Below are 250,167 nucleotides of genomic sequence, written 5' to 3' on the forward strand. Positions count from 1 at the left end.
GGTTTAACCCCGTGGCCATTCTTAATGCGTCTTTCCTACCAATTCCACTCCCAGAGTTTGCTTTAAGACTAAACCCACTGACTTTATCTCCACACTGTCACAAAACTGGCCAAGTTCATGGTGGAAGAAAGCTTTGTAACGCATTGTCAGTGGCCATGTACCCCATCTTCTGGAAACATTAGTCACACTGTATTTTCTGTGATTGGAGCCCCTTATTTTCAGTGCACAGTGAATGGTGCCCCTGGGATTAAGTAATCTGGAGAACTCTAGGTCTTCAGCTGTGAAAGAGATAGCCTAGATTAGGTTATGAGGAACAAATGAGATAACTGATACAAATGTATAATATGAATTTAATATTTTTAAAGAGAAAAAAATAAACAGCTATTTGTACCAATTTTCCTTTAGTAATTCATGTTATGTGGACAAGAATATTGTTCTTCCCAGCATCTAGTAATCTTTAATCTTTACTTGAACAAGAAATTATAACTATTTTTCAATATATACTCTAATAATTGATATGCATATTTATGTCTTTTTCATGTGCTAAAAATGTGTTTTCTTAAATTTCACCAATGTGACTTGCATATTTCTCGACAGAATCTCTAACATTGAAATAGTCCATGAATATTTATTTAAACTTCATCATATTTTAATGGAGTTCAATTTCTTGCCATTCTTATATATCCTTTAGGTATTTCTAGGTCATGTTACAGGCTATTAGACAATCACTCCTATTAGGAGCACAGACAAGAACGTAGGACTAATAAAAATCACAGCTCTGGTCACCTGAAGTAGACATTACAAAGTCCATTCATGAAGATTCATGTAAACTTGCAAAGGTGAGGCTGAAATTCAGGGCCCGTTAACACTTTGCATACATACAGTTTTAGAAAATGTTATTAGCTATTTCTAAGTCTAGTATATTAGGCTTGTGGATTTCAAATGGAGCAAAGAGTTTCTTCCTCCAGGTGAGCATTCTGAGAGGTGTCAGCAAAGTAATCTACGTAGGAATCCAGAAAAACAAAACTACTAAAATATGCTGCAGAGTGAAGTTGCTACATTTAGTACATCTCAAATGACTCTGATGATACTACCTTGACATGCCACTGTCTAATTAGTCAGTGCAGTTCATGATAAGTCTATGTATTCGTATCATTCCCTGGTGAAGCACGGAAGAAAATAAGACATTTTAGATGGACTTCCATCTAGAGCCATTTTTGTTTCTAAAAGGCCATAACTTGACTCTAGAATAACTTGATCTGCAAAAGATAGCTGAGCTTTTCCATAAACGGCAATATAGTTCTCATGTCCTCTTTAGCATATATGCACCAATGCCAACCTTTTGAGAATATAAATTCCTCGATAGCAGGAACTGGTTTTGTTCTACTTGTTTTGGATATAGCATGGCTATCTGAACACACAATAAAAGTCTAAAATCCTAGGCTTTTAAAATGAAAAGAATCTCAGAGAGCATTCTATTCCAATCCATTTATTTTACAAAAGTATAAAATAGGCGCTAACATTTTTTAAAAGTTAACATGGCATTTCCCTCTAAAACTGTACAAAAATCTACACATCAATAAGTAAGTGTCCTTCCCAAACAGATCCCCAGTGCCCCAGTTTTCTTCTCCTAACAGTCACTTACCAGTTTTTGTAAAAAAAAACAAAAATTATGTAAGTACAAGTACATACTTAGTTTTATTAAATACAAACAATAGCATAAGCTAAAGATTGCTTTGCAACTTGCTTTTTTCACTTAAAATATTTAACATTTATTTTTATAAATAATGAAACTGTATGCAGTGAAAGTTACACAGTAGACACTAGAAGTAAGCTGTCTCTTAATATTACCTCAAGGTTATCACTGATGAGTCATTAATAACACAGTATACATTTAAAGTTTACTTCAGGCTACACAAGTGCTTTCTTTCCATTTGGGAATGAAATAACCTCCAGAAAGAAGTGAAGAATAGGTAAAGAGCAAATGCTTTCCTTGTAAGAATACCCCTAAGCACATGGTCCTTCAGCATTTTAAGATAAAGGGTAGGGGGCAGAGATGATCAGAGTGATAGTCTTAATATTCTTATTATTATAGTGTCAGAACTGACGAAGATACCTCAAGAGCCATAATATGGTATTTGCAAACTGCCTATCATAAATGATAACTAGATCCTAAGATCAACTTAGTGGATTACAACCAATAGTTTTTAAATGAAATAAAAGAGAAACTATCCAAATGCATTCCATTTAGTACGGTAAAAATTGTTTTTCACTGTGAATGTGCGAGCATGTGAGAGCGTGTGTGTGTGTGTGTGTGTGTGTGTGTGTGTGTGTGTGTACACATACTGGGTTGTGATATAAATATATTTCTTGCTGTGCATCACGGGCACAAAAGGTTGAAATTCCCTCATCTGATCTAGCCTCTGGCTTCTAATGAAGTGTAACTATAAATGTTTCCAGAGAAAGAGGCTTCTTTAAAGACAGCAAGTGCATTCCTTGCTGTCTTAAAACGAGCCTCTCCCAAAAAACCATCTTCACTTTGGCTCATTACTTGAAGTTCACTGTCAAGTTCTCTTTTTGTCAAAATGATTTCTGGGGCAGGCTTAATTCCAAACCTCCTCTCTTTGCAACATAACTTTACCTAGCTAAGCAATGGATTAAAACCCAGTAGAAATTCATCTTCATCATTAGCCATCATTATTAATTCAATTATAGGAGCACAGCAATAAGAGGAAACATTCAGCGATATCAGGACGCAGATCTCACATTATTCACCGCGTTCCTCTCCTCCTTAGAATCAGTGAGGCAGTCTGCTGACTCATCCATAAACCCGGAGGCATGTCCAGAGCACTGCCAGTCTCCATTTGGTTAAACCAAAAGAAGAGTAGGATTATGCTTAAAGTCTTAATGAGTACATCTTTGTTGGCCACAATCTTTCTTTCTGATAGAGTGCAGAAACAGCAATGGGAGAAAAAAGATACGTCCAGAAACATCTGTGTCTTACTAGCTTCTTATCAAATAAGGAGGAAATGGGAGTAGGGTGTGGGTGTGAGGGTCAAGACGTGTGTGTTCTGGGTTGAAGCTGTCGGTTGTAATCTGAATGAGTCTTTGAATCACTCTGGGCCTTCATGACTTCATGTCTTAAATGAGAGAACATGCCACAGCAATTTACCAGGAATAACAATCGTAGCTGCACTTAGACGGTACTTACTATGTCACAGCCTCTGTTTCAAGCGTTTTACGTAACTGGCTGATTTAATCCTCATAACATTAAGAGGTTAAAAAAAAATGTTTCCATAGTGTTCAGATAGATATAGATGGATGAGTAGTTGAGAGGTTAAGTAACTTATCCAAAGTTAAACACAGTTAGGAAGTGGTAGAGATGGGATTCAAACGCAGGCAGTGTCCCGATGCTGTTCTCTTAATATCATGCAATACTGCCTCAGCCAAGACCTTTTTAATCACTTACTCGATCCCAACTACTCTCCAAAGCCCATGTTATTAAAGATATTTTCTACTAAATAAACTACAGTTACTAAGTAGTATTTAATCGATATTCTATTTTGATTAATCAAGGATATATTGAATGGCCCATCAGTTTCTGATTAGCATAAAATAAATGACAACACACGTTAAGAGAATTCCTGCTCAAAGAGAAAATAGAATGTTTTAGTTAGCCTTAGTTAAATCATGTGTGATTTCAGTTAACTCAGGGATCCTGGGGCTTCCTTATGTCTGGGACATCAGATTTCCCCTGAATGCTTTCATAAGTTGATAAAGTAACTAACTATTTACTGGTAACTTACCATTCCAGAATGCCCACAACTCACATGCTCCAACAGATGTAGATTATATAATTCTTTTAACTCCTCTAATAGTCAAGGGCAGAGAAGTTACTACCACTTTGGAGGGTGTTTGGAAATTGGGTGGGGAAAATTTTGGTTGTCACAATGACGGATGGAGGAGATGCTGCCAGCCGGCTTTGATACTAGCATGTAATGGGCAGAGGCCAAGGATAATAAAAGCCCTGCTCTGCCATGGGACAGTTCCACCCAAGGAAGAATTTCCCAACGAAATGCCAAGAGTATCCCTTCTAAGAACCCCGTAGGGCTGCTTGCTTGAGAATGGCAGCTGTAACGGAGAGAGACATGGTACCTTTATTCCTATCATTACCCCCCACCTCTGCCTTCACTTCACTGGGAGAAGCTTTCCTCCTTCTGGTCTTTTTTGAAGCCCAGGCAATACCCTCTTACACTCTTCCCTTAATTTTTTCCAGCCTTTTTGTCTGTTTTGTGCTGTTCCTGCATACATAGCAAGACACCGTTTGGGAAAATGCACGTTGTGTGTGCACTGACGGTGTCTGTTCTTCACAGTTACAGCTTGGACGAAATTCCTGTGCCCAGGCCAAACTCCCCACCAGCCCACTAGATTGTCAGGGATTACCTTTGATTTTCCAGTTGTTCTGGGAGTACTCAGGGAGATATCCTCCTAGGGTAACCAGTGGGTGGCAGAGAAAAACCTATTGACACATGTCAAATGAGGTTCTTGATTCATATTTACTGGCACTTAAAAAAACAGGTGCCAAAAAACCCACAGTGAAATACTATTTCACATCCATTAGGATAGCTAAAATTAAAAAGACAGATTATAACAAGTGTTGGTGAGGATGTGGAGAAATTGGAGCCTTCATACACTGTGGATGGGAATGTAAAATAGTGCAGCCACTTCGGAAAATAGTCTGGCAATTACTCAAAAAGTTAAACATAGAGTTACCAAACAATCCAGCAATTCTACTCCTAGATATATACCCAAGAGAATTAAAAACATGTCCACACAAAATCCCATAGATAAATGTTCACAGCACAATTATTCATAATAGTCTCAAGTTGAAAATAACCCAACTGTCTATCAACTGATGAATAGATAAACAAAGTATGGTAGATCCATATAGGGGGATATTATCCAGCCACAAACAAGGAACGAATTATTGATACATGCTACAACATGGATGAACCTTGGAAACATCAGGCTAAGTGAAAGAAGCCAATCACTAAACGCCATCTGTCATATGATTCCATTTATATGGAATGTCAAGAATAGATAAGTCCACAGAAACAGAAAGTATGTTAGTGGTTGCCAGGAACTGGGAGAAGAGGGAAATGGGGAATAACAGCTAAGGTGTATGGGGTTTCATTTGGTGGTGACGAAAATATTCTGGAATTAGACTGGTGGTTGTACAACTTTGTGAATATACTAAAAACCACTGAAAGGGTGACTTTTAAGGTATGTGGATTATATCTCAAAAAAATATTTTTTAATTCAGTCTTGATTCTATAGGGAAGGAAAAAGTTTTCCTCAAGCCTCTTAGGGTCCCTGGCTGAGTCTGAAAATTAAACAGACAAAAACAGATTAACAGAAGAAAAGCACACAGATTTATTTAATATACAAAGTTTTAGATGATACTTCATGAGAAAATGAAGGCCCAAAGAAACAGACCTGAGTACTTTTATGCTGGGTTTGATGAAGAGTGGGTAGTCGTGGAGGAATAGGATAGGTTAAGGAGGGTGAGATGAGTGTAGTAAACTGGAGAAACTGAGCAAAGCCTGTATTTTCAGATTCTTCTTGGTGTTCCTTTATCTTCAGAGATAAGGATGCTCCTTTCCATTAAAAAAAAAAAAATCATAGTTTCCAGGAGCTGGTGGAAGGGTAAATGGAGAGTGACTGCTAATGAGTTTCCTTACGATGAAAATGTTCTGAAAGTAGATAGTGGTGATAGCTGTACAACTCTGTGAATATACTGAAAACGTCTGAATAACACTTTAAAGAGGTAAATTTTACGGCACATGAATTACATCACAATAAAGCTGTTATTAAAAAAATAAAAAATAAGGACCTAGTTCCTACTTTGTGGAAGACACTGTTCCAGGCATTGAGGGGATTCAATGAATAAAGTAGCTAAAGTACTTGACTCACAGAATGTGCAATGCTAGTAAATTACTAAACAAAGGAAAGTGAACTTCATGCTCCTGCAGACTGAACCCTGGAGTGAGCCCGGGGCATAGTCAGTGTTCGGTTCCCTCCTGGCGAGCACTCTCGCCCATCACTGCTCCTGGGAACCCAAATGGCCCCCTCAGCACTGCTCTCAGGGCCACCTGCATAGCAGCTCCTTGGCCAAGGCCCCAGCCCAGGAATTCACTTCAGCCTCAAGAGTTCTCTACTGACCAACCCCTCCAGCTGCCTGCCAACCTCCCTGGCTTTCTTCCCGCTTACTTTTACATTCATTTGTTTAACAAATTATTTCACAAATATTTACTGAGAGCTAGATTAGTTAGAATGCTTTGGGCTAAAAGTGACAGAAAAATGACTCAAAACTTTTTAAACAATGAGGAAAATGATTATTTCCTGTTACAGGATGTCCAAATTCTAGGCACAGGGCTCCAGCTCTGTTTCTCTGATATTCCTTTGGCTCTGCCCTCATCTGTGTGTTGTCCTTCTCCTCGGGCAGCTGAGAGGGCAACACGCAACAAGGGGGTAATATGCTTTCTTGATTACATCTAGCAAGAAAGAGAGAAATTATCCTCCTCATGGAACAAAAATGTGTCTTTTCAGTCCATCAGAGCCACTTAGACGAGTACCTAAGATTGGCAGTGGGATGCTGTGTGTGATGACTGGCTTCAGCTGTGCTCCTGGCCCAGTCACTACCAAGGAGATTGGAATTCCCATGATTGATTTAAGACTGAACCCTGGAGCTGGAAGGGGGGCGGGCATCCCCAGCATCCTATGGGCTGCATAGGAAAGAGGAAGGGGTTCAGTCTGGTTTGCTATTTATTATAAACTATTTAACTGTTCCTTAAGCTTAGTCCACGTACTCAGCGCTTTTCTGTATCCTAGGGGTACTATACCCTTTATTTGATGAGGGGCTATCTTTACAGCTAAAGTTGTCTCTAAGTCTCTGCCAAGGAACATGTGTTATCTCTCTAAGTGGTGGTGTTTCAAGATCTATTACACTTGAATGGGGGGATGTTTGAGAGCAAGTACCTGACACTCCCAATATCACAACCTATAAGCAGCCATCTTTTTTCTATGCTTGGGGTAAACCTTGCACATATCCCATGAGATCTTAAGGGCATAGGTGTGCCCTCCAGGAGAAAGTATTTTCACTTCTGTCCCCATTTATCCAATGGACTATAAAATGGATGCCAAATTTCCTGTTGGAAATCTCTATACTCAGCCAGAAAGCTGAGTCAAGCATTGGTCAAATTATCAGCCTATGTTTAGAAAGTTCTTTGGACTTTTTGGACACCCTTCAGAAATATTTTAGAAACCTGGTTAGAGATTATTCACATGCCACTTGAAATAAAAGACACGTTAGACAAGTCCTAAGGAAATTGATACTTTTGTGTTGTTTCTTAATTCCTACACAAAGGAGAATTTAAGAGGGTGTTTAAAGTATAGAGCTACTCCATCACCACATACATGCATGCCAAAATTTTCCCACCTACTAAAAATGTGATTTCATAAGCATTCATTCTAAACTTCATGTGAGCTTAATCAGAATCACAGTCTTGTCTGTACAATCTTGTAAGAGCAACAAGGCAAAGAAACTTGCCAATGGAGAAGGAAGGAGAACGAATGACTATTTGGAAGAGATCCACAATTAATTGATGAAATTTATAAGCAGCAAATGCAGAAATGCTGGTTTCTCAGGAAAGAAGTTTTCAAAACAATACTGAGGCCTAAATCCAACTGATATTATTAGTAACAATATTAATTATTCTATCATGATTTATTATTTATAAAATTATTTTACATGTATGATCTCACTTGGCCATCATAACAAAACCCCTCGAAGAAGAGGAGGTATATTCATTGCATGGAGGAAGAAACTGATTAGGCAAAGTTTAAGGTTATGCCATGAGCCCCAAAGATTGCAAATTCACGATATGACACTTGCTCCCAGTTTTGATTGTCCCTGACCTGCACCTGGCTCTTCTTTGCCAGCCATTCTCCTGTAGGGAGGGTTTGTACTTCCATGTGTCCAGTGCAAAGAATGAGCTCAAAATTGATTGTCCAATGGCTGGATTAGGAGAATGGAAGGAAGGAAGAAACAAGTGCATGATCTGGAACAAGTTAAGTGAAAACCAGAATTACTATTAAGGGAATTTTTAGGAATAAGGAGAGTTAATTAATGTAAACTGTCTTCACGTATATACAGAAAATTGAATGAAGGCAAAGTTGAGGAATTTTGCTCACAGATTTAACTTTTTCAAAATGTACACTGTGAACGTTGATTGTTGCTGTCATGTAAAAAGGTCTTTAATGTAAGGTCTCTATTATCTTTTTTATGAATAGTTCCCATCCATTGTGTTTACCCAGTGCCAGGCCCTCTGCATATACTACTTGGTTCAACCATCACAATTGCCCTGTAAGTGGGAATTATTAATTGTATTTCATAGATAAGGAAGCTACAGCTTGGAAGGATTAAGTATGTCTCAGTTCACACGAGAGAAAGTCTTCAAGCTGGCATTAGAAGGGAACATTATTATAACTCAATGCCTTTCTGCTGGGCCAGGCTCTCCTTTTGGAAGACAGATTCCTTGTTAAACTTCTCCTAAAGGGCAGATGCAAAAATTATAGTTCTTAGTAGCAGCTGCATTGACCACTATTCTTATAAATATCTGAAATTTATTAAACAAAACTCAAACCTCAATTGCAGCCAGTAAGTACAGAGTGAAAAATTAAGTAAAATAAGGTACATCTTAGCAATTTCATTTTTTCTCTGGTCATTTTAAGTGATCAAATATATGAGGGTTTAATCCACACTGTTATGATCAATGTTGAAGCTATTCAAGGCATCAGGATTTTAATTACATGTTTCCAGAATTGCAAAAAGTGCTATAAATACTTTATTATAAAAATGCATGCATCTTCCCTAGGAACCAAGGATGTACTTGTTTTTTCCTGATAAGTAAAATTTAGGGGACCACCTATGAAATTTTTAATACTAAATTTCTTGTATAGGTAAACCTTAACAAGCTATTGTTTATATTATCAATAGCACCCCTAAAGAGACACAATCAAAAAGAATGATTTGGATATAGGAGGGAATTAACATTGTTCAATGAGATTGTTTAAGACCAACAGTGTCCATCATCTGTAATATTGCCCAAGATTGAGCATAAAAGTATTCCAGGTGTTCTGCAGCTACAAAACAAACAAACAAAACCCCACAAACACACAGGCACAAAGCCATGCCCTCCAGAAGTTTAAATCATAATGACAGTGAAGAAGGAAAGCAGACCCAGCTATATGTTTAGTCACTCATTAAGCAGACTCCAGAGCAGGGGTGTCCAAACTTTTTTCAACATTTTTTACCAAGGGCCATATGCGGTAAAATACGCAAATAACCGGGCCACTCACTCGAGGTGAAGTACGTATTGCCTCACCTGGTTTATCTAAGTAAACTAAATATATTTTTGGAATTTGCTGCGGGCCAATTAAAAATGGATTGCGGGCCGCAGATGGCCCCGGGGGCCACAGTTTGGACACCCCTGCTCTAGAGAATGAGGTGGCATCAGGAAGACAAACAGGTTACTATGAAAACCTTGACATCCAGATTCCTTGAGCTATAAACGCTGCCCAATCCCTGCCACCTGGTTAGTGAGCTCTTCAGCAGATGGCTGATTACCTTTCTTATTTCACTCTTGCAGTTAACCTCAAAGAGGGAGAATTCTCAATTTCCAGACCAGATGTGCATAGTTGTTTTACTCCAGGAAAATACAGAGGAATAGCTGGTGACTTTCTCATTACTAGGCAATGTTATAGAGATGAGGACTGGAGTTCCTTTTTGCAGCCAAAACAACATGACTTTTATTCTGTTTAAAGAGGTTCCTAACTTTGTTGAGGAAAGGACGACTGAAGAATCCATCCTCTTATGGATAATTATGCCAAAACACTGTTCTCCCCAATTCACCTGTACCTTTTGTTACTAGAAAGAGCTGTGATTTGGGACCAACTCAGAGTGTGGTACTTTTTCCTTATAAACATGATCTGCCTCAGATAATTTGCATAGGCTTTTCTTCCAAGAAAGAAGATGAATAATAAATTTAATTAGCCAGTGATTTTCTTGAAATGTATTTGAAAGCAGATGACAGATCTCCATAATCAAACTACCACCCACAACTGAATTTTGAACTATTTTCTCAAAAGGAGAGTGTACTGTTTTGTAACTTTAGTGTCTTATAAATACCTGCGGTTATTTTTATCTTGTTTTCTGTGCTGGATGTGGCTTTTGCCTATGTACAAATTAGTGAGAAAGAGCTGCCATTGCCAGGGAAAATTTATAGTTCACTGCTGATGTGTCCTACTAATAGCATAGAATACATTTATTTGTGTACTGTCAATACTGAGAGGGGCTTCCACTGGCCCAATGCATATAGCATTTTCATTTTTTGCTTCAATTAACAGGCTTTAACATGTAATTCTTTAGAAATAATGGCTAATTCATTTGACTGCAAACTTTTAAAAATATTTCATAGACGGTTTAAGTCCAGCATCCCACCACTTAAAATATGATGCTATACCCAATATTTCAAATATAGGCTACCATAATAAAAATGTTAACTTCATCCATTCTACTTACTGTGCAGATTGTCTGATTTCCCCTCATAGTACTTCATTAAGATTATGCATTCGTGCGGCATTTACTGAGTAGCTACTAGGTGCCAGGTACCAGGGATACAAAAATGCTTCAGGCATAATTCCTTCCCCAAGGAGATCTGGTCTAGTCAGGGAAACAGACCCGTAAACAAGTAATTACAGAGTGCTCTGAGATCCCAGAGGGACAGGTAAGGTATTCTTCTAGGGAGGTGTGTGTGGGAAGCCTTCATGGGGACTAATGTTCAAGAAAGGTCCAAAAGGAAGAGCAAAATTTCAACAAGTGAAAGATGGAAAGGGAGGCATGTCTGGGATCGCTATGCTTTCTGAGGTTGGAACCCAAGGTAAAGCTGGGTGCTCCTTAATGCCACACTGTACGTATTTGTTAAAACAGAACTGTCATGGTCTACTAAACGTCACTTAAGTTGTTGACTATGCCTTCATTTTTTTACAGAGACTTTAATAAATACAGTGCTACACATTAAATAAGAACTATAACATTGTTAACAGACAAAAGGCAGTGAAGACTGATTCCAAAAATTAAGCATTCAATTCAACAAACAGTAGGCTGTTAGTATTTGTATTATTTTTTTATTATAAATAATAGTACTTATTTACATGCATGTATATGTGATATTTAAATATATAAACGTGTATGTAATATGTATATTTAATATATAATTTATATATTTATAATACATCATAAAGAAAAATATATAATATATAATGTATACAGCAACACAATAAATATGTAATAAATAATGCATAATAAATAAAAGCTGGGTCGGCTTTATTTGGTGCCTACTATATTCCAGACTATGTTCTAGTCATCAGGGAGACAGGGATAAACAAAGCAGATGAGACTCCTGCCCTCATGGGACTTACATCACAGATGAATGAGTAAAACAAATAAATGTAATGAAAACAAAAAAATATAGTGCTTAAGAGGATTGCGGAGGTATCAAAGCATTAATTACAATGAAAAGTGGGTGTGTTATGTTTCCTGGTTCTAGTTAGCCATCTAAAAACAACCTAATCATTATACACTTTAAGATATCGTGTGTATAATAGATTTTTCATTTCTATAGTTTTCACAGGAAATACATTTTTCTGTGTTTAGCATGTAAAATGTAAACTTGAATAGCAGTATTAATGGTTTTCTTAAAGAGAGAAACTAAACTGCCATGGTGGTCAAGTGCAGAGAAAGGTTCTACAAAGACACCACCTGGTTCATACCTCATAGCTAAGTGGCCTTGTGTGAGTTAATTAACCTCTCTGCACTTCAGGTCCCTCATCTGTAAATAATAATAACAACAACAACAAAAATAATACACACTTCATGGAGTTGCTCGAGTATTAAATGCTTTAATACATGTCAATCACTTAGAAAAGTACTAAGCGCATAACAAGCACTCGATAAATCCACCTATTATTATTATCAAAACACATACCTGTATTTAACAGGCCAGTGTTTGAAGTAAGTTCAAGTCTCAAAAAAAGTCATGAAAACTTATGTTGTGGAAAACTTTCACTTGATAATATATATTATGAGTGGCCATAACACTAAGAAATAAAAACAAAGATAAAAAGGAAAAGAAAAATAAATACCTCTCAGAAGTAGGAAAGGAGCCTCTTGTCTCTTAGAAACTAGCTGACCCAGAATTTGGGGGTTCTTCCTTCCTGTGGCTAAAACATGCCACTTATCCTGGGCAGATGAGTAAAATCATTTGTTTTTATGGTAACAGGCAAAGCAAACTATTTCCTACTTCCGTCCATACTGCAGCTTTTCAAATGGATTTAAACTAGCCCTCTGCAATTAACAATTGGTTCTCTAGTGGTTTCAAAGCTGTTTGACTCTCTTACCGCCTTTTATTTCTGTACATTATTCATACGTATGTTGAGAAGCCAACATAATAATGTGATTGCTCCATTAAACTTTCACTTGGTCAACTTTACTCTTTCAAATCAATGATTAGTGAGTTTTTTTTCCCTTCCTGGGAGAGTTGGAAAGGCTTCAGAAAGATGATAATTGAGTTGGATCTTGAGAGAGCTTGGATATAGGAGAATGTCTTGTAAAAAAGGGTATAATATGCAAATTCAGGAAGTGGTGATAAGTTTAGGTGTAATATCTACAAGGTTTAAGATCATCTTTCACTTAAAAATAAACAATATTAATAAAATGGGTCATCTTTTGCTGGCAGTTGCTAATGTAGATAGCTTTGCTTCTCTCTTGCCACTATCTCCCCCTCCCTCAACAGAGAAACATACAAATAGACCTTTATACATAGTATTCATAAGCATAGGAGATAGGTTTTTCATTTGAAAAAAGAAAGACAATGTTTGGTGAGAAGAGACAAAAAGTGGGAAGAAAAAAGCATGTCCTTTTAAAATTGGTTTTGTGCCCTCTGTAGAGAGAGGGAAATAGAGACAATAATCTGACGAATCTATTCAAGAGCGACCTGTGAGAGTCTGAATACAAAGATGGCCCATAGACTCTGGCAAGGAGGCATGGCAGAGGGCTACAGCCAGTCCTTCACACACACACACACACACACACACACACACACACACACACACACACACTATTAAGACCCCAGTACCAACTAGTGCCCAAAGATCAGAAGCGTTGGAAGCTTCCAGCCACTCCAAATAACCAAGATGTCTCGGTAAAAAGCAGGGTGCTTGCTGTGTAGATGTGGCCCCAGACCATCTCCTAGCCCTCTCTTCCACTCAGACTGCTCCTCCTGTCAACAAAGCCTGGGGAAAAATCAACTCAGAATTGCCTGCCACAGACAGAACACTGCCCTGCTCCAAGGACCGTGCTACTGGGAGCAGTGAGGCTTCTCCACGAGGTTTCGCAGGAGGGAAGACTGGGGAGGAAGAACAGGCCAGAAGCTAAGTAGTCAGCACAGCTGCCAAACTAGCTTGCGTGGTGTGAACACTTGTGAGGCACCGCGCTGGAAACTCCTAGAAATAAATGGATGTGCACTTCCACATGTTTTCAGGTATAATGAATGGGTAAAGAAGAGCTTGACTGAGAGTGGGAGGGGTGTTGGTTCTGCAATTTTTTTACCTTTATCTGACATATCTGTATGGTCTGCCATGTGCTAGGCACTATTCTAAACACTGCAGTACAGCAGCAAAGAATATATCCCTGCCCTCAGGAAGCTTACATTGCAGCAGATAATATAACAAATATATGAATTTTAAGATATGTTAGAAGATAAGTGCTAGTGTAAAAAAGATAATAATAAAGCAGGATGAAGGGCAAGAGAAATACAAGGGTGGGTGTTACCATTTTAAATGATAGTCAGGTGACATGTGAGTAAAGACTTGAAGGAGTTAAGGGAGTGAGACCAGTCAGTAACTGAGGGAAGAGCGCCGCAGGCAGAGGGACCAGCCAGGACAAAGGACCTGCCATGGAATGGGACCAGTGTGTTTGAAAAAAAGCAAGGAGACCAGTGTGGCTGGAGAAGAATAAGTAGGGGGATGGGTCCTACCACTTTTATGCTTACATTATTGGTAGAACCTTCAATATTTTAAGTCCCTTCAATATTTTATAAAGTTTGCTTTAACTGAATCTAGATAATATAACCTATATAATTCATTTACCCAGGCACACATAAGTTGCAATACTTTGCAATAAGCTGAAAATAAGCAAAGAGAAACAATATGGAAGCCACTGTCATCCCCTTCCATATTGTGGAACTATCCTTCTTCCTTCAGAATACACCACATATTATATATGTTCTGTGACCATCTGCCATCACATTGAGTGTGGGTGTCGGTGTCAGTTCATAAATTGATATTAACAACATTTCATTTCTTGTTTTTCACTAGACTAAAGTATAAATATTTATACAAGTTCAAATACATTCTTCTTCCAGCCTGCCCATCCTCCCTGCCTGCCCCAATGATCTTGTGCTAAGAAAGATCACTAAGAAAGACGCACGAGCAATGGCATCTCTGTCCTAGAGAAGCAGGAACTCATGGTTCCCAGATCAGGCTGGCGTGGGAAACTGCTTCCAGGCTGCTCCATTAAAGGGGGTATTTATCTATGAATTACTAAGGATGAGGGCCAGAAAAGGAATACAAAAGGCATTACTAGCCAAGAAAGAAACTAAAACACAAAATGGGACAATGTGCCCCAACGCCGCTGCCAGTCCAAAGGAGCTGGACAGAACATGGAAAACTCCAGAAAGAGGGAATAAAACAGAAACTGTGAAAACAGGAGCCAATTCATTGTTGTACAGTTCAAAAAATATCCACTCCCTGAAAGATTTAGAGTGTAAAGTTTATGCCAGAAACAAAAGATTTTGAAGAATTCTAAATCAACCAGAGTCAGTTTTCCCCCTCACCACTCACCCCCACTCCCAGATAAGGTGACCAGGGAGTGCCTGTTTGCCCAAAACTTTGCCAATTTTAGCAACGAAAGTCCCACATTCCAGGAACACTCTCAAGAACCCATAGCAGTTGTTCGCCCTACTCCCAGATTACATAAATGGCTCACAGACTTGGAATAAAGGGAGCATCAGAAGAAAAGCAAAACAATTGATGCTGATGTGGGTTTTTAGGAGCTAGTCTCCACAGAGGAAGAATAATGGAAACCTGAAATAGATTTGGGAAATCTAAGAGCAAAGGGAACTGATGCCCTCACTTCAAGGTACAACCTAAAGGAGTGACAACATGCCTGCAAATGCATCATGATACAGAACAGTAACAGACATGGGTTCGTGGTAATCTTGGCTAAGAGAATCTGAGACCACCTGAAACAGTTTCCTACTTCCTGTGTGACATGGGAGAAATGCTATATGTTTTCCCTACGCCCAAGAGGAACTTGGAGAGTCAAATCCAAGAACACTTGAAACTGAGCCTAAGAACACAACAGTGTCCGGACACAACCTGCACGGACCAGAGGAGCAGGGATGACGAAGACCTCTGCATGGATAACCAAGGACCAGTTGGATAGATGATGGATGGTCCAGGATCACCTCAGCCCTTTCCCCCCCATCTCCAAAACGTTGACACCCTCTAAGCCCCTAGAATTTAGATGAACTCTTGGGTGAAAGCAAGGTAGTTGGGGGAGGGTGTGTATGTGTGACTAGGACAACTCTAAATTGACAGACTTCTTTCCCCACCACCTAGGATAAAAGGACTTAAAATACTAATTCAATTATAGAAAAATAAACTTACATTTCCTACACACCTGAGTCTGTGGCCTGAAATTTTTAATTTTTCTCTTTCTCCAAAATATATACATACACACACACACACAAACACACACACACACAAATCTAGAAGGACACACACCAAATGGTAAACAACAGTAAACTTGGAGAGGGGAGTTGGTTGATTTTAAAGATAATATGACTTTTTACTCCTTATGATTCTTAATTGTCTACATTTTTAATAAGATGGATTTATCACTTGTATACTTAAAAAATAAACAAAAGAAACTATTATGGGTCTTTCCTGCAAGTAAGTTTAGCCTATTGTTATTTTATTACTGTTGTGCAGTAATAAAGGGATAGAGCAGCAAAAGATAAACAGCCAGAGAATGTGACTAAGCAAAGGACTCGATCTGAGAAAAGGAAAAAACCCCAATGAAGAGTGATGATTAGAATGTGACGTGAACTCTAGAGGTGGAAAAAAGCTGAATTGTTTTGCTGTGTTGTGTTGTGTTTTAGGAAAAGTAGGCTGGTAGACTAGAAAGAAAACATAAACAACTTTTATAGAAAAAAGAATGAGGTTTAAAAAGCAGAGAGTGCCATGACTCAAAATCAGCGTTCAATAGGCTGTCCTCAGAATCATCCTCAGCAGCCCTGGGGCGGCACCCACACTGCACCATCCCTCCTCCCTGAGCTGCTCCTCTCCTGGCTGGCTCGGGACCTGTCTTGCTCTTTCACTCTCTGGGCTCTCTCCTGCGGCAGCCTCCAATCAGCCCCCATGGGTTTAATTGGCACTTTCATGAAGATAATTCCCAAAGTGAAATCTCCAGAGCTGACCTGTCTCCTTGGTCACATTCCTCATATTTAATTCCTTTCTAGCATCTCATCCTGCTATATAAAAACAGAATCCATAATCTCCCTCATCCTCCTGGTTCCATTCCTGTTAATAATACTTTTATCACTCCCTAGCCATGTCCATTGCTTTTCTCTTCTTTATCTCTTTCCCTCTCTCATACAATCAGTTTCTCAGATCTGTTGATTCACCTTTCTCTCTCTCATCCCCCTATGAGCTCGGCTTGAAATGGTCCCTATATCCTCTCACCTAGACTACTGCAACACCAGTAGTCTTCCAGCTTCCTCTGGTTGGTTCCCTCTCCAGGGACAGAATTTATTTCTCCTGAAAGCAAATTCATTCATTCAACACCAATGTACCTGCCCAAGCCCCAGGCACTATTCCAGGCCAAGATGAATCAGGAGAAATTAAGACAATGTCCCTACTCTCCTAGAGTTTACTTTCTAGTAGGAAACAACAGACAATAAGTAAGTCACCAAATAAGTAAATAAAACTTCAGAAAAATCAGTGCTATGAAAGAACTATAGACTTGGATATTGACAACCTCATACAGAGTGGTCAGGAAAGACTTCTCTGAGGAAACTACCATGGGCTGGGATCTGACTGAGCTGAGACTCGCCTCTCAGGGCAAAGCATTGCAGGAAGAAGAGCTAGAAAGTGGGAGAGTGGTAGGCAGAGCTCAGATCACAGAGGGCCTTGTAGGAGTCTGGATATTATTCTTAATGTGAAGGAAATCCATTGGAGAGTTCTACTCGTATGCAGTGGGCAGATCTAATCCAATTTAGTTTCTTAAAAGGTTATTCTAGCAACTATGTGAAGAATGACTTTTAGGGGCTTGGGGTATAGGAATGATAGGAACAAAGAGAAACCTAAGAAGTACTGAAGATGTTTCCAATGAGAAATGATGGTGGCTTGTACCAGGGAGGCATCAGCAAAAATGTTGAGTGGTTTGGGATGTAGAGCCAAGAGGAGTTTGCTGATGGATTTACTGTGAGGTATGAAGGAATTCATGGATGTGTTCATGGTTTTAGCCTGAGCAACCATATAAGGTCTATTAGCTAGGATGATGAATATTGGAGGAGGAACATACTGTGTTTCCCCAAAAATAAGACCTAGCCAGACCACCAGCTCTAATGCGTCTTTTGGAGCAAAAATTAATATAAGACCCGGTCTTATTTTACTATAAGACTGGACCTTATCTAACATAATATAAAACCAGGTCTTATCTAACATAATATAAGACTGGGTCTTATATTAATTTTTGCTCCAAAAGATGCATTAGAACTGGTAGTCCGGCTAGGTCTTATTTTCGGGGAAACACAGTATTTGGAGGGCAAGGACAGGGACATGTAAAGCTTAGGCACCTGTGGTAAGACAATATTTTAAGTATATTTTCACGTATAATGTAGAACTTTTATTTTGAAAAATTTCAAACATATATACCAGAGAATAATATAATAGGTGCCGATGTACCCACCATCAACCTTAAACAATCATCAATATTTGGAAAATCATGTTTCATCTCTATCCTTACTCATATAGTTGCCTCTCCTACCCCTTCACCCCACACTACTGGTGTATTTAGAGTAATTTCCAGACGTCATAGTATTTTATCCATAAATGCTTTGGTATATATCTAGTAGATGGACATTCCTTTTATGCCCACAAAACCATTATAAAACCTAATAAAATTAATACTAATTTCTTCTTGGCATCAACTATCTAGTTGTTCAAATTTTTCCAATTACTGGAATAGAATAGAAAGCCCAGAATTAAACCTTTGCATATATGGTCAAATGATTTTCTACAAGGGTGCTAAGACCATTCACTAAAGAAAGGATAGTATTTTCAACAAATGGTGCTGGAAAAACTGCGTATCCACATACAAAAAAAAAAATGACATTGGACCCTTCACACCATGTTAACAAAAATTAACTGAAAATAGATCATAGACCTAAGTGTAAGACCTAAAACTACTAAAATCTTAGAAGAAAACATAAAGGAAAAACTCATGACATTAAATTTGGCAATGATTTCTTGGATATCTACTACAAAAGAAAAATAGATCAATTAAACTTCATCAAAATTAGAATATTTTGTACACCAAAGTATCAACAGAATAAGACACAACCCATGGCATGGGAAAATATTTGCAAATCATATATCTGATAAGGGGTTAATATCCAGACTATATCAGGAACTCCTACAACTCAATAAGAAGAACAGTTTTATTTAAAAAATGGGCAAAGGAGTTGAATAGACATTTCTCCAAAGAAGATACGTACTTGTAAATGGCCAATAAGCACAGAGATGCTCAACATCATTAATTATTAGGGAAATACAAATCAAAACCACAATGAGAAATCACCGAATGTCTATTATGATGGCTAGTATCAAAAATTCAGAAAACAAGAATGTCCCTGGTTTTACCTTGTGTATTTCCTACTTCAGACCTGGAATTAGCAATTTCTACAAGGAGCCTCAGGAAATGGTATTTAGAGACAACAATCTGGGAGGCAGGGATACTGACTGCTATTGGGACATCATTGCTTCAAGGGCTTTTTGGTGTCCAGAACTAGAAGTAAATTTTGTCATTTTTGTTGTTGTTTTGTTTTTAAAAGAAAAACGTATCATGAGTGCATATCATATTTCCCAGAACACATAGTTTTAACTTCTCTAATTTTATATATGTATCTCTTTTTTCTTTTTTTTTTTCATAAATTTATTTATTTATTAGTTTCAGGTGTACAAAACAAGGTAATACTTAGACGTTCATCATCCATATCCCTCACACTGTGAACCCCCCTCCCCCCATCCACCATCCCTCCGACCCCACACCGAACCATCACATTATATATATAAAATTATAGTTGGCATTCATTAATGTCCAGCCTCTGGTGTCCAATGCCATGATCAGGTATCCATAGCATCCCTGAGGTGGTCTCCCAAACAGGACGCATGCCCATCGGATACCCAACAAAATCTCCACAACATTATAGAATACCTTCCCCAAATTAATTTTCAAAAAAAAAAAAAAAAAAAAAAAAAAAAACCCCGAGGCCATCTTGTGGTCACCAGCTGCCTCCAAATCCCTTCACCTTTCCCCTTATCCCCAACCCCCTCCCACACACCCATCTAACCACTCTCGGTTTTTTCTCTGCGTCCCCAAAACTGTCTCTGATTAGTTCATTCACATAGTCTTTTCTTTAGATTCCATATATAAGTGAGATCATATGGTACTTGTCTTTCTCTTTCTGACTTATTTCACTTAACATAATGTTCTCTAGATCCATCCATGTTGCTGCAAATGATAAGATTTCTTTCTTCTTTATGGCTGCGTAATACTCCATTGTATAAATGTACCACAGCTTCTTAATCCAGTCATCTACCGATGGGCATTTCGGTTGTTTCCATATCTTGGCTATTGTGTAAAGTGCTGCAATAAACATAGGAGTGCATACAGATTTTTGAATTGGAGTTTTGGAATTCTCCGGGTAGATGCCTAGGAGTGGAATTACTGGATCATAGGGTAGTTCCATTTTCAGATTCCTGAGATACCTCCATACTGTTTTCCATAGTGGCTGCACTAATCTGCAGTCCCACCAACAGTGCACTAGCGTTCCCTTTTCTCCACATCCGCGCCAGCATTTGTTGTTTGTTGATTTATTGATAATAGCCATTTTGACTGGAGTGAGGTGGTATCTCATTGTGGTTTTTATTTGCATTTCTCTGATGGTTAGTGTGTATCTCTTTTTTCTTGCAAAACCTTGATTCCTAATGGCATTATTTATTTACTCTATCTTGTTATACACATATTATGTACAAAGTAACAATGGAAATATTAATACTAGCAACAGGATTAAGATTTCTTTGCAAATCTTTTTGTCCATAGGATATATGTATTTAACTAAGAACGTATTTTCAAATTACATGTGTTTTAAAGTCATGTGAAATAATCCTTTTCTATGTTACTAAGACACAGATCCACAGATTTCAAATACATTTGTTTATTTTGCTTCATTTTGTTTCCAATGTTGATGGATTGCCTTATTTGTTGTTGTTTTCTTCATGTTTATCTCATTTTGTTTTAGGATTGGGTAAAAACATTTTACATGGCTCCAAGATCAAACTATCAAAACAACCACATTTATATCCGATGGACATGCGTCCTATTTGGGAGACCACCTCAGGGAACTGTGGATACCTGATCATGGCATTGTACACCAGAAGCTAAACATTAATGAATGCCAACTATAATTTTATATATATATAATGTGATGGTTCAGTGTGAGGTCGGAGGGATAGTGGATGGGGGGCGGGGGGTTCACAGTATGAGGGATATAAATGATGAACGTCTAAGTATTACCTTGTTTTGTACACCTGAAACTAATAAATAAATAAATTAATTTTTAAAAAAATCAACCACATTTAGAGAAGTCTAGCATCCACTCTTATCCCCTCCATCCTGTTATCCACCCCTCCTCACTCCTCACCTGAAAACCATTTACAGTAGTTTGTTTATCCTTCCATTGTTTTATTAATATTATATTCATTTGCCACCACCTTCTTAGCTAAAAGGTAGCATGTTATAAACAGTGTTATGCCTTTGACTAGTTTCAACTAATTATAGCCATAGAAGGATATAGAGATCATCTTCTTTTTTTAACACTTCATGGTGTTTCATTGTATGGATTTACATACATAGTTTATTTCAACTAGTCGCTTCTTGTTAAACATTTGGGTTATTTTCTATTTTGCAATTACAAATAGGGCTACTGTGAATTGTTTTAGAAGTATGTCATTCCATACTTTAGGAAAGATGCCTTGAAGTGGGATTGCCAGATCAAATCACAAATGCTTACGTAATATTGCTATATATGGACTAGTTCCTTCCACCAGGCCTGTAATCCCATCAGCAAAGTACGGGAGCGCGTATTTCTCCACAGCAGTAACCCCGACAACAAAATCTAATTGTTGCAGTCTTGGATCTTTGCCAATTCAATAGGTGAGAGATGGTGTTTTCACATATCTTTCATTTTCATCTCTCTTATTATGAGCAAGGTTAAGTATCTTTTCACATCTTTAAGTACCATTTGCATTTCTTTCCTTAACTCTGTTCCTATTTCTTGTCCAGATTTATAAGATTTTGCTTTCTTCTCAATTTGTAGAACTTTTTAGATATTAGCCATATTAACCTTTTTCCTGTGAGAGAAGTTGCAAATATTTCCCCAGATGTCCCTCTTATTTTTACTTCATGTTTAGTGACTTTCCGTCATGCAGAATTTTAAAAAATTAGCCAAAGTTATTAAAATTTTTCCCTTAATTTAGGAAATTTTCACTCACATATTATGAAGGAATCACCCAGCTTTTCTTTTCGTATTTGTACAGTTTCATTTTTTTACATTCAGATCTTTTATTCATTTAGAATTTATACTTGTATATTCATACTATACAGATGAATTCATTCTTTCTTTTTCATTTGGCTACTTAGTTGTTCCAACATCGCTCTGTTAAGTCTATATTTCTCCACTGATTTCAAATGCTGTTTTTTATCATGGTCTGAATTTCCATGTGCAATTAGGTTTATTTCTGGATTTTCTATTTGATTCCAGTAGTTTGTCTGTTTATTCACTTGTCAATATAATTTTCTTCTAATTATAGACTTTGTAATATGTTTTAACATCTGGTCTAAGATCTAGCCCCACCTCATTGCTTTTCTTTTCTTTTTAAAGGTTTTCCAGACTGTTTATGTTTAATTGCTTTTCCAAATGAAATATATAACCAATTTGTTCAGCTTCAAGAAAAAACATGATAATATACAGTATTATTAGAATAGATCATTACAATATAGAGTTTCTTCCTATTTAAACTCATGGTACGACTTGCTACTTGCTCATGTCTACTTTTGCGTAATTCAGGTATATTTTATAGTTTCTTCATATATATTTGGGTCATTTCTTATTAGATTTATGACTAGGTACTTTTATTGTTATTTTTGTTGCAATTATAAAAGGGGTCTTTTTTATTTTCCAACAAGTTATCATTTTTAAATATGAAAGCTATTGTTTTCTATATTTTAATTTTATAACATGCTACTTTACTAAATACTCTTGTTTTGGTAGTGTTTTCTCAATTTTTTTTTTTTTTTTGGTTATTGCTGTTTGCCAGATATTTCATAATATAATCTGAAATGTCTTATTAGGGAGATCACTTCAGGGACGGTGTACATGCCTGGTCACTGCGCTTTACACCTGAGGCTGAAGCTGAATAATAATGAATGTCATCTATATATTCATCTATATAATGAATGACATATATATATACATATATATATATATTCAGAAGAAGTGGAGTACAGCATAAGGAATAGAGACAGTGGAAATGTAATGGCTCTGTACGATGTCAGAGGGGTAGTAGATTGGGGAAAGGGGGTTATCATTTTGTGGGGGGTATAAATGTCTATTACATTGTTTTATACACCTGAAACTAATGAAATAATAATAATAACAATAATGATAATGATATTGGGCATTCGTGCCATATTCCTGACTCAGGCAGGTGTTTTCTCATTAAATACGATGTTGGCTTTAGGGATGAGATACATATAATTTTCTGATGTATTTTTAATTCCTAGTAAATCTGTCACTCTTTTTCCATTGTGGCTGAGATGATACTTCAGGAATAGAGCAGAAATTACCAAAAATGATGGTTGCTTTTCAAATTTTAAAGTACATGCAAATCACCAGTGGATCCTGTTTAAGTGCATATTCTAATTCAACAGGTTTGGGATGGGGGCTGATAGTCTGTATTTTTAATAAGCCCCCAGGGAGAGTTGACATGCTACTGATTGAGGGGAACCAACCACACTTTGAGTAGCAAAGATCTAAAACAAAGAAATCCTCTTCTAGCTTTAATTTTCAAAATACACTTTAAAATAATTCAAAGAAAAGGAAATAATCATGAAAATTCTGGTTTTCGGTTTTAAGAGCCAGACACTTAAGGGAGAATTAGGGGTTCGTTTGCTTCTTTGTTTTATTTTGTTTGTTTTAGGAATTCTCCCAATGCTGGTATTTTAACTCTCTGCGAACCAAGCCTGGAGGACAAGAGCAGATGTTTTCTCATAAGCCACAGAGTAGGAAGATACAGGATATGACCAAAGGTGGCTTCCTGCCACATAGGAAGAGGAAGAAAGTCCTTTCAGCAGCTGTGGGGACGAGTCTGAAGAGAGTTGAGACATGTAGTTCCTGCAGCCCCAGTTAGAAAACATGCTCAAGCACGGGGTAGAAAAGCATAACACCTATAGTTAACAATATTATATTGTACGCTTAAAACTTTTCTAAGAGGATAGGTTTTATATTAAGTGTTCTTATCACAAAATAATAATAATAAATAAGAGGGCAGGAGGAAAATTTGTGGGTGATGGACAAGTTTATGGCATAAATTGTGGTGTGTTTTTTTTAAAATTGAGAGGTGCTATAAGAAAATATACACTCGATTTTGAAAGCTTAGTATGAGAAAGAATGTATACCATCTCTGATAATTTTTAAATATTGATTACATATTCAAACATTAATATTTGGATATACATATATATGGCTAAATAAAATATTAATTGTATCTTTTGAAAAGATACTGTGTGTGAAAGCATTTAGGACTATATTTAACATAGGACAGCCACTCAAAAATTTCCTGTTTCTTCCCTGGCATTGCAAATTTTGGTTAGTCAATTAAACTCTTTGACCTTTAGCCTCCTCATCTCAAAAACTGACATACTTTCCCAGTTGTACTAAGTATCAAATGAAAAATATTCCAAGGCACTCTGCAAATTGCAAAGCATTATTCAAATCTTAGTTATTGATATGGTAAGGACCATTTGGCGTTTTTGGCTTCTCAGAATATAAATCCCCATTCAATGTGGGGGAAATCCCAAACTAGTTGGGGAACAGGGTCCACACCCCACTATAAAGCTAAAAGGGAATATTCCCTGATTCCTGGCAGGTAGAGCAGACCCTAGCAGAGGCTCCTGCCTGGACTTTGAAACTTAAAGGAGTAACCAAAGGCACAGGGTCAGATTCATCGCAGCAACTGTGGTAGCTTAGAGCACAGTCTCTTAATGGCAGTTATGCAGGCAGTGCTGCCAGCAGCAGCCTGCCCAGTGGCAACTATGCCAGTGGCATTATCCTAAACAGAGGCAGCCTGTGGCAGGATCTTGGCTGTGCCTCATCTTGCTTGAAAACTGCTTGGAGTCTGGCTCCCCAACCTTCCCTTGGAATCTTTTTGCACTTAGGATATTCAGAGGCCATTTCTATTTTCATAATTTAAAAATCCTGATTAGTACACAGACCATCAATAAAAGATTTTTTTCCCTTTTTTTAAAAAATTTAATTTATTAGTTTCAGGTGTACAAGACGTTCATCATTTATATCCCTCACACTGTGAACCCCCCTCCCCCATCCACTATCCCTCCGACCTCACACCGAGCCATCACATTATATATATAAAATTATAGTTGGCATTCATTAATGTTTAGCTTCTGGTATACAATGCCATGATCAGGCATCCACAGTATCCCTGAGGTGGTCTCCCAAATAGGACTCATGACCATCGGATACCCAACAAAATATTTACAACATTATTGAATAAGTTCCCCAAATTAATTTTCAAAAAACCCTGAGGCCATCTTGTGGTTACCAGCTGCTTCCTAATCCCTTCACCTTTCCCCTTATCCCGACCCCACCCCTCCCACCCCCGCCCATCTAACAACTCTCGGTTTTTTCTTTGTGTCCCCAAAACTGTTTCTGATTAGTTCATTCACATATTCTTTTCTTTAGATTCCGCATATAAGTGAGATCATATGGTACTTGTGTTTCTCTTTCTGACTTATTTCACTTAACATAATGTTCTCTAGATCCATCCATGTTGTTGCAAATGATAATAAAAGATTTAATCCCTAAACCCAAGGAGCTGTTATAGAGTCTGGAGTTAATATTCAAATTGCCAATGATAGAATAATTTACACAAAGTAATTTAATATATGTTGTCTAAAACCCAGAATATTATAGTACCAGATGAAAAAAAAATCGGCCAATAACCAAAGTAAATCTTCAGTTGAAGGCTGATAGAGTTAGATGCCCACATTTCCTGTAAACCTTACACCAAATAATGTCAAAAACTTCGCTTAAGTGATTTTGTTCCATTCTCTTCACCACCAGAACCCTAGCGAAAAAAAACAACCCCAAAAAACAAACAAAAAAACCAACAAATTAGTCCATCTCAGACATCATAGGTAAGATACCTAAAATTAACTTCTACAAATTATTTTCTTAATGTCTTGAGAATAGTGTTTGTCAGCATTTTTTTCTTTTTTAATTATTAGCCTCTAAGGAGAAATTTTTAAATTATCCTTAACAAGAAAAATTAAATATTAAGGAATAAGATTTGTCAGGTAGGGTTGAGCCATGAGACCACCAGGGTTATACCTAAGGTTTTTTGCCCCACACACAAAAAAAATTTGCCTTCTAGGGGAAGGGTTGCTATATTGCCTCCTTTGAGAGTGCATGTGTTAGCCAATGCACAAAGCTTAGAACAACGACTTAATGTTATCAATACTTCCTATCCAATGTCTAAATAAATATTTATTCTGAGCCTTAGTCAATTGAGTTTGTTACAGGTAAAAAATATTGTCAGAATTACTCATGTCTTAATGCCTATAGTTCAGACTTTGCCTCTACTTTACACTCTGATAATATATTGATTTGTGTGGAAAAAAATAGGAGTGTCATTGTTAACTTGAGATTGAGTTCAAGTTTAAATTACCTGACTATATTCTAATAGAGAGAGAAAACATAATGCTAGATAGGATAAAAAAGACAGTGGCCCATGGAGTGCAGAGATAGGACCACCTTCTTTTCCTAGTCTACAAACTCTGCCCACCTACTTAATCATGCCTTTGGCTTTAAGAAAATGGCTAATCACCCTAAATCTCTATCTATACTCCCTGTGCTTACACTGTATTACACATCCCTTTCTTACCTCCAGATCCATTTATCCCATCTCCAATAAATGTCTGTACTAGGATTTCCTCCAAGCATATTCAACTCAGTGTATTCCCCAAAACTGAATTTGCCCCTTTGCTTTCATTTTATATCACTGAAATTAATGAATGACAATCAATTTTTTCAAGTCATAAATTAGAGTCATTTTAGAATTTTCTTTATTGCTTTCCTTATATAATCAAACTCCAGTTCTTACTGATTTTACCTCTTAAGCATCTCCACAACCCTTGGACTGGTCCAGATCACCTCTCTCAAGAGTACTACCAAGCCTCCTAAGAAATTTCTGCCTCTAGTCGTGCCTCCTTTGACTCCTTCATATTTCACACTGAATGTTCTCACTATAGTGAAAATGAAAACCACACCCCAATTCCAAACTTTTCAATGTACACCATCACCTATATCCTTTCCCCCGGTCTAATATTTAGGAGACTTTTGCCATAATAACATACATGTTCTCTTTCAAATTGCCTATCACCCTCAATCACACCTTCTCATGAAGCCTGAGTGATTTTCCTGGTGAATTTCAGGGATCATACTGACTTAGTTTTTCAGAGTCAGCCAAACTGGAGACATACTCCATTTGCCACTCATCTGTAGGGTAGTTGGGGTTTTTTTTGTTTTTTTTTTGTTTTTATTAAAGTATAGTTGGGATACAATATTATATTAATTTCAGGTGTATAACATAGTGATTTGACATTTATATACCTTCTAATGTGGTCACTATATAAGTCTAGTAACCCTTTTTCATCATATAGTTATTACAATATTGACTATATTCCCTGTGCTTACACTGTACTGTCATGTATAGGGTAATTTTTTAGGGCCAGGCTTTGTCCCTCTGAAGAAGAGGAGCTACAGTTTAGCCGGTAAATGTCATTCAGGAAGAAGTACTGAGAATCCTAGGATGACTGTCCATCTAAGCTATATTACCCAATGCAGTTTTTATCTATACTAAAGCTACTGTCCCTTCCCCTACTTTTTTCAAAATACACCAAGCTATCATACTTCCTTTGCACATGCTATTTTCTCTGCTGCTCTTTCAGTTGGAATACCCTTATCATACTTCAAGCCTCAGCTAAAATGCTACACCCAAACAGCCTGAAGGGCTCTTATTCTGCTCTTACTGAAAGTTATCTGTTTATCCATATAGGAATTATTATATTGTATTGTAATTAATTGTTTGCTTTTTTGACTGTAGCCTGTAAGTTCCTCTAGACCAGGAGATGTACCTCAGTTCACCCTTGAATTCCTAGAGCTTAGTACCAAATGACACAGTAGGCCATCAGTAAATAATTACTTAATAAGTAGGTAAATAACTAAGCTTACCATACACTTTCATCCCCAAAAAAGAATTTGAATAAAAAAACATAACATACTGGCAGTATAATTGTATGAGCACTTAAACTAAACTATGAAGAAGTGCCACAGTCCTTTTAACATATAAAGTATACCAACTTTAGTGAAAGGAGAATTATTACTCCTTCGATGTGTCTTAATAGGATACCAGCCTAAAAATAAAATCAGATCTATTAATAACCTCTATTCTATAAATTCCCAAAGTAAGAAATTACATCTCAAATACCTAAAAAAGGAATGTAGTCATACAGAAAATTGCACACAATTGATTTTCAAGCTTGCATTACTTGCAGCTTATGGGCTACAAAAATGCTGATCTCACCATGTTATAACACTTAGTCACAGAGAACTGTGTTTTGGACAGAGCATGTCACCACTATAATTCCATAGGATAGTATTATAGAATGAGAGCATAGGTATCTATTTACATCAAACAGTAACCCTCTCAGAACCATTCCTAAACAAGAACTGAGCTGTTTTAGAACAAAGGAATACTAAAGCATATTTATACATCATCTCCTTGTAAATTTATTGAAGATGGGCTTCACATACAACAGGAATGTAATTAAGTAAAGAGATTTGGGTAAGGAAAAATAAGTGTCAGAAAAACAAAATGAAACATTCAGTGCGGTTAGGACACTAAACATGCCATTAGGTTCTATACCCCTTTGGAGGTGGCATATAAATTTGGCCTCAAACTGAGCTTGGCAAATTCTTATCAACTTGCATGACGTACATAAGCATAAACACACTAGGGTCTTTATTAAGCTCTTAGCTTAATTATTAATGCATGTTAGTACATAGCTTATTCACAGCAATGGAATGGAATGTAAAAAAAAAAGTCAATATGTCATAAATAATCATATACAATCCTAACACTTTCTTCCCAAAAATGTTAAAGGATCTTTAGTGGATGACCATGTCTAAAGCAAACTGGCACTTCAAGCACCATTTTGGTACGAGAGGCCCAGATTTCCAATTCAACAAGGAAGTTAAAAGTTTGCAAAAAGTAAAATGTAACCCATAGTTTGCCCTTTGCTTCATGCTACTCTTCATCTCCTAAGGTCCCCTGGTCTAATCATGAATACAGAAAGACTCTGAGGTAAATAATCACTTTTGCAATCTAAAATAGTCATGGTAGTTAAGATATAGGTATGATAACTAACCTAATCTATGATACTAGTTTCTAAAAAAAAAGTGTTGAAAGGTTTCTCCAGATTCCCATGTTCTTCCTTTTATCTCCCATGTTCATGATTCCCATGTTCTTCCTTTTATCTCCCAGATTAGGTTATGAATAAATATGGGGAGAAATATTCTGTGTAGGAAAATGTATCTCTCTTTTTAAACTGCTTCCAGGAAGAGCTCTCCCATCCTCCAACAATTCCATATTAGAAGGTTCTTTTGAACATACCTCTAGTCTTGGCACTGAGGTCCCCAGAAGCAATTCAACCAACTAGAGAGTGTGTAGAATAAATAACAGTTGAAAGAATATAAAAAGGTGCCATATAGCCAATCAGGTGATGTATTCCCTTTACAGGGAATATGTAAGTGTGAAGACAAATCCCATTCATCTTGCCAAGATAATAAATCAGAACCAAAGGAAGAAATTCCTGACATATAAGTCAGGGAGCTTACCCATACTCCCCTGAGGTTAAATAGAAAAAGGCTTCCAATCTACTCTTACTTTTGCCCAAAGGTTTTTCTCTGATAGCTAGAGATAAAAGTTCAAAATACACAAGAATGTGGGACAATGAATATCCTGAAATCCAGGTCTTTTGGGGCATATGATATTAAAAACCAACAGAATTACCCAATGGATAAGGAACTTCACCTTTAGAACAGCAACAAGCTATGTCCTAGGAAAGTCTACTATGAAGCGACCCTCTCTAAAGTTAGGTCAGATGAAGGGAATGTACTGGGTCAAAAGGACACAGTCAGGTGTGCTGATCCTGGTAGCTCCCTCCCACGGCTGCGATTCACCCGTCCAGAGACCAGGGGCTGCCTTCCTCTGCTGGCCTTGCTCCTGGCTCCCAAGCCATTCTAATGAAAAAAAGTTACACTACTTTGCTCACACTCAGACCCTGAAATGTTCCAGATGCCCAAATCAAAAATGAGTGCATAAATTGTTGGGACAAATGGGTACTCATCTGGAAAAAAACTGAAGTTGGATTAAAACTTCACACTTAACATGAAGCCAACCCCAAGGTGGTCAAAAATTTTAACATACAAAAGTAAAACTAAAGGACGAGAAGAAAATACGTTTGTTTGTTTTTTGTAACCTCAGAGTAGGGATGGTCTTTAACTATGATACAAAACCCAGAAGCCGTTAAAATATGGTAAATTTAAGCATACCGAAATACAAAACAACTGCATAGCAAAACACATCTGTCTTAGTCTGTTTGGGCTGCTATATAACAAATGACATACACAGAGTAGCTTATAAACAACAGAAATTTCTCACAGTTCGGGAGGCTCTGAAGTCCAAGATTAAGGCACCAGGAGACTCAGGAGCTGGTGAGGACAGCAATCTTCTGGTTCATAGACAGCTGTCTTCTCGCTGTGACCTCACACATTGGAAGGGAGCTCTCAGGCTTCTTTTATAAGGACATTAATCCCATTTATGAGGGCTCCACCCTTAAGACTTTATCACCTCCTAGTACCACCACACTGGGGGTTGGGTTTCACATATGAATTTGGGGAGAGGGGATATGCAAGCATTCAGACCATAGCAATACCATACTCAGAATATAAATGCAAAGCAAAAAAATACTGGCAACTCATATCATAGACAACACATTGAAAAGCTCCTAAAACTGATTAAGGAAATTATTTTAAAACAAATTAGAAAAATGGGCAAAATATTTGTAAAAACAATTTACATAAAAGGAAATAAAATGGCTCTTAACTATTTGAAAATATGTGTAATCTCACTCCTAGCGAGAAAAATGCAAATTAAAGCTATGTTGATACTAATTTTCCCATCATAGCAACAAGTAACTCAAAGTTTGATAATACACTGTATTGTGGGTTTGAGGAGGAAAAAGGACATTCTCAAATATTGCTGGTGGGAATCTTAATTAATACAACCCCTATGGAGGTCCAGTTGGCAATATCTAGCAAAATATAAAATTCATGTACCCTTTGACCCAATAGTTGTTTCTTTAAATTTATCCTACAGTATACTTGCACACGTGCAAAATATCACATGTGCAGTGTTATTCACAGAGGTATTATTGTAAAAATATGATTAAATAAATTATAGCATATTCCTAAAATTGAACCTTACATGGTTGTAAAAAAATAAGGATGCTTTTTATTTTAAAATATATATGAGATACATTATTAAGAGAAAAAGCAACATATAGAACAGTCTGTATAGTATATTATACTTGGATTAAATAAAGGAAGATATATCAAGCAAATGTGAACATATAAAAAAAATTTCTGAAAACTACACAAGAATCTCATGATAGTAGTTAACTTTTGGAGGAACTGAGATGTATTCAGCAGATGGTGGTAGGGGTGAAAGAAACTCTTTTTATTAATCCTGCTTAGGAATTTTCCTAATTATGACTGACCCCATCCAAAAATTCAAAATGTTAGAATCACAACTAACCTTTATGAAGTGTAAGATTACTTTTTCTGCTGTTGTTCATAGGGGAAAGTAAATAAATTTCCTATTTTTAATCCAAGGAACTGCCTCATATTTAAGCCAGGGGTTTTTCTAAATGCACAGTAGTATCCTTTTCTATTTTGTGATTTCAAATGATGTGAATGTATTATCTATTCAAAAGATAAAATACATTTTTAAGTTTAATTTTTAAGAATTAGTGGAAAAGTTCTAGTTCAAGATGACTACAATAGACTGAATATTTGTGTCCCTACAAATTTATATGTTGAAATCCTACCTATTAACGTGATGGTATTAAGAGGTGGAACATCTGGGAGGAGATTAGGTCAGGAAGGCAGAGCCCCCATGAATGGGGTAAGAGAACCCCCATGAATAGGATTCTCTTATCAAGGAGACCCCAGAGAGCTCCCTTGCCCCTTCTACCATGTGAGAGCACAGAGAGAAGACCACCATTTATGAATCAGGAATCATCAGACATCACATCTGCCAGTGCTTTGATCTTGGTCTTTCCAGGCTCCAGAACTGTGAGAAACAAATTTCTGTTGTTAATAAGCCACGCAGTCTATGGTATTGTTATGGCAGCCCAAACAGACTAAGACAGTGACTGAATGAGCATAGTTCATCTCTATCTGTCATGAGCCCATTAAAACCCAGGAATAATATGAAACAGAATAAATCCATGGACTAAAATATGCTTTGAGCAGGTGTAAAATGGTGATGGTTTTCTAGAAGTTAGAAAACAGATGGGCTCAAATGATCAGATAAAAGGAAGTCATGACTCCAAATATCAATAGAATAAAGCTGCAGAGGAGGTAAGAGCCATTCTTCTGAGTAGAGAGATCCAAGTTCACAGTCTGCAGGTACAACGATCAAGTCATTTGTGTTGAAGGGTAGGTATTCTGAGGAGCAACTAAACTCCCTATCCCCTTCTCACAGGAACAGAGGGCAGCTGATTACAGTATTTCCTGTTCCTGGGTGTGGCTGCTGGACTGGAGAAAAAAAACTGCAGAAAAGAACCTGTAGGAACTTTGGGTCTGCAAAACAAAGTAGAAAGAGAACATACAAGTCTGTGTGTTGGATCTGCAGGTTCCTAGCCCACTGTGATTGGCTGAGCTCAGAGTCAGCTCCACCCCAAGAGTGAAGGCCTCCTTACCTTGGCCATTGCCTGCCCATCCCTTGCCCATGAACTGTAAAGGATGCCTGACCCACAGGAACCACCCACTTACCCCAAGTCAGCTATTGGGTAATCAGACTTATACAATCTAATCAGACCTATACAAACCCAGGCTGCCTACGTATACTAATCGGCATGGTCCTTTATCCTTAAATATAAACGGGCAACCAAACAGTTGAGGAAAACCTCATGCATGAAAGAAAAAGATTAACAAGCAGCAAACACCAATTGATCAGGAAGGATAAAAGATGATACAAGGAGCAGAAAAGAACTCTCATAACTTAAAAATCGTTTTCCCAAGGAGATTTAAGAGGATATTTCAAGAATAGAACAAAAAGAGGCTGCTACAAAAAAGATCAATAAGAACATAAGAAAGAGGCCTTAAAATATGACTGTTAAAATAAAAAAATAGAAAAACTAGGTAATAGAATGAACAAGGCTAAAGACCAAATTAGTGTTCTTGAAATAAAGTTGCAAAAATGGTAGGTATTACAAAAGAAGACAGCAGAGATAAGACAAGGAAGAAAAAATAATAATATTAATAGAAGAAAATGTAACTGGGAGAAAAACTAGAATCCTCAGAAGGAAGCGCGCACTGAGTGCTAATGACTATGAAAGAAAAACACTATACCTAGCCACATTGTGGTGAAATTTTAAAACTTCGCATACAAAGAAAAAATGCAAAAATATCGCAGAATGGTTAAAAGATGGAAATAAAAAAAGCAGGCTATTTACGAAGGAAATAAAATTAAGCATCTCAACAGTATCACTTAAATTCCCACGGAAATTTAAGAGAAAGTGATTTTGAATCTACAATTCTATACTCAGATTAACAATTAGTCAAGGGTGAGGGAAAATTATGACATTTTTAGGCTTACAGTAATGGCTAATATTTACTGAACCCTTACTAGGAACCAGGTACAGTTCCAAGCTCTTTTCAATTATTAACATTTATTTAATCCTCAGAGCAATCCCATTAATTTAGTACTAGTATGACCCTTGGTTTCACAAATGGAAAAACAGGCCCAGAGAGGTTGAGAAACTTGTGGAAGATCATGCCACTCAAAGGAGGCAGAGCTGGGCTTTGAACTCAGGAAGTCTGACTGCAGAGCACAACTGTTATTACATAGGAGTGCCACTGTGTTGTTAGGGCACTCAGAAAATGTATGTCCTACGTCGCCTTCTTGAAAAAAAAATTACTTGAGGATATACTACAGTAAAATGAAAATAAAAATTCAAGGAACTGTGGCACTGACCTGAGAGTCCAAAAGTTTCAGGATGACAGCTTTGCAGCGTGCTGAGGTTCTAGCGTACAAATGTGTGATTAAAATCCAGAGGTCCTTACTCATAAAATAATGGCATATATTTCTCCTGTCAAGAAAAAAAAAGCAATTGGAAACTCAATTAATTTTGAGGCTTTTTTTGTTGGGGGCGGGGAGTAAAAGAAAAGAGAAGGCTTGGAACATTCTTATTCTAATGGGACAGATTTAACACATGAATGTTTCCATCCAATCACATACTTGCTTCTCCAATGTATATTTACATAGTCAATATTGTAAATGAAAATTATTGGTTTTAAATTTTAAGAATTATAGAAAAAGAATCGAAAACAAGTGTATTTTCTATAGAATACAAAGAAAATAATAGAAGCCTTGCTCAATATACAAGTAATGGAATAGTTAAAAATAAGATAAAAGGAAGAAGGAACAGGAGAGGTGTATGCAAGGGAAGTAGAGCTGTGCTTATCTCCTTATTTTATAGAGCAGGAGTTATTAAATATAAATATAAAATATCACAAATTTATAAAAAATAAACAGAAAAAATAAGTTTTAAAAAAAAACCTAACTAAAACTTGGAGGTAGAGAGGGAAAGAGAAAGGGGGATGATTATAAGTGCACAAAATTCTTCCCCTTTCATAACATAAAGCCAATAGGTACAGCTCAAACTTTATAAAGCAAGAAACAGAGATATAATTAGAGTATCTACAATAGTGTCTACAAGCTTAAAACCAGAAATGGCCAAAAGGAGATACTACCTCTGAACATTGAGCCTGTTTGTTGCTGATGTTTGTTTTGACCATGTGCATGTCTTACTTTTAAAACAGAATTGGGTCCATGGATGGACGGACAGAAGTGAAGTAAATAAAGTCCTGCTCTACTTTCTGGAAGGAGAAACATTTTAGCAAAAACCTGATGAGTAAGAGTTATTTAAATGAGGAGAAAGAGGTAAAAGTATTTCATGCAAAGTGTCCAGCCCAGAAGAAAGTTCACTGGCTGAGAGATGGAATAGAAAGGTAAAATTGAAATGAGGTTGGAGAGATAGACACGAGTCACGGGGCTCGTGAGTCACGTTAAGGAGCTCAGGGGAGAGGCTACCACAGCGTTCTGAAAAGGAAAGCGTGTAGCCATAGGAATACGCCACTTGAATCTTCCTTCAGGAGAGGATTAGATGCAAGGATTGTAGTTGGCTACCAGCGTCCAGCTGCCACCCTAGTATTTCCGCTGAGGTCACGCGTCCCCGGGATATTTCCAGTCAATAACGGAACACAAGGTTTTAGAGCCAGGCCATTACTGCCCAACATGGGGTCCCTTTCACAGGAGATCTAGGCTGGAAGACTTCTCATCAGACTGACCAAGGTTTCTCACAGCTGACCTGCAGTCTGAGCCTCTTTCTACCCAATCCTCCTTCCTCCCCTCTCTTCTCTCCCATACACCATGGTCTGAGGTTCCCTCCATATACTCCTCTCTCTTTCCTTTATCTTTCACAGGTATTTCCCCCAATAAATTTCTTGCAATTCTAGTTCTGTCTTGGCATTTGCTTCCCAGAGAACTTGAACTGACCCAGGGAGTGACATAAAGTCTTATTTTACTAGGGAATGTAGAATAAGGCTGGTGAGATTAAATATAAAGGAGAAATTAGGAGGGTTTTTCAAGAAATCTGGGTGAAATTTCATTGAGGCCAGGACAAAGATAGTAGAATTGAAGAGAAGTGGATGTATTAAAATGATTGTTTTATATAATTTATATAATATATTGGGATTAGAATGAATGGGTTTTGATGATTTATTAGCCGTGAGAGGAAAGGAAGAAGTCAGATGATTCCAGGTTTCTGGCTAGGTGTTAGGACCACTCACTAACCTAAGAAACAATTGAGGTTCTACACCCCAACTCCAATCATGGGACAGTAATGCAGTTGATGTCATGCCTGGATCCCAAAAGCTCATTTTCCTTTCCCTGAGTTGAGGTGCTTCACAAGAATATAGTGGAATAAAGTAAGTTGAAGTAGGGGTTCCTCAGACTTTCCCTACAGGACTCCTGATGTCCTTCATAAGGAAAAAGAATGGGGAGCTCTACACAAGGATCACAATGGCATTAAGTAGCACAATCTATAACCATTATCCACATCTACTGCTAACCCAGCCTCCTCTCTCAACTCAATGAGACACAAGTTTTAACAAAACTGTACCCCCAAAGTCCCTATAACTTTTCACTTTCCAGGAAAGTGATGAATGGAAGATGGCCTTTAAAGCATGCTTAATCAATGAAAGTATACCTAATGGTATTTGGTCTATGAAATTACCATACTACCTTCCAAATAACCTCTTAGGATAACAGGTAATATCTCAACTTAACATCCTATGAGCTTCTGTATTTGAGACTCCTGGTTAAATCCATCTGGTTTTTTATAGCCTCTGCTCCAGCCATCTAAGACAATATGCTGGACAAAGATGAAAATTGGGAATATTTCTGATGTGGGGACCTGATAAGCTCCAATAGCCAATATCCACTCTAATGAATGATACACCCAGAAGGGTAAGCATGAGAACTTGAATCTCCTTCAGAATGTGTCTGAGCTAGTCAAATCCTTTTCAAGCAAAGGAGAATGAAATGTCCAAACCAGTTCAGAATAGATAATAACTCCAAGAGCTCATATATTGGAATCCACCAGGAAAATTTTAAAGAATATTAATGATGCAGTAAAATATCCTGGATATAAATCTAAATGAAAAAACTAGGATACAGCAGTAATGTTATGTTCAAAATACACACACATACACACATGCATCTGTGTGTGTACAATACATACTTCCTCTCAATAACATATAGTATTATATATACATATTATCTTGACAGTGGTTATCTCAGAATGATGGAACTACAGATAGATTTTACTTTCTTCTTTGTTTTTTGTGTTTTGTGCTTTTTTTTTCTTTTTAGCCAGGGACATTTCCATTTATTTATTTATTTTTAAAGATTTTATTGGGGGAAGGGGAACAGGACTTTTTAGGGGAATAGTGTGTATTCCCAGGACTTTACTGGGGAACAGTGTGTTTTTCTCAGGACCCATAAGCTCCAAGTCAAATCATTGTTCTTTCAATCTGAGTTGAAGGGGGCGCAGCCCACGATCCCTTGGGGGGAGTCGTACCAGTAACCTTGTGGTTGAGAGCACGTGCGCCACCCAACTGAGCCATTCAGTCCCCGGGGAGCTCACTGGCAGCTCATTGTCTTCATCTAGTTGCGGAGGGCACAGCTCGCTGGCCCATATGGGAATGAATCGGCAACAGCCCTGTTGCCCAGAGCTCAGGCTCTAACCAACTGAGCCACCTGTTCGTCTCCTCTCTTTTTGTATTTTTATGTTTTGCAAATTTTATTAATGAACAAATTTATATTCAGAAAGTTTAATTTTAACCTAAGAAACTAATAGAAAGTAAAATGAAAATAAAGCACATGAAAATTCTAAAAGTCAAGAATTTAAATGATAGCATTAAAAATAAATAAAATGTAAGCTATGCGTAGAAACTACAATTAAAAACTAAAACATTAAAGTGATAAAAAGCAAAATAATCAGAAATAAAATGTCATAAAAGTATAAAATAGGATTAAAAGTCCTTAGTCTACAAATGAGGACTTATGGTGAAGCAAGGCAAGTGAAAACAGGAAGACAAAAGACTAAATAGATAGAAAGTAAATGAATAAGAAATAGAAAAAAATCAAATAGCAAGCATTGTGGCAGCAAGAAATTATTACATAAAGCCAAAGAATGCTCAGCTAGTCAACAGAAGATGTCTTTAATAAGACAAGTAAAGATAAAAGAAAAAGAGTCATATATTAGGTTGGTGTAAAAGTAATTGCGGTTTAAAAGGTTAAAAATAATTACACATATGGCAATTATTTTTGCACCACCCTAATAGTAAAGAAATCCGACTGAAGACCCGCAAGTGGCCTCAGTCCTTAGTAATGTTGTCTGATTGAAGAAGGCTTCCTGGGAAAAATACCCTCCAGTCCTACTGTGCCCTTAATCAACTCAAACCTCAGGGAAGAGAGCCACAAGACACCTTCCTTCTCTCCTCTTGCCCACACCTGTCTTACCAACTTTGTGGAAGATAGCAATGGCCCTGACGAAAAGTAGTGTCCATCTCTCAGAAGCTTCATCACCTGTGACCTTCAGCCATTCAGGACCATTCAGGAACCTGCTGGCCATTTGCATACTAGAGCAAAGGAATGTGCTTTTCAACAAAACACTTGTAATTTTATTTTGTTCATTTATTTACCACTTATAGCCTGTCTACTGACTTGCCACTTTTTCAGATCAGTCTTCCCTGACTACCCAATCTGAAGAATGTTCCCTATGTCACTTTCTGTCTTGTAACATTCTGTTCTTGTCCCTCATAGACGTTTCATAGTTTGCCATAATTTATTTATGTACTTACTCTCTTCATGTCTATTTCTCTCAGATCATAAGCTTCACAAGAACAGAGCTCATACTTTTGTTTACTGTTAGAGCACACAGTACAGGCATATCTTGGAGATATTGCAGGTTGCATTCCAGACCACTGAAATAAAGTGAGTATAGCAACAAAATGAATTGTAATCTTTTTTCTGGTGGAGGGTCTTGCCTTCAACTTGTAAGAAACACAACATCTGTGAAGCACAATAAAGTGAAGTGCAGTAAAACAAGGTATGCCTATATTAGCACTTAGTAGGCCCTCAACAAGTATTTGTTGGATGGATGGACAGATGGATGGGAGGCAGGGAGGAAAGGAAGGAGGATCAATTTGAGGATAAATGGGTAGATGTGTGAATATACCTATGTTATCTGTATTGTTTATCTGTGTAGCCCAGCACCTCCCATCGTTCTTGGTATATAATGTGGCTTTATACATTTGTTGGCTATACCCTAGTCACTGGAAATAAAAAAAAAAAAATGAGGAGAGCACTGTTCCCACCTTTCAGAAATCAAATTTTAGGGAGCGAAACATATCAATTAATAATTGTAGCAATGTGAGATATATGGTATATTAGAAATACAAACCAGGCACTGTAGAAGCACAAAGGAGAATGTGCTTACCTGTCTATGGAGTTCAAAGAAGCCTCCTGAAGGAGACTGTATTGAGCTGAATCTTACAGTATGCCAAGAAAGTTTCTGAATAAAGAATAGAGGAAAAACATTCCAGAAAATGATATTTAGGATAAAGAGAGGATCATTTGAAGGATCCTGAGTCATTCAACATGGCTGCAAAACACAAGGTACAACGGAATGTCAACAGATGCGGCTGGAACAAGGACAAAAGCCAGACTGTACTAACAAGTTTTAGCTTTGTCTTGTAAGTGATGACAAGGCTTGGACTGACAAGCATGAGAACGACATGATCAGATTTACATTTTAGAAAGGTCACTCTGGCCAAAGCATAGCTAATAAGTTGGAAGGGCAAGAAGGTGTGGATACCAGGTAGAGGTCATGTGAGAAATGAGGAGGCCATGATGTGGCAATGGCAGTGAAAGAAGAGATAAATTCAGGGGATGTTACAAAGGTAGAACAGGCAGAAGGAGAAAGTTACCAATGGGATGTGGAGACTGATGGAGAGGGGGTCTCTTGCATGGTTCAGAGGTTTCTGGCTTGAGCATGGATGAACCACGGCATCATTAACCAAAAATTGGGAGAAGAGGAGAACATTTGGAGATACATTGCCTGCTATGTTTCCCAAACTAGAATGACACGGTAATTGAAAACCAAGTGTGTAACTCACGACAGCAGTCAGAGGTGTGGTTGAGATTTGGCAATGATCAGTTTATGGAAGATAGTTACAGCTATGGGTAGCGAATTGCCCAGGGAAACAGAAAAGGGAGGAAGAGAAGAGGACTGAGTGTACAGCCCCGTGGAATATGAACAACTCATTTCAATATCAAATGATGGCTTATTTGGTATAGATTTCTTCCATTGATTTAATTTTAATAACTTAGTCACTCTGGTGAGAGAATTCTACAATTTAATTTTAGTAATGTGTGTGCACTGTTGACACTGTTGCTATTAACAATAACTCAAGGCTAATATTTTAATTTTTCAATGTTTTAATTATTTGTTTGTATAACTAAAACCTAACATACTGCATGAATCATGGCCACTTTATATCTTTGGTTTAATTAAAAATAAACATGTCGACACAGGAGAAACTTGAAATGACTTCCTCCTAGCCTCTTCCTTCCTCTGCTTTTCTACTGTTGTTTTTATTAGTCAAATATTACAACTGTGCCCTGCTTTTGAGAGAGAAAAAGAGAGAGAGAGAGAGAGAGAGAGAGAGAGAGAGAGAGAGTCACCTGGCAAGCTGCCATTTCAAAGTTCTTAAAGAGCTGCTGGAACAAAAATCCACAAGAGAGCAAATTAATCGTTATTAACATATTCATAAACTGAGACATAAGGTCAAACTCCTTATTTTCATTCCAAAATGTCACCTACTTAGATCATTGATGATGCCTTTTGTTCCACAGCCAATAGATTAAGGCCTGGGGGATTTAAATAAATTCTCAGAGGCATTTGTGCTTTTAAAAAATTAAGAACATCCAGGGGCAGCCGGATGGCTCAGTTGGTTAGAGCGCAAGGTCTGAACAACAGGGTTGCTGGTTCGATTCCCACATGGGCCAGTGAGCTGTGCCTTCTGCAACTAGATTGAAAACAATGAGATGCAGCTGAGCTGCCAGAGGGGCTCAGTTGGTTAGAGCGGGTGGGTTGCGCCCCCTGCAACTAAAGATTGAATACAGCAACTGGACTTGGAACTGAGCTGTGCCCTCTACAACTAGATAGAAGGACAACTTGGAGCTGATGGGTCCTGGAGAAACACACTGTTCCCCACTATAAATTAAAAGAAAATAAATAAGAACATCCAGAAAAAAGATTTTTTTTTTTACTGGTTAAAGATACTTATTAAATTAAAATATTGCAAAAGCATCGGCAGCTCTGTGGACCACTTCAGGAGAACAATCTGTTGTCCTTTAACAACCTTGTAATCTCCCAAGAAAAACTTCCTCCCATTCATTGTTATTTGTAATAAAAATTGTGAAAACATCATGCAGAAGTAATTTCCTAGATCAATACAATGACATTAAAATACTCAAATTATCATTGTCTTGTACTGGGAGTTTTCAAAGAAGCATGGAGATGGGAAGAATTTATTTAGCATGATATTCATCAAGAGGCACAAAACACTTCAATGTTAGTTTGGAGAAATATTGTATGAGAAATTATCAAGCATTTAAAAAAACTTTTTGAACACTGAAAATCAGTGACATGTACACAAAAATCAGAAGGCAGGGATATTATCTATATACAACCTAGCACCTCCAAAGTTGGCCAATATTTAGGCAGAGGTAGCCATTTAAAAGATTGGAGTCAATCATAGCTACCTGATTGGAGAAAGGGATTATGGGAATCAGATAATGCTTCTTCTACTGATTTATTTCTTAAATCCTGGCTTCCCCCTGAGATAAGTCAGCCCTGGTTGTGGAAGTGTTTTTCTCCCCCCAACACTTGTCCCCCAATAAAGCCTAGTCCCTAAAAAGATCCTTTGTGCCTTCATAAGTATAAACTAGTCCTGCCCTGTCCTTTTATGATGTTATCTTCAATAAAACAGAATTTTTCCCCTTAGAAAAGTATCAAAGCACAATTTTTTTTTAAATAGCTTTGACTCCTAGACGCAACCCCCAGTCATACCAAGGCTATTTCTATCTCTGCACTTTGCATAGGTTTTTACTGTTGCCTCTACTTCTCCAGCATCCAGTAGCTACCCATTCCCAACACTTACTCTCATCCCTTAGGGCCAACTTAGGGTCATCCATTCTGTGCAGCCTTTCCTGATCTCCTTTCCCAATCCCACCTCAAACCAATTGCTTTCTCATAGGTAACTGTTTTCTTAGAATGGATCTGAAGATTAAATGAATTAATCTAGATAAAGTGCTTAGAACACTGCCTGGGATACAATATGTATTTTATGAGTGTTGGTTGTATCACCATCATCATGTGTGTTTCTGAAGTACCTTCTAAGACCTTCACTGTACCATGGCTTATGTGCTATCACGTAGGCTTTCTCCTTACTTCTTTACTTAAAATTCACCTTCTCAGGGAGGCCTTCCCCACCCACCTATCTAAAATTTCAAAACCATCCTCCTTTGAAACCTCTTTTCTGATTTTTTAAATCTTTATCACTTCCCACTACACAATCCACATTTTACTTCATTATTTTATTTATTATCTTGTTTATTAAATATTTCCCTCAATAGGATATAGGCTCCACGAGGACAGTAAATAGTTGTTCAATAAATGAATGAATGAGTTGACATATGATTTCACCCTACCTCCCAGAGAACCAAACATAGCATCTGACACTCAGTGGATTAGGTGAGTAACACAAAAGTTGGGATCCAGAGACCATTCCAGGAAACGGCATATCTGAGAATACCCGATTGAGAAACTCGCAGCCAGTTACATCATGAAGGCACTGAGTGTTAAGAAGAGAGGAAAAGTTCTTGACATGGACATGACAATGTTGCATCTTTTTCTTGGCAATGGTTACTAAGGAAGGCTCTGGGTCTCAGACACATCGATTATAAATGATCCATTATTAAATATAAAGATTACTGATGCATAGCATTTGGCAAAGAAAGATAAAGCTGACATGTATATGGTTTGTTTCAACACATAAATTTAAGTTTAGATGAAAACCCTCATATTACAATGTTATATCATGAATACAGTTTTTTTTAAAGCATAATCGAGGGACATTTTTTTTTTCTCTATAACAAATGATGTTTCTGTATGGAAGTTTTCTCCAAGATCATACTGTGAAAATGTCACAGGTAGGCAGTGCAGGGTAGATTTTAGACAGGGAATCATTTTTCAATGCCCAAACTTAACATTTTCTAATGGATTCTAATCAAAAGACTTCAGGAATTTGGGGAAAAATGTCAAAAAAAAAAAAAAAAAAAAGCAGCGGGGCAGGAATAGTATGGAGAAAAGTAGGGTATGTTAACTGAAATAAAATCAACCTGCTTGTAACTCGGAACTCGAAATCCCAGCTAATTTACAGGTTGTCTGCCTTGCCCTGTTCACATAGGGTATATTTCCAGTCAGGCATGTTTAAGTCCTAAATAATTCTATCCAGAATGACACAGAAGCTGACAAAAATAGCCCTACAGCTATGGTAGACCAAATATACTATCACACAGATCAGAAAGAAGTTTCATATCTCATCCCGGGCAGTGGCTGTGTGACCTCAAGTAAGAAACTTAAACCCTCTGAGCTTCCATTGCCTCATCTCAGAATGATTAACACATCAGTGCTGCCTTCCGCAGTCATTGTGAGGACCCTAATAAAACACTGCATACAAAAACATTTGTACACTCTGAAGCGCTATACAAATGTATAAGTTTTGTGTTTTAGAGGGCTCTGGCACCGAATCCTTGCCTCAACGAATGACCTCTTTGTTCTCAAGCTTGCTTTTGTCTTATCTTAAATTGTCTCAAGATTTAATTTCTTACCCAGGGAGGTTATTTCTTTAGACCTTGCCTCTGCCCAGCTCTGTCTTGGACTACTAGAACTTAAGTACTTTTCTGGCTTCTCTTTGACTCAGCATTTCATTTTAGGCCTATGTTGAACCTGCCACCATAAGAACTCTTTCAGGGCACACTCCCCTGCCTATTGTAATCCATCTCAGTAATTTACGGCATGTGAGGGTAGAAGACAAGGTAGCCCGGAATTGCACTTCTTTTTCAGAGAACTAAGCCAATTCCTCAACTTTAAGGCTTACTTGAAAGGACTTACAGTTTTTCCTTGCGAAATAATGTAGAAACTAGTATTCTTTCTGCTCATCTCTCACTTTAGCACTGCGCCAAATGTACTTACAAACTAAAATTAGAAGGCCTTCTTGTTTGCAAAGCACTTTAGTAGAAAGCCAGAACTGATGGCTAATGCTGGCAGTAACAAAGTCTATGCACTAGTTTCTTCATAAAATAATTCCCAACAGATACAGCACTTACTATGTGCCAGGGTCTTTCGTATATTGTCTCATTTACCCTTCACAACTATCATACCCATCTTATAGCTGAGGAAGCTGAGGCACAGAGAGATTATGTAGTTTACACAACGCCAAATAGCTAGTAAGTGACAGTTCTGGGATTCAAACTTCAGAGTCAGGCTCTAGCGTTTATTGTCTTCACTCTATTATACTGCTAATAAACAGAATATTAATGGAAATTATATTATTATCTATTGTTGCATGCCAAATTACCCCAAAATTTGGGAGCTTAAAACAGCGAGCATCCCAGTGTCTATGGGTCAGGCATCTGGGTAAAACCTTCAATCAAGGTGTCATTTGGGGGCTGCAGTCATTTCAAGGCTCAACTTGGGGAAGGATCCACTGCTAAGCTCCTTCACCCAGTTGTTGATACGATTTAGATTCTTGCAGGCTTTTGGAGAAAAGCTATCCTAATTCTGTGCCAACATGGCAGTTTGCAAAAGTGGGCAAGCTAGCAAGGCAATAGAGAGTCCAGCAAAATGGAAGTCACAGTCTATTTTAATTAATCCGAGAAGTGACATCCTGTCCCTTTTGCCATATCCTACTCATTAGTAGCAACTCAGTCCAGTCACACTCAAGGAGGTAGGGATCAATGCGAGTCATGTCAAAAGCTGCTTACCCCCATAATAATTAACAGCAGCTAGTGTTTATTGAGAGCTTACTATGTGCCAGGTAATAATCCAAATATTTTACATATGCTGATCCATTTAATCCACACAACAAACCCCAATCAACAGATTAGTTAATAATAGCGAGTGACGTGATTACACTTAGGAGTGGAAATAATGAAGAATGCCACTTGCCTGTATTCCAGCAGAGAAAGTGTGTGTTGGAATGCTTCAGAACTATTATCATAAACTGACTATACCACAACCACAATTCCCTTTCAGATCTTTTGTCTTAATCACAGAATGGGCCTTCTCTAGCTAATGGTGAACAGTATTTTCTCAAAGTAACTCCCTTCTAGTTCTACTAGTCCTGGGGGTGGGAAAAGAAGAATTATCCTAAATAAATATACAAAAATAAAACAATTTTTTAAAACCACTATTTCTCATTCACATTATAATTTATAAAAGTGAATATATCTTTATATTAATAGTTCAGTTTTTAAAAACTGAATTAATAAGAATCATCTTAAGTTTTTTTTAATAAAATCTACCAAGGATTCAAGATATCCAAATGAATTAGTTTTAATTTAACCCTAAATTTGTTTAGATCCTGTTTCTCATCAAAAAGTTGAGGTGGTTGGCTCCTACTTAACCAATCTTTACAAAGAGAGAAGAAGCATTTCCTCTAAAAGATTGAAGGCTACATGGAGTTGGGTGGAGGTGGGCAATGATACACGGATCAGATGCTGTCTCATGTTCCTGTTCTCCAAAGTAGAAGCCTGAGGAAGAGGTAGAATCACTCGGGACAGCAGAGGCTGGAAGTTCTCTTTCCCATTTTTAATAGGGACTAAAGCAGCTGCTTATTATGAGAGCTATGTGGAAGACATCCCAGATTCCTAGGCCACCGGGTGTGTCTATTTTCAAGCCTCTGAAATTTGCAATGACACATCCTTTAAACATCTAGAAGCCAGTTCCTGGTGAAGTTAAAAATAACAGCAAGTGAATATAGATTCAAAATCATAAATAAAATATGAACAAATGAAATTCAACAATTTATTATCAAAAAGAATAATAATTATTTACCAGGAAAGGTAAATCCAATAATGCAGGCAGGATTATCTATTAATATATTAATGATTCATCACATTAATAAGTCAAAGGAGTGATACCATGTCAATAGCAGATAAAAGGTATTTGCTAAAATTTGGCAGCTATTCATAAAGAAAAAAAAATCTCTCTACACTGGCATAGAGGAAGCCTATGAGGTCGGACAAACTCATCCTAGAAAAAGTGCTATGTACCTCATTGCTGAATATCACTATGGTCACCTTAGAAGTACTCCCCTTGGGAAGCTATGCACCGATGCCAGCGTCTAGTCCACCCTTCAAAGCAAAATTGGAACTCTTTCTCTGGAATGGCCATCAGAGCTGTCGTCATGTTACCCTTGATGTCCTGAATGTCATCAAAATGTCTTCCTTTCAGTATTTCCTTTATCTCCAGGTAAAGAAAGAAGTCATTGGAGGCCAGATCAGGTGAGTAGGGAAGGTGTTCCAACACAGTTATTTGTTTACTGGCTAAAAACTCCCTCACAGACAGTGCCGTGTGAGCTGGTGCATTGTCGTGATGCAAGAGCCATGAATTGTTGGCAAAAAGTTCAGGTCGTCTAACTTTTTCATGCTGCCTTTTCAGCACTTCCAAATAGTAAACTTGGTTAAGTGTTTGTCCAGTTGCTACAAGTTCAGAATGAATAATCCCTCTGATAGCAAAAAAGATTAGCAACATCGTTGCAACAAGTTCGCGAGCTTAATTGTCAGGCCTTGTATTTAAACATGACAAAGACAATCTAAACTAATATAACTTAACAACAAAACTCTAGAAGAATTTCCAGTAAAGTCAGAATGAAGACAAGAATGCCTTTATTACATCATTTTTAAAGAAGGAAAATGAAAATCTAAATGTTCAGCAACTGGGTACTAAATAATTTATAATACATTCCTAGTATGCAATACTATGCTTCCATTATAATCATTTTGTACATGCATATGTATACATGTGTATGCATGAGATACACACACCCAATGTATAGATAATACGTTTGTAAATAGAAAATACGTGTGAATATAATTGTGTACCAAAAATAGTTCTGAAAATAAATACAAACTGTTAATAGTGGTTCTTTTAAAAGGATGGGATTGGTAGAATTGAAGTATTGGAATGGAAAGATCCTATGTAAAGAGAATCAATCATGTGTAAAGAGTAATTCTGTATTGCTTGAGTATTTTTATAGCAAGGAAATACAATATATGCAGTATTTAAGCCAATTTTAAAAAACAAGTCAAAGAATATTGACAGTGAAGAAATAATATTTCTAATTGAAAAACATTATGTGTGAGATATATTAATATATAAAAAATAATCCAAATGATATACCCCAAATTATAACTTTATTATAGTTGTCTGCTAGAATTATGGATCATTTTTTTCTTTTACTTTTTGTGTTTTCCACGTTCTATTAATCACATATTAATTTTGTAAAGAATACTATGGTAATGTTTAATTTATAGATGACACTAAACAACTATTATGGAGTTTACAGGAAAACCTTTTTATTTTAATCTAGTTTCTAATAGGATCATGATGCTTCTTAACTATCACAGTCTTATGAAACTATTGGGAAAGCTAAATGCATTGCAAAACCAGCTCTCTTTACTGAGCTTGCTTAATTTGGTCATTTCTCTGAGGTTCAAAATCTTGGTAACATTTTTAAATTATTTTCTTTTTTATATATGGAGTCACTCATTAAGTTTTCTCTATAATGCTTCCTTCGTTTGACACGGCTCTTTCCCATTCTCATCCCATATCACCTCTTGGTCTAGACCTTTATTATCTCACATCTGGACCACTGAGACATCTCATTGAGTCTTCTCACCTGCCAGGTTTGTCCCCTCTATTTACACATATTCCGTCTTCACCTCACAACCTTCATTGCCTATATGATCTCTGTATATTACCCAACTGCTCTATTCCTTGTTTCTGTAACTTGCTACACTCTCACCTCCACGCTCCTTGCAATAGTATCTAAGTTGCACTCTCTCTTCCCAATTAATGCTATCCCCATCATGTTCTCTTCTTCATCCCTTTATATATTCAATTCTTCATTTAGTACATATCTCTTAACCATATTTCTTAACTGTGTACCAGACATCGAACTAGGCACAAAGAGTACTGACTAGTTTTCCAAATTAGTGATTGGATCACAAAGAGCTATGAGACTCAAGATCACACCATTACCTGCTTCAACAATATTTCATTGTTATGTCCTCCAGTAGCCACAGAAATATCTAGGAGCCCTCTTGCCTATCTGTTTCCCTCTAACTCTAGTCTCAAATCTTTCTTATATTCAACAATGAGTACATACCTCATATATACTAGGCTTTGTGTTACATGCTAGGAATGGAAAGGTGAATAAAACCTGTGTTTTGCTCATTGAGAACTTCAGTTAAATGGGGAAGGTAGACAGGAAAATACAATCATGAGTAAAATGTACGCTATCAGAAATGCACAGAACAAAAGAGAGTGTGTTTAATTCTATCTAGCAAGAGCAAGGAAGGCTTCACATACGAGGTCATGTTTGCACTGATAGCAGGTAAAAAACATGAGGAATTGTGAGAATAGTATTGCCAAGGCACAACACATAAATAGCACAGCTTGTCAGGAAATTGCAGGTACTTCAGTATGACGGGAGCACACGAGGCTGGAGAGCTGGGCTGGGGCCAGATCTTATTTTGCCTTGCTTTGCATTTGAGGGAGTAAACACTAAAGAATTTTAAGCAATGAAGTAACATGATTAGATGTGTGTTTTGAAAAGTACCTCTAGTGGCTGTATGGAAAATAGGGGAGGGTGAGCAACAGGGCCCAGGCTGGACAAAAAGTCACGAGAAGGTTGTTAGAAGGAAGTAATGAGAACCAGACAAGTAATGAAGCAGAGGAGTGGTGGTGGGGATGGAGAAGGAAATGATTTGGAGATACGCAAGAAGTGAGATTAATAGGACTTACTGTGACTTAGGAGTTTCTGGCTTGAATTATCTAGACCCCAAGCAGAAAATATAGGAGGAATAGATGTTTTGTAGGAGGAGAGTATGAAGAAAGTTTGAGTGGCCTGTTAGGCATTGAGGTAGAAGGTTTTGGTGGCTGTAAATATATGTATACTCATATATATATATTCATATATACTCATATATATATTCATATACTCATATATATATTCATATATATATATCAAGGAATATATATATCAAGGAATATATATATCAAGGGAATTATATATATCAAGTTCAGGATTTTGTTGGGGTTCGAATTAGAGACTTAGAAGTTAGAGTATAGGTAGCAGTCAAAATCATGAGAATGGGTAATATTAACCAGAAGAAATGTATATGATGAGAACGTGTATTAAGGACAGAGCTCTGGAGAACACAAACCATTAAGGGATCAGAGTAAAAGGAACCAGGAAAGGACCCTGGGAAGAAAGGGTCAGAGAAGTAGAAGGACAGCCAGGATAGGCTATGTATGAGTTTCCTATTGTCGCTATAACTAATTACCACAACTTGAGTAGCTTAAAACAACCCAAGCTCATCATCTTACTGTTCTGTGGGTTAGAAGATCAACATGTGACTCACTGGTCTAAAGTCAAGGTGTCAGCAGAGCAGCCTTCCCTTCGGCAGACTCTCAGGGAGATTCTGTTTCCTTGCCTCTTCCAGCCTCTCGAGGCCACCTGAATTCCTTGGCCTTTTCCTCCGTCTTCATAGCCAGCAACAGTGGGTCCAGTGGGTCCCTGTCGTGCCGGGGACCCTGCTCGCTGCGCCATTTGTCGTGCAGGGCGTCTGGTGGGGTCTCAGCTCCCGCTCCCCACATAAGAATGCAGGACATGGTGAGGCCAAAAAGGAACACCCACGGAGCCGTAGATAGAGGAATCAAACCAATATATTCTCACTGGCGGCTGGACTGGAGACACAGGAAGCAGGATCTACATAATCTGCCTAACAGCAGTCTGCGCTTGCCAGCCACCATCTTCTTGCTAGCCCCCATTTCTTTGCTAACGTAGCCACAGCCGTTATATTAGTGGCCAATGGCTTACGGGTTACAGCTGATGGCCAACTAGCCACAGCTGCTGGCATCTGATCACAGTTGATGGCCATTTACTACCCGAGCCAGCACCTTTCTATGTGAGGCCGAGAGCCTGGAAACTGTTTTTTAGGGCTTTGTCCCCACAGTCCCACATCACTCTGATCTTGCTCCTGTCCTCATATCACCTTCTCTGACTCTCTCCTCCTACCTTCCTCTTCTGCTTTTAAGGAAGCTTGTGATTATACTGGACTTACCTGAATAACCCAGGCTGTTCTCCCTATCAACTGGTTAGTCATTTTAATTTCATCTGCAACCTTAATTACCCTTTGCCATGTAACCTAATATATTCACAAGATCCAGGGATTGGAACACGGGGTGAGGAGGGAATTATTCTGACTACCCCAGCTCTCATCTCACGAACCAATCAACCAAACAAAAACATTAAAGGAATATAAAAGGATTCCGGTGATCTGGGACAAATTACGCAATCTCTCTATCTGCTTCTGTTTATCTACAAAATGGAGATAATAATGGTACCTGCCTCATAGGGTTATTATAGAATTACATGAGCTAATATTTATGAAGCACATAAAACTGTGTAAAAAAAAAAAGAATACATCTTACTATTTGCGACAACATGCATAGGCCTAGAGGGTATTATGCTAAGTGAAATAAGTCAGATAGAAAAGACAAATACCACAGGATTTCACGTATATGTGGAAACTATAAAAAAAAAATAAGTGAACAAACAAAACAGAAACAAACTCATAGATATAGAGAACAAACTTATGGTTGCCAGCTGGGAGGAAGGTTGGGGAATAGACGAAAAGGTGAAGGGATTAAGCAGCACAAACTGGCAGTTACAAAATAGTCACAGAGATGTATAGTACAGCATAGGGAATATAGTCAATATTGTAATAACTGTGTAGGGTGCCAGGTGGGTACTAGATTTATCAAGGGGATCACTTGGTAAGTTATATAAATGTCTAATAACTATGCTGTACACCTGAAAGTAATACTGTATGTCAACTGTAATTTAAAAATTTTTAAATAAGAGTTAAATAAAATATGGGGAAAAAAAATCTGTGTCTGGCTTATAATTTTATTTTAAAAAGCCACGAGTTAAATAAGGCAAGGGTTAAAACTGGCCATTGGACTTGCTAATTAGGCAATAGTGGTCTTTACCATTGCAATTTCAGGGATATGATGGTCGTAGTCTAATTGCAGTAAGATAAACGTGAGAAGTTGGAGGACAGGAGTAAATACACTTATTTTGAAGAATTGTTTAGTAATGGAAGGAGAAAGGGAGCTGAAGCAGTCTTACTTAGTTAGATGGATATGGGAAGTTATAGGATATCTGAACACATTTCTATGCTGTGGAGTAGGGGCTACTAGCCAGAAAGGCTGAATATATTAGGGAGGGAATAAGGGAATAGTTGATGTAGTACTACAATCCCAGAGGAGATGGAATAGATGTGATCAACAGCTCTTCTCCTGTTAACTTTGAACAGGAGAAGAAACAATTAATTCTCTGGGTCTAGAGGGAAAACGATGAGGGTAAATCCCAGGAATTAAGTATAGTTCCTTTCCACAGTTGCTGTCTATCAGTAGGAATTACTCACAGGCTTTCTTCCGCCTGAGGCTACGACACCAGAGTTAAGAGTTCTCATTCTTCATCCAATCTCAGGATGCCACACACTATCCACAGGGTTTACCTCCTTCCAAAGGAAGTTTCCATTGGGTCTTTGAGTATTCAAGTTTAGAATTAGCCAGCAAAAATATCCTCATTCCTTCCAGGGTGGTTAATTTCATAAACACTTGTCCCTTTCAAAAGATGTCTCTGACCAAAGTATGTATGGTACAATGTTCCTCCCCCCTTTTTTCTATTTTTCTGATAGAAAAATGAAGATGAAGGAGACCAATCCAATTAAGTATCACATCATGTTAACAGAACAAGTTTTCTTTATTTTTAACTTTTTATTGTGGAAATTTTCTAACATACACTAAAGAGAATAGTATAATAAACCCCTATGTACCCATCACTTCAATAGTTACAACCTATAACCAACTTTGTTTCATCTATACTCCTTCACCCCCACTTTTACTCCCAGTGTTTTAAAGCAAATAGGTTTCCATAAAAAAATAGGACTTTTAAACTTAGTGATTTGAGACTTCACACATCTATTTCTCTTTCATCACATTACCAAGACACAAGATACAATATGGCACCACTTTATACAAATTCAAAATAGCATAACAGAAATAGTAATAAAGCCTCATTTTAGATGATAATTTTAAATCATTTAAAAATTATAGAGAATTGGGTAATTATTTAAAATTGCATAATTTCATACCTGGTAGACAAGTACATATTTTTCATGTTTTTGTCACAACTGCTCAACAGAATTGTCTACCTATCCTTCATACACTATGAACACCCTAGTTATATGGCTTGAAATGGAATAATTTTTGTTGACTATTTTGCCACTTAACACTCACCATTATTTTAATGCAAAATTGTTCTAATAGCCTATACAATGTCATCAAGTGCAGACGCTGGTGCCTGAAAATCTGCTCCCATATCAATAACTTTGGAATAGAAATGGAATGTGAAAAATTGCTCATAGGAAGGGAAGGCCAAACTCCACAACAGCCAGTATTGTTCATTTGGAAGAGGGTACACTGCAAAATATTAGAAATGCTGCTGAGACACTCAAATGGAGCAGATGCATCTTTAACCTTTAAAAATCCTCAAGTATCTGGGCAAGAATAATGGGGGAAATGTACTGGTAACTCAGCTGCAAGATCAATATCACTGTAATAGATTTACAGGCTCTGACAAAGTATTCCGGTCCCCATCCCCAATCTCTACCACCACCATTTATTTTACATTTATTCCTATTGGAACTTTATACTAGATCTTCAAGAAATATCACTTGCATAAAATGCAAATGCCCTGCTCTCAAAATTAATGCAGACACCTGAACATACATCATTGTACACTACTTCATAGCATCTTCAAGGTAATCAAAAGAAGAAAAAAATAAAATTTTTAAATTTCATTATTAATTAAAATTGTAGCAACTTCATTTGCCAACCTTCCTAACAGCTAAGTGTAACCATGTAACTAAGTTCTGGCCAATGGGATGTAATTAAAAGTGGTATGTGGCAGTTTACAGGACCCCTTCTATAAATGGTAGTTGGTGTCTTTTAAACAAGTGGTGTTGAGGGAACTAGATATCCACATTCAAAAGAATGAAATTAGACTCTTAGCACCATATACAAAAATTAAATCAATATGGATCAAAGACCTAAATGTAAATTATAAAACTCTTAGAAGAAAACATGGGGGAAGCTTCATGGCATTGGATTTGGCAATGATTTATTGGATAGAATACCAAAAGCACAATGAACAAAAGAAAAAGATAAACTGGATTACATAAAAATTAAAAAATTTTATGCCTGAAAGGACATTATCAACAGAGTGAAATGGCAACCCACAGAATGGGAGAAAATATTTGCAAATAATGTATCTAATTAAAGATTAATAACCAGAATATATAAAGAACTCTTACAACTCAACAACAAAAGACTCCAATTAGAAAATGGACAAAGGAGTTAAATAGATGTTTTTCCAAAGAAGATATACAAATGACCAGTAATTATATGAAAAGATACTCAACATCACTAATCATTAGGGAAATGTAAATAAAAACCACAATGAGATAATACCTCATAAGCATTATGATGGCTATTATAAAAAAAAGAAAAAAAAGAAAGAAAATAACAAATGTTAGGATGTGGAGAAATTTGAACTCTTATGCATTTCTAGTGGGAATATAAAATGATACAGGCTTTATGGAAAATGGAACAGCCATTCCTCAAAAAGTTAAAAATAGAATTACCATATGATTCACCAATTCCTTTTGTGGGTATATACCCAAAAGAATTGAAAGCAAGGACCCAAACACATATTTAGACACCCATGTTTCATAGCAGGATTGGAAGCAACCCAAGTGTCCATCTCTGTATAAATGGATAAACAAAATGTAGTAGCTTATTCAGTCTTTAAAAGGAAGGAAATTCTGACACATGCTATGACATAGATGAACCCTGAAAACATTGTGACATAAGCCAGTCACAAAATGACAAGAAGATGATTCCACTCATCTGAAGTATGTAGAGTAGTCAAATTGATAGAGACAGAAAGTAGAATAGTGGTTGCCAGAGATTTGGGAGAGGGGAGAACGGAGACCTATTGTTTGGTGGGTAAACAGTTTCTGTTTGGAAAGATGGAAAAGTAATTCTGGAGATGGATGATAGTGATAATTGCATAACAATGTGAGTGTACTTAATGCCACTAAAGTAATCATACACTTAAATGGTTAAAATGGTTTTATCTTATGTGTATTTTACCGCACGCACAAAAAATGTACTTCGTACGTGCTTTGCCCTCTCCTTTGTTCATTCTCCTTTCCTGCTTGCTGTAACGCTGGGTCTGGGACAGAGTCCTTGGACTTCACAAGTTGTGCCTTGTACTACTCTAAGGGGTATCATTTACATAGAATATATAGACTTTTACATAAAGAAAAAATAGTCTGTCTTGTTTGACCACAGTTGTTTTGGATTTGTGTTACTTGCAAACAAACCTAATTCTAAATGATACAATAGGTTATATATCTATATCTATCTATATACATATATATGTAGACATATATGTATCTTATAAACCAAGTATTCATAAGCAATAACCTTCAGAGTCTAGACGCACATGGACTGTTATAATCAAGTGAACAAATTCCACATGTATGCTAAATTCTAAACATCAAACAATCTGGCAGGAGGAAAGAGTGATATATAAAAATCCCATTTTTCAATTTATTGAGATATTAAGATAATTACCTTATAGTGACAATCATTGTAAAACTACGAAATGGTTCATTAATAGAGGCCTGGAACACTATGCAGTTGCTAAAAAGAACAAGGCAGATGTATATATAAGCCAATGTCAGAACCATCTGTATTTATGGTCTCATCTGTGTGAAAAAAATAAAAAGTTGACATATGTGTTTGCATATGTGGGAAAGAGGCATAATAATAGTTAATATTTAATAAACATGCCTCTGTCCTAAGATCTTCTCCCAATTATCTCCATACATTTAAAAAATATGTTTGTGAGGTATGGAAATTTATTATCCTTGTTGTACACCTGAGGAAATTGAACACAGATTTCATAGCATACCTTGTCCAGGGTCACGCAAAAACCAACTGTTGGATCCAGAATATTAAACATAGCTACCTCTGAGGCGTGATGGTAATGGGGAATTGTAGTGAGGGTTACATTCTTCAATTCAGTTTGGCTTTTATATTATTACTATGAGCCTGTATTACATTTTAAATAAATATTTGGGCATGGGAGGAGAAATGCTAAAGAAATGTAAAGTAATGAAATCCTGGTCATACACTAGAGAATTAAACAGGGTTGAATTGAGCACACATAGTTAAGATTTCTACAAAGGAAATAAAAAGGGATCAATAGAAACTTTTAAAATGTAGTATAAGTCAAAACTCAGGATAACGGCTCTCAATGGATTTAGTTCAAGCAGATAGTACTGTATAATGCAACATTTGTGAAACAGTACTTGTACACTGTACACTGTCTAGCCCCCATAAAAAATAAATACAATATTCAATAACTTGCCTAGAACACATAAAAAAAAATAAAAAAGGGGCGGACAGGTGGCTCAGGTGTTTAGAGCGCTAGCTCTGAACAACAGGGTTGCTGGTTCGATTCCCACATGGACCAGTGAGCTGTGCCTTCCACAACTAGATTGAAGACAACGAGCTGCTGCTGAGCTTCCGGAGGGGCGGCCGGGTGGCTCAGGTGGTTGGAGCGCAAGCTCTCAACAACAAGGTTGCCGGTTCGATTCCTGCATGGGATGGTGGGCTGCGCACCCTGCAACTAAGATTGAAAACGGCAACTGGACTTGGAGCTGAGCTGTGCCCTCCACAACTAGATTAAAGGACAACAACTTGGAGCTGAAGGGCCCTGGAGAAACACACTGTTCCCCAATACTCCCCAATAAAATTTATTAAAAAAATAAAAATAAAATAAAAACGAAAAAGGAAAAATTAGATTAATAATATGGAATTAAAATATTAGATTAAATAATGATAAATATACATACACGTGTCTACCTAACTCTAGGAGATCCTAGCCCAGGCCTTTTGTCATACTCTGGCTGACTTCCTCTCTGTGTCTTAATCTTCTTTGCTTCTGAATGCTCCTTCCCTCCACTCCCTACCCCATCCCAGAACCAGAGAAAGCCCTAGCCCTTGCTTGCAGCAGGCCAAGGTGCCGAGGAATCAACACTCCCACACCAACCCTGACAGCCCTCATCCCATGACTCAGAATTTGGTATATAAATACTACAGTTTCCTCACCCCTCAGTTGGGATAGTTCTGAAGCATGTATTTTGAACAATTTCCCGGTTTCCCCATGTAATTAAGCTCCAGCCACTCACTGGAGTAGCTAACATAACAATGTACACTTTACTAGCCACCTTCCTTCTGGTATCACTTTCTCACTTTCTTGCCCTATTTTCTCCACTTCCCAAATAAACTCTCTCTCTCAATCCTTGTCTCGGGGTCTGCTTCTGGAGGAACCCAAACTATGATGGGAGAGGGGGAGATCTTCATTCATATCGCAGTCTATAGGAATAACCCTGGAATTGTTCATTACTCATCCTGGGAAACCATCCATGGCAGCTCTGTAAATATATTAACATCTTCATTTCCACAGCAACCAGAACAAGAAGATAAAAAAAATGTCATGCCCTCATCATGAATATGATAAATACAACCCAGAAGTCACTGTTTTGCAAAGAAATAAAAATGGAAGAGTGTTTTAAAAGAATAAGGAATTATAACAAATAAGGAAAAAGAATCCACTGGAAAGATAGTGTGATTGGTGTCATTCAATAGAGTAAATCTTCTACCATCAGTTTTAGCATTGCTATCAAATGCAGTATTTATTGAGCACCGATTTGTAACTGTGCACCTGGCACTATGATTTGAATGCTTAGCATGCTCAAATTTTTGAGTTCACCTATGAAATCGGGACAAAATAAACAAACAAAAAGCCCTTAAATAGTTAAATCCGAACTAAATCTTAACTTTGCTAAAGCCATTTTATTTATCAGGACAAAGGTGAGTGATGGATCTTTACAGCGGCCTACCCTATGTAGATCACTCTACAAAATGTAGAAATATTTGAGATTCATGTCTTATAGAATCATAATGAGTACTCTGATGTTTTAAGTTTAATGTTCCGAAAGAATTTATTCAAATATAGCAAACAAAATCAATCAAAAGCAAATAAAAAAAACACACCAGGGAGCAGCTCAATCTAGGAGACCTGCCGATTTATGTGTTTAATACATACTAAACTCTTACTCCACATCAAGCCCTGTGCTGGGGTACTGTGGAGAATAGAAAGAACACCACCATATATTCTGTCTTAAAATTATTTAGAATTAGTGCTATTTTTGTTAGGAATTATACCATTGGAGAGCCTCTTTCTCAGAAATTCTGCAAGCCGTATCAGCATGCCAGATCCTTACTTTTAAGAGAAATCAGTTGCTAATAGACACTCTTTATGTGCCTATAAAATTTAATGTGCAAATCAAATACTGTATTTATGTGTATTTTTAGGTCTCCATAGATTTTTCAAAAAGGAGCTGTATTTTATCAAGTACCTTTTTATGTTAATATACAACTCCCTTTCAAATCTCACAGGTCTAACATGATGACCTGTTTCCTACTTGACATCATCATGGATGATGATGATAATAGAAGAGCTGATTAAATATTAGTAGTTTCTGATATTGGGCCACTAAATGGCCATTTTCAGTGACTTTTCCCCAACTTCTTTTGCGTCTGTGGGAAAAGGAGAGAATTTACTCCACTGCAGCAGGTTTAGGGGGCTGTGTAGTATACATGCTCTCCTGCAAAATATCGAGTCTTGGCTTCTTTGAAAGAATCCTTCAAATGTCAAACCAATGGTAAGGAAAGAACCAGGGATGTAATTAAAAGATCATAATGAAGATGGAGAGTTTCTTATAATACTTTCCAGGTGTGAGTGTGTGTGTGTGTGTGTGTGTGTGTGTGTGTGTTAAACCATAGTATTTTTAAACCTTCTTTGATAGACATCAAGTTAATTTTTATTAAAATAGTGTGTAACAGAACTTGACACTTTTTTAGTATCTCCTTTTGGGGAGTTTATTTTGCTATGTTTTATACAAAATGCTACCTTTAAACAATTCAGGGAAGAAAAATGTATAATACAACCTCTAAAAAAAATTCTTTATTGAGCATTTACTTAGTTTCATATGTAAAGCTTTATGTATTAAAATTCTGTTTAAACTAAAACAATAACACTGTATTGTAGGTTTATGATATATGTAGATCTAAATAATATGTTTAATATTTCTGTAATAAAAACATGCTCAACAATAATATATAAGTCTGGAGGGGAAAAATGAAAGTATACTGTTTTGAGTTTCTCAATTTATTATTCCCAAAAGGAATCATAGGAAATAATCTTATTGATGTTATGCTGACTCTAGAAAATCCTAATTATAGCAAAACTCTGCTTGGCACTGACCCTTTAAAGTCATGAAGAAGGACATTTATGGTAATCTTGAAATACATTTGTAACTTATCCTATTAAAATGAAAAGTATTAAAATGATATTGAATAACACTTCAACCTCAAACACTGGCCCGCATTTCATTAACTGCACATGTTAGAATAAGAGGCAGTACTAAGGAATTAACCTTGCACATTCAACACACACAAAAAAGGCTTTAGGAAACTAAGGTATACATCTCCTTGTGCCCCAAAGCTCTTACTAAGCAGTTGAAAAGTATGACACTGCTTTTGTTAAAACAGAAGCAGAGGAAGAAAGCCCTCTGCCATTGTCACGCCTCAACTTTAAACAAAAGGATCGGAAGTGGTCGACAGTGTTGGCGCTGGGTCCAGGCCGCCAGAATGCAAATCCCAGTTTCTCTTTATGGGAGTGATATTAGGCAAACTACTTCACCATCCCTAAACCGTATTTTCTCATCTAAAAAATGGAGATAATTACAGTACCTCCTTCATAGGATTGTTGTGAGGATTAGATGAGAAGGTAAAGAACACAATACAATACTTAGCACATAGTGAGTGTGCAATAATTATTAGCTTTGGTTACTGTGTTTGTTGTACAGATGGCCAGATTTCATGGAGAGACAGAAAAGTCTCTGATGTAGAAGTTTGGTATAGAAATATTACCAAAAAAAATTTACAAGATCAATGGTGACAGAGCTTTCAGTCACAATTTTCACAGTTGATTATTTTATGTCTTGCTAATCCTTTCAATCAAAAATGTGAACAAGAGAGACAAGTAAGGGATAGCAAAGTTAATAGTAAAGTAAGTACTATGCACTCTTCATCCTGTCTTTACAACTATACTACGTAAAGGCAAAGAACTTCATATCTTTTTTTAAGCAACCCATCTGTCATTGAATTGTTGCATCTGCCCCATTCAACAAATATTTATTGAGAACTTACTACATGCAAAGCAAGTGTACATGCTGGAGAAAATCCAGGCAAAAATCTAGGGCAATTTGCCTTTACTGGAATAGTAACATATACTATAAAGATACTTGGAATTTACATGAGGTATACACAATAGAAATAGATTTGGTGTGCTTAAGATCTAATCTGTGGCCAATGTGATTCAAATTCTCAAAAATGCAAAATTAGTACACCATACAGATCAGTGCAATACATGTAGCAGTGCATTATTTGGTCAAAATTTTTAAAAATTAAGCTAGCAACAAAATAAAAACTTGCCCTGTACAGCCCGTTAAACTGGGAGAAAAGGCATCTCTCTACCTTTAAGATGCATGTTGTAGAAATAAGACATAAACCTAAAAAATATATCCAACTCTAAAAGTGTTACTAAAAGATACCAAAGGACTGCTGATAACAATTCGTTTATTGAGAGATGAAAAGAAGAGTTGTATGACCTGAATAATATTCTGATACTCTGTATTTTAATCCATAAACTTTGAGGTGAAGGAAGTGGGGGCAGACCCTCATGTGAGTCTAATGAAAACTAGGGATTCTCTGTACAGCAAAATATGCATAAAGAATGCACCAAAATGTTCACATACAATTAATTTCATTACATTGAACACTGATTTTCCTTACATAACAAATAACAAAAAAATCTTTGTCTTTCTTGTTTTTGCATACGAAAGTTAAAGCTTCGTTCTGAAAGAAAAATTAAATTGTTTGGAGAAAACAAAAAGTTAGCTTTAATCTGCTCAAAAGAATATTTCATTGAGAAGGCTGCGTTTGTCTTGTGAAGTTGACACTGAGGGGTGGTGGTCTTTGCCACAGCAACATACATCATCTATAACGTCTGTAACAACTTTTAAGATTTTCAAAGTAAGTAGTTTTCAAAAGAGTTTTATACTGTTTCTTGGGTAATGCGGATTACTGCCTACACAAAAATTGATAAAGCTTTATTATATCTCCCTTAATCTACCCGCCCCTAAACTTCAGTGGTGGAAGCGCTTCCTCCTTCACTGAAGCAGTTTACATGGTTATTTCTCTCAAATCTCCTCTCTAACAAACTTAAGCAACATTAAAAAATTTCCCTCAGTAATTGACCAAAGACATGAACTTTGCTCTCATTCTGTCCTTAGAATGGGCTTTGTTTTCCTTACAAAAACAGTAACAAAAGTAAAACGTCTCTTTGAAATTCAATCAAACTGGTCAAGACTGTTCTTGGGAAAAGTCAGCCAATTTCTGTGTAGTTGAGAAAGGGGTCACATTTCTTGACAAAATTGTTTCAAGGGGCTCACTGGTTTTCCTAGCGACAGACAAGACTTCTTGCAGGACTGCAGACTGAGGCTTTGATGACAAAGCATCAAAAATGTGACAGTGATGCATGGAGCTTTTTCCTTCACCAAACACCACATATATTCTAGAGCATCCTAACCTTTGTGCCTTACAGGTGTTCCAGCACATTGATCCCCTCTGTCCTTGGAGCCGCTGGATGGTGGCGGTCTCCTCTGGAAGCAACCCACTACGTTTGTCCCATTTACTATACAAAAATCACAATATCAGCACATGCCACGGACATAAGGGAAAAGGTTGAGACGCATAGTTGAAGTCTTGCTTGATAAAGAGCAAGACTTTATCAAGCTATATCAACACTATTTCAAAGATATTGATGGCTTTTAAAATTTCCAAAAGGGGTTCTTAAGACAAACTTTTTTTTTTTTGGATGACGTGGTACACAATGCACATAATTGCTGGAAACCAGGAGCCGTCTGCCCTCAGACATGTCAGTAGTTTCATTCAGTGGCATGCCAAAAAAACTGCAGTAGCTGAAAACTCCTCCAAGACCTGCTTTAAAAACAGCAGGAAAAACACCAGAAATTCTGGAGTGGATGACATCATTCAACAGAGATATTACTTTGATTTTCTTCTTCCTGTGCTGCAAATCACAAACTAGCTTGACCACGTCCAGGGCACATGAATTCTACAGTTTCTGCAATTGCGTGGCTTCATTTCAAATCTTGTTGATTCTTCTGGGAAAGTTCATTTTGCTCAGGGCACAATTCAAATTTGATGTCTTTCCTCACTCCTTTTAGTTTCTCTCTTAAAAAACCATGCATAGCTCTTCTTGTTTTCTGGGGGCTCAGATAAGAGCACTCTCAAACACAAACATGTTAACTCTTGATGCTTAGCTTAGTTAGGAAACGGTAGAACTTACCGTTTTGACTTGAGAGGAACGTTGAGGCATAAAAAGGTAATGACGACTTGTTGAAAGTTAATAGTTAATGGCAAATATTTATGGAGCACCTGTGTTCTTAGCTTTGTGTTTGGTATCATAGTGATGTTTTCTGCTTTCTTAATCAGGTCTTTATTTAGAAATTGGCCTGTCTTTCTTTTTCAAATTAAGAATATCTTTATGTAATGAAATGATACACTATTTTTGCTTACTGTTACTAGTGTTTCTTTTCAGCTTTATTGAGATATAATTGGTAAAAATTATATTTAAGATGTACAATTTGATGCTTTGATATACATATACATTGTGAAGTAATTAGCCAGTCAAGCTAATTAACATATTCATCAGGCATACTACCAGCACCTCATCAGTTACCATTTTCTATTGTTTTAAAAGTTTGTGGTGAGAACACTTAAGATCTAGCCACTTAGCAAATTTTAAGTATACAATATAGTTAACTACAGTCACACTGCTGTACATTATATCTCCAATACTTACACACCTTGCATAACTAAAATTTTGAACCCCTTGACCAACATCTCCCCCTTCCCGCCACACCCTGGCAACCACCATTCTATTCTCTGCTTCTATGAGTTCAACTTTTTAGATTTCATATGTAAGTGATGTCATGCAGTATTTGTCTTTCTGTGCCTGGCTTATTTCACTTAGCTTAATGTCCTTCAGTTTCATCCATGTTGCAAAGTAGCACGATTTCCTTTTTTTGTAAAAGCTAAATATCACATTTTCTTTTTTTCCAGTTTTCTTGAGATATTATCACATATAACACAAGTTTATGTTGGATGCAAAAGTTTAAGGTGTACAGCATAATGACTTGACTTACGTATATTGTGGAGTGATTACCATAGTAAGTTAACATTTATCACCTCTTATAATTACCGGGGGGAAAAAAGGAAGAAAGAAAGTTCCTTGTAATGAGAACTCGGAGAATCTCCTCTATTAAATGCAATTTCAAATATACCACATGGCAGGGTTAACTCTAGTCATCTTGTTGCACATCACATTCCCAGTCCTTAGTTATAACTGGAAATTCTTGCCTCTTGACCACGTTCACCCCCTTTCATACCCTCACCTCCTCATTACTGTAAGCACAGTCTATAGAATCACAGATCTGAAGTTCAAAAGACTCAAAGGAGCTGTCTTTTGCTGGCACCTTGTCCAGGAGCCCAAATAATAGCTGTATCCAGGGTCAGCTGGGTGTTCTATTTTGTTTATTTTTGTTGGGGGTGAGGATTGCTGGGGACTTTCCTGATTTTCCTGCAAACTCCACAATGCATTTAAAAGTAAGTTTGTTCAAAAAACTCAGAGACACAGACAACAGTTTAGTGGTTACCAGAGGGTAAGGGGAAAGGTGGGGGAGTAGAAGAGGGTAAAGGGGGTCAAATACATGGTGATGGAAGAACTGACTCTGGGTGGTGAGCACACAATGCAATACATAGATGATGTATTCCAGAATTGTACACCTGAAATCTATATAATTTTACTAGTCAATGTCATCCCAACAAACTTAATACAGATTAAAATAATAATAACAGTATGTTTGTTTATTGTACTTTATCCAATGTATAGGTGTTTAGCTGTGGGAGGGCCTTTTTCAAAACATCTAGCTTACTGCGCTGCCCGTAGAACAGTAATAACTAGTTTAATTTTCAAACCTTTTGTTATTGTTGAAAAAGAAAAAAGAGATCTTACCAAATACAATATCCTTAGTATTAGTGATTTGTAAAATTGTAATGATAACTACAATAATGGTAGGTGAAATTTACTGCATGTGTAACTATATGCCAGGCACTTTATGTATGTTGTCTCATTTACTCTAAGAATGAAGTAACATTACGTGTAAGCTACAGATGAAAGATGTGAGACTTACAGAAGGTGAGTGATTTTCCCAAAGTTGCATAAGTGGCAGATAGGGTTTGTCTGATTACAAAGTTTTGTGGCCTTTTTTCCCCCACTGAGCTGGACTATTCAAGCTCTGCAATCATAGAAGTTATAACCATTTGAAAAACGTTACTGCATTTTGTTGTAAGATGGCAGACTGATCAGAGATCAACTTGAAAGCATAGTATCTTCATTTCTTAATAATGTATCAAATTTGGCTAAAATCTGACAATCTCTTCAAAACTTATCATGGATCAAAGACAAAGATAAAAATGGGAAACATTAGTCGATCTGAAAAAGAGGTGTTTTTCAGTCATTCAAGAATATCGGGTAAGTTCTTGAAACAATATATTTGGTTATTTGCTTCAAAAACTATTCACTGCCTTATCTCAAAAATAATTTAAGACAGCCGACCAGGATGCATAAAATTCAAAATATAAATTAGAAATAGGTGAGGAAAAAAGGAACAAGAAAAAAACAAAGATGTGAGATTAAAATAATAAAAATGCATACCACTGAGCTTGTTATGAGGCAGGTGGCAAACTGGGCCCTAAGTTATCTAAGGTCAACTTAAAAAGGGATACCTGAGTAGTCATGAGTCACTCTGTATGTACAGAGGGTGCCCAAAAAATGTACACACATTTTAAGAAAGGAAAAAACTGTATTAAAATTATGCTGATGTAACCACTTTGAGCACGTCTTGTAATTGCAGTAGTCAAATGTGACTTGTATTCATGTTTTGTTATGGGTATATATTCAGTATTACAATCTTAATACAGTTTTTTCCTTTCTTAAAATGTGTACACATTTTTTGGCACCCTCTGTATAATAAAAACAGCCCAGTTGCTCAGAAGAATTACAGATATAACTGATTCCTATAAAAAGGATCAGAAGTTTCTCACAAAGCACCCCATAAAGAGGGCATTGTATAAAGAAAGGAACAACATGCTGATCTGTGGCATTTTTTGAGACTGCAAGGGGAACTCTTAGACATCATGCTCATTCTGGAACAACAGATTTAAACTGGACTGTCCCCCCCAAAATCAAAATGTATGTTCACCCTACTCATATTAATCGCAACTCAACAAATCACATTTTATGAAGATATTTTATTATATTACTGCATGCTCAATACAAGCTGATGATGGCACACAAAATAGCAATTCAGTAAAAGCAACTCTGAGGTTAACGTAACATGATTGGTTATAACTTTCAGCTAATCTAGGTGAATGGTAGATTTGAGAGCATACTGGAGTAGGATAACTCAGATGGGTTCAGTGGCGAGGAAATCAATGTAAGAGTGTCAAAGAGGCCAGGTGCAAGATAATAGGGAATGGTGTGTGACAAACATTTTAAAACAATGTTTTAAAAACAAAATCCTTCTATAGTTGAATTTAGTTTCCAACTAAATCACTGATAGTTGGGAATAATGGCGTATCCATATAGCATGCTTATTGGATGTGTATGCCATCTGCATTCAACATTCAATCGTTTTAAACATTAATCAGGCCTTCATTTACCAACTAATTCTTGCTTGTGTTTGTCACTAGTATGTGAAAATATTTAGGAAGTTTCCCAATTAAATTTCCACAACAATTTCTGAATTAATTCTTGACTTTTGTCAGTAGCTCATTCTTTGAACAGCAATCACTACTAACTCAAATTTTCCTCTGACCGTGGCTTCTGGAGAAATGTTTTTTCTTGGTCTTTCAGTATGAAAGAGCTGCTAAAAAACAGCTCATCCAATCAGAGGCTATGTTAGTAAAAGTATAAGATTCCAAACCAGGGTACGATGGTGATAGTTGAAGGGAGACAGGAGCCTCACTTTCACTGCACTGGTCAGTGCAGCTCAGTGTGGGTGTCTCCGTTACTAAAGGGAGGCGTTGACAAAACAGGGCCCCAAATGGCAGTGCTGCCACTTCTCACTATTTCCAGGATTCTCCTCTTTTCAAGGGAATTTTTCACGTTCCTGCACCTCAGTCCTGCTCCCACTCCCCTTATTAACTCTCAAAAGTTGATTTGGCTTCAGAGAGATCATCAAACAATTCAAGGCCGCTCTCCCCATTAGATGTACCTGTGTTCACATGGCTCAAGTTAGTGGAAGAGGTGTCCCACCTCCCATTCAAGACACATTCCTCCATAGGATGTCTCCTATTCTGCCTCTGCAGAAATCCTGTTTTATTAGTTTTTTACACTCTAGTCTACATCTTCAACTCTCCTTTTCTCCAGGCTTTTTTTCTGTGGACAAAGAAAGGTCGTCTCTTTGATCTTTAAATAAACCAGTACACCACCCCCCCCTCATTCTCCACTCTCTCTCCTCTACTCCTCACAGCTTCTGAAAAGGGAGCCTCCAGGCACATCTTCCTCACTCACTTCCTATCTCCACTCCACGATCTCTGGCAATCTAGATTCTGGTCCTTTCACTACTCTGAAATAGCTCTTGCCCAATGACTTCCTAGTTGCTTAATCCAAAGAACAATTTTCTCTTATCATCAGAGCATTTGTGACCGTTGATTTTAAAACTCTCCCCTCTCTTAGTTTCTGGGATAGTGCTATTTCTCAATTTTCCTCTAACATGCCTGGACATTCATCCTCAATCAACATTGTGGGCTCTTTGATCATCCCTCCGTATTGGCCCTCCTCTTTCCAATATATGCATGGTGGTTTCAGGTAACACCTGTCCACAAATCCCAAATCTCTAGCCCTACACCGGTTCTGAACTCCTGATATGAATATTCAAGTGCCTGTCCTTTCTCAAATTCAACATATCTACAGTTGAACCTCCCCAAGCCCTTCCATTCTCCTACGAACCAATGCCATCACCTTTTACTCATTTACTCAAAGTAGTCATTTAATTATCTTTGACAATTCCTCCTCTTCCTTTTCTCCTACATTTAATTGGTCACTAAGTCTTAATTCTCTCTTGAATCAGTCTTCTTCTCTCCTACATCACTGCCTTATTTAAGACATTTCTCAATAAGAACACAGCGATAGCATTCTAACTGGTTTTCCCACTTTCCTTCTTGCCCACTTTATCTATACTACTGCCAGTAAGATCTTACCAGGTTGAAAGTTTAATTGTGCAGCATACTTTCAATAGTTTCCCATTATCTTCATGATACATCTTTAGTTACTCAGCACGGCATCCAAGGCCATTTATATTTTAGCTTTTCTGAAAGGAGCCAGTCTGCACAACTAAAATACCTTGCATGTACTTTGCTCTCTCACCAATTTCCCCGAGTTAGGTGTGCCTTTTCCAACCCCTCTTTAGTCCTGCACCACTGAGTTCAGATGTCTTCTCCTGCAAGGTGTTTCGCTAGCCTCTCTAGCTGAGATTAGGTGTTCTTCTGTTATATCCCGGTCGCACCCTGTGTTTAGGGCATTCATATAAATCCTGCAACTGCTAATTTACATACCAGGATCCCTCTGTAAACACCGGAATAATAATAGCTAGAATTTGTTGAAAGCTGTATACCAGGCCCTGTATTAAGTGTATTGTATGCATTACTCATTTAATACAACAATTCTAGGAAGTAGATACTAATATCATTCTCAATTCCCAGAGGAGGAAACTGAACTTAGAGAGGTTAAGTAACTTCCTCAGCATTGTAGAATTATATTCTCACCTTTTTGAGGGCAAGGATCATGTCCTATTTGTCTCTAAAGAGAACTTGGTGATGTGTGGTACGTGGTATTTCTCCAGTAGACGTTTATGGGTCAAATGAATGAATAAAGAGCTCAGAGGACAAAACTGGTATCAACAAATAGAAATTAAATAGAGGCAGATTTTAGTCTAAAATAGGACTTTGTATTAGCTAGGGCTGTCCAATGGGATGGATCATTTAAAAGGTAGTTACTGTGGCACTTATCACACTGAAGAGTACTTATACATTTGCATATTTCCTCCTTGTGAGTAAGGGCTATATCTTACTTGGCTTTCATCCTCAGAATCTAGCCAAGGCCTAGAGCTCAGCGGTGTTTGTTGGATGAATTGAAAGATTCTGAAAACTAAAAAGTGGATATTTAACCCTTAATACCATTCTTTGGAAGTTTAACTCCCATGGCTCTTTATTTCTTCCCATTGTTCTGAATTTTCTTTCCAAGAAGTTTTGAGAATAAAGAGAGGATAGGGAAAGAATTGAGAGACTTCATTTGCTGTTTGTAAAATTCCACCAGACTATAAACCCTATGAGGGTTGGAAGGTATCTTTGTTTTATCATCTTATATCCTTAGCCTAGCACATAATAGCTGTTTAATAAATATTTGTTGGATGAAACACACATAAACACACCTACCCCAAGAATGTGCTCTTTATTCCTAGAAGGGTATCATGGAACCATGTGCCATTAGATGGAAATGGATATTGGACCAGACTAGTATTGTTACACAGGGAAACTAGTTAAATTATGTATTTTGGATCCCCAGAGTGGGAGAAATAAAGAGGGAAGAGAGAAGAAAAACACTACATCAGAATTGTCATTTCTAAGACTGAAGCAAGATTCACAGTAAAAATCTTCCTCAAAGATGTACAGACAGGTAGTAAAGAAACAATGGGCTGCATGACCTCTGAGGTCCCTGCAAAATTTAAGATACTTTTATTTTCATTTATTGATCCCAAATATCAAATCGAGAGGCTATATTTCAAGACACTGATGGTTAGATCTAGAATTCATTTATTATTAAACAATAATAAATGTTTAATAAGCACTGAGTATACAGCTGTAAAAAAGTCAGGGAAATTTTTAACCTCAGGGAGTTTACTTTCTAATGGAATGTGGGTGTGGGAGACAAATGATAAACAAGATTATTCTATAGAAAGTGTCCAAAAAAGGTAGGAAGAGGTCAGGAAGTGGCAAAATTAACAGGACAGCATCACAGTGGAAGTATTAGGCTCTTAGGTCATTGGTGCCACTCAATGGGCCTAGAACAATTTTGACAGTAACCCCTTAACACTTTAAAGATTCATTCCTTTCTCAAGGTCCTATTATCTAAATTCCCCATTTAAATTGTTACCACCTGCTTTGACCTCCTCTCCGGCTTCTAGCTTTCCTGTCCTCCATGCATATAAGCTACTAACCAAAATTTTCTTAGGTATCATATCAATAATTTTTTCTTCTTAAAAATCTTTCACAAATCTGTGAAGAAACATATGTCAATTTTATCATCTAATTTTCTTCCCTGCCTTTACCTCTCAAGTCTACTGGCTCAGTCTTCTAATTCTTCATTACTTCTCCATTCCTTCAATAAACCAAAATAATACCTTTTCATACTTGCCAAGCTGTCTTCATCTCATTTAAAATGTCCTGATTTTCTTTTTCTTCCATAAAGCTTTTCCTAATCTAGTATAAATAACATTAAACACTACATATTAGCAATTTTAAAGTTACAGCAGGATTTGAAACTTAAGTCATAAAACAGCAGAATATGTATTAATAGAAAAGGATTATGATTGAATTTTATGTTTTATATTTATTATAGATTGGTTTACCAATGTTTTTCTCTTTAGCTTCAGTTTAAGACCTTGAGAATTAGAGTATGTTTTGAGATACGTTCTGTGCTTTAACACAGGCACACAAGGGCCCTAATTAACATTTGATATCTTGACAGGTTCAGATCCAATGATGGAAATGATTATTAGTTTGCCATTGTGGAGTCAATACATAGGAATCACACAAAAATATCTGTGTTTCCATTTTCTCTTAGAGAACTAAAGACCGATATTTGCTTTTAAAAATACAGTTTTAAATAAAGGCTTAGCAAAAGAGTATTTTTTAAAAGTCCAATGAGGTTGCATGTTCTTTATGACTAACCATCTTATGTATATCTTTCAAACTAAACCATTTCCCTATAGGATATAGTTTCAGCAGTTATCAGTTCAAACTTATATAGCCTCTTATACCTAGAATTCTAAATTTCTTTTATCACACTCAGTAGAAAATATTTTCCCTATTTAAAAGAGAAATGAGGCAAGAAATATAAAACTGCTCACTCAATATTTTAAACTAGTACTGGAGCTAGTAAAATCCAGAACTTTTATTTTAGTTTTGGACTTCTCTTGTGTATTTAAATATTTACTATTACTAGACTTATTATAAATTATAATAATTGCAAAAGAAAGCATTTAAGCTCTAGGGTTTGATCATATTGAAAGAAATACAAATTTGTTCACTCTGTACAAGGAGAATATGGGGAATATCCAAATGTTTTATATAATATTCCTTTTATCTGTAATAAATGACCATGACCAAGCTGAAAAAATAATTATTTTATAGTGCTGGGTCTCAGGGAACATTAATCTCATGTCAAGTAAAATCATTTTAACATTTTGGAGCCGATTCAATCATCTGAGAGACTGAATGAAACCTCATTCACAAATATGCCTGACCTAGGGTAGGCACTCTGCACATGGTTAGATCTGAATCTAGGTTCTAGTCTTTAAGAGAATTCACATGATCCAGGATTTCCTCTGCTCAGATACCCAGATGCCATGACTGAATCAAGATGCAGTTATAAAATGAGCTATCAAATCAGTAAATATCCAAGTTTTTAATATTTCTCACCCCTGCATGAGTTTGTCACACTCAATTCTAAAACAAATATACGCTTTTACTTATAATTTTTTTTTTCTTTTTATTGTGGGTGATACCTGGTTGCAGTTAGTTTCTGAAATGACTACATTCTACCTGGCTCTGGAGTTCATTATAAAAAATAAAATAAAATAGCTGTTAAGACTGACAATTTTAAGTTAAGCCTTAATTAAACTTACCTAAATTAAAAAATGGTTGGAATCTCAGTTATAATTCTTTAATATTCCAGTTATGATCAACTGAAGTGGAGTCTTGTCAAAATACTTTTAAGCTAAACAAACACTGAATTTAACAAATGACAACAAAGAGTTTCTATAATGTATTTAAAATTGTTTTCTTATGATAATTCAGGTCTTCCAAGAGATAGAAAACAGAAAGACTCCTTATACATCTTTAATGGCACTTATTATTTGATACTAGTTATCTTTGCACTTTTTTACGTTTATAAGTGTAACATAAACTTCTTGAAGGCAGCATGCAATTGGCACAATATTCACTGAATGAATAAATGGACAAACAGCCAATGAGGCTACAGGAGAGGACAGATAAGTGTTAGATTTGCTTCTGTGTGTGCAATGTAAAGCATACCTTTGTAAAAAGTAATCCAACTATGCTTACAGAATGACTGGGTACACTGAAAAATCCACTAGTAAGTGACAGAAAAAAATACCATCTACGTAACACACATGCACACGTGTGCATATAAATTATTTAAGAAAATGCAAAGAGAACTATGTAGGTAGGATTAGCTGATCTCTAAGCTTTGTGTTTTATGATGAACTGTGAACTATCAATTATTATAAATCATTGCCGAAAACAACTAAACCAATGTGATATTAAAATCTAAATACCAAGCCAAATCGCTTAGCATTAAGAATATAAGAACTGGAAATTTTCGTTCTACTCTTGTACCAGAGTATGGTGTTTCTGCACAAAGAATTCAACAGGCAATTTCAGGTGTTATACCCTTGAAAGACAACAGAGCTGGAATAAGTCTATAAAAGGGATATCAGGAGAATCTGGATGAAAAATGGGTCTCTGAATGAAGAAGAAAAAAAGAAATCATATTTGGAAAAGAAAATGTTAGTGAAGAAGTACATAACATTCTAAAGTATTCCTTGTGATGCAAGGGACATGGTAAAGATGCCTAAAATGTTATATTGTTTTCAGTTTCAAAAACAAGTATACCAAGTAATGTGTGTAACAGACATTCTTTATTTATCCTCACTTCTCTAGTTTAACTTCATCTTTTAAATTCAGAGATAGAGGGAAGGATGTGATAATCAAAGATAAGGAATATGAAGGCCAGGATATACGTTGCATATTTGTTAGTTTTTTAAAAAGTCTGTTTTTTTTTCAGTAGTCATTTCAAAGAGGCATGACTCCACGTCAAAACAGCTACAGGACAATGTTCTGTTTTGAATGGTGGTGATGAAGTATTAGGCACAGCAGTGTGGAGGCTGGTAGAGGCAGTAGCTGTGTAGTGTGTGTGTGTGTGTGTGTGTGTGTGTGTGTGTGAGAGAGAGAGAGAGAGAGAGAGAGAGAGAGAGAGAGAGAGAGAGAGAGAGAGAGAGAAACGAGAACACAGGAGTGCCTGCTGAGGAAGCAGTATGACTAGAATTGACCCATGCAGAGAGTGGGTGAGTATTGGAAATTAGTTTAGTCCTCATAGTTCTATTTCTGCACTATTGCTCGAACCCATCCTCTCTCCTCTCATTCTATTAATAAAGCCCTTGCTTCCCAGTCTCCAGCTACATTGTGATAGTGGTTTATCTACATTCCTTACCAGTAGTTACCTCCTGTTCTCCACCTATGTCAAGACAACCATTTTCACCAGTTGGGCACAAGTAATAATTTAAAAAGTCAAAACCTATGTTTAAAAAGTCAAATGTGTATCTATCTGTAATTATCTGTAATATAATTTTCTTTCTTGCATTTCCATATGCTTGTATTGAATGGAAATGACTGCAGAAAAAGCTAGTGCCTAGGAATTGTACGTATCCTTACATATATGCACATCTCTTATTTATGTGGTGAAAGCAAAATAACTGAAAATACAGCCTTCCGGAAACAAATTCCATAAAGTCATAGGTGCCTCTTCTAAACTGGTCACAATATAGTTTCTGGGCTAATATTCCTTTTCCTCTTCGTCCTTGCAAAACGGGCTCATCCACAGTGGGCTAATCATTACTGCCAAAACATGCCATCTCCTTCATACCTCTGAGCCTTTGAATTCCATAGCTTTACCAATCAAGTATAAACATTCTTATTTTAAGATACACTCAAATACCACCTATTCTATGAAGCTCCAGACTTCTACAGGCACAGCCAACGCCTCCATCAGACTCCCTGGTCATATTGTAAAACAGTTATTTCTATGTCTACTGCTCCCTCCCATCACTCATGAACCCCCAAACCTTAAAGAAGGCCCTGCACTTTCTTCAAACAGTTTTCAGTGTCAGCACAAGTTGCCTGGCTGATAGCCTTCAATCAATGGTAGTTTGAATGGAGATAGAAGAAAACAACAGCAACAAAATATCTTATTCTAAGGGCCATAAGGAACTCTCGTTAATTACAAGATAAAACATCCATTTTCTCTACTTCTATTTTAAAAGGCTTTCAAGACAGAAAAATCTTATAATTTTCATTAGGAACACTTTTCCGTATAAGATAGCCCTTGCTGAAAGTTCTCTGAGACAGGAAATCCTTAGAAAATTCTGCAGAAAAGATGTCTAATAAAACATGAATTTCACACTTATTGAGGGTCCTCTAAAAAGCATTATAATCCAATTAAGAAAACATGTTTTTGCTGGACATTCCAAATGTGTGTATCTTGAAACTGATTGATTACATACAAGAAGTATGCTTTCCTGTTTTCTATTTTAAATTCAAATCATTTGTTCATACATAGTTTTCCTTTTCCTATTTGCTCCTGGCACTGTATTATGGCTAGGGTCTTTAATATCAATTAGATCTCCAATTGAAATCTACAAAACTTTAAAAGCTCCTAAATCTCCAGGGAACTCCCAAATTTCCCTTTCCCCTAATAAGGAAGGTGGCAAAGTTCACTAGATGCCCTATAAATATACATCATACTTTGTAACTGAGACTTTCCAAAATGTCCTCCCCTCAGAGGTCTGAGGGCTTATTACTACTTGCACAGTAACAAAGTCCCTTCACTTTGGTGTATGTGTATTTAATACTCTTTAGAACATCCAGGAAATCCTCAAGGGCTCTAAGTAGCGTCTGGCAGATGAGGCAGGAAATCTATGGGAAAACACTAGAAGATCTATAACATGAGGCAAAAGGAAATGAATTGGAGCATTCCATGAATTCTGGGAAACTATACGGAGTCCATAAAGGAATGGGAACATAAATAGATAAATTGTCTTCTTGGGAGGTAGGAGTTCAGAGTGATGAAGGATATGAAAGTAGTTTCAGATTTCCAGAGGAATAAATGTTAGGGTAAAATGAAATGAAGATATCAGTGAATATTCTAATTTCTGTAGCTAGTAATATTGAAGTGCTTTCTGGTTTATGAACCGATTATGTGGTTAGGTCTACAGCTCTTCAACAGATTAAAAAAATAGCTGGTCGCTATTCTAAATGTAAAACTACAAAATAGACCATTTAAAGAAATCCTATTTTTCCAAATACAAAGAAAAAAATAACACACGAGAAAATACACGTTATTTATAATAATTAACTTTAGCAAATCAGAAGCTTACTTAGGCTTGCATTTTAAAAACAGATTTTCAAGAGTTATTAGATTTATATTAACTTATTCTACAATAAATATCGAGCATTATATTGGTTATATGCATTTGGGACTACAAAGGATGAGTAGGAACTCACACTCTCGTAAAGGATCAGGCCCTTTTTGTTTTGGACATATGGATTCAATTTTTAACAATATTTAGACCAGCCCTTTCCAGTATTTTCCATTGGAACACCAATCCTATCAGAAGGCCAGACACATGTGGAAAATAGGATATAGCCAGAGGATAACATAGGAAAACATCAAAGGCTCTGAGAAGTCTTGTAGAAAAGAATTTTAACTTTGCTTGTCATTTCCCAAAATTACGTAACACTTTTTCTTTCTTTTTTTTTATCTAACACCTATAAAGAGATAGTGGCACACTTTGGGAAATGCTGATTTGAGCACAGTTTAAAAAATGTATTCATGTTTCCTAAGGAACTGAAACACATACTTTCAACACTTTTTACATTTTCAGAAAATAAATGAAAGAGCAAGATTGCAAATTCTTGGGGAAGTATTATAAAAATAGAGGGATGGGGTTAGGTAGTAGGGTGAGAATAACAAATAGAACAGCTTTCCTAAACCACAGACAACTATTTTATAATTGTAAATAATGTTTTATAAAGACTAAACAAAAGCCATAAGATTTTAAAAATAGGTGATTTAAATATATAATCCCTTTACTAAAATCTACTCTTGTGAATATAGATGGTTTAAAACAAATATATCTTAATCTATGATAAATTTTACTTATATTCTTAATTACATGGAAGAGGCAAGACACTACATGCTCCATATTCCATTTGCTAATATTTATTACCTTTCTGCCCTTTTATGAACTTTAGGATTGTACCTGCTCTTCTCTCTTGATGATAAGATAGCTAATAGAATTCCAGTATTAGGCACTTCTAATTGCCGGTTTAAAAAAATCTTAGCAAGATTAAAAGAAGAAAATATACTCTTTTCCCTATATCTGAAAGTTTCTTTGCAAATTGATTTGTTAAGCTGAGGGGGGAAAAAATCATTGGCACATCCCCATTCTTGCATATAAATGGTCACATCTTTGATTATGTATGATTTCTTATTTAAAGAAAAAGTTTTGACTATTTCATCTTTAAATTAATATTAGGTGTTATGACCAAAACAAAACCAACACTTGTATATAGTATTGAAGAGGCCATGGTAGCTCTGAGAAAAATTAACTAGTCTCTGGTATGCAGTCTGTTTTCAACACAAGGTAGTAAAATGTTTCGCTTTCTCTGTATTCTTCCTATGTGGCAGAAAAAAGTGTCTTCACCTGAGATTATACTGCTCAAAAATCCTAACTAATTCTCCTAAAGCTTTGGGGTAGTTCTTGTAGACAATTATAAAAACAATAAAGTTTCCTCATTTCTGGAGGAGTTAAAATATCTAGTAATCCTTAGTCTCTTGGGCTGTGGCTATTACAAAATGTTGTTAATCTTACTAAACCAAGGCTGTGGCGATTTCTTGTTCAACAGGCATTGCTGCTCTTATCTTTATTAACCAACTCGTTTCCTCTGCTAACTCATTCCGATGTTACTCTTTTTCAAGATCAAGCCACAAACTAAACTAAAAAACAAATAAATAAAATAAAAATAAAATAAAACCACCCTCCAGGAAGCCTTATGCAAAAATTCAGGTTAATATTATGTTTCTTTCATAAGAACGTTTTAGTGATTATGAGTAGAGAGGCAGAATAGACAGAAACATACTTATATGCAAGAGTTGACATGACTATTGGCAAAAGTTTTTCTTGCTAAAACCTCCCAATAGCATTTTGTCTATTGATAATAATCAGGGAATACACTCACGGTAGATTGTGAAGGAGTTTATAAAGTCCTATAGACGTTTCAAAGTCTTTCCTGTCCCTCCATCTAGGGATAGGGACAGTGTGACATCTAGATGAGATTCTAAAGAAACTGAACCACCGTGGCCAGGCACACTGCCCATGTTTTCAAGAAATCTTGAGCAGTCACCTGGATTTTTTTAACTCCTAAAATATTAATGAACTATGAGATGTCCAGGTATCCACCCCACCCCATCTCTATCTAGGTTCACTAGTGGAAGAGACATCCTGAATCTCACCTGAGGGGGCCTTTTCGAGTTTTTCTTACTTGGGCACGAAGTTCTTCTGTCTTGGATCTATGCTTGTTGTTTAAGATGATTATCTCACCACTCAAACAATTTCTTCTTTTTAGTTTTTGGTTTCTTCTAGACAAGAAAGTTTCTTGGACACTTCTCACTTGAATCACCAGACTTGGTGGCAGCTTACAGATAGCGCCTGGTAGTGCTAGGTCTATCTAGATAGCTGGTACACCTTCTATCGTCACCTCGTCCTTCAAGTCAAGAAAATTCAGACATGTCCAAAAAACCTTACAGACCTGCTCCAAGAGAATCCATCGAGAAGTAACTAAAATCTCCAGAAGACAGCACTTGCTTGTCTGCCTCTGACTTTATTTGATGGTTCTTAACTAGATTACCATTAGTCTCCCTTAAATACAGCCCAGTTTTTGCTTTCATGCTTTGAGGTTTGGCCTTGGCCACTTCTGAACTGGGTCCAAAGACTACAGAACTTTGAAGGCAGATCTACTACTCTGAAAATCTTTTTGCAAGGAACCTATTTAATCACTTTTCCTCTTGGAAAGACATCTTTACTTGAGACTTGTCAGTCAACACAAGAGAAAGCAGGACTGCTAATCTCTCTTTCATCAAAGAAGATGGGGAAATGATCACCCCTAGAATGTTAAGTGCATGACACTGAAAAAGCACTGAGGATTATTTGCTGGACTACCCTCCCTGAACTTTCTGGTTTGGTTACTGAGTCTCAATTATGACGTGAAATGTATCTACTACCAAAGACTGAGTAAAACTAACTTTACTAAAAATAATGGACCTAAACAGTTATTGCTCTTATATTCTTTGCTATGATAATTCAAAAGATACAATAACAATACATCCCTTAAATGTAGGTTTGTTCACAAACACTAATGGAGAAAATCCTGACACGTGTCTTTTACCTGAATAATGTTTAGACAGATGAAGGTAAAAACCTTTAAAGTTCACAGTATGGCACTGGTTTATCACAGTAAAATTTGTAGGAAAATATGGAGGTACCTACCTTACATTTAGCGACTGATGTCCCTGAATTCTATAACGTGTTGATGGAAAGTGAGTTAAGGAAACCTCCAGCTTTAACTTGTGACTTTTAAGAGAGTATGACAACTTGCAGATACCTATTTCATTTGTTGAGCTCATGTGCACTCTCGGTCATACACATTTGGCCTGGCTTCGTATCTTCCAATACTTCCCAAGGGGAAATAGTCACATTGTGAAGCACAATAGTTTAGGGAAATAATATTCTCGAGTGAGATTATACATAATCTCAGAAAGATAAAAAACTATTAAAATAAGGTAACAATAAGACTACTTCTCTAAATCTGCTCACTGAGAGGATGGCCACTGCATTAGGTCCTATAGAATCACATGGCTTAGATTTCACCTTAGCCAGCAAAGAAAGGGCGTGTGCTCTCACTGGTAAGGAATGATGCCCCTATGTTCCTGGCAATTCAAGCTATGTCAGAAAGAATTTGCTAAACAGCACCAGACCAAAAGCTAGGACAGATTTACATGGGCTGGTAGCCTTTTATAGGAAATTTAGCAGTTATACAATTGTACAAGGTATTGTAGTGAGACCAAAAATGTTAGTCCATATGTAGCAGTAATATTTATAAATATGTTATGCATAAAGTGTAGCCTTAAAAGACTCATTTCAAATGTTCCCACCTGGTTACTAAACAAGTAGTGCACTTTGGCAAAGAAAGTCTAAGAATAAGTGATCAGGGAGTTCCTACAGATTCTAATTTAAGGTAAAGTATTGCCTAAGAAGTCCCAGGCCTCAAATTTGAGCTGTTTTCCCAATAATTCCCTAAAGAAAGGCCTTTTAGCTTATTCTACCATAATTCTATTTTTATTTTCCTTATTTTCTGTCACTTTTACTGATCAATGACTTCTGTTTAAATTTTTATATACTACTCTTTAAATAATAAATGATTCGGATAAATTTATGGTTTTATGCATATTTGCTTAGCAACTAACTATGATTCTGGAAATTGGATTTTATTAGCAAGACAGAAAGAATGTTCAGTAGAAAAAGCACTGATTTGTGAGACAGAAGGCTTATTGTAAAATGTTTACCTTTTAAGGCTGAGTTCAATGTATAACATAAATCAAGTGCATCAAACTAATTATTGGAGTCTGAATAAAACACGTTTTCTCTCAAATATGCCCTCTCCCTTTGGTTCACTGGGGAGTGGGCCAACATCTTATTAACATATATGTAAAACATGAGGGGGTGCTAACCCTTCCCCTCTCTCTCAAACAATGCATGGAATTGTGGATTTTAAATAATAATTATGCATATAAGGAACTACATTCCAAAAAAGTGCACAGACATAATTAATGTATTACTAATATCCACTGAGCAGTTTGGAATATACACAGTTAAGGACTGAAGTAGTTAGCATTTTTTAAAGGGTCATGCTGAACTGCAGTCTGATGCAGTATCTTTTAAGTTCCAATTATCATACACTGGGCCCACAGATAGCTACAAGAAGCTGCTGTGGGATAAAGGAGCCCTGTTGACAGATTTCTACAAAAGCAAGGTCCTGGGCCAACTCCTAGGTACATTCCTCAGAAACTGCAGCAAAGAGAAACAGAGCAAGTAAACACAAAGGAGCACAGGAAGATGGCAGTGTGACCTGGCCACACCATTGGAAACATTCTGATCAGTGCCACCCAAGAACACAAAGCACACACTACTATGTACACAATGCTAATCAACTCACATATATCCCTAGGCTTCCCAATTAGTTAGTTGAAGAATTATATTTGGGGCCAATTTTGAATAAACAATCCCTTATCTATATACATTTTCAATAGAGGGAAAATTGAAAAAGAGGTAAACACAATTAATTAAACTTTCTTTAAAAATCTATGGCAGTTCTTCTTTAGAAATAGAAATAGATTTTTATTTGCTGTATTTCTTACAATTTGATGAACTAAAGTGGTATTCCGAAACTAAAGTTTCAAAATGCCTTTCCATTCAGGACAACAACACACAAAATAAAAAGCAGCACTTAAAGTGATCCTTGAAAAGTACTTGTCTTTAGCAAATAGAACTTAAACTTTTTGGGTATCACAGGATCCTTTAAGATGCCCATGCCAGGGTCCTGTGCATTTTTCTAGGGAGAAAGTCTACTGAGACTTCCTCCCTTAGAATAATGCAATAAACACATCTTGTTTCACAGGGTTCCTGAATTCCTTGAACATCATACACAGACCACAAGTTGACTCTCTTATCTGGCTGAGGATAGGTACACTATTATTTCAACAGTCTCTTTAGAAATTGACATTGAGAACAAGGATGGAGTAGGAAGGAGAGTATTTGCCATGGGGACAAGCCCACCCACTCAACACGGCATAGTCTTGGTATTACTACTAGTTATGGTGGCCCCAATTTCAGTGGAGCAGAAAAACAATTGAGGGCAGCAAGTGGCAATGTAAAGGATGAATTTAGTTCAGTGGGAAGAGAACAAATTCTTGCACACCCTAAAAAGAGGGAAGCTCTTTTCTGTTTCCAGAGGAACAAGATGACCATCATTTAAACCTTGATTACCCCTGAGGAAATCTGTCTTTAAATGCAGTTAAAAGTAATAGACGTTAGAATAGGATCTAAGCTCATATTTATTTAGGTTATCAATCATCAAATGGCTAACTGCTATTAATATTAGTATTGTTAAAAAGAGTGAAATTTGGTTATAAAAATGTAGCACATTACTTTTGCATTTTTCATCTTTATTTAAACTATCTGCAAGCACTGCAGTTAACTGCAAAATTTTGTCAGTTATTTTGTACTCCAAACAACTGTTTTTCTCATGTACATTATCACACAAAGATTATTCTAGAGAGCTTTGAATTGAGTTCCACATATTACAAATCATGTTAAAAAACCATGGCACTTTAAAAAAATTGTTGCCACTGAACTATTGGTTAGAATTTCCCTTAATGTACAGCAATAAGCTTCAACAATTTACACTGGCCCTGGATGACTTTTGATTTTGATGCTATGTATCAGGGGTGTCCAAACTGCGGCCCACGGGCCAACTGCGGCCCGCAATCCATTTTTAATTGGCCCGCAGCAAATTCCAAAAATATATTTAGTTTACTTAAATAAACCAGGTGAGGCAATACGAACTTTACCTTGAGTGAGTGGCCCAGCTGTTTATTTTACCGCATATGGCCCTTGGTGAAAAAATGCTGAAGTTTGGACACCCCTGCTATATATGAATCGTTTATGGTATGTTTTCAGGGAAAAACAAAAGTTATATAAATTAAATAATACTATTAAGTCAATACTACTCTGACTCATGTAGTTACAAAGAAAAAAACTGTATATAGTTTTATGAAAACTAATTATTACAGTTTTGCATTTCAGCTTAATTCCTATTTTATTGTTTCACCAACAAGACTGCCAACTCCTTAAGCTTTACAGCTAGTCGAGAATTAAATCTGCATTAAATGAAGAATTAATGTGTCTCTGGGGTTTAATTTTTTTTTAATTAATAGCAAATGCAATGTCATAAGAGTCAATGTACCAAAAAATTGAAACAGAAAATCAAAATTCATGAAAACAATTCCTGTTTGTTTGCTCAGTAGCGTATTTTTTTACATTCACTTAACATGCCCTTGCCTTTCCCATAATTAAAAAGTTAATTATTGGAATCAGATTTTTTGAGGATCTGAGTTTTCAAACAATGTGATTTAAATGCTGTTAATATTTTTACAGCACTTCAAATAACACTATTCCTAATATTGATCCTAACATTAACGTAATGCTGTTTTGTACATAATTATATTTAACTGTCTCTATTTGAAACAGAATTTTGAATTTAACTCTAGGTGAAAGATCCTGCATAAGTATTAAAAAATACGAACCCTATGGTCTGAATATTTCATTTCAATCTTTATAGCTAGCAGTTAAGAAAAATCTAGTACTGGAGTATAATTTCCTTCTGGGCCAAGTCAATTTCTCCTCCCTCACCTTTTGTCCAAGGTAAGCATTCAATAAATATTTACTCAATGATTTAGTAATCTACATTGATAAAAATAAATATTTCCTTGGTTTAGTATTTATACTCTCCTAGCTTTCAAAGTTATTCAATACTATACACAAAGTGTTAAACTACTATAAAATATGATGATACTATAATGAGCATAGTTACTTTGGGGCCTTCTTTTCTTTTCAGTGATCAAAAGAGAATAAATAAATAAAAATGCACAAGCGGAGCACCTTAAACCCTAATAATTTAGAACATTCAAGATTAGACACTTGATCTAAACAAGTGATGAGACCAACTCCCAGTCAAAAGCACATTTGGGAATGTTTCTCAAACACATATTATAATTGGCTAAAATTTAATTTTTTAGTTATTGTCTTATTTCATTAAAAACCATTTTTTAGTGAAAAATTATATTATTTTTATATAAATTGCATTGGATTTGTGTACAAAGCATAACTTCTAATGTCTATTGAAAAGAAACAAATGAAAAATCCCAAAAGCTTATCCAAGATGATTTCCCAAATCATTCAGAAAGTTAGCCTACATAAAAAAAATACAGCAGTAGACACAGGCAAAGAGCAACAAGTGGTGAAAGCGTTCTTACCTTTCTTCTGAAGAGCATCTTTGAAAATATTTGTAAATTTAAGTTCAATAGCCTTGTTCAACCAATTCTTTTAAAACTTAGCACAACCTAAACTCCAAAAATTTCTCCAATGAATTGACATATTAATTCCTCAATTAAGTTTTTTCAGCTATTGAAATCATATACCTGACATGCCTGTTTTGAAATTTGGTAAAGCTTTTTTTTTTAAGTTTACTTGAATGAATTGAGGGAAGTTTAAACATCACAACTTCTTGGTTAAATAATATTAAAACTGATAAGGATCATAGATTTATATAAAATAATAGAAACCTCTAATTAGGGTGTTCAGGGTTTAAAGTTATTATTAAAAACAACTTTGCATTTTCACACCAAAAAGGCTTTGCCAACATTTCTCATCAGAACAGTAAATTATACAAATAGAGTTTCAACAGAAGAATAGAGTTTTTCAGTTATTGGTAATTTTTATAGGGACGTTTTCCATCAATGCTTGAAAACTACAAAGTACATTTCATTTTTATATCTTATTAAATTAGAGAATATCGTAAAACTGTCGAACATCTCTAACATTTCTTTTCCAGGATCCACCTGCTCTATGCTGCCCACTACAGGAAACGCAATATGGTACAAAGAAATGTTATACTACCGGTATGCACTAAGGTTACTTTTAGGGCAATCCCATAAAAAATATTCTCTGGGTACTTTGAGTGCTAAGATAAGGCATTCTTGCAAGAGATAGGCTGATTAGTGGTAACCAAATTTATTAAATATAAAGAACATCAGTAGCAACAGACATGATCAGTAACTGTATCTTGGTAATTCACACACCAGGAGTAGCAAACTGGGTGTGGCAAAGGATGGGGCATGGAACTTAGTGATTGAGGCGCAAACTGCATCAAGATGCAGTTGTGCGTCAGAAAAAAATATGAAGGTCAAAATCAACTTACACACCTCAAAAAATCATATAAAAACACAAACGATTGCTGCAACTGTAAAAAACATTTGAAATTATTCGTGTAACGCGTATTTAAGTTTCAGCAGAGGAATCTCCTTTTTCCTTAAACCTTTCTATTCCTCTTACAAGCAAATACCGTTAATATATTAAGCTTACTTTTGCCTTTCATTTTTCTAGTATTGGGGAAGTATAACCATGTAATAATCTTACAAACACCAGGTTTTTTTCTTTGTCTAGAGCATATTCAAAGTGTAATTAATTTAAATTCTAGCCATCAGACATCTTTCGGAATCCATTTTGTAGATGACAGCGTCTTCTGCAGAAAAGGAATTTTTTTTTCAGAGTCCGTTCTCCAGTTACATTTTAAATTTTTAAAGAAAGGCATTAAAACGTTACTACCACACTCCAGGTCTTTAGCCTTGACACTTGTACTGAAAAGCAAAACACACTATTGTATATACATGTGCGTATATACACAAAAACACACTAATAGGAAGCAGTCAGTAGCTTAAAAGTGGCTACCTCCCCTTGAAAAACAAAAATATAAAAATGTCACCCCTCCATTCAGCCTTCTGAATGAGAGATAAGACAACCAGATTTGCCCACTGCAGAGTGGGATACCAGAAAGGACGTTTCAACGTCTAACCTGAGACATTGTTAACATAGAAATTCTAGGTCCCGACTCGTAGGACTTAAATTTCCGTGCATGTGCCTTCGTTCCCAATCCTGCCCCATCGACACCATCCAGGGCCCGGGGCCGGACCGCGCGACCACCCGGGGCGACGGGACCACCGGACTCCGCGCGTACCGCCCGCTCCGGGCAACACGGCTCCCCGGCTCCCCGGCTCCCGGCCGACCGCGAGTTCCCGGAGCAGTGGCCTCCGGAGATCCCAAAGCCCACGACTCAGACTAGGGTTCCCGACGGGGCCATAGACGGTGACATTTAAAAACTACTAAAAAAAAGTCTCGCTGTACAAGTGGCGCGACAGAGAACCTTGCTGCCGTACCGCGTCGCCCGGTTCCTGTCCCCTCGGAGCGGGCCGGGCGGCCCAGGCGACCCTCCGCAATATCGCCCTCAGCTCCCGAGAGCGTAGAAGAGCAACCAAAGCCACCGAAGACGCCGCGGCCAGTCCCCGGAAAAGTCAGCCGCAGCTTTCTCTTCTCTCCTTAGTTACAATTACCCCAGGGTCTTCTGGCGTTTCCTTCAAAAAAAAAAAAATTTAAAAAGTAAAACAGGTGTTAGAAATCGCTGACAATTTCTGTCGAAGGAGATCCCCTCGGCTCCATCACTTAAGCAGGATCTCTAAAGTCGGGTGCATCCTCAGCGGAGGTATTCCATGTTGACAGATCTCTCGCCTCCCACAAAATGGGGCCGAGGAGGCGGCCGCTGTCTCCTCTATGGGCGCCGCCATTTTGTGAGGCGGCGGCGGCGCGGCGGCAGGAGCCCGGGGTGTGTGTAATGGTTGAATAGAATGACCCCCTCTAGGGAATCCCCGGCGCTGACAGTTACGTAAGGGGCTGTGCACAAGTGCGGCGTTTAGGGAATCCGCACAGCCCAGGCCACGCAGCTCTGCGGCCCACTTCTCCACCACCCCTAAGAGGACCGGTTGGGGAAAGGACAAATGACCAGGTCTCCCTCCTACCCCGCCCCCCTCGCCTCCGTCCGGCCCGGCTTCTCCACTCCCCCGGACGGGTCTCCGCCCCTCACAGGCTTGTGAGACATTCACTGGCCCTTGGGTGTCTGGAACCTCCTCGCCACAGCCTTATTCCGACCCCACTTAAAAGATAAACTTTACTTGAGAAATAAATCCGTTTCCTAGAGTGAGCGCCGGAAGCAGGCTGGACTATGTTACATAATTTTTCTCACCACCAAATAAATGTTCCCATTGGAACCACCACCTGAAATAATAAGCCATCCAGACATTTACTAGCCTGTGACCTTGGATTAGTCAGTGACTTTGCCCGTGGTGGCAAAATGGGAATAATAATGTTTCACCTATTGTGAAGCATAATTAACACTTGTAGCAAAGGGCCGACTCCAGCACCCCTTGCAAACTTGGGAGGTAGTGTTTGTTGAGATGTTGAATCTCCCCTTTTAAGCAACCTTTTTTTAACCCTCAAATATATCTAAAAGAGGATCGCATTTGAGACATTTGAAAGGAAAGACATTTTCCACATTTAGTGTTTAAGCCCATCTATCTTTGAGATACTTAATATAAAAATATAAACGTTAATTATTATTGTCAAAGTTCAAAAGACTGCTTCCCAACCAGTTTAATTACAGTTTGCTTAACTCAGCATAGAATAATCTAGTTTAAGACCAAAGGCAAGATGAATTAAGAGCATTACTCTTATTTCCACAGAACGAGGACAGTTCACATTGTATTTAATTTATAGTTTGCTAAAGTTAGTTTGTGGATAATTCCTGGAAAATGTGCTAACCAGGCCCCAAAACACCAGTACAAGGCTCAGAAAAGCCGATTCATTTACACCTTAAAAAAAAAAAAGGGTAACAAATGGACTTTATTCCAATCTGTGAACGGCGCGTAGCGTGAGGAGCTGCCCCTCGGAGCTGCCTTTCCCTCCCGAGCGCCACACCGGCTCTGTCGAGCGGGCGGGGGACTCCCAGGCAGCCCTCCCAGCAGCCGGGCCAAGGACGCTAACATTGCCTCCACCCCTAACCCTGGAACAACCGGTAGTGGCCGTTTCCCCGCGCCGCCCCCCTTTCCGCCGGCTTTGTGTGCGTGTGAAATGTGCGGCACATTGCAGATGAACCCTAAACCCGGAGCCGAGTCTATTGTTCCCCGCGAGGAGCTGCCGGGGCGGTGTGGAGCCAGGCGCAGTGCCGCGGCCGGCCCTCGGGGGTCGCTGCGCGGCGCTGGCAGCCCGGCCGTGGCGGCGGCGCTGGCGGCAGCAGAGAGGGAGGCTGGCGGGGAGGGACGCGGGCAGGCGGCGCGCAGCGGCTCGGCTGCCGCCGGTGCCTTCTGCCCGGGGACGCCCCGGCCGAGGCCGCGCGTGAATGTGTGCGAGGGCCCCGCGGAGCTGCGGCCGGAATACACGCTGTCACCCCGCTTTCCACAAACCACCACACAGACCTCCCCCTCCCCACCCCCAGCCCCGCCTGCCCCAGCCCCGCCGCCGCCGCCGCCGCTGCCGCCGCGGCCGCCGAAACTCCAGGGCCTCCGGTCGCCCCGGCCCCTCACCGTCGGCTCGCCTTTCCCCTCGCTCGCTCGCTCGCTCGCTCGCTCGCGCGCCCCCGGCAGCAGCACCATGTTGAATCGCGTCCCCAGGCCGAGCCGCCTGGATCGGCGGCGCTGAGAGGCGGGCGAGAGCCGGGCCGCGGGGAGGGAGGGAAGGAAGGGGTGGGGGCCGCGCTCGCCCCGCGGCTTCGCGCGGATCCGGCAGTCGCCTGCCCCTCTAGTTTCGCTCCGATTTCTTTAAACTTTTTTAGAAATTCCCCTCCCTCCTTCCCTCCTCTCCCCCTGGCCTCCTGCTCCCTCCTTCCCCTCCTCCTCCTCCTCCTCCCCCTCCCTCCCTCCCTCCCTGCGCCGCCGCCGCCGCCGCCGCCGCCGCCGCCGCCGCCACCGCCGGCCCATGACTGAGCCCCGCCGCCGCCGGCCGAGGAATGGGCTCCGGGCTCTGGTAGGAAGCGCAGGGAGCGGGGGGCGCTTTTAAAACACCGATCTGGGTTTTTTTTAAAACCTCCTTTGAAAAAATAATGGCAAACTCGACGGGGAAGGCGCCTCCGGACGAGCGGAGAAAGGGACTCGCTTTCCTGGACGAGCTGCGGCAGTTCCACCACAGCAGAGGGTGAGAGCAGAACCGGGGGGGCAGCGCCGGGGCGAGCCGGGGCGAACGGGGCTCTCCCGTGCGGGCCGGGCGTGGGGTCCCGGCTGACAAGTGCGGGGCTTTCTCGTTCCCGCAGGTCGCCTTTTAAAAAAATCCCTGCGGTGGCTGGGAAGGAGCTGGATCTTCACGGTCTCTACACCAGAGTCACTACTTTAGGCGGATTCGCGAAGGTGAGTGGAAGTTTTAATTTGTATTTCCCTCTCGCTGGCCTCCTCCAAAAAGTCTCCTTTGACCCCGGAGTGGGCGCTCGGGGCTAGGGGGGTGGCTCGCGGGGGTAAAAGGCGTTCTTTTCGCTCGCAGCCGGTGGCACGGAGGCGGACGGCGGCGGGGCTGTTTTTGGCCTGGTGGCTCGCGTGCGCGCGGCGGGCGCGGGGCTCGGGCGGGCGGGCGGCCCGGCGCCGGCTCGCGCCCTGCCGGCTGCCCCGCCGGCCCGGCGGGGTCTGAGCGCCGCGGCGGGGAGTGCGGGCGTGCGGGGCGCCCGCCGAAGCCCCGCGTCCGCCCCGTGCCCGCGCCCGCCCGCCCGCCCGCTCGCTCGCGAGTCAGTGCTGCCGCCGCTGCCGCTCTAGCACAGGCGGAGACACAGACTCTGAGAGCAGTTTTCGTGCAACTCAAAATTAGCGCGGGCAGGTTTCACATCGATAATCGGCTGCGAAATGATCCCGGCAGCCGGGGGCACAGCCTCGGCCCCGTCGCCCTCGGTTTATACAGCTAACAAAAGAAACCAGGACCTGTCTCCAAATAGCCATCTTAGGCTTCAAGGCTAGGCAGAAGCTGTAGGCCTCAAAGAAGGGCCTATGGAGATGGATAGATCTGGGAGAGGGATGTGAATCGGCCCCGGCCCCGGCCCCCCCAGAACCTGCGGACGTCGCTGTCCGGAACAGTATTGATCCTTTTGAACTTTTTTTTTTTTTTTTTTAGTGTAAACCGACCGCGTTGAGATTTAAAAGGGGGCGACAGAGGGACTTGCGATTGGTTATTGTCCGGGCTTCAAAAACAAAACAAACCCACCAGACACCCCCCCAGCCCCCAAACAAAACAAGTGCTATTAAATACAGGGTTCCTGGGTGAAAATACGGTGATTCAAGCAGCTCTTGCTTAGTAACTCTTACGGATCGACCCGAAACACCCATTGATGCCTGAGTATCTACAGATCTCTGTAGAATGGGTATTTATTTAATAGTTAGGTTAGAGTTTTCTTGGATTGTGCATTTTCAGACAAGCGTGGCTGTGTTTTTAACAGGTTTCGGAGAAGAATCAGTGGGGAGAAATTGTTGAAGAGTTCAACTTTCCCAGAAGTTGTTCTAACGCTGCCTTTGCTTTAAAACAGTATTACTTGCGGTGAGTAGTAGTGACTCTTGAACAGTATTTGGAAATAAGGGACTTATGGGGAGATTTGTTTTTAGGAAACACACACACACACACACAAACGCGCGCGCGCGCGCACACACACACAAAACAAACCTTGCATACCAGTTTCTAAACTTGTTCGTTTCAATCTGGGAAACATTAAATATCTATAAAGTGAGGTTGTAGGATCGTGAAAGTTTTCCTCACCTATTTTTGTATTGTTTACATTTTTCATACAGAATTATTACAGGTGACACCCCTCCCCCCATCTTGATAAACATTCTTTTGTGACATTGTTATTGATTGCAGAGGAGCAGAAAGATGATGCTTAGTAAAAGAGTTAAGATAGTTAATGAAACTTTGTATCCCCTGGGAATTTTTTTCTTTGTTTTGGAAACTCCTTTGCCTTTTTAAATTCTGACTGTAAGATTTTAGAAAAATGAAACCTTTTGTGTGGAACCGTGTCACTGAGTAGTTTTTCAGTAGAATGTTTCTATATAGCATAACATAACATGTTGGTGCCTTAATGACCAGGATTGTTCTTAGAATAATTTTTTTTTGAATTAGTAAAAAATGTTCAAAATGATTATTATGTATTTAGGAAAATTAGGGATACTGTAAAAGGAAATACTATGATTTGGATTTTCTTTCATTCTCCCCACCCCCGCCCCTTTTTTTTATTAAATCAAGTAAGTTTCTTCTTCAGTTGGTATGTGATACAATTTAGGTGATATATTTTGTGATTTAGCTTTATTTCTTTCTCCCAGGGATATTTTTATTCTGTAATTTATTATGAGGTCATCTTTTATTTTTAATGTTTACTTACCCATAAAGGGTCCTTAGTTGGTGGTGGTTATTTAAAACTAAAATAATGCTCTTCATATTTATTATTTTTTAATAATGATATTATAGGATGGCCGTTTTTAGATAACGTGGCTTCTGTATCATTTGAGTTTGGCATTTATTGCTCCAAATGCAATATCAAAGTAGATATTCTGTGTTATGTCTGGCATTCTGAAATAGGAAATGTAGTCATTGCACAGGTGTACTTTCTATTGGCTGTCTTACACTGACTTCAGGCTTGAAGCTAGAGAGTTCACAGAACTTTGTGGTAGTTACTGAGTTACACAGCAATCTAGAAGTGTATGTTATCTATTGTGTGTATGATGGCTTGTGTATTAGAGTACATTTTTAAATAAGAAACTAAAACAAGAAGCAAAATAAAACAAGATTAACCTCCAAAACTGTTGACTTAGTAATGTGATGAGGAGTAGAAAATTTCATATTTATGGTGATGTTCACTTGCTCATTATAATATTGAGAGGAATACTGTTAATACATGTCCTGGTTTTCTGGCAATCAATTCGAACAATTTAGATTTTAGACTGTTTACAATGCACATTTGAAGTTATGTCTGATACTTAATGGATTGATTGATTGATTGAAATTTAATATCCATAGGTCCTATATGATATGTATGATTCATGAGATGTGTGTTTTTCTGAAGAATTTACATTTATCCTAACAGGATTTTAGCATAATGAGTTAAATGATTGGACTTCCAATTTCTTACAGGTTACATAAATCTTGTTTATCCAGTTGTGATCTCTGTCCTGGGATCATACCATCCACTAATTATACTTATATAGATGCTGTTTCTAACTATATAGTTTCAAGGTTGTTTGCAACTTTTTACATTGTTCTCAGATCAATTTGAGATTTATACTCTTATTAGAAGCTGCTTTTTGAACTGTCTTTAGCTAAACTTGTTTTTCCTCCATATGTCGCTCTCTAGGTTTGTTTTTGTAGAGTTGTAGCTAGGCTACTAGGAAAAAAGTTGAAGCATTTGTTTTGGAAAATAAAGCCATGTGAAGATTTGCATGGCCTCTAAAAAAATACAAAAGAAATATGCTGGTCAAAAATTGGGTACTACCAACCATGAAAGATTTTTTTTTCCATAGTGGTGTAATATTGCACAGTTAGAGGACATGTATTATGCTGGGTTTTACACCTTCCTCTGAAAAATCTTAACTAGCTGATAGGATGCAAAGCTTTCACAGTAATTCTTTTACTTAACCATAAGAGTATCTCTTCATAGTAAGAAGTCAAGTGACTTTGTAAGTTCCCTCTTTCATGTATCAAATTGAATACCATGGTTTCTGATGAGCAGATAATGTGTTTTATAAATCATAGTTGGAATAATTTTTTAATATGAACTGCTTTTTCATTTCACCTATTGTAAGACTGTCATTACATGTGTTCTCATTTGCTCTACAAGTTTAATATTTACTGACATTCCTCTGTAATTTTGTTATTGGATGGATGGCCGTTAGCCTAGTATTTTATGATACATCTTCATGATACTACAGACATTTAAATAAAGAAGAGCAAACTAGTCTGTTGGCCATGTATATATTTTAACATTTTTATGTTTGTTTTGATATAAATATAAACAGTCATTAAATATAAGGACTTGAGTTTAGTGGTTTGCCAAAAGTTAGCTTGCTTGCATCAAACACACATTTATTCAGTTGTAGATTGTCCACAATAGATTTCTAAAATTGAAAGTACAGTAGATTATTTGTTTCAATGTTGGCATTTAATTTTTTTAAATGTAAGTGCCTACTGATGATGTGTAAAAGTACTGTATTTAAAAACTGGATGTTAATCATTTATTGATGTCTATATATTTTGTTTCCACTTAGTTCCTTTCTTGTCAAATACATCTCAATATGTTCCATAAATGCTTATTATTAGATTATCCTTAAAGTATAAAAGGCATAGTTTTCCACATTTTGTTAATGGAGAAATTAAAACCTAAATGGCTTTAGGGGCATTCATTGATTGAACAAAAAAGTTGCATTTCTGACTTGTTTAGTAATGTTTAATCAGTCTGTTATGAATTCAGTTTGTTAGTCATAAATGATTTTAAGAAATTAAAATATAATTGGAAATTACATATGGTTAAATTTATGCCCTACTGTATCTATCTATACCCAGTGTGTACCTGATTTACTCTGCATTTTTTTGTTGTTCTATTTGGTGCTAAGATTGGGGGACAAGTTGCTACTCTTATTTCTGTTAAGAATTTGAAGTCTTGGTATGAATAAGTAAATATTCCGAATACTTGAAGAATTTTGTTTTATCTTACTGATTACAGTACTACAACTATAGTCAAGGTTAACTTGATGTTTCCATTAAAAAACTTGAATTTTGGGAAAGGAGGTGAAATATCTCATAAAAATTTAGTGTAAAAAATTATATATTACTGGTTTTCTTATAATATTAAATGATTTTTTTTACATGTACCTACCTTTAGAATAATCAGAAACTTAATTGTAGAGTTCCACCCACCATAGTGAATTTTCAATTGTATTGTGAATTTATTTTCCTTGGTAGATAAAGCCCTCCCATAAATTATGTACCAATAGAGACAGTTTACATTTATCAGTTAAATAGGATGGATATACGCCTGTGTTCTGTGGTTAGTGCCCACTATGTAGATCACTTCTTCTTTTTTTTTTTTAGATCACTTTTAAGAGAAAGCCTTTTATGAATCACTTCAGGTTAAGTGAAAGAATGCTTTAAAACTAATAAATACATAAATAAAATAGTACATTTTTGTGAATTGATAAACAATAAACATTCAAGGAAGGAAAATAAAAATAATATGGAGACTGGAAGAACTGTATCTAAATAAATTCAAATATGCATTTTAAATTTAATTTTATGAACTGTATCCTTTCATTTTGAACAATCCTGATTTTGATATCTTCTGGTATTCTGTTACATTTTAAAGGGCATGCAGATTTGTAAAAAAGGAGGAGTGAAAAGTGGAGAAAGTTGAAAGACTAATCAGAGCTTACTTAGGTTAGTGATGTGTCTTAAAAACCATGTTTTAAGCAGTTTAAATTTGCTCCAAAGATAGTTAACTGAATATAAAAATTACACTGAGGATTCAGACTAAGAACTCTATTGCCCCAAAATGTTTATGTGCTTTTTTTGCACTTACCTTTCTAAATAGTAGTCTTTTATAATCCTACCTCTACTCTGTTGTAATTCAGTCTTTTCATAGTTGGACGTGTGTGAAATCAATAACGTCTTAGAAAAAGTATATCTCTTCTGTGAATCTTTTTTATTCCCAAACTGAATGATACTGAAAGTTGGAAAGGAAGGAAATTTTAATTCATTTTAATTCATTGGAATATAGGTACATTAGTCAGTGAGCGTGTGCTCAATACATATTTTTAGGTATTTAGAGTTTGTATTACTGTTTGTTGAAGGCTGCTTATTGGGCATTTTCTAGAGTGGTGTATATAGTTCTTAGATCCTACTAAAGTTTACTGGTAAAAACGGGGTTTGTCTGAATTAAGAATCAGACAGATGACGAAGGGTTGGGAGAATTCTCTCTGTCTCTGCTTCTTTGATCTACCACCATGATCATCACCGTACTCTTTGTTATTCAGGATCAATTCGAGTAGAAATCCTCAATTTGTACTGTATGAAATACTCATTTTCCTGAAATGCCAATATGTTTCCTTGAAAAAAGGCCAAATGAATTTCATCAATATAGCTAAACTTTTTTTACTGTATTACAGTGCTTCTTAGAGACTTTATTTTGTTAATGTGTATTGTGGATCTGTAGACAATGTAGAAAAACATTAGTTATTACCTCCCTGCCCCCACCCATGTTAAATGGTATTTCCCAAACAGCACCACACATTGCAGAGGTATGGTGTGAAACCCGAATTTTGAGGAATACCTACTGAGTTCTGTGGAGCACAGTTTGGTAAACTCTAAGCTAGAAGATATTAGGATTAAGGAAGAAAATTTTTTAATATGGAAAATAATGAGGGAAGTGAGATGTAATTTTGCATATCTTTATCAATGGCTGTACAAATTTATATTAGTAATACTTGTTAAATAGTTGTTTGAATAGGGGAATATTAAAATTACCTTATGCTCATTGCCAGGAAAACAAAGGTAAAGAAATATTGCAGTCCAAATAGAAGAAGAAAAGTTGAATCTATAAGATAAAGCAGTGGCCTTCATTGGTCCGGAATGGGGAAAGCTGCCCTTGCAGATACATAACAGTATTTTTTCTGCTGATTAGGCTATAATGTGACAAAAACCTATATGATCATGATAAAGATTTTTAAGTCTCAGGCAATGGTTTATATATTAGCGTGATATTCTTTACAACAAAGCAGTCTACAGTTAATTCTATTTGATTGGTTAGTGTCCTTCTAACTTAAGATTCTTACTTGAACCAGCAGGCCCCAAGAGGCAAGTAACTATTCTTTATATCCCTTGACATTCTAACTAGAGACTTTTTTAACAGTATATTTGTATTTAAGATTTTGTTTTTCAAATTTATTTAAACAAGCCTCTCTAAAGAATTGTACAGAATCATTGATCGCATTGTTTTAGAGCATTGTATTTTGGAATAGTAATTATTTTGTTGCAATATGATGATAGTCCTGCTAAAAATTTGTATTTACTTCAATTCTCCAACTTAAAAAACTGAGAAGTCATGTCATGAATTTTCATGTTAGGGAAAGCTGTTTAGAAGTAGATGTTGGTTTAAGGACCAAACTTACTATAGTTAAAAATAGAGATATTATGGTTAAAGATTATCTTCAAATAGTTTATGTCTTGAGATTATAAGTATAATTTTTAGGAAAAGTGAAAGTATTGGCTTTTGAACTTAAAACAAATGTAAATGATATGGTTAGTTCAGTTATCGTAGTAGAGCGGAGGAAATAAGCAGGTTGATTATCTTTATTCAGAAGTACACAAAGATACATATGTGCTGATTGATACTAGTATTGGTTACCTATCATGAAATTTATTAATGCATCCATTTAGTAAATAAAATTTGGAGGGGATAAAATAGATGGTTTAGAGCAAGTTGTCACTCTCAGTATCATTTAGATTATCTATGAATTTCATTAAAGCTTTCCAAGAATTTTGTTACTAAAATAGAATCTAACGTATATTTTTCTGTTTCAAAACAAAGAAATTTCACTTGTGCTTGGATACTTTTTACATATTCATTATGTTGTAAATTGAAGTTAATTTCTTTCTGCAAGATACATACCCTGTTGCGGAAGTACGTTGGGATAACCTATTGCTGGAACTGAAATCTCTTGGTGATATCTAGGAATAGCCTCCACATTCTGAGTTCTTGGTAAAAAATGATAGATCTATAAATCTATTAATATTTCTAAGTCAGTGTTTGCAGGGTCTGTCCCATCTTACTGCAAGAGAATTTTTGGTGGGGCTGAATCTGGTGTTCTGGCTGTTTTATCTCATTAGTGTCTTAACCGTTCCTTTTTCCTTTTCCCATCATGCCATTGATTTATTGAAGTATTAAGGTTATTTGTCCTTTAGAATGTCCCAAATTCTGGATTTGGTTGATCCCTTCCTCCAGTGTCAGTTAACCTGTTCCTCTATCCCCTGTATTTATTTCCTGAAAACTGATAGTTAGATCTAAAGGTTGATGAACATTCAAGTTCGTTATTTTAGGCATACTTAATAGGTAGTGCTGTGCTCTTCATCAGATCATGAGGCATATAATGTTTAGTTGTCTTAGCTGTGCAAAGATTGATCAAGGGTTTTAGGAATTAATAGTCTGAAACTGTATTTTTAGAGTGTGCCCCAGGTAATTCTTAAGTACGCTGAAGTTTGAGAACAGCTGATGTATGTATTGTAATGAAACCAATTTAGTTGCTGAGATAACTGGTTTAACTTGGCATCAACATGTTGGCCAGGGCTACATCTAGAACAAAACCTCTAGGTGACATCTGGTCTAAGGCACCTGCTCAAGCTGCACCTGTCATCTCCAAGCAGAGCCTAGACACACCCTATACTTGTCTCTGGGCCCTAGAGACTACAACAAGGGCTCCATTTCAGTCAAGGCAAAAAAGGTTAAATGTAACTACTAATTCGAACTTATCCTAACTGTATTTGTATTAATTGGATTTTTAAAACTTATTTAAAAATAAGTTTTCCTTAATATGTAGGGTTTTTTTTCTATATAGTTTTAATATTCTTCCCAAGTGGGATACCAATTGTTTTATTGAATTTATTGAATGTTTACTTTTTCTCTTTGTGAAGATTTTGTTGGTCTGTCCTAGTACTGCTTAGGAGAGTTAACTTATATTGTATAAGTACCTATAAAAATAACAATACTGACTATAGCCTGTTTTGTTTATTGCACTTTTTCTTCATTTTTAAACCATTTTCATATATGAGATTTTATTTTTATCATTTCAAATTTCAGAAGTAATTGTTATTATTTAATCTTAGAAAAAGAACACTTAGAAAAAAATTCTTTATACTACTAAAACTTTTCTTCTGGAGCATATGGGATAATTTCTTTTAAAAAAAAAAAGGTTGTAGGTTATATCCAACTCTCAGTCTTAAGTGTCAGCTGTAATTGCCAATTAGGAAAGTATATTTTACAACTTTTCAGTCCATACTTCATCTTTCCTATCCCTTCCCTGGTGATAAATCTGCTTTACATTTTGCAAAGCATTGTCTTATACATAACCCTCCGTTATCCACAGTTGTTAAATATCTTCAGGTATTAGTCCATGTTCTAGGTATGTTTACCTTTTGTTTCTGTCAGTAAGTGATTTTACTACATAATGGGACCAAACGAAAATGTTGCTTTTTAGGAAGCATTATTCAATTGAAGTTGTATAAGAATCTATTGTTTGAATATACATCTTATTGGGAAATATGGAAAGTATCTGTAATTCTTATCTTTCTGAGTTCTTAATGTTATACTTGGTAAATTCATATAGTGTTAGTGGTCAGTTGCTTTGTGCACAAAGGTGATGTTTGTTTTATGATTATGACATACACATTTTTCGTGTTTTTGGATGAAATTTTATTTTGTCTCTCTCCTAGCCTATTGGTTAACTTTAAATAAGTAAAATGTTAAACATCCGTGAGGTCAGTAGGAATATTATTTTAAAACAGGACAAGGAAAAGACTAAGTTAGGGCCGTATGCAGAAATAGCTAACTTGTGGTACTTTAGAGATGAGGCTGAATTTAAATTTGTCAGTAATAATGCCCATGTTGATCACACTTTCCATAATGGTTTATAGATTAAGTGAATTTTCAGTGTACTTGAGCTTAGATCCGACTACTTAGTACTTCATAAACAGTAGTTAGTGCCCTAGCAGCACCTCCAAGTGCACTCACAAGTAATAGGTCAAGAGTGCTTTAGTCGTTTGGTATAATCTTTTTAGTTTACACCATTAAAAAGTCATACTTGTGAATGTCTGAGGAGTTTTTCCAGGGAGGCCCATAGTGCAATGTATTAATTCAATCTAATAGTAAAAAATCTGTTTAAGAGAAATGGTGAAACTTTTTCCCTTGCCATGTTTTTTTGTTTGTTTGTTTTTTTAATTGTTAAATTTTTTTTGCCATGTATATGTGAACTCATTTACACTTTATTAATATAAACCAATTGTTATGATTTTGCCACATTTGCTTTATATTTTTCACTTTTTATGTGATGGTTTGTATATATACACACACATTATTATTATCAGTACTCCTTAATCCTTTGATATCATTGCAGATTAATGCCCTTTACTCCAAAATATAAGTATATATTACCTAAGAGTAAAATCATTCTCTAATGTGACAATAGTACAGTTATCAAATTCAGAAAGCTTAACATGGATATAATTGTATTATCTAATATCAGACCTTATTTGAATACTACCAATTATCCTAAAGATGTATTTTGTAGGAGTCATACCCACCTCCCCAATCCATGATCTATCTTGTATTACGTATCTATAGTTCTACAGACTTTCATGATACTACCATTTTTGAACAGTACCGGCCAACTGTAATATAAAATTTGGATTTGTCTGAACTTTTCTCAGGATTAAGTTTAAGTTAAGTCTTTTTGGCAGGAGGTGTGTGATGTCACTTTGTTCCATTACTGCTCATGTTATCTTTGGTTAAGGTGGCATCCTCCTGGTTTCTTCACTGTGAAGTTTCCATTTTTTTCTTGTAATTAATAAGTAACCTGTGGGTACATACTTTGAGACCGTGTAAATATCTTGCTTACCATCATTTTACCCAATAGTTTTAACATCCATTGATGATTCTTGCCTAAATCAGTTACTTTGGAGGATATATGATGTTTATTTTCTACTATTCTTTATACATTTATTAGTTGACAATCTATGATAAGAAAAACATTTTCATTCTCATTTATTTATTAGATTTTTATTTTATACAATGGGTTAAAATCTATTATGCTATACATTTTGCTGCTTAAATTTGGCCAGTAGGAGCCCTTTCAGGCTGGCTCCTGTGTCTTTTTAACATGATCCTATTATTTTTGAGCTCTTCCCTTGCTTTTTCAATCAAGATTAAGATCTTCCAGGGTCAACCTGTATTTTGCTTATCCAGCTGTTTCTTCAAGAAGTCCTAATTCCTTTTAGTGTGGAATGGTATACAGGAACCAAGATCTGAGTGGTGGGTGTCCTCATTGTTATTAGGTTATCTTTCAGACCCTTTCAGAGGACAGAGCTAGGAAGTTTATTTTAAATATAAATAAACATACTTTGAAAATCATAAGGTTGTACTGATAGCCCTAATTATTAGTCCCCACAAGTTTCTTATTGCCTTCTTCCATTCCATGTATCTCTCTTCATCTGCATTGAGAATCCTAGTTCCCAGCATCAGTATATTAACTCCTCTTGTCAGTTCTATAACACATAGAGAATACTTGCAGAATTTTACCCCCATACTCCTGTGTTTCCCGAAAATGAGACCTAGCTGGACAATCAGCTCTAATGTGTCTTTTGGAGCAAAAATTAATATAAGACCCGGTATTTATATTTTATATTATATTATATTATATCATATCATATCATATCATATCATATTATATTTATTATATTATATTTTATTTTATTTTATTATACCCGGTCTTATAGTAAAATAAGACCAGGTCTTATATTAATTTTTGCTCTGAAAAATGCATTTGAGCTGATTGTCCGGCTAGGTCTTATTTTCGGGGAAACACGGTACGGTACTACAAACAACAAACCTGCCAAGTAGAGTTAAAGATTTGTTTGCAGTTCTTTTTGTGTTCATACTGAAGCTATAACATCAGTAAAGTACTGTGTTAAAAAATTCACAGTGATTGGATTCCTTTTTTTTCTGGTATTGTTCTTTATATAAAATATAGCCAAATTCATATTTTTTCCATCTGTATTCAATTTTGTGTTTTCTCCCCATTCTATTCCTTTAATTTTATTTGTGAATATGTAAAACATTTAACATGTTTCTAAAATTAAAATTTAAGTGACGATATACTTGGGAGGTTACCCTCTTCTCTTTCCTGTCTCTTCTACACCATTCCCATCCATGCTCTGTTGCTAACCAGTGTCATTAGTTTTTGGTTGTCTTTCCTGGGTTTCTTTTTGCAAAAATAAGGAAATACATATATGTAATCTTCCCCTTCTTAAGAACACTACTTTTTTTGTATTTTTCCTTTTTTCACTTGAATATTACTTTAAATAAATCCATAAAGTCCCGTTCTTTTTTTTTACAGCTGCATAGTATTCCACTGTGTGGATTTATACTAGTTTATTCAACCGCTACCCTGTATAATGGCATTTAGGTTGTTGCCAGTATTCTTTTTTTTAAAATTCTGTTTCTTGTTTTTTCGTGTGTGTGTGTGTGTGTGTGTGTGTGTGTGTGTGTGTGTGTGTGTTCTCCCCAATATTCTAATAGCAAATAATGCCATATGAGTAATCTTTTGCAAATCTAGTAACCTTATGCAAACCTATTTTCAGATTTTGGAAATGTATCATCAGAGTAAGGGATTGATGCAGTAATCAAAGAATAGTTTTATTAAATATTGTGAAATTCCCTTTGTAGGAGGAGACTATTTTCTGTTCCCACAAGCAGAATATGAAAGTGCCTGTTTCCCACAGCCTTGTAGTGTGTTGTCAAGCTTTTTAAATTTTACCAATCTTGGGGGTTAAGAAATGGTATCTCACTATATTTTGTGACTTTATATCTATCAATAGCATGTTTTAATATTGGGTAGTGCTACTCCCATCATATCATAGTTCTTTTTTTATGAAGTTTTCTTAGGTATTTTTTTATGTTTGTTTTTCTATATTACTTTAATGTCAGTTGGTTCTAGTTCCAGAAGAAATCTTGTGGGGTGTTTTTTCTTATGGGTATCACATTAAATTTATAAATTACCTTAGGAAAATGGACATCATTATGATATTGAGTTGACCTATCCAAGAACAATGAAAGTCTTTCTATTCAAATCTTTTTGTGTCATTCTAATCTAAAATTTTTCTTTTACAGATTTTGAACATTTCTTGTTTATTCTTAAGTATATTATCATTTTTGTTGATATTGTAACTGTGGCTTTCTCTTTCATTATATCTTCCAGTTGGTTATCATTTGTTTGTATGAAAGATTGATTTTATATATTATAATCTGCCTTACTAATTGTTTTACTGTTTGTATGTTTTATTATCGATTTAAAAAAACTTTAGACATACTAGCATGTCATCTGCAAATAAGGATAGTTTTATTTCTTTTCCAAATTTTATGCCTTTAATTATTATTATTTTTTTTGTCTAATTGTATTGGCCACAGTTTAATAGTTGGGAAGATAAGGGCATCATTGCCTTACCTTGATGCTGAACTTACTTTGATGTTTCTAGCATTTCCTCATTGAATGAGATACTGCCTGCTATGTGTTCTTGATACAGTCTTAATTATATATATTATATTAATAAAGTATTTCTATATTTGTTGAATGAATAATACTATTGGTCATAGAAATCAGATTTAGTGATATTTTTCATGTTTTATCTCCTAGCGTTTGGTTTTAATTTTTTAAATCTTTATTTTTTTATCTGTATTCAAGAAGGGAGCTAATACTGAATATTAAATTTTAAAATCCCATTTTGTGGCTTGTATTTGAATGTGAATATTTCTCATGTTCTAGGATTTTAAACATATAAATAAAAACCAGCTAAAATGCTAAATGATAACTTTGGAGGAAAATTATCTTTCGTGTTCTATATATCCATTAAGCATTCTTTACTATTTCATTTTTTTGCTGGCCATTGCATCACTTGTTATACAAAAACAAGGCAATAATTTAATTTTTGCTTGATTTTTATATTAAGACTGGTATAAACTATGGTTTGATAATTGATTTTTATATTCTTAAGATGAATAGTAATTGTTGTAATTTTAAAGTCTTTATAGGTTGCCCATCTTGTGAAAATGAAAAGCAAATTTATACTTTAGTTACAATCAGAAATCTTACATGCTTGTTTGGGTGAATGCATTCAAATCCATTACCACTAAATTAAATGTGTTTTTATATTGTATATTTGATCTTCAGAATTAGATATAATTTGGATACTGAAGTCTTGCTATTTTTAAGAGTTGCTTAGAATATCTGCCCTTTATTATCTCTGTGTTTATAAACTTTATAAACTGTGGTGGTTAGCTTAAGTGTGTGTGCGTGCACATGCGCACACATGTATACATGTGTGCTTGCATACAGCACCATTAGCTTTAAACAGATTGCTTGGTAATTGCTTGGTCAGTTCCTGGGCATACCACATCTTATCTTAACACATTTAAAGGGCTAAATTGAGGTAGACATTAGTATTATATGCAAATGTAATGTTTTATAGAGGCCTAGTAGTAGAGCTTACTGAACCTAAAATTTAGATTACTAAGATAGGAGCAAGAAGTATGTAGTTCATAAGAATTGGATATATCTACGGAATCTATCAACTCATAGCATCATCATTCTTAGAACTAGAAGGGATTTTAAGAAGGTGGTCTATAGAGCCTCATGCTTTCTGGTAGGCTACAAAATAGGGGTATTTTTCCTGGTAGGCCTGCATAAGGATAATTGACTTGCCCTAGGTCACAATTACTGAATGATGGGAGGGGAAAGTAGAAGCCAATTCAGAGCTGCCTTTATTACTCTAGCCTCTCTATTCTGATTTTAAAAAGATAAATGTAGAAGATTGTCAGATTTCTTTGCTACTATAAAACATGACCTTTGCCTTTATGTTAAGACAATTCTACTGACATAGAGGTATGATCAAACAATACGGTGAATGTCAAAATTTTAAAAAATTTATTATAGTAAAAAACACATTGCCATTAATCCTTCTCAAAATACTCCCCCTTGTTTCGAACACACTTATCCCATTGTTCTTGCCACTTTCTGAAGCAGTTCTGGAAGTCCTCTTTCGTGAGTACCATAAGTTGTGCTGTTGTGGCTGCCTCGATGTCCTGAATCATTTTGACTTTGGGGAAGAGCCAGAAGTTGCATGGTGCCAGATCAGGAGAGTAAAGTGGATTAGGACACATCGTCATGTTTTTATTTGACAGAAATTGCCGTATACCAGAAACGATGTGTGACACGGAGCATTGTCATGATGAAGGATGATTTACGGCACACTTTAATACACACCTTCTCTCAACCATAACTCACACCCAACTGACTGCACTGAACAAGTTGAAACGTGTCACACTGTTACTAAGCTTCCACGCACTGCTTCCCCTATTGAAGATCCATACCTTTCCGTTGGATGGCACTCGGCAGCAGCATTCACCATATTTTGTGATCACAATGGAAAACTCCCATGTCATAAATTGCTTCTGGTATGGCAAATTTTGTCAAATAAAAACACTACAGTATTTTGTCATCTACCTTATTCACCGGATCTGGCACCCTGAGACTTCTGGCTCTTCCCCAAAGTCAAAATGATTCAAAATGACATCGAGGCAGCCACAACAGTGTAACTAAAGACACTCAAAAAAGAGGACTTCCAGAACTGCTTCAGAAAGTGGCAAGAACGATGGGATAAGTGTGTTGGAAGCAAGGGGGAGTATTTTGAGGAGGCTTAATGCCAATGTGTCTTTTACTGTAATAAATTTTTAAAATTTAATCATTCACTATTTTTTTATCACCGTCTGTATACCGTCTGTGAGGAACAGGTATTAAATTGTTGGCCAGTAGAGGTGATAAATATGTCTTTGATTTATCCTTCGCACCTGACAGTCTTATTGTTTTCCCCTTTCTGTCCAAAGGATTGTGTTTCTAAGACAGGTGAGTATTACTGGAGAGCCCATAGGAAAGCATAATAATTAGTGGGAAAAAATCCCTTTTTACTTCAGATATTACTTATTTTAAATATTTTGCTAGGAAAAACTTAAACTTGCATAATTGGTAAAGCTGACCACTAGTGTGTGTGTGTGTGTGTGTGTGTGTGTGTTAATAACCAGGAATGCTAATTTAAAGTTTTCAGTCTCTAGTACATTATGTTTTAGATGGAGACCTCTACTGGAAGTATGAAGCAATAGATGGATTCTATTATGCATTATAAAATAGTTGAACAAATGGATGGTAGGGAGACTTATTTTTAAAATAGTGAATGTAAAGTCTCCTAGAGTCCTTTTAAAAGAATTTTATTGTACTTTATAGTGTACTTTTGGCTTATGACATCATCTTAAGTTTTTTAAAAAGCAGAATACTAAGTTTATATTTTGAGGGTGTTTTTTTAACTGCTTATTATATTTGCCATGTGCCAAGCAGTATACTGAATGGTTTACAATAACTTATTTCTTCTTGACACTTCCCTATAACATAGGTACTTTTGTTATTATTCTGATGTTATAGAAAACAGGACAAAGAGATTTAAAAATATTGCCCAAAGTCACACAGTAAGTTCAGGAGCTAGTATTTTAACCTGGGCCATGTAGCTCGAGAAAAGGCATGCTATATTGTCTTTCCCAAAGTGCAAACGATTACAAATTTATTTTTAAAAGTACATGAAGACAGGACTTGGAAGGAATAAGTAAAATATGAAAATAGTTAAGGTAGTTGTGGATTGTGACTTTTATTTAAAAAAAATTCTTTAACGTATCTTTTGACAATAAAACCTGTGTACTGCAGTATAGTTTATGGTATAGTTTATTTCTACAAATATTCATTTTATCGGATTTTTACAACAACTCTACAAGATAGGTATTATCCTATCTTATAGATAAGAGAAAGCCTTTAAGTACTTTGCTAGTAAGTAGTGGTGCCAGGAATAGTTTAGGTTTGTGAATTATAATTCACTGGTCTTATTTTATTACCAAAATTTTGGATCAAGGACTTTGTCTTTTAAACATTTAAGTATCTCTTACAGCCCGTAATTCAACATTTGATACATTATAGTTGACCTGAATCAGATCCCCTGACACTGGGGAGGTGTTTATGAACTCAGGTGGGTATGGTGGGCCTCACAGCAAATGAAAAATCTAATTTGGGAAATTGTGGGAAAAAATTGAAAAAATTCTAAAATATAGTTAGTAGTATATAGCATTACATTTATCTGGTCCTAAGCTTAACCTTTTCGTATGTGGTTTTATGAAATAAGCACCAAGAGTCAATTTTAATTGTAGAATATAAATGAACATTGTGGTAAATGTGCCATTTTGTGCAATTTTATTTAGCACTTAAAAATAATCTTTTTGGGTAAAATAGACACTAATGTTTCCGCATCTCTCCTTACAAGTTATATCAGAATAGAATCTGTGTAAGGTAAGAGTTGACCCATAGTAATATTGATTTTCTTTGAAACTAGGATGTGAGGATATAAGGATTTTGCAAAGTAACCACGATTTCTGAAAAAATGGATACTGGGAATGATGTGATAACTCAATGGCATTTTGAGTGTTGGCAGTCAGAAATCTTCATTATCATCATAACAATAGCTAATGTTTATTGAACATTTACTATTTGCTAGGTACTGTGCTCAGCCTGCCTTATTCTAATCCTCACAACCATCCTGTAAGATTGATGCCATCATCATCATTTTATAGATGAGGCAACTAAGATTTAGAGAGTTCAAGTAACTTGTACAAGGTCACTGTACTACAGAGCGGTGGGTCTGGAATTTAATCCAGGTCTTTTGCCTCCAGAGACCAAACTTGAAACCATTATATGCAGAATATGCTCTTTATTCATTCATTCATTCAGTGAATAATGAATGATCATTTTTCATTTGCCAGACACTATTCTATGCACTGGACCGACATGAGTAATAAAAACAGAGAAAATATTCTACCCTTTGGATCTAGGGAAAGGGAACAGAAAAAAATAAGTAAACGATATATTAGATAATAATAAGTGCAAGGAGAATAAAGCAGATAAAGGACATAGTTTTCAAATGGGAGAGTGTTCTATCTTTAGGTAGAATGGACCGGAAAAGTCTTTCTAAAATGGTGACATTTGAATAAAGACCCAAATGAGATGAAGGAGCAAACCAGGTAGATAAGAGTGAACAAACAGCAATTGAGCATACCTGGTATGTTCAAGAAACAGTAGGGAGGCCATAGTGGCTAGAGTTAGTGAGCAAAGAGGAGAAAAGCTGGAGAAGATGAGAATTAGATATAAGAGAGCTGTAGCAAATCTTGGTAGGGCCTTTGTAAGGTCTTTGCCTTTTACTGAAGCCATTAGAGGATTTTGAGCAGTGAAGTGCCATTATCTGCATCTCTGGGTGTTTTGTTATAAATAGATGAAGTTGTGTGAGGGAGAAGGATCAAGGGCAGAAGCACAGGAGCATGTTAGAGGGCTAGTAAAATAACCCAGGTGAAAATAATATGATGGTTTGTGCTAAAGAGGTTTATGGTCAGTAAGTGTTGGTATACTTAGTTAATAATGTACTCTGAACTCCAACCATGCTTATCTATTTGTAGTTCTCCAAACATTCCAAGTTTTTCTTGCCTCTCAGCCTTTGCATATGCTGTTTTCTCTGCCTGGAATTCCTTTCCCTTTTTTGCCTGATATACTGCTACCCATCTTTGAAACTTAATAAATGTAACCTTTTCCAAAAAGGAGGATTCATATCTACCCAAATAGCTTGAAGTGATCCTTTTTTATGATCCCACTTTCTCCCCACTCTGTTGTAGACCCTGCTGTAAAGACTTTTTTTCATGTCTGTCGCCCTTTATTGCACTGTGAGCCCAAGGAAGTAGGGACTTAGTTTTATGTATCTTTGTAGCCCCATCCTCATAACACAGTGCTTATTTGTGCATGCATAGGAGTTAATGTGTGGCAAAAGGAATCAATGAACGAATGCTGGAAAAGGTCATTGAAAATAAAAAAGAGAAGGCAATCACTGGTTTGAAGGTGGAGAGGAGTTTATGGAAAAGCCTTGAGCTTGGCCTCTTCCATAAGAGGCCTTGAGCTTGGCCTCTTCCATAAATTCATCCAGAGACTGGTTGGATTCAGATAGAAAAAAGAGAGGAGATGGAGGTCTTTTTAGGTACGAGGAAAAGGGGAAATGAGGGTATGTCTAGTGTGTTTTGTTTGTGTAAATGAACCCTGCTGCATGCGATTGGTGGAGGGTAAGATGGGACCAAAGATCTGTATCCGATTGTGGAGGATTTTGAAAATCAGGTCAAAGTGTTTGAGCTTTATTATTTTATACGTAGTGAGGATGTAAGGTTTGTTGTGTTTGTTTTTTAGCAAAACAATTTCTTGATGAAAATGATGTTAGGGGAACATTAATCTTACATTTGTAAGATTTGTACATTTGTGTGGGATAGATTTGTGAAATGGGATATTATTTTTATTGAATATTCAGATAAAAGTGAATTCTGTTTTTGCATTTTTAGTTGGGGTATAATTAACTTTAGTTTCAGGTGTACAATATAATGATTCAATATTTTTATATATTGCAAAATTATCACCACAATAAGTCCAATTAACATCTGTCACCATACATATTTAATGTTTTTCTTATGATGAGAACTTTCAAAATACACTAACCTACCTACTTTCGTATATGCAGTATAGTATTATTAACTACTCACTGTGCTATACATTACATCCTCATGACTTATTCATTTCATAACTGGAAATTTGTATCTTGACCCCCTTCACACATTTAACCCAACACCCCTTATCCCACCTCAAACATCACCGATCTGTTTTCTATATCCATGAGCTGGTTTTCTTTTTTTTTAGATTCCTTATATGAGTGACATCATACGATATATATTCTTTTCTGTTAATTTCACTTAGCATAACGCCCTCAAGGTCTATGTATGTTATCTCAAATGGCAAGATTTCATTTTTTTTATGGCTGAATAATATTCATGTGTGAGTGTGTGTGTGTGTGTGTGTGTGTGTCTTTTTTTAATCCATTCATCCACTAATGGACATTTGGGTTATAACCAAGTCTTGGCTATTGTGAATAATGCTTCAATGAACAAGGGGTGCATGTATATCTTTTTAAACTAGTGTTTTGTTTTCTTTGGAAAACTTTATGTCTTAAAAAATAATAGACAAGGAAGTCATTCAGAAAGAACTTCAGAATCTTGTAGTATCTTTAGAGTTATTGTTATAAATACCAATTTTCTTTGGATTGTCATTTCACAGAACAGCAGGTTAATAAAGAATTCTAGTTGCTGGCAAATTTGATAAATCAACGGTTGCTGTACTTTATTTCAGTGTAGGTCCACCATCATTAATTTATAGTCATGTAAAATTTTGCATTGTATGTATACTGATAATTTATGTTATCTTTCTCTACACTGGAAGGAACTTTTTACAACTTCATCTCTCACTTCACTTTTTTTTTTCTTAAGCTCTGGAACTCAGCATTTCTGTTTATTAGCTCAAATAATTTAGCATCCTTTTTCTTTCTATTTTTCTAAAACCATGTCAGATAGTGTCTAGTGGCACATGACAAAAAACAGTTTGAAGTGAAGACATGTACATGTTCGATGTGTAGAGTATATCAAATACTAGTTCTTTGGAATATGTTTACTAATCTTGGGTATTCTTGGACACCCATTTGTTTGACTAGTATGTGTAGCTAAGAAAAAAGGATTATTTTACAAAGCTTGCTTGGCAATGAGAATGGTTTAGAGGGATATCATATTAAAATTCTTCTGAAAGGGCTTTGCCATTATTTGAAATCTTATTTTGATATTAAACTGATTTAATTTGGTTTGGACATTTTTGTATTTTCTCCATATACAAGTGATTTTTAAATAGTGATCACAAGGGTTAGGGCTCGTAAATATTGCCTCCATCCTAACTCATCTTAATATGTGAAGAAATATGTAACTGACTATAAAGTAAAGACAGGTAATCCCAAATGATGATGATCCAGCATTTAGAATGGAGTTAATTTTTCCTAAGCTTCCTTACCTTTAACATCCAAGGCATGGATTTACTTTTGCCTCTAAGAGCAGAGGAAGTTATAACATGGACAGAATATGGAGCTCCTTCCGTGTATTCAGAGGAAATTCAGGAATATTCCCCTTGCTGCTGAGCAGGGAGGATTTAGCCTTCCAAACTACAGCCTGAATTAAGGAGAAAATACCATTCCATTCCTTTTCCTGCATTATTATAACTAGGAAAAGAAGTTTAAACTCCTAAAGAACCACCAAGTCCCCTTTCATTGCACAATTTGGGATGATTGGCTAAGGACTGGTTTCTTTCACAAAGATCCTTAGGCCAGCATTCTCAAACTGTTAATTAGGTGGGCTGTAGGAAAAAGTGTTCTGACTTGAATGTAATTTGGAAATTTTGTTACAAGAGTTAAACATGGTTCTTTTCTGCAACACTTCTCAAAACTAACGTGCTTATAATGTGTGCTGTGACTGTCCATCGAATTTTCCAAACACATGTGAGCACATATTATTCCATCCTTTCCCATTTTTGGCCTCACAGTTCCCAGTATGCATGTCACTCACATGGTTCCTGTGAACAGTTTAGGAAATGCTGCTGTAAGCAAAAAACTTTCTAGATAAAATACACCCAGCTGGGATAGTCTTGAAAACTGTTTAACTTACTGACGTAGATGTGAAAGCGCGTTACCCTCCGAGTTCTGGGATGCATGGGAATCAATTGATCACAGACAGCTTGGTTGAAACAGTGAGAAGCCAAATTTTAATGGCTTTGATTTAAGATGCAGTTACTATGTTAAAGCAGCATATTGGTGCCTTGAGAGGAGTCTTTTGAAGTCGGAAGATTATGAACCCTGGTAAGTGAATCAGCAAATATTTAGTATGGAGAGTTTTTAGGATTAGGCTTTAACACTTCGTTGAAAATTCTCCCTGCTAGTATTGTCATCTGAACACAAGTTGAGAAAGCAATGCAATTAGACCTGTTGTTGGATTATCTTATATTCTTGAACTTGAAGAATAGCCAGGGTGTTTTCTTCAGTTAACCATTAGTAAGGACATCCAACGAAAAATATATTTGCTCTGCAACATTTTTCTAATATAATCTTTTAAGTGAATATGTAAAGATCACAATAATGAATTGTCATTTATCAATTCCTTATGAATAACTATTTCTGTTGACAAAAGTGATCCCTCAAGATATAAGTTTTATTTCTCTGGAATCTAAATAAGCAGAAAGCTTACACTGTATCTTGACATAAAACATTTTCTTTCTTGAAAAAAATGTAAAAGGTAAATATATAATTGGGAAAATATTAGGAAATTGTTAATATGGAAAACAAACATTGAGGGCATTTCATTAAGTCAGGGTAGATTCTTAGACTTTCTAATACTCTGTAAGATAACACTTTATATTCCAAATTGTATTAGCATACTGGTTTCATTGTTTTCATAAACATTAAAATAACAGTGGCTTACACATGACATAGGTTTGTTTCTCTCTCATGTAACAGTTCAAACACAAATAGTCCAGGACTGATAATGTAGCCCTAAAGGAGCCCTTCAGCCTATTCTTTACTGTACTGTACATATGGCTTTCCGTCTCATGGTGCCATATGTAGATGGCTGCTCTAGTACTTGCCACCACATCCTCATTCTAGCCAACAGGATAGAGTAAAAACAGCAAAGAGGAACTCATTTTGTCTTAAAGGCATATGCCTCTTTCATTCACATAGCATTGGTCAGAACCTTGTCACATAAGAAGTCTTTGAGCTTTTACAAAACATTCATAAAACTGATCGTGTAACAAGTCATAAAGGACATGTCATACATTCCTCCAAAAGTCACATACAGATATGTCTTGCAGAAACTTCTGTTGTGATAAAAGAATTCACATACACACACACATATATACATTTATACATTATATGTGATATATAGAGTGTGTGAATATCGGTATGTGTAGACAATAGTCTTTATTATTCTAAGATACTTTTCTAAATGCTGTCTGAGTTATCACAAAAAAAGAATAGATTGTGTGTGGTAGAACTTTAGTATATTGTGTTCTAATTCTTTGTAAATAAGTAACCTGTGTATTTAGGAAATTAGTTTCAAAATTATAGTTTTGAAATTATAAAAATAATTTTGCACACATCTTATTTAAATGGAGGAAAACGAACCTATTCAGATAAGTACATTAATTTTTATAGTCCTCATGACATTTTGTGTGTAAACACATGAATATGAATTACAATTCCTTTTAATGTAATAATTTTTATGTTGAATTCCAACTAAAACAATTAAATTTAGAAAACTGCATTTTATAATTAAACTTTACATTTGTGAAGTTTTATAGTTTAACAAGCACTTTGTCATGTACATGGTATTATTTGATAGTATACTGGTACTAGAGTTTGTTTTTAATTATTCTTATCTTCTGACGAATTTTTCCAAATGTTTAAGTTTCTTTTTAAATCTTAGCTGTATTCACATATTTTGACATGGGTTGTTTTTTCTTGTCATCCAGCTCTAAGTATTATACTTAAAATTTCTTCTTTGATCCACAGATTAATTTCCAGATAAGAGATTTTTAAAGTTCTCTTTTGGTTACCTTATTTGATTTTAATTTTATTGGCTTATACTTTGTGAACACAGTATTTCGTTGGTTTGGAGGGTATATGTATAAGGTTTTCTTTTGTGGCCTATTACATGATCGATTTTTATGAAGTTTCTGTAGAAGCTCAAAAAGAATATATTCTATGTTTTAATGTCATATATGTCACATGTCATCAGGCTTTCAAATTAGTATTTTTAAATCTTTCAAATATGTGCTTTTTTTATTGCTTCATAATTTTTCAAGCATGTTAAAACTTACAGTTAGGATTGTTAATCTATTTATTCTGTACCCAAATTTTCATTTGTTGCTTTATGTATCTTGAGGCTGTATATGTAAATACATAAGTATATATTTATATGTTTATGTATTCATACTCATTTTCTCTTTTTACCAATATCTAATATTCCTGTTTGTCTCTTATTGTCCCAACCCACTCTTGAATTTTTATTCTTTTGATATTAGTGTCGGCTTTCTTTTGGTTCATATTTTTCAGGTACTTTTTTTAGCCCTTTATTTTCCATTTAATTGAATCTTGGTTTTACATTGAATCTAAGAATATATCTTCTGAATTTAATGTACTTATAGTTAATGTGATTATTGTTGTGTTGAGCTTATCTCTGCCATTTTATATTGTATCTTTTTCAATTTCTAAATTTAATCTCTGTGTCTTTTTTCCTTTCTACCCAGGAAATTTCAAGAGCCTTAGCATACTTACTCTCTCCCTTTGCTACCGCTGTTTTGTTGGAATAGGGTCATGTGATGTTTTCATTATTCTTATTAATATACTTTTTTAAAAAGATAAATCTTCAGAAATTTTTCCCTTACTTTTCATATTTTGTTTTCTTCTGGATTCATTTCTCACGAAATTACATTCTTCAAAATTTTTTTCAAAAGTCTTTTAGTGATAAACTTTGAAATATTGTATGCCTAGAACACTTCTATTTACCACTCACATTTAAGTAATAATTTACCTTGATGTAAAATTCTAAGTATAGGTTTTTCCCCTTAATATTTTGAAGATAAAATTTCATTGTCCTTTGTTGTCCTGGTGATGTTCTTGAGAAGGCTATCAATTTGATCTTGTTTTGTGTGTGATCTCCCCTCTTTACCCTCTTATTGGAAGCTTTTAATTTTTTTTTTTTGGCAGGCTTACATTTCACTCTAATGTGTTTAGGTACAGGTTTTTTTCTTACATTCTTAGTTAGCACTTTAAGCCATTTCAGTCTGAGATTTCATATTAAATTCTATTAAATTCTTGGCCATTATTTTTTTCATTCTTCCTCTCGTTCTTTTCTTTGCTTATGGAATTTATGTTAGGTAGATATTGACACTTATACTACTTTCCTACATCACTTTAACTTTCTCTTTTAGTATTCGTGTTTTTTTCCCCCTTTCTGATGCTCTTTGGGACATTTCCTAGGTTCAGTCTTAAAGATTAATAATTTTTTATTCAGCTCTATCCATTCTGTATTTCACACCATTAAAAAATTTTTTATTTCAAAGATTTTTACGTGTATTTTGTAGCCAATATCTTCTTTATTTTAACTGCTTATTCCTGCTTCATGCTTCTTTTATTTTCCCATATCTAAGACTATTATGAATGTTTAAAATTCTCTTTTCAGTTAGGTCTGTTGCACCTTTGATTAGGTTATTTCTTGTTCATTTGTGTGTGGGTGTGGGTATTTGTCTCCTGTTCCTATATTAGTGATTCTCAAATGTTTCCTTATTTTTTCCTCCTATGTGATACTCTTTTATAATCCTGACATGCTGGTGAATTTAGATAGTGAGAGATGGACATATACTGAGTTTATCCATTCTTAGCATTTTACTGACATGTGGCTCTTTTTCTCTTAGGGACATTTTTCTGCTGGCACTGCTTACATTATTAGGGTACCTCCCCCTCATCTATTTGTTTTAGTCCTGATATCTGGCTGTTTCTATTGCTTTCCTATACCAAGGAAATGGTAGCATGGACAGTAAATAACCTAAGAATATCCAGCCTAATAAAAGTGCATGCAACTAGAATTTCTAATGGCAATTTATTTTCGCCATCAGTGGATGCTGGCTTTCATATGCTCAGTCACTCCCTAACCATGTCCTGCCATTATCTGTGTCCTCAACTGTTGTGGAACTGGATTCTGAGATCAGCATTGTTTCTGTCATCTTAGTGTCATCTCCAGAGTAGGATTCATAGGAAGGAGCCAACACCAGCAGATGGTGCTGGTCTTTTAACTTTTCAGGAACCAAAACTCTTTATCTTACGTTTTGCAAGTAGTGGCTAAAGTGATTGTTACATTTCTTTCAAGTTCTCAGAACATCTTAGAGTATTAGAGTAGTTTTATGAAAAGAAGGAAATAAATGTATCTTTAACAACTTATGTCTCTTTCCTCACATACAAAATTGTGCTGTTCTGGTTGCAGTATATTTTGAAAACTTTTTATGATAGCAATATAATTGACTTTTAAAGTACTGTGATATATAACAGCTATTATTTATCGAGTGCTTGTGTATGTCTTGGGTACTGCACTAAGTATTCTATGTGTGTAATGTTGGGGAAAGACCAGGATGGTTACTGCAATGAGGAGTTTTAACTTAATAGGTTTATAAGAATTGTGGATTACTACTGACTCTCTAAGACAAAAATTGTACTCACATAGTTTAGCAACAATATATTCCATTAAACTCATAAGATGTTTTGCCTGTAGAAGAGGGAAATAATCGAAGGAGAAAACTTAGAGATTTCTTTATTGAGAGAATTGAGACCTAAAGAATCTGTCACTTTTATATATAGTTCATAGGTGTTTTCTGTGTTTTGATTTGGGGGGTATATGTAGGATGACTATACAGAACCATTTTGTTTTAGAGTATTTAATATTTATAGAATATTACAAATAGAAATGATCACTGAAAAGCTATTTACTGTGTGCTTGTATGTTTTGCACTCAGATGTGAAAATAGAAAATAAACAAGAAATTATTCCAGCTTCCTAAAGCAGTTTGAGTGATCACTCTTTCTCATCTAGTTTTTCATCTGAAAAACTAGTATGCATAACTACTTAAATTTATTTTTAGTAATAAACCTTTAGATCTAGTCTTTACCTGAAAGCCTAATTTTCTTCTCTTATCTTGGCGCTCCTCGATAATACTTGCTAGTAGGACCCAAAACAATGAAGGTATGAAATGAAGAATGAGAGACAGATGAGAAAATTGCTGGCTTTATGTAGCTAGTTTTTTTGCTTGACATTATTTAAGTAGTGAAATTGCGAAATCATGTTTTCCCATTTTTTAAAATAAATTCATTTACACACAGTAAAATTCACCCTTTTCAGTGTATTGCTCTGCGAGTTTTGACATATGCAAACAGTTGTATAAGCACCACCAGAGTGAACATACAGAACATTTCCACCTCTCCCCAGATTTCTTTGTGTCCTCTGTAGGTAATCCAACATTCCATCTTCTGTCCCTGGCAACCAAATAATCTATTTTATGCCCCTATAATTTTGTTTTTAAGAATATCATATTGATGAAATCATATCATATGTATGATTTTCAGTCTGGCTTGCATCTGAGATTCATACATGTTCCCTGTATTAGTATTTTTTTCCTTTTTATTGTTAAGTAGGATTCCATCGTATGGATATACTGCAGATTCTTTATCATTTCCTAGTTGATAGAGCTTTGGTTTATTTCCAGTCTTTGGTGATAAAAAATACTATAAACATTCTCATATAATTTTTTAGGTGAACGTAAATTTTTCCTACATTTGGGTAAATACCAAAAAATTGCTGAGTTATACTGTAAATATATTTTTGATTGTATAAGAAACTGCTAAACAGTTTTTGAGAATGGCTTAACCATTTTGTATTTCTATCAGTAGTGTATGAGAGTTCCAGATGCCCCTCATCCTTGCTAGGCATTGGTATATTAGTTATTTTTTAAATATTAGCCATATTAAAAGTTGTGTAGTACTATCTTGTTGTGTTTCCCTACATGACTAATGATGTTAAGCATGTTTTATGTGTATTTACTATCTGTATATCATCTTTGGTGAAGCATCTGTTCAAATCCTCTGCCCATTTCTTAATTATGTTGTTTTCTTATTATTGAATTTTGTGAGTTCTTTAAATATTCTGGGTATAAATCCTTTATCAGATACATAATTTGAAATATTTTCTCAGAAACTATTGCTTGTCTTTTTATTTTCTCTTCGTATGTTTTTAAAAAGAGCTTTATTGAAGAATAATTGATATACAATAAACTGAACATGTATAAAGTATCCAATTTGGTAAATTTTGACATATGTATATACCTGTGAAATCATCACCACAATCAAGAGAAAGACTGTATTCATCACCCCCAAAAGTCTCATACTGCCCCTTTGTAATTTTTTTCTTCCACCTATCCCCAGGCAACCACTAATTATTTTTAATTACAAATTATTTTGTATTTTCTAGAATTTTATGTAAATGAAATCATAAAATATGTGCTTTTTTTGTCTTGTCTTTCACACAAAATTATTTTGAGATCCATCTGTATTGCATGTATCAAAGTTCATTAAGTTCATTCTTGTTTTTTTGCTGAGCAGCATTCAGTTATATGGATAACACCACGATTGGGTTCTTTACTGATTTTGGGCTATTACAAAGAAACACCACTATGAACATTTTTAATGGGTTTTCTACTTTTTCTTACTTTTAATGAATTTCTACTTTCATTTCTCTAGGAGTGAAATGGCTGGGTAATGCAGTAAGTGTATGTTTAACTTTTTAAGAAGCTGCCAAACCATTTTCCAGAATGATTATAACATTTTATATTCCCATGAACAGTGTATTAAGAGTTGTAGTTGATCCATATTATCACCACCAGTTGGCCAGTCTTTCATTTTAGCTATCCTAGTAGCTATTTAGGGATAGCTCATTGTCATTAGAAATTGCTTTTCCCTAATTACTCATGATGTTGAGTACTTGTCATGTACTCATTTGCAGTTTGTGTATCTTTTTTGGTGAAGTGTCAGTTAAAATTTTTTGTGCACTTTTTCATTGGGTTGTTTGTTTTCCTTATATTCAATTTTGAGAGTTTTTTTAAATATTCTGAATATTATTAAATAAATGATTTACAAATATTCTTTCCCAGTCTGTGGCTTATCCTTTTGTTTTGTTTTGTTTTTATAAGAGGAATTTTTAATTTGTAAACTTATCAGTGTTTTTTTTTCAAAATTCATGCTTTTGATGTTGTATCTAAGAAATCTTTGCCTAACCTAATGTCACAAATATTTTCTCCTGTTGTCTTCCTCTAGGTGTTTTACAGTTTTAGGGTTTTTTTTTAAAAAAACTTTATTGAGTAATTGACATATAATTGTATATATTTAAAGTGTGCTATGTGATGATTTGATATACATATACACTGTAGAATGATACATAGGTTTAGATTTTACATTGAAATGTATGATCTATGTTGACTTGAATTTTGCATATGGTATCACACATGGATTGTTTAATACTGTTTCTCCCTAAGTAATGCCTTAGTGATATCCCTGAATTTTGATATTTTGTATTTTTATTTTAATTCCATTGAACATACTTTTTAATTTCCCTTCATTAGTTCTTTGACCCATGGATTACTCAGAAGTGTTTAGTTTCCACATATTTGGGGATTTTGCAGATATCTTTTAGTTACTATTATTGATAGTTATTGAGTATTATTTCATTCCATTGTGGTCAGAGAGCATACTTTTTATGCCTTGAGTCCCTTTAAATTTATTGAGAGTTGAGTTGTGGTCTGAAATGTGTTCTATCTTGGTTAAATATTCTATGTGCAGTAGAGAAGAAAGTATATTCTGCTGTTGTTTTTTGAAATAGTCTATAAATGTCAGTCAGGTCAAGTGTGTTAATAGTGTTGTTCAATTCTAATGTATCCTCCCTGGTTTTCTGTCTATTTGTCCTATCAGTTATTGAGAGAGGAGTGTTAAAATTGCTGTCTGTAATTGTGAATTTGTCTATTTCACCTTGCAATTTATCAGTTTTTGCTTGATGTATTTTTGAAGTGTGTTAATTTTGTACATAAACATTTAGGATCATATGTTCTCTTGATAAAATGACCCTTTTTGACCAAGAAGTCACCTTTTTACCCTTGGTAATATTAATTTGATTTGAAATCTACTTTGTCTGATATTAATATAGCCACTCTAGCATTCTTTTGACTTATGTTACCATGGTATATATTTTTTCCATTCTTTTACTTTTAACCTATTTGTGTCTTTAAAGTACATTTCTTGTAGGTACCATATATGGATTTTCCTTTTTTCCCTTAATCTTACAATCTCTGTGTTTTGATTGGGGTGTTTAAACCATGTACATTTAATGTGACTAATGATCTGGTTAGGTTTAAATTCACCATCTTGCTAGTTTTTTCTTCTTCTTCTATTTGTCTTATCTGTTCTTTGTTCCCCCTTTCCTCTTCTGCCTTCTTTCGGGTTGAGCATGTTTATGGTTAAATTTTATCTCCTTTGTTTGTGTATTAGTTAGAGCTCTTTGTTTTAGCGGTTGCTTTAACTTTCTGTAGTTTTCTAACAGTATTACACATTTGGTATAGTGTAAACCTTATATTAGGTTGGTGCAAAAGTAATTGCAGTTTCAAAGCTTAAAAATAATTGCAGAAACCGCAATTATTTTTGCATCAACCTAATAGTTGATGCAATTTCTGACCTTAGTACTATTATTTTCTTATATTTTGCTTCTATGTATGTTGTAAACTAAGCACTACATGGTATTAATTTGTAAAAACAGTTATCTTCTGTTTGTTTCTTATAGCATAAACGAATAATTTTGTATTTTAAAAAAATCACTGAGGAACTCCACTGCTAAAATTGTCATCAAAGTGCACCCCAAATTTCAACTGCAAAATATTAGAAGTAATCATCAACCAGGAAAAAAACAGTTATCTTTTAAAGAGATTTAAATATTAATATAACATCTTACGTATTTTTTCAAATTGTCACCATATCCCCATATCCACTTCTCTCATTAGTTTGTTGTAGATCCAAATTTCCATAACATTTGATCATTACGTTCTATCTGGGCTGAAAGTAGAAGTCTCAGTTTTCCCTTTTTATCTCTATCTATCTATACCTGTACTCCTTGCTTTGGATATTTATTAATATGATTTGTTGGCTCTAGTTGACATACTTTTAGATGCCTCAACTTCATGTTTTCCGGGCGTCCCATTAACTCAGTTGGTTAGTGAACGTGCTGGTAACCCCAACTTCATGCTTTTTAGACATTTTCAGATTTTAACATCACATTTAAATGTAGTTTTCATTCTTTAAAGATAGTGAAAATAAATGAGATTTATTCCTTCATGTGTATATATTCATCTACTGCTAACCTAGAAATTTCAATATTGAATTTAGTGTTTTATAGATAACCCTATATATAATTCAGCTAACTGTTGTATTCTAACATAAGACTAATTTGTCACTTCAGCCTCAAAATAACATGCTTGTTATTTTGTTTCCCATCTCTTTTTGCTACATACAGAAAAATTTGAATATATTTTTACTGATCATTTAGGTCCTCTTGATAAATTGGAATTTCCAGTAGAAGTGAACTCTATTACACAAAATGTAGTTTTATATGTTTAGGGTCTCCCTCAATAGTTTAATTCAAATAATTGTATCCTAAATGGCTTAAAGCCAACCTTTAAGTCTGGTTTTAATAAATGGATATTTTCTTCTTTGGGGAAATTAGGTGGGTGAAAATGTATTTACAGAAAGAGGTCTATTTAGGAGAGTATAACTTGCAATTTTTGTTTAAATGGTTCCTTATAGAGTTACTTTAAAATAACAAGTTTTTTTCCATGCTTTAAATAATCCACTAAATGAGGAAATCTCTAATGACAGGGCAGGAATGGCAAGTCATTAAAAATACCAACAATCTCAGGGTTCTGGGGAGGGTGGTTGTGTGTAGTATGGGATGTATCTATGGAGATATAGTTCATACAGTTTTCTCGTCGTGGGTATGAGGAAAAAATTTCTTCACCTATGTTGCTGGTAGTGATCTGTTGTGGGGGTGGAGGGTGAGGAAGATGATTTAAGAAATTATTAAAAGACAATTGAGGTATAGACTTTGTTTGGACAGCCCACTTCTGGCAGGACAGCATGAGGTTCTTTGTGGACCCACTTCCCAGTGAAACTGGTATGAATTTATTTTTTTAAAGCAGTCATTTAAAGTCTCTACAAATGGTACTAAGGGCATACAGCAAATGAGGAAAGAAAATCTACTAAAACATGGTAAGAACAGCCAAAGTCTGTGGTGTTTGAATCAAGATTTGCTTCCTCTCTCCCCTTTCATAGATCAGTAAGGTGGTTACTTCAGAGTGGTGCAGCCAAGAACATGGGATTCCCTATCTCTTCACCTCCTAGTTAGAGGGTATCTTCCTGAAAGGAGCAAAACATCAGCATTTCTCATTCTGTCCCCAGCTACCTATTACTGAGGCTAAGTTCTGGGGAACTGGGGATGATAGGCAGGTGCTCGATTCTTCTGCACAGGGTTCATTCATGGCACAGAGGCTCTACCAATACCACTAAAAACACTGGTATCCCAGTCACTCATGCCATAGCTCTTAAGGCAGCAGTTTTACCCTGAAAGAGGCAATTGAGAAGACCCGAGGCTACTGTCCCCCCACTCCACCAAGTATTCATGTCCCAAAGCTGGGTTACCACTCAGAAGTGCACTACTATCTCCACTCCCAGTTCCAGAGCCATTTCTCAGAGACTTTGCTTGGAGGAGAATCAGGCTATAAAATAGAGAGCTCTGAATCTCTTTCCAAAGGAACTGACTTCATTTGCAACAGTATGTGGAGAAGTTCAAGCTTAAGGGTACTCTCAAAAACAGTGGAGGTTATGAAAGGCAATTAGGAGGAGGTTGTATGCATTGGAGATAAATAAAGGGTAGGCTTGCTAGTTTGCTGCAAAGAACCATGGAAAGACCTCCTGAGGTCAGATTAAATCTCAAACAGTAACCTTGGGAAATATCCCTTCAAAGAAGCCCAGATTTGTTTGGATCAGTCTGTAGAATATTTTGTGCTTTGGGGCATTGTTGATAACAGTAGAGCAATCAGCTGGCAAATAGTGGTGCTTAACAGCTGGGTTTGACTAGGGCGAGAAACAGGGAATCCTACCCAAACCACTGTCATTTTATGGTAACTTTGGGAATACCCAAGGCTGTGCTTCCTGAAGAGAAATATCAGGGGCTTCCCACTGAGAACGTGGGATAAGTGGGGGATAGACTTCACTGAAACAATCCAGACAATGACTAAATAAAGAAACAAGTGAATAACAATAACAAATCCCAAAGGGAGTCAACCAGTATCCAGAGTTGTTATCATAGAGTATCTAAATGTCCAGATTCAAGCAAAATATTATGAGACATTCAAAGGAACAGGAAAATATGACCCATCCACTAGGGAAAAAAAGGCAGGCAACAGAAACTTCCAGTGAAATTGACCAAATGTCGATTTAACAGACAAAGATTTCAGAGGAGCCATTATAAATATGTTCAGAGAACTCACTCTGAGAGAATTCATTTTTTCAGTGAGTGAAAGAGAGGAATTCGTGATTAAAGAAATAAAGTATAATGACAATTTATATCAAATAGAGAATATCAATAAAGAGGTAGAGATTATAAAAAAAGAACAGTGGAATTTGTGCATTTGAAAAGGAGTAAATAAAATGAAAAATTTAGTAGAGGTACTCAAGGATAGATTTGAACTAACAGAATAATTGGCCAACTTGAAGATAAATTGATAGAAATTACATAATCTGAAGAACAGAGAGAAAAATAAATAAATAATGAACAGTCTTAGAGTAATGTAGGACACCATTAAGTATACCAATATACACATAATGGGAGTACTGGGAGAAAAAGGAGCAGAAAAAATATTTGAAGAAATAATAGGCTGAAAACTTAACCAAATTTATTGAAAAACATAAATCTACACATTGAGGAACATTAGTTACCTCAAAGTAGGGTAAATTCTAAAAGATCTAGACACATCCTAGTAAAAATGCTGAAAGTCAAAGATTAGGAAAAAATTTTAAAGCAGAAAGAGAAAACTAAATCATTACTTAACAAGGGAACCCCAATAAAATTAATAGTAGACTTTTCATCAGGCTAGAATGCAGGGGAATAGCACATTCAAAATGCTTGAAGAAAAAACTGTCAACTAAGAATCCTATGTCCAGGAAACTCTCCTTCAAAAATGAAGATGAAATACATTTCCAGATGAAAAAACAGAGTTGTTGCTATCAGACCCACCTTACAAGAACTACTAATGGTAGCTTTTCAGGTTGAACATAAGTGTCTCCACACAGTAATTTGAATACACACACACACAGACAAAAGACCACTAAAGGTAATTATGTTGTAATAAAAGACAGTATAAGTGCATATTCTCCTTAACTGATTAAAAAAGCAGTTATATAAAACAATATGTATATAACATATTCTGGGCCTATAACACATAGAAATGCGTTATGTATTCCAATAGTAACATAAAGAAGTTTTATGGGAGCAAAGCTGTTTTGAGCTAAAAAATAACTTCAGACAGTAACTCGAATCCACAGGAACAAATCAAGAGAAAAATATGAGGCTAATATAACAAAAACTATAAATATATGTTCGCTCTCCTTTCAGCTTCTTTAAAAGTTCATAAATTATGTAAGTAATTACAATTCTTATAATAAATATAGCACTTATAGATTGAGTTATTTTATTGTTGAGTTTGTAATATAGGTGTAATAAATATAAATAATAGCATAAAAGGGGGTGGGAGGCAATATAGAGTTACGTAGGAATAATGTTTCTGAATCTCATGGAGTCAGTGTAAATCTGAAGGTAAATCCACTAAGTTATGTGTGGGAAGCTCTAGAAAAAACATGAAGGTAATAACATATATATATGTATACACATATATGTGATATATAGTGAAAAAAATACATATACGAAAGAAATTAAAGTGCTTCATTAGAAAATATTCACTTAATGCAAAAGAAAGCAGTAAAGGAGGAAAAGATGAGCGAAAAAGACATGAGACACATCAAAAACAAAACAAAAAAATGGCAGACATAAATCCAATTATATCAATAATGGCATTAAATGTAAATGGATTAAACAATCCAGTCAAAAGTCAGAGGTTGTCAGATTTGATAAAAAGTATATACAGTATCTAACCATATGCTCTATAGGAGACACCCTAGATGCAATGATACAAACAGATTGAAAGATATAAAGAGATTGGAAGTAAAAGGATACCAAAAGGTATATCATGCCAACAGCAACCATAAGAAATCTAGAGTGGCTATACTAATATCAGACAAAATAGACTTTCAAATGACAAAAACATGTTACTGGAGATAAAAAGAGGTACATTTTATATCGATGATATAGTACTGAAAGTGCCAATTCAACAGGAAGATACAACAATTATGCATGAATGCATCTAACAATAAAGCACCAAAATACATAAAACAAAAACTGACAAAGGGAGAAATAGACAGTTAAATGACAATAGTTACAGATTTCAATATCCCACTTTCAGTACTAGACAAAAGAATAACAAGGAAATATAAGTCTTTAATAGCCATATAAATGATTATTAACAGACATCTATAGGACACTACAAAATAGCAGAGTATGCACTCTCTGAAGCGCACATAGAACTTTTTCCAGGGTACACCATATGTTATGCTGTAGAACAAACCTTAATATTATACATTTAAAAAGGTAGGATTAATACAAAGCATGGCTTCAAACCACAATGGAGTGACATTAGAAATCAATGGAAAGAAACTTGGGTAACCCACAAATATTTAAAAAGTAACATACTCCTAAATAACTAGTGGGTCAAAGAAGAAATTAAAAGTGAGGTTAGGAAATACTACTGTGTGAGATGAATAAAAATGGAGACATAACATACAAAAACATGGCTGCAGCTAATGCAGTGCTTGGAGGGAAATTTATCGCTGTAGATGTATATTTAAAATGAAGAAAGATCTCAAGTCAATGACCTAATCTACCTTCAGACATTGGAAAAGAAGAACAAATTAAACCTAATGCAAGCAGAGGATGGGAATAATAAAGATTAAAGCAGAAATTAAATGAAATAAAGAATAGTAAAACAATAGAGAAAAATCAATAAAATTAAAAGCTATTTTTTGAAAACAAAATTGACAAGTTTCTTTAATTGATCAAGAAAAAAGATAATTCAAATTACTGGGATCAGAAATAAAAGAGAATATTACTATTTTACAGAAATAAAATTATAAAGGAATAATTATATGTCAGTGAATTTGATAATTTAGATGACATGGAAAAATTCTTAGAAAGACACTATCAAAATTGACTCAAGAAAAGTACATAATTTAAGTAAAATGATTGAATTAGTAATTAAAACACTATCCACAAAGAAAAGCTCAGGCCCAGATGGTTTCACTAGTGAGTTCTATCAGATAGTAAAAGAAAAATTAATACTAGTTCTTCATAAACTCTTGCAAAAAATAGACTTAGTTGAGGACACTTGTACCCTGTACCCCTGGTAGAGTGGAGAGGGTGACGAGTATCAGGCGAAAGGCAGTGAGGTATTATCTTCCCCTGTGATTGGAGAATTAGGAATCTCTGCTTTCAAGAGAAACTCGTTTTCATATAGTGGCTTCCTGGATTCATTATCCTGTGTTTAGTTTATAAGACTTCAATTTTTATACATTGTTAAAGAACATTGTATTGCCTTAGTGAAGTAAACCCTTAAAGGCAGATCCATTGATGATTGAATCTGAATTTATATCGAAATAGGCAGGTTTTTGAGTTTATAAGAGAATACCAAATACTAGTTGTATTAATTGGGTCTAATATAATGTTCAGTCTGAAAGTATTAGTAAGTTCTCTGTTTTCAGGTTTTTAATTGATCTAATTTTTACTGTTATGATTATAAGAATAAAGTACTCTTGCAAGTTCCTTGCATCATCATGGGTAAAGTTAGAGTATAAGCCAGCGCTGAATTTGCTGATTCTGTTTTCATTTATGTTTTCTTTGTTTCATTTATGTTTTCATCTTCTTTATATCTGAGTTTAACACTTTTTCCAGGGGACCTTATTTACATTTATATAGCATATTTGTCAGAGATCATTTGTGCATATCTCATTTGAGCCTCACAAATTTTTGAGGTTGGTAGGTCAACTCTTACCCTTTTTCTTTGTGTGTATACACTTGTATACGCATATGTGTGCATGTGTTTTGAGTGTGTGTGTGTGTGTGAATGAATATATGAATTGTGGCATACTTTTTTTTACCATTTAGATTATAAACAATGGCTTCCATTAGTGTCCCAGTAAACAACAGTGGTGGAGCTCAGTACATTAAGCTCCCTAATGTACTGAGCCCCTTCCCTTCCTGGTTCCTAAACCTTTTTGTTAATTGTTACGGGAAGCTGGTTGTTCAGATTGCTGTTGCCCGTGTACACACAACCATAGAGTCATGCAAAATGATAATAGTAATAGCTAACATTTATTGAGTAAGTACTTAAGTATCAGAAAGTGTGGCCAGAGAATTGTTCTAGTTAAAACATAAATCGTTTGAAGACATTCTGAATTTACTGCTGTTCTCGATCTTAAGCTAGCACAGAGGTTCTCAACAAAGGACAGGTTTGAACCCCAGGAAACATTTGACAATGTCTGGAACATTTTTGATTGCCATACTTATAAGTACTTCTGGCATCTAGGAGTAGAGACCAGGGATTCTGCTAAACATCTTACAGTGCATAGGGTGGCCTCCCACAAATTATCTGGCGCAAAATGTTAGTAGTGCTGAGGTTGCGAATCCCTGGGATAAGGTGATTTTGCCCTCATCTTATGAGCAGTGATGAAAGTTTGAGGGAAAATGATGTTTTATTTTAGTGTTTGTTTCAACTGTGGTATTTCCATGGCAGTATTCCTCAGGACATAAACTGACCACCAGAATGTTTAACTCTGGAAAGGGTTAGGTGTCTGTCATCTCAGGGAAGACCTAGAACAACTATTTTTGGTCACTGCTCTACATTGCCTGACCCAGTTTACCAAAATGTCTGTTTCTACCCTCTGGATGACTTTAACCAAGAGACTTCGGTGCCATTTTTGCCCTTTGGTTTGGGTTAAGACACCCTCATTCCACCTGCTGGGATCAATCATTGAATCCAGGAAAGAAAAAAAAAATTCAGTTTCTTCCCTCAGAGAAGCTTCTGGCTCCTTATGAAAATTTATTAATTCTTCTTTTTATAACTTGTTGCTCTGAATATCAGTAGATTCATGGAAGGAAGGCATTATAAAGTATCATAATGCTCTGCCATATTGGAAATCTCTACATATAAGGCAGGAGAAAGATATTAAGTCTTATTAGCTCAGCCAATGTCACATGAGCTAAGTGTTTGGTGAAGCCATGATTCAACCTTCTCTGTGTCTGACATAAAAGCATACTGTTTATTCTACTGCCACTCAGATGCAAATAGAACTTTGTTTAAATATATTAAGGAATGAATCTTTTTGTTTTATAAGTTATTTAGGACTTTTTTTGTGTGTTCTGCTTGAAGTACTTTACTGCTAACATTTATCTCAGTAGTTTCTAGCAGGTAAACTGTTAACCTTTTGAAGAATGTCATTAACGTCTGTTGTTATAGTAGTGATTGGTGAAAATCCAAATGGTACTGTCTTTCTCTGAAAGAATTTACTTCCAGTAACTAATACACTGTGAGGCAAGAGTATTTTCTTATAAATATTTAAATTTGTATTTTATTTCTAATTAGAGAACTCTGATATAAGTCAAAATTTTTATTTCAGACAGTATTCTAGTTTATGAGACTAGCAGTGGTTCTCTACCCTCTAGACCAGTGGCATCAACAACATCTAGAGGCTTGTCAGAATGCAAAATTTCAGACTTGCCGAAACCATCTCAGACCTACAGAATCAGAAACTCTGGGGGTGGGGCTGAGCAGTCTATGTTTTAAAAAGTTCCCCAGGTGATTCTGATGTTTGGTAAAATTTGGAAACCTCTCTACAGAAAGTGTCTTGTTGAATTGAGTTCTCTTGATTTTAATGCAATGCACATGTTCCCTTTTTGGTCTTACCACATTTTAAAATTGTATTATTTGTGAGGAGACAAATTGTCCAAATTATTGACTGAACATATAAAGTGTTTAAAGAAAAACTTCTTAAGCATATTTGAGAAATACTATTTCAAGGGATCAAGATAGGTATTTGTATAAATTATAATCAAATAAAGCCCTCAAGAGATTTAATTCAAAATCCTGCATTGTGCAAGTATAATTGTTTGGTACTCAGGGGCTGCTGAGTTAAACAGACTTCTGAGGCATGAAATCAAGGAATATTAAACACACACACACATGCTCTCATAGTAACTTTTAAAATGGAAATTAGGATATCAAAGAGGGAGTATGCTGAAAACTGTAACTATTTTTTTTAAGTCTTAAACTGGACTCTAATAAAAGGTCATGGTGTTATACATGTATATTATGTAGAGTTGTTATTTTAAATAGTGGTAAAAGAAGAATCCCACATTTGGATACCTATAATAGCACTGTTAGCCTATTTTAGTATGTTTTTTTTAAATCGTAGTTTAGTTAATATTAATGCTCTAATTGCTATATCCATAATGACTGAATTACCATTGCAATGATAGTCTGTTACCTATAATATATAGGAGCTATAACAACATTAAATTTATAAAGCTGTGCTAGTTATAGCTTTCAAATCTTTGGTCCTTGCTTCTTATTGCACAAGCAGTGCATGAATATTGAAGTATTTCAACTAGTGACCTTGATTTTTCTAAGTTATATTTTTTTCATAAGCAAGTTATACTACTAAACTAAAACTTGAGTCTGATCCCTAATTCTTTTTCAGTACAGGTGCTATGTATATATGTGTGTTATATTTATTTTCATTGGTGTATTAGTTTATATGTTAATGTCAGTTATCTATATGTTAAGGTTAGTTTAGTTTATATATTAGCCTTTCTTAGTGATGTCTCAGATTGTAAGGTCCTAGGTCCAGGGACTATTATCTCTAAAGCTTATGTTGCACTCAACAAGTAAGATTTTAACAAACCGGACAATTCATTAATTTTGGTAATAAGAATGATTACAACCCCAGATAATGCCTGGCTTTTCTCTTTTTTTAGAGACCACCTTATTATAGATTCAGGACATTGATGGCAGACTAGGGTAACCTCATATGTTGTTAATTTTCTGTTTTTGTTTTACTTCTAACTTGGGGGCATCAACCTCCATAATTCTGGATAGAGGCCGGGGATATTTGCATTCAGTGTAAAAAAGAATGTTCTTAAGTTGGATGTGGTTAATACTTAGTGCTATTTTTGATACTAGTATTTATATAGACAGAGAAGGCAGAAAGAGAGAGAAAGAGATCGGGAGGAGGAGGGAATGGGGAGGGAGAGAAAAGTAGTAATAAAAAGACAGCAGGGTCTGGATTGATCTGTATTTGCTCTGAAGTTATATACAGTAAATGTACGTTACTGTGCAATGTATTTATTTAACTCAGTACGAAAATCAGTCTTCAGGATTTCTACTTAATACTTTTAAATTTAAATTCATTAAAATTTTAAAATAAATTACTGTTTATTTATAAAACAATTTGTTGTATTGCAAAATTAAAATTCAATGACTTTTATTTAATCATCCAATTCAGTGCTTTGGAAAATAATGAACTCTTTTTCATCTTGAAGCTAACATTTGTTAATTGTAGAATACATGGAAAATTCTGAAAAAAATATTTGGAAGAAAATGTAAATCATATGATTTTACCACTCAAAAATAATCACAGTTAATGTTTTAGTATATTTCCTTCTAGTCTTTTAAGAAATAAAATTTTAAAATTGAGATCACTTATATCTTCATTTTTTAATCTAATGTGTTATAATTGCAAAAACTTCTCTATATCTTTAGTCTTTAAAATAATTTTAATAACTGCATATTTTTATGTCAATTTTATTTGATTTTTCTATGTTGTCAAAAAATTGTTACTGTATTTAATATTATAAATTATGCAGTGAACCTTGCTATTCATAAATCTTTATCTGTATAAATCTGTAAGTATCTGTGTCTGATCATTTTCTTCTAGATTCCTAGATGGGGAATTACTGAGTCAGAAAATATAAATGTTATGAAGATTCTTAATATGTATGGCCAAATTGCCATCCAAAAACACTGATCCAGTTTAACTTCCACCAGCAGTATATAAGATCCCTATTACGGAATAATCTTATCAGAACTAGGTATCATTATTGCATTTAAAAATCATTGTCAGCTTCCTTCATGAAAAATTGTATATTATTCTTTCAAATATTGTCAAATATTAAAATTAGTATTATTCTACATTATAGCTTAAAATGGATTAATTGGACTTTAGAAAAACCATACCTGTGAACTTGAGCAATTTAAATTAGAATGTAATTTAATAGAAAAAAAAGTTAACAATAGGAAATTTGGAAATACTCATTGTAATGCTCTAAGGGTCAATGAGTTTGTTTGAAGAACTTTACTGCAAAGTAATACATCTTATTATTATGACTGCAACAGTACAGCTAAAGCAAGACAAAATACATATTAAGAAGATAGTTTGCTGCTATAGAAAAATAAGTGCTTGCTACTTCTTTTTTATCAAGTTGTAGGAAAGCAGTTACGGGAAAAGTTTAAGAGAACTGCTTCGAAAGTACACTCTTTCGTGTGTTGTTAAGATTATGCCTCTTGCTCACTATGTTTATATGGATAAACATATAAACATATTTCTAGGCCTCAGTTTCCTTATCAGTTAAATGAAGATTAAAAAAGCTTTTCCTAAGGATTAAAAACGTAATACGTGTAAACTACTTACAAAGTGCCTGGCAGTTGGTTAATAATGCCAAATAAATGCCAGTTTTTATTTGGCTGTTTTTGATAGATTTATTTATTCAACAGGTATTTACTGAGCACTCACAGTGTGACACACACTTTCTAGACATTGAGGAGAAAGCCATGAAACTAAAAAAAAATCCCTAAAGGAACTTATAAGTAGGACTGAGAGGGGAATAATATTTTTTATAAAATAGAGTAGCCACAAATAAGAGTTTTTAAAACTTACAATAAATGACTTTGTATGAATAAATGGCCTTATAAATAAGTTAGATAAGGAATGACTTCTGCTTTTTGAGGGAGGAATACCTTTGCACTGATGTTTTGTTTTCTGTTTAATTTTTATTTATTTGGAAAGTGTTATTAGTCTGCTTTTCTTTATTTGGCAAACTCAGGCTGCTTGAAAATAAAGCATCTGATTTTTACATTAATGCATGTTAGAATTAACGATGCTATAATTATTTCTCTGAAAAGGAAGAAGGAGATACTTTGTTGAGAACTAAATAACAGAGTACATGTACATTTTGAAATATGTTATTAGAAAATATTTGCTTTTTTTGCTTAGTTAATAGCAAACAGTGTAATAGTGTTATAAAATTGTTTTCAAAAAGAGAAATGTAATATTTGTTTTTAAGACTAATATTTGTTTTAAGAATTACTTTTGAAATAGTTTCGCATCTCTCTAAATACCCCACCCCGATAGAAACAGAGCCACAAGAGGAAATACTAGTTATCTATTACTGCATAACAAATTATCCCAAAACTTAGTACTTAAAACAACAAATGTTTATTATCTTAAAAGTTTCTCTGGGTTCTGAATCTGGACAGTTTAGCTATGTACTCTGGCTAAAAGTCTCACAGTCAATCTGGTAACCAAGATATCAGTTAAGATGTTGCCGTGGTCTATAGTCATCTCAAGGTTTATCTGGGGAAAGATCTACATCAGTAACTTCAGAATGAACACTGATATGTTAGAAAAGCTCTGCTGAACCAAAGCTCCTAAAAATTCAGGAAAATTTTATTTAAAAATGAATAACAGAAAATCATAGAAGAAAAATCCCAAAGTTTATTATAAAGAAAAAAGAGAATAAGGAGCAAGATGGCTTTGTAAAGACAATTATTATCTTTACATTACGTTACAATGATTGTCTTTACAAAGCCATCTTGTAAAGACATAAGGAAGTTGTACCCACAAAAGAAATGAGTACTATAATCAATTTAAGAAACTGAAATGAATTGTGAAGAAACTGAAATAATATATGAAAGAAAAACGTAAATTGGAATTAGAAAAACTCAGAAATTAGGTCATAGAACTTAAGAAAACATAGAAAAAAGTATAAAATTTCAGAAATGAACCCTAGTAGAAATTTAACAGTAAGTGAATATGATGGGTAATGTGTAGAGATACAAGGTGAAAAAAGAAAAAAATAAGAAAAAATAAGAAAGATAAAAGATTCAAGAGGAAGCAAAAAATATTACAAACACTGTGAGGGATATAAATGATAAATGTCTATTACATTGTTTTGTACACCTGAAACTAATTTTTTAAAAAAATGTTACAAACAAAAACAGTGTATGGACAACGAAGTCCCTGTAGAAGAAAACCAAAGCAAGGAAACTGAAGTTACTAAAAACTATAATTTAAAAAAAATTTCCTGAAATTAAAAAAAAAAAAGATTTGAAATTGCATATTAAAAGGGCACACTGTATCCTGAGAATTTTGAACCAGAACAATAATTGATACAATGCTAGAAATATCAGTGTACTCTAAAGAAAATAAATTGTTTGGGCACCAGGCTAAAAGACTAAATGACTTATAAAGGAAAAAAAGGAAATGAAGATTGTCATCAGACTTTTTAACAGCAATGCCTTATGTCAGAAGAAGGTAGAGTAACTTATTTAAGATATTGAAGGAAAGAAAATGTGAGCCAACGTGTGATATGTAGATTTATATCCAACATAATGACTTTGAATGTGTGAAAGCTGTGAGAAATCTTGATGTATTAAAAAACTCGGGGAATGTTGTTCCTATGAGCTCCTCCTGAAGAATTTTTTTTACTAGAGAATAAGTTTCATATAAAATCAGTAGCAAGGTATGGACGTAAGAATTGGTGGCTAACTTTAATTTCCTTCCTTCTCTCTTGAAGATTTCTAACTTACAGGCACCTTCATTGGCTCAAATTATTTCAAGTATTGTGCTATAAATGTTCGTAATTTTATTATATTCTTTAATATAGCAGCCTTGAATAGGAAGAATAATGTAATAGGTCTTTTTATTTAGAGTATTTCTGGTATAATGGTATAATGGTTCCTTTAAAGAATGGACGCACTACCTTGCTATATACAGCATGGTTTCTCAATCTGGGCACTATTGATATTTTGGGGCTAGATAATTATTTGTTGTGGACGCTGTCCTGTACATTGTAGAATGTGTAAAAGCATCTGTGGTCTTTACCAACTAGAGGACATTAGTACCTCATCTCTGTGTGATAACCAAAAATGTCTCTGCATTGCCAGATGTAGCCTAAAGGGCAAAGTCAGCCCTAGTAGAGAACTATTGCTATAGAGAAATGTTGAATATTCCTACAAAGAACTTCTCAATACACCACTGCCCTTGATCAACCATTAAGATCTACCTTCACATTGTAGTAGAAAAAAGACCTAATAAAAGAAATTAATCAGCCAGGATAGTGTCACTATAGATTGGATTATATATTTTATAAACTTTACTTTTGAAATGGGAGGTTTTATGTGTGTGCATGTGTGTGTACACACAATCGATAAGTAATAATTACTTACTGGATTAATCCTGAAATTAAGTTAGGTGCATACAATATGCTAGTTTCAAAGTAAATTGTCAGTGTAGGATATAACAAAAATTTGATTAATAGAATTTCAAAATTAAACATATTTTTGTTCCATTTTTATATTTAGTCCTTAATTTTAAATTTACCAAGTTATTTTCCGTATTTTACATGTTCACCCTGTATATTTTCAACTTCAAAACTTTTTTTAAAATGTCTTTCTGATTGTACCTCGTACTGTTTCTATGGAAATATTTCCTTGTTGGTATATAGGAAAGGTACCTTTTTAGGTATATGTACTTATAAGTATATAAGAGAGTCACTTACTTATAAATACCTACTTATCTGAAGATATTTAGAAAAGGCACTCTTCTAAGCATAACACTGAAATAAAGGGATACAAGATTTAGGGGTGAGTATTGTCCAACCCCTTAATGTGTGCATGACATTTCCTGGAGCTTTTACACCTGAGTACCAAAATCACAAATTATGCCACTCCTAGGTGAGAATGTCTCATTTTAAATTTCTTTGATTTCATTATAAACACACATTAAATAATAAAGTTCATATAATTGAAGTTTGCTTTAACTTCAGTTTTCTCTGGAATTTTGTTTTTTCGGCTAAGGATAACTCAGGTCTCAAATTTTATCAGATGAATATTTTGCTCAATAAAAGTAATCCTTTAAAGTATAAAATGTTTGTTATATTTTGGAAAAGTCTCAGATTATCAACAGTCATTATTTGCTAGCCTTCCATTTAAGTGCCAACTATTACAAGGTGATGGGGTATAATTTCAGACAAGATAAGGTAACTTCACAGCTGTTTATAAGCTAATTGTTCGTAGAAGTGCTTTTACATCTTGGATTGGTTTGAAGGGCCTCACCATAATTCTGTTTTTTAGGCTTTTAAAAATGGAAGTGATCTCTGCTGATTTAATATGATTCATCTCTTTTAGGCCTGAATTTTCCAGGGCAGCATTTTACAAACTGCCCCGTATCATGTGAATTGGTCTGGAGTGGTGATTTTCGGAAGGATCTGTGAATCTGAGAAAAACTGCATATTGTATTTTACTTAGAGATTCATTATACACCTTAACATATTAAGTGTGCTTAGCTAAAAAAAAAAAAAAAAAAAAAATGTTTAACCCAGTATTCCTCAAAGTCAATTGACCATGGAATCCTTTTTGGTGGAATATCAACATCTTCAGGAATAAATATTTTGTGGACCAGTTTGGGAAGCACTGCTGTTCCACAGCAACTGTTAAATGACCAGTGCAGGGGAGGTTTAAAAAGTATTAACATAGAAGTTGTGGAGAATTAAAGGAAAAATTCAAGTATGAAGGAAGGATGCCAGTAAGTTTTTAAAAAGGGAGAGAGTGTTTAAAAAAATGACTAGCTGTAAATTGAAATTATGAGATTAAAGAAGGTTGGCGTATGCTACATTACATACTATTTAAATACTGAATTGATAAGGGTATTAATATTAACCTTATTTGCCATTTTGTAAGAAAATGTTATCCATTCTATACATTTATATTATTTTTGTATATATTTTATTCAGTGATTTTGTTTGTGATTATAATATTTTTGATTCATGTAGAAGCAAACTGCGTAGCAAGGAAAAGTTATTTAAACTCTTAACTTTCTTTCGACAGCTCACTTACACACAAATGTTAATCTCCACATTCGGTGTTAGTAATTTCATCCCTTTTTCACATGGGGAAACTGGATTAAAAAGGTTGTGACTTGCTTAATACCATATAACTATTTCAGAAGCTAGAACCTAGGTCTTCCTATTATAATAAATATTAAGTAGACAGCTGAAATTTGTAATGGACATAAGAAAGGAAAACTTGTTCTAACCAGAGTATGTCCTGTAAGTCTTTCAGGCTGTTAAGCTTGCCTTCTGGTTGTCTTTATTTTTTCTGCTAGAATGGAGGTAATGGAAGGTGAGAAGATGAAGGTAGTAAACTATAGAGATAAAAGCACTAGAATGCTGTGAAGTTGAACAAGTTTAAGTCCTGATTCTATCAGTTAACTAGTTTTGACCTTGGGCAAATTATTGAACTTCTTTAAGTCCTCAGTTTTCTGACTTAAATAGTTTTAATAATACCTACCTCATAGTGAGTGTTTCATAATTGGTAAATAGTGTCATCCTCGTCATCATGAATTATACTAAGTGAGAGGATTCAGTTAGAATTGAGTTTCTTTGTCAAAGACACAGGTATCTTTGCCTTTTCCCCTGGCATAAGGAAAAATCATCATAACCTGCAATTTATGTCATAGCAAAGATAAATGATCTATGATTCAGAAAACTTAAGTGCAAGGGCATTGTGGTAGTAAGGAAAACCTTAGATTATGTACTAGTGGTTAGGGCTTATTTTTATTATTAAAATAAAAATCTCATCATAATATAAAGTTTCAATGAGATAAATGGATGTTAATAAACTATGTATAATATAGAAACGACCATGAAAATAAAAACTATTTCAAAAAATATTTATTGAATGACTAAGGAGGCATACAAGCTGAATCACTATAAAGGATGTGAAGTTACAATCCTTTGTAACTGTCCTTTTATACAATTCATATTTGTAAATGTAATTTATACTTTTTTTCTACAAAAGACAGCTTTTCTAGCTTATCACCAATAAAAAATAAGGGTAATAAACAAGTTTATTTGATCCTTTTGGTTAAAGTAATAAATCTATCCCGAAGTAAAGAATCCTTGAGAGAGCTGCACAGAAGGGTCAGGATGTAGATTAATCCATCTAAGTATAGTGACTATACTCTTTAAACCAAACCAGAATACATACTCTGATATAGTATGACAATATGATTTAATACTGGAAATTAGTATTGCCCTATAAAAAATGGAAGATCTAATCACTGTAAGTATACATGGTATTAGCAAGGATAGTGCTTCTCAGATCTTTTCTTCCATAGGACATGTGCAAGTCTGGAGAAAGAGAGTACTTGTGGTAAGGGAAAGAGATTTTCTGAAAGGGAAAACAAAACAGTGGAAGGATATAGTGTGGGCCACAGTTGTTTCAAAAGAAGATAGTAATGGCTTTAATTTGTATAGTGCTTAAGAGTTTAGCACATGATTTTTTCCCCCATATATTGTCTAATTTATCTATAGCACTGTGGAGTACTCAGAGTACTTCTAGTGCTATTCCTTGTTGGGCAATTTAAACTGTTCATTTTTAAAAAGATGTACAAAGTTTGTTTATAAACCTATAATTACAGAAAATAGTCCATTATTTATTTATAAGCCAAATCTATCTGGATCTATTTCTGGTCCAGATGTATTTACCTAATACAATTATGATATTGATTAATGCTTTTGCCAGTCTTTAAAATTTTTTCCAGCTGCCTAAAGTTTATTTTCTTTTTAAACTAGGTAAGTTTTAAATGGGTAAACATAATATAAAGCTAGGCTTTTAGGACATACTATCCTAATTAAGCAAGCTTCAAAATAATCATATGAAAGTATAGATTATTATCCCCACTTTACCTATGCACCCCAGTCATACAACTTTTAAGAGACAAAGCTAGAATCTGAAACAAGGTTTAACTTATTCTATTAAGGTTTAACGAATTTTCTATTCTTGTTTCTCTACCCTGCCTATTCGAATTTATTTTATACACCTTGCTTTTCTAATCCAATCAAACACTTATAATGTACACTCAGCATTCATGTTTACAACTTTAGAGAGAGCATGTAGCTTTGATTCTGTAACATTATTTTGTTAGATACCATTGAGAATATTAATATTAGCAGCTACTACTTATATGCAAAACACTATGTGCTAAGCTCAATAAGTCTCCTTTACAACAACACTGTTAGGTAGCTAGTATATCCGTTTTACATATAAGAAAACTGAGGATGAGAAGTTATGTACCTCAAGTTCATATATCTAATAAATGGCAGCATTGGGATTCAAATCTAAGTTTGATTTCTTAACCCATACTTACACTGTATTTAAGTATATTTTTATGGCCCCAGTATGTCTGTATTTTATAGACAAATGTATGAAATCTTTCAGAAGATAAGCTATATGAAAATCTTTTACTTCTTCTCTCAGCAGTAGTCCTCCAAATATCGTGAATGATTACTTTTTTATACAGCATATACTTATAAATATGAGGGAAATGAACTAGAGTTTGAGTAGGCTATGAACTACTAGAAAAAGTGTTGTAGTCCTTAGGTATTGGAACAAAATTTTTCTCTTGATTAAGAGCTATAAAATTGAGCGCTAAGTCCACTCACACTATGTTTTAATGCTTGAGTTTATTTAGTTTTGTAAGTTGATAAAGCTATTTTATGATCAGCCATTTGAGGTTAAATTTGTTTGGCTTAGGGATAAGACTAAACTTAAAGCTAGCATTTGCTTGCTTGAGTATCAATGCATAGGAATGTGAACAGTGCATTACCGTGGTTCCTTTGGAAGAAAAGTCTCATCAGCTTCAGAGAAATTTTTTTTTATTAGTCTCAAGTGCACAAGACAAAGTAATACTTAGACATTTATCATTTATATCCCTCACACTGTGGGCCCCTCTCCCCCCATCCACTATCTCTCTAATATCGCACCGAGCCATCACATTTCCACTGTCAGATAAATTTTATATTAATTAGAAAATTAACAATAGGGGTGGTCAGTTAGCTCAGTTGGTTAGAGCGTGGTGCTAATAACACCAAGGTTAACGGTTCGATCCCTGCATGGGCCACTGTGAGTTGCACCCTCCTTAAAAAAAAGAGAAAGAGAAAGAAAAAGAAAAATTAACAATAGTTTCCTTAGGAGTTCTTTGATATTTGTTTATGTACTAAAAAAGAATAACTTTTGAGTTACTGTATAAAATCTATATTTAGTGTCTGAAATAATGTAAGTATCTTTAATAGCACTCTTGAGAATCATGCATTGACTACAGATACATAAATCTCTAATGGATGTCTTCATACCTAGAATTCTCTTTCCAATAATAACTGGGAAGTAGAAGGTTGTATTCACTCCTGCCATGCATAGCAAATTTCTATAAGAATACTTGCTATTGGATATATACCATAATTCATGCGTTTACCTAGTTTCCCCTTTCTTTTAAAGAGGTCTTTTACTATGTTATCAGGAACTGTCATCTAACTTTAGAACCTCTCTAATGAGTTTCAAGAAAAGGCATATAGAGGAAACTCTTATTAATGTTTTTTATTGGAAACTTCTCTTTGTTCTTTTTCTTTCTCAGAGTATCGGTGTTTATAATTTCACATAATGAAGTTTCAGGGAAATTCCTTTTCTTTTGTCTTCTCCAACTTGGTTTTCCAGCATCTGTTTCTTTCTTTTTTTAGCAGTGAGAGAAGGAATCTTGAAAAAAAGAATATTACTTAAAGCATGTAACAATCTGCGTTATTTAGGAACTTTCTTTTATGGAAAATAAATGTATACTTAAAGACAATCTTTTGTGAAAGTTGAGATGGGTAGTTACCTATCATAAAGCAGTTTCTTCTTAGGAAAAGATTATGTATGTATATCAGGACTTTTCCATCCTCCAAACTTGATGAGAGCAGCACACATCACAAATGTAATTATTCTGTTCATTTGTCCTTAATGAGTTCTGCTGATTTGATACTCTAGCAAGTCTGATAACTTGTTGTTCACTTATTTGACAAACATTTATTAAATGCCTACTACAAAGTTTAAAATAGTGGATAAGTTTATGAGTTCAATAAATAAACAACCTACATAGATTCAAATCTGGCTCCAAAACTCACTACGTGAAGTTTCAGTTTCCTCATCTGTAAAATATTACTTAACAACATATGCTTGTTTTATAAGCCAAGTAGAACACCATCCTCCTTATTCAGATGCCCCCTGGGAATGCTGGTACAGGATTAATTTTTTGTTTGCCTAGTGGAAGACTGGTGCGTTTTAGATTATATTTAAATTAGGACATGGGATCTCAGGCTGATTCTTGTAGTTTATAGCCCTTCACTGAGCCAATAATTCTTTATCTTTTGTTATTGACTTCTTATATATTTTCATTGTTGTCAAAAATCTGGTGTATGTGATCCTAGTTTTGATATTTGTTTAGACTCTATGGCCTAGTATGTGGTCAGTTTTTATAACTATTCCCCATATGCTTCAGAAAGATGTGTATTCTGTAATATAAATGTCTGTTAGATTAAACTTGATAATCATTTTACTCTTCTACATATTTATAAATTTTTTTTTTGCCTGCCTGAACTAAATAAATAAGATGTGTTGAAACCTTTTGTTAGTGGTGGATTTGTGAATTTCTCTGTAAATTTGTAAATGCTAACGACTTTTGCTTTACATATCTTGAGGTTATTTTATTATGCGTACAAGTTTAGAACTATCATTGTCTGGGTAAATTGAATCTTTTGTCATTATATAGTGACCCTCTCTAAACCAAATAATATTGTGTGTTTTAAACCTATTTTGTCTCTTTTAAACCTTACTGATATAGTAACTCTGTTTATGTGTTTAGAATATAACTGTTACAACTTTAGAACCTTTCTCTGTAATTAAGAATTGAGTATCTTATAAATAACATCATATCTTTCTGGGTTTTTTAATCCAATCCTATCTGGCTGTAAACTCTCAGTTCATTAATAATCATTTTTATTGGTTGTGATTACTGGTATATTTGGACTTGTTTTTGCTACCTTACTTTAAATTGTTTATTTTTCCTGCTTTGGAATATGACTTTAAAAAAACACTTTAATGTATTTTTGGTTTATTTGTTTTTTATTTATAAAAACACCTAGCTTAGAAAATGTATACTCCATTTCTGTTATTTTTAGAGTCGTCTCTGGAAATATTGCTATATGTATTAACAGTCTTAAGTTATAACTTCATCTGCTCTTGAACAATAAAAGGACCTTAGCACACTTTCACTTTACTAATCTCCTTTCAGATCTTTGATTATAGTTTCCTTTTTAATGGATCGTAGTGCTGTTATTCTTGGACAGTTCTACTGTTTTTTAAAAGAGATATTACTATCTTCATTATTTTATTTGAATGATATGGGGCTTGGGGAAAATATTTAATTATTTAAGCAAACATTTGTCAATAAATATTTTACAAACAAAAGTATACAAAGTATAAGTGTACCACTCAATGAATTATTCTCGGGTATAACCATTACCCAGGGGTCCCCATTTATTTTTATTTGAACACTTGAATATTTTTATAGTTACTTGCAGGTTTACCAATTTATTTGTTCACCATTTATTGGCCCTCGAAGACCTTCCTCCTGGTATTATTTTCCTTCTTGAATTACATCCTTAACATTTCCTTTAGTGAAGGTCTGTTGGTGATAAACTGTTTCTGTTTGTCTGAAAATCCTTTTTCTAAATTCTCATTCTTGAAAAGTAATTTTGCTGAGGACATGATTTTCTATGACAGGTTTTTTTCCTAATAGAACTTTGATGATATTATTCCACATCTTCTGCCTTAAGTTATTGGTGATGAGTCAGCTTCAGTCTGTCATTTCTTTGTCAGTGATCTGCATTTTTTTCTTTGGCCTCTTTTACTATTTTTCTCTTTTATTACAACTACCTGGTGTGCATTTCTTTTTATTTTGCTGGATATGTTTTCTTGTATCATTGGGTCTTCCATCAGCTCTGGAAAGTTTACAGTCATAATCTTTTCAAATTTCTTTTTGTTCTATTTATTTCATGCTTTGAGGACTTTACTGACATATATGGCATGTATTAGACACCATTATATATTTCTTATTGCTTGCTTAATTTTTTGACTCCACATTTTCTTTAAATATTTTCTGCATGTTTATATTTTACGTCTGATGAATTGGTTATTGCTTAGGTTGTAGAGTACTCACGGTGGTTTGTTTCCATGTGTGTTTGGTGATCTTTGCTTATGATACCATCATCATCGTCATCATTACTATTCAGAAAACATGGGTATCCAACCCAAGGCATTTTTTTTTTATTTTTTTATTTTTGGAAAAAGATTTGTGTCAGGTTACTACTAGCCTAGAACTACTTCTATGTTTCAGAGTCCCCAGCTTAATATTGGGACTTCTTAAGAAATTATAACTTACTTCAACATTAAAAATCATGGTATTTCAGCCTTGAAGTACTTCTTAGATATTTCAAAATATTAAATATATCATGCAAGATGTGATACTTGAACAATGTGTAAAACCATAGAAATGATTTTTACACATATGGATGTCATGAGATTTAAATAACCTTTCACTGTTTCAAAATCTTACATATTTCCCCTTGATGGCTAGATTACATTTAAATGTAGAAAAGCAAATTCTTTTTTAAATATTTTTTTATTTTTTAATCACAGTTGATATGCAATGTTATATTAGTTTAAGGTATACAGTATAGTGATTAGACATTTATATAACTTACAAGGTGATCACCCTGATAAATCTAGTACTCATCTGACACCATACATAGTTATTACAATATTATTGGCTATTTCCTTATGGTATAATTTACATCCCCATGATTACTTTGTAACTACCAATTTGTACTTCTTAATTTCTTCGCCTTTTTCACCCATCCCGCCAACCCCCCTTTTCCATCTGGCAGTCATGAAAATGTTCTCTGTATCCATGAGTTTATTTCTGTTTTGTTTGTTTATTTTGTTGTTTAGATTCTGCATATAAGTGAAACTGTTTATTTTGGTCTTTAGATTCTTTTACATATGAGTGAAATCGTGGCATTTGTCTTTCTCAGTCTGACTTATTTTACTCACCACACTACCCTCTAGGTCCATCCATGTTGTTGCAGATGGCAAATATCATTCTTTTTTATGGCTGAGTAATATACTATTGTATATACATGCCACTGCTTCTTTATCCGTTCATCCATTAATGGACACCCAGGTTGCCTCCATATTTTGACTATTGTAAGCAATGCTGCAGTGAACATAGGGATGCACGTGTCCCTTCAAAGCGGTGCTTTGGGTTTTTGGGGTGTATACCCAAAAGTGGGATTTCTGCGTCCTTCTTTGTTTCTTAGTACAGCCTTTGTTTTGTCTGGTAAATATTGCTACTCCACCTTTTTTTTTTTCATGAAATATCTTTTTCCACCCCTTTACTTTTAGTCTGTGTGTCTTTTGATATGAAGTGAGTCTCTTGTAGGCAGAATATGTCTTGTTTTCTTGTCCATTCAGCCACTTTATGATTTTCATTGGAATATTTAATCCATTTACATTTAAAGTAATTGTTGATAGATATGTAGTTGCTGCCATTTTATTACTTAATTTTATATCTTTTCCTTTTTCTTAAGGAAGTCCCTATAATATTTCTTGTAATACTGGTTTGGTGGTGATGAACTCCTTTAGTTTTTTTCTTGTCTGGGAAGCTCTTTATCTGTCCTTCGATTCTAAATGATAGCTTTGCTGGGTAGAGTAATCTTAGTTGTAGGTACTTGCTTTTCATCGCTTTGAATATTTCATGCCAGTACTTTCTGGCCTGCAAAGTTTCTGTTGAGAAATTAGCTGACAGTGTATGGGACCTTCCTTGTAGGTGAAAAAGTGCTTTCTCTTGCTGCTTTTGAGATTCTCTGTTTTTAAGCGTTGGCATTTTAATTATGATGTGTCTTGGCGCTGGCCTTTCTGGGTTCATTTTGTTTGGGGCTCTCTGTGCTTCTTGGGCGTGTGTGTCTATTTCGTTTGTCAGGTTAGGGAAGTTTTTCCATCATTATTTCTTCAAATAGGTTTTCAATTCCTTGCTCTCTTCTCCTTATGGTACCTCTATGACGCAAATATTGGTATGCTTGATGTGGTCCCAAAGGCACCTTAAACTCTCCGTATTTTTGTTAGGTTGTTTTTTCTTTTTGCTTCCCTTTTTCGGCATTTTCTGCTACTTTATCTTCTAAATCTCTGGTTTGATCCTCTGTTTTGTCCAATCTGTTGATTCCCTGTAATGTATTATTCATTTCAGTTATTGTCATTTTTTTTCTGACTGGTTTTTATATTACTATCTCTGTATTTATGTTTCCTATCTCTTTGTTGAAATTCTCCCTCAGATCATTGAGCATCCTTAAAACCAGTGTTTTGAACTTTGCATCAGATTGATTGCTTGTTTCCATTTTGTTTAGTTTTTGTTTTTTTTCTGGAGCTTTGTTCTACTCTTTCATTTGGCATATGTTTCCTTGTCTCCCCATTTTGGCTCCTTCCCTGTGCTTGTTTCTATGTATTAAGTAGAGCTGCTATGTCTCCTGGTCTTCGTAGTGTGACCTTAGGTAGTAGGTATCCTGTGGGGCCCAGTGGCACAGTGTGTATGGTTACCTGAGCCATTTGCTGCAGTTGTGTCCCTTTTGTGGGTTGTGTAGGCCCTCCAATTTTAATTGAGCCTTGGTTGCTGCTGCCCCAGCACTGGAGCTCAGAGCGAGTGAGTCTGTCAGCGAGTAAGTCTATGTTCAGGCTGTTTAAGAGGAACATCTGGTACTCCAGCAGCCCTCTACTTTCGCCACAATCTCTGTTGGTTTCCACATCCAGTAGTTGTGGGGACTTCTTTCCTCTGCACTGGAACTCTGGACTGGGGAGCCTGATGTGGGGCTGGGATACCTCACTCCTCAGGGGAGGCTTCTACAGCCAAGATATTTCTTCTGACTTTTAACTTCCACATGTGGGTTCAAGACCAGCCTTTCCTCATCTCTGTCCCTTCTGCCAGTCTTCATGTGACTTCTTCTATCTTTAGTTCAGCTAGACTTTAGGTGATTCTTAATGATGGTTGTAGCTGATACTGTATATGACATTATGCATTATAATGTGATAGATTTGTGCCAATGGTTTCTTCTGACTTTTCTCCAATCATAATATTTGGCAATTGAGTGTGCTTATTTCTCTCGTGAGAAGTATAACTTAAAAGGGTGCCTTTCAATCTGGGTTTCTCCTCAATTTGGGGGGCAAAATTTGCCAGTTTTCATCTGGAAAAGATTTGGGGATGGGAGGTTGTATTTTTGAAATTCGGTTGGTTTATCAAAGTTGTCATTATTTTGTTTGAAAGTGACTTAAGGCTCCAGCAGCCTTATATCACCATTTGTTAAAGTCTTAATGACCACACGGTTGGCTCTGGGTGATGTGGATAGTCAGTTAAATATCATCTAATGCATAAAAGTGCTTGTAACTTCTGTTTTGAGCTTCTCTTTCTTTGTGTATGTGAAATTATCACACATTTGTCTCAACGGTATTCATATTCTCTATCACTGGAGTCATTCCCTATTGGCATTAATTATCTTAATCTGTGTGTTGGCATTTGATACTGTTTTCAGAAATATTTTTACACTTCAGTGAATTATTTTTCAGACAGCCATTTAATTTTGTGAATTGGGGATATGATAAAACACAATAGGAATAATAAAAAGGTACAAATTTAACCAAATATTTAAACTCCAAATATAGTCAAGGTTAGTCTTTGTAACGTGTTTCAACCTTTAAGAACATAGACTGTAAGAGGATTTCTGTGGAAATAATTTTACATTTTATATTTTGATGTATATGTACAAAACTGCTTTTCTCTATCAAACTGACTTGTGGATCACTTGATAAATTCTAGACAAGTGATCTATCCTGAATATTCCAGTGCCTTACTTCATTGTTTTTCCAGTTAAATAATTTACATACCATTTTGACAATATTTTTCATATTTCCTACTTTGCAATTAGGGTTACATTTGGATTCCCAAACAACTGTGGCCTAAACAATATAGAAGTTTATTTTGCCATCACCTGAAAATCTGGAAGTAGGTGAAAAAGGGCTAGTGTAGTAGCTCTGTTAAACAGAGTATTCAGGGATCCAGGTTGCTTTTATCTCATTACTCTGCCATGCATAGCCTCCATTGCCAAGGTCACCTTACAAACCTAGATGGCTTCTTTGGTTTCAGCCATCATCTGTATTCTAGCCAGCAGGAAGGAGAAAGGAATGAAGAAAAGGAAGCCTGAAAGGGTAAATACCAGCTGTCTTTTAAGGAAGGTTCCTGGAAGTTGCCATAGGTAACTTTGTTTACATCTTAAATTGTCCAGAATTTAGGCATTTGGCCACAGATGTGAAAAGCCTGTGAAATGTGTTCTTTTTTCTGATGGCATGTGCCCAGTGAAAATTTAAGCGTTTTGTTACTGTGGTAGATTTAATATCTGCTTTATTATTTCACCTCTACTCTTATTTCCTTAATATTTTTATTTATGTTAGATCCCTTAATACTTATATAACTGTATTTAAATGTAAATAATACATTGTCACAGTAAATATATAGTAATACCTACCAGAAAAAAGAGAGCTTTATAAATCAGTGGAGTCAAAAGGCAGCAGTGAGTATCAGAGAGGTTAGAGTTAGGTACCAAAGCAATACTAGCATGAAACTGAGATTTTGTTGTTAATATAAAGATGAAAAGAGAACAAATTTTATAGCCAGGAGCCAATGTTAACTTTTTGCCATGGCCTGTTACCCCAAATCATTTCTTATTCTTGTCATTTTGTGAAATGCTTCCCTAGTTCATGTGTGTGCAGGTGTGTGCATGTGTACTCGTGTGTACACGTGTCTATATCTAGTAATACAGGTAGATTTACTGTTTAATATAAAGTTTATCTAGAATGAAGCAGCTTCAATATATTTATAAAATTATTTTATAGTTTAACATTTTGGTGGTTTATGAACAAGTTCTTTAGACGTAGTATTGAAAGACAATTTATATTTTGCTGATAACTTTTCTCAAGAACCTTTGTGAGGTTTTTGTTTGAAAATGAAAATATTGATATTTTTGTATGCTGTGTTTATATATTTTATTTTATTGCTGGTCACTTTTGCTAGCCACTTTGCTGGGGCATCATAAGGAAGAAAAAAAGAATTAGGACTATAACTGGGCTGTAGAAGATCATTGTCATTATGTTTCTAACTAATATTCCATGTAACTTAATCATTTTGTATCTTGATTTTAAAAGCGTAAAGATAAGGATGTCAAGAGTAGGAGGCAATTAAAGCTCAACATATACTAGAAAATGTGAACTATCATAATATTATGTAATCACTATCTTTAATTAAAACAGAACTGGATTATCATTACCTGATCAGTCTCAACGTGTAGAGCAAAAGAAATTCAATACTTTCTTTCTAATTGTATGTATTATTGTTAGGCAATGAATTACACTATTCCTACCTGCCAATATCCTGTTTATAGAAGTATTTATTGATTTCTATGTAGTATTTATATTCAATGGAGAATAAAAATACCAGAATTTCTCAGTACATTTATCTTTTGTTTGTGAGTAGGTTAAATTTAGATCCCCTAAGCCTGATATATGGCCTAATTTAGGGAGAACTAAAATGTAACAAGAGAAGTTTCAAATGTATCCAAAAGGGATCAAAGTTTGGATAATAAACCATATGCGAAAAGTCTCCATTTTTGATTGGAGATTTTCTTTTAAATCTAGAAAATAAACTTAAAACATGATTTGTATACTCAGCAAGCATTTATTAAATACCTACTGTGTGTTCAGAATATTATTATCCTCCGCCATTGTTACCCCAAAGTATCAGTAGGGTATAAACTTTGGTGGAAATAATATAAATTATTGACTGGACAAATTCAATTTAGCTGAGTTAACATTATCCCTTATTCTGTACTAACCCCCGTATTTGTTTTGAAGCAATTAATAAGACAGACATTGCAAAAGAGATGGAATCAAGATAATTTCTTCCGCTTTTTTCCTCTCTTTTCCCATAACTTTGTTTGATTATTGTTTTTGCATTTTTTGTGTCAGATCGATTCACCTGGTCATGATCAGTTTGAATTTTGATTTGGATTGAATTTGGGATTTAATTTCAAAATTCTTCTCTTCTTTCCCCTAATTTTCATACAAGTAAACATAAGATAATACTATTATATTAATATAATTCATCTCTGCTACCCAGAGTAATATGACTAACAGGATTTTGTGGAAATTTATAAATAAAATAGTTATTAAACCTAGAATATTTAGTTTCTGATTATCAGATTGTGTTTTTATTTTTGTATGATATATTCTCTGGAAGTCAAATTTTAAATTTGTAATTTTCTTAGAGCACAGTGAAAATTGAGTTTCATTACCTCTGCTTTCCATTGTTTCTAGTGAGCACTTGAATGTCTTTCTTATTTGCTACTTTGAAGAAAATGTTTCTTATTTTTCTTCTGACTGTCTTTACCAATTTTTTTTATCTGCAGTTTTCAGTAATTTTACATGTGGTAATCAAGTATGTATTTTTTTAGTACTGTCCATGTTTGATAATCCCAATATCTGGATCTCCTTTGAGTGTATTTTTACTCTTTTGTTTTTATTGATTCTTGTATCTGTTGCTTCATGATTTTTCTGGTTGTCTCTTGATTGTGTACTGGGTTGTACTTGAAAACGGTTTACAGACATAATTTGAGACCTCGAATTATATTGTCTTACTCCAGAGTTTATTTTGAAGCTTGCTTGTGACAGGAATTCGGGAGGCGGGATCACTTTAATCCAATTTCAGGGATTAAAATTGTGGGGATCTTTTACTTGTTCACCCTACTACTACAGTGAAAATTGTCAGGGTCATGATAAAAAACAGTTGTTTTTGTTTGTTTCTCCCTAGACTCTCCAGGCTGTCAAACATACTTCTCACTCTCAACCACCTTTTACACAGTTCTCTCTGAGCAAACATGACCCCAAATGCTAAATTTGCCTTTTCTGCATTTCTATCTTCTTTCTTGGTCCAAGTCTCCACTACATTCTCATTTAATGCCGTTGGGCAACTTTAAAAGTGAATATATTTTTCAGGTTTTCTGGTTCTCAATAGAAGCATTGTTCTAAATGACCTGTTCTGCCATTTCTGAAAACAAAAATCCCCATTTCAGATCTGGTGTTTCTTTAACAAGATGAAGCATCCTCTTGTTAAACTCTGCAAAAAAGAATGTATAGTCATTTTCTAGATGGTATCATTGGATTACTGTAGGATTTTTATTTCCATTAGAGGCAAGGCTTCTGGACTTCCGAGTCCCCATTTCCTTTGTTTGGTATGAATCAAATATTCATTGGGAATTTCCCAATTTATTGGAAATTTATTGGGAATTCTTAATGTTTGCTTTAAGAGTTGAATTAGATCAGCATTTTTCAGTGGAACTACTATTGGCATTTGGGATGGTACAAATCGTGGTGCATTGTAGCATGTTTATCATCCCTGGTTCCTGCCTCCTAATTACGAGCCAGTAGTGTTCCCCTAGTCATTGTGACATACAAAAATGGCTCCATTCTCTGCCAGACTATCTGGCATGGTACTCCCCTCATCTGAGAATCACCATATTAGGTCATCAATTTTTTTTGTAATAGCTTTTTTACTGCTTAACAGAATTTTAATTCTTAGATTTAGAAACTTAAGAATCTGGACATGTTTATTGCTTTTTAGTACTAAATGCTTAGTCACCTTTGATTCTAATTTGTTCTAATTCATTGAATAATATGTCAATAAGCAACTTAAAATGTTTTTTTTTTTTCTTAAAGCAGTAGTGTTCAGACTGTTCTGTAGAGCTGCTCAGTGTGCTGCAAAGATACATTAGGCCACAAGGGAGATGGCATTGGAATGGGAGAAGTGGACAGGATTCTCCCGTACTGGGTGCAGTTTCCTTTTACTTGTTACAAACCTTGCTTGCTTTCAGATTAGAAAGAGTTCAGCTGTCCTAAGCTGTATCTTCTTTCCTCTGCATTAATAGGAACAAATAATTAAAAATAAGGAACATGGTTTAGTGACAAAAATGTCCAGAACTTTTCAGACGTATAGCTTTCAGGTCACTAGATAGTATAACGAGTATTAATTGTAAGTGTTTTTAGACAAACAGATTCCCAACAATTGACTGCCTGGATTAGCTCCTCAGGTTAAGCTCTTTATGGAAGGAATCATCTCTTTCTTAGAGGACCAACCAGTTCAAAGGAAAATTAAATTACCTAACAGGCCATTTGAACTAAAATGATAAATTTGAAGAGAATTCTTTATTTCTATTACACTTAAATCAGACCATCCTTTCCAAACCTATTTGTTTTCATTGTAAACTTAATAATTTTATTAATTTTTTTAATTTAATAAGGTTTTCATTGTAAACTTTATTAAAATCACGATATCAGTTGGAATGCCCAGGTCATTCAGATGAACTTTCACATTGCACTGTCTTGATTCTTTGTGGGTTTTATTTTTGTTGCACATTCTGAGTAAGTGCAACAAAGAAATACGGTCTTTTTCCCCAATAAAATAAATAGTAGCTATTTTTTAAATTCAAAACTGTTACTCTTAGTGATTTATACACTGTGATTTAGGAAATTCTGGTTATCCTTTTTAGTTCATGGTAGGTGCTTAGACTCTAGAAGGATTCCTAATATAAGTCATTTCTTTTTTAAGAAGTAAATGTAATAAAATGTATAATATTTAGGCAGTGGAATAATTGCTGTCAATTATAGATCAGAGAGGGGCAAACAACTAAAGTTTTACAGGTTTTGTAAGAATAGAGCAAAAAGTATAGATCAAAGGTGATTTTTTTTTCTAGGAAGATTAAATCCTACAGATATTTAGCTGACTATGTAGCGTATGATTATTCTAGTGCTTCTTTGTGTGTGTGTGTGTGTGTGTGTGTGTGCGCGCGTGTGCGCGCGCGCGCACACAAACACTTTTATTTGGATTCATTAGTACTACTGTGCTTTTACTTTTCGGTTATTAATTACTTTTTTAAATTATTGGGAAATATGAAAACACATCTTACACAAATGACCTAGAATAGAACCCTTTGCTTTATCTCTTTATTTTATGCATTTTCTAATAAAGTTTGAAAGAATGCACTTACAGAGGCACAAGTAAGTGTGTAGTTTGCTGAAATAAGACTAATGAGAATTCAGGCAGAAAGGTCAGCATAGAAATAGTAAACTTGGATTTCGGTGATTAGAAAAACTAGTCTTTAAGTTAGGTCTCAAACAGCCAGGGCCAGTTGCAGCACCAGGGAGAGGTCCAAGTGCTGTTTGTTGTGGTGGTGGTGTGATTCTAACGGGAGAGGGCATTTGTCCTGTGCACTTTAATTGGTTAAACAAGAGCAGCTCCCCTGAGAGTAATAGATTTTTCTTCCTCATTTGGCCAGAATCTTTAGTTTCACTGTCTGAGATCAGAAAACAAAGTGCGGCTAGTCAGTAATGAAATTAATTAATATGTGGTAGAACTGATTCTGAAAAGGAATTCCATAATATTCTGCCTACTTAGCTAATATTTTTGTCTTAAACAATTTAGCATAATAATATTTACCCCCTCTTCTCTCATCTTTCCAGAGGACTTTGCACCACAAATGCCATTCTTTTTTCCATTTCAGTTTGAAACTTATTTTCTTGTAATTTTCCATCCCTGTCCTTTTTTCTTGGAATTTTTTATATTTTACTAGGTTTTAAAAAAAGAAGTATAAGTAAATGTTATCTTTTATAATCATTTAGAAATAAATCCACACATATATGAAAGGTACATTTTAGTATAGAGATATTACATCTTGTGGACCTTTCATGTGCCAGTATCAAAGTTCCATCTAAAACCTTCACCCTATAAAGGATAATTTATTTCTACTCACTTTATAACCACCTCAAGTCTACTCTTTTCCTACAGTCACTGCTTTCTGGCTAACCACAACATTCTGAAACTACAGTCATCTAGATAACCCATTTCATTCATAGTAAACTGTCTTATATCCTAAACCTTTCCTCAGAGCACTCTGCTCTCTTCTTGCTCAGTCTTCCTTTGCTCAGCCTTTACTCCCCTTGCTCTTTCATGCTTCCCAATTAATTTCTTCTCTCTACCCTTTTACTCATCCCTTTACTCTCCTCTTTCTTCTTATTCCCCTTTTTGTCGCTCCCATTCATTCCCTGTCTCCCCCAATATTCTTCCTTCTAATTTAAACTAACTCTCTTTCTCCAGATAACACTGCTACTACCTGCGTACTACCTCAAGAAATGACCACATTCTCCTCTTTTAAAAGTCTGTTTTAAAGATTGTCACTTTGCTTAATATTCTCCAATTCCCACTGCTGCATTCTGTACTCTTTTTAGATATCTTTCTAATATACTAAGAAAATAGAAACTGGCATTTCTCTATATACTACTTTTCCTACCACTTAAAAATTATCTATATCTCAACTCATTTTCTTCTCACTCTAGACTCAAAAGGAATAACTTCTCTACCTATACTCTATTATTTTTCTTGATAAGATAAACCATGTTTACTGTAGAAAATTTAGTAACTAAAAATCAAATTTTTTAAAAAAATCACATTCTATTTATACTAATTCTTGTCAACATTTTGTTGTATAGCTTTAATACTATGTATTTTCTTTGCATATATTTAATTATGAAATGTATATTTTATTTAAATAAGTAGAATCATACTCTCCATTGTATTTTTAAAAGAATTTTTACTATAGTATCATGTGTTCTTACATGTTAGTATTTTTCATCCATATAAATAGTGATGGACAGCTTGATTTTTTTCTTTTTTCTTTGGTAAATCTTTGAATACGTCTTAGAATAACATATTTATCTACTTAGGATAGTTTGCTAAAGGAAAGATTCCAAATCAAATGATACTCATTTTTAACACTTAATGCATATTGTCAAGTTCCCCTCCAGAAAGGTTGTACCAGTGTATTCCTTTGTTTTTTAAAAAATTATATTATTTGCTCATTTTTAAAAATTGTGATACTGGTCCTTTTCACAATGATTTGAAATAGTTTAAGATCAAAATATACATACGTATATACATACATATATATGAAATATTTTTCCAGGTTATTGTTTATTATTTAGCATTATATTACTTTGTGCCTTATACAAGTTTTTAAAATTTCATGAGGTAACTATATTATTCTTCCTTTGTTGATATGTCTGCTCATGCTAAGAAGGGCCTTACCCATTTACCCATTCTAATATTAAAAATATATTAACGTGTATTTTCTACTGGTTTTTTTTTCTGTATTTTTAAACTTCTATTTAAATCTCTTAACTCACCTGGAAATTAATATGGTCTGTATAGCATGTGATAAAATTTAATTTTTTGTTTTCCAATAATGAATTCGGTATCCCAGAATTAATTATTGAATATACTATTTGTTTCCCACACTTACTTGAAATGCTACCTTTTTATATTGGATAATGGCTCTCTCTATCCTATTCTGTTAATTCATCTCTTCATTCCACTTTAAATCTTGTACCTTTTAATAGATTTGCAATTTCTAATTAGTCTTTTTATTAAAGATGTAATCAAGAGCACTGTTTAAAAAGAAAAGAAATTTCAAATAACATGAAGGATGAGAAAGTCTCCACTATGAAGGTAATTGCTATTTTTTTCCAGAAATAATTTGTTCATATGCAAGCATATCCTTTTTATTACATAGATAGAGATATACCATATACACTATTGTTCTACATTCTTTTTTATTATGTATCAGCATGCACAGATCTAACTTATTTTTTAGAGTTACATAGAAATCCAATTTAAGAATCTAAAACAATAGTTTCCCATTGTTTCAACATGTAGGTTTTTTCCCCTATCTTTTGTTGTTACAAACTACTGTAATGTTACACATCCTTATCCTATTATTTGCCAATATGCAACATAGGATAAATTTCTAGAAATAGATTACTGGGTTATAAACTGTAACTATTTGCAAACAACATAACTCAGCCCTGGCTAATTTCTGAAGAAAAGGAATTTACAGGAAGTCTGGAAAACCAGTTCTCTCAACTCCTGCAGTTAACTACGATAAATAATCTGTTATTCCCTAAAAATTCAGTTTCATGCAAAGTTCCATTTGGACCAGACCTTTTTGTATGTCCATGTTGTAGCTACCATGAAGTGGAGAGAAGACTTTTCCACCCTTTTAGCATCTTTAGTGAGGCCCGACTTGGCTGCTCATTATTTTGGGGAGTTCCCCAAATAGTAGGGTTCTTGAATGCTTGATATCAGGCAACAAACATTTAATGCAGCTCTCATTTTTGGTTGCTTAATACCATTATACAACCCTTCTTCTCACACATATACTTGAAGCAAACAATAAAAACCTAATAAATTGGAATGATTCCTCTTATACCTATAAATGTACTTATTATCAACTCTCCAAGGAGGGACAACCCAATGTTTTATAAGCTATTCCATCTTAACTTTATGTCTAAGATCTCTTGGTGATATTCTCTAGACATCTGTACTCCTCAGACTATAATTATATTCCTAAAAATGAAAAATTGGGGACATACCCCCCAATATATAACCTAAGAGTAGATAGAAATATACAAAAGGAAATTTTTGATATGCTAAAAGTGAAATAAATCATATTTCAGATTTTATTTATTAACCATACAAAAAGCTTTTGTGATCTTTTTAAAAAGTATATTATTAATTTCATTGTTTGTCAACCCCCATGAGGATTTTAGCCCCATTTGGATGGGGATATTTGTCTGCTTTGTTTACTAAGTATTGCAAGCATTTAGACCAGTGCTTGGCACATAGTGAATGCTTAATAACATTTTGTTGAATGAATAACTGATTACTGTTTTATGAGAAAAGCTAGCTTCATTTTTTTTAAAAAAAGAAATGTCAGTTTAACAGTTTGTCATATATTGAATCAAAAGTCTGTTTCTATATTCAGTTTATTTTGATACTTGCTTTTCCATCATGGAAGAATCATAAAAGGATGAAAATGGAACAACTACATCATTATGTACACTTAAGAAATCATGATCCTTCTTTTTCAAATTCCTTCTGTCTATTATGCAGTGTTTTTCTGTTGAAATTTATTGAACATTTTTTCATCTTGCCTAATCAGGATTTTTTTGTTTGTGTGTTTGTTTGTTGTTGTAAATTTTGGTACACATTTTTACTTTTTTTTGTAAAAAGATTCAAATCAACTTCTGGGCAAGTAAGGATAATAATAGGTAAGGATAAATCCAAGTCTCTGTCCTCCCAAATCAATAAAGATCAACAAGAAGAACAAATAAAACTGTACAAAATCAATACCCTCAACATAACTAGGAGACTATACTACAAACTTCAAGGTTTCTGTAAGTGGAAAAGTAAGCACCAAATCCCAGCAGAGAGTTTTCCCTCTTGACACAAGCATTTATGGAGAACAAGGGAAGTTCGGAAAAACTGTGGAGGAAACTAGGATTGCTCTAAAATCACCATCAGAAAGAAAAACCACACCATAAGTACAAAAGAGTCCTGGTAGATGAGAGCACTGTCCATAGGTCTTGCGCTTAAAAGTGCATGTGATTTGAGATGGCAGGCTTTGAAAGATATTTTTATCTGAGGGTGAAGAAAGTTAAAGAGAAGGAAAGGCACCCTTTGGAGATTGGATGGTGAAGGAAAAAGAAACAAAAGTGGGAAATGTAAGGTCCTGCAAGATAAAATAGAAAGCCATCCCCCAAATTAGAGGACATGCAACCACCCTCCTTACCATCACAATCAAAAAAGAAAAAAAGAATTAAATAAATCATGCTTACTACACTAACAAAAGAGGATGCTCATGAAATAGGAATCTTGTGAACCACCCCAAAGTCAGAGTCACAATAGATGAAAGCCTCCTAAATTTATGGGAAGCCACCATAAGAAAATATGAGAATCAAAATAGCAGATGGAACCCCCTCCCCAAAAGAAAACAACCACACAGCAGAAGAAAACTGTAATACAGCTCTACAAACTGAATGAAATAACCTCAAGTGAGCATTTGGAAACGTGAAAAACCAACTAGATTCATGAATTTAAAAGCAAAAGAAAATATCCCTAAAAATCAACTAAATCACCAAGAAACCTAGGAAGAAATGGGAAGAGAGTTGACTGAACCCAAGGAAGATATGGAAGACAAAGACAAAAATCATAGAAATTCTAAATTTCAAGATGCTTAAGGAGGAATGGACTCAACTGAAGAATTACTAAAAGCCATTGAAGAAAGGTAGAAAAATAATTAAGAAAAAATAAAATGAATTAAGTAAAACCAACTAGAGAAAAGGAGGTAAAAGCAAAAGTGGTTAAGATGGAAATGAGACAAAAAGATTCAGTACAGATGTGTAACTGAATTACAAAAACTGAACAATGAGAAATGTTTAAGACTATAATTAAATTTTTTTCCGGTAATAAAAGAGCACCTGCATGTACACGTTGAAAGGACTGTAGAATATCTGGGGATATTGATCTTAAGCAGTCAATTTTGAGTTATTTTCTTGTAAAAACTTGGACTTTAAAGATAAAAATTCTGAGAGCCTCCAGGGCTGGGTGGGGTGGTGAGCAGACCTTAATAACCTATAGGAGAATTAAATTGGCACAGACTTTTAAATAGTAGCATACAAAGCAAAGTAACAATGGAGCAGTGCTTTCCAGAAACTGTATGGGGGTGGGGGGGGGAATGAACCAGGAATTTTATATAAAGCTGTTCTTCAAATCCAAGCGTAGAAAACAGTTTAAACATGCAAAACTCAGAGAACACTATACACATGAATCCTTGAGGAAGCTACTGCAGCATGGTATTTACCCAACTCAGTTCACTAGTAAAATATATGCAGAAGGATCATGGGAAGTATTAAATATATTTAATTATAGATCTAAGACTAAAACATAAGTAGCAACAAAGGTGAAAGAATAATATGTAAATCTTACATATTCTTGCAAAGTAGAAATAATGCAATTTATAAAGGAAGAGGTGAAGAGAAAAGTAGGTGAAGAGAGTTACTGATTGTTGTAAAAGTAACAGATGGGAGTGAGAAGATACAAGTTGACATATTAGATGATAAAATAATAAGAAAATGGAATTAATGTATTGCAAATGTGTAAGTACAAAGGTAACCAATAGAAAAAAATACAGACCGTCCTAAATACCCAACGCAATTTAAAAACAAAATAAAAGAATAAAGAAAATGTGTCACATAAATTACCTCTAATCACTGCTGTAGCTGTAACCCACAATTTAGTTTTCATATTGAAAATAGATTCAGAGTCAATTAGAATAAGTAAATAATAACAAATTTTAAAAGATAAAATCAACAAGAATGTGGAAGAATATAAGCCTAAAGTGGAATACACAAACAGAAACAAATGAACCTGTGTTCAAATGTATATCTTTGATCTAAAGACAAAAGAAACTGTAAAAATTATATTGAATTCTAGAAGGTTTATTTACTGTAGGATTGAACAAATGTGTAAATTTTTTAGAAAAACTTGTCAGATTTCTCTCAAAAGGGAGAACTGTGCATTAAATTGGCTGTAGTGGTGTTAGTATATCTCATGCTTTTATAAAGGTAGACATATAGATTTATACACACATGCATGCATATCCTTATATTGCTTACTTACGTATATTGAAAGGGCCTAGAAACAAAGATACCTCTATAAGCAATGAGCACACCTGAGGTGCAGTTAGTGATTTCTAAACACCATTCCTCATTATAAAGAAGCAGCGTTCCTTGGAGAAAAAGGTGATTCTAGGGCAAGAACAAGGGAAAATACAATATGAGTCAGTTATATCTTGTGCTATAAAGCAAAGAATGCAAAAATTTACAGGGACATGTCAAAGATATGGAAGCTAGCTTGAAAGGGCTCTCACTGGCCAAATCTGGGACAATTTGAGCATTAGAAGAAATAATAATAGGAATATGACATTTATGGAATATCTTCAAGTTCATGGTGTGTATATAAATGACTAAAAGAGAGAAAGGAAAGAGCGCACTTACAGTAGAGTGAATACCAGCTTAATAAATGTAGAAGGGATAATGGAGTTAAGAAAAATCACCGTTACAGTAATAATTGATTCAGTCAAGAATCACCAGTGGATGTTAAAACTAGTGGGTGAAAGGTTGATAAGGAACAGGATATATACATAGCCTTAAAGTGGTCTCCCATAAGTTACTTATTTCCAAAAGGAAAAGAGTAACTTCATAGTGATTTAACCTCCTAATCCCAACCTTAACATCATAATCAAAGTTAACAGTACCATCAATGGGACAATTTGACACGATGTACCTCCTAATGTATGCACTAGGATACGCATTCACTTCTGTGGTATTGCTGCCAAAAGTACATTTTCTGTATCGAATTTAATTATAGTGAGACATCAGAAGCTAAATTGAAGGACTCCAAAATAACTGCCCACTATTCTTGAAAAATGTCTCTTTTTTTGTCTGAAAATAAAAAGAAATAGTTTTAAATGGTTTGGGAAAATTTGTGTGTGTGTGTGTGTACGTGTGTACATGTGTACATACGAGTGTACCTCGAGAGGGGGGAGAAATTGAGAAAGAATGAGAAGATGATAAAGCAAATGAGCAACATAAAAACAATTGGCATTTTCGTATCTGCATTGAGTGAGGACATGAGTTCTTTGTACTATTCTTATGATGTTAAGTATGAAACTATATTAATAATGAAAGTTTTAAAGGGTTCAGAGCCCATAGAATTTTGGGGATATTTTTAAATAGTTTGCAAAATTCTTTTCCCTACTTCAGTGTAGATGAGAGTTTTAATATGATAGGTATGTGTATAGACAGTATTTTCAGCAACGAAATCACATGGTGGAAGGAAATCCTTTTAAGAAAACATTTAAAAAAATACTCTCTCCATAGCATGAGTTCCTTTTTAAAAGTAATTATTTTCTCTTCACTATTAAAATATCACCTTACTTTAAAAGGTATATTAGCTGTTTCATTTTCTAAATTATCAGTTTGATAAGATACTGCTCATCAACTAATGTTATCATGGGGAAAAGTCAGCAGATTGAAAAGTAAAGTGTGTAACTTCTCAAGATCAGCAGTACTTTTAAGCACCCTTCACTAAGATAGCGATTCAATTTCTGTGGTACTGTTTTTGTTTTTTTTTTTAGTCACTTTACATCTCATTATGGAATATATTTAAAGATTTCACTGTATTTCAAAGACCTTGTTTTTATATCATTGGCCACATTGAAATCATCTTGTAGCACTTTTGGCACTTCTGACTTCAACTTCTTTGCTGCATTTCCCTGCCTGTGAATGATGCAATAAATGATTTTCACGTCATCTTAATAATCTTTCCTTCTCTCCCCCTTACTACTTTCCCTTTTTCTTTCCTCTACCCTCCTTTTCATCTTCCTCTATTCCCTCCGCCCACCTCTTCCCCTTCCCAGTTAAAGTAGCTCAGCTTCTGCATTGTGGCTTTAAGTAGAATTAACATGTTTTTCTGAAAAAAAAATTTCTAAGAAAAATCATCTACTTCTGAGACTATCTTCTCTGGTACAACTTTCTTTTAATGATTCATCAAAAAGTACTTTATGATTTTCACTTTTGAAAGAGTCTAGTAAATACTATAAGCGCAGATATCTTAGAAACATCTGTACTTGAGCTCAGCTATATAGAAAACCTCCCACATAGTATAATTTGCTTGACTCCTTGTTTCTTCAACTTCTCAGTAGTGTTTCTTATCATTTTCCAACAGCATTTTGTTTTGTTGCCATATTTTTCATATATTAACTTAGCCATTTTTATCATAACAGAATAATGTTTCCCCACTGATGTGGAAGTTGGCCTTTGAAGGACTCCTGTAAATATTTATCAATACACATACTTGAAATAATATATATCTTTAAACTTTATGAAGTTTTGATTAAGTTTCAATAACTTGAAAAATGTTGCTGAGAAAATATAGAGGTTTATCTTCAAAATTTGGATACTTAGAACATCTTGGCAAATCTTCAGTAACATAAAAGTATCACATTAGCCTAGGATAGGGTTCATCGTCAAAGTCAGGGCATGTAAACCCAAAGTTCAGATCATTTTTTTTATAATTGATACATTTTTTGGCCTACTTTCATATCTGATTGAGTTGCCATTGTTTTACTTCTTAGTATTGGTGATAATGAGCTTATGTGAGATGTGTAAGCTCTGCTATTTTCTTATTTATTTTTGCTTGCTTTATTCAAACTGGTTTCTTTGAAGGAATCTAATTTTCTTACCCTTTTTGTGAGAGGTAGTTTAATTAAAATTAGGTATTATCTTTTTTTTTTTAACTTTATTTATCTTAAGTGTGTTTTTCCAGGACCCGTCAGCTCCAAGTCAAGTAGTTGTTTCAATCTAGTTGTGGAGGGTGCAGCGCACAGTGGCCCATGTGGGAATCGAACCAGTGACCTTGGTGTTAAGAGCATGGCGCTCTAACCAACTGAGCTAACTGGCCACCCCAAAATTAGGTATTATCTTAAATCCACTTAACCTAGACACACACTGACATTAGTATATAGAGTCTAATGAATGATTAATGTTCCACTGGTCAAATGTTAATGAATGAATGAGAATTCTACTGTTTGTCCTTCCATCCTGTTGCACATATGGACTGCCTGATACATGGAGCAAGGGAGGGAGGAGGCAGTGTCAATCCGTAAGTTAAACATCTCTCCCTATTGGAGTATCTTGTGTGTGTACCCCAATTTGAAGGGTACTCTTCTACAGAAGCAAGAACCTTGAATCAAGTTGTAATGTTCTGAGAAAGTCTGTACTGGTAATAGAAGTAGATTAAGAATTCTTTTTTGTGTGTGGCATAACAAAGGGGCCATATGAGAGAACCAAAAGTAGAGACATTCTGGAATTCTTTATTAATTAATCTTTTTTCGATGAAGCATGGATATTTCATTTTATTAAATAACCTTTGGCAGTCTTTGTTTAGATAATAGCATTTTGCTTCAATCTACAGGTGAGTTATGAAATTTTCAATATTGAACTATCATTGGATTTTTGCAATAAAATCTTCAATCTTGAGTGTGAGTGTAATATATATTACCATGTTTCCCCGAAAATAAGACCTATCTGGAAAATAAGCCCTAGCATGATTTTTCTGGATGACATCCCCTGAACATTAGCCTTAATGCGTCTTTTGGAGCAAAAATTAATGTAAGACCCGGTCTTATTTTCGGGGAAACATGGTAATAGCTTGCTTTTCCTAATATTTACGTATGTAGTATTTTTTAACTGCAATTTTATGAAGTTTGTCAGAGTTTTGCTAGATTAGTTTTCAGGGAGCTTCTAATCTTTTCCTGTAATTGGAAATATTTTACATAACAGTGAAAATATCTGTTTTTTGAAAATTTGAAATAACTCATTTTTTTCCTGATGTTTTAAAAATTTTTTTACATTATGATACATATTGTATACACAACAGAAACTTAATACAGGCAAGTTTACACCAAACAAGAAAAAAAAGCCTCAGCCCCTTATGTTTCTTTGTTACTGGAATTCTCTCCTGAGGAAAAATTCCAGCTTATTTTCTTGGTGATAATTATTATCTGGCTTTTCTTTGTGGTTTTACTAAATACCTCGTCTATTGCTAAAAATATGTATTTCATTTTTTTGTTTATGACAGTCATAAATGGAATCATAATATATTCTTCTGAAATGATTTTTTTTTACTTAAGATTTTGTTGTTGATGGCCATGTGTATCAATCCATGTTAGTTTATTAATTTTCACTGCCATATAATATTTCATTGCATGAATACACCACAGTATTGTTATTTGGAAAGTAATGATCCTGATTTCATTTTTGCTGTTAAACACTTGAAAAAAACTTGGAAACATTGCGAAGAATATATTTTCCGTAATATTAACTATGAGAATAAACCTGTTTTGTTCACACTTCCTGTATAAATAACATAGTGTACAATTTTAATTCTTAACTACTACTGCCTTCTCTTTCATTTTTGTAGAAAAGTTCTTGAACTTCATATCAGGAGTATCATTTTTACATTGTTCTAATAGTTTTACATTTTTATGTTCTTTTGTAATTACTGACATTTGCATTCTCTTTTATAATGTAATGATTATGGTTGAGATTAATACCTGAGTTTAAGTAGTTTCTGTGCACATTGTCAGTTATCTCTATTGCTATTTAACCATTCCTTAATTTTGATTTATCTATTAGAGTACTTACTTGAGTATTGTTGGTTTTTTCCCCCAGAGCACTATGTCGTTTTATTCTTTCTGAGTCATTACATATCTTAAAATGAATTTCTATTCTCTTAGTTGAGCAACATGATTGAGTATAGATTTTTTTTTGTAAAATAACTTTTCTCTTCAAAACTATTTGTTTTTAATTGATATTTACTATTGTCTAGCAATTAATTTTGAAGAGAAGTCAAGCCTAGTTCAACTTTTCTGTGCAACTTTTGGTGAGTGGGGGTGGTTCTGCCTACTTGTAGGAATCTTCTTCATCTTTGAAGCTTAAATTTTTCATTAAGATGTGTCTGAGTAGTTTTGTCTTTTCATTAGTTTTGCCTGGTGACCTGTTCCCCTTTACATTCCAGCCCCACAGACATTTTTGATGTACACATTAAGCATTTTAGCTAAAGAAATTCTTCTGTTTATCATACATATCTCATTTTTGTCCATCAATTGTTTACATTAGTTTTTAATTTTTAATTTTTTTTTCTTGTAGAACACTTTCTCAAGGTTACCCTCCACATTACCAAGGATATCTTCTACATTGTCAAATCTACTCTTTAATGCCCCTCCTCCCTTTGGGGATGTTTCTACACAAAGAAATTTCATTACCTTTATGGTTTCGAAGCCACCATACTTGATTTTGTGCCTGGTGTTTCTTCTTTAAGTTACTCGCACACCATATCTATGGAGGTCCCATTACCTGTCTTTCCATGATGGTGCTTTTCATAGGTGGCCACATACCTGGGTCATTTTGACAAAGAAGCTATAAGGTGATGTTTATAAAAAACTTTGTTTCCTTCAATAAACACTGAGTTCAACCCAACTTTCCATAAGTTTTTTCTTAATAATTGTCACATTCTGGATTCCATTATCAGACACACTCACATTCTATTGATCCTTAGTGGCTAAAGGAAATGCAAATTGCACTTGCTTTTCTGTGTATTTTGACCTAGGATCTCTTCCACTAGATCCCATTACTCTCTCAAGAAAGAGTTTTGCATGTTAGTCTTGTAGATCCTTGAAGTTGCTTTTAATGCGTTAGAATATCTGAAAGTTTTTAACTTACAAATCATGCAGTATCCCTCTATTTATACTCTTCAAAGTTCGTTGCAGTTGTATTTAAGGGAAGACTTGAATATGGGTCCTTGAATGCCATCTTTTCCTAAAACTGAAAGTTTTTACGTAGAAGTTTTCCTGATTGTATACGTTTGATTTTTTTTTCCTTGATCCAAGAATAATCGGGAATTTTCTTCATTGGTTGTTGTTACTGTTGCTTTTAGTTACCAAGAATTCTACCAAAATATTCACAGATGAGATTATGATATCTGGGAATTGCTTTAAAATAATCTGAGAGAGGAATATGAAGATGGTTGCTTTTGGTTATAGGTGAGACAAGATTTACCATGAGTTGATATCTGCTGATGGGTACCATTAAATTAGTTTCTACTTTTGCATATGAGTTGGAATTTTACATCATGAAATTTATTTTTAATTTTCTAAGAGTTTAATTTCTTTCTTAGAAAAAAAAGTCTTTGAATTGCAATGTATTAGGTTAGTGCAAAAGTAATTGCGGTTCAAAAGGTTAAAAATAATTGCAAAAACTGCAATTACTTTTACACCAACCTAATAGAGAATGTGCCCTATATAATATTTAATCCTAAATTTATTGTGGTTTTCTGTATGAATTGATATATGATTAATTTTATAATTTCCTTGGAGATTTGAAAAGAAAATCATTGTGTGTCTCTAATAAATTGATCTAATTGGTGATTATATTCAAATCTTCTATAACCTAACATATTTTTTGTGTACTTAATCTGTCAGATACTGCAAGAGGTTAAATTTTCCCACATTCATAATAATGCTACCCCTATAATTTGATGCATTTTGAATGGATTCTTTTCCCCCATTGTTCTGGTCACACTTAAGCTTTTTAATTGAATAGTACCATTTAAAATAATTTCTGTATTATATGCCAACTTTGATATTTGCCTCCATTCTCTAATTCTCTGATCTATGGCACAGAATCCACCACAAAATAAATTGATGCAGAGTTGAAGAAAAAGAAGATATAACTCACCCTACCTGAATCTATTCCTAATGTTGAACTATGGAACCTAGTCTTCTGTAGTTGGCTAATTGGAAAGTTACTGCCATCTGGATTCCAATGTTTTACCAGTCTTGAGTTAAATATATAGTGTAATGGGCAGATTATTGTAAGAGCTCAGTAAATACTTGTTTGATTATTATATTAACTATTCAATGTTATCGACTTTGAGAAGAAAGAGAAATGGGCAGTCTAGCTTTTGTAGTTTAATGAGTGAACACAATATATCTGTCGTTGTGTAAACTCAAGGTCATGATACAAAGTTAAATCTGAAGACTTAGACTTTAAATTTTAATTTTGTAATTTAGCTGCTTTCTCTTGTCTGTTAAGACTTTTTCGTTTTTAGAAGTATAACTCTTTGAAAAACCAAAAAAAGACTTTGTTTTTATTTATTGACGGGGGAAGGGATCAGGCTGGGTGTGAAAACTTTAGCTGAAGTAGGAAAGGTTGAGTCTCAGTTGGAAATATTTAATTATGACAGTGAGAACAAGTACTAGCCCTCAAGTCAGGGAAGTAAAACTTCAAAAATCATTACAATTTGCCTAAACTTTAAATTTCTGAGGATTAGAATTATGTAAAGAATGTGTTTGGAGGGATATGGTTAGAATGTGTTCCAAGGGACCAAGAGTCATATATATATATGTATACATATTTTTTAATGTTATGAAAATTTGAGTTATTAAGGATTTTAATGCATATAATAATATATACTATTTATTATGAATATATAGTACTTGTGTTTCTGTCAGTCACTCCATATAACTATATACTCTCCATTTTGGGTGTTGTGGGAGGGAAAGTGTCATACTTATAGTCTAGTAATGTTGCTTTCTCCCCCAGTCATAATAAAAAAAACACAAATTTTAAATCTGCTCAATTATGAGTAACAAATTTATAAAGAGTATCTTAAAAATATTATTAGTGTAAGGTTTCGATTTTAAAATTCTACATATTCACTGTTATTTTTAGATAAAAATTATTTAATAAAGATTATTTATTTTTAGTTTATGTTTAACCACTGCACAGTAAGTTCAATTAATTCTGAAAGAGCGTACTCCAAAATATGTCTATCAGTATTATTGCCTGAATGATTTCATGTGATAAGTAATCTCTCATTTGCAGAAAATGTGTCACATAATTTTTGAGCATCTATTTGTGTCTAAATTTGTATTTACTCTTTTTATTTGTGCATTGGAAGTTCAAAAAGAATAGTCCTGTTTTATTCATCTATTTAAGTCCACTATGGGTCTATACTGGAGAGAAACTGCCTCTTTTTAATCATCGTGTTGCTTTTTTAAATGTTTTGGGACTGTAAATACTGTCTGCTGCGGGACATCCCGGGATCAGGGTGAAATGTATGCAGCTGCATACACCCCTTGGTGCTCAAGTGTTAATATCTGTGCATATGTCTCTGCTTCAGCATATTATATCTCTAACAATAAAGAAAAGTGTTGGACTCATCAGCTGTCAAGCTACCTGGTGGGAAAGAATTTCTTGCTCAAATTGAACTTATACAGAGCACTTGGAAGGAATGGAAAGGAACAGTTTACCTCCTTTGCAGGCTCAAACACATTGCTTGTAAAGCTGGAAAAGGAAAATGATGAATGGTAAAGATTTTCCATGGCATTAGTTTTTATATTTATAAAATGATTGCTTCCATTCATTCCACCTAGAAAATTAAAGTTTGGTACTAAAAACAAAATAATGTTTCTGAGATCCTCCTGTATGTTCATTGATACACCCCTCCTTCATCTCTACTGTCTATAACTACAAAAGCAAAGGGGTGGGGAGCTGCAGAAATTAAAATAGCTACTAATAGACTTAATACTTGCCTGGGTCAAGAATGGTAGAAGGATTGATCTGTAAAATAATCACATCTGGAACTTTCCTATGATAAATACAAGACATTGTATTAATCAGCTTAACTTATTTGTGAAGTACAGTAACAAGTTTGTTAGTTACAGTGTTGTCTTTGATGGATTTGACCAGTTTCCCCATTTTAAAATCTTATTTGAGAATCTTATTATAAACTGGTAGGTAATGATAGATTGTGAATTTGGAAATTCTAATTATTTAGAAGATTGATCATACTTGCTACTGGTAATACAGTAGGGGATAGAAGAACTCTCACAAATTGGACAGAATGTATGAGGCACATGACTGTTAGATAGGAATTTGGCTGTATACCATTTATTGGTATGTCTCTCAGTGTCTATCCAGAGAAAAATATTCAAGCTTGTGCACACATTAAGCTTACTGCTACATGATTTGTAATACCAAAAAAACAAAATTGAAAATAGCTAAATGTATTACTAGAGATTAGTTATGATTAGTAGGATCAAATATTATACAGCTGTTAAAGACTGAATTAGTAGTGTATATATTGCCATGCTTAGATATCTAAAATATGTTGTAATAAAAATATGCACAGAAAATACATAGAAATATGCACATGAACCTGTGGTTATCTCTGGTGAATGAGATTGGGGAGGGCAGGGGTTAGAGAATCTTCTCGTTTGCACTTGGTTTTTACAGTGACCATGTATAATTTTTTAAAAATCAGTAAATAAAATACTGCCACTCATCTACAGGTAGTTGTCCTTTGATATTTCTTACTTTTATATTTTTATTTGAGTAGTGGTGTGATCTTTTCTGAAAATATAGAAACACTTTTAGAATCATTGCACTGAGTTTGCAGTATTACTGCTGAAGTGACTATTCCACTAAAATAAGAGGTTTGTAGTATCTTAATACTTTTTTTTAACATTTTAGGGCCTCTAAGAAAAGAAAAAAAGGTATATGTGATAGGATTTTAAAAAATAAAATGTAAATTTTAAATCTCTGCTATGCTGTTTTTCTATTTCAGTTACCTAGAAAAGTACGAGAAAGTTCATCATTTTGGGGAGGATGATGATGAGGTACCACCAGGCAATCCAAAGCCACAGCTTCCTATTGGTGCAATTCCATCTTCCTACAATTACCAGCAACACAGTGTATCAGGTAAAAATGTCATTGGAAATTAACAGAGTATAGGTCCAGAGTTTTGAATTAGGAAAATAGTCATCATTCCAATGAATTAGTCCCTTACTTTGCACTTGAGAACACTTAAATCCTTGTGGTAATGCAACTTTCAAAGATCAACATCTAATTGATATCAGGGCATTTCTATCATAGGTTGCATAAGATTTTTAGTTGCAGGAATTTCCAGAGTTACAATACCTATCCTTTTAAAGTGAAGTTTTTTTCCTTATTTCTTTGGCTAATGATTCGTTTAACCTGAATAGTCACTACCTTGAGAAGAGGAAGGTTCTGTTAAAATTATGGAAGCCAAGAATACCTAGATAGCATCTACCAGATTTTCTACAATTATTGGAATTACCAACACCAGAATTCCTCAGAAATATTTCTGACTATTCAACTATTTTCCTGTCGTGGTCCCAGGAATAAGATTTTTTTGCAGTTGTCATTCTTGTAATGGTTATAGATGAATCTGCAGCTAAAGAGAACAGGACTCAAATTGGAAATAATCAGGTTGAGAGTCTAATAAAGAGGTTCTTGAGGCAGAGTGGCTGGAGGTTCCAGTGTTTAGAGACTCTGGGTGTTGGGTCTGTGATGACTAGGAAAAGAGCTCTGAAGAGATAAACATCTCTTTTCTTCAATCGCCAACATTTAGCCTAAAAAAGAAGAGATAATGTCTTTTTCAACGGTATCTTCTTTATATGATATATAATCTAGATATTTATTCTTTGTTGGTACTAGTCCCAATCTCTTATAGGTAATTCTTATATTTAAGATCTCGTTTGTGCCATGTCACTAATTACTTTGTTTTCCACTATCTATTTTCAAAGTTTCTTTCATGTTGAGTTTGACTCCAGATTTCTTCCCCAATCAGTAATAACTAAAGAAACAGAATCTGTGATCTCCATTAGGAGAGGCTTCATATGATGGTTTTGTATAGTTGGGACCAAGTGGTGATGAGTGCAAATCAAACCTAGCTTTGTTTTTAATGAGTAGTTATTACCTCAAGAACCAAAATTAAAGGAGAACATTGTAAGTCACCATGTATAAGATCTTGCTAATAGTTTAAGCTGAAAATAAAATGGGATGACTTGTTAGGTGATCATGCTCCCTGTTCCTGAAAAAGGCTAATGACCATTATCTCATTCAAGGTTGTTGCAGAGGGTATTTCTACATTGAATGCAACATTGACCTGTAAGACCATTTTCGGCTTTATAACTCTGTGGTTGGTTCCTATATTACAGTAACATCCGAACTGTCCATTATTGTAGCTTAAATAGAGTTTGATGCCTGCTATTACAGATCCCCAAACTCACCCACTTCTGTTTTCGACCTTGTTTAAAATGAAATTTTTTTCTGCATCTGGTTCTTTTTTTCCTCCTCTAATTGAAACAGATTTGCTTCAAGAAAGATGTAAAATATTTCTGGTATTTCAGAAGTCTAATGAAAGTCATTGATGGATCTACACTAATTAAGGGAATGAAAGAATTGCTTAACCTGGTGTAATAACTTCTTCCTGATATGCTGCCTGTCATGTCTGGGTTTTTTTGTTTTTTGATTTTTTGTTTTTTATGGAAAATCTGAGCAGTTATGTAACACGTTATATGTTTGACAAAAGCAGGATTAGAGAATCATGAAAGGAAAAAATTAGGAATTGTTGGGAAATATCAGACTATAATTAAAAGAGGTAGTATTTCAGGGCAGCATTTATGAATTTGAACATATTTTTTATTGTTCTAAAAGAAGCCATAGCAACATTATGACAGTGTTCTAAAAATTAACATGCTTATCAATATACAAAACAAATCCTTCACTGATGATTCTTTTCAAGTGTCACTATAGAAGAGTGTGTGTGTGTGTGTGTGTGTGTGTGTGTGTGTGTGTGTGTGTTTTAAATAAACACCAAAATAGAATTAGGTAGGGGTAGATTAAGAGCCTTTAGGAAGTTTTAATTAAAACCTTTGAAAGATTTGTGTTTACATCTGTGATCATACAGCCTTAGTCTCCCTTGTATGTTTGGATTAATGTATTTGGATAGATGTATTTATCTAGAGATAGTTATTGTTGATATTAAGAAAAACTATTCTAAAACAATGTTTTGAAAGGTAATATAATAAATTTCAATTGGCAGTAGCTCCAGGGCATTTGGTATAAAGTGCAATTCTGCTTACAACTGTCATAATAGAATAGAATAAATGGAATACTGTACATTGATATTGGACCAAATTTTCCTTTAAGGACATTGGCTCCTTTTGCCCGATAACTTTAAATAGCAAAAATTATTGAGCAGATTTTGCTTTGAACTTTAGAATTATTAAACTTTGGAATAAATATATGGTGATTTTGTCATTTATTTGCATGGTTTTTCATATTTTTCCTTGCCATAAGTACCTAATCCTTTGGTTTCCTTCTTTCTCTGTTGTTTTTTCCTTGGTATTGATTTGGATACAGTCAGTTCTGCAGTATTATAGGGTAGATTATAGTAGGACTTTTTGTTCATCTTCTTACATTTTTAAATTAAAATTAAAAATTCAAATTATTTTTTAAATTAAAATAAAACTGTTTACTTGCAATATCTTGTAAAAAAAATTGTGAATGGCAAAATTGACAAATAACACGTTGAAATCAATTGAACTGTGGAATATTAGAGCTAGCCATGAGTTTAGTGATTATTTAATCCAGTCCAATCATTTTGGTAAAAGGAGGCCAAGCACTCTATCCGTTTACATTTTTGGTACTAAATTTGGAAAAGTTTCATACAGGAAGATTTTGTTTTTTGGTTTTATGAGTTGTATTTGAGCAAAAATTTTCCCTTAAATGTTCCATATTCTAACAGACATTTGCACTACAATCACTGCCAGTGTCAATGGAAAGTATTGTATAATTCCTCAATGTAAACAGCACTCCAGGAGCAATACTCCCTTTCTTTAAAGTGAAAAGAAAGAGAAGTGATTGCCTCAGATTAAATTAAGTTTGTTAGCAGTGATCCATTTGTATAAACTTTGAGTCAAGAATGTTGAAAATAAATTTCCAATCCCATTCTGATTATAAAATTGTAACTACTCGACTCTATCTCCATGGGAAAGGGAAGGGAGGCTCTTCAAATCTTATAAGCATTTTTATAAGCTACGCTATCTTAGGAATCTTTACCAAGCCTGATATAATTAAAGACTTTTCATAATTATTGTATTTATTCATTGAATATGGGTTCCAAATTTTTTTCTATTGAAGAATTTGCTTGAAAGTTTCGTGGATACTAAAACTTAACTATTGCTGAGACTTGGGTTCTTATGCTCAATTCTAGTGTATAGTATAGAGTAATATCAAAATTTATTCCTGTATTCATAGTTTTGTTACTTTTCCAGATAATTTATTTTCTATTTATGAGAACTTTCATTTCAAGATTATTAAAATAAACGATATTTTATTGTTCAACCTTAATTATGGTAAAGAATCTGTTCAGAGCCATTTATAGCTGTATTGTGGCACTTCTTCACCATTATACTATTAGAGAAATTTCTAGAATATTTTAGAATTGAAGAGGTGCATCCTCAAATGTCTACAGTGGAAAATGGAGACATTTCTTTACCTATGTGATTTCTTCTGTGTCATGTTGTAGCAATAAATTCCTATTTTGCATCCTAAATCTTTTTTTAATCCATGTATTTCTGAAATGTTTCATCTAGAAGTTTTCTAACTCTTGTTTTCTTGCCTCTTCCCATTCGCTACATCTTTATATGAAAAAAATGTACTTGGGTATATGTCTCAGGACATAGCTGTCAAAGCCTAAACTGCTCCAAGAGTTGGTATTTCTAGAAATATAACATTTTCTTATGTATATATTATGATTATGTATTATGTTCTGTAACTCCATCTTCGCTACCTTCAAAGTCTTAAAAATGTTTTAAATTAATTCTCCTACAGAAAAATTTTGTCATCTTGGGTTAAGAAAAATTTTTTTAGGAGTCAAAAGCATGAATCATAAAGGTGAAAATTTATAAATCAGACTACGTAAATTAAAACCTCTGTTCCGAAGACGCTGTTAAGAAAATGAAAAGACAATGTACTGTCTGGGAACAGAAAGGAGACGAGTAGTTATGGGTAGAAGAGGGGATTAACTACAAAGGATCATGAAGAAACTTTGGGGTGATGGTATGCTATATCTTCATTGTGGTTGCGGTTAAAAGACTGCATTTGTGAAAACTCAGAACTATAGAACTAAAAATTATGAATTTTGCTATGTTAATTATGTCTTAATAAATATGACCTAAAAAAGTAATAATTCTAAAATTAGGTAAAGAAGGTAAAGTAGGCAGTGTTATCTAAAAATGTGATACTGTTAAAAATTTCAAAGGAATCAGTCTCCCTAGTTTTATACTGTAGTATATAAAAATAAGATTAAGTTCCTTGAAATGCAAAAGTAAAAAGTATAGATTAGATGAATTAAGATAATGGCAATTAATTTGGCATTGACATCCAAGAGGGTATATACATTTTAATACTTTTCGAAGAATTTAATTTTAACTTAGGAAGTTTAGAAAGTTGAACTCTGTAACCTTCCACTCAGTTTAAAATTTATAAAAGATAAAAAGATTCTTTCTGTATGGAACCATTACCCATATGGTTTCTATTCCTTGGTAAACTTAAGGTGTTTTTGTTTTGTCTTTGTTAGATTATCTGCGTCAAAGTTATGGGCTATCTATGGACTTCAATTCGCCAAATGATTATAATAAATTGGTGCTTTCACTGTTATCTGGACTCCCAAATGAAGTGGACTTTGCTATTAATGTATGCACTCTCCTATCAAATGAAAGCAAACACGTCATGCAACTTGAAAAAGACCCTAAAATCATCACTTTATTACTTGCTAATGCCGGGGTGTTTGACGACAGTAAGTTTTAAGCTGAACATATTCTGTGATCATTCTATATAGGTGTTACAGACTTTTTAAAAAGTTATTTAAGGAGAAAAGTACTTTTTATTAGTCAATATTATAGCATTCTTTATTTGTTTTTATTATCTTAAACATTATTTAAAATAATGAATGTTTGGATTTTTTAAATCTTAAGTATTTGAATAGTAATTTAGTCTCACTAGAGCTTTTGAAATAAAAATCTTGGGTTTTTCTTAGAGTTACATATGGGTTTCTTGATTTGAGAAGATTGTTTGATACAAAATTCTGATTTAAAAAATCTAGGATCCAGAAGAAATTATTTTTTGAAGTCTCTGTATTATATGTTTATAATTTTTTAAGCTGTTTAGATCAATGCATTTGAAAATTTGCTGCCTAAATAAGCAAAATAAGATTTATCAAATATTTCACACCCCTTTTACTTGTAGGATTTGCTAGTTACAGGTTTTTATAAATCATGTTTTTTGTTCTCTGTGGCATTATCTCATACTACATCTATTCTTCAAACCAAATTGCTCAGTTCTCTAATTGTAATGTAATAGTTTCATAGGAATTTGCCAAATATGTTTGGAAATCTTTTCCTGCTCGTAGTTTTTTTAAAAGAATATCTACGTTATCTGAATGTTAGTGATAAAAAAATTTTTTGCTTCTCCACCCTCCTACACCAACATCATTATGATTTTTTTTGCCAGAAGTGTATCTTATTAAGGGATAAAATATTCACATATATTGAAATTATTTTATCATACAGGAAACTATATATATACATATATATATATATATAATACCATAGACACAGTCTGAGAATTTATTGTCATAATTTATAGATCCTGACCCTATGTTTTTATCTTTAAGTAGCAACATGTTTGCGTATTAGTTTATTTTTCTGCAATTTCAGTTGTGTCAAGTAGTGTACTTTCAAACATAAATTTATTTGAGATTATCTAAGTAGGAGTCCTTAAAATTTGACATGTACTTATTTTGTATGAAGACAGTTTGGAATTAGTTTAAACAAAAGTGAAAATTAATTTCTTTGCCTTGGTTACATGGAAAGGAAGGAAGATCGTACTTCTCAGTTTGTATGGTAATTTTGAAGATCTAAATTTGGTGGATTTCCATCTCAATTTCATGTTCTTTGGTTCCTAATAATTTATTTTGATCTTTTAAAGACATCTTTTAGCCTTTAATATAGATTGGAGTTTAAAATTGTTTCACATTTTTAGAAACCATAAAATGAAGTTTTTAGAAAGAACAAATATTCTGAAACCAGGATAATGTTTTTTGAAGTCTTACCATTTAATCATTGAATAAGCATTGCTCATGTATGTATGATAGAAGTAATCTTTATCAGTTTGGTGCATTGAGGCATGTGATGTTCTTTAGACACAGTTTATCTTCTTGCATTCTTGAGGCATTTTTATCTAAAAGACTAAATTATTATGCAGTGTAGCAATCTAAAACATTAGTAATTTAGAAAATGCTATTTAAGGAATGTTTCTGCCATTCCAACAGTCAGAATTTCAGAATTCCAGAGTAGATAGAGACTTCATGAAGACCTAAACTTAAACCATTGGTTTTACATTACAAAAATAATTTCAAGTTTGAGGATTATGGATAAATTTGATTTGGTTAGACTTTTGAGGGGTTTTGATTTATTTTTTTAGGACATGGAATTTTAATTGAGAGATAAATATAGATGCCAGTCTCTTTGAAAATGTGGAATGTTTATGCTTTGTGTCTTTGAAGAGTAATAAAAATTCCATGTGACAAAAATTTAATTTTTCCATCTTATATTTCCATCCAGTATTCTTTTTCCAGTGAAGTTGTTCATTATGAGGTTTTTTTCAGGACAACCAAACAAAACCTTTTCTCTTTAGTGGTATATAAACCTCATTTTTCTGATTAAGCCGCTTCTTATATGTAAGTTTGTTATTTTATGAAATTCTTCAAGTCACTGTAGTTAAATTTTTTATTAAAAACTTTCACATCTATTGTTTGTATCATTTCCTCATGATCCTAAGATCACTAATAAAATTCATTGATAAATATAATTTATGTTAAAATGTTCCTATTCTTCACCTTTTTAATACTTTTCCAAAGAAGTACTTTACAAATTTTATTTTACTCAATAATAAGTAAATATTAGGTCTATACTTAAAGGCATTAGATTCAATAAATCTTTTACAGCAAAATATATCCAATTATGCGTGTCACAAGACATCCATTAAAGAAGCTTACTTTTGTTTTTTTAAAGAATTACATTCATAAAAACTACTTTTTCTATTAACAGTTGCCACTAGTTTTCTTTTTGCATTCCCAAAGCAGTAGCTTTCATTGTAGAATTAATCTGATAGTTGATGAAAGCACTTACGTAACTTTTAAAGGGAGACACATAGTGTCACAGTTTAGACATTTGTATCATACTATTTTACTGTCTGGTCCCATAACTGACAATATTAGCTGGCAGCCTAAAGGAGAAAAAAAATAATATAACATGTAGCTTTATGTCTTAATCTTTGTTGTGGGGGATGGGGCAGGGTGTTACTAAGAAGAGCCTTTTGAAAGTGGATGGTTTGACTTTTCCGCCTAAAATAATGTTAATTCAAGAAGTAGAAACAAGCTATAGGCCTGAGAATGATTCTTAAAGGAGGTTTCATTTGTGGGAATTATTTCCAAAGAATGCCTTGCCATATATTACTGAAATATGAATTCCACAATTATTTTTGAAACTAGTATGAAAATTTTAAATTGTAACAGTTTGACAATTTAATAGGAATAGCATCAGTTTGACTTTTTAATATTTTTCTCTTCTACAAGTGAATGAAAACTAATGAGTTTAACTATTATAATACTCTTCATTTCTTTTCATGTATCTATCTAAATAACATGAAGATGAGTTGTGTATTTTTAGTTTATAGAGACACAGATTTTCTTTAAGTTCCATAATTTAAAAAAACCTATTTCAAAAGAGATTATTATGACTTTCTATCATTTACTATGAAAGTTTTTAGTGAACGAGGTATCTTAAAAATGTATTTTTACTTTTTTTTTCAAACCAATCTATTATTAAGGAATTAAGTGAAAGAAATAATTCCATTTTATTGAATGTACTATTCTTTTAGCTTTAGGATCCTTTTCTACTGTATTTGGACAAGAATGGAAGGAGAAGACTGATAGAGATTTTGTTAAGGTAATTTGAATAAATTAAAATATTGAACCATTGAATTACATGTAGCCAAGGGTCAAGGATCAATGAATGGTTGCTCATTTTATATACATGGTAACCTATGCTTTAATCTTTATCATAATACATAGATACCTATTTAAAAGTTGTGATTAAGTTGAATAAAAAAATCTTTTAGAATAGCTAATTATCAGAAATGAAGTTCTTACTTTAATTACACATTGATTTCTGAAAATTATAAATCTCTAACAAAAGCAGTAAATCTGAGAATACCCAGATTCTGAACAGCAGTTTGGATAACTTCCTTAGAGTTGTTTTTCAGTTGACTCAATCACTCTTCAGCTGTGTCTAATATTCCTCTTGACACATTTGTCAAGTTTTATTTTAGTGACTTTTAATTTCTAGAAATTCACTTTGTGTTTTTTCAAAGTAGCCTTTTTTCTATGCTTTTAGTAATTTTTAAAATATAAATTATCTTTTCACTAATATAATCTAAATTATATGTATGAAGATAAATGTGAATATATATAATATATACAAATTAAATATATATACACATACAAACACATACCTGATGATTCTAATATCTAAGCCTCTTGCAACTCCAATTCTACTCACTCTGATTTAGGGGGGATTATTCCTTTGTGTTTTGTAATGTTGGTTTATAAATTTCAACAGTTGTTTCTGTGGGATTTGTTTCCCGATTGGATGGAGTGTGTTTTTTTCCCCTCAAGTTTTGTGTTTCATTTGCCAAAAACCTGAAAGGAAATACTGGTCAGAATGACGTTAATTTTTTTATTGGAGATTTTCTGATAACACTGATAGTAAAACTATGGGGATTGCGGAGCAGGCTAGGGGTAAAATATTTAGGAGATTATTTTTAATTCAAAGTTCAAGTAGAGACAGTTAATCCCTTTTTTCTCGCTTTCTATAAGGTTATTAGACCTTCAAATTTCTCACATGATACAAAGTTGGATTTCAAATTCCCCACTTCACAAGCTGACCCAAAGTGCTATATCCTGCCCTCTCCCCACAAATTTGAAGCCAAGTCTCTTGGTTATAGTTAGGAAGATAATTTTCTGAACTCCAGAATATTGGTAATTAAAATATAAGATGCACAAAATGTTTATTTACATATTTACACATGTAGTTACAAAGGGACATGGCGGTTGTCAGTATAATCAGTTATCACATGAAATCAAAAAAACATAAATAAGTTAAAGATGATTAGGTGATCACCTCTGGTATATGTTTTCATTAATTTCTGCTTTTTATAGTTCTTTATATATGCTATATTTTAGGGGGTTAATTTGCTAAACTTTTTCTAACTTCTTGAGCTGGAGCTTACATCACTGATTTTTGTTATTTTTTTCTATTACATTTAAATCCATAAAATTTCCTGTAAGCACACATTTAACTTTATTCTTTCCATTTGATATTTTATGTTTTTATTATAATTCAGTTTAAAATGTCTTCTAATTTTCATTATGACTTCCTCTTTAATACATGGAATATTTAAAAGGGAATTTTCTTAATTTCTAAAAATATATGAAGTTTTTCTAGTTTTATTTTTCTTACTAATATCTAACTGATCTTCACTATAGTTGTTATATCTTTCTGGTTAATTAAACATATTATAAAGTGTCCTTTTCTTACTTTTAAGCCTACTTTTTGTGTGTGTGTGTGTCTGATTATTAGTGTAACTATATCAGCTTCCGTTTGGTATTTATATGGCTCATATTTTACTTTCAGCTTTTCTTAGCCTTAATATTTTAGATGCCCTTTTGTAGACAACAGATTTGGGGGCATTATTTTTTTCCAGTGTGAAAAACTTTGTTTTTATGTTATTACATTTATTCTGTTTACGTTAAATGTAATTTTGATATAATTGTGTTCAAATTTACCATGTTTTGAGTTGGTTTATATAGATGTCATCCTGCCTGTTCAATTTTGGTTTTTTCCCTTTCTCCTTACCTTTTTTGGAATTGATTTAACTGAGTATTGTTTATTATTTCATTTTTCATCCACTTAGCTTGGTACTTACATCCTTTTTCAGTTCTCTCATTCATTGCACTAGAGATTATAATTTTAATTCTTAACTAGGTTAGTAAATTAGCACTGTTACTAATTTATACTTCTTAAATAATGCAGGGAAACTAGAATGACTCAATTTACTCACGTTTGACTTATGTACTATTTTTTTATACATTACATTGCTCTTTTTCAGGCTTCTTAAAATAGAATCTTAAACCATTGGTTTTAAACTTTCCTTGTCTTATGTCAGCATATAAAGCTATAAATTTTCTGTACACGCTGCTTTAGCTCTGTCCGGCAAATTTTGTTATGTTGAATTTTGATCATTTGATTCAAGATATTTTCTTATTTTCCATGTGATTTCATCTTTGATTCATGGGTTATATAGAACTGTGCTATTTAATTTCTGACTGTTCATTTTCAAACTAGCTTTTATTAGCATTGTTGCCATTATTACTGATTTTTAATTACATTTCATTGTTGTCAGAGAACATATTTATAATTTCAGTTCTTTAAACTTATCAAGACTTGTTTTATGGCTCAGTATATAGTCTTCCTTGGTGAATGTTTCATGCACACTTGAATGTGTGTTCTATTGTTGGATATAGTGTTTATTGGTATCAGTTAAATCATAGTTTTTGACCGTGTTCAAGATTTCTGTATCATCATATCTTTTCTATATAATTATGCTATGATTTCCTGAGAGATGAGTATTGAAATTATCAACTATAATTATGAATGTTTATATTCCCTTTCAGTTCTGTCATTTTTTGCTTCAGATACTTTGAGCCTCTGTTATTAGTTTAGGATTATTTTGTTTTCTTGATGATTTAGCTTTTAAGTATCATCATGAAATACTCCCCCAACCTCTAATAATCCCTTGTCCTGAATTCTCTTGTCTGCTATTACTTATCTATGCCATCTTTCGTATGATTAGTGTTTTCGTGATATAACTTTTTCCATCTTTGTGCTTTTCATCTGTGGTTTTATATATGATATTTCTTATAGACAGCTTGTGGTTGGGTTTTGCTCCACCCCTTCCCTCAGTGTGCCTTTTTTACAATTTCTTTTTGTTTTATCAATGTATTCAGACCATTTATACTTTATGAAATTGTTGATGTGGTTTTGTTTTGGCACTCAGCTTTTACTTTCCTGAAAATTTTATTTTGCCTTTATGTTTGAAGCATGTTTCTGCTGGAGAAAATACTGTATGTTTTAGGATTTTACCTGAGCACTGAAAGGTAACATTTTATTGCCAACTGATCTGCATTGTTACTGACGCAGTCAGTTTTATTCTTATTCTTATTGTTTCTCTGTGTGTGGTGTAGCTTCTCTGATTGCTTTTAAGGTATTTTCTTTATTATTTATTTTTAATGTGCCTAATTGCTTAATTGCTTTTCTTGCTCGGGGTTCATTGAAGTTCTTGGTTTGCTATTTTCCATGAAATTTGGAAAGTTTTTGGCAATTGTTTCTTCCAATTTTTTTTCTTTCCTCTCCTGTTTTTCTGGGACTATGTTTATACATATAGTCCACATACTACGATACTGTTCCACAGGCCACTGTGGCTCTGTTCTTTGTTTTTAGACTTTTAGACCTTTTCCCCCCTGTGTACTTTGTTGTGAATAGTTTCTGTTATGTTTTCATTTTCTTGTTTCCATTAAGCCCATCTAGTCATATTTTTTATTTTAGATGTCATGTTTTTCAGCTCCAGAAATTCTATTTCATTCTCTCCTATATTATTCCATACTTCTTAATTATGTTCATATTTTCCTGTAAATCCTCGAGCATATTTAGTAATAGTTGTTTTAAAATACTTGTCTACTAATTCTGTTATCTTTATTATTTCTGGGTCTGTTCTAAACCGTTTTTTTTTTTTTCCTTAGTTTTGGTTCACATTTCCTACTTTTTTAGTGTATCTGATAATTTTTTATTAGATATGGATATTGGGAATGTTATATTATTTAGTGTTTAGATTTTAGTGTCTTTTCAAGAATTATGGACTTTGTTGTGGCATGCTTTTAATTGGTATCTGGGTGATCTTGTTCCTTCAGAAGGTTGTTTTTAAGCTTTGTTAGGACTGATATAAGTTACTCTTTATTCTAAGACTGGTTTATCCCTCCTCGTAAAGCATAGCCTTTTTTGTAATTCTATTTAATTAGCTGGGTGTATAGAGTTTTCTCTGGGAAATTTTTCAGTTACAGCTCCTCAGTAGTTGTTCTGTCCATTTTTTGGCCTGGTATTTTGGAGTTTGACCATACACATGCATAGCTTAGTACTTAGCAATCAACTCAAGCACCCCTCCGCAGATTCACGTGGCTCTTTCTCTCTATTGCCCCTCCTTTCTTGCAAATTTGCTCTCAAATTCTAGCTGTGTTGGCCTTGCTGAGCTCTGATGAGTCTCCTCAGCTTAGCAACCACTGTGATCTCTTTCGGTTTATTTCCGTGTGCCATAGTCTAGAAAGAGTGCCCATGTAAAAATACAGGATGTCATTGGGATCACCTCATTTCTTTCCCATCTATCAGTTATAACAGTTATGCGTTGTTTGTTGTCCCTTCTCTAAGAACAATCGTTTCATGCATATCAATTTATGAAAGGATGGCGACTGCAGTACCAATTACTCCATTGTGGCCTGAGCAAAAATTTCTTCCAAGCGTTTTTCCTAGATTATAATTTTATATATATTTTTACCCCATAAGATTTTTTATAGTATTTTATTAATTTAGTATTTATTTTTATTTAAATCACATCTACCTTTCTTTAGTACAGATTTGCAGATGATGAATTTTTCTCAGTTTTCATTTGTCAGAAAGTCACTCTTGAAGACCAGTTTCACTATATAAAAATTCTAGCTTGGCAGGTATTTTCTTCCATCACTTTGAAAATACCCCATTGTCTTCTGGCTTCCATTATTACTTTTACAAAGTCTGCTGTCATTTTAGTAATTGTCCTTTTCAGGGTTATCTGTCCTTTTTTCTCTCTTTGCATTTAACATTTTTCTCTGTCTTTGCTTTTCAGGAATTTTATTATGATGTTCCTTCTACACATTTTCGTTTCTCTTTCTTGGAGTTTGGCATGCTTCTTAAATCTATACGTTGACATCTTTTACTTATCTTAGAAATTCTCTCTAGATAGGTCTCTTCAAAAATTGTATCTGCCCTTTCTTTCCTTCCTCAGGAACTCAAATCATTTTTATGTTAGAACTTTTCACTATATGCCCTTTGTCTTGCGTGTTCTTTTTCCTGTTAGTTCTTTTGTTTCTATGCTTCCAACTTGATGTTTTTTCTGCTCTCTTTCAGTTCACTAATTCTTTCTTGAATCACATCGAATCAGTTGTTAAATCCATCCATTGAGTTCTTATATTCTGTTCTAGAATTTCTATTTAATTCTGTCTTATAGTTTTCACTTATTTGCCCAAAATCTCATTATTATCTTTTGTTTCTTTATTATCCATGATCATTTTAAATTTCATGTCTGGTATCTTTATTATTTGAATCCCCTGTAGCCCTTTTTACTTGATTTTTGAAAATTGTCTATTTTTCTTTATATAACTAGTTCTTTTTTTTATTGTTACCAAACATTTATATTATGAGTCTTTTTTGCAGTGAGTCCTTTTGGTGGTGGACTTTTTCTCACACTAGTCACTTTAAATGTAAAAGAACCTTAATTCTATAAAATAAAGTACTATTATTTTGACATATACATACCAGAAGGTTTAGAAATAAAGAATGAACTAATAGCCCATGTGCTTCTTTATGAGTACAAAAGTTATAAGATAATGCAGTTAAATGGCATAAACAGACGCATTGAAGTTCATTATGTATAGACATATCAGTCTAAAAGTATTTGTTTCTTAGCCAGAAAAAGAACATTAAACAGTGGATTTTGACTTGTCTCCTTGCACATGTGGATCAAAAACCAGTTAGTAGATAAAGAATACTGGAAAGCAACTTAAATATCTGGGTAACCAATTTGGGAAAACCTAACTTCACCACTTGCTGTATGATTTTTTTTTTGTTTTTCTTTTCTAGATGTAGATTTACTCAGTAGCTATCCAGCAATATCTCAGGAGTGTCTGTAAATAAGAATACTGTAATTATGTGCAATTTACTAATAGGTTTAATGACCATCATAATTTTCAAGTACTGATGAGCCAAACACTATTTCTAAATATTCTTCATAGCTGTAAAGTGATCTGAAAAATCTATGATTCATATTGTTGACAATGTCACAGGTACTGCTCATATTACTGTCGTTTGTTATCTAGCATTCATAGTTGAAGAAAATGCTAAGGAAATGCTAAATTTTAGTTAGTGGTTAATGAGCATAAAGATGTCATTTTCCCCTTTATTCATATATTCCCAAATTTCTTTCACAGACCTTTTAGGGACCTGTGGGCCCTAGGCTAAGAACCCCTGGTCCAAATGATACCTTATTATATAACTTCCTTAACTGTAGAAAATCAAGCACTTATGTCAAAAAATTAAGTGCATAGAATATAATGATATCTGCATGAACTAAAATAGAAACGTTATAGTTTTATAGTAGGTGTAACTATTTAAAGTAACAGAATAGTTGTTTCAAATTGTCAAAATTAAGTATAATTATTTCTTATTATAGTTTTGGAAAGACATCGTTGATGATAATGAAGTACGTGACCTCATTTCTGACAGAAACAAGTCTCATGGTAAGTCAATGAGAAAAAGTTTTAAATAACTTTGAACTATCAATAATAATAAACATTAATAAGTAAAATGTATTTTTTCTGTTGTAGAAGGTACATCAGGAGAATGGATTTGGGAATCTTTATTTCATCCACCTCGAAAGCTGGGCATTAATGATATTGAAGGACAACGGGTACTTCAGATTGCAGTGATTTTGCGAAATCTTTCTTTTGAGGAGGGCAATGTTAAGCTCTTGGCAGCTAATCGTACCTGTCTTCGTTTCCTATTACTTTCTGCACATAGTCATTTTATTTCTCTAAGGCAATTAGGCCTTGACACATTAGGAAATATTGCAGCTGAGGTAAGCATGTGACAGTAACCTAAAACAGTTTTTATAATTAATGACAATATTTACTTTAAAATTTTAGGATATGGCATTATTATATTTGCCATATTTACAGAATATTCAATGCTTACATATAGTTTTTGCCTAAAATGATTATAGAAGTATCACATTCTTTTGTGGAAGAAAATAAATATTTGAAATGATGCTTCAAATTTGTTAATGACTATACTCACAGTAATTACATTTTTAAAAGTTATACAACATTATTCTGTTCATTTTTATAAAATGTAAAATATACAGCACTGGAAGAAGCCTATCTCAGTAATAGTGTCCTTTCTTTTTCCAGCTTTTGTTGGACCCTGTTGATTTCAAAACTACTCATCTGATGTTTCATACTGTTACAAAATGCCTAATGTCAAGAGATAGATTTTTGAAGATGAGGGGTAAGTGTTCACTTAAGTTTCTCCCTGTCTAAAGTGCACAAACCTTTTATCATCTGTTAAAAAAACAAATGCTTGTTTTTGTATTGTTTTTCAGGTATGGAAATTTTGGGAAATCTTTGCAAAGCAGAAGATAATGGTGTTTTGATTTGTGAATATGTTGATCAGGACTCATACAGAGAGATCATTTGTCATCTCACTTTACCTGATGTGCTGCTTGTAATCTCAACACTTGAGGTGCTATATATGCTCACAGAAATGGGAGATGTAGCTTGTACAAAAATTGCAAAAGTAGAAAAGAGCATAGGTAAGATGAAAAACCAAAGAAACATTTAAGTTATTTTCTTTACTAAGAAAATAATACATAATGTGGTGCTATACAAAATCACAATTGATATTTGGGGTTTACTGTTTATTTTGAAGAGTCATTACCCTTTCACACGCATTTGTTTGTATTATTCTTTTTGCCTATTTTAGATGAGCAAGAAACTTCTATCATATAGAGACCAGGATGTGTGTGACTGTTAGTAATTCCTGTTCCATCTCCTTATTACTATATACTATTAAGCAACTAAAACTAAGTAAAACAAGCTTCCTTTTGTTCCTAGAGGTTTCTAGTAGTGGTACTATCCTTAAAATCAGTAAACTGAACTCCATAGTGGAGCTTGTCATATTAACATTTAGTGATTCAAGTGATTTCTTTCAGATAAATACTAAAATTAGAGTCAATAAAGATTTGGACTAAATAAAATTATTATTGAGAAATTAAGATGTCACTTTCCATGTCAGTATGGAAAGCTTTTTAAAAATAAAGATACCTAACCCCCATTCCAGAGCTACTAAATCAGTCTTCAGAGATTGAACTTAAAAATCTTTTTTAAAAGATCCACAGATAATTCTGATGTACAGTGATTCATAGACTACCATTTGAGAAGTAGTATTCTGTACAGCGTGTGTTTTAAGTGATGTGATTGTTTTATAATACTATTGATTGATAACTTGGTTTTTAATTTATTTTAGACATGTTAGTGTGTCTGGTTTCTATGGATATTCAGATGTTTGGGCCTGATGCACTAGCTGCAGTAAAACTCGTCGAACATCCAAGTTCTAGTCATCAAGTTTTATCTGAAATTAGGACACAAGCTGTAGAGCAAGTTCAAACGCAGATCCATGTAGCATCTGCCCCAGGTTAGTGTTTTTATATATTCTTTTTCAGTATGGTTATTGGTATGTAAAATTTAATGCTAAGGATAAATTTAAATATGTACTATAGGGAACTGAGATTTTATAGTAGAGTAGGCTAAAGGAAAACTTGAGTATTTTACTTTAATTTCTTAGATATTATACATTCCAGAGCAACAGGATCAAGGAAAGCACAGAGGAATTATAGTATAATAAAGAAATGAAGTTGAGCAGGATTTAGAGGAGTGTGAGGAATTAGATTCACAACTGTGAGAGCAGTAAGTGCTCCAGATGGACTTCTTATTTGTGGTTTTGGTCCTTGGAAATGTATGTACCAGGAATAGGTTAATCATATATTACATTATCATTTCCTCAGGTGGTCATCAGAATACCTCAGTATAATACCTCCCTAATACTTCTGAATCTTGGACCAAACACCACAGACTCAGACCTAGGATCAGTTACATGTGCTTACATACATAAGCACATATGTAAGCCACTTTGTACCCTTCTTAGAGTCCTTTGGAACAATTCTGTTTAACTCAAATATCTTTAATCAGAACTCGGGCCTGTCTAATAACCAGCACTCTCTTCAGTCCTTGGACTTCTTTCTCCTGACTGAGTCATCATTTTTATATTTTAGCAATCTCAGCCTTTTTGTAGAATACTTTCTCCATCTTCATTTGTTCTAACGAAAACAATCCATCTTTCACCTCACCTATTCTCCCACCTCTCACTGTTCCCAAGACATTTCTCTTTCCTTGTACTTTTTTTTAATGGAGTATGCTCGTTTTCTCAATTGATCTTACCTCTTACTTTGCAGATAATATGGAAGCTATGTGGCATGAATTTCTTCAATTTGTTAATCCTTCACTTACAAAATTATTGTCATCTGAACTTCATTCTCCTTCAACTTCCCGTTGTCTCAGGAAGAGATGTTAGCTTCTTTTGAATCAGTGCTCTGAATATCCGTCTTTCCCATTTTCTCATTCCTATGTTTTAAACCTCTCTTTCTTCATCTGCTTCTTCCTTTCAGCCTAGAAATACATTCAGATCTCTCTCAACCTCCCACATCACCTTTAAAACAAAAATCTCATTGTCCTTAGTCTTTAACTACCACATCTATTTAATCACCAAATCTTATTCAGTCTTCCTAAATAACATGGCCTCTTCAATATGATTCTGTTCAGGCTGTCTTTATATCTTTCCAGCTACGTTGTTCTCCTTTCATTTACTCATAGTCCCAATCTCTCTTCTATTCTAACTCATAGAATCAAAATTTTATACTCTGAAAAGTTTGTAGTATATCACATGTTTCGTTGACTTCCATTATGTCCTTCTCAAGTATATGGTATTGTTATGTCATACGTGCATTTAACTTAACTTGAATTCAACTAACAGAACTGGACAAATAATCGAAGGCATGAAAAAATTGATAGTTTTCACTACTAGCCTACCCAATGAGCTTTCACCCACAGGCAACAGATGTTAAACAGCCAGTGCATATTGGGGAATCAGTGATCAGAATATTAATGGTTTCTCAACCTTGAAAAAGAAATGAAACGGTTCATATTACCAGTTAAGTGAGTGGTAGAGGTATGTTCTTATCCTCAAAGAAAAAACTGAAAGTTAAATTGAGGGCCATAGAGAAACTATATCCAACAAGAGGAATTAAGAAATTATCGCTGAATTATACACCGAATTATACACTGAATTATAATGGGCCATTTGAAGAATATTCAAGGGTATTTTTGATGAAAGCTACTATATTTTGCGTTGGCACTGACCTGTGACCTTAACAGATGAACTCACTGCCAACTTAAGATTTGGTCTTCATTTGACAAATGGACAAAATTAAATATTGAGAGTTTGTGGCTCACTCATATATGTAGTAATTCATTGATAGAAGAAGGAATAGGTCTCTTAAGGACTTGAAAAAAAAAGTTAATTTTTGATCTGATGAGCATTTCATTATTTGCTCATTATGAATGATAGCTTTTTAATTATTTGATTACGTTACCATTTATACTTTGGCTTTTCCTCCCAATAGTTTGTTTAATACTGCTTTCTTAGGGAATGGTCATCTTCAAATTTTTTCTCAGTTCTTTTCACTATGAAAACTTATGTGATCTTTCATCCATTTTTTAATTAGCATCTAAATTTCTTCATAATAATTTAAAAAGTTACAAATATGTTTTTTATGTATATATAATTAACATTTTAAAATAAGAGTGAAACACTTTTTATATCTGGTGGAATCTTGATACTTACCATCATCCATTTTAAAAAATACATAAACGCTTAATATCAGAAATTTTATGATATCCCTCTTTCTCCTTGAATTCATATCCATCACCCTCTCAATACTTCTCAGCTATAAATGTAGACATTTTAATTTAATTTTTTTCAATTTCCTGTTACTTTATAAAACTGTTTAAAATTGTATTTTATAATTTTATATTTATATTTTATAATTACCAGTTTTAGTAATATATAGTACATCAAACAAAAGTATTATAAACTTTTATAAATAATTATTAAATAAAAAGTAAAATTGGAAGTAATGAGGTAGACAAGATGTTTTTCCCTAGTTCTCTGGAAAGTATGAGTCCACTGTGTCTGAATGAATATTGTTTATTGCTAGAATGAAAATGAGTTCAGTATCAATTGTATCTCTGGTTTTTTATTATAGCTGTAAGTCGGAAACCTAGCTCATGCTAATAAATAGCTTAACAATTCTTTTGTTAGAACTTAAGAATTCTTTGAAATTCTCCAGAATTATCAAAAAAATTATTAAAATTAGGATCTTCTGACAACTTTAGTTCGTCTATGATTTTGTTGAATTAACAATAAGAATTAACAACACTTGACTCACAAAAGTATTTGCTGTCTAGTCATTAGAGACATTTATTTTTGTTTACTGAAAAATATATCAAAAAGATATGAACAAGATATGACTGTAAATTATACTTGTTACTTTTATTTAAATACATCTTGTTTAACCTAATATATTCAAGAAGTGTTAGCACAGTGTGTTAACAACTTTTGCGTGCATCAGAATCACCTGGTGGGCTTTAGCACTGATTTCTAGGGTCTAGTACCCTGAGTTTTTGATTCAGGTAGAACTGAGAATTTTCATTTCTAACAAGTTCCCATGAAACGGTGATGCTGCAGGTCAGTTGAAGACCACTGGGTTAGGAAAATTGAAACATGGTTCATTTCAAGAACAATACAGTGTTTTTTGATAAAGTACTTTTATCATGTGTTTGAATACATAATTTTTGTCAAAATCTTGATTTGGCACTGCAGCTTGGCCTCATTCGATAATGGAAAATGTCTGGCATATAACCTACCTGATAAAGGTAGTCTTTATTATCAAAAGTATCTTGCTTATTCATCCTTACTTTTTGTTACTCAGAAAAAGTATTTCTCAATCCAAGAAAGTGTATCTTCTTCCCCTCTTCCTTACTTCAGAATTCTGTGATAGTTAAAGTTGCCATGAGATTGTCATCTGAATAAACTAAGATGCCACCACCTTCAGTATTTCTTTAAAATAGTCCCTGTGTTTTACTGACACAAGATTCTGCTTCAGAAGTAATGCACTCTTTGACAGTAGGTTGAGGGTTGGCTAAGGGAAGGACATTAGCAAAAATTGTCATCACTCTATAATATATATAAATTCAGAACACATCAAAGAGCGAAAATACCCAAGTTCTGATGTCCAATGTTGCCTCTAACTATAATATATAAAACACCAGGATAGACAGGAAGCCCTTCTCTAAGACCTTGGTCAAAGGAAACTTTGGAGACACTAATGTTTCTAATTCTCCCTTTGGTGTTCCAGAGGTTTTTAAATAATAGTAGTAGTAGTAATAATAATAATAATAGCAGCGAACATTTATGTAGTGCTTACGCTATGCCAGGCATTGTTTTAAGTGGCTCATATAAATTCTTCTAATCCTCCTGAGCTATGATGTTAATGTACTATTACTTTTCCCCATTCTATAGACAGAGAGGTTAAGTAACTTGCCCATAGTTACACAGCTAGTGCTGAGTGATGAAAAACTCTAGAGCTGGCCTCTCTGGCTGCAGAGTCATATATTTAACCATAATCCTGCAATGCTATTAAGGATAGGTGAAAGTTAAGACTTTCTGTTCCGAACTGGGATAAGAACAGTTATGAAACACGAGGTGATGTGCTCGGGCAAAACAGTTTTAGGAAGGAAATATATAAAAGTTGAGTATCTGGAAACTGATTCCTTTTAAAGCATAAGTGCCTTTGTATCCTTTGGAAGGTCTTTGGGTATCCTGAGGAAAATACTTCTCAATTTGTAGCCACTTTTATACTAATTATATGTTTTCGGTTTATATTCTTAATTTAGTTGTGGCTGCATTATTCTTCTTAATGTTTGTAAAGTTTCTCATCTCAACATAATTTTTAATGTTTTGTGCAATTGACTGTTAATTGATTCAGGAGATTTCAGTCTATAAGTAGGATATACTCTTGTAGTACAATTGATGAAGAACAGGAAAGATTTCTACATAGGTTCAGGCCCTAGAAAGGTATTTTCTATAACACTGTTATCAAGTTTGGAGGAGAAGAAAAGATAAGCTGGGGTTGCACTGGGAAATAATTTTGGTTTTAATTATGTTCTGTTAAGAAGCAGCATATCACAGTATGGCCTCTGAAACGTGACAGACCTGGATTCAAACTCAGCACTCCTGAATGAAGGCTTTCCAGCTATACCAGCTTCGCTCTCCATTATACGTTCCTTTGTGAACTTAATATCTGAGCTTTTTTTCATCTGCAAATTGAGGATAATTAAATTTAGACCTATGTATAAGATCAAAACAAATAAAGTAAATGGCTTAATGCAGAGTAAATGTTCATTAAGTGACTGCTGTTAGCTGTTATCCCAATTAAAGCCCAGGACCTAATCAATCAAAGGTTAGAATTGCTTCAGCTCATTTGCAGATTTGACTGTGCTGTGGATTTCTGCTAGTTCCAATAATTTAGAAATGCATTTGTTCTGTTTGAGGGTTCTGAGTTTTGTTAAAAATGTCACCTGAAAAAAGTGGGTACATTTATAAGTTTAGAAACTATAAAATCATGCTGATTCAGTGGTGAAATAGTATAATTTTAAATTTTAACTATAAATATGTAAGATTCTTATTTATAACATCATAAGTTTTTATTTTTCATGTTTTTATTAGTTCCTTTGTATATAGCATAGCATTTCAGCTTTTTGTTCATCCGATCCCAGAAATTTTATATATTCTACTTATAAATATTTATCTTTTAAATTCAGAAGTGAAGTTATTGGTGATACAGTCTGCTTCTGTAACTAAAATGAGAGGTGCTTATTTGCTGGTATGTTGAGCTGTGTGACCTTGGGCTAGTTGTTTTAATCACTTTGTGTCTCCGATTCCATATCTGTACCCATATTACAAAAGAATTAAGAAAGATAATGTATGTGAAGTATTTAACCCAGTGTCTGACCCATGGGAAAAATAGAGTTCACATTAGCGATATAATCCATGTATTGTTATTACTTGAATGATTATGAGGTTAAAAACGTAGTTCATCTAAGACAGTGCCTGGTATAATATGTGTTCCATTATAAGTTTCTTTCTCAAATTTGTATATTTTCATTATGTTTATATACCTTTTTAAAAGGTATTCATTGTGAGTATTAATTTCGTTCAGTATCCATGAACTAAATATAGCATCTATATAGTGACTAAATTTTCTAAAATGATGTAGCTAATGTATTTTTTTCTTTAGCTTCCAGAGCAGTTGTAGCACAGCATGTTGCTCCACCTCCAGGAATAGTGGAAATAGATAGTGAGAAGTTTGCTTGTCAGTGGTAAGTGGTTTATTTCTATTAAGGCTTTATCCTTGGGAAGAATAAAGCAAAAGAGAAAAGGAAACATATTACAACAGTCATCCAGAATGTTTTATTCTGTATTTCTGTTTAGTTAGAATAGAATATCATTTATACAAAGAAACAACAATGTAAAACCACTTCACCTGTATTTTAGAATAATTTGAAAGAAAAATATCTGAATCTTCCGAATTAAAGTAGAATTTTAATTGAATAGAATTTCATTGAATTACACTGTCTAATTTCTTTTCAGGGTAAAATTTGTGTTTAAAAGTTATCTTTGACTTTGTAGAAAATAAGGTTTGTCAGATTATAGAATTTACTTTTCTTAATGTTTCATTAAAACTAAATTGGACTGATTTTAAGAAAATAAAACCAACATTTATTGTTAAATGTCCCTTCTTTTTCATCAGAAGCAAAACTTCTTATTCATTGCTAGTTAATTTTTCCTGTTTGTGAGTAGTGAGGGGAAACTGATTAAATGATAAACTAGCCAGTTTGTCTATATTGAAATAAGCAACTTGAAAATAATATTTTCTTGAAAAGACTGAGTAGTTATATCTCAGCCACTTTCTGAAAAAAAATATATAGGGTTGGTTCGATTTCATTTTGTCTTGGAGGTTGCCTCTATGTTATTTATGAATTTCAACTTAAATTCTTTAGAAGATTAACAGATTGAAATATAAGATCACTTTCCAATGATGTATTACTTTTAAAACTCTTTCCTTGATTCATTTTCTCCTATTCTCTTAACATTATTTGTCTCCCATTCTATGCCTCTGTCACTCTGTGTTCCATATTTTTGGTGCTTTCATATCTTTGTTTCTGACAGTTTTTTCTAGACTTTCACACTTTGCTTAAATCAGATTTATAGTTTTAAATATCTCTAATTATTTGCTTATTCCTTACATACTATATTGTTACACTTTGACCCTTTATACTTTATAAATCTCTTCCAATAATATGTGGAAATGTTTTTCTTCAACACTGAACCAAAAAAAGTTTTTTGTATCAAAAAACGTTTTGAAAACTCGCTTCTCAAAGGATTATAAAAGTTGGAAAATGTATGTACCACATCCACTGTAAAATGTGTATGTGCTAGGAATAGATTTGGTCTTCTAAATCACAGTTGCTCATTTACACCAGTTCTAGGGGAAGAGGAGGAGAGATTCGTTTCACAATTAGTTTATTATAATTATTATTTTATGCAGTTTATAAAGAAACAACTGTAAGTTGGATTATTATGTATACAGTGAATCCCAGAAAGTCCTATAAGGATAACTAGGTCTCCAATCCTAACTTATAGCTAGAAGTCACTTTATGAAAATGACAAACTAAAGTTTGAATTAGTTTGTATAGGATTAAGAATAGAAGTGTGAAGTGAGGAATGGGAGTGTGCAGCATGGGAAGTATCATTGTTTTAGGGAGTAGTTGAAAGCTTAAGTTTTTTTCAGAAGGAATTTGATTCAAGAGGCAACAAAAGTTTTACTTTAGTTCAGTTTTCCTCCATTTTCCACATCTCCAATAGCTCATAATTGGGAACTTCTGTTATATTTTTATTATTACAAGACAGGAACCTGAGTAGATATTCACTGAATAAAACTATTTGTTGTAGAATGTTTGTTGCCAGCAGACCAACCCTGCTCTCGCTGGGATGTGAACACAATTTTTATGTTGTTGTTCATGATTTTTTTACACTAAAATAAGTATGATTGAGTATTTATTTTAATCTCTGTTTGATCTCTTTATTTGATTTAGTCTGTCTAAAACCTAGCTTGTATTTTTGCTAATAACATGAAGCAGTGAAGTTTGACTGATAGGCATAATTATTAGTTTTAATACATTGTCTTCAAATGATTTTAGCACGCTTAAATATAGACTTTCCTATAGTATATTGCATAATGACATTTATTTTTCTTCTCTTTTAGGCTAAATGCTCATTTTGAAGTAAATCCAGATTGTTCTGTCTCTCGAGCAGAAATGTATTCTGAGTACCTCTCAACTTGCAGTAAATTAGCTCGTGGTGGAATCCTAACATCAACTGGATTTTATAAATGTCTTAGGTAGGATACATAGTTCTTAACTTTAAATAAAATTAATTTACATCACTTAGAACCCCTCTTGTTCTTGAAATAGAAAATACTGTTTAGTTTCGGACATCTCCACTACTTGAAATTTTATATGGTTAGGTTGCAGTGCAGTATGGTAGAAGTTTAAATACAAGGGAATTTTGGACCTCACATCTGATGTTTCTGTTTGAACATTTTGAGGTTTATCAAAGAAAGAGAAGGAAGAAATTAAGTTTACCTTTTTTTCCTACCTACTTTTGTATGTTAAAGACATGACTTTTGCCCTTTTTAATCTTTAATAGTCTATAACTAATGCTCTCTTCAAATATCCAGGTTCTTTGACATTTTTCAAAGTTCATAAAATAGGCATTGCCTGGATGTAGCCCTTTTGTTAATTATATGTGCAATAGAATTGTTTAAAACCCAACAGTGTTAATGATTTTAAAAATTGGAGAATTGATCTTTTGTATTTCTTTCTTTGCTTCCCACCCTTGCAGAATATTAACTGTATGTATCATACTGGTTCATACATAAGTAGCAGTGAATATATTGCTGCTGTTCATGTAAACGTTGTTAGAAGTTAGTGTTTTTTCCTAGTGTGCTAATTATCCAAACTGAGTGTGTGTGTACTTTACAGAACGGTCTTTCCAAATCATACAGTGAAGAGAGTGGAGGATTCCAGTAACAACGGGCAGGCGCATATTCATGTAGTAGGAGTAAAACGGAGGGCTATACCACTTCCTATTCAGATGTACTATCAGCAGCAACCAGTCTCTACACCTGTCGTTCGTGTTGATTCTGTTCCTGATGTGTCTTCAAGTCCTTCTCCCGCAGGTATTAATTTTTATTGTTTTAAGTATTACCAAGTTAATAATAAAATTACATACATTTAAAAAGTATGACTTTTCCTTGTTTTTCCAATAGCATTTTCTTGCTTGTTTTGTTATTTAATCATATGATACAAACTTGTTAGATATGGATTTCTTAAAACTATTTTCTCTTGTATTAAGTAACTTAATTCCTATATGCAGCTTTTCAGTCATTTCATTGTGAATTTTGACTTTTCCTTTATATTTTCAGGAATCCCTCATGGACCACAAACTGTAGGAAACCATTTTCAGAGGACTCCTGTTACCAACCAATCTTCAAATTTGACTGCAACACAAATGTCTTTTCCAGTACAAGGTGTTCATACTGTGGCACAGACTGTTTCAAGAATTCCACCAAATCCTTCAGTTCATACCCACCAGCAGCAAAATGCTCCGGTGACTGTCATTCAGAATAAAGCTCCAATTCCTTGTGAAGTCGTTAAGGCTACAGTAATCCAGAATTCTGTACCCCCGACAGCAGTTCCTGTTAGTATTGCTGTGGGAGGAGGAGCTGCACAGAGTTCTGTGGTTCAGAATCATGGTACAGGGCCACAACCTGTTACAGTTGTCAATTCCCAGACATTGCTTCACCATCCATCTGTAATTCCACAGCAGTCTCCATTACACACAGTGGTACCAGGACAGATACCTTCTGGCACTCCTGTTACGGTAATTCAACAAGCTGTCCCACAGAGTCATCTGTTTGGCAGAGTACAGAGCATACCAGCATGTACTTCTACAGTTTCACAGGGTCAGCAGTTAATCACCACATCACCCCAGCCTGTGCAAACTTCATCTCAACAGTCATCAGCTGGTAGCCAGCCACAAGACACTGTTATCATAGCACCCCCACAGTATGTAACAACGTCTGCATCCAATATTGTCTCAGCAACTTCAGTACAGAATTTTCAGGTAGCTACAGGACAAATGGTTACCATTGCTGGTGTCCCAAGTCCACAACCCTCAAGGGTAGGGTTTCAGAACATTGCACCAAAACCTCTCCCTTCTCAGCAAGGGTCATCAACGGTGGTACAACAACCTATTCAACAACCACAACAGCCAACCCAACAAAGTGTAGTGATTGTAAGCCAGCCAGCTCAACAAGGTCAAACTTACGCACCAGCCATTCACCAAATTGTTCTTGCTAATCCAGCAGCTCTTCCAGCTGGTCAGACAGTTCAGCTAACTGGACAACCAAACATAACTCCATCTTCCTCACCATCACCTGTCCCAGCTTCTAATAACCAAGTCCCTACTGCCATGTCATCTTCCACCCCTCAATCGCAGGGACCACCTCCTACTGTCAGTCAAATGCTATCTGTGAAAAGGCAGCAACAGCAGCAGCATTCACCAGCACCCCCACCACAACAGGTACAAGTACAAGTTCAGCAGCCACAAGTACAGATGCAAGTTCAACCACAACAAACAAATGCTGGAGTTGGTCAGCCTGCTTCTGGTGAGTCGAGTCTGATAAAACAGTTGCTGCTTCCAAAGCGTGGTCCTTCAACTCCAGGGGGTAAGCTGATTCTACCAGCTCCACAGATTCCTCCCCCTAATAATGCAAGAGCTCCTAGCCCTCAGGTGGTGTACCAGGTGGCTAACAACCAAGCAGCAGGTTTTGGAGTGCAGGGGCAAACTCCAGCGCAGCAGCTATTGGTTGGGCAGCAAAATGTTCAGTTGGTCCAAAGTGCAATGCCACCCACAGGGGGAGTGCAAACCGTGCCCATCTCGAACTTACAAATATTGCCAGGCCCACTGATCTCAAATAGCCCAGCAACCATTTTTCAAGGGACTTCTGGCAACCAGGTAACCATAACAGTTGTGCCAAATACAAGTTTTGCAACTGCAACTGTGAGTCAGGGAAATGCAACTCAGCTCATTGCTCCAGCAGGAATTACCATGAGCGGGACCCAGGCAGGAGTGGGACTTCAGGTGCAAACGCTTCCAGCCACTCAAGCATCTCCAGCTGGACAATCATCTTGTACTACTGCTACTCCCCCATTCAAAGGTGATAAAATAATTTGCCAAAAGGAGGAGGAAGCAAAAGAAGCAACAGGTTTACATGTTCATGAACGTAAAATTGAAGTCATGGAGAACCCGTCCTGCCGACGAGGTACCACGAACACCAGCAATGGGGATACAAAGGAAAACGAAATGCAGGTGGGAAGTCTTTTAAATGGGAGAAAGTACAGTGACTCAAGTCTACCTCCTTCAAACTCAGGGAAAATTCAAAGTGAGGCTAATCAGTGCTCACTAATCAGTAATGGGCCATCGTTAGAATTAAGTGAGAATGGAGCATCTGGAAAACAGAACTTGGAACAAATGGACATGCAGGATATCAAAAATGATTTGAGAAAACCTCTAGTTAATGGAATCTGCGATTTTGATAAAGGAGATGGTTCTCATTTAAGCAAAAACATTCCAAATCACAAAACTTCCAATCATGTAGGAAATGGTGAGATATCTCCAGTGGAACCACAGGGGACTTTAGATGCCACTCAGCAAGATACTGCCAAAGGTGATCAACTAGAAAGAATTTCTAATGGACCTATATTAACTTTGGGTGGTTCACCATCTGTGAGCAGTATACAGGAGGCTTCAAATGTGGCAACCCAGCAATTTAGTGGTACTGATTTGCCTAATGGACCTCTAGCTTCAAGTTTGAATTCAGATGTGCCTCAGCAACGCCCAAGTGTAGTTGTCTCACCACATTCTACAACCTCTGTTATACAGGGGCATCAAATCATAGCAGTTCCCCACTCAGGATCAAGAGTGTCCCATTCTCCTGCCCTATCATCTGACGTTCGGTCTACAAATGGCACAGCAGAATGCAAAACTGTAAAGAGGCCAGCAGAGGATAATGACAGGGAAACAGCCACAGGAATTCCAAATAAAGTAGGCGTTAGAATTGTTACAATCAGTGACCCCAACAATGCTGGCTGTAGTGCAACAATGGTTGCCGTGCCAGCGGGAGCAGATCCAAGCACTGTAGCTAAAGTAGCAATAGAAAGTGCTGTTCAGCAAAAGCAGCAGCATCCACCGTCATACATGCAGAATGTGGTCCCACAGGTAAGTCCTCCTCTCACATTGCACTTACAGAAGTTCTGAATTTTGGAAATATGATTTTAAGGGGAAAAGTACTTTTTTCCATGTCTCATCTTGAAGTTAATCGTACCAGATCACCAATGTACTCAAACTTTTGTGCTCTTTTATTTTTCTGGTTTTTTGTAATGTTAAACAGTTTCCAGTTGTTAACTTTAGCATATAGTTTAAAGACTCTACTTTGTTATAGACCTAAATTAGTGACTTTGTAGACCCAAGATAGAGAAGCACTTGTAATCTCTCATTTTTTTGGAGAATTTTTGAAATGTAACTTAGTCTCTTTTTGTAGTTTGCGGTGGGGGGATGTTACTAAGAGTACTCCAAAAGGGAATTTCTGTATTTGATTTTGACACGAGGGGTTTTCATAGTACTTTTGTAAAAAACATGAATCCCATAAGAATTTTATGAAGTGTGTTCTTGTTATATTTATGTATTGAATTAGTAGCCTTTATTCTTTAAAAGTATAATTATAATTTCAGTTTGTTTCAGCTATTCTGATATTATTAATTTTGTGTTTCTTACTCGTTTGCTCTATTGTCATGTTTCTGCTATTCCCTTTTTAATACCTACTAATCCATCTGCATGCCTTTGTAAATGAATGTGTTTTCTGTGATCAGTGCTACTGTACTGAGGGTCTAGTCAGCCTGTAGAGATTTTAAGGATAGCTGTGTGTTATTTCCACTGAAACTAGGGGTTCACTTAACAGTTGTTTCTCACCTATTTCCTGGATTACTTCTCCTTCACTCTCTCTTTCCTAATTACTACATGGCCAGAACTTTCTGTGACTATTGCCAACTCTGCTAGCACTCTTCTGGCTTGGGTTTCTTCTCTGTGCTTATGGTAATGATAGCAGATCTATGGCCACTGTTGGTGTTCCAAATCTAGGTCTGGGGAAAGAGGAGGCAGCAAATGGAAGATGACAGAACAAAGAAACCTCTTGCTTCAGAACAGTTCGTGCACTAATATACATATTTGTTCATGTGAATGGATAAAGCTGGACAGTGCTGCTCAGGGCGCATAATGAAATTGTAATTTATATGTAGTATTGCTTAGATATATTTCATGGTACCTAAATAGTTTGAGTATTCTTTGGTGGATGTTAGGTACATGGCAATAATAGTTTTGGTGGAAAATACTAAATCAATTCTACTCACTTTTACAAGTTGAGTTTTTCATTTATTACACAAAAAATGGTAAAGAGTGCAATGTGTAGCATATAGTTAACATTCAGTTAGTTGGGTTTTTATATTTTTTCTTATATTTAATAATTTCCCAATTCATCTTGATTACATGCCTGTTTTCTCCTCTTCCTTTCTTTTATAATCCTTAATAGTTATAATAGACCAAGCCAAATTAGAGAAAAACTCCATTATGAGGAATTGCTTCATCTCGCCAACCCTTATTTTTGGTATCTTGAATCTTCCAGTGTGCTTATATTATGTAATGATAACTAAGTAACAAAAACAAACGATAATACTAGCTAAGACTAGGACCTGTGCTAGGAACTTTGCACTAAAGCATTTTCTCATTTAATCCTCACAACTCTTTAGTAGGTAAAAATTTTAATTATATTTTAGAGATGAGGCCCCAAGATGCTAAATAATTTACCCAAGGTCACCAATATGTTCATCTCATACTGGTCACCACCAGTATAATAGTGCTAGAACTGAAACCTGTGTGTGTGTCTGAAACCAAGACTCATGCTCTTACCCCATTTCTCCACTATTCTAAAATGTTCCTTTATAAATTTCTAGAAAGCTTTTTTATATGTAACATACTGATTACTTGAAATACCATGTTATAGGATGTGAGTACCATCAAATGATAATTGTAAGACAGTAATGCTAAAACTCTTTGCTTAACATGTTGGACATGCATGCATCTAATTCAAACCATAAAATTAATCCATTTTATTCCTAATCTGAAAAATGGGTACTGAATTTCCATATGCTCTCCCCAAGAATATAATTTATTTAAAATAGCTACACTCATTATTTCTAAAATTGGTATTTGGTTGGCATGTAGAAATTTAAAACTTGGCAAGAAAAAAGATGTAGCGTACATGGTGTCTATGAGGATGAGAATCAGAAACCACGATTCTTACGTCCAGTGCTTAGCACGGTGCCTGCTGCATAGTTGGGCACTCAATAACGGTGCAGGTATTAATCTTCTTGTATAGGATAAAGTGCCTGTAAAGGCTGGAAAATGGTCAGCTGTTCAAGATGGCATTATCATGTTTCCTTTAAAGGGTACATTGTTTGGCCTTCTTAAGAGACTGCTAGTAGAAAACCGTCCATTGTTGCCAAGATTCTTTAAATTTCTTTATATACTTTTTTTATGGCCAATTTTAATTTTTTACTAATTTTTCAATTACAGTTGACATACACTGTTATATTAGTTTCAGGTGTACAACAGTGATTAGATATTTATATAACTTATGAAGTAATCACCCCAATAAATCTAGTACCCATCTAACATCATACGTAGTTATTTCAATACTACGATATACCCTATGCTGCACTTCCCTATGCCTATTTGTAACAACCAATTTGTATTGCTTCATCCCTTCCCCTTTTCACCCATCCTCCACCCCTCTCCCATCTGGCAATCATGAAAATGTTCTCTGTATCTATGAGTTTGTTTCTCTTTTGTTTGTCCATTTATTTTGTGTTTTAAATTCTACCTGTAAGTGAAATCATTCAGTATTCCTCGTTCCCTGTCAGACTTATTTTACTTAACGTAATACCCTCTAGGTCCATCCATGTTGTTACAGATATCAAGATTTCATTCTTTTTTTATGGCTAACAGTCCATTGAGTATATGTGCCACTTCTTTATCCATTCATCTATTGATGGATATTGAAGTTGCTTCCGTATCTTGGCCGTTATCAATAACGCTGCAGTGAACACACGGATGCACATGTCTTTTCAAATTAGTGGTTTGGCGTCTTTGGACACATACCCAGAAGTGGGATTGCTGGGCCCTTTTTTTCTTGTTATAGCCTTTGTGTTAAAGTTTATTTTGTCTGGTATAAGTATTGCTACCTCGTTTTTTTTATTTTTTATTTCATGAAGTATGTTTTCCACCCCTTTCAGTCTGTGTGTCTTTCGATCTGAAGTGAGTCTCTTGTAGGGAGCATACATAAGCGTCTTGTTTTCTTATCCATGCAGCCACCCAATGTCTTTTGATTGGAGCATTTAATCCATTTACATTTAAAGTAATTGTTGATATATATGTAGTTACTGCCATTTTATTTTTCATATTTTATATCCTTTTTTCCTTCTTGAAGAAATCCCTTTAATATTTCTTTTAATACTGGTTTGGTGGTGATGAACTCCTTTAACTTTTTCTTGTCTGGGAAGCTCTTTATCTGTCCTTCGATTCTAAATAACAGTTTTGCTGGGTAGAGTAATCTTAATTGTAGGTCCTTGCTTTTCATCACTTTGAATATTTCGTGCCAGTACTTTCTGGCATGCAAAGTTTCTGTTGAGAAATCAGCTGACAATCTTATGGGAGCTCCCTTGTAGGTAATAAAGTGCTTTTCTCTTGCTGCTTTTGAGATTCTGTCTTAAAGCTTTGGCATTTTAATTATGATGTGTCTTGGCGTGGACCTTTTTGGGTTCATCTTGTTTGGGGCTCTCTGTGCTCCCTGGGCTTATGTGTCTATTTCCTTCGCCAGGTTAGGGAAGTTTTCCATCCTTATTTCTTAAAAATAGGTTTTCAATTCCTTGTTTTCTTCTTCTGGTACCCCTATGATGCTTGATGTTGTTCCAGAAGCCCCTTAAACTATCCTCATTTTTTGGATTTTTTTTTCTTCTCTGATTGGGTGTTTTCTGCTACTTTTATCTTGCAGATTGCTGCTTCACCTAATCTGCTGTTGATTCCCTCTAATGTATTATTTAATTCAGTTACTGTATTCTTCATTTCTGACTGGTCCTTTTTTTGTTTTCTATCTCCATTTTTATGTTTCATAACTCTTTGTTGAAGTTCTCCCTGTGATTATTGAGCATCCTTATAACCAATGTTTTGAACTCTGCAGCTGGTAGATTGCTTGTCTCCATTTTGTTTAGTTCTTTTTCTGGAGTTTTGTTCTTTTATTTGGGACATATTTATTTCTCTCCTCATTTTGGCTGCTTCCCTGTGTTTGTTTCTATGTGTTAAGTAGAGCTGCTATGTCTCTCAGTCTTGGTAGAGTGGCCTTATGTTGTAGCTGTGATTTGGGGCCCAGTAGCGCAGTCTTCCTGGTCACCTGAGCTGGGTACTGTAGGTGTGTCCCTTCTCTCGGTTGTGTGTGCCCTCCTGTTGGAGTTGAGCCTTGGTTGCTCAACTTGGTTAGCACATCAGTGGGAAGGATTGACCCTCAGGCTGATTGGTTGTGAGGACCTTCTGTAACTACAATGGAGGAGCTGTTGTGCAGGGGCTGGTCCTACGGAGTAGGATTCTGTTTAGTGGGGCTCTGGTGCCTTCCCAGTGTGCCTTTCGGGTATGGCATTTGTGGAGGTGGTTGGGTGGTGCTCTGGTGTGGTCTGAAGCTGGGCACTGGGTATATTTGTTCTGGGACCTCTTGGGAGGGGCTCTGGTGTAGGCCAAGGTCATCCACTGCCTGTGCCCTGCTTTGGCCCAGTTGGTATGAGTTACAAAGTGATCTGCACAGGGTTGCCACTTGTACTGGGCTTAGAGGTGCATGGGAGAGGCTCATCTGGGAACTGAGGCTAGTACTGGGTTTGGGGCTACTTAGCAGGAGGTACAGGGCATACCGAGGCCAGATGCTGCTTGTTTGGGGTTTGTCAACCTTTGAAAGATTTTAGGAAAGTGAAGCATGAGCCAAGACAGGCTGTTTGTATGGAAAAGCCACTGGAAGCAGTTCGGTGGGGTGGGGTCTCAGTGAATCACTAGGGTGGGGTGACTCAGCTATGAGAACAGCCTGAGACTGCACACCAGGAGTAGGGAGGGCTCCACAAAGAACAGTTGGCACCTGCCAGCAATTCTGTCTGGTAGAAAGCCCTGAAGCCAGACAATACAGTTCCTCCCCTTATGTCCCTGGTGCCTTTGAGCTGCTGGCCCAGCGCTGGAGCTCAGAGCAAGTCTGTCAGTAAGTCCATGCACAGGCTCTTTAAGAGAAACGCCTAGGACTCCAGCTGCCTTCTGTCTTGCTCAACCCCAATCTCCTCTAGTTTTCACAACCAGAAGTTATGGGGACTTCTCTTCCCAGCACTGAAACCCTGGTTGGGAAGCCTGGGAACCCTCGCTGCTCAGGGAGGACCTCCACAGCTGAGATATCACGCCTGATTTTTAACCACCATACGTGGTTGTGGGATCAGCCAGTTTCACATCTCTGCCCCTCCTACCAGTTTTGATGTGGCTACTTTTGTAAATCTTTAGTTATAGGACTTCTGTTCAGCTAGACTTCATATGGTTCTCAATGATGGTTTTTCTGTAGTTTAGTTGTAATTTTGATGTGGTCGTGGGAGGAGGTGAGCACAGCATTTACCTACTCTACCATCTTGACCGGAAGCACCAATCTAGATTTCTTTATACACTCATCAAGTTTCATTTCAGACCTTGGCTTAACACCATTTTACATTTGAATTGGGTACTTTAAATGGGTAGATAAAATAGAGGATTTTAAATGTGATTTTTTTTTCAGCCAAACCTTATTATTTCCACTATTTTAGAGGTCTGGGCATGTTAAGGAGACACCTGGACCCCAAGAAGGGGCTTCTAGACTTGCAGAGTGCTCAGTGGTGGAAAGACTGCAGGGAAATGTCCCTGCTGAGAATGACCAACAGATGTTCCTTCGTAATACCATTGTTATTTCATTCTTTCCTCGAATTTGTTCCTTCTCACTCCCATTAATCAGCTGTATTTCATTACAAAAAAAAATTAGCAACAAATGAAGAAAGATATATGAATGTAAATGATGTAACCATAGATTTTGCATTTAAGTAGTATTTAGCTGGGTAGCATACATAAATACAAATAAATTATACCTATTTCAAGGCAAATTATTTGTAATTGCTTATTTTCATTCTGTTACATTTGGAAGTTAAAGTGCAACATATAGTATACTATTTCTGAAAGCCCTACCCTCTTCCACTATTTATGAGTTGATATCTTCTGGACATATAAAATTTGATTGGCATATAAAAAGATAAAAATGAATGAAAAATGAAACATTTTAGTTATCAATACATATCTAAAGATTGTCTTCTTTAGGAACATGTAAAACACATGTTGAATATACCTATATCTGTTAATCCCGTGGTCTGATGACATACCAAATTCTTGTATATAAAATAAGGATGTACCTATTATATATAAGGTATTTTACATATGCTGTTCTTCAGTTGTCTGTCCTTCACAAATGAATCATTCCTGATATGGTGCTTTGTGACAGTGTTAATATTGGTATCTTTCTGCTCCCTTCCTTTCTTTGTGTACTAAACTTCTATGTATTTTCCCCAAGAATGTAATTTATTTAAAAGAGCTACATTCTCAATTTCTAAAATTGGTATTTGATTGGCATGTAGAAATTGGAGCTTAAAAAGTTACTCAGTCCATTAGCAAGCAGATCGGTAGCCTTAAAGGGGCAGCATTTAGTCACAGCCATAGATCATTTTAGCAAGAGTCACAAGAATATCATTTGAGTGTTTTTTTTAAGAGTCCTAGTGCCCAGATTTGTAGACTGGTAGCACATTGTAATAACTAAGATAGGTATTACCACTAAACATAATTTTTCTGTTTACATTTCAGTGTGTTTTTACAAGAAAGGATTGGAATGTATTGATTCTCTAGATTTATATTTAATTAGAGGAAAAAAACTTGGTGGTTTAAAAAAATAATGAATGTCAGAGCAGAAAGAGCTTTAGGTATTATCTTGTCCGAAACCCTCATTTTTAAGCATCGAAGTAACTTTCCCACACGCACAAAGATCTTCTCTTCCAGTAATTTCTATTACTATCTTAATTCTGTTCTGTAAACATCTATACATTTAGACTAAGTATAATTTCTTTTACATGACATTTAGAGTAAATCTAATTCTTGTTCCTTACAAGCATTAGAAAGTATCTCTCCTTACTTCTCTCTTGTTTAGAATCCACTTTCCCAGTTCCTTCAGTTAGACCTTAGTTGTCGTGGTGTCTGGTTTATTCATCATCATACTTACCTCAACCAGTTCCATTTTACAAGTGGCTTTCAAAATGTGTAGCTAGAATTGAAGACAGTATTTCATTGCTACTTAGTAAAGCATTTATTTTGAGGAGAATTGATCATGACTATAATTTTTCTAACACAGATTGAAATGTTCAAGTTTTAGAATAAATTCAAATTTATTCTAAGCTTCTTAAAATGTAATATTAATAAAAAAATAAAGATTTAAAAGCCTCAAATCTCAAGGTTTATATCAGAAAATATTATTAATCTAGGATTTTCAGCCATAATTTACTCTTGAAAAGGTGATACAGAAAAGCAAGATTATAATTTCTTATTTTAAGAAAAAGAGCACTATCTGCCAAAAATAAAACTGCTACATTAACATTTTTAGTTAATTTTACATACAAAATAAATCACAGAATTGTTTCATATCCGTTGTGTAATTTTACCATTCTGGTCACTCACTATGGGAATTGTGCCTTTTCTGCCTTGATTAAAAAGAACTATAATATTAAAAATTAGCTCTATCTCAATAGAGTAAAGCAATGATACAGAATAGTCCTCAAGAGTGATCATTCAATGACTTTGAAATCTACTTTTACATTTACATTTCAGTACAGTTACAACTTTTACATCCTAAAAGAAACGTATTTTGCGTTCTCATGTAAAAGACCTACTTCTTAAAACATAACTAATTTAAATGGTACTTTGAAAAACATGCAATATGATATAAACAACCTATTTGAAAATTAGTTTTGTTGAAAGAAATGTGTAATTTTTTTCATATAGGAGGAAACCTAAAAATATTAAGTCCTACGGTCAAAGAAAATATGAGTGTTGAAATTTCTCATTTGGTATGTTTTGTAGCTACTTTGTTTCATTGATATGTTTAGCTTAATCCTTTTTCTGTTTCTTTATTTTTTATTTTGAAATTTTTTAAACGTACACAAAAGTAGAGTCGATAAGTTCCCCATCTATCACCTAGCTTCAAATGTTATTGCCATTTTGCCTTTCTTGTTTCATCTGTTCCCCACCACCATTTTTTTTTTCCTGGCGTACTTTAAAGCAAATCCCAAACATTATTTAACTTCACCAATAAATCCTCAGTATCTATTTCTGTAGTAAAGAACTTTTAAGTATATATCTTCACAATACCAAATCACCCCTAACAAAAATAATAATTTCTTAACATTATCTGACACCCATTTCATGTTTAGTGTTCCCTAGGGGTCTTAAAAACTGGTTTGTTTTTTACACAACTTGTTCAAATTAGGATCCACCAGATTTCCACACACTGCATTTAGTTAATAGGTCTTTTATTTATTCTTAATTTAACAGTTTGGATTAACTTGCGTCATCCATGCCGTATCTCTCACTTGGGGATTAAAACCCCTATGTTTCTTTTATTAAATTTTCTATGTTACACCAGTAAGAGTTCCACAATTAAAAAAAAAATAGGATAAAGATTTGTTAGCACTTATCAAAATAAATGTAAGCTTAATTTACGTATATATGACAAGATAGTCAATAAAATACCTAAAATAAATGGTAATGTAGAGAATCAGAAGGTTCATTCTGAGGGAATATGATACCTCTGACAAATTTACCCTTTAAAATTTTGAGATATTTGTAACTTGTCACTCTTCAGTATTTGTATTTGTCTGTAACTGATCCTCTTGGTAACTCCCACTTATTAGAATTTCCAGGAATTTTTTTTTTTCAAGGAGAGCGCATGCGGGGATTGAACCGGCAACTTGGTGTTATTAGCACCATGCTCTAACCAACTGAGCTAACTGGACACCCCCAGAATTTCCAGGATTTTTAATGCAATATTTTCATTTCAAGGAAATAGTTTCGCTGATTTATTTTAATATAAATAGACTGATTCTGATGCTATCGTCCTTTCCTTTCTCTGTGACCCTCTTTTTAAAAAATTTTTTTTGTTTGCTGTTCTCACCATCAGTTTTTATGCCTGTATGAATTTGAAGGTGAATAATTGTCAGATTCATGTTTCCGGCATTAGCTTCTGTTGATAAACATTTGCAGTTATTAATCTGTCACTGTCCCCAAAGTGAATTCATCATCTTTCCTCCAGTTTCCCTTCTGGACTTCTCTACTAGCAAAATAATAACATAATAATTGCCATTTATTGAGAACATAGAGCTAGGCTGATGTATAATTTCTCAAGTCTTCCCACCATCCCATAAGTTAGATTGTATTACTTACACTTTATAGGTGAGGGAACTGAGGATCAGAGAGGTTCAGTAGGTTGCCCAGGGCTGCATAGCTAGTTAAACGGCAGATTGGAATTTGAGTCCTGATCTGTCAAGCTGGCAGTCCACATCCTATCCATGACACACACCTGTACTGCCCTAGAATGTTTTTCATGCATGTATGTTTTCTCGCTAACAATATTATAAAATCTTAAGGATAGGATCCTATTATAGAAATAATTTCAATCAAATTCTAACCAAAAGTACATTTTTTTTCTTAGAGCTTAGAACTCAAAAGTGCTTATGACTTCACATTTTTAAGAACTTTTTCTTTCAGCATTTTATCCTCTTCCTTTTTTCATTTTTATGCTATAGCTTTATATGTTGCTGTTTGTGTATTTAAAAATATTATGGATTGTAATCTGAAGTATTCAGTAATTTTTAACTTAGTTTTATCCAACTATTTCCCATATTATAAATGAACAGGTATATTTAATATTTTCTCAAAGTTTAAATTTATTGCCTTTGAACAGTGCTTTGAAAATGGCATGCTACCATTTCTATGAGATATTCCATATTATTTTTCCCTTGAAGGTATGTTATGAATGAAATCTGAGTTAAAGATTCAAAGAAAATGTATTTCCTCAAATTAATTTAAGCTACATTATAATCACACATTTTTCAGAGAGAAAGGGATGGGATATAGAAATTTAAAAGAGCTTATATTTAAAAGGCTTATACCTACAATAAGAACCTTTTACTTGTTGTATTCATTAAAAATTACAACTGAGCAACTTTAAAGATTACAGTTGTTAGTTAAAACAGCTTACTGCAAAATAACATTTACAACATTTTACTTTATAGGGTTACATCATTTTTAACTCTGAAATTTTCTTTGCTTTTTACTATATACATTCATTTAAAAATCTAAAAGGAAGTATTATGCAAAGAAATAATCATTTGCAGTTGTTCTTGTGAAGAATATACATAAGTAAATCAAATGGGTACATTTGTAGTAGATTTGTTTTTCATTTTAATCTGTAGTTGTGTTTCTACCAAATTTTATTAATATAAAATACCTTAATTCTAAATTATGTACATTCTATAACAACAACAACAATGTGGTCTTGCCTCTGTGGTTCATATGAAATAAAAGAATCTGACTTCCTAAATATTTTTGTAAAAACAGTTATATCTCTATAAGGAATTTTTTAAAATTTAAATTATTTTTTAAAAATAATCATTGAAACTACAAATGTAAATTTCATGTTGGAAGTACGTAACTCTAAATGTAATCACACTTCAAAGCTAATACTATAAATTGTAAATGGTTATCAATGTCATCTCACAAACTGCGATTTTGCTTTTTCACAGAACACTCCTATGACGCCTTCACCAGCTGTACAAGTGCAGAACCAGCCTAACAGTTCTCAGCCTTCTCCATTCAGTGCATCTAGTCAACATGGGGATTCAGTGAGAAAACCTGGACACAACTTCATGTGTCTGTGGCAGTCTTGTAAAAAGTAAATGGCAATTTTATTTGATATACATAAATGCTCTTTGTTTTGAATGCTTTTTATATTCAAATTTCTGTATCTATAGTTTCATGGAAATTTTATTTTGAAACCACTAACTTTTAGTAAAAATATTTTGTGTTAAAAGTGATGTTTATGTTTATGTAGATTCAGTGGCACCTAAGCAAAGAAATTTATATAAATGGTGGAAAGAATTCATTGCCTAGTGGTAGGTTATTACGGAAGGTGTTTCAGTATTAGTTTTTAACAAAAGAATTTGATTTTGTATTTAGCTATGAAAAGAGATAGGTTTTTTTGTTGTTGTTGTTTGTTTGTTTGTTTAATTTTACTGGGGAATATTGGGGCCCATCAGCTCCAAGTCGTTGTCCTTCAATCTAGCTGTGGAGGGCGCAGCCCAGCTCCAAGTCCAGTCGCTGTTTTTAATCTTAGTTGCAGGGGGCGCAGCCCACCATCCCATGTGGGAATTGAACTGGCAATCTTGTTATTCAGAGCTCGAGCTCTAACCAAATGAGCCATCCAGATGCCCCAAGAGATAGGTTTTTTTTAAAGTGACTTGAAGTTAGTAGCGGCTGTTGAATTTCTATATAGTAGTAGAAACTTACAGGTAATCAATCTATTAGGAAGAATGGTTTGGCTTAAATTTGAGTTTGGGATGGACACCCCATGAAAATTCTTTTTCAAGTCATATTATCTTACAGTTTAATAACTAAGAAGAAAAATGAGTAGAACAGAACTTCTTAAACAAGGCTTTCTTAGACTTGAAGGAAAACTTGAGAACAGTATTGTTTAAAATAAAATCTTAGTTCCTTTAGCTGTACTCAGCCAAGACCCTTTGTCACTTTTTAGAGGACTAGGACCAAGGCACTTATCTTAATGGACTAATATTCTCATCTTTTAGATAGCAAAGATTCTGTTTCATTTTTCCTAACTAACTGATAGAAGAAATTACCACATCCTTTTATAAATTATATTTGCTATTCATAATTTTTATGATTGTATTATAGGTATTGTATTTCACTGTAAACTTCACATAAAGATTTGTTGTAGGATTGTGGCTATCAGTGTAGCCTAGGGGTTGTTAATAGTATGCAAAATTTCCTTGGACCGTGTTTATCAAACTTTAAATCTCAACCCAGTCGTGAGATAATCAGATCATTTTGGCAGGTCTCTCTCTACCAGTGCTTGTTTTCCTTTTCAATGAAAAAAATGAATAAAATACATCAGATTCAATTATGTTAGTAAGGTAAGTATTTTTTCCAGTTATATGTGTATATTATACATATGTGTGTACTAGATCATAGTGGATAATGTTTGTCAAAAAGGTTGTTTAAAAAATCAGTGCTTTAGATGTCTTCTAATTGTTTCTTTCATTCATTTCATCAATCATCTTTTTTTTTGGAAATTTTTGTTTTTGTTTTTTCATGGCAAATACTAACTGATAGAGTAGGTCATCAGCTAATGCTGTTTATTGACTAAAAAGTTTGTGAATGGCTGCTTTACATGAAGTGTTTAGAGTATTTCAAGAAAAAGAAATTTTGCTGGAAGAGTAAATGGGCAGCACAGTTATCTATCTTGCTAGTAGGGTCAATATTACAAAATTCGATGATGTACCTTTTTATTGTAAGTCTTTTCTGAATAAGACAGGCTCAATAAGTCTTAGAGCCAATTTTTAAGCTATTTTTAGATACTGCATTAGTAATCAGTTCAGTTTGATTCTGCAACTATTTATGGAACACCTTCTAGGAGAGTGCATGTGTTAGGAGCTACAAATATGAAGATCACACTCAGCCCTTAGGGAAGCAGATTCCCCCAAAAACAAATTACTGTATAAGCAAGTGCTGTAACTAGATAGTTTCATAGTGTTACTGGCAGCATAGATGGACAGTTAATACAATGCTGGGAAAGATGGTTGGGAAAGTTTCACTACAGATTACTTTTGATTTGGGTCTTGAAGAATGAGTAGGAGTTTATCATGCAATAATAATTCCAGTCAGAATAGCAAGTGCAGGGAATTAATAGAACGAGGCTAGTATGCCCATGGAACTAGGAGAAGCTTAGGATACCAAGAGCATAAGGACATGAAGAGAGTTTAGTTTAAATTGCAAGTGGAAAAATACATGTCATGGCTATTGTCCACTAAGTGGCTATGCTCTAATTTTTTTAATGTCAGATCAAAAATATTACCAACCTTTCTTGTTTTCATAAGATTTAGAACTAAAATTATTTCCTTCACTGATATATTATTGTGAAATGCTTAATATTTAAAGTTGAAATCACCGTGCACTTTTTTCCTTTCATAAAATTAAAAATGACTTTGAATAATACATTTAACCTGTTTTTAGTTCTATGATACCACCATGTTTTACATGGTCTTTTTGTATTTGTAATTCTTCTTTTCTGTACATAATGCAGATTTTTTTCATTGAGCCACCCACTCTTACATCAGTTCATGTTAGTAATTTCTTTTTAATCTGCAGGCATGTACCGTGTTTCCCCAAAAATAAGACGTAGCCGGACAATCAGCTTTAATGTGTCTTTTGGAGCAAAAATTAATATAAGACCTGGTATTATATATGTTATGTGTTATGTTATGTTATGTTATGTTATATATGACCGGGTCTTATATTAATTTTTGCTCCAAAAGACTCATTAGAGCTGATTGTTCGGCTAGGCCTTTTTTTGGGGGAAACACAGTATCTCTAAAAAATGGGGACTCCACTCTTTAAACATAATGTACACGTCTGCAGAAAAATAACATAATCCCTTCAACATTATGAGTTCTTCAAACATCCAGTCAGTGTTTACATATATCCACTTGTCTTTTGTTTGTTTAGAGTTTGAATTAGAATCTAGATTCAAACATTGCATCCTGTTGCAATGTCCTTTACGTCTTTTTTAATCTGTAGATTACCCCTCCATCTCTCTTTGAATTTTTTTCCTTGACATTTTTTCTTGATAAAAACAGGTCATTTGTCCCACAGAAAATCACATCTGGATTTTGCTGGTATTGTTGGCATATTGCTCTGATCCTGTTTTTCCTGTAAGTTGGTATCAGATTCTGGTTTGATTTTTCTAATAACCATTTTAGAAATGGCATTGTGTACTTCCATCAGGAGATAATATAACTTCTTGTCTCTCTTTTAGGGGTAAACAGTCATTGAGTGTCATTGCCTAGGTCCATTATTTCATTAAGGTTTTTAAAATGTAAAAGTTCCCCTTATATAAACTGATTTCTCTGAAGAACAGTTAGTTCCTAGAGAAAAGGCTGCATAGATTATTGATCATTTCTCTTATTTACCAATATTCAAAATAATGAGTTGTTAGCTAACACTACACAAAGGTGACCATGAGCCTTGGTATTTTTGTTTTTGATTTTAGTATCATAAACGAATTTATGAATTTAAACATATTTGAGGTATTTCTGTCTATTGCAGTTATTATGTCCTTCTTGATGTTCAAATTGTCCCATCTTTGGCCAGTGAAGGCCTATTGAAGCTGGTTCCCAAGTCCCTTAGTTGTGATCTTAATATGTCTTTGATAGCGTCCTTGGTCTCTGTTAGACAAAATGTTCTAGGTTTATCTTGTACATTTCCTGCTCCATACCTGGAATAAAGTATTTTTCCAAGGAATCTGGTATGATTTAGGGGAAATGGTATTTAGTCTAGGGGTACCCATTGCTTTTAAGTTCGTTATTATTTCTATGACTTTCAGTTGACAGACTAGAAAAACGAATGGTTTTTATCTCATGTTCAGAAAGACTTTCTCAACTCTTAGTAGATCATAAAATACACATTTTGTTGTCTTCCACTTCTTCAATATTTTAACTTTTTGTTCCATCTGTAATTGGTTTCATGTATAAAGTGAAGTATGAATCCAGCTTTATTGCTTTCCAAGTGGCTAATATACTGACAGGTTTATCTTTCCCTTAAGCGTTTGAGTTGCTACCTTTGATATATACTAAATTCATGTATGCTTTTTCTGTTTCTGGATTACTTGTCTCTGTCCTTATCATACCTTCACTTTAAATTTTAATGTTGTATATGGCAATTTCCTCCTTTTAATTTTTCTTTTGCAGAGTGTTTCTCATTATCTTTTCAAGCATATACCTGTACCAGGCACTGTACAACTTTCTTTTTTTTCTTTAATTGGAGAACAGTGTGGTTTTCCAGGACTCGTCAGCTCCAAGTCAATCTAGTTGTGGAGGGTGCAGCTCAGCTCCAAGTCAAGTCGTTGTTTTCGTTATTTTCAATCTAGCTGTGGAGGGCACAACTCACTGGCCCATGTGGGAATTGAACTGGCGATGTTGGTGCTATGAGCACTGTGCTCTAACCAACTGAGCCAACCAGCCTCCCCAACTTTTTAAATTAGAATGATGTATAATTGAGACTTGGTGCCTACACAGGTACTTATTCTTTCAAATGAATTTTAGAATGTTCTAGAGATCCCAAAAAAAGAACATGATGGGATTTTCATTGCAATTGCTTTTAATGAATAAGTATTTTGTTTGTTTTTTGGTAGTGAACATTTTTTCAATATTGATTCTTCCCTTACAAGAAAAAGGTACCAGACTGTACTATTATAATCTTTTATACCCCACTAGAGTTTTAATGTTTTCTTCACATAAATTATGTAGGTTTGTTAAGTTTATTGCTAGTTGTGGTTCTTTTTTATTGTTGTTGCTGTCATAAATGATCTATTATATTTTTCAACTGATGGTGGTGTTCTATATTTATACCTCTTATTTTATCTCATCCAATTGTAATATCTAATGTTTTCAGAACAGTTATATAATAGTAATAATTTTCATCCTTACCTTTTAAAAAAATTAATGGACTATCTTTAGAGCTGTTTTAGGTTTATGGAAAATTTGAGCTAGTATAGAGAGTTCCCATATTCTTTATCTTCCCTGCATAATTTCCCCTAATGTTAACGTCTTGAATTAGTGTTGTATATATTATGATTGATGCGTAATATTTATATAGTATTTACTAAAGTTCATAGTTTCCATTAGGTTTCAGTTTTTGTGTTACATAATTATGTGGTACTATATAATGTCATGTGTCCACCATTACATAATCATACAGAATAGTTTCTCCACCCTGACAATCCCCTATGTTTTGCCTTTTCCAGAATGTCATGCGGTTGGAATCATACAATATGTAGCCTTTTCAGACTGGCTTCTTTAACTCAATAATACGTATTTAAAGTTCCTCCATGTCTTTTCTGGCATGATAGCTCGTTTTTTATTGATGAATAATATTCCATTGTATGGATGTATCAGTTTGCTTATCCATTCACCTATTGAAGGATATTTTGGTTTCTTCTGATTTTGTCTGTAATAAAGCTGCTATAAAAGTTTATGTGCAGGTTTTTGTGTAAACATAGTTTTTCAACTCATTTGAACAAATACCTAGGATCACAATTTTTTGATCATATGGTAAGAATATGTTTAGCTTGTTAAGAAACTGCCAGATTGTTTTCCAAAGTGGCTGTACCATTTGGCATTCCTAACAGCAGTGATTGAGAGTTCCTGTTGCTCCATTGCCTCATCAACATTTGGTATTGTCAGTTTTTTAGATTTTAGCCATTCTAATAAATGTGTACTGTATCTTTATTTTAATTTGTGTTTCCCCATTGAAAGATGTTGAGCATCTTTTCATATACTTATTTACCATCTCTATATTATCTTTGTTGGAGTGATTTAACCCATTTTTTGCGAGTTTTTAGTAATCTATGGGTATTAGATTCTGTATCTATTGATATGATTATATAATTTTTCTTTTTTAACCTGCTGATGTGATGGATTACATCAATTAATTTTTGAATGTTAATTTGACAGCTTTGTATACCTGGAATAAATAAATCAATAAAATTTTCAGCTTAGCTTAATATATTGATTCAATGCTCTCACAGTTAGCCTCAGTGGCTCAGCAAAGGGCTAAAGCAGGGTAAGGGCACACAGCAACACAGTCCATCTGTCATTTTACATTGTTACATAGCGATTTTTGTACATTGTTTGCTTCAATTGGCTAATGTTTTTCCTGTGGGTTTTTACGTCTCTGTTCGTGAGAGATAATGGTCTGTATCTTACTTATGTTTGTCTTTTGGTGTCAGGGTAATGCTGGCTTCATAGAATGAGTTAGGAAGTGTTTACTCTGCATTTTCGGGTAGGAATTAGAATTGGTATCATTTCTTAAATGTTGGGTATAAGTCACCAGTAAAACCATCTTGGCCTGGTGCTTTCTTTTCTGGAAGGCTATTAATCATTGATTCAATTTCTTTAATCGTCATAGGCTTATCCAGATTATATATTTCTTCTTGTGTGAGCTTTAGCGGATTGTGTCTTTTAGAGAGCTAGTCCATTTCATCTAAGTTACCAAATTTATGGTATAGAGTTCTTCATAATATTCCTTTATTATCCTTTTAATATCCATGGACTCAGTAGCAATGGCTACTGATATTATTTGTGATATTAATAATTTGTGATTTCCCCCCATTTATTTTCTTGGTTAAGTTAACTAGAGGTTTATGTATTTTATTGACCTTTGTAAGAACCAGCTTTTGGTCTTAGTGATTTTTTTCTATTGATTTCCCTTTTTTCATTTAATTGGTTTCTGCTCTTATTTTATTATTTCTTTTCTTTTACTTGCTTTGAGTTTATATTGCTCTTCTTTAGTTTCCTAAGGTGGAAGCTTAGATTATTGATTTTAGATCTTCTTTTCTAATACGTACATTCAATGTTATAACTTTCTCTCCAGATACTGCTTTAGCTATGTTCCACAAATTTTGGTAAGTTGTATTTTCATTTTCACTTAGTTCAAAATATTTTAGAAGTGTGTTGTTTAATCTCCAAATGTTTTGGGATATGACAGCTATCTTTTTCTTAGGGACTTCTAGTTTAATTCCATTGTGACCTGAAGGCATACTTTATATGATTTATTTTAAATTTGTTAAGGTGTGTTTTACGTCCCAGTATGTGGTCTATCATGGTGAATGGTCTGTGTGAGCATGAGAAGAATGTATTTTCTTTTGTTATTGGATGAAGTATTAATATAAATGTCAATTAGATCCAGTTGATTGATGGGACTCTTCAGTTCAACTGTATCCTTACTGATTTTCTGCCTGGTGGATCTGTCCATTACTGATAGAGGTACACTGAAGTCTTCACGTAAAATAGTATATTTCTTCATTTCTCCTTGTAGTTCTATCAGATTTTGCCTCGTATTTTGATGTGTTGTGTTAGGAGCATGTACCTTTAGAACTGTATGTCTTTGTGGAGAGTTGACCTTCTTATCATTATGTAGTGTTCCTCTTTATCCCTCGTAATATCCTTACTCTGAAGTCTATTTTGTCTGAGATTAATATCACTCCAGCATTCTTTTGATTAGTGTTAGCATGGTGTATCTTTCACCATCCTTTTACTTTTAATCATCTGTGTCTTTATATTTAACCACACAGAGTTGGGGGTTTTTTAATCCACTCTGCCAGTCTCTTTGTCTTTTAATTCATGTATTTAGATCATTCACATTTAAAGTGATTATTGATACAGTTGCATTAATATCCTATTTGTAAATGTTTTTTATTCATTTCACTTGTTTTTTGCTGCTTTTGTCTTCCCGTGTTATTCTGCTTTCTTTGGTTTTAATTGAGTATATGTTTCCATTTTCTTTTCTCTCTTAGCATGTCAGTTATACTTCTTTCAAAAATTTTTATGGTTGTCCTAGAGTTTAAAATATATACTTACAACTAATGTAAGTCCTCTTTCAAACTGCTTCATGGGTGGTGCAGGTATTTTGTAGCAGTATCCTTACTTCCTCCCTAGTGCCCCTTATGCCATTGCTGCCATTCATGTTACTTATTCTGAAACTGTAATCACCAAATAACATTGTTGCTATTGTTTTGAATACTAACTTATTAGATTAATTAAGAGTAAGAAAAATAAAATACTGTATTTTACCTCCATTTATTCCTTCTCTAACACCCTTTCTTTTTATAGATCTGAGTTTCTGACCTCTATCATTTTCCCTTTCTCTGAAGTTCTTTTAATATTTCTTGTAAGGCAGGTCTACTATGCAAATGCCCTCAGATTTTGTTTGTCTCAGAAAGTCTTTATTTCTCCTTCACTTTTGAAAGATAATTTTCTGGACACAAAATTCTAAGTTAGTGGGTCTTTTTCTTTCAACACTTTAAATGTTTCACTCTTGCTTGCAGGTTTTTTCAAGAGACATTACCCTATCTCTTCTCAGTTAAGGTGTGTTTTCCTCTAGCTTCTTTCAAGATATTTTGTGGTTGGTTTTAGCGGTTTGAAGATGATGTGCTTACATGTTGGCTTTTCTTTACATTTATCATACTTAGTGTTCTCTGAGTTTCCTAAATCTGTGATTTGGTATGTGTCATAAATTTTGGAAAATTCTTAACCATCCTTGAAATGTTTTTTCTTCTCTGGTATTTCCATTGCACATATGTTGCACATTTTTCAATTGTCTCATGGTTCTTAGATATTCTATTTCCTTTTTTTAATTATTTTTTTCTCTTTGTTCTTCAGTTTGAGAAGTTTCTATTGACTTATCTTCAGGCTCACAGGTTTTTAAGTTGGCCATGTCCAGTCTAGTGATGATCCCTTTAAAGGCATTCTTTATTTCTCTTACAGTCTTTCTGATTTCTAGTATTTTTTTCTTTTTATTCTTAGTGTCACGATTTCTCTGCCTGGGTTAGTTAGCCTTCTCCCCTTGTGTGTTGCCACTTTTTTTATTAGAGCCTTAGCATATTAATTATAATTATTTTAAATTGCCAATATGATAATTCCAAAATCTGCCATATCTCAGTCTGGTTCTGATTATTGCTTTGTCTTTTCAGACTGTGGTTTGGGTGGTGGCGGTGGTGGTGGTGGTTGCTGTTGTTTATCATGCCTTAAAAGTTTTTGTTGAAAGCTGGACCGGTTGTATCAGTTAATAGGAACTGAGGTAAATAGACCTTTAGTGTGAGGTTTTATGTTTATGTGGCTATGAGTTATGCTGTGTTTAATGTGTGCTTTAACTGTAGGTGTTTAAAGACTTCAGTTTCCTCTCATGTCCTTTTTTTCCCCACGTTGTCTTTGGGTTCCTTTAGTAATTCCTTTTTAAATGGAGCTTGTATCAACAAACTTATGGTTAGCAGATGGTAAAAGGTTTGGGGGGCTAGGTAAAAAAGGTGAATGGATTAGGAAGTACAAATTGGTAGTTACAAAATAGTCACAGGGATGTAAAATAAAGCATAGGGAATATAGCCAAGGATATGGTAGTAACTATGCATAGTGCTAGGTGGGTACTAGGTACTAGACTAATCAGGGGGATCACCTCATAAATTATATAAACGTCTAACCACTATGCTGTACACCTGAAATTACTATAAAATAATAGTGATGTTCAGTTATAATTGAAAAATAGAAAAAATAAAATATTATAGAGTCTGTATCTTACAGCTTTCTCAGTTGTAATCCACTGTTATTATGCTAGAGCCTTATTGATATAGTGATGAGGTATTGGGGAGGAGAAGTATTCTATAATCTCATGATAAAATATCACTTTTGTAGTGGGCTTGAGTGTAAGGACTGACTTTGAGAAGAGTTTCGTAGCCTTTATTTTTCTTATGTGAGACGAAGTCTAGAGGGGGCTTGAGTTCCTCAAGTCAAATAAGGCTCTGGTAAAGTAATTTTCCTTGAGGGCAGGCTTTTATTAAGGGGAAAAGAAAACTCTGGGCATATTTAAAAATAGTTACTGTATTCCTCCTCCTGCTGGAAGTGCTAGGAAGTTTTTTCCAGTCTTCGCTATGAGAACCTGGTAGGATTCCTGGAAGTAAAACTTAAAGTGTGGGCTTTCCTCAGCGACTTGGACCACCAAGAGATTTTAGCTTTCAAAATAGTCCATACTAAGCGTCGATCAATTCATCAGTTACTGCTTAAGTATTCCTACCAGTTATTAATTCCAGAAACAATTTGTGATTCCCTGTATTCAGCTGTCTCTCCAGTATTCAGGGAGGCCTTGTGTGTTGAGTTCTCTGATGATTTATAGAAGAGTTGTGAATTTTCAGTTTGTTTAGCTTTTCTTGTTCTGAGGATGGGAGTGACAATTTTCAAGCTCATTAAATGTGTCTAAGCAGAAATTAGAAGGTCTTCATCCTTATATTTTTCTTGCTTGTGTGTTGTCAGCATGATGTTGACTTTTAGTTTATAACTGAAGTATATAAATAATATGTGATTACATCTCTTTTTTTTAATTTAAGAAATGGGACCCCAAAAATATGCGGTGGGGGAAAAAAAAGAATACCTATAAACTGGTTTTTTAAATTCCGTGTAATTGGAGGAAAGGACTCAGTGTTGACTCTCTGGGTTGCCAAGAATTTACATTCATTGTTTGTAGTACTATGTTTCTTGGCCACACTGTTCTTTGAATGAGCCTCAGGATAAAAGGGACACTTTAGAGAGGCTCTCCAGCTTACCTTTAACCGTAGAATCTCTGCTTTTTGCTTTATATATAGGGGTTTTAAGTCATATTATGTTTGAAAATAGAGTTCTCTGCTATAAAAGACATTTGAAAGCCACTTTTTAAAAATATGTTGCTCCTCATAGATACCTAGTTAACAGCTGCTACAGAAAAGATGAACATAATCTATATTGTGTTTATATTTAGAATTGCATTATTAAAATTTATACCAGGAATTTGGAGGACCTCAAATTTATTCTACACAAACATTTCCAGAGTCAAAGCTGTTCTGTCTAGGAACCAGGGACATTGATTTGTACTAGTAAAATTGATATTCCCTGCCAGCCAGACATCTACTCGGGTGATGTTCAGGTTCAAACCAGTGCGTTTTTACTAAAACTTAGTTGTAGTTTCTCCTAAAGATTCTAACGTAAGAGTTTATTACTTCTGTATGAGCATGAATAATATTTTTGTGTCAAGATATGGTCTGAATAATGGTTACTCTGATGGGACATAACAGAAAACAACAATGGACATCAATCTCACTATATATTACAAATTAATAAAAACTTATAGGTAGCTAGAATTTGTATTCTCAATAAAGGTATTTCTACTTCTAGAATTATCATCCAAAATTCATAGTAAATCTTTTAATTTCTTCTGGTAATTGAAATTTCAGAAATAATGTAGTCAGTTTAAATAGTTAAATGAGAAAAAAATGAAATGTTTAACAGAAACGTATGGCACTTTTATACATTTTATTTTAATGTAAAGAAGTATTTAAGACTAGTTGAGTCTGATACATAAAACTGCCATTCTGATGATTTGTAAATATTTGATAAGATATCCAGAGTGGAAATTTGTAATTCATGATACTGAGCCTTCATCAATGACTGTTTACACTAGTTAAGTTGCCAGTTTATGTAGAAATTAATCAGTGGTTAAAGTGATCAACAGCTTGGATTACATGGAAGCGGGAGAATAAAATTGAAATTTATTTGATAGCATCTTGTCTGACTTCTGTGGTCATAAAACCAGTACCTTCAGAGGATTGATGCTTTGCCCTCTGAAAGTTTTATCACATTAGTACACTGACACATAAAAGGCTTTTAATTAATATTTATTGAGTGAATTAAATGAATAAAGATTAGCCAACTTGATTCTGTAGTCAAAAGTTCTTTGCTGACCTACCTTGTTGGCATCTTATGTTTCAACTGTCAAGATAACAGTCCATCATCTTGGCTGTTTTTATTTTACATTTATAAAAGATTTTAAGTAAAAGCTCTAGAATCACTAGGTATTTTGCTAATATCATACTTAGAATTTGAACTAATAATTAGCCTTTATAAATGTGAGATGAATTTCATATAATAATACTTTGCGTAGCATTAGTTTGAGAAGTATGTGTTCCTTGGGGCTTACCTACTGATCTGCTATGAATAAAAATATATTAGGAAAACCCATAGTTTCTTCCATAGTTGATGACAGAGTTTTTGTTTTTGTTTTTTTTATCTTCATTCTTCCAAACACTGGATGCCAAAGAATACTTAAAGATGGTACCCAAAACCAAAAAGTTAAGTACCATGAGACAAATTTGCCAAATTGTGTTTAAGTCCTTTTCAGTGTTAAAATATTTGGGAAAAGAATTTTCTAGGATGAGAAACTAACTTGTAGTTCACTAATAAACTTTATTTATTCTTTGGAAACTGCATAGAATAAGGAGAATTATGTACCAATGCTAATCTCTTAAATGTAGTATACTTTAAGATTTGCTTTGTCAAGAACAGTGTGAGGTGGTACACTGCCATATCTTTCAAGGAGTCCAAGTGAATATCCAAAGTCTCAAAGACATTTGTATGCTTTATTTATCTCATTAAAAACACACAAATACATATATCACCACTCAATTTTTATTTTATCTCCAAGATTATATTTAGTTTATTGAGTATAACATTCTTGTAATGGCTAAATTGTGGAAATCCACTTCCATACTACATTTCAATGGAGGGTACACACTTGAAAGATATATTTAAACAAAGTCCTTGAGAATACATTTTCTTTTTTGCTATGTAAAATATGTGACTGCTTCACAGAGGTTAGTGGGAGCTGGTGGATCAAAGAGCACATACAGAAATCCTTTCCTTTATCATTATTAATATAACTAATATTGTTATTACTGTTATCAATTATTAGAAGGAAAGGAGGTGGAGCCAGACAGTTGGTTTTGGCTGTTCTCCTTTGGAAACCTCTTCCTATGTTTGAGGTATTTCCCATAATTTGAGTCTTACTAGGAGGAAGGAAACATCTATCTCTACAAAAACCAAAAAAAACAAAGGCTGAATACTTGCTTCCTCCCCCACATTGCTTTCTCCCAGATAAGCCAATCAATCAGTTGATCCTCCCTGTGGCTTTGAAATCTGAACTGACTGGCAAAGAAGGGTGGCCAAGAAGGGTGGCTGAGGGTGGAATATTCATTCCTGTAGCAATAGCAACATTTAGTTTCCAAGAACACCAGTACTGATTTTCTGCTATCCAGTTCACAGTTGTAATTTTCAGTCCTGTATTAAGGCAATAAGTTAAGTTTTTTTAATGGTGAAGTTAATCGCCTTTTTTTCATTTTGAACCCCTACAACTGAATATGATAAAATTAAGTTAGTCTCCCAGGATGATTGTTGGTTTGGGCTTTTTCCCAAAAAATTTTAGCAGCTTTTTACTAAATCTTATTTGAATATGAAATAATGCATACCCTGATGTTTCTTTTGCCATAGAATATTATCTGTGTAAAAGAATTAGATGTTAAGGTTTGAAGTAAAAGGTAATTGTTCTACAACTAATAATATTGCTTTTTTAACTAGAATGTTTCCAGTGTAGATTTTCGATGTTATAGTATTATCATTTATTTGCATTTATTAACATTTAAATGTACAACTTTTAAACTAAAATTTTTCTGCAAAATTTTATATGTATATACATATATGTGTGTGTGTATATATGTGTGTATATATATATATATAATCTCATGTGTTTTAAGTCAAATTAATTTTTTTTGCAGCTGCAGCAGGCGGGCTATAGAGTGATATGGAATACGTTTTGGTCAGCAAAGAAAAATAGCCTGCCATGAACTTAAGCAACTAAGAAAACTCTAAATAAAACTATCTGAACTGAAGTGCTGTTATCAGCCCTTTTATTTATGTTTTAAAAATGAAACAATTTTAGCAGTATAGACACACGTTTGTTTCTAAATTGTTCTTTTAAATACAGTGAATTACTAAATATGTTGAATATTATGTATTATTAGTATAACCTACACAGATTGTAGGCTTTTAAATAATAAAATCTTAAGGTAGTAGGAAAAATGTACTTTATTTACTTCACTTATGTGTTTAGGATCCCTAAGAAATTGTTTAATGGCAGTAAAAGTGATATTAATCATAATATAAATTACACCAATAAAGTAATTGTTGTTAGCTGTATTTTAGTTCAGGTAGAAAATATTTTAACCTTAAGAGTCTGCTTAAGGTAGCTGGAATCAGGAAACTTGCATTTAGTAGCCTTATGTGAATAATTTGTTCTGTTGAAACAAATAGCTTTTCACTAGGACGAAAGAAAAAAGAATTTGGCTGAAGGGGATTTAAATGAACAAGAAAAAGCTAATCCTGAGCTTCAGCAGCAGTTATTTAAGTAACGAGCAGGGGAATAGCCATTATAAATTATATAGATAATGTAAATATAATTGAAAATAATATATATCTTTGAAAGATGGCCAATGACTGCGGGGAAAAAAGTGCCAGATATAGTTACTGTAATTAATGTATTAAATATTTATTACACTTTGCATTGTTTTGCCAGATATTTTAAATCTAGTTCCTCTCTTGAAAAAAATAACAGGATCAAAGAAAAAGTATTGTTTCTGTTGATTTTAATCAGAGTAGCATATACATATATATATTAGCACACTTAAGTATAGGATTCAAAAGGGGATAGTTTATAATGGAACACAGTAGAATTCAGCATATAAGTGAAATAGTGGCTACTTCTGGCTAAGATCCAAGGAAAGGAAAGGGGAGAGGAAAAGGGAAAGAAAAAGAAAGAGAAAGGAAAGGAAAGGAAAGAAGGATGAGTAATCACACAGAATATTTAATGCAGAAAAAAAAGAAGTTAAGGAATCTCTAGTAAAGTTAAGGTCTTGCAGTAATAAGCCTTCTCTTCCCACAGAGCCATAAAAGTGTAAGACATTGCCCTCAAATTCACAAACTCACACTAATACAGGGGAAGACAAGCTCTAAAATAATAAGGTTGAAGTTCAGTGTTTAATAAAAGGTAAAAAAGTTTGAAGCAGTTTCTATGGGGAATGTATTCAGAAGCAGAAATTAATAAAATTAGTTGTGAGTGATGGTGAGAGTCACTTGACAGTAGGGAGCATTTGGAATAGTTTTGGGAAAGGTCTCAGGTTAGACGATCAGTAAGATGGGCAAGGTGAGGAGAGGTTACTACTGCGGCCGCGATGACTACTGCTGCTGCTTGCTATTGCTCCTCCTACTGCTGCTGCTACTGAGCATGATGATAATAGCTCTCACTTATTGTTGGCCTACTCTTTGCCAAATAATTTTACATGTATCATCGCGTTTAAGCCTCATAACCATCCCGAAAGCTAGATTACCAAGAAGTAAAATGAGTTTCAGAGAAATGTTATTTAACCAGTGCTTCCACCTGTGGTTGTGCTCATCAAGGGGAAGGGGCACCATTCACATTGTACAAGTCAGAAATTGTGTATTTATAACAGTTTCTCAGGAGATAGCAGTAAAGTGTCATAAGGAAGGCCATTCTTTTCATTTGTACAAAGGCAACATATAGCTTGTACAGCGGCAGCAGCATATAAAAGCATATCAGTAACAGAGAGAGAGAGAGAGCGAGAGAGAGAGAAGGCTTAAAGAAAATGCACCAAAATGTAAGCAACCTGGATAATTGAATCACAGGAAATTTTTATTTTCGTTTGGACACTCTGGAGCTTTTCCAGAAATGAACATGTTATTTGTGAGGGTTGATTATTGATGGAAAGGAAAATTGTTCTAGACATACTACTGAGCAGTAGTGGCATCCAGTTGTGTCTCTTATTCTTTCCCTGCTCCATCCCAGAAGAATCCATAAAATTGTGAAAACTCAGTATCTATTTTACATTGAAATTACACTTAAAACATTTAAAATCCAGATATTCCGTTTAATGGATTTGGAAACCTTAACTTCTTTCCACCTTCATATGATTTTTGCAACTAACTTCATTTATTATATTAGAACTTCACCTTGCACTTTATGAATGGTTTGTATGATGTAAATGGTTAGATAAATAGAGAGAAAATAGTCTTAGGTTGAGGGGAAGGGCAGTAGATAAGAGGGAAATAGTAGACTCTGTGTTGGGAGGTAGTGATGAGTACTTAAAAATCCTTGTCTTAAAACCATACACACACAGTTGTATATATTTAGTAATTAAAATTGACTTAAAGAAACACCAACTTTATCCTTTTTTCTTGTGGCTGTTAAATTCATTAATTTTGTGTATTGTAAATAAACTTGATTTATTTAATATATTGCAAAGTAATTTAGAAATAACTATCATTTTGAATAACTATCATTTTAAATATCATTTGACTAGTATACTATTAGTCACTACTAGTAGTAGTACATTTGAATTTTGGTTTATGTGCGTGTCTGTGTGTGTATATAAACAGCTTTACCTTTTCAATTAGTAGTTTAATAGTATTTAGGTAAAATCTTAGAAACATAATAAGAAATGCCTTCTTGTGTCAGTTATTAGTCTGTATAACAGAGCTCCATTCATATTTATTTCATATTAATGAAACAGCATTGTGAGTACAGTAGACCACCCCTTATCCACATGGGATAACTTCCAAGACCCCCCAGTGGATGCCTGAAACTATGGATAGTACCAAACCCTGTTATATAGTATATTTTTTTCCTACCCATACATACCTAGTATAAAATTTAATTTACAAATTGGGCACAGTAAGAGATTAATAATAACTAAAAATAAAATACAATATTATAATATATACTATAATAAAAGTTATGTGAATGTGGTCTCTCCCTCTCTGAGAATACATTGTACTGTACTCACCCTTCTTCTTATGATGATGTGAGATAATAAAATGCCAAACATTTTCCTGAATCTGCTTAACCATCCCTTATGTGACACAAGGGCTTGTTTCAAGGGATTCGTTGCTGAAGTCTTGTTCAGTGCTTTCTGGCACAACACCTTGCCATCAGTTGCAGCACATTTTCTGTTCATGTCTTCCACCCGCAAATTTAATGCCTTTTCCATACTAACTACTCACTTAACATACACAGTGCCTGTAACTTTTGCAGTTTTAGGTACAACAGCAAAACTAACAGGAATTGTTTTCCTTCTTTGCAATTCATGGATAGAAGATTCCTTCTTACTGTAAATTTTAGCAACCTCAGCATGCAATTTTTTTTCTTTCTTTAGTAAGTTGAGAACTTGCACCTTTTTACTAAAAGAAAGCACTTTACAGCTTCTCTCTAGCGTGCCCAAATTTTCAGCATCACTATTCTTACACTTTGAGGCCATTACTAGGTAAAATAAGGGTACTTGAACATCAGCGCTGTGATACCGTGACAGACAATCTGATAACTGAGAGGGCTACTAGTGACTAATGAGAGGGGAGTGTGCACAACGTGGATACATTGGACAAAGGGATGACTCATGTCTGGGGCAGGAGGGATGATGTGAGATTTCATGATATTAATCAAAATAGCACACAATTTAAAACTAATGAGTTGTTTATTTCTGGAATTTTCTATTTAATATTTTCAGAACACAGTTGCCCACGGGTAACTGAAACTGGAAAGCAAAATCATGGATAAGTAGGGAACAACTGTACTGAAAATTAAAAGAAATTCCAAAACTAAGAATGTACTTACTGATTTTACTTCCTCATTAAACTTTTTTTTATTATGTTCCCATGACTTAGAGGTTTGTACCTTTTGACTTCTTTCACCCATTTCATCCACACCTGGATCCCCCACCTCTGGCAACTACAAATCCATTCTCTTTATGAGCTTGTTTTTTGTTTAGTTTTGTTTAGATTCCATATCTAAAGTGAGGTCATATGGTATTTGTCTTTCTTTGTCTGACTTATTTCACTTAACATAATGTCCTCAAGGTCCATCTATGTCACAGATGGTAAGAAGATTTCATTCTTTTTGTGGCTGAATAATATTCCATTGTACATCTACCACATTTTCTTTATCCATTCATCTATCAATGGACACTTAGGCTGTTTCCTTATCTTGGCTATTGTAAATAATGCTGCAGTGAAGGTGGGGCTGCATATATCTTTTCAATTTAATGCTTTCATTTTCTTTGGATAAGTAACCAGAATGGAATTGCTGGATCATATGGTAGTTCTATATTTAATTTTTTGAGGAATCTCCATACTGATTTCCATGAGGCTGCACCAGTTTGCAATCCCACCAATAGTGCACAAGGGTTCCGTTTCCTCCACATCCTTGCCAACACTTGTTCTTTTTTTGTCTTTTTGAAATAGCCATTCTAGCCGGTTTGAGGTGGTATCTCATTGTGGTTTTGATTTGCATTTCCCTAGTGATTTGTAATGTTGAGTATCTTTTCATGTACCTGCTGGCCATCTGTATGTCTTTGGAAATATTTATATTCAGATCCTCTGCCCATTTTTTAATCAGATTGTCTGGATTTTTGCTGTTGAGTTGTATGGGTTCTCTGTATATTTTGGATATTAACCCCTTATCAGATAAGTAATTTGCAAATATTTTCTTCCTTTCAGTAGATTGCCTTTTCGTTTTGTTGATGGTTTCCTTTGCTATGCAGAAGCTTTTTAGTTTGATGTCATCCCACTTGTTTATTTTTGCTTTTGTTGCCTTTGCTTGTGGTGTCAAATCCAAAAAAATCACCCTCAAGACCAATGTCAAGGAACTTACCATCTGTGTTTTCTTATAGGAGCTTTATGGTTTTATATCTCACATTGAAGTATTTAATCCATTTGGAGTTAATATTTCTGTGCAGTATAAGATAATGGTCCAGTTTCATTCTTTTGCTTGTGGCTATCCAGTTTTTCCAGGACCATTTATTGAAGAGACTATCCTTTCCCCATTGTATGTTCATGGCTCATTTGTCATAAATTAATTGACCATATATGCATAGGTTTATTTCTCGACACTCTTTTCTGTCCCATTGATCTATGTGTCTGTTTTTATGCCAGTGCCATACTACTTCATTACTACAACTTCGTGATATAGTTTGAAATCAGGGATCATGATGCCTCCAGCTTTGTTCTTCTTTCTCAAGATTGCTTTGGCTAGCTGGAGTCTCTTGTGGTTCTATACAAATGTTAGGATTGTTTGTTCTATTTCTATGAAAAAATGACATTGGAATTTTGACAGGGATTGCATTGAATTTGTACATTGCTTTGGGTACTGTGGACATTTAAACAATATTAATTCTTCCAATCCATGATAGTTTCAGAATAAACTTTTAGTAGGTATTTATATAGATGAATGTGAATGGTATGAAATATTTAGTAATCTATAATGATTTTTTACATTGTTTTATAATTCAGTATGTGATTACTCTTTTTATTAAAATTCATTTTAATATGTCCATTTCCTTAACTAATATGAATTTGAAATATTGTATATATACTGCACATCAAAAATTGGTTCTAATATAGACAAGTTTATATGACATTCATAAAAAAACAAATCCTAAAAGAGCTCTGCCGTAAACTTTAAAGATATTGATTATACACATATTTGAGTTACTAGCTAGTAATTAAAGCCTTTGAATGTATTCTTTGCTATCTGGATTCCAGTTCTTTCTCATTGCTATATATTGTAATTAATAAGAGAGAATAGTGTCTGGCTTTCTTCAGGTTTGTGTACTTGGCCACTTACCTACTCAGACATTTGTATTATTAAGCCCCAGGGTATATGAGTGAGTAGGGTATGATATTGGAGAAATGAGAGACATGGACTTCTTCAACATAGACGTATGAAATGTGAATTCAACGAAAAAGCCAGACTTCCCAAAATGTTTAGCATTTAGATTGTTAGATTGAATATGCTGGAGTTTATTATATGTAATATGAAATCTAGTAAATGCTTGAACAGCTTCTAAAAGTTCAATAGGGTATGGCAGTTATAAAATAATGTTCTATTGTGTTTTAAAATGATAGTTCATTCACTTTGAAGAGGTTCTTAGCTGACCTTCATTGAATGTAGGTTATTGAGAATGAAACATATTAAACTTAACACAAATTATCAAAAGTGTTCAGTACAGTTGAATGATTTAACTTGGAAATATATGCAGAGTAATTTGTTTCAAAATATTATTTGAAATGAGATGAACTTGAGATTTGCTTGCACTATTTTGCTTAATATTTCTGTATGTTGAGCTGGAGCATTTGTATTAGCAGAGCAAGATTTCTATTTTAAAGAATATATGCAAGTGTCAAAAAGTTTCTACTATTATTTTTTTGTAGGTGGTTTCAGACACCCTCACAGGTTTTCTACCATGCAGCAACTGAACATGGAGGAAAAGATGTATATCCAGGGCAGTGTCTTTGGGAAGGTTGTGAGCCTTTTCAGCGACAGAGGTTTTCTTTTATTACCCACTTACAGGTACACTTTCTTAATACTCTTTGGTCAGTAACTCATCTGGTTGCATTAAAGGTCTTGATGCATATTCTTTTACTTCCTCTTTCTCAAAAAGGATAAGCACTGTTCAAAGGATGCCCTGCTTGCAGGATTAAAACAAGATGAACCAGGACAAGCAGGAAGTCAAAAACCTTCTACCAAGTAAGGAACATGAGTTTACCTCCTATTGTATATACAAAAAGTAAAACAGGAAACTAGGCAAAACAGTACAAGTGAAAGACAAGTGAGCATATTGGAAGAGTGGAAACCTGGGTTCTAGTCCAGCTCTCCCATTAACCAGCTATGTGACCCTATTTAAATTGCTGAAAATTCTCTAGGCATTGCTTTTCATATTTGACTGCACTACATGGTCTGGAAGTACCATATAGCTCTGACATTCTGATTCTACTTTCTAGACAACTCATTGGAAGTAATGACATGTTTCGTAAACTGGAACTATGTATGTGGCTGTTTGTCCTTTCAGAGAATAATTGAACATGTTTTTGATAATGGCAAAGAGATTTCTTCTTACAGCTATCCCTTGAGTGGAAACCAAGGTGGCAAGTAAAGGTCCTAAATAAGAGTACACATTTCATATTTACTCTATGGCTCTTCATTTATCTTCTGTTTCATGAACACAGACTTGTAATGCATACAGTCAAATTCTGAGTTGGTTGTATATTAAGGTCCTTGTTAGATTTATATAATCTCTCCTGTTCTGTTTCTAACTAAAGCCCTTAGTTGTAGATTCTGTAATCTAAATAATATTTTTAACTCCCAAAATGTGAAAATCAGTTTGTCACTATTTTTTAAGCTATTGCAATGTGCGGGGCATTGTGCCAGACCTAGGGAATTCTGAGAACAAGATATAGTCTGCAACTTCACAAAGCTAGAAATACAGAGAACTAGAAATATGGGAACACAGAAGCTGCTTACATAATTTATTCATTCAGTTTCTTTTAAAGAACATCTACTGTGTGCTAGACTCTAAGATATAATATGGGGTATATGTAACCAAGATACATTTTGCCATTCTTAAGTAATTCTTACTATACAATGCAAAAGTGAAGATATGCACAAGATGCTACGAGAGCTCACCTAAGTCAATCTAGGCGACCAGAGATGGCTTTCTGACAGAAAGTGCATCTAAACTGGGACCCAAAGAACAAGGAGTAAATAGCTGAGGGTCTCGTAAGCCATAATCATGAGTTTGAATTTTATCCTAAAGACAATAGAAAGACATTTTTCTGCCAGGTACCTTTTTCTATAATTTTCAATGTATTTAATTTGTATATATTATATAGATTAAAAGAATATGTTGGAATATGTTTGGTTTTGCTCAAGTTTGGAGAAAGAGATAGTTGGTATATCAGTTACAATCAATCAAAAATCTGTCACTTACACATCACATCTAGTAAGTTTATACATAGATACCTTTTTCTGTAGACATAGATACACATACAAACTGGTATACAATGTAAAGATTGCTTTTACGTTGTTATTTAATATTGTAAATTAGTTTTCTAAGAAAGTACCAGAAATATTCCCCCTTTACAGATGTGAAACCTGAAGTATAGTGGGGCAAACTGAAATATTCTAAGTCACAATAGTGTCAGAAATAGACACGGTTTCCTCACGGTTTCCTCCACTGCCTCCCCCGAATACAACAGGTATTGATGCACTTTTTCTGCTTGGCCAAGGAAATCTAGAGTAGTTTGAATCTGATTTTATATAAAACCCACCTCTGCGGTCCCTCCATTCTACATCTTTCATAAAGGACAGTAGAACTATACTGAATGGATGGATTAAAATTATTAAATAATGATGAAAATAAGGTTATGTAACAAAGTAATAGTTTGAAATGTAGTGTTTAGCATAATTTCATATTATTGTATTAGGTTATCTTTTCCTGGATGACCTATGCCTGTACCAATACATTCCTAGGTAATACTATTTTACTCTTAGGTAATGTTTAAACTGTTTAGTAAAAATAATCTGCAGCTCAAATTGTAGACTGCTTCTTTATTAACATCTTCACATTACATTTAAAAATGTGAACTCCACAACTATGATATGCTGTTTCATTTTTTTAATTAAATGTATTAGGGTAACATTGGTTAATAACATACAAGTTTCAGGTGTACAGTTTTATAGTACACTGTGTCTATTGCATTGTGTGCTCACCACCCAAACCACCCAATGTCTAGTCTCCTTCATTACCATATATTTAACCCACTTTACTCTCTTTGTGTTCCCCCCACCCCTCTTCTCAACTCTGGTAACCACCATACTGTTGTTCATATGTACGAGTTTGTGTTTGTTTTGTTTGTTCTTTGTTGCTTTCTGTTTTATATCCTACATATGAGTGCAGTCTTGTCCTTTTCTATCTGACTTAATGTTGTATTTATTTTGATTGCATGTTTCCCAGCACAGTAACTTTAAAGATGGACTATACTGGAACATATGTTGTTTGTTTTAAAATGAGTAGATTGGAAAATAAAAGACTTGAAACCACCTTGATACTAAGAAACCATTTGCCTAGGCTGACACAAAGAATCAACATTACTGCTAGACTATGGGAGTTTTTATTCATCCTGTATCTAAAGTTTGAAAGTAACCACCCTGGGTTTGACAGGTTGGTCATCGTCTGTCTGCAGCATCATGTAAACTGTCTGTTTCTTTCTCTGATCAATTTAGGCAGCCAGCTGTAGGGGGCACAAGCTCAACTCCTAGAGCACAGAAGGCCATTGTGAACCATCCCAGTGCTGCCCTCATGGCTCTTAGGAGAGGATCAAGAAACCTTGTCTTTCGAGATTTTACAGTAAGCAAGCCTTGAAAGCCTTATCTGTAAAGGTGTGAGCACTGTATGATTTAGGTCTTTATTCTTTTCCTTTTTCCTTTCTTTTTAAGGATGAAAAAGAGGGACCAATAACTAAACACATCCGACTAACAGCTGCCTTAATATTAAAAAATATTGGTAAATATTCAGAATGCGGTCGTAGGTGAGTAACCTGTTTTCCATAGACAAAGCGAATTTAGATAATTTTACTTTTACATAACAGGTAATAAGATTAGATATCTGTATTTTATTCACTGTTTTTTCATAAATTTTGTGAATATGTCCAAAAGCTCATGCCAAGGTCAGGAAGGCCATCATGATCTCTTAAAAACAAAAAAGTAGACACAAGTTGAAATAACTGAAAGGTGTTCCTTTAACATGTTTTATTTGGTTAATTTTCTTGCTGCCTATAGAATTTAGAGAAAAAGTATATTTAGAATTAGAGAAAAAAAGAAGACTTGGGAGTTTCTTGGTGGTGGGGGAAATGGGCATTTGAATTGTGCAGAATGAGAATCAAATTCAGTTTGATAATTGGCATGCTGATGAAGCTGTCAAAGTCATGGATATTAATAAGATTCACTATAATACACTGACGTTTTAAAAGTTACATTCTAATGGACTTAACCTACAGTGAAGTCAGGATTTTATGAATCTATAGAAACTAGAAATAATAACTGTAATCCTTAAGAGAGAGCAGATGTGGAATGTTCTGCTGATGCCTTTCGACCTTGTCTTCCTTGAAGCTTGAACTGATTCTCTAGTATTCCTCCAACATCTCAGTCTCCTTTGTTGAGAAATTGTCCTCTGAGGCATCTTGCTGTCCAGATAATGACTTTCTCTCTGAGTCTTTCTCCTCTCACATACTGTTATTAATCCCATCCCCTAAATATATCTTGAATCTACCTTAGTTCTCCTTCCTGCCATTTTACCTTGCAGTAGGTCTTTTATGATATTTTCTTGCAATAACCTTCCAACTGGATTTTCCAAACATAAAATAGTAGTATCAATTATTATGCAAAGTATAAAAAAGCAATGAATTTGACTGTATCAAATTTGAAAACCTGTAAATTAAAGATGATTAAAATTAAAGTTAAGAAAAAGTATTTGTAATGACAAAAGTTACTATATTTACTGTATCAAGTATTCTCACAGATGAATAAAAAAAATTCTTAACACTCAAATTTTTAAAAAGCAAAGGTTTTCCAGAAAAAAAAATATGCAGGTTTAGTAACCATAGCAGCATCTCCCTGTGTTATTCGTTACATGATTTCTTCCCACCTTCTCACTGTATTGTCCTCCCCACCTCTCTTTTTGCTTCACAACCTACATTTCAATTTCAGCCAATCTAAACAACCTGCAGACTCCTAATCATGCTAGATTCGTTCATGTCAAACGTTTGTACCTTTGTTCCAGTGCTCATACTACTCCTTGCCTAGAATGCCCTTCTTCCTGTGTTGCCAGCCCAGTGAATATCTACAAACTCTTCATGATTAAGCTAAGACATTAGCTTCTGCTTGCCATCTTTCCTCTGCTGTGTTCCCCTTTCCCACCAAGTTTATTCTTTATTCTAATAACATGTCTGCCTTGTAACATTTAATTACTCTTAATATTTTGTAAATAGTTTTAATGTGGCTTTTTCTCCCTATTGACCTGTGTCCTGACTTTCTCTGGTTAATCTTTGTAGCCTGAACACCTAGCCCAATACGATGCGCAATACATTATAAATAATCTCTACTTCCTGTTCATCGTTTAGGTTTCAACTCAGGGTGACCTCTTCCTTTCCTAACATCTTCCTTACTACCCTACCCCTGACCTAGAGTGCAACAGGTACTCTCTACCACCCCACACATTCCAGTACCACCTTAGATGGTGAGATCTTTGAAAGCACGGATTGAATATTTTCTTTTTGTTTTTATTTCTTAGCCTAACATAATGTTGGGAATGTAATAGTGATTCAATAAGTATTTGGTTGATAGATGGAAAGAAAGAAGTCTCACAAATTCATTTTTTTCGTAGAGTTCTCTTTCTGGAATTTGTGTAGGCAATTGGAATTCTAAAAGTAATTTTAATAACTTTTGCTTAGGGCTTTTTCCTCACATTCTAATTGCATATTCTTAGGCTTACAGTAAAGCCGCTTTGGCTGGGTCTAATATAACTTTTGAGCCAAAAGTTTTCATTTTACTGTTTTTGTTTTGTTCATTTTTGTTATCTTACTTAACTCTGAACATCCCAAATATCTTCTGGCATCTTCAGTTCCTATGATCTTAGAATAGCAGAAGCAAAAGAATTAAAGCAATCCATTAAATTCTTTCCAGTGATAAGAAGTTTTGCTTGAGTGAAAATAACTGACATAGTCTGGCAAAACTCACATACGTGGAGAAGAGAGTGTAGGAAATCAGATAACTGCAAAAGATAATTCTCTGTTCATACGTCTCATCTCTAGGGGAATAAGTTATAGGGTGTGATTTGTTTTGTTTTTTTTTAGACTAAAGCAAATTCTATTTGCAATAAGAAAAGTCAGGTCAATAGGAAGATATCTGGAAATTTACCTTCATTCTTACAGTACAATATACTGAACAATATGAAATATCAGCTTTTTTTTAAATTTGAAATTCAGAATTTGATTGGATAGCATAAGATGTTTAAATGCAGTTTTATCTCCCTTCTGATTAAGCTTGAGTTCTGGAGAATATATGTCCTTTTTTTTTCTTTTTTTCTTTTTTTTGATGTATCTATCTTTTATCAGTGTAATATATGGGACTTATTTAAAAATCAAATGATACTTTTCTATACACTAATAATGAACAGTCAATAAAAGAAATTAAGAAAACAATTCATTTTACAGTAAATCAAAAGAATAAAATATTTAGGAATCATATTAACCAAGGATGTGAAAGACTTGTACACTGAAAACTATAAATCAGTGCTGAAAGAAACTAAAGAAGACATACACAAATGGAAAGACATCCTTTGTTCATGGTTTGGAAGACATAATGTAGTTAAGATGTTAATACTACTCAAAGCAGTCTACAGATTCAGTGCAACCGCAATCAAAATCTCAGTGACATTCTTTTCAGAAATAGAAAAATCCATTCTAAAATGTATATGAAATCTCAAGGGACTCTGAATTACCAAAACTATTTTGAAAAAGAACACAGTTGGGGGACTCAACACATCCTGATTTCAAAATTTACTACAAAGCTACAGTAATCAAAACTGTGTGGTACTGGCAAAAATATATATATATATATGTATATATGTGTGTGTATACGCATATATATATATATATATATATATATATATATATATATATATATATATGGCCAACAGAACGGAATAGAGAGCCCAGGCATACATAGATCCTCACATATTAAAATGATTTTCAGTAAGGATGCCAGTTCTCCATTCAGTACGGAAAAGACAGTCTTTTCAACTGAGGGAGTTGGGAAAACTGGGTATTCTCATGCAAAAGAGTGAAGTAAAACCCTTACCAAACACCATATACAAAAATTAAGTCAAAATGAATCAAAGACCTACAAGTAAGAGTTGACACTATAAAACTTAATGACATTTGATTTGGCAATGATTTCTTGGGTATGACACCAAACACACAGGCAATGAAAGAAAAAATAAATTGAACTGAAAAAATAAACAAATGGAACATCAGATTTAGAAACTTGTGGTGAAAAAGGACACTAAAAACACATGAATGGAAGAAAATAATAGCAAATCACATATCTGATGCAGGGGTTAATACCCAGAATAAAGAACTCCTAAAACTCAACAACAAAATACAAACAAACCAAATCAAAAATGGGCAAAGGACTTGAACAGACATTTCTCCAAAAAAGATAACTGGCCAATAAGCCCATGAAAAGATGTTCAACATTATTAATCATTAGGAAAATGCAAATCAAAGCCACAATGAGATACCACCTCATCCCCATCAGGATGGCTGTTACTCTCTCTCTCTCTCTCTCTCTCTCTCACACACACACACACACGTACATGTGTTCACATGGATGTGGAAAACTTGGGACCCTTGCACATTGCTGATGGAACTATAAAATGGTATGGCAGTCTTCTGAAAATTAAACATAGGATTACCATTCGATCTAGCAGTTGCACTTATGGGTAGTATATACACAAAAGAACTAAAAGCAAGGAGTCAGACAGATACAGCAGCATAGCCAAGAGGTGGAAGGTGGAAGCAACACAAGCCTCCACCAACAGACGAATGGATAGCTAAAATGTGGAATATATAATGGAACGTTAGTCTTAAAAAAGAACGAAATTCTGATATATGCTACAACATAGATGAGCCTTGTAGGCATTATGCAAAATGGAATCAGGCAGACACAGAAGGACAAATACTATCTGGTTCCACGTATATTTCATTGGAAGAATGAAATACATAGAGATAGAAAATAGAGCAATGGTTACCAGGGGCTTGGGGGGAGGGAGGAAATAGGGAGTTACTGTTCAGTGGGACAGAGTTTGTTTATGAGGTGATGAAAAATTTCTGGAGATCGAAAGTGGTGATGGTTGTACAGCAATGTGAATGTATTTAATGCCACTGAACTGTACGCTTAAAAATGGTTAAAATAGTAAATTTTGTATTATATGTATTTTACCACAATTTAAAATTAAAAACAACAATGACAAAGGACATATTTGGGGAATAATGGGAAGTGACTGCTAATGGGTATTTGATCAAAAATTGGTTATGGTGATGGTTGCACAATTCTGTGAATATATCAAAACCACTGAACTGTACACTTTGAATGGGTGAATTTCTTAGTATATGACTTAGATCTCAATATAGCTTCTGTAAAAATTAATTTTTTAAAATTAAATGGTACTAAAAAGTTTATAATAAAGCATAAGTGGTCTCTTACTTCACCCCTCCTACCCACCCCCTAGGGAAAGCTTTCAACAGTTTGAGGTAATTTTTCTGGTATTTGCCTCTATATTTAAAAATAATATGCTTAATGTTACTATATACCAACTTTACGCATTACCAGTTGGCTCTCTTTCTAAAGAACTGAATACTCCTAAAATCTCTGTGGCTCCTATTTTTCCTTTCCTCATAATACTGTTAAATCAGTTTTTGATTAAATCTTAAGAAAGATTGTTGTCAGGTTGTTTGATGCTAAGCCAAGCGAGTACTGCTCTTATTACATTTTTCTTTCTCTGTGTTTTTCTGGGGTTAATGATTGCCTTGCGTTTTGTTTAGCTTTCTGTGGGCCTGATGCTGATATTTCCATGTATTTCAATCAGTATCTCTCAAGTCTATATATAAGCTATCCAGTACTCAAACACAGTTGTTAAACCCCTGTCAGTTTTACATTTTATTCCCTTTATAGTCTAGACAGCTTGCTTTGCCGACCTAGTACACAGCTATTCCTGGGAATTCCTTCTATGTTGAATCCATTTTCCTTGAATTCCACTTACTTCCTTTACTTGATTTATTCCGTCATCATGCTAAAGCACATCCATCCTCCGATAATTTTAAGATACTGCATGTCTGAAAATGTTTGTAGTCTACCCTTACTCTTGGTAGTTTGGCTAGATATGAAATTCTAGATTGGAAAATCATTTTCCTTAAAAATCTGAGGGCAGTGCTCCTATGTCTCTAGCATGCAGCTTTGCAGTTGAGTCCAGTGACATTCTGGTTCCCATTTCTTTGTATGTGATCTATTTTTCCCTCCTCTGGAAGCTCTTAGGGTCTTTTTTTTTTTTAATGTCTGCTCTTTTGAAATTTCATGATGGTGTGTCTTGATGTCAGTGTTTTCTTGTTGTCACTGAAGGGGGCATTTCATTTCAGTGGATCCTTTCAATCAAGAGATTCATGTGCTTTGGTAATGGGAAATTTTCTTCAATGTTCCTTTTTATAATTCCTGCAATTTATTGTTTCTATTTCCCATTTCTTAATGTTTCTGTTTCCCATTTTTTGGATGCTAGACCCTTGTCAATTGATCTTCTAATTTCCTTTTCTCTCTTAGCTTTCATTTTTTTCTGTTTAATCTATTTTCTAGGAATTCCTTTAACTTCATCATCAAATCTGTTGAATTTTTAATTCAGCTATCCTGCTTTAATTTCTAAGAGCTCTTTCTGACTTGCCAGTTGTTCCTATAACATCCTGTTAATATGTTGAATATAGTGCCTTCTCATCTCTCTCTGAGGGTATTAATTGCTAGTATTTTTGAAGTTTCTTCTGCTCCGGGTATAGCTCCCATTTCCTCAAAATTCTTCAAATGTCTGAGGATTTTGGCTTCATTATACAATATCTACAAGCTAGTTGGAACCTCTGGGCGGGTGATTTCTAGTCACTCATGATTGCTATTTTAGGGTGACCCCGATGAGCCAATTTGTTTATTAGAAGCCCCTTCCCCTTGTCAGTTTCAGTAGAGAGATTGTTTCTCCAGAAATGAATCTGTGATTTTCTTGCCTTTGGAGGTGGGCAGTTTGGAGGAAAGTCAATGTGAGGTCCTGCATTCTGGAAATAGAGTGGAGGAGGGGTCCCAGGAGGCTATCGCGTTCAAGTATGTTCCCTTTTACCCAGTCCCATTTTCTTTTTTTTTTTCTTTTTTCAAAAAATTTTATTGGGGAAGGGGTACAGGACTTTATTGGGGAACAGTGTGTACTTCTTGGACTTTTTTCCAACTCAAGTTGTTGACTGTCAATCTTAGCTGTGGAGGGTTGCTGTTCAACTTCAAGTTGTTGTCCTTTCAGTCTTAGTTGTGGAGGGCGCAGCTCAGCTCCAGTTGCCAATTGCTAGTTGCAGGGGACGCAGCCCACCATCCCTTGCGGGAGTCGAACCAGCAACCTTGTGGTTGAGAGCCCACTGGCCCATGTGGGAATCGAACCGGCAGCCTTCGGAGTTAGGAGCTCGGAGCTCTAACCGCCTGAGCCACCGGGCCGGCCCCCTACCCAGTCCCATTTTCTGACCGATTGATCCTTCACCCCTAACCTTCACTGTGTCTACGTCTCTGTAAATCCTAAGCCTTCCTGGTTTAGTTTCTCTAGAAAATAAATTCCTTTTACTTATTTTGGGAGGGAAAGGAGATAAACTTGTGTTTGAGCTGCTGTTTTCCTAGAAACTGATTTGTCTCTTAAATTGTTTTCACTAATGCTACTTAAAATTATTTCTCATTTTCACCAAGTGCATTAAAGTGACACATTGTTTATGCTTTGTTAAAGATCAAAAAGGAACTTTTGAAATATGAAATTAAAAGAATATCACTTTACAACAAAGCAGGCATATTTCATTTTTTTATCTAGTGAGTGCTTATTTAACTTTTCAAACCTCCCCAAAAATAAAAGATATAAATTGTCAAAAATGAAATTGTTACCTTAAAATCATCCTGGTGGTTAGAGTTAGTATTTTTAGTATAATACATGTGACATAAAAATAAAAGAATACTTTTTAATATATGACTTTATCAGTTTGAAAAATATTATGATTTTATTAAGTTTTTTAAACTAAAGGCTTTTTCTTTGTCAAAATGTTTATCGATTATAGAGGGGAAATAATTTGATACCACTTTGTAAGTTATTTTTAAATCATGCTTTTATGACTTTTTTTTACAGAAATTTCATAGTTGATTTAAAAGTTTGTTAAATAAACTTTTGAAGTAAATTTTGTCTGAAGAAAAATACAAAACACGGAAGTGTAAAGCCCAATGAATTACCACAAAGCAAACCACCCATAAAACCAACCATCTAAGTAAAGACATAGAACAGCAGTACCACAGACAGAGTCCCTTGGAGTCCCCACCAGTCAGTCTTTACCCCGTCCTCCTCTGGGACCACTCTCCTGATCCGTGACACCACAGATTAATTGTGCCTGATTCGGAACTTTATATAAGTGGAGCCATATATTATGTATATATTCTCTGTGGTAGCTATTTTTTCTTAACATTGTTTGTGAGATTCATTCATGTTATTGCACGTAGCAGGATTTTGTTCACCATATGGCAGTTTAGAATTCTGTTGTATTAACATACTCAAATTTATTTTTTCCATTCTACTTTTGATGGGCATATGGTTTGTTTTCCAGTTTGGGGCTATAAGAAGAATGCTGCTGTAAACATTCTATACATGTTTTTTGGTCACATATGTACATATTTCTATTGAGCTTTTATGAAGGATTGGTTATTCATAGGATAATACAACTTTAGTACATAGTGCCAAACATTCCAAAGAAGTTTTATCAATTTACATTCCCTCTAGCAATATATGAGAGAGTCTCAGTTGCTCTACATACTGGTCAAAAGTTGGTATTATAATTTTAGTATTTAATTTTAGTCATTCTTTTCAGTGTGTGGAGTATCTACGTATGAAAAATAAATAAAAGCAAATATCCAAATAATCAAAAACATGAAAAGATGCCCAACTCCTTAGTCATCAGTCTCCTTTTTTTTGCTTTGCTTTGCTGTGGTAAAAATGACCATAGTCCTCACATGTTAAATTTTGGCTTTGAATTTCTGTCTTTTCCCATAAACTGCTTCCTTAAAATGTTTTTCATTCAAAATTTAGAAGTCTTCATTTCCTTTCTTTGCTCTTTTAGTTCCTTTTACCCATGGTTATTTTAATGAAGGCACTGAGGTTCTTAGGTAATTTCTTGTTGGTTGATTTCTTTTTTCTAACATGTAACTTGAAAATTTCATACATAAGGCAAACTTGGAATAATTTCACAGTGAACACTCATACCAGTCACCTGCTTTTACCAGTGACATTTTATTAATACAGTTGACCCTTAAACAATACGGGTCGGGACACTGACCCCTGGGCAGTCGAAATCTAAGTATGAGTTTTGATTCCCAAAATTACTTAACTACTAATAGCCTACTGTTGACCAGAAGCCTTACATGAACATTGGATTAACACACGTTTTACATATAACGTAAATTATATGTATTATATGTATTATAATGTAAATTATGTGTATATTATAAAATATGTATATATTAATATATATAACGTATATGTATTATGAATACTGTATTCTTGTAATAGGGTTAGAGAAAAAATGTTATTAAGAAAATAATAAGGAAGAGAAAATACATTTCCAGTTTTTACTGAAAAAAAATTAGTGTATGAGTGGACTTGCACATTTCAAACCTTTCTTTATCACATGTTTATCCATCCTTCCATTTCTGGCTGATTTACTACTTTTCTCCTGAACGTTAAGCATCATTCTTTTCTTTAGTAGACAGTAATCCCTTTTATAATCTTTCTCTGTATACGCAGGCACATCAATACTATAACTTTTTTGTAAGTTTATAAATTTAAAAAAAAAAGCTTCTTTTATAGTAAGCTAAATGTTGCCTGGTTTCACTTAATGAAGAGAAAGAAACTTCAATCATACCTTGAACATAATCTTTATTTTCAAGTCTCTCTTAAAAGCAACCATTTTGTTTCTCTCCAGCTGTTTTCTGACATGATCTGAATTTTTATTTCGTTTCATTTCATTTCATTATGGCGAGGTCACTTAACATGCGATGTACCTTCTTAACAAATTTCTAAGCGTACGATGAATCGGTGGTGACTGTGGGCAGTGTTGCCGGCAGATCTCTACAGTGTCTTCGTCTTGCACAACTGAAACTTTCTGCCCGGTGATTACTAATTCCTTATTTCCACCTTCCCCCAACCCCTGGCAATCACCATTCCACTCTTTGATTCTATGAATTTGACTATTTTAGAGACATGATCTGGGTTTTCTAGAAGCGTGAATGAAGATGAATACAGAATTATGCTGGGCAGTCTCCTGTATTTAAAAAGGTACTATGGAGTAAAGGCAAATAGTCAGAAACGTTGCCTGATTCTGCCGCTACTGTTTAAGCTAGAAAGTCATTTCAGTTTGGGATACCTCAAGTTGGCCTCAGTTTACTCATCTGTAGATTGAACAGATTAAACAGATTAAAATTGTTTACCTGATCCCTCTTTCTTCAGTGCTGTTAACATTTACTGAGTGTGGAACTATGTATTGTTTCTTTAAAAATTTTTAGGTTTTAGACCTAAAATCCATAAGGAATCAGCACTGTGACCTTGGATACTGACGAACTTCTATGTTTTTTTCCAGGTTGTTAAAGAGACATGAAAACAACTTATCAGTGCTAGCCATTAGTAATATGGAAGCTTCCTCCACCCTTGCCAAATGCCTTTATGAACTTAATTTTACAGTTCAGAGTAAAGAACAAGAAAAAGACTCAGAAATGCTGCAGTGAAAATAATTCCACTTCTATAGTGGGGAACTCGAAGAAAGTCAGATACATTTCACATGTTGTTACTGAAGAAAGCACCAAGTCTTAATGGAACAGAGACCATAGAATGAATTATTTTATCTCCTCCCATGATGCTGAGAGGAAGCTTCGTATTCTGATCTCTGAGCGAATCCCTTTGTTCTCTGTTTAAAAAAAAAATCTAAAAAGAAAAAGAAAAAAAAACTGCTGTGGGATTGTCAACCAGCTTATCTGCAGGATGTCTCTCAGATCTGATAAATCCTGATGGAAACTGGTATGATCAGAATTCAGTACCATCCACATTGGAATATACATGGAATATTGTAAAACCTACATGAGCAAATGAAATAGAAGCATTAAATATTTTTATCTATATCCAAAAAGGAGCACATTTTTATATTTACAAAACCGTTTAAGCTGGTTTGAATAATTAAAAAAAAAAGTTCAGCACACCTATTCCCCTGATCTCAGAGGGGGCCACCAATATCTAGCTATGGATTGTGTGTTTTGTTTAGAAATCAGTAGCTTGGTTTTCTTACTTGAGCCAATATATTTTCACTTATTTATTATCATAAAAATTTACCAGTCTGAATAGATCTTGTAAATATTTGTGAATAGAATGAACACCTTTCATGCCACTGCAGCCACTGGAAATACATTCTGTGGTGTCCTAGGAGCATTATTGGTAGGTTCTAAAGTTTTCTAGACTTTCCTGTCAATTGTAAGTAATTGTGATATATTCTACGCAGTGGATGAATGTTCTTTAAATTTGTGTAAATACTTCTGCAAAGGTACTGATGCTGTAAAGTCAAAACAGTTTTGTGGAACTGTGATTTTTTTTTTTTCTTTTCTCTTTTTTTTTTTTTTTTTGTATTATACACCTTATAGAACTCATTTTGCTGGATGAAAGAGTATGGAATAATATATCTCATGTCATTTTTGTAGAAGAAAAACTATTTGAAGGTATTTTTTGGTTTTCCCTAACATGTATCCACTGTAAACGTTTGTCATGTGCAAGCTCAGAGCTTGGACAGAATTTTTTGTATTTGTAAATTGGTTTAAATACATGGAATTTTATACAGGTTTTCTCCTGTGTTATATATGCATTATGTGCAGGTATGATATTTTCTTCACTACTTTTTCTATCTTAATATAGTGTGGAATTTTATTGTATTATTCTTCCATTCTTAATACTGTACCACATTCCTGCTCAGAAACTACTCACTTCCTTATATTGTCTTTTTTCCCCTCAGCGTGAAATGTATCCATTTATAACTGCCTATTGCCTGTTCTATTAGCATCCAAAAATGTGGAAAGGCCTCCCAACCACCACTTCTGCTGTGTCCTTAGGATGTGCAGTAAAAAATATAGACCTAACAGTTTATGTTATAGAATGGCTTTATTTACTTTGGTGACTGTTTATAGTTTTTAAATAAAAGACTGAACATTTTCTTGAGTCCTTCATTTCTGAGTATGCTAAAACATTCTTAAAAAATATAGACTCTTAAATTCAGCTGAAGGCAAGGTCCAGTCACCTATTTGATTATATGTTGATTTATAATACATTAAATAGAGAACAAATAAGAGAGGATCTTTACATGACAAATTTGCATGAGTTAAGTGGGAGACTGAGAGTAATTATTTTCCATTTGTTAAATTGCAAAGCAAACTCTGATTATTGTTTGATATTGTATTTCATTGACAATTCTTTCAGAACCACAGTGCATCCAAATAAGTCTACCTGAATTTGGGGGCAGATTCTTGGAGTAAAAGGGCCTTAGTTTGGATACAAAATTATTAAAAAATATTTTGATTCAACTGGTAGCAAAGGAAACTAATTTCCCCCTGAAGGGGGCTTCTTGGCACTGTACTCAGCCATGCATTAATGAATGCTTAAGAAACTTTTTGTCCAGCATTAGTCACGATTATTTCCTAGGTTTGTGGGGTTTATTCTTGGCCTACCGCCCAAGCCTGGGGCTGCCCAGCAGACCTGCCAGAAATCCTGTGGTTAACACTAAAACGGCCCTCAAACCCCCAAAACTTACAAGGCACCCAAAGGTTGACATCAGTTGGAGAATTTTCTATTCATTGTACTAATCTAAAAATCTCTTGAATTTTTCTAAAATATTTTTATGTAACATCAATAATTTTGTGTAACATCAGTGTTTTGTGTTTGAGGTACATGTTTCTTTGCAAAATAACAAACTGCAATGGTAATAGAAAAGGGAAGAACTCCACGTTTAGAAAAATGATTTTCATATTCACCACTCACTCTCCCACCTCATTGGAATTGCATGCTGTAGTTCTAGCTTTTGTGCTATAATATGTAAATATGTCTGTAGTACCTTCAAGCATTGGTCTCAGCAGAGAATTTTCTAAATGTATTTGACCTAAAGAAACCAATTATGGCTTCCCACTTAGGTTTTTCTTCTTATAGCTTCATAAGACTATAATGAAATAACATGGACTTGCTGGGTAATGGAATTAAAGTGCTTGTGCACTCATTCTGCAGAACCCTCTCATTCATGAAAAGGTGCTCCTCGCTAGACAGAAATTTGCTGATTTCCAGTATTGTTATTTTTGTCTAAAGTTCTGTAAATACATGCTTTAATGTTATCTTTAAGAAATCTATGTAAATAATATAGTCTACAACATAGAGACTGTACAATTCTGTGTTATATATGTGCCTAGTGCTCTGTTGGCACTCAATAAATTTTAAGTAAGAAAATTGATAATCTTATAGCCAAGGCATATTTTTCTTCCAAGCTCAAGAGAGGATGTGACTATATACTAATGAGACTCCGTAGTTCAAACCACACATGAAAACTTGTCTCATTACTTTATAGTCATGCCGTGTATGTTTTTTTAACCATAAAATGACAATAAAAATGATTTTTAAAATGAGAATGTTTTGGATAAGTGACTTCTGTCCTGATCTTAATCACTGATTGAGGTAGTGAGCTCCAAAGGAATCGTGATGAGATGTGCTTTATCACAAAACCGAAGCTGCAAAGAAGCGGGAGCACAGCCAGGGTATTAAACACACGGGGCATCCGGCACGTTATTCTGGGATAATGTTGACCAAAGAGTAGTCAGTTAAAAGAAAAAAAATGCAGTATCTATCCAACGGAGAATTTAGCTTCTCGTATTGTTTTCACTCTTCACAGTACATAAAACAGTCACTGGACTAACTCGGAATTTGAACCTTCTCCCAGGGCAACGAAACAAATGAAGACCATGCTACTTTCTGATGACAGCCAGTGCTAACTTTCCTCACTACCTTGCTATTGGTGAATCTTCAGTTGCATTCGTGTATCCTCATTTCATGAAGAAAAGGAGCAAATGCTTCCATTGGTAAAAATGAAGTCCAGGATTGCACTGTGTATAAATGAGAAAGGCTACGGCACATTGTCACATACGTAGGTGCGCAGTCATTTCCTCTGATAAGACGACAGTGAAGTCCTCACTTAACGTCGTCTGTAGGTTCTTGGAACTGGTGAAACAACGGGTAATGAAACCAATCATACCATAGGTTAGTTGGTAAAAACGAGTTAAGCTCCTCCATCCCCTCATCGTTATTACAAAAACTACGACCAAAATGGCATTACTCCAGGGGCCTGGCGTACATTTAAATATTAAAAGAAAAAGCTATGAAGTCCTGGTTCCTGCGGATTTCAGTCTGAAATACAGTCCACGTTGGATACACGTACTTGTTTAAAAGATAAACTGCCTTTTCAAACATAACTTTTGTGAATAGGTAATACAACCATACAATGCAAGAATCAAAACGTTTTTAAAAGATACTCAATGAAAATCCCACCCTTCACCGATCGGCTAGATCCCAACTCCACTTGCCCGAGAACCACTGTTCATGTTTCAGAAGTACATCTCTGGTGTTGATTACCTACAAGCAAATAGGAATGTTTTTCTCGTTTTTACACAAAATATTTCATACCATAAATTGCACTTTTTAAAAATTTAAGATTTTTCCATATTGGTATGTAAAGAGCTTTCTCATCCTATTTTTACAGCTATGTAGTATAATGTTCCATTTCATATGTGTACCATGATTTTACTATCAATAGATCCCTTGTCGATGGACAAATTGTTTCCAAACTAAGTGTGCTGGTCACGAACATTTGCTAACCAGTTTCCTCTGTTGGTCACTGTGCTAAGCCTTTTACGTGTATCGTCTCAATCTTCACAATCCAATGTAATAGCTAATGTTTAGTAAGTGGGATAAAGAGGGTTAGGATAGTAAGTACCTTGACCGAGGTCATATGGCAAGTAATTTAACCAGCACACATAGAGCCTAATTATACAGAGTAATGGGGAGAATTCTTTCCACCGAGAGTCAGACTGCTACATAAGACACCTATTTTTGGTACCAATCTTTTCTTTTTTGTATTTGCTTCATTGTTTCTATTAAGTATTTTCTTTCTATGCATTTTGGTGTCTTTTTAAGGTTTTCCATGATTCCTCGGATTTATTTTCTAAGTGTTTCATTTATTTATTTGGCATCACTCAACGTCTTAAAGCCAGCAACACTTTCCAGGAATTCCCTTAACAAAGGAATATTTCTAAGGCAAATGTTTATAGTAAATTGACATCACAGTTTACAATCAACCGCTGTCCATTCCAGTGTATAGTCTGAACAACTGTTAGCTGACTCTTTTGCTCAGTTATTCCTCTTAAACATTTTTAGGATGTTAATAGGATTTTCCCCCTTTTTGTACCTCCCTTAAATCTCATTGAGCTTGCAGGATGGATGGAGTGCCTCTGCTGCTTGTTTGGAAGGTGACGGCTAAGACAAACTGACAGATGCTGCCCAACACGGTAAAAGGCAACACAAGAGCCGTAAGAGAATTAAAAACTGGAGAGTTCAGTACGTGACAGGCTTCCTTTGATTGATGGGTGGGGAAGGCATAGTAAGGGCTTTGCGGAGGGAAAAAAAATGTTTTTAAATTAGAGCTTTTAAAGGCCAATCGAAATTTGACAGACCTAATAGCGGCAAGAGAGTGTTTAAGTTTGGGGAAATCTTGCTCACAAAGAGAGGAGTTACAACTGTGCAGCGTTTAAATAATTAGTGAGAGACAAAGCTATAAACAGTCCACACACACAAACAAAAGGCACAGAAGTAAAACTGGACAGAATTCCAGGGAGAAGAGTGAGTGAGCTGTTGCTAAAGCAGAGAAGTGGCTTAGCCAGCACGTAATGAGAACCTAAAGAGCTCCACAACATGTAGTCTGGAAATCAAAGGTAACCAATAGGTGGAATCACATTTGGGTGAGGTGGGCTCCAGAATCCCTGGACTGGACTGTATGACTTCCCTTAAACTGATGGTGAAAACATTTAGCTGTTGCTTTAGAGAGGATTTATTAATTCTCATTAATCTGACACTGCCCTTTTTACAGCTAAACTGTTTAGAGACTAGACTAGACTAAAAGACTAGACTAATTTTGGGGTTGAACCCTCAACAAATTCCCTCTTGCAGGACCGTTGCCTGGGAACATGCAACTTTCTGAATTATACAACCTTTGAAAATTGGCATGGTTTGTTAAAATAATAGCTTAGTGAAAAAAAGAAGGGAGCAGGAAGCTGCCACCGTCTCATACTGGAAGCACAATTTTAAGGGTGCACACACGAACTTCTGTCTCTTACCTAGGAGACTAGGTAGGGTGACTGGTTGGTTAGCATAGTAGACTGATTTATAACTTCATGTGCTCTGGAGAGGGGTAAGGGAAATAGAAATATGGATGATCCGTTTATGGTGCCCAGCCTGCCTAGGTAGATCAAGTGAGGAAGAGTAAGTATTGGGGCACAGACAGCTGGGTAGACCTGGAGATGAGCTAAGAGGTAGGACTGAGAGATGGTTACCGGAATAGGCTTTTGACTCAGGCTCACCTGTGAGGTCTGACTCGTCCACTGACTAACTGAATGATCTCGGGTAAGTAACTTAACTTCGTCCTCATTTCTTCGGTTGTAATATGAAGTTGATAATAGGACCTACATTCAGGGTTGTTATGACAATTAAAGGAGATAATGTGAATAAAATATTGGCACAGAGGGGCAGCCGGTTGGCTCAGTTGGTTAAAGTGCAGTGCTCATAACATCAAGGTCGCCGGTTCAGTTCCCGCATGGGATGGTGGGCTGCGCCCTCCACAACTAGAGTGAAAACAACGACTTGACTTGGAATTTATGGGTCCTGGAAAAACATTCTGTTCCCTGATATTCCCCAGTAAAAAATAAAAAGTTATCTTTAAAGGTACACACACACACACACACACACACACACACACAGAGCCAGTTAAGAAGCACTCAGTGTTAGCCACTGCTGCTGTGATTGGTAATCAAAATTGTACTTGCTAAAGCTGAGGAGAACATGTCAGCTTTTAAAGTGTAAAAGAAAAAGACTTCTTTGAAACGATTTAGAAAAAGCTATGTTACAATAATTTTAGAAGTGTCTATAATTCCTTTAGGCAAGTGTGTAAATATCCTGTTGAATTAAACACGCACAGCCTGACTTTACCAACACCTGGGTTTATACAAGAGTCGGGTAGCACCCTGGAGCTGTGTGAACACCCTGGAAACGTTCAAGACCTTCTCTCCCTACTTATCTCGTGGGATCTAAACCCGATAAAGTAGCAGGTCAGAATTTGAAAACAAAGTTGTAAAAAGGGTGCTACTGCTGCTTCTGAGAGCAGGGATGGAATCCAAATGGTTTTACTGTGTTTCCCCGAAAATAAGACCTAGCCGGTATCAGCTCTAATGCATCTTTTGGAGCAAAAATTAATATAAGACCTGGTCTTATTTTACTGTAAGGCCCAGTATAATATAATGTAACAATATAATACTGGGTGATATTAATTTTTGCTCCAAAAGATGCATTAGAGCTGATGGTCCGGCTAGGTCTTATTTTCGGGGAAAACTCGGTAAGACAACCTACGATATAATTAATGAATGTTGGCAAACCACTGGACAAGTAAGTTGCGTTTCCATCATTATCCAAGAGCAGATAGTGGGAAAACCAGTCGGATTAGAAGGGCAGAAATTCTCCAAGTAAACAAATTTTGACATTCTCATTGTTGATTCCACGAAGGAATATACCTGCTAAAAAGGACGCCTTGTGGTTAACAGGGCCCAAATTCATAATCAGTCTAGCAGTCCTTGTTTACAGAGGCCTCTCAAGCACAGTGCATACCAAAAGCCACAGGCAGAGCTACTAAACCTCCTACATACAGTGTGTTCCTGCCGTCTGAGCTCAATCTCACCAACTCCTGAAATCGTATTTCAACCAATGAGCTGAGACAGGCCCCAACCATTCAGATCTGGACAGTTATATCCTCATTTGCAACCAAACTGACTCTGGTCCTATAATGACCAATCAGATCACGCAATTCTGAGCAATCAGGGACCAAGGCGGGATTTTCTCTATATAAGTGGCCTCACGTGTGTCTCCATAGAGTGCACTTTTCTGGTTCGCTGGTGGCTGCGTTTCCCGGTTTGCAAGCTGTTTACCTGAATGAACTTTCTCCTTTCATTGCACCCCAGATTGGAGACTCCTGTTGACAATGGATTGGTGGCAGGGACTTTTGTTGACTTCTGTTATCTCAAGGTAGGTGGGCAGCAGCCCTTTTTATGTCAGTCACTCCAGATCAGAGGTCACAGAACTGTGCTCTAGTTATCTGGTAGCTCTAAAGCCAAGACCCCTACTTAAACACCACAAACGGATTGTTTTCTCCAGTGCTCACAGGATTGAGGGGAATATGCTCAAGCTAGTTATGGTTTGGGAAGTCCACCTCCTTATGACTAAGGGATTTCTCAGCCTATAAAACCAGTGGGGGCTAACCAACCATCAGTTACCAGAGGAGGCTGAGCTCTTCCCTTGGAGCTGTGTGGGGTCATCAGACGTTTATCACAGTCACCTGGTGGCTCAAGCCGAACCCTTAGGCCAATGCACGAGTGGGAAGTTGGCAGCTCTGAGCCTAGAGCAAGGCCTCCGCCCTGCCCCCATCTTCACGCCCCAAGCAGTGAGGAGTGCAATTAAAAACAATTTCTATTTCTGATCATACAACTCTTGTTCACTGCAGGAAACTTGGAAGGCAAAGAAAAACATAGAGGAAAAAAAATCCTCTGCTACCTGGAATAACCCCTATTAATAATTTGTATTTTTTGATATTAAGAAAAAATAAGGTGATAATAGTGTAGTTTGTGTCCAATTTTCTCTCCGTTTAATGTTATTCTATTTTTTTTCCTGAAAATAAAATACCGGCAAAATACCTTCACATAAATGAAGCATAGTTTAACCACCCCCTCCAATTTTTGACTATTAAATAGAAAGAGTACATGGCCTTTTCAAGGCTCTTTATACTTATTTTCAAATTGCCTTTCAGAAAAATTGACAAATTTGCATTCCCACCAGTACTGAGTTTCCTCATGGGACGTGCCAGAATTAAAAAAACAAACTTTTATCAGTTTGAGAAAATTTACTACATTAAGTTAAATGTAAGACTGAGCACTTTTTCCATATTTAACCACTTTGAGCTGTGAAAGATTTTGAGCAATCTTTTAAAACTTCAAATCTGATCATGCCAAACACCTGCTGTTTAAAGGCTTCCTTTTGCACAATATATTGTGAAAGCTCTCCACCAGCCTTGGTTACGGCCGTTCTAGGCTTAGAGTTGCCATGCTCGCTGGCTACTGACCTTTTGTATCTGCTATTGCCTCTGCCAGCTCATCCTTCTTTGCCTCGTTCTTATTCATCTTTGAGTTTTTAGCTGCAGTGCCACCACCTCTCCCAGAGACACTCACTGACAACTCTTAGGTCCTATTATCCTATATAGATTTTTGGAGCACCTTGTAGTTCTTTCTCCCTGCTGTGCCCTTTTCAGTTATATAAATTTACAGCAGGTCCTCAAGTAATGTCATTTTGGTCAACTTGGTTTTATGTTGAGGGAAAATCGATTCCCAGCTGGGGCCATTGGCTGTGTGGTTTGCACATTCTCCCCATGTCTGCGTGGGTTTTCTCCTGGTACTTTAGTTTCCCCCCACATCCCAAAGGTGTGCACATGAGGTTCACTGTCGTGTCCAAGCTGTCCCAGTCTGAGTGTGGGTGTGTGATGTGCCCGGATGGAGGGGTGTCCTGTCAGGGTGGCCTGACCTGCTGTGGGAACCTCCAGACGCCCCGTGACCCTGAACTGGAAGAGGTGGGTTGGAAAATGCTTTTTTATTAATATTTCTTAAATGTATGGCTCACATGTGTTTCAATGTTTAATATTAGAAGTGCTTTGGGTCTTTTAGAAGTTTGTTCATGTTCTGGTGACCAGAAGTATGCTGTAGACACTTGTCTATTATCAATTAGTCTATAGTAAAATTTGTTTCCTTATACATTGTTTTGCTTAAAGACGCATTTTCTAAGAACGTATTAATCATGTCAAGGGCTGTTTTTGGGTAGCTGTTTTGTCCTACCATGTTATTTATATAGCTCCATGAGGACAAGAACAGTATTGCTTTGCTCACTCCTCCCTAGTGTGTAACACACAGGCTGGCGCCGTGTCTAATAAATGACGTGAAATAGTTATGACCAGTTATGGGAAGAGGTGGTGTCTGAGATGAACTGGTTGGTGTGTGTATAGAACCTAACAGGGAGACTATGAAGAGGTCAGATAGTAACACTGCTGGGAACTATTGCAAAAGAAGATACTGTGAGAGAACGGAGGTGAGAACAGCTAACTCATGAAAGATGGCTTCAAGATTAGCAGCTTAGTATCTCTGATAGGCAAAAGCAATCAGTTGTGTCCTCTTTGTGCTCCAATTATACTTTTTAGTTCAGCCGTTACTCCCATACGTTATGTCAACGTGACCTCTGTAAGCTCAGTGTACACCCAGGCTCGCTGGGACCAAGGCAAAGCACTTTGGCTTCTACAGTCCTAGGTCTGAGTCGTGGCTCTATCGCTAAGTCTGTGTGTACTAAGTAATTCAGTTAATGATTATGCACCTATATTTTCTCATCAATGGAACCAATTATTAGAATTGGTTTTACAGATCAATGAGGTGACACATAAAATGTAGTGCCTGGCACATATTATAAGCTTAATGTTAATACTGTACTATTCTTTTAGAAGAATGAGGTATGAATAAATCTGATATGTGAAGAATCCAAGAATTCCTGACACCATAGGTGTGCATTGTTTAATGAAATAAATGTTAAGAACGTATTAGTTTGGTGCAAAAGTAATTGCGGTTTAAAAGGTTAAAAAAAAAAAAATTGCAAAAACCGCAATTACTTTTGCACCAACCTAATAGAAATAAGAACAACCTTACGTGCTCAGTCACAGTATCAGAGGTGGAAATAAAGGTAAAGCATTAAGCTCATCAGGAGCTGTGGTAGGACTATAAAGTAGTATACGCCTTTTAAAGGACAATTGGGCAACATCTATCCAAATTAAAAATGTGCATATCCTGAAATTCAGTGTAACCTCATACACTAAAATAGAGGTTCATAGACAAATCAGAAAGGGTGTTCATTAAAGCATTGTTTCTAATAGCCCAAACTTGCATATCATTATGTCTGTGAACAGAACGCAATAGAGCCATTTATAAAATAACATGGACAACAGAATGTATCTTCAATTTCTTAAGGGGACCAGAGATGCAGAACAGCACAGAATATAATTCATGTGCTGGGGAAAAAGATCTGTGAAACCCAGTATTACTCTAGAACTTCAAAAAGCATTTTTGTAAACTCAGTGAAGAGCTTGTAAAGATAAAGACCTTTCTGATGGTTTTCTCTGGATAGAAAAATCAGCTTAAGGAAATGATGGTGTTACATTAAATATAATTACATTTTAAAATTTGTTACGGGGAAATAAAAAGTGATTGACCAAAGAAAACAATTTAAATTGGGTACATCAATTTATGTAGTAACACCTGACTTAATTAGTTGTGTATATTTTACTAATTTACTCATATTAGTGAAAACAATATCCAACAGTAGACAGCTGTTTTAAATCACAGAACATCCATGTAATAGAATACTATATAATCATTAAAAACCATGCCATAGAATAATTTTTTTATATTGAAACTTCTTAATACATCATTAAGCAAAAAGGATAAATTGCAACAGTTACGTGCAGTTTGACCGGAGTTAGTAGTTGTTATTTTTAAACGGTCGAATTATATAGAGGTGATTTTTTTCTCGTTTTTTTTTTAGCTTCTTCCCTGATGTTTTTCTATTTCCTGCAATGGTTATGTAATTAGGAAAGATTGCTATTAAAACAGATGCTTACAGCTAACTCTAAGCTTGCTTTATAACTTGGACATTAATGTAACTATAATGCTAGTTACATTGGTACAAATCCAAGAAATAATTCACGTTTGGAAAGAGGTAAAAGTTACTATTTCCCAGGAATCTTAATAAATGTTAAAGACACTACGTTGTTTATCAAAAGGATTTATTAGAAAATATTACATACTACATATCTGTTTGAGTATCGTTTCAGTAGACAGCACTCCATCCTCATACTATGAACAATGTCTCACAGACCATAGGCAACCACTGTGCTTCTGAAGCTAAATCTTTTGGATGGAACATTCAAGCAGTACACACTGGCCATTTAAAGGAAGATAATGAAGAAAATGTGGTAATTACCAGGAAAAAGAAAATCACAGAACTTTTGGAATGTTAAAATAATTATTTTCAGTCTCAAAATTCTAGGCATCACTACAGCCTAAAACATAGGTCAATGTGACTAGTAAGTTAAAGGGACCAAAGTTTCAAAGGTCAAGTTAATACTGAATCTTCATAAATAACAAGAGAAATCTGTAACCCCACAAAATGTTTTTGATTAAGTTTGTGCACATGCAAAATTAATGTAAATTTCTGAAAAAAGTAAGAATGGGCAATAGTAATGCAATGTATTTTTAACATAAAGCATGCACTTTCTAATACATTCTTAAATATTTCCGTTTTAAAAGTTTGAATTCTAATCCAGTAACATTCTTCATTAGCTATTTTAAATGCAGTCTAACCAGTACCCCAATCAGATACGGAATACACACTTGTTATTTTCAAGAAAGGTGGAAATAATTCATGGCAACGTTATTAAAGATGTCAAACTTTAACTCTTGACCACACCACCTAGTTTTTCTTCAAAACTTTTAAACATGTTTGCAAAAGATAAATGGTATAAAGCATTTTAAAATGTCACCCAACTCCCAAAAGTCACTGAAAGAAAATGAAGGAAAAGTATGCATTGTGTGATTAATCAGCCTATGCAATTTGCTCCATTTTCAAAGTGTGAACCAGCTTTAACTCAAAATAGATTGAAAGTTCACACAATTGTTTCCAGAGTTCAAAACTGAAACAAATGAGGTGTGCATTGGTATTTAAAACACTGTCTTAATATTTTATTAGAATATACTTCCAAACTTCTTTCCCTTCACAATCTAAACACAAACTTTAATTAAAAATATATATAAATCAGTATAATACCATATTACAAATGTCCAGAAATGCAGAATAAAGATCAAAAACTGCCTGGAAATATTTCTAACACTTTTTGGGGTTACACTCATAATCTAATAAAGATTATGAACTAGCACAATCATTATTGGGACTGTCATTTCAAAATATTGTGCCTATCAAAGCTAGCACCAGGAAAGTATTGTGCACATAAAATTGAGAAACACAATCTTTACTTCAGAAAAGCAGTCCTCCAGAGTATTGCTCTTGCCAGTTTAGCTAGTAAAAGGGTCTGTCTCACTGAGGCACGCATCTATGAGCCATTTACCTCTTATCTGAATAGCTTTCCAGTTATTTGGTATCTATTGAAAATTGTTACTGGAATGAAAGACAGTTTGTCATGGAGATAACCCATTTTTTTCTTCCAAGATGCCAATTAAAATCACGGTACTATAACATTTTTAACTTACCTTTTATAAAAATTAACATATTTTAGTATTAAAAAACAAAAACAAATCCCCAGTCCCTGAAATCCTAACCAAGACTCCATTATGTAATTTCTCTCCTGTTCCACAACACAGATTTTAACGTCTAGATTTTTCCAACATGGTTAATGGCCATCATATGGTCACCAAATTAACACTCTACTCATTGTAAAGCATTTGGAGATTTCTCAAGTGTGAAAAGAATTTCACTAGTGATTAGATAGATGAACAACAACCTGAGGCCACTGAAGTGAGTCTCATAATTCTACCTTCCTCCCGAAGCAGGGAGAGTCCCACTTCACAGCAGTTCTCGGGTTGGCACAAATAATTTATCATCTCTGATAGGTAGAAGACATTAGGAAAGAACATAATTTTTACAAAGTCAACACTTTTTCAAAACTGGTCTTCTAAATTCAACAAAGAATTTAGACTGCCAAAGTTTTAAATCTAGCAAATCAAACTGCTTCATCTCAATTGGAGGGAAAAAGGCACAAAGAAAAACAAGCAGCATAACCTTCATTTGGTGACACAATAGGTGAACAGTGTTCCAAAGTTTTGAACACTGAATGTTACTCAGGTGATAATTTGTTTTCTATCGAAGCAATTTATTCAGATGTGTGCTTTAAAAATACAGATTATGAACCCTGCAATTGGTATGTTCTGTTATTAGAAATATTCTTCATGGTAATACATTACTTAACTTTCTATAATTAGAGGGGGAAATCATATAGATCATAC

The 250,167-nt window shown here is 34.8% G+C and overlaps 2 protein-coding genes across 2 annotated transcripts; one reads left to right on the forward strand and one right to left on the reverse strand.

The window, feature by feature from the left end:
* Positions 1–82,132: 82,132 nt before the first annotated feature.
* On the reverse strand, positions 82,133–86,357 carry LOC308501872 (uncharacterized protein; the record flags this gene model as incomplete). Its single annotated transcript, XM_081058958.1, has 3 exons — positions 82,133–83,963; positions 85,965–86,196; positions 86,347–86,357. The coding sequence occupies 3 exons, from the start codon at positions 86,355–86,357 to the stop codon at positions 83,904–83,906; spliced, it is 303 nt and encodes a 100-aa protein (XP_080915084.1). The 3' UTR covers positions 82,133–83,903.
* ARID2 (AT-rich interaction domain 2) lies at positions 86,116–237,928 on the forward strand. The gene is made up of 21 exons (XM_081061166.1): positions 86,116–86,571; positions 86,687–86,780; positions 87,851–87,948; positions 163,491–163,624; positions 168,315–168,533; positions 171,677–171,744; positions 178,391–178,457; positions 178,545–178,795; positions 179,127–179,223; positions 179,318–179,527; positions 180,241–180,408; positions 186,188–186,269; positions 188,216–188,350; positions 188,994–189,190; positions 189,437–192,294; positions 203,067–203,215; positions 223,239–223,377; positions 223,469–223,554; positions 226,090–226,213; positions 226,303–226,394; positions 236,319–237,928. The coding sequence occupies exons 1-21, from the start codon at positions 86,480–86,482 to the stop codon at positions 236,461–236,463; spliced, it is 5,505 nt and encodes a 1,834-aa protein (XP_080917292.1). The 5' UTR covers positions 86,116–86,479; the 3' UTR covers positions 236,464–237,928.
* The last annotated feature ends 12,239 nt before the right edge of the window (positions 237,929–250,167 follow it).

The sequence above is a fragment of the Rhinolophus hipposideros genome (assembly GCF_964194185.1).
Source record: "Rhinolophus hipposideros genome assembly, chromosome: 9".
Classification (NCBI taxonomy): Eukaryota; Metazoa; Chordata; class Mammalia; order Chiroptera; family Rhinolophidae; genus Rhinolophus; species Rhinolophus hipposideros.

Coding starts and splice junctions, on each gene's coding strand:
- ARID2 (XM_081061166.1), top strand. CDS start 86,480: ATGGCAAACTCGACGGGGAAGGCGCCTCCGGACGAGCGGAGAAAGGGA. Junction 86,781..87,850: donor CTTTAGGCGGATTCGCGAAG/GTGAGTGGAAGT, acceptor TGTTTTTAACAG/GTTTCGGAGAAGAATCAGTG. Junction 226,214..226,302: donor TTGTCTTTCGAGATTTTACA/GTAAGCAAGCCT, acceptor TTTCTTTTTAAG/GATGAAAAAGAGGGACCAAT.